The sequence below is a fragment of the Anguilla rostrata genome, chromosome 5, assembly GCF_018555375.3.
Source record: "Anguilla rostrata isolate EN2019 chromosome 5, ASM1855537v3, whole genome shotgun sequence".
Taxonomy (NCBI): Eukaryota; Metazoa; Chordata; class Actinopteri; order Anguilliformes; family Anguillidae; genus Anguilla; species Anguilla rostrata.
Window position 1 is genome coordinate 23053678 of NC_057937.1, and position 283296 is coordinate 23336973.

Below are 283296 nucleotides of genomic sequence, written 5' to 3' on the forward strand. Positions count from 1 at the left end.
CAGGATTACACCCTGGTCAGGTCGCCAATTCATCACAGGGCACGCACACCATTAACTCATACCTATGGGCAATTTAGACTCTCCAATTAGTCTAATCTGTATGACTTTTGACTGTGGGAGAAAACAGGAGTACCTGAATGAAACCTTTGCAGACACAGGGAGAACATGCAAACTCCATGCAGAAAAGCTCTGGCCAGGGCACAGGGCCGCCCAAAACAGTACTTCATACTACAAAAGTAAACATACAAGCTCAGAAAACGAAGCCAGGGTGGTAAATTAATGCCAGAGTATCTGATTACATGAAGTTAACTTAAATTTATAAAAAGGTTTTTATATTCCCCTCAGGCAGAACTTACATGGTTATTATGACCAGTGGTGGACAAAGTACACAATTCCATTACTTGAGAATGTATAGTATAGATACCCCTGGTCAAATATTACTCCACTACAAGTGAAAGTTGTTCAGTCAAATTTTACTTGAGTTAAAGTACTGGAGTACTTGCTTTTAAAAATACTTATTTATTAATACTTTATTTTTAATGTCAGCGCACTGTTGTATTGTTTCTATGATGCATTAACACGTGCTTCTTCGCATTGTGTTAGGGAGATTAAATGATGCATGCGATTTAGAAAAATCAGTTTTAAATGCTAAGCAGTGGCGGAATCTTCCCCTGATTTTCCTTGAGTATCAATACAATTAATCCACAAAATAGGCTACTCAGTACTATCATATATAGCCAGCTCTCCCCAAATAGACAGTTTTAGCGAGTAGCCTAGCCCGTATAGCCTACATTTATTTTCATTTGCAGTACAAATTTTTAATCAACATTATTTGCGGATACACTTCTTTTTCCGCACTTGTATTCATGGCAAATATCTGCAATGCGTAGGCTAGACTATAAACACAACTGAAGTGCAGGTTTTGTTTTTGCTGGTTATTCTGAGAGCTAACATAGTAGATAACAGACTGGTGTATCTTATTTGTTAAGTGTAGACTACTTGGTGATTAAAACGGATTTTTAACGGATAAATTGAATTTATGATTTAATCCCCCTAACAGGGAATGAAGACGCTGTGTGTTAGGCTACCTGTCATTTGATTAATCCGATCGTTGGCACGCTTGATTATAAAGGAAAATTACTAATGAAAATAGGCTGAGATCAACGATTAAAGTAAAGTTTTGCGCCCCACCAATTTTCAGCTCACCAGTCGCCGCTGAATAAAACGTTATGTATGTGGGAAATATTCAATCCTAGCTTAGCTGCTGACCAGCAACCTGCTGATTTTGCTCAAGCAATCAAAGTTAATAATAGCCGTGGGGGCTGTTTATTCACCTCTCTTTAAATGTTGCATAGATGAAATTACATGTTAATGAAACTACCTACCGCGTCCGCCTCCAATCAATCAAGGCAATCAACGACATTTTTCTTTCTGTGCCTGTCTATATAAAAGACTGTTCCTCCTGAGTTTTTTTTTTTTTTTTTTCTTCGGATTTTTGATTGGTTGAGTGAGTAACTGGCTAGAGGAAACACATGGACTGTCATAGTTATTTGTAAAACTGCCGGTCAAAATTATTTATTTATTTACCAAAGGTGGGTGGACGCCGTCCACCCCCAATTTAATCCCGATGATAGATAGCATTGCTAAAATGTAAAAACAGTTGGATGACCCTTAAAATAAAATCCATAAAATTTCATCTGACCAATCCTAGCATAAAAACTGCAACCACTACAAGCTCAGACAACTTCATAATTAGCAAACCGGCTACCGTTAGCTAACGTTTACATACCTCGACATGCTTTTTCAGGTTGGACGGCGAGTTTTTGAATGCAGCGATGTAGTTCGTGCGCGGTAAGCAGAGCAAACATTTAAAACAATATGAATCTTTTTGAATTTCACAAATCTCAAACCTGGACTTGAGATATGGCCATGGGTGCTCTGGTGGCGAAGAATAATCCTTATCTTCTGCCGTCGCCATAATTACTGCCACGGCGCCGCCAAGTTCAAAATTGAACTGTTCAACCACTGCTGCAACAAGCAAGCACTTTGAACTTGACCGACAGCGTATTAGGAGTAGGCTACTGTGATTGGTTTTTCTCCTGTGAGGAACACAGCGTGTGGCCAATCGCATTTTAGAAAACAAAAAAATATTCAGCTGTTGACTTCAAAGCTATGCTTCAAAGTAACGAGTAACGACAACCTTCATAGAAATGTAGTGGAGTCAAAATTAAAATATTTATCTTTCAAATGTAGTGGAGTAAAAGTCATAAGTTTCCAAAAAAAGAAATACTCAAGTAAAGTACAGATACTCGAAAAATGTACTTAAGTACTGTACTCAAGTAAATGTACTTCGTTACTGTCCACCCCTGATTATGACCTCTTTAAAGATAATAATTAAGTAAAAAAAATGGTATGTGGTTGCAGTCCTTTTGACGTCCCTCACTACCCGAGAGCTTTGTCCAGGTTAGTCTTGATTCTATCCAGGATGTCTGTGTTGATGTAATGCTCATTCAGCCTGCAACTGTTAAGCAGAATTTCAGATTAAGAATGGGCCACTGAAAACATGGAATGTCAAAGAGAAGGGGGAGGTTTAGACTCTGGTATTAGACTTCAAATGAAGATTACTGTACTGGTTGCTGATACAAGAATGATGCTAGGTTGAGTTAATTTTTTTAACTTAGTTTTTAACAAAGGTATTTCTGGATTTTGTATTATCGTTTTGAATGTCTAAATGTCCAGCAACATCATCATTCGGGGTTTGTTTTTCCAGTATAACCAAGTTCTTTGTTTGGCTACAGTGTTGACACTAATTTTTACCGTTAACATTCTGCAGGTCTTAGTGTACATTTTGGTAAAAGTGTATGTGTAGGTGTAATAGTGCAGTGGAGGTACAGGTATAAGTACTTGGTGTACATATAGGTGTACGTGTATTAGCATGATGCAGTTGCAAATGTAGGTGCCTGATTTTTCTGGAATAGGCAGAGGTGTGCAAGTATAGCTCCAGATCGATTTGTATTGTGTGGTTTTACAGCTGAGGCCAAAAGTTTGCATACACCTAGGCTAAAGATATTCAAACTCAGTTTTTCACAACTCCACACATTTCATGTTACTATACATTTTTTGGCAAGTCAATTAGGGCATCTACTTTATTCACATCAGAGGTCATTTTAAAACTAGCGATTATTTCAGATTTATTTCAGCTTTAATTCACTATATCAGAATTCCAGCGGGTCAAAAATACATCAAATTGATTGTCTCTTTAAATGGCCTGAAAGATTCCAGAAATTGATGTAACAATTTTTTAGAGCCTTCTGATTTGCCAATTGTCATAATTAGGAGTTAATTTGGAGTTAATTGTCATCTGTGGCTGTATTTAAGGCCCTACCCTTGATACCATGGGAAAATCCAAGCAACTCTGCCAACACCTCAAAAAAAAAAATGATGGACCTCCACAAGTCCGGTTTCTCCTTAGGAGCAATTTACAAACAATTGAAGGTACCACAAGCATCTATACAAACAATTGTATGCAAATATAAAACACAGACCACACAGAGACTGCATCATTCAAGAACAAGGACGAAATTAACTCCCAGGGCTGAATGAACTTTGGTCCGAAAGGTTCAACTGAAGGTTCAACTGAACCCCAAGACAACAACGAAGGAACTGGTGAAGGAGTTGGAGGGATCAGGTACCAAAGTATCTACATCCACCATTAAGAGAATCCTACATCGTCATGGCCTGAAAGGTTGTCCTGCAAGGAAGAAGCCCCTACTCAAGGACCGGCATAAAAATGCCAGAAAGAAGTTTGCAGGTGGTCACCAGGACCAAGACCTACCATTTTGGAGGAGTGTTCTCTGGTCAGATGAAACAAAAATTGAGGCTTTTGGCCATAATGATCAGCGCTATGTATGGAGGAAAAAGGGTGAGGCTTTTAATCCAAAGAACGCCATCCCAAGTGTGAAGAATGGGGATGGCAGCATTATGTTGTGGGGGCTTTTTGCTGGAAAAGGGACTGGTGCACTTCAGAAAATAGATGGCATCATGAGGAAGGAGGACTATCTATAAATACTGAAGCAACACCTCAAGATATCAGTTAGAAAGTTAAAACTTGGTCACAACTGGGTTTTCCGGCAGGACAATGACTTTAGACTTCATACTTTATTGTCCCCAAGAGGAAATTCCTTTCCACAGCACTGTACCCATCAGACAACAGTATGTGACCGGGGCTAGTGTTTCTTCACTTGTTCCTGTTTGGGATGACATCATGGTAAACTGGTCTTTCCCACCCGTCTTCCCTGAGTAGTTCGCCAATTAGGTAGGTTCATATATCAGTGAAATCGCTTTACCTTGTTTCCTGCTCTTGTGCCCGCCTCTGTTTCTGAGCGTCTTCCTGTTTTGGTGAGAGGTACGTGTAACCGTGCAGTCTTGTTCCTCTGTTTTAAGGTTCAATATCCACAGCGGTGAATTCATAAGCCTTTGTATTTGTAATTTACTGGTCTCTAGAAAATCGCTGGATCCTACTGTGAACCAGTTGTTGTTGCATATAGGTAGGTTCGGAAGACGTGTATATTTAACTAAAAGTCCGTGTTTCCACTGGCTAACAAATCCATTCACATCATTCACATGTATCCGTAAGCCAGAGCGAGTGATTGATTGGCCTGGCTGGGGTAGCCTAATAGTAAAGGGAGGGTGTGACTTCACCAATCAAGGTGCGTGCATTTCTGAGGCTTAAGGTAGGCTAGAGGTATGGTAAATACGATTGCCTTATGGTGTCCGAGGCAATTATTTTTCATAGCGATTGTCCGGTTACCTTGTTTATTGGTTTGTTTTTTCCCCTTTTTAGGTTGCCTCAATGTGCTGCTGTTTTGCCTCTTTTTCTTAGCGCAATATTACTTGTCTACAACTTATGAACTACTCGTAGGTTTCCCCTGTGCTTTTGTCAGAAGCCTGACGCTCATGAAGTGTATTCGCGCTGGTCGTGTTTTACTGCCATTGTTCAGCTGTTAAATGTCCGTTCTTTTACCTTAAACGGGCCAAGCTGTGTTTGTTTGGCGGAGATACGGGCAAGCCATGAGGGGGCAAGAGGGGGGGCCCTCAGTTGTATTTTCTGCCCAACCCCCCCCCCCCCCCCCGGTTAAAACCAGCTTTCAAAACAGAAAACAAAATGTGGGATCACGCTATCAGTGAATTAAAAAAGTGACATCGCCATCCCCCACCCCTCTGTTCTATCGGCCGTCATTGACATACTGATGTATTTTGCTATACCTTGTGGAAAGTATCTCTGTTGATGGCGAAGCTATGAACAGCCTCAAGGGGTCAGAGGCGTATCAGTACCTACACAGCAACAAAATTTGACCCGTTTATGTTAAGGCACTGGGTGACTTAATTTACTTAAAAGCTGAAGTAGAGCCCAGCCAAAGACTGAAGATTGGCAACCGCTGCGTTTCCCCGAGCCTCCGTAGCGCTATGTGCGTCGTAAGGTACACCTTAAGGTCTTCCTTTAGTTGCCGAGCTGTTTCCCAGCGCCTCCTTAGCTAAGGTATACCTTCTGAAAGGTAAACCTCACAAGGGTGGTCTGAGGCAAGCTGTCCCTTAGCAATGCGCTCTGCTCATCCTGTCACAGTTTTAGCCTTATTAGGCCAACATTTTGCTTTTCAAATCGACAGTTGTACTACAGTGCGCATCTAGTAGCCTACATCTGCATGCACAAATGACATAGTTTAATATTAACTTTATGAAAATTAATTATCCAAACAATGTATCTGTGCATAGCACATCATGAGTGTTGTCGTTTCACCTGTCTATTCCCATCATGATGGTAATAAAGGATAGGGCCTATCCATAATACTAATCCAATTTGTGGGGGAAAAAAAGCTTATATTAATTTTACGTAGTGGAGCTTACTGAGGATATGGCTTTGTTTGTGTGTGAGTCAATGATCACACTGACTTGGAACAAACCGTCAGTTTATTAAGAATATAAAACCGTGTGAGCAAAGCCGAGATTACGTGAGTATAATTCCGAGACTGTAAAAAATATAATTGCATGACCGAACTGGACGGAACTAAAGCACGTTGATTGGCCTAGCCATAAACACACATAGGCTACAGGTACGGTGGCTCATAATGAACAAACGATCTATATCCCTTTCCTTTAGCTCACACCTCCTATATAAAACAAAATAGCAGTGGATAAATATCAACATTACAGAACATTTCTTTCTTACCATGTTGTTTTACGATTTTCAGTAAACAACCCAATAATGATATTCTTGGTTAAACTTAAGACTATCCAACAGCAAACCAAGGTGGATGAACATATCACTTTAACAGGTAGGCCTATTCATAAGGCATACCTGGTATAGAATTAATCATGATCAATTTCCACAGACGTACTTTTGCCTTTCAACTATGATCATTTTGCACTGCACAGAAAAGTCAGCGGTACTCAGTGGATAAGCTGCTACAGTTGCCTATATATTGTGTGACAAAAACAAATTAACATTAGACCTTAGTTTCCATGAGAACAAAACAATTCACCCATATGTAGCGATATCCTTTTTCCTGGGCTTCCAAGAAGTCCCAGACTATGGCTTATATGTCCCGATTGATGCTCTTTATTTTATCTTTAGTAGCCTACAGTTTATGTATTTATTGAAACTATCACAAGGTCTCGTCTTGACTCTTAAAGAGATTAGCAGATGATTTTTAGTAGGTATAGCTTCCTCATCTCCAATATTAGATTAATATAAAATGGGGACGATCTGCTCTTACAGCTCGTTTCCAGCCCAAACCACTGCAAAGAGAGCGAACTTTTGAAAATTTTTGTTAGTGACATTTCCTTCTGACGTCTACGACGGCGATCGCGACCACGACTATTATTTTGTCCTTTTGTATAGCCATTTCTGTGGATAAAATCGCATTTATTATTTTCTGTTATAACCTACAGTTTTACTATATAAAAAGATTTGCCCCCTCGCCATTTTTAATTGCCCCCTCAGTCACTTCATCCTGGCGCCGGGCCTGGATACGGGAAATACTGGCCTACCCGAATTGACATTTTAATTTTGAAATGATCGAAACTAACCAACTGGTTCTTTGTATTTGATTCATTGTTTTTAGCTAGAGCTATTAAATTGTTTAAATTAAGGTTGGCGGTGAGCCCAGCGCTGCTTTGGTGGGGAGGTTAGCTCAGTGGTTGGGTCCCTCACTGTTTGCGTTCTTGTTAATGGTAATTGCACTGAATCACTTATTTAACACGAATGTTTGTGTTTCAGATGAGGTGGCACGCGTGGTGGTAAGTAGAATTCACTTGGACAGCCTTTATTGTTAGTATACCTCCCACCGAGTGGGTTCTCGGCTCACTCGTTGGCACCCTCTAGTGGTCATTTTAGTTATTTTTAACAAAGGTAGTCTGGAAGTCCATGTATGTTTTCTGATGTTAAATTAATAAAAGTTTGGTATCGTTGCTTAAATTGTTCTGCTATTTTCTTGTAGCTTCTAATCGTATTGGCTATTTTCTTCCATACAGGCACTTCCAGCCCTCTTAAATCTCAATAAAAGTTAAAATAATTTCTTTTGAACCACGCCTCTGTCTTCTTTCAATGAAATAACCTGCAAACTGTTGTAAAGTGTCCGAATTGGTTATCTCCTTGGGTGAAATTCCCAAGGTGCCGTAGTCAGGCTACTTACCTTTACCCATTGCCACAAGTACATACAACAGCACACAGTAACAGAATACAATGACAGACAACAGTACACACTCAGGCCTGATCAGCGAGGCCTATTGTTCAAGGCGGCTATGATCCTAAGCATACATCCAAATTTGGCTTAAAGACAACAAAGTGAAAGTTATAGAGTGGCCATCTCAAAGCCCTGACCTGAATCCCATAGGAAATTTGTGGACTGAACTGAAAAAGCATGTCTGAGCAAGGAGCACCAGTTCTGTCCGGAGGAATAGGCAAAAATTCCGGCAAAGTATTGTGAGAAGCTTGTGGAAGCCTACCCCTAGAGTTTGATTCAAATTAAGCAATTAAAAGGAAATGCCACCAAATACTAACAAAGTGTATGTAAACTTTTGACCCACTGAAAATCTGGTCTAGTACATAAAAGCTACATAAAGTCTTTTAGCTAATATTTTGAAATGACTCTCTCTCTCTTATGGAAATAAAGTAGATACCCTAACTGACTTCTCACAGGAAATGTATGGTAAAATGAAATGTGTGGAGTTGTGAAAAATTGAGTTTGAATGTCTTTAACCTTTAGTCTTTAACTTTTGGCCTCAACTGTATAACCTCAGTAGAGAACCTGGGGGTCTCTACAGCCACTACTATTCACTCCTATCCCCATGGAGAGCTACAGGCTCTGATGGTTTGTGATTTCAGCTTATAATCAACAACCAATTCAGACCCAAGAAACTAGGTGAGGGAAGTTAACTGTTATTAACAGCTTTGATTGTTCAGTTAAGCACAGAATAACAATGACACCCACATATCCTGTGGCTCGTCATGGGAAGAGTGAATACCACGTATGCATGGTTCCCATCCCCGGAGAAGCATATAGCACCTAGAAGAATTTCAGACATTATTCCTATTGACCACCTTGTCCTCCCCCCAAACCTCACCACCAGCCCCCGATATCACTCACCTGCGCCAGGATATCTGACTGTACATTTCCGTTGTAGTTCTTGCACCCCCACACAAAGGCGCCAGATGACATAAATCATCAGCGCCACCTTCTCATCAATTAGCCGGTGCTCATACCACATCTTCAGCTTCTCAAATTCTGGCTTGTAATTCCTTTAGATGTACAGAAAGACAGACGGGGACACATATGCTGACAACAAGGATACCATGAGCCTTTCAGTGAACAAAACAGATAAAGAGCACTGTTCACCGTAAATAGGTGCTGCCTTGACAAAGGACCTTAACTGACGTGGAACCTAGCATACACTCAGTAACATGTTAGCCAACCACAAGAAACTGCAGTGAAACTAACTTTTCCAACCAGCTAAAGGGACTTCTTCAGTTGACTGTCTGGACGAGAAGTCGCCCTGCACATGGCAAAAGACTCCAGCTTGTGCTGACCACATCTGAAACCTCCGCAAGAGTCTGACTCCACCAGCGTGTTCTCCCGTTGACTGAACAACAACCACCGGGTCAACATGAGAACAGTAAGACTGACCAAACTTTCCAGGCTATAGCAGTTTGGTTTAGTCCTGACTGAATTTAATCTAATTCTGTGTATTCTATTACTCCTTGTTTTCTGATAACTGTAGTTACATGAATCGATTCCCTGTCTACAGCTACATGTGGTTTTCTTTTCTACCAGCTAACTCTTCAACTCAAACTCCTACTTACTCTTTAACTAACAATATCAGTTTAGTCGGTAGTGAGCGAATAACCAGCTCAGTTGCCGGTATTGCTTATTATAAGCTGTGCGTCCCTTTCCACCACTACCGGGAGTGATACTCCTTTGTATTTAAAGTTATTTAGCCTCGTTGATACCTACGTACACACTACACAAACACAACAAAATATTTTCCACCATTCCCCCTTTTGTCCAGGGACAAAGGACATGTGTGCACACACATGCACTCATACTCACACCTTTTCTCTAACTTTGCTTTCCCAGTTAAGATTTGTTCATTATGTTCTGTAGTTTTTATGTCCATTGAATAAATTATTGTATAACCTGCATCTGTTTTGATGTTGCACAAACACGAGAGCAGAGTCAAATCAGTTTTTCGAAGAACTCCTTCCATCCTTCAGGTTATCAATTTTTTTAATAGAATTTTATTTTCATTTTCAATTTTCCAACTTTACATACTAGACAAGACGAGACAAAACAAGCACTCATTCATACCCACACTCCTCTACCTCTCCTTCAGCCCTTCCCACATCCCATTCGTTCCTCACCACACCAACACACACAAAACAAGGGAGTCCAAATTGGCAGGTTCCTTCCAGGATCATGTCCAGTCCATCTTTCCCTTCCGTGGAGTAGTGACATCTCATTCTCTCACCATAAAACTCCCACAGGCAAGTAGTCCTGTGGAGGTTGTCTGGGTGGAAAGAGAGAGTTCAGTTAGTAAGGTTTAAATAATGGCTTCTCCTGTTATTTTTATTTTATTTTTTCTTGAAAAATTATTTTCTTAATTTTTTTTGTTGGTTTAATTCATGTTGTACATAATCACAGGGCAGTACCAATAGAAAACAGACTAGAAAAGGAAAAGAAAAAGAAAAAAAAGGCTAACATTGATTAAGTTTACAAACAAAAGACAAAGAAAAAGCTCAACAGATCTTGTTCAGGGGAAAATGCCATTATAAAAAGTAAACAGAATACATATTAAGTTATATGTGCCAATTATTTTCCAATTGTTATTGTTGATCTTCCCCCATATACTATCAAATTGTTGTACTTTTGTTATTATCTGTTGCCAACCCTTTTTCTATTTTCAAATAATAAAGCATATACTACATTTTCCATTCTTGTAGACTGGGGCACATGGATGATTTCCAATTCTTTAACAAAAGTTTTTTACTTATAAATGAAGAGAACAGGAGAATCCATTCTAATTGTATTTTCATTTGTGCTGATCTAATATCCTTCAGTAAACTTACCGATGGTGTGAGATCCATATTTACCTTGAGAGTACTTCGTAGCCATTTCTCTACTTGAAGCCATAGTTGCTTTACTTCCATGCATTCCCAGAAGGCATGGAACAATGAATCATTTTCAACTTTACATTTAACACAAAGTATATGTTTTACTGTCAAAGTTATTTATTTTATCTCTAGTATAATATATGCGAGTCATGAGTTAATGGATTAATCGTAGATTCTCGTGTTTTGTTATGCCCTTAGTCGAGCATTGTTGCCATTTTTCTATTCTAATAGGTCTCTTCAGGTCAATTTGCCATTTATCTCTGATCTTACCCAGTAATTTTCCATCATCACAAGCACTGCAGAATTCCATAAATTTTTCCAATTAATTTTGAGGTAGAGCCAAACAGGAGGGTGTCTAAACGACTGTCTGGCTCTGAATAATTAGGGGTCCTACGAAGTAGGAACCCTATTGTTTTCGTTGGTATTATTATTAGGGGTCCTACGAAGTAGGAACCCTATGGTTTTGTTAGTATTATCTCATAAAAAACACGTTTTCAACATACAAAAATGCCAAGTTACTCGCACATACAAGACATACACCGTCTATAACTCATTCATTCAGACTGCCAAAATCCAGGCCAGCCATTAGAAGTATTGATATCAAAATGACGCCAAGTTACGGTACTACAAACAATATAGGCTATCTTGCCTCACCGAAATTAAATAAGATGTATTCCAAAGCAATGCTACCCAATATTTCCTCAACACTTGACCTGATTCTGTCACCATCACACATGTGTACTCTTGGGTATTCTCTCCATCAAGGGTGATAAGGACAAGTCATTTCGTTAAATATTGCGTGATTTATGGCGTGACAAAATTAGCACTTTATGCTAATGCACATTCATATTTCAAAGTAATGTTTCTCATGTACCGGAAGTTGGATCGTCTCACGCACGGGTATGTAAATTGTTCAAAATCCTGAATCTATGCCGCTTGGACTCTTTTCTCCTTCGCCTTGTATTTACCCGGATTGGACATGTTCGTAGGGCCCGGCATTGCTGCTTGCAGCTGTATTTAATATTGAAGTTTTTGCTTATGAAATTGGATATTTGGAGGTATCGAAAAGTTTCTACTTCAGAAAGATTAAACCGGTTTGTGATTTCATTGAAGGTTAAGACCTTCTTATCATCAATTATATCTTTTATATGCTGTATTCTCTTCTCTTCCCATGTTGTCCATTTAATCGTTTTGTCCTGTAAGGTTATCCAGTTGTTATTCCCTAATTTTATGCTTTTTGGCAATGTAATCACTTCTTCCAATATACTCCAAATTTTTTTCCACATTTTAATTGTGTTATTTATTATAAAGTTATTGGAGCTCCTGATGTGTTTTTTTGAAAATAGTTGCATAAATAAATTATTCGGTTTTACTGACTCATTTTCAATCTGTGTCCATGAACCCTCTGGTGAATTATTTACTATGTGTTGTATATAGAATCCTTGTGTTGCTAAGTGATAGTACTCCAAATTAGGTCAATTAAAGCCACCTTTTTTATTTGGGAGATGGAGAATCGATTTGTTTAACCTAGGCGCTTTATTTGACCATACGAAATCTGTAATGATTGAGTATGCCTTTTAAAGAATGCTTTTGGTGGTGTAATTGGAATGAGGGAGAAGGTATACAAGAACTTAGGTAGCCACACCATCCTGAAGATATTTACTCTCCCAATCATGTTTATTGGCAAATTCTTCCATTTCTGTAATTCCTTATTCATGTCAGTCAATAGTGCTACTAAGTTATCTTTGTACAGTTGAGATTTATTACTTCTAATATTACATCCTACTTCTACATCATACTTTTAAGGTTTCCGGAATATCATCTGTATTATCATTTATTGGCACGATTTCAGTTTTCTCCAAATAAATTTTTTATCCTGATACTACTGAATATTTTGCCAAGGTATTGAGAACTCTTGGTAATGTATTTTTGTAGTCTGTTAGATACAGGATCAAATCGTCAGCAAATAGGCCTAATTTATATTCTCTTTTCCCAATGCTAATTCCTTTTATTGTTTGGTCTTGCCTAATACTTTCAGCTAATGGTTCAATCACAATTGCGAACAACGAGGGTGATAACGGGCATCCTTGTTTAGTTCCTCTTTCTAGACGAAAGGGGTCTGAAATTATGCCATTAGTATACACTCTATGCTCTGGTTCTTCATACATGGCTTGAATCATTTTAATAATTTCTTGAGGAAAGTTAAATTTACTTAATGTTTTAAATAGGAATTCTCTTTCCACCCTATCAAAGGCTTTTTCTGCATCAGCCGCGATGTTATTGTTTTTTGCGTACTGTATTAAACTCAAGCATATACGTGTATTAGTTTGTATGTGTCTACTTTTTATAAAGCCTGTTTGGTTAAAATGAATGATACTAGGTAGCATTTGATATTCGATTGCTTATGATCTTTGCTATTATTTTACTGTCACAGTTCATTAGATTTATTGGCCTATAATCGAAGGGCGTGTCCCGTCCTACATAGTTTGAGTATGACTGATATTATAGATTGGTCCATTGTTTTCCGTAATATTCTGTCGCTCTCAAAGTATTTCACCATTTGATAGAAGAGAGAAGATATTAAATTCCAATAATGGATATAAAATTCAATTGGTAATCCATCTAATCCGGGTGCTTTTCTGTTTCTCTTTTATTTCATTTTGAGTAATAGAAGTTTTAAGGTATTCCTGTTGTATAGATGATAACTGTTTTAAGTTAATATTTTCCAAGTAGCTCTCCAATGTTTCATCATTCACTTCCAATTCTGTTTTATAAAGTTTGTAAATTTCTCATTTATTGTTTTATTATTTGTTATCAAGGCTTGTGTTTCATTATCTTTAAGTATTATAACTGGTTTACTATTTATCCTTTTACTTAGGGCTGACAACTGCTTTCCTGATTTATTGGCTGTTAGATAGTAAGTTTTGTTTGAATAGAATTTGCAGCTTCAGGTATATCAATTAAAAATTTGATTGCCACACATTCAAGGATAGCACCTGCAAGAGACTCCTTCCTGGCCAACAGCGCCACTCATTCCCTTATCAGTGCTCAGGGCAATACATGGGATTAAAATACAATGAACCTCCCCCAATCACTTATTACACAGTAACTCACTTTTTTTTGTACTTTCTATGGTCTTATTTATTTTTGCACAAAAAAAATCGTATATCCTTTCAGCTGTCAGAAAAGTAGCTCAGATCACTAAATTAATCATTCAGGAAAAATGTCCATATGTAATGTACTTACATTAGATTCACTTTTGCTATATACAATACTGGCTCCTTTGTCCATGTACATGTGTCTGTAATGCAAAATACCTCTGCTTGTTTTCAAGCTAACGCTGTTAGCTAGGTCAGACGCTATTTTGAACTCAATCCAACAAGAATCCATTTAGAACATGGCTGGTTTATCTGACCACCTTTTTTGTACAGCAGTATTTTGTATAGCAGGCATTTGCTTATGTGAACAGCGATAGGTTTTGTTTTAAGTCAATCAAGTTACAGATTTTGAACTAATTGAACAAGACTGTAACCATTAGAATGAACCCTCATTGGTGTCAATGGGTTCAGCCATTCCCAAAATAGCGCAGATATTTTTTAGATGTTTAGCAGATAATTTCTCATTGATTAACATGTTTGGAATGTAAACACACTTGCAGATGCAAGCTACAATCGGTCGCTGTCATAGGTACAGACCATCTTTCTCTCTTTTGCAAAGCTTATAACAGGCAAATTCTTTGGCAATAGGTAGGTGACATTCACAGCAGTAACATTAGCAGCAGCACAGCGTGTTCAACCCAAACTAATATTAGGTTTCAGTTAAATTTCTGCCAGCTAAAGCACGTATTTCAGCATTGAATATAATGTTAATTCTTGTAAACTATTGACACTCGAAACATGTTAGAATTGATTCTCCTCTCTTATCTGTTGAAAATATGTCATTTTGAGTGAAGAAAATGTGTTATTGTGGTGCAGATTATGTGTTTTGGGACATCTTGGAAAAACCCCTGCAAAATTGAACTGCTTTTGGTTTTTATCTATACAGTTGTTTTTACAGTGGTCGGAATTCTATATAATAATTTTCACTCTAGCTCATGTGAATTATGTGAAATAAACAGTACAATTGCATTTTTATGTACATGTTGTGTACACCATGAATTATTCTTCATATTTTTTCTAAATCTTGATACATAGTCTTGATGGCACACATGTCCCCTTCAAATAATGTCATATGCTCTCTGCTGTGTGTTGCCACAAAGTTGTATGGATTTAGTTAACAGTAGTACACCCAAGTGAAAATTGCCATTATAAATGCTTCGGGAGAAAGGGTTAATTGATTGAAATTTTAAAATGTATCAATTTAGATATTTAAGATAATAGGAATTTTATTAGACTAATTACTTATTTCATTTATACTGCTAAACCTAAATAACTGGTGCCACCTGTGAGGACTGTTAAAAGAGTCACGTTTTAATTATCTATCCTTACCATTTTAAAATAACATAATATAATGACGAGAACAGGCCATTCAACCCAACAATGCTCGCCATTTTCATAACTAAATTAGTGCTCTGATCTCAGACAGACTAGACAGAATCAAACACTGTATCAAGCCTAGTCTTCAAAACCCCCAGTTTCTGCCTCTACTACGTGACCTGGCAGGCTATTCCACACATTGACTACTCTCTGTGTGAAAAAATTCTTCCTAATGTTGCAATCTGTCTTCTTTTGTATGGAATCTACCTTTTGTTAATTTCCATTTATGTCCCATTGTTCTACTAACAGAACTCAACCTGAAGAATCTCTTGTAGTTCACTTTGTTGATCCCCTTTATGAATTTAAAAGCCTCCATCAAATCACCCCTGAGTCTCATTTTACTAAGCTTGAAGTGGTTAAGTATCTCATGTCTTTCCTCACAGCTTTTATCTTTCATACCAGGAATCAATTCTGTTTCTCTTCTTAGAACTCCTTCCAAAGCCTTCATATCTTTCTGGTAGTACGGTCCCCAGAACTGCACACAATACTCCAAGTGTAGTCTACAGGGATTAAAGCAAAAAAACTGACTGAAACTTTTTTTCAGGCCAAGCAGGGCTGGTCAACTGGGGTCTTTGTGGGGGGGGGGGGGGTCTGTTGGATGGAACCTTTGATTGGTTCGCCCATGTTTGCCCATAGCCCCGCCCCTCCCACCACCCTGATAACCCCGCCCACCAGCTGTGAGGCCAAGTCATATTACCCCTCTACAGTTTGTAAAACAAGTTACAGAGGAGGCCCCCACATTAGGGCATGTACACACACACTGCCCGGCATTTTTTTTTTTTAGGGAAGGTGGGTGATGCGCCGCCTTTTTAGAGTTAATTTTTTTCCGCCGTGCGGACGCTTCACATAAGTTTACATGTAAAAAAAAAACACGGAGGTAGCTCAGTAAAAGGCGGATAGTGTGTACCCGCCCTTAGCCCTTGACCCCTGCTAAACAAGTGAGATTTCAGCACCATCCCACACATAACCAATGCTGCTGTTCTCTAATGCAGCCATCAAGTTGTAAAGAGGCTTTAACCTACACTCCAGGGCAATGGATCTCTATGGGAATTGGGGGTGGGACTAGATTCAGTTGTAAATTATGCTGATACAGTATGGAACTCATTTGTTGGCTAAATGGTTTTAAGTCATCAAGGGTCCAAGTTATCAAATGAGCCTCAAACCACAGTGCTGCTGCCAGATATGCAGTAGATACTACAAGCATTGTTTCTCCTGAATATTTTTTCCATCGGTTTCAACAGGAAAATTAATCAGGAGAAACAATGCTTGTAGTATCTACTGCACATCTGGTAGCAGCATGGTGGTTAGAGGCTCACTGTACATTTTGTTCAAATACTCGAGACCAATAGTGTTTTAAGGGAAGATGATGCTTTTGAACAGTTTTTCTATTGCCAGTTTTCTTTTACGTAATTTCAATGCTGTTTTCAATCTATGAAAGCCTACGTGAATATTTGCGTTTGGGACATTAACTGTCTGTTCACCTTTCAAATAGCCTACGTTCTACATCTCACGGGTTCATACAGCCGCCGGGCTCACGGTGTCACCAATAGCCTATTTAACACTAGAACTATGGCAAAGTTAGTCGGCGGATTACCGCGAAAGTGCGTCAAAGTGACACTTTTATTTTAAAAGGAAAAAAAAGTACATATATATCATGTATGTGTATTTCATTTTGAAAGTCGGTACAGGGTTAATTAAGGCAGGTCTTTAGAATCCTAGGAATACTTGAACTTTGTGTTTTCGTTAGTATAATAATGTGTTTTCATCTTATTCTAATAAAGTGGCCAGTGAGTGTATATAATTACCGACATCCAAGTAGATTGTACGCCTATACAAATCAGCTACCTATCACCTGGTAGCGCGATTCCTAAGTCCCGTAACACCCCCCTCCCGTCGCTTTTTTCCCCTTCGGATCTACACTGATTTCATACATGGCCTCTCTGGAATCCAATTGACGGAAATCCATCGTAGCGACGGAGAACTTTAATCCCTGGGTCTAACAAATGTATTGTATAAGTATAACTTTCCTTGAATTTATACTCAATACTTTTGGCTATATATCCCAGCATTCTGTTGGCCTTTTTTTTTTTTTTTTTTTTACTGCTCTAGCACAGTGCAGTGCTTTGATCAACTATTACTCCCAAGTCTTTTTCAAACTGATCACATTCCAATTTTGTTCCTCCCATAAAGTAATCCTGCCTAATGTTTTTATTTCCCGCATGTAGAACTTTACATTTGGCTATATTAAATTTTATTGGTTTCTGCCCACTTCTGGATTTTATTGAAATCTTATTACTTTAGTAGCTTCCAAACTATTAGCTGGTCCTCCCAGTTTTGTATCATCTGCAAATTTGACTAATGTACTTTCTATGTCCCTGTCGAGGTCATTGATATAAATGAGGAAGAGCAGTGGTCCTAGCACTGATCCTAGTGTCTAACAGCTCCCTGCTCAGATAATATCCCTCCTACTACTACTCTTTGTGTTCTACCCTGTAGCTAGTTCTGAATCCACTGTGAAATACATCCTCTAATTCCTACTGTCTTCATTTTACTAACAAGTCTCTCATGTGGTACCTTATCAAATTCCGTTTGGAAATCTAAGTAGATAGTATCATACTCCTTGTTATAATCAAAACACTCGGTAGCTTCTTCAAAGAATACCAGGTTTGTCAGACATGACCTTCCCTAACCATGCTGGCTATCCCTTAGGATGTTGCTATTTTCAAGAAATACTTCCAATCTGTCTCTAATGATAGATTCCAGTATTTTACATGTTATGCAAGTTAAACTTACAGACCTGTAGTTTCCTGGATCAGTACCATCCCCTTTCTTATATATTGGTATTATATTACCACGCTTCCAGTCCTCATGTATTTCTCCAGTTTCTAGGGACTGTCAAAAATACCTGCTAGTGGTTTAAAAATTCTCTCACCTAACTCTCTGAATACTCTTGGGTATATGTCATCAGGACCTGCTGCCTTGTTTGTCTTTAGTTTAAGTAATTCAAGAAGTACTTCTTTATCGTCTTTCAGTATCTCATAAGACTTTCTGAGTACTGAATATGCCTTTCAGTCTATTATTAACTTCTTCTCTAGAAAACTCTCAACGAAATAACTATCAGCAATACCTTTACTCTTAGAAAGCAATGCTCCTTCTTCATTTCTGATGCATCTGACATATAAGTAGACATATATTCCCTAAAAGTCTAAGAAAAAATTATTTTAAAATTGAAAAATGGTAATCAACTTAGTTTGGTCTTTTATTTTAGATAAAACACCATTTAACCTGGTTTTCCACATGGGGGTAGGGGCAGTGTATGAGGCGTCTTACTTCTGTAAAATGACCTTGAAGATGCCTTTGAACCAGCCATCGTAGCTTTCAGAATGGTGTTCCTAGCGCTCATGTAGAGGGGCCGCTTCTTTATATGGCACATTGGAAACTGCTGAGTGCAAAGCCAGGAAGTGACTGGAGGGAGAACAGGGAAAGGGAATTAGCACACAGTTATGACCTTATTACATTCTTCCAGAGAGATAGCACTAAGCACACAGTAATGCGTCACAGTTTATGATTTTATATAAAGTATACATTGGCTATCTAATCAGATATTTTACCTCAAATATACTCTTTTACTCTTCTCTATTGTTCATTCCAAAAGGTTATTTTTCTTTCCAACATATCTGTTGTGTGCAAGCAGGGCAGTGAAAATCAATATTCTGAAACTCAAGTAATCCTCCCCCAGTCTAGCAAGAGTACTTTTTTCAATTCAATAAATTCTGATGTTTACAATAATATATGTTCACAATACTATTATGAATACATTCATAGCACAAATTTGGTTCTTCTTTCAAATGTTGAGTGGGGGTGGGCTGTCCTCAGTCTGCAACTGCTGACAGCTAAAAATACTCAGGCCCTTATATTGCCCTGTAGGCATATCCAGTTTTACGTTTATGAATTCATAATATCCTGCTATCTCTTGTGGGAAAACAGAGGTGCTCCTGGAGGCCGATGCCCCACAGGTCTGTTTCGAGGCACCGCCCGGAGGTTGCAGCCTCGCCACTCTGTCCCAAGGCACCATCGAAAGCCATGGAGCCTCTGTGGACTGGTGGCAGTTGGCAGCGAGGGCTCCTCTGCAGGGCTGGTGGCTGATGTCCAGGGATCCTCTGAAGGTTCACTGTGATGACAGGCAACACGTGGACAGGGAGGTGGGCTTGCAGCCTCTGCTGGGGTACAGTCAACAGGGTACTGATGGTTCCCGCACCACACACACCGCACCTCTGCACAGATCTCTTCCTCCTCAGATTCAATATCAGTGCACCACACATTACCCAGGTCCCCAGAGACCCAGTTCCTCCGTGGAATACCCGTTTAGGTCCGGCTAGGGCTTGGGAAGGCCCCAGCGATTAGACAGAGAAGATTCCCCAGGTAGTCCAGAGGAAAGGCTCATTTATAAGTAATGTGTTAACCTCCAACTATAGGTTAATCCCAAGTAACAAGGATTTCACAACAGTAGACAACTCATTTTGAGATTTGTTGTGTAATAATGGTATATTTGGCCATGCTAACTGTGATAGCATCCTGTGAGGACATTATGAATGGAATCACAGAACATCAACCCGTTATACGTTTTCCTCAAAAACATGGCGTTGCACAGCATACAACATACAATAATGCCCTCTGGTAAAGTAAAGCACTCATAAGCTACCAGAAAAGGCAACACACACATCTTTGCAAGACATTTTCAAAAAGGAGAAATCATTGGAGGAATTAAAATTAAATTAACACAAAAGGAATGAAATGCGTCACTCTAAATGCTACAAAAATAAAACAAAAGAAGGGCATCTGCATAAAATTGCTGCAGTTAACTTCACTTTTGATGAACTCTTAGATGCAGAATGTAACATTTCCATAAACACAAGGTTTCCTAATTTAACATTGCCTTTTGTGAGGCCAGTGAGTAGCATTATCTTTGCACTGCAATCACAGAGACATTATGTTTGCACTGCAATCACAGAGACGCCTTATTAGGAAAACCACTACATTCTCAAACACTGGCACCTCTGCAGTTTTATTTGGAAAAAGGTCAAATATTCAATATGTTGCTTTGGTTGAGTAACAAGAATAATTATGACTCATAAAATTATTGAAAATTCTTAAATATTTTATTACGCAAAATATAATGTATGACAAAATGAGGATGTAGTACATTAAATCCTGAAGGACAACAAAATAAATAGTAATGAGGCCAAAGAAGAATTCTTTAATTGATTCCAATACATTGCTCAAACTGCTTTCAACAGAAACTAATCAGAAGTCCACAAATTATAAAATGATTTACTAAGAATTGTAGAGGAACATGTACATTCCCACTGACAGCAACATAGAAAAACACTGAGCAATACAGAAAGGTACAAAATCACAGTGAAGCATCATTTGAGATTTAAATGAAATGTCCTTCCAGATTCTGTCACAAGAAAATGAGGGACATAGCCCAGGGAGCACTTACACTGGCTTTGTTTGTGTATTTGACACAAAACAATGTCAAGCAGTGAGGGGACAAAGGGGATTCCAAGTGTTCTGTCTCTAAGTGCTGGCAGCCACATTGGTTTTTTTCTCACTGAAAAAGCTCTTGAGCATGAGCACCTGGCCAATGCTCACCACGAACAGGATGACCGTCTCCCCAATGGACCAGTAAGACACACGCTCATGCAGGTCCTCAGCCCGAATCCTGTCCTGTGCCTCCCGGAGCCGGTACCACGTCTGTGAGTCTGTCACTACCTTCAAGATCTCATGGATGGAGAGGCAGGCTGACTCCATCTGAAAAATAGGCCTTTATTCAGAATATCCATCTGAAAGCATTACAGTGCAATCTCACTCTTATAAAGTATCTACACCGAAAAGAGGCCCACCATAACCTTGCAGTTAGTCAGGATCTCATGGGCAGAGACCATCTGAAAGGGGGAGGAGGTGGATCATATTCCACTGTAATCATCAAAAATAAATACACTTGCATCACACACTGCACCCGACTGTGCTTGCAGTACATTTTAAAACTAGCCCAATTTCATGCGAATGCACACATTTACAAAGAAGTCAATCATAAACTACCTAGTCAAGTGTGCCCAAACAACATCTAACCAAAGCCCAAAAAAAGCACCCGTCTTAACTAAACAACAGTCTATACTATAATTTCAGCAAAACTATATACAAAAAGGAGCAATGAAATGGAGTATTGAGCATTAGCAAGGTTTAAATTTGATGGCACAACTGCCCAAACAATCAACTTACAGTTGAGGCCAAAAATTTACCTACATCTAGGCTAGAGACATTCAAACTATTTTTCACAACTCTCACAACTAACATTTCATGTTACCATACATTTCCTGTGTTAAGTCAATTAGGGTGTCAACTTTATTTCCATAAGTGGTCATTTGAAAATAATAGCTAAGAGAGAGATCTATTTCAGCTTTTATGTACTATATCAGATTTTCAGTGGGTCAAAAGTTTATATACACTTTATTAGTATTTGGTGGAATTGCCTTTTAATTGCTTAACTTGAATCAAACACTTGGGGTAGCCTTCCACAAGCTTCTCACAATGCTTTGCTGAAATTTTTGCCCATTCCTCCTAACAGAACTGGTGCAACTCAGTCAGGTTTGTGGGCCTCCTTGCTTGGACACGCTTTTTCAGTTCAGTCCACAAATTTGCTATGGGATTCAGGCTTTGTGGTTTTGTGATGGCCACTCCAACACTTTCACTTTGTTGTCTTTAAGCCATTTTGTTACAACTTTGGAGGCATGCTTAGGATCACTGTCCTGCTGGAAGACCCAGTTGCGACCAAGTTTTAACTTTCTAGCTGATGTCTTGAGGTGTTGCGTCAGTATTTCTACATAATCCTCCTTCCTAATGATGCCATCTATTTTCTGAAGTGCATCAGTCCCTTTTCCAGCAAAACACCCCCACAACACGATGCTGCCACCCCCATGCTTCACAGTTGGGATGGTGTTCTTCGGATTAAAACCCTCACCCTTTTTTCTCCATACATAGCGCTGATCATTATGGCCAAACAGTTCAATTTTTGTTTCATCTGACCAGAGAACACTCCTCCAAAAGGCTAGGTCTTCATCCTGGTGATCACCTGCAAACTTCATTCTGGATTTTTTATGCCAGTCTTGAAGTAGGGGCTTCTTCTTTGCGCGACAGCCTTTCAGGCTATAGCGATGTAGGATTCTCTTAACGGTGGCTGTAGATACTTTGGTACCTGCTCCCTCCAAGTCCTTCACCAGTTTCTTTGTTGTTGTCTTGGGGCTCAGTTGAACCTTTCAGACCAAAGTTTGTGAAACTCTGGGAGTTCATTTGTGCCTCGATGCAGTGTCTGTGTGGTCCCAAGATTTTTATATTTTCATACAATTGTTTGTACAGATGATCGTGGTACCTTCAGTTGTTTGGAAATTACTCCTAAGGAGGAACCAGACTTTTTTTTCTGAGGTCTTGGCTGAGTTTCTTGGATTTTCCCATGGTATCATGGGCAAAAAGGCAGTGGCTCTAAAGGTAGGCCCTTACAGCCATAGGTGCCAATTAACTCCTAACTATGACAGTTGGCAAATCAGAAGCTACTAAGTCATTACATCAATTTCTGGAATCTTCCAGACTGTTTAAAGAGACAATCAACATAGTGTATGTAAACTTTTGACCCACTGTAATTCTGATATAGTGAATTAAAGCTGAAATAAATCTGTCTCTAATTGATTGTTTTAAAATGACCTCTGAGATGAACAAAGTAGATGACTTGCCAAAAGAAATGTATGGTAACATGAAATGTGCAGAGTTGCGGAAAAACTGAGTTTGAATATCCAGGTGTATTTAAAATTTTGGCCTTAACTGTATATACTCCTCCTTCCACAACTTTCCTGAACATTTGGGCTTAAAATAAGTGCATTTTAAAAATAAAAAAAAAACATGAACTCAGTAAAACAGTATCAGCAGTTTGTGTCATTTTTTTTACGAATTTCCCAATAAACCGCTATCAAAACTAATTTCGCACATATAATCACATACTAGTTGATAAAACCTTTTTACTCAGAGAAACCTGAATAGAATATGCATTGTTTACTTAGAAATTCTCAGGGGTATTATCATTGTTGTCTTTTTCACCTTTGCGTACACACCAAATATACTGCAGGGTTTCCGCCAGTGTATTGCAAGCCTGGTGGCCCACCGGGCCTAAATTGACCCCCCGCCGGGCCTAAGCATCGGGGATTTTTTTTTTCCAGCGACATCTGTTGGTTAAAACGTAAACGCACTATAGGAAAACAGCAGGTCTGAGATGAGTGTTCTTTACCCTCATTGTGCATAGAGTGATGTTCAACACTTGATGCTTCCAACTATCACAAGCTAACGGTACCTAGCAAGGCACCATTTCTTTAGTAGGCTAACTAACCTTGTTACAAACTGTGTTATCACTTAATCTCGTCGGTAAGTACATTTTATATTAACTTAAGAAGTGTGTAGGTAAGGTTAAATAAGTAGCATGAATGTAACGTTCGATACATTGTAACATTACATGATTTATTAATCGCCATCGAAATAACAACTTCACTTGTTTATTAATAGAGTTAGCTTGAGGACATTGATGTGCACAACAAAGTGGTCATTTAGCTAACTTAGCTAGCTAGCCAAACAGTCAGTAACATAGATACATAGATATTTTGTTGTTGTTGAAATGTGCCCAGCATTCCAAGGCTGTAACATTGTTGTAAGATTCAGTAGCCAATCAGAAGGCAATGTTGTGCATATCCCGCTCTTACAGCTCGTTTCCAGCCCAAACCACAACATTTATTTTGCCTTTTTGTATAGCTATGTCCATGGATAAAATCGTATTTATTATTATTATTTATTGGTAAAAACATTTACTTCATATCCAGGGAAATAGCCAACTACTTGCACGTTACATGACAAGTGTAGCCATTTAGTAATACGATCACATTTCAGGCTAGAAAATAACCCGTTAATCCAGAGAAATTGCTGAGTTGTCTTAAAATCTTTATCGCAACAGAATGTATCAAGGCTGGCAGCCCGGATCAAATTTGTTGTGACAGCTGCCGTTCAAAACAAACACCTGAGAGAGGCTGCCTGCGTGCGTGCTTCCCCCAAGACGTTACGTCATTGTTTTGCAATGCGCAGCTGTCGTAAAAACATGCTGGCTTCGATAAACGGAATCGATAAGCTCGGAGGCGTACAATTCCAATGAACAGGACAACTTTGAACCGGTTCTCGATTCCCATCCCTATTTAAATGTGCCCAGCATTCCAAGGCTTGTTGTAAGATTCAGTAGCCAATCAGGACTTGAATACAAGTTTTTTTGTAGAGTGCAAAAACATTGATATTATTTATTTTAATTAGGGGTCCAAGCAGCGAAGCTGGTGGAACCCTATTGTATTTGTTAGGATTATTATTATTAGGGGTCCAAGCAGTGAAGCTGGTGGAACCCTATTGTATCTGTTCGGATTATTATTATTATTAGTGTGGTTGCCTTAGGCAAACACACTATTATTATTGCACATATTATTTATTAGTGTGGTTGCCTTAGGCAAACACACTATTATTATTGCACATATTATTAGTGTGGTTGCCTTAGGCAAACACACTATTATTATTGCACATATTATTATTAGTGTGGTTGCCTAAGGCAATCACACTACTATTATTGCACATATTATTATTCTTTCTTTCCACCCATTTTTTGGACCGCTACTCCTCCCAGAGTTTTCGCACCACGTGCAATATGTCAAAATGAGCGGCTTCATCGGGAATGGTGTGCTATTTGTGGAAAGTTGCGTTGCACGGATTTTGAAAAATTTGAATTTTTGTGGGCAGTTTTTCCCCATAGAGAATGAATGGCGGAATGTTCAGCCTTGTGATGTCACAATGCTCTGTCTTCTCACCCTTGTGATGTCACAATGCTCTGTCTTCTAGCAGCAGTACTCTGGTCTCTCTCTAGATTTGAACATTCTGCCATTCATCTCTATGGGGAAAAATTGCCCAAAAATTGTGCAACACCTCATTGGACATGGTAGAGAGTCCTTTGTCCATTGGTGTAAATTAACCTCGCCCCCTGTCCTGATTGGCCGACATTTGATATTCCATAACTTTTCAACCATTTGTCATAGAGCATTATGGATCGCGTCATTGGACTCAGTAAAGACGGAGCAACCACCTAGCAACACCCTAGCAACCACCTAGCAACACCCTAGCAACAACCTGGAACAACATAACAACTGCCTAGCAACACCCGAGCAACCGCCTATAACTCCATAGCAAACACCTAGCAACATCCTAGCAACCACCTAGAATACCCTAGCAAAACCGTAGCAACCGCCTATAACTCCATAGCAAATGCCTAGCAGCACCCTAGCAACCGGCTATAACTCCATAGCAACCACCTAGCAACACCATAGCAACCACCTAGCAACACCCTAGCAACCACCTGGAACACCATAACAACTGCTTAGCAACACCCTAGCAACCACCTATAACTCCATAGCAGCCACCTAGCAACATCCTAGCAACCACCTAGAATACCCTAGCAACACCCTAGCAACCGCCTATAACTCCATAGCAAATGCCTAGCAACACCCTAGCAACCGGCTATAACTCCATAGCAACCACCTAGCAACACCATAGTAACCACCAAGAACTCCATAGCATCCACGTAGCAACACCCTAGCAACCACCTAGAATACCCTAGCAACCACCTAGCAACACCCTAGCAACCACCTGGAACACCATAACAACTGCCTAGCAACACCCTAGAAACCGCCTATAACACCATTGCAACCACCTAGCAACATCCTAGCAACCACCTAGAACTCCATAGAAACCACCTAACACACTAGCAACCACCTGGAACACCATAGCAAATGCCTAGCAACACCCTAGCAACCGGATGTAACTCCATAGCAACCACCTAGCAACACCCTAGCAACCACCTGGAACACCATAGCAACCACCTAGCAACACCCTAGCAACCACCTGGAACACCATAACTGCCTAGCAACACCCTAGCAACCGCCAATAACTCCAGAGCAACCACCTAGCAACATCCTAGCAACCACCTAAAATACCCTAGCAACACCCTAGCAACCGCCTATAACTCAATAGCAAATGCCTAGCAACACCCTAGCAACCGGCTATAACTCCATAGCAACCACCTAGCAACACCATAGTAACCACATAAAACTCCATAGCATCCACCTAGCAACACCCAAGCAACCACCTAGAATACCCTAGCAACCACCTGGAACACCATAACAACTGCCTAGCAACACCCTCGCAACTGCCTATAACTCCATAGCAACCACCTAGCAACACCATAGTAACCACATAGAACTCCATAGCATCCACCTAGCAACACCCAAGCAACCACCTAGAATACCCTAGCAACCACCTAGCAACACCCTAGCAACCACCTGGAACACCATAACAACTGCCTAGCAACACCCTCGCAACCGCCTATAACTCCATAGCAACCACCTAGCAACATCCTAGCAACTGCCTCAAACATCATAGCGACTGCCTAGCAACCCCCTAGCAACACCCTAGAACTCCATAGCAACCACCTAACAACACACTAGCAACCACCTGGAACACCATAGCAACCACCTAGCAATATCCTAGCAACCACTTAGAATACCCTAGGATCCACCTAACAATGCCCAGGCAACCAGCTGGAGCTCCATAGCAACCACCTGAAACTCCATAGCAACCACCTATCACCACACTAGCAACTTCCTAGAATTCCATGAAACCACCTAGAACTCCATAGAACCACCTAGCAACACCCTAGCAACTGCCTCAAACATCATAGCAACTACCTACCACTGTACACGCTGTTCAGCAGAAAGTCGACTTTGCATTGGCGGCAACCACACTTCACAATTTCTGCAGGAATTGTCTAGTTAGTTTGGTTGCTTTAGGCAAACACACAATTATTATTGCACATATTATTATTATTATTTCTTTCCACCCATTTTTTGGACCGCTACTCCTCCCAGAGTTTTCGCACCACATACATGTGAAATATGTCAAATCGACCGGCTTGATCGGGAATGGTGTACTATTACTTTGTGGAAAGTTTCGGTAGACGGTTTTTGAGAAATTCCACTTTTTTTGGGAAATTTTTCCCATAGAGAATGAATGGCGGAATGTTCACCCTTGTGATGTCACAATGCTCTGTCTTCTCACCCTTGTGATGTCACAATGGTCTGTCTTCTAGCAGCAGTACTCTGGTCTTTTTCTAGATTTGAACATTCTGTCATTCATCTCTATGGGGAAAAATTGCCAACTAATTGTGCAGTGCCTCATTGGACAATGGTCTTTTGTCCATTGGTGGAGATCAGCCTTGCCCCCCTTCCTGACAGGCCGATGTTTGATATTTCATAACTTTTGAACCGTTTGTCATAGAGAACTATGGGTCGCGTCATTGGACTCAGTAAAGACCTAGCAACTGCCTAGAACTCCATAGCAACCCCCTAGCAACATTCTAGCAACCGCCTGTAACTCCATAGCAACGACCTAGCAACCACCTAGAACACCCTAGCAACTGCCTAGAACTCCATAGCAACCACCTAGCAACACCCTAGAAACCACCAGGAACACCATAGCAACCACATAGCAACACCCTAGCAACAATCTGGAACACCATAACAACTGCCTAGCAACACCCTAGCAACCGCCTATAACTCCATAGCAACCACCTAGCAACATCCTAGCAACCACCTAGAATATCCTAGCAACACCCTAGCAACCGACTATAACTCCATAGCAAATGCCTAGCAACACCCTAGCAACCGGCTATAACTCCATAGCAACCACCTAGCAACACCATAGTAACCACCTAGAACTCCATAGCATCCACCTAGCAACACCCTAGCAACCACCTAGAATACCCTAGCACCCACCTAGCAACACCCTAGCAACCGCTTCAAACTCCATAGCAACCACCTAGCAACTCCCTAGACACCACCTAAAAACCATAGTCACCACCAGAACATCATAGCAACTACCAACCACTGATCACTCTGTCAGCAGAAAGTCAACTTTGCATTGGCGGCAACCACACTTCACAATTTCTGCAGGAATTGTCTAGTTAGTGTGGTTGCCTTAGGGCAACTACACTATTATTATTGCACATATTATATTATTTATAATATTTATTATTATTCCACCCATTTTTTGACCGCTACTCCTCCCAGAGTTTTCACACCACATACACTGCCATATGTCAAAATGACCGGCTTCTTGGGAATCGTGTGTATTACTTTGTGGAAAGTTTCGCTGCACGGTTTTTGAGAAATATTAATTTTATGCCCAATTTTTCCCCATAGAGATGAATGGAGAAGGTGACGTCATTCATATGCGAACGGTGAAGTTACAGCATTGGTCGGCTTTGCACACGTGATGCGTTCAGCTCTACGGTCTCAGCAGACAGGATAGGAAATAGCTGATTGCGGAAGTGAAAGAACGATATTCAAAATGAAAAATTACAAATGAAAACGCTGTCAGCTAGGTATATCAACAAACATATGGCTTAGGCATACCCAGAAGTCCTCAATAATAATAGTATTTCACGAGACATTACGCTAATTCGTTGACGACGTTTCGTCACATGCAGCGTCTTAGAATGCTAGTGCTAACAAACAGTGAAGGCTTTAATGCGATAATGAGAGCACTTTCGGTTGACCTAAAAAACGATATAAAAAAACCAACAATATACGTGCTGTTATACCTGGTTAGAAAGCTTATGCTCTCAGCTACTGAAAACGAATTTTCAAACAAGCCAGACTTTCGTTTTGCATGCTAGTGCTAACAAAGAGCGATTACGTTCTATGACATGATTGACATAGCTTTCGGTTGACCTAAAAAAACGATATTAAAAAAACAAAAATAGACGTGCTGTTATACCTGGTTAGAAAGCTTATGCTCTCAGCTACTGAATAAACGAATTTCAAGACAAGTCCAGACTTTGCGCTATTTCATGTAGTGCTAACAAAGAGCTGAATACGTTCTAGACATGAATTAGACTAGCTTTCGGTTTGACTAAAAAGACGATTTACAAAAACAAAATAGACCGGTGTATACCTGTTAGAAAGCTTATGCTCTCCAGCTACTGAATAAACGATTCTCAAACAAGCCAGACTGTACTGAAAACTGGAACAACGCCGTCAACAGCACGTGTGCAGCAGCTTCAGGTCCGTCTAACTCAGAAATTTGGCGTCAGCTAACACGTAGTAGGCTATCCTGTGTCTATGAGTTCGATATCTAAGGTAACAGATTAAACTCTGAATTGCAGCACAGTTAAATGTTTTTATTTGAATGGTAAAAATGAGCTGAACTTAACGTAAAACCATAAATCAATCATTAATCTCCCTAGCCTGTCTTGCTTTTAAAATGGAGCGGTTGTGCAGTGCAGATATAACGTTTTTCCAAGACCCTCTGAAGTGGCCAGCTAGCTTATGATTCGCCGTCACTCGTCACAGCATACCGTGAGTAAATCGCTGATCTCAATATTGATGAAGGGTTAATTTAGCTCTGAATACGTGTGTTGCCAAATGAACTCGTTGCCGTGATGTATATCATGTATACCATACTATGTCTCTGCTCATGCTACAGAAACTGTTGCGCTCGTTCAGCACAAAGTTGGACTTTGCGGGGTTGCCGGCAACACACTCAAATTGCAACATATTTATTATTTCTTCTTTCCACCCATTTTTTGGACCGCTACTCCTCCCAGAGTTTCGCACCACTACGTGCATATGCAAATGAGCGGCTGATCGGGAATGGTGTGAAACGGTTTTGAAAATTTGAATTTTTGTGGGCAATTTTCCCATAAGAATGAATGGCGGAATGTTCACCTTTGTGATGTCACAATGCTCTGTCTTCTCACCTTGTGATGTCACAATGTCTGTCTTCTAGCAGCAGTACTCTGGTTCTCTCTAGATTTGAACATTCTGCCATTCATCTCTATGGGGAAAAATTGCCCACAAATTGTGCAATGACTCATTGGACATGGTAGGGAGTCCTTTGTCCATTGGTCGAGATCAGCCTTGCCCCCCTTCCTGATTGGCCGATATTTGATATTTGATAACTTTTGAACCGTTTGTCATAAAGAACTATGGGTCGCGTCATTGGACTCAGTAAAGACCTAGCAACCGCCTAGAACTCCATAGCAACCCCCTAGCAACATCCTAGCAACCACCAAGAACACCCTAGCAACGGCCTAGAACTCCATAGCAACCACCTAACAACACACTAGCAACCACCTGGAACACCATAGCAAATGCCTAGCAACACCCTAGCAACCGGCCATAACTCCATAGCAACCACCTAGCAACACCATAGCAACCACCTAGAACTCCATAGCAACCACCTAGCAACACCCTAGCAACCACCTGGAACACCATAGCAACCACCTAGCAACACCGTAGCAACAATCTGGAACACCATAACAACTGCCTAGCAACACCCTAGCAACCACCTGGAACACCATAGCAACGACCTAGCAACCACCTGGAACACCATGACAACTGCCTAGCAACACCCTAGCAACCGCCTATAACTCCATAGCAACCACCTAGCACCACCCTAGCGACCGCCTAGAATTTCATGAAACCACCTAGAACTCCATAGAACCACCTAGCAACACCCTAGCAACTGCCTCAGACATCATAGCAACTACCTACCACTGTTCACTCCGTTCAGCACAAAGTCGACGTTGCGTTGGCGGCAACCACACTTCACAATTTCTGCAGGAATTGTCTAGTTTTTATTATTTCTTTCTTTCCACCCATTTTTTGGACCGCTACTCCTCCCAGAGTTTTCGCACCACATACACGTGCAATATGTCAATTTTTTAATTTAATTTCTTTTGTTGTTGTTGAAAATACAGCATTCCAAGTCTGTACATTGTTGCCAGATTCTTTGTAAGACTATGCTATGCTGTAAATAGTTGTTGATTTTTTTAAATGTGTGTTGAATAAATGACTTATTTATAACAACATTCACAAAACGTAGTTATATTATTAAAACTTCAGTCAGCTTTTAGCACTGTAGGGCAGTTGTAAGTTGTTTCCTTGCATGATGCTAAAAGTAATCCTAAACGTTTCTTTCAATACTGCAATAGGAAAAGGAAAGTTAAAGAGGAAGTTAAGGGCATTAAAAATAATGACGGAGCACTTCTTTATGAAAATAAGGATATTGCTGATGCCCTAAATGGCTACATTGTTGAGAGTTTTACCAGAGAAGAAATTACAAAAAGGCTGTAAGGTGTATTCAATACTCCTGTCTTGGCAGATATTGATATAGGGGATATAGAAGTATTAGATAAATTACATAAACTGAAGACAAATAAAGCAGCAGGCCCTGATGGTATATACCCAAGGGTACTAGTTAAGGGAGATCATTTTTAAACCACTGGCAAGTATTTTTAGACAGTCTTTAGAAACTGGAGAAATACCGAATGACTGGAAACAGGGTATTGTAATACCAATATATAGGAAAGGGGACTAAGGGGACTTTTTAGTACAGTCTGGCTTGATTGACAATTCATTTATTCGGTAGGTGATAGTATAAGCTTTCTAACAATGTATAACATGTCTATTGTGCTTTTGGAATAGCGTTTTTTAGGTCAGTGTAACCAAACATTTTCTTTTCATCGCATTCACTTACGCATTCACTCTGTGGTAGCAGTAAAAGACGCTGCACCTAACAAAACGTTGTCAACGATTTCTCATAATTTCTTGGAAAATACTATTATTATTGAGGACTTCTGGGCATAGCTAAGCCATATATTTGCTGATATATTCTGTAAATGCATTTAACCTACCATGCATAAAAACATAAAAACGCTCGTCAATCGCCCACTTCTATTTATAATGCCATGATAGCGTGGAATGTTTAAAACCATAAAGCCACCTCTCCGTTTTTTTTTTTTTTTTGTCTTTTACATTCATTCTAAATGCCTTTTTACGTTAATTTGGCTTAAGGCGCTCCACAAAATCACTTAGGCGCTGTGCCTAAGCCTTTCTATGGTAGGGAAAACCCTGGAACTTAAATTAAATGGTCAATTTGATTTTTTTGGAGGAAAATTAATAATAATTTAGATTAATCGACTAATCGGTAAAATAGTCGATAGATTAATCGATAGAAAAATAGTCGTTAGTGGCAGCCCTAATTGAAAGTACACTGGTTAAATTTGCAGATGATACAAAACTGGGAGGTTTAGCCAACAGTTTGGAATCTACTAAAGTAATCCAAGTAGATTTAAACAGAATCCAGAAGTGGGCAGAAACCTGGCAAATGCAATTCAATATATCTAAATGTAAAGTTCTACATGTGGGGAATAAAAACATAGGGCAGGATTACTTCGTGGGTGGTACAAAATTAGAATGTGCACATGTAGAAAAAGACTAGGGAGTAATAGTTGATCAAAGCCTATCAGGGTCTGGTCAATGTGCTGTAGCAGTAAAAAAAAAAAAAGGTAACAGGATGCTGGGATACATAGCCAAGAGTATTGAGTATAAATCTAAGGAGATCATACTCACCCTATACAATACCCTTGTCAGACCACACTTAGAGTATTGTGTGCAGTTATGGGGACCGTACTACAAGAAAGATATAGAGGCACTGGAAAAGGTCCAAAGACGGGCAACAAGATTGATTCCGGGTATAAAAGATAAGTGTTATGAGGAAAGGCTTTGAGATGATTGGACTTTTCAAGCTTAGTAAAAGGAGACTTAAGGGTGATTTGATTGTTAATCCCTTTAATAAATTTAAAAGTTTCAAAGTGAACTACAGGAAATTATTCAAGTTGAGTTCAGTTAGCAGAACGAGAGGGCATAAATGGAAACTGGCAAAGGCTAAATTTCACACAGACGTTAGGAAATATTTTTTCACACAGAGTGTGGTCAATGTGTGGAATAGCTTGCCTGGGCATGTAGTGGAGGCAGAAACACTGGGGGTATTCAAGGCCCGGCTTGATACAGTGTTAGATACTATTTAGCTTTTTGGTAAACTAAGCATTAAGTACAGTTTAGTGGTAGGAATAGACGAGCAGTGTTGGGCTGAATGGCCTGTTCTCGTCTTGGAAAATACTATTATTATTGAGGACTTCTGAGCATAGCTAAGCCATATTTTTGCTGATAGACCTAGCTGACATAGTTTTCTGGTGTAAGACAGGAGCGGATAGAACTATATTATTGATTTCCTGTCTCTGTCTCCATCTACTGAAAACAGATAAAATTTCATCATTGCTATGTAAGTATTACTGCTCAAAATACTTTGGTTATATACGTTATTTTTGAAATTGAGTGTCTTTCAATAGGTTAGTGGTATTATATAATGTGGATATTTCACACTGTAATGTAAGCGTTAGTTAGTAGGTAATAGTTTTTGTGAAGCATGCAACAGTGATGACGTGAGAGTTGGAGCATTGCCAAAACGTGGTGGACGGTTGAAAATTGTTTTCATGTCGTCGTCCCATCCCCATACAAGAAAACATACGAGAGTACAAAGTATAGAAATACATACAAGAGTTAATTACACATTTAGGTACTGTACCGCATTGTGTGACAATATTTTTTCATTATTTTTTAACCTGATAGCAATGTTCCATCTTAAAACTTCATAAGGGGCTCATTTATATGCTTTATAATGGACAAAAAGCATTTTATTTAATTTTGGAGAGATTTTGGATATGTACCTGACCAAGTCACTGACACACAAATTCATTGGACTTCGCCCATCAGTTGCTTGGATCTGACATGAACCGAACATGTACAAATAATTTGAAAACCGGACATTCTGGTTAAAAAAACCGACATCTGGAAACCCTAGCTGCATAGCAAGAGGTAACTTTACTTTCAGGTCCAACAGAAAACAAGCTAACTTCATGTCACTTTTCATTCCCATGGCAAACTTCAGCTGACGCCACTGAGGAAAAGCAATTCCGCTGTTATCTAGTTCTTGAATGCGCTCTGTCTTTTTGCTTTGCTGTATCTGGGCCATTGCAGCAGCTAGCTATCTAGCAACAAACACTCCGCTTAACCCAAACCAAAGGCACTGTAGTCACACCCACCCCTCCTTACACAGAAAAGAGCACCATGGCCAGTGACGTCCCAAACACATTTAAAACAAGACCAGGTCAAAACCTAGTAGGCTATATGGCTGGACCTAACACACTTCATCCGGCCGACCAATGGTGTAACTTCATAACTCGGCCGACCAATGGTGTAACTTCATCACTCACTCATTCACTCACTCAGTCACAGACATTTGCGTTTGTAGGGCTGGCCCCGCTGTTGCGGTCCAGCCAAAAAGAAAATACAGGTAAAGGTGCACAAATTAGGTGAAAGTGAGATCGTTCATCATAACAGATATGCCTTAGTAGTTATTTTGTACCAGCACCAGCAAATTCCTATTGTTATCACTCAATCCTAAGATTCTGTATTTGATCTGTGTTTTTTTTTTTGCAGACATGAAACTGACAAGTAAAAATTGAGGACTGGCCGTACCAACACCAGAAACCTCTAATGAAAATTATGTCCCCGGTGGTAAGCCTTTTGTCTTGAAATTGCAGGATTTTCGGACCAAAGAGCGCACTTCAAGCATCCCAAGTAGTTTTAATGTCAAAGTGTGAAACGTTAAAAAATAATAATAGCTCGTATTCAATTTTAGAAAGAAGAACAGTACAAAACAGTATGAAACTTTGTAAGAAACAAAGGGAAAACCATTCAGAGGGACAAGAATAGACAACAAGAGAACCTAATCTAAAATAACATATCAGAACAAGAAAAGCACAAGAACAGAGCCTAACTTAAAAGAACAAGAACAGAATAACAATTGAATAGTCTGGTCCTACTAAAATACCACAAATTACTATAAAATGCCACAAAGTACCACAAAATACCAGAAAGTAAGATTAGATAAATACTGCAAAGTAACAAAAAACACCACAAGATACCGCAAATTACTAATAAATACCACAGCATAATTCCTCTGCATTGAACCTCGTGCATGCACGAATACTGACGTACACACAGAGGAACACACAAGCAACCCACACACAAAGGGATGCATGTGCACCCCCAAAACACATGCACAGATGCGAGCATCACATGCCCAAAATATAAGAAAGTACCACATTTAATTTCAATTTTTTTGTAGTACTTCGTAGTATTTTGTGAAACTTTGTGGTACTTCTCAGAACTTTGCGAAACTTGCTGTATTTTGTGGTATGTTGTGGTACTTGGTGCCATTTTGTGTGCATATGTGCATGTGTGCTGAGGGGATGAGCGTGCGTCCCTTTGTGTCTGTGTGTGCAAATGTTCATGCATGCATGTGTGCCACTGTGTGGAGGCTGAATGCAGAGCTACTTTGTGGTACTTTGCAGTTTTTGCGGCGCTTTGTGGTATTCATCTAATCTTACTTTGTGAGCATTAGTAGGAATGAACAGACCTAACTGAATGTAACCTATACAAACTAAAAACACAATCTGCAATATAACTGCAAGCAGCGATACAGGAGGTACAAGCACAAAGTTATTTGGAAATAATTATGTTACATTGCAAAATTGTACAGCCATTAGAAATAAAAAATGGCAGAAATTCAGTATGGCGGGAAATATAGCATGGCAGGCAATAGTGTTGCACAGTATAGCGAAACTTTGGTACTTAAAAAAAAAAAAACAGTTTGGTATTAGAATTTTCTGACATTCGGTAATTTTAGGTCAAATGTAACAGCCAGGAAAATGTGTCTCCCGCATTACTGTTTGAGAAAGTAGCATCTTCCTGCAGTAGCGGAGGCTGCAGTTTCAGAACCGCAGTCCTAGGTCCGCATTTGCAGGACCCTACTAGTTTTTTGTGGCCTCAATAATAATAATATTTTCCAAGAAATTATGAAAAATCGTTGACAACATTTCGTTATGTGCAGCACCTCCTGTATCGCTGCTTGCAGTTATATTGCAGATACTGCTACACAGTATGCATAAGTGAATGCGATGATGAGAAAAATTTTGGTTATGCTGACCTATAAAATGCTATCCAAAAGCAAAAATAGACATGTTATACATCGTTAGAAAGCTTATACTCTCACCTACTGAATAAATGAATTGTCAATCAAGCCAGACCATACTAAAAATGGGCGACAACACCGTAATCCACACGTGGGGTATTACGCACAGCTATTTTGTAAGGTACCCAGGTGTCACAAATGCGTGTATATTTCACAAACGGATTGTCCAAGACAATATATTACCACAAAGGCGCCATTTCTACGAATAAAACCAATGGTAAGGTTGTATATTTATTCAATATTTACTCATAATTTACTCATTTACTCACAATATTTACAGATATTAACTGTATAATGACATGGTATCATTTTGTAAAATGTTTTAAAATTGTTTATTTCGTTATTCAGTGAGCAGCGAGCATATCTTAGGGCTATTGTCAGGTTTATCTTGTTGCTATGACGGAATACGATTTTTGTGTGGTGAAAGAATATTTTTTATGAATGCCCAGATAGGATATTGTCCATTATGTCATGGGTGGAGGTCTAAAATGAGCGCCACACACGACCACGTTTTTTGTAACAGATGCAGCAGTGAAGTCCCGTCTCTTCACCTACACAAAATGCACACAGGCATGAAAGCTAGTACCGTTCCTTTTCCTGTTAGGAAAAGTGTGTACTCACTATATCACAACCGCTCAGACTCACTACCACCTACTACTGCACATTGGGCTAAGGCAGAGCCAGTGAGCCACTTCCCTCTGTTACGCGATGTTGAAAAAAAAAAAGGTTTTTGCTTTGCTTAAAACGGCCACTAATTCCTCTGATTTTGTGCCTTTATGTCTTGTAAAAATTATTTTAAATCCTGCATTAACTTTTCAAATGGTCATTTTCAGACAAGGTTAAGTATACATTTCGTAAAAAATTTAACCTGCAAGATGTTCTTTAAGGTAATTTCAGTATCGTTAGGTACCGAGTATCGAATCAGTATCGTTTAAGTTTCAAGTATCGTTTCAGTATCGAGTATCGTGATACTAAACCTGGTATCGAAGTCAAAATTTTGGTATTGTGACAACACTGGCAGGCAATATAGCTTATTGGGGCAAATTTCTTCTGCATTCACAGATATACTTGTTGATTATGTTAAGTTCTCTGAGGGAAATTCTTTCTTTGTGAGGAGAGAGATCTAGTCACATTAATTTAAATCCCTAAGTCAAGTGTGCAAGTCGTTGTTTAACCCCTTTGTGCAATTGCTCTAGTGGTCTGCACGTCGGCATGCCCAGATTGCTCAACTCAGACATTCATTGCTCCTGCAACCAAACCGTGAGTTTAAAACACAAACAGAGTTTCTAAGAACCACCATTGTCATGCTGGTCTTCCATATAGCAAGCAGTAAGCACTCCCTCCCTGTAGTCTCATCTGCAACTACAACACCAAACCACAACACACAGGAAAATAGTGCCTATTTGGGCATTCATAACAATATTCTTTCACCACTAGAAACTCGTATTCCGTCATAGCAAGATAAACCCAACAATAAGAAGTGGAATGTTCTGCAATGGCCAAGTCAATCACCTGACCTGAATCCAATTGAGCATTCATTTCACTTGCTGAAGGAAAAATGCCCCAAGAACAAGCAGGAACTAAAGGCAGCTGCAGTAGAAGCCTGGCAGAGCATCACCAGGGAAGAAACCCAGCATCTGGTGATGAGTATGGGTTCAAGACTTCAGGCAGTCATTGAGTGCAAAGGATTTGCAACCAAGTATTAAAAATGACAATTTAATTTATGATTATGTTAGATTGTCCAATCCATACATTTGAGCCCCTAAAATTGGGGGGGGGGGCTATGTATAAAAATGGTTGGAATTCCTACATTGTTCATACAATATTTTTGACAAAACCCTTAAATTAAAGCTGAAAGTCTACACTTAAATCACATCTTGATTGTTTCATTTCAAATGCATTGTGGTGGCGTACAGATCCAAAATGATGAAAATTGTGTCACTGTCCAAATACTTATGGACCTGACTGTATACCATGTCATTCTACTGTTAACTGGGACTAAATATGGAATAAATATACAACCTTGCCATTGGTTTTATGCTTAGATATCTCCCTTTCGAGGCTGAGTGGTTATATATTGTCTTGGACATTCCATTCGTGAAATATACTCTCATTTGTGATGCCTGGTTACTTTCAAAAACAGCTGTGCGTAAAACCACACATGCTGTTTAAGGTGTTGTCACCCTTTTTATTACAATTTGGCTAACAATTATTTTATCCAATAGGTGACAGAGTAAGCTTTCTAACAATGTATGGAATGTATAATTTTACTTTTTGGAATAGGAAAATTTTGTCTCATTATCGCCACCTTACACATTCACTCTGTGGTACCAGTAAAAGACACTGCACCCGGTTATTGATGAGTTCCATCATTTTTTGGAAAAAATTATTCTTGAGCACTTTTGAAAATGGCTAAGGCATATGTTTGCTAATAGACCCAGCTGATATTGTTTTATGGACTAAGTCAGAAGAGGAGAACGACAGCATTGATCCTCTGTCTCTGTCTATTGAACACAGATAAGATTCCATCCTTGATATGTAAGTATTACTGCTCAAAACATTTCGGTTATATGCATAATTTTTTTAATTGAGTGTGATTAAATAGGTTAGTGCTTTTTTATAATCAGTATATTCCACACTGTAGTGTGCGTCTGTAGCTCAGTCGTGTTTGTGTTTCATTCACTGGATCTGACGTGAAGCTGGAACATTGCCAAAACATTTTGGTGGATGGATGAATATTGTTTTCCCAACCCCATACAAGAAAACACTACATACTGTAGAATACAGAAAAACATACAAGAGTTCATCCTTACACAGTTAGGTACATTTACCACAGTGTGTCACAAATTTTTGCATTTTTTTAAAACTGATATCAATGTTTCATCTTAAACATCATAAGGGGCAAATTCACATGCTTTATAATAAACAAAAAGCATTTAATTCATTTTTCAAGAGATTTGTGATATGTTTCCAGAGCCCTAGATATTTTAGGCCCCTGTACTGATGGAAAGCCTTTAATTCCCACTTGAAAATGGTGCAAAAGAGAGTTTCTTGAGTCAAGACTGTTGATTTGTAGTGAAATACATGATTATGTTGTGATTTACAGCAACGCATAATTTAGACATTTTGGATTGATTTGACAATGGGTACACTTACTTTTTGCTTCACAGATCTTTAGTATTTCTGCATATCCACCCTTAGATATTACGCATGCACTAGTAGTCAAGAGGTTTATGATCCAGGACATGTATAGTTTTACCTGACATCTATATGCAATCTCTCAACATTTCATTGCAAACTAAAAAGAACACATTAATTTCTTCTTTTTTTCTCTTAATTCTCAGTCTCATAATAGCATCCTTGATTTTCATTAGCGCAACTCTGGTCTTGATGACAAACACCAATAACAGACTCCAAATACAATCAAAAGCCAAGAATCAAGGCGAGATACTGAAAGCTCTGTTATGCCTGCCCTAAGGAAGCAATTGAACAGACCTGACTAATCAAAAACACGTGAAGCCATTTGTCCCAAACATCATGGTGCACTGAAATGGGGGGACTAAATGCTGTAATTTCTACATGGTGAATCCAAAATGTATAAATCACCCTTCAATAAAAGCTGGGAATCTGCTATTTAACCACATGTGAATTGTTTGATTACAACTTTAAAATTATGGAGTACTGAGTCAAATCCTATGTTCCAAACATTGTTCCAAACATACCACAAAGCAGGATTACTAAATTATAGCCAGATTCTGTTAAGAATAGGCCATACACACAGGTTTGAGAGACAGGGAAATTTGTCACCTCCAGAATTTTCATATTGCTAGACCAGCTAGTCTGCTGGGAGACTAGGTGGTCTAGCACTGTGTCTCTCCCAAAATTGAAATGATATCAAAATCTATGGATGGGGCTGTATCTTGATATCTTTTTTAATGCATACTTAATGTTTAGGAATGTAATTATTTCATTATTATTATTATTTGGAAACTATCTGGCTGGAACAGTGTGATCCTGCTTTGTGGCCTAGACTGAACATAAGAACTATGTAGTACAACTTGTTTTATTTATGAAAATGGCCCAACTTATGAACACTTTCTTCACCTCGACAAAGTTTGAGAACAGCTTGTACTCTCTACAGCTAGCTAATGACTACCTTTGATGGACAAATTGGCAACAATGCTTACTCGTACACATAGCCAGAACCTCATCCTGAAGCTTTGTTCAACTCAGACATTCAGTGCTCCTGCAACCAAACTAGGAGTTGAAAACACAACCTCTGTATTCTAGCTATATTAGTAGACGATTCAGGACAACTATGCCGAAGTCGGAGTTCCTACCGTTGTTGTGCCTGTCATTCATTTACCAAGCACCCCATCCCTCATCTGCAACTACACCTCTCACTCATGACACACTTGACAATAGTGTCTATCTGGGCATTCATAAAAACATTCTTTCACCACTAAAAGTTCATATTCCGTCATAGCAACAAGATAAAGCCAACAATAGCAGAAGGTATGCCAGTACAGCTGTGAAAAATGCTGCTCACTGAACACTGAAATGAACATAGTGCTATGACCAGACCTGAAACCAGACTGCACAAAGTATGTTGTTGCCATGTATTAACCAGGAACTCTACATTTTTTTGCCAGAATACTACGACAATTACTATGTATGAACTGTCTGCAACACCCCATTAAAACATGACATTTTAAAACATGATTCATTCGTAATTATAACTACTAGTGCTGAATGCCGGAAAAGTTTCGCTGCACAATTTCACGCATTGCTTCAACAACTAATTCAATGAGTAACTAGTAATACCGTCTGTTTTATATAGGCTACCGTTCAATAAGGAAACCCATCTCACTCATGGTCACTTTATTTTCTTTGCACTGTAGTCTGTGACCATGTCAGACTTCACCTACATGCCCATTCTGCTAACAACATATTGTTTCAACTACTCTATTTCATAATTTCTCCTCATTTCTCTCGTACTACTGTTATTTTCTATATATGCAAAGATTGCAGGGACATATGTGTGTGCTGCTATTCTCCCCTGTCTAGCTAAGCAAAACAGTGAACAGCCATGCCTATCAAAATGCCTTATAAACCATAGAAACACTGAAAGTGCATCTCGACGATATAACAGAAAACGGAGCAGGACAGAAGTGTACACAAGTTGTGACCTGCGGAGGTCAAATTCTACGAGCTTGCTGATAATTTTGCCAATGAAGGCTCATTGCATGGCCGTCAGATGAGTGAGTACATACACTGGGGATATTTCTGTTCATTTTCTAATGGTGCAAGCTTCTTTTGATACCTACGCCCCCGCACAGCCATTGTTTTACATATATAGCAAAGCCAAAGCGAAAATGCTAAACGGTACACGTTCATCAGAAATCATGTCCTCAACTTGGCCCCCCCAAAATCTCACTCTGCGTCCCAATCAAACCACTGTACATCCGGCACTGCCTACGCTGTATGTATCTATGTGTACGCATACTTCTCATCGTCTACATTTATATGCGTTACTGTTCTCACTTTCTTATAACAAACTGTTATGTCCCCTGCCTCTGCTGGTCTGGGTAGTGCAGGTGGAGGTAATTACCTAATTACCTAATTGCCTGATTGCCTCCACCTGCCTGTGGCCCAATATAAGCCATCTAGTATGAGGCTGAAGGGGGATCTTCTTTGGGGCTGTGTGTGGTTTGTGTTTTTTGTGGAGATCTTTTTATTTTGTGTACTTTGTAGGGTTTTCGTTTGTTGTAGTTTACGTGTTAGTTTGTAATTTACATTAATAAATGTTGGCGTTTTGTTTTTAAATCACTTTCTGGATTGTTTTTTGGTTAATTTGGACTTGTTTGTTGCGGCCCTTTGAGCCGGCCGTAACACAAACACTTTGCAAAAAGAAATTATATCTCATAAAAAACAAGTTTTCAGCATGCAAAAATGCCAAGTTACTCACACATACAAAGCACTGTCTATAACTCATTCATTCAAACTGGCTAAATCTACACCTGCCATTAAAAGTATTGATATCAAAATGACGCCAAGTTACTGTACTACAAACTATATAGGCAATCTTGCCTCACCGAAATTAAAGAAGCAGTATTCCAAAGCAATGTTACTCAATTTGTTTCAAGTCACTTTTGTTATTATTAGGTCTATAACTAGCCTACTTAAAATGACTTTGCATAAATAATAAAGCATTCTAAATACAAACATCTTCTGTGTATGCCTTTATGTGCATTTTCAAACACATGAAGATTTTGATTTTACCAAAGAACAAATTAAAATAAGAAAAGAAAATGCTGAACAGTTTGTGGAAATGTTCACAAGCAGTCAATGATCAAATCTGAACATAAACAAGTTTCATGAATGAGGCAATGTGTCCTTGCTGCCCTGTTAGTTGGAAGAAGCTTGGTTAGGAAGTACTTCCTCCCAACACCAAGGACCTGCCCACACTTTTCTCTGGCAGCACAAGTCACAAATTTTATTCTGAATTGTATTTAATATGAGCCAAACAAAAAAAAAATAAAAACCCAAAACCAAACGTGCAAAAAACCAGAGAGGGAAAAGGGGGAGTCCTTAGCCTCTTTTCCACTGTAGGGCCGAACGGTTACCAGGGGCGCTCCGTGCCGTTCCGTGCTGCTCAGGACTCGTGGGAACGGTTACCGTTTCTGTTTACATCTGTCGGGCTGCTAAAACCAGGACTAGGAAGTATAAAAAAAAAACTAGTGACAACAGCAAGTGACCCAGTGGATCAGCGACGGCATCCTGTTGTGTATGCGGAGTCACAAAACTGACGTAATGTGAAACCAATCAGTGAATACCTACGTCAATAAGCCCACCTACCCGAACGGTTCTGCTGCACTGAGCATAGTTGTCTAACCATGCCAAGAAAATCGTGCTGGGCACGGATTGTAAGTGTTCCGCGCCAAACCGTTTCCAGGTGGAAACATCATTGGAACCGTTCCTCTCCGTGCTCAGAACCATTCGGCCCTACAGTGGAAAACATGCACTTGTGTCCACATGAAAGTTAAGGCGGACAATTTTAACAGACCCTTCAGTCAACCGTCCTTTGTCATTTCCTTCTCAATACTTAGACGCCATCTTCCAAGCAAGTGTGTATCATGGAAAGTGGACTGCATAAACTAAAGGCACCTAGCTAACCAGTATAATCCTAACAATCAGTTGCTGACCACCAATTTTCGGCTTCCTCCCAGCTGAAAAGTTTGAGCATATGGCACTGTGCAGATGCAGAGATTACAAGTATTAGCAGATGGCTGCCACATCCCAGAAATGATGACTGACCTCCATTGTGTGCGTTTGTGTGTGTGTCTCTGAGTGAGTGCGTGTGTGGATCAGCATAACATAAATGGTGAATCTGTGTAAGAATTCTACATCCATGGGCATCACCTCCCATTTGCAGTGCTTCTAAATATTATACGCAGTTCCAGAGTGCACTGTTATTTTGAGTTTGTCTTCTATTTTATGATGGGTTCTGAGTGTTTCTCCTCTCTGCAAGCAGTGACGCCATATGGTATCAGGCAACATTAAGGGCATAGGTTGTTTATGTACAGAACAGATGTCATGAGGGAACAAAGAGATAGACCCTTGCAGATAGTATGGACATGCATACCCAGTCAAAGCCTCAGAGGGTATTTAAACCAGGCTAGAAGACCAGTGTGGGGTGGGTTGCTGTACCGCAAACCTGTGTTGTGTTTCAGTGACCCTCCTGCTGGCCAGTGTGATTTACAATAAATTTTACTTTCTTCAGTAAAGTGTTGTCTTAGTGAGTTCCTGCATCGTCCTGACTTTGATTCCACGGGAAGAAGCTGGGTCCTCACATGTATAACTTGCAACTTACACACAAATAAGCACACATTAATATGCAGGTCAGAAGAGAAAGGAGATACGTCTATGCAATTATACTGTTTCCCAATATCAGTACACACTTCTGTGTGGGGCTAATTAACTATTGACAGATGGTAGCTGCAAGTTACACCTGTAAAACCCTTTTTGGTTGAACCCCTGAACTGGTTTCATGCAGCCTGTCATTTCACTCTTATTCCTTTTCCTCAGAAACAGAGCATACCTGAGTGAGGGCGGTGGCTCTGTTCATGTCAGGTAGGAGAGGGGCCTCTTCCCCAGCTCGAAAATCCAGGTAGACAGTTTTGTGGGTGAAAGTGGAGAACTCGTTGCTGAAGCAGACCTTGTAAACACCCTTGGATGTTGTTGTGTGCGAGAAGCTGTCATACTGTCTCTTTTTCTCCTGATACAGAACATTGTTCTGTGGGTCTGTAACAAAACAGTCAATGTCGTAGTTCCCCCCAGCAATGACCTGGAGTGAAAAAGACAGAAGTCCAAATACTCATACAAACCTTATCAAAGTTTGTCATGTTAAACGTAATTTTATGCATCCTATTTTTGCACAACCTAATATGAGTTGTACCTGCATGTGTAAAATGAAATAGTATGGAGCATTATTACAATTTAAGTACAATCAAAAGGTTTATATAATTATACTTAAATAATGTTGAAGTACACTGTTTTTTTACATCAGTGCGGAGCTTTGTCTCCGACATATTTAATTACTTGCAATTACAGAAATCAGTGATTCATAATATTTCGGCAAAAGAACTTCAGACTTGAGTAACATATCTCGTATATAAAGTAATCGGGGCAAATTGCACAAAATATGGTGCTGACATCAATCGACAGATATACACAATTATTAGTGTACAAGAACACTAATGAACTTAAAGATATGCGGGAATACATTTATAACCACGTAATAGTGTTTCCGATCTGAATAATGGACTGCCGTGAAGCGTCCTTGCAGATACTGTAGTATAGTAAACAATTCACTTAGATTTATTACTTTAATGAACACTTACTTGATAGTCAATGTCGATCTTGACTCCTTCCTGTAGATCGTCGAAGAAACATTGTTTATCGTTATCTGGCAATACAAACGTTAACTCTGTGCAATAAACTAAAGCAATATGCAACATCAAGCTGTAAATTCCAAGAAGCCGCATGGTGCACAGCAGTTAAGCTACAAAATAAAAAAATAGCCGATTTGTGATAATATTATAAATAGTACTGGACGTGTTTCGTTAGCATGTATCAAGGTCGACGTGGGGAAAACTTGCACTGGCAAAATATGTTAATTTCCTAGAGTTGTTAAGAATGGACGAATCCAGTTTCTCAGAAGCTTACGTGGCACGGGCGGAAGACGGTAGATCATAACTTAGGAAGCGTCCGAATAGTCAAAAAAAATTACGTCCTATGGCTGCGTCCGAATAGTCTTTTTTGCTTAGGAAGGTTCCTAACTGAGTGAAATGACCCGGAAGTATCTAAGTGGCAACCATGATAAGAGATGTTCGAATTCTCTTAAATGCTAAGGAAAGGTGCTTCAATGCTTCCTATCTTATCTCCTTTAGCATAGGATACACTGGACCGTCCTTTACGAAAGGAAATAATGCCGTCCCACAATCGCTTACGGCATCAACATTTAAAGCGAAGCACCATTCGGCCGTTCACGAAAACAAACGATCAACATGACTGAGTTGTGTGGTGGTTCTTAAGCTATTATATGCATAGGCTTATAATCAGATCATAATCAGCATATTAACCATTACACAGAAGTCTGTTTTTCAAGAAAGGGATATGAGACCTTTTTAGCCAGATTATGTTTTTAATTCAACATGTTTGAAACTTGAATGATGATATGTACAGTAGTAAATTTGTAGGCCTAACATGTTATGCCTATCTTGCATTAAATTTAATGAATTATTTTCATACAATCATAATAATTGGGATTCATGCCGTCGATAAATATGAGTGGACAGGAGGGTGAGCGTGAGCAACCATTCTCAATGTGACAACCATTTTGTTTCACTTTTGTGACTGGTAGCCTATATTCCTTTTTTATTTCAATTCCAACCTTGGTAATGAAGTAATATTTTTCGCTGGGTTGTCCACGTTTATATAGCCTGCATGAAACAACACAATAAGAACGCACGGAGCGAAGTATCTAAAGCCACGTTTCCACCGCAGGAACTTTACCCCGGAACTAGGAACCTTTTGAGGAACTCAGTGCGTTTCCACCGCAGGAACTAGGGTCTAAATTTAGTTCCGGGGGCTTTATTTTACCCCCCAAAAAGTTCCTGCTCGGGGGGTAGAACTTTCCGAAAGTACAGGAACCTTTTGGGTGGAGCTTGCAGCGCTGAACATTTCTGATTGGTCGAGTACTCGCAGCATTTTTTTGTGTTTATTTTCAGCCGCCATGTTTAAAAATATGCAGCCGCAAACTTTATTTTTATTTATTTTCATGATAACTTCAAATCAAACATGTATGTTATGCGGCGCAGTAGCCTAGTTTTGGTTATAGCCTGCCAACGTCTTGGAATTATAACGTGTGCTCTTCTGTTCTTTTCTTGCTTTAGTATTCGTTTTATTATTTTTTTTAATAAAAAGCATTCGTGCTGGGACAGCATATTACACACCAAAACATTCAAACGGATTAATTCGGTTGCTGAATATTTTCTTCCGGATTTTCTTTGTTAGCCCGTTGTAATTGACTGCCGTTTGATACAGTTATGTGAGGTATGCGGTAGTTCTGCGTAATTTACATTGGTGATACAGTAAAAGCAAACTGGAAATCACCTTCCACACTTTTTTGTCAGGGTAAAATAACAGGTTAATTCTAGTAATCGTCCCTTTAGCTTTTTCAGACTGCCGTAATTTTACTCTGCCATTCTTCAATTCCACAAAAAGACCAGGAAGACTATGGACTAATTTATGGTGCATGGTTCGCATCTGGAGGGCACACTTCTCTGCTCGGCTAGCAGTAACTTCGAAGGAAAGCAAACGGTGGCTGTACCACTACTAATTTAAATTTTCACGCAAGTCCGAGTTTTCGTTCTATTCTTGTCATTTTGCGATTAGCCTATATGGAATTGACGATGAGAAAGTAATCAAACAGCAAATTGTTTACAACGTGTGCATGTTTTCTGCTGTTGTTGCCAGTTATACATATAAATGTGAATGCATTCTGTCGCTTCGGATGTCAAGACATGAAAGCGAATGTTCGCATAAAAACATAATGAATGTGTTTGAGAGGATATATAAAAGAGTTACAATCTGACTATTGGCCTGTTATATCCTATATTTGTTGCATAACAACGGTCCAAGTTCAACTACCAACGACAGTTTTGCTTGACAACGGTAAAATATGCCCAAACGGCTGCAGAAGAATATTTAAATTCCAGGTGATTAAATCGATAAAAAAATAAATACAAAAGTAACCATATATAATCATTGTTGGTAACCCGTTGTATATAAGTGGAATAAATCCCTCTGACCTGTCCCGGTTATTAGAAAATAATGTAGGCTACTTCGGTGGTAGTATGGGGTTACAGAAGAAATCATAGGACAGATGGACCGACGACAACGTCGCTTTTTCATACGTCAGTGGGCTAATTTGCCTAATCTTCGCGGGACTTTAGAGCGCGGTGGAAACGTGGACAACCATGGGCTGAAGGAACCTTTTAGTTCCGGGTACTTTTGGTGGAAACGCGGCTTAAGATGCGCCTTTAGGAGTCCATCTTCGGAAACATTGGGATGGCAGGTATGCCATCCCGCCAAGTTACGCCTTGGCGGGGGCATGCCCCATACATATACAGCACCGAGAGTTTGGCACTTTTCAGGGTTCCCCCCAGAAATAACCACAACAGCCACAGACACTCAGCCCTTAAAAACATTTAATTCTGCACATTCTGACCCCATTTCAACAGACAGATTTCATAAACAACTTCACATGTCCACACAATGAAGCCCCAAACTAAGGGGATTTTGCGTTTTCTCCTTCTTCTTCTTCTTCTTCTCTTTCTTCTTCTTCTTCTTCTTCTCATTCTTATTTTTCCTGCCGCCTATCCCACTAACAACATGTCTCCCCATTGGACATTTTACCGACACCAGCCAAATCTTCACCTACACGACCCAATCAAAAACTCGCATACACACGCAAAATACCCATACCTTTTTACTCTGAAACATTTCCAGTTTAAACAGCTAGTCTGCCTGACGGGCAAGGTTACAGTCTTGGGAACATGGGGTCCTAGGTTCAAGCCCAGCTAGGAACACGTTTCTTTAACCTGCTTTAACCCTCACTACTAATTGTCTACTACTTCTCAATTATTGCTACCCGCCGTTCACCAAACGTATACACTGCATTATGACGTACCGTCTGCACGTTCAGTTATTAACCGGCTACAATATTGCAAAGCCATATGGATTCAATGGGAGCTCTTCTGTGCTTACTGGCCTCTGTTCTTCTTTAAAACCACGGACAAGTTTGCTAATGATATTTCACGCATTGCATAGCTATGTCATGGTGCTACACTAACAAAGTCACAGACTGGTAAACCTCCGGTTGAATGATTGAATCCCGCCTCGCCCTCAGGCAGATAATTCCCTCTTTTACACTGACATTTTCTTACGCTTATATTTGCTTTACCAAAACTCACTCACGGCCACCCATATGCATTTCATGACAGCAAATGTATTCCTTTTATTAAAAAGTTACACCAGTTCACCACTGTGCCATTTCTACGAACTATATTTCTTCACTTGGCTACCGTCCAAAACCTTCTTATCAGCAAACGCCACGTTTCTCACATACAAACAATTACTCCGTATGTACGTTCTGCAACTCCCCATTAAAACATTTAAAATCATGACTCACTCATAATTGTAACTACTGCTACTGAACATAAGAAAAGCACATCAGTGCAATAGATTTCCCATGTTACTTAACCCTCCACTTTAACAACTACTGCTTTATACAGACTGTTATATATACCGTTCGATAAGGAAACTAAGCTCGCTCATGGTCACTTAATTTACTTCGCACTATAGTCTGTGATCATGTCAACCTTCACCTACATGCCGATTCTGCTAAACATATTGTTTCAACTACGCAATTTCATCATTTCTCCTAATTTATCTCACACTGTTGTTATTTTCTCATATGCAAAGCCTGTTGGGACATATGCGTCTGCTCCTATTCTCCATTATCAAGTTTTCCGGTTCCAGCTTAGCAAAACAGCGAAGAGGATTCCTACCTGCAGATAAGCCTATAAAATGCCTTATAAACCTTACAAACACTAAAAGTGCATCTCCACGAAATAACAGACAACGGAGCAGGACAGCAGGGTACACAAGTTGCGACCTAGGGAGCTCTAATTCTACGGGCTTGCTGATTCTTCTGTCAATCAAGGCTCGTTGGATGGCCGTCAAATCCGTGAGTACATACACTGGCCATATTTCACCTGCGTTTCTGATGCGTTTACACTTACGCCACCGCACCCTCTGTCACAGCCACTGTTTTAGATATACAGCAAACCGAAACGGCTAAATGGTACACGCTCATCAGACTGTACAAATTCACACAAGGATAGCCATAATCCACAACCGTTTCTTACAGGGTCACTTCGCATTTCTCACTCTCATAATAACACGCTTTGCAAAAAGAAATGATATCTCATAAAAAACACATTTTCAACGTACAAAAACGCCAAGTTACTCACACATACAAGACATACACCGTCTATAACTTATTCATTTACACTGCCAAAATCCAGGCCTGCCATTAAAAGTATTGATATCAAAATGACGCCAAGTTACGGTACTACAAACAATATAGGCTATCTTGCCTCACCAAAATTAAATAAGATGTATTCCAAAGCAATACTACCCAATATTTCCTCAATTCTTTCAAGTCACTTGGCCCTGTGTTTTGTAATCTTACCATTTTACAATGTCATGCAAACTTTGTGTCAGATCAAAGCGTCAAATATTTCGAATTGCCTCATGGAACACATTGAAATTCATGTAGAAAACTGCTGGTGAGTAACTACAGGAAGCATGTTTCTCCAGAAAACATGTTTATACTTGCTTCTGAACTGAATTTGAGTAAATGTACAAGTGATTGTATATTTGCTGCGTACAATAAATACTGCATGTAAAATACATATTGTACACACATACATAGAGAACTTCTTTATCCCCATGGGGACATTTCCCTCGCAGCATGTTACATTCACATTTACGAACAGACATTTATACCAAGAAACATACAATCATTCACGCAACAGAAAGGCTGGGCAGCGACATACATACCAATACAAATTGGACATACAGACGCCTATTTAATCAATCTTGACTGTGAGAAAGCCATCCACACATATGTTTGGCCTGTCCATGTACTGCATGCTTATACACACAGGGCCAAGTGACTTGAAAGAATTAAGGAAATATTGGGTAGAATTGCTTTGGAATACATCTTATTTAATTTCGGTGAGGCAAGATAGCCTATATTCTTTGTAGTACCGTAACTTGACGTCATTTTGATATCAATAGCCTACTTTTAATGGCAGGCCTGGATTTTAGCAGTCTGAATGAATGAGTGTATGTGTAGACGGTGTATGTCTTCTATGTGTGAGTAACTTGGCATTTTCGTATGTTGAAAACGTGTTTTTTTATGAGATTGTAGTTTTACCACAGCAGACTCACGTCAATAACATCCGCCGTCGCATAATTACATAGCCTAGTGTAAGTGCAGTCGGATTCTCTTAGCACTGCGGTTGTCTTTTCCTAAGTCCTTTTGAATTCTGCTTCACATCTTTCCTTAACCTCAAGGCGTTTTCCATCGAGGTCAAGGAAAAGTGGTTAGGAAAAGACATAGGACGTATTTTTTTGACTATTCGGACGCAGCCTCTGTCTTTTCCTGACCACTTTTCCTTGACCTCGATGGAAAACGTCACAAGATGGCGACCAAAACCGGATGTAGGGATACTTTGTTTCTGGTTACCGTTGCTACGGACGCAAATCCATTTCTGACAGCGAAAAAAATGAGGCTAAACAGCGACGTGTGTTCTCACAATCCCTAATAGCTCTGCCAAAGTTCACTATGTCGGATGTTATCCGCATTGTCGAAGCATTGCCAATGAACGTTAAGCGGTCTAAACTAGACAAGGGCTATAAATTCTTTTTTGAGTTTATATTCGGTTATGAAGGTAAGTATAACGTTAGCTCTGGTTCGCCAGAAAGCTTAATAGCTAGCTTGCTAACCACAGCAAGTTAGCCGATTCAAGAGATATTTCACTTCGATATAACATATTAACAAATTATTTTCTGGAGGCGACTCCATTGTGTTTTCGTAGCATGAAGCAACATCTGCTGTCCGTTAACAGCTCCTCTCGGTTGTCCCGAAAATGAATGAATAGGGAGCCTGACAACTGTGAGGAAAAGCGATTAACGTTGACGGCCAGCAGGGGAGGCAAAGCTATGTAAGTACAATGTGTTAGGCTCCACAAAATTACTTGTGTTATAGACGCTTTCAATGGTAACAACATAAACAAACACAGACCGGAAGTTAATTTAGGGCCAAGCGCATAACCTTGGCAACGCGCGCTCGTCCGAAGAAAGCGTCTATACCAAAGTGAAATATCTCTGAACTAAATTTTGTACTACGGTGACATGTTGTTTGTGCTGTACTTGTTCTAATAAAGATTTATATTGCTTGTCAAATCGCCTGTGTAATGGTGTTCAGTTCACTACCGAGCTGTTTGTTTTCATCGTTGATAAAAACTACCCACACATTTCTAAGTAGGCTTGTTGCGATGTCCGTCAATACATTTTGTAATTACAATTAACAACTAAAATAAACGTGCATCTGCAGTTTCAATATTGAATATCCAAATATGCAAGCTAGCTGGCTAAAACGTAATTTGCTAATCATAACATAAAATATAGAGCAGTGTGAAGCTAGCGACAGTAAGGACTTTCGCGCAGGTCTGAAAATTTCAAAATAAAAGTCCGACGATAAAACCACTGTTACATTCAACAAAATTAAATTACTTGAGGACAAATCGGACTGCAGTTGTCCTAAAATATGAACTATTCGTTTTCTATTTGTACAATATTAAAACAACTTCGATTTTAAAAACAGACATTGTAAAACTATTCACAACACTAATAAAAATATTAATTACAAACAAATCTGTCTTCATTTTTTCTATTTTTTTCCCTACATTTTTAACAATGACAATGCAAAAAATTTAAAAGGAGAATTGAAGATAAAATACACCCATTACTTTTAATTATTATTGCAATATCTAGTACAACATTACATCAGTACATGAATTTAACTGAATGGTAAGGGAAGAATTAGAGTAATTTAAAATGCATTACTTCAACATTCTGTGCTACCTTGTAACATCAACTATGCGCTGCTGCCTCCCCTGGACATGTTGTCTCAAAGATATAGGGGTGTTTTGAATACCTTGGACCCTCCACTCTTCAGATATGGTGTCACTTATATCAAATAAGCGTCATAGAAAATGTGGCTGGGGTTTGAACATGCAGTACATAGGCAAATTTCATTCAATTAAATCCCAATTGCTTTCTGATAGCATAACATATATAATGCGTTGCTGCCTCCCCTGGACACGTTGTCTCAATGATATGAGGGTGTTTTGAATACCTTGGACCCTCCACTCTTCAGATATGGTGTCACTTATATCAAATAAGCGTCATAAAAAATTTGGCTGGGGTTTGAACATGCAGTACATAGGCGAATTTCATTCAATTAAATCCAAATTGCTTTCTGATAAAACAAGCAATGCACAGGATGTCAAAAACAGCTGTTCAGAGAAAATATATGGGTAACTCCTCCTGACATTATGGTGCTTCATGTTTCTCGTGCCTGTGAAGATGGGGTATCACTGCTGCGAACACCCGTTTTTCCATTTGAGGTGATTGACATTCCTCTTGTAGGAGAACGTAAGCAGAGATACAGCCTAAAGTCTATAATATGCCGTGCAGAAAGATCCTCTTTAATTGGCCATTACTGGTCTGTTCTTATCACAGACAGAGCAACAATATGTGCCAATGATAAATACATATGAGGACACCACTGCAGTCATAATTTTTATGGAAAAAGAAGGAAGTGTAATGGAAAATATAAAGGCAGACATCAAAATATCACCTCGATCGCAAAACGACCTTATCATACATTCCCCTTTGAGTCCTGATATGATTGAGTCCAGCCATATGAAAAATGAAACTATGCATATCCTACAGTTTCTTACAGACACCAGTGCTGTAACAGAATGTCTTGGAAGATTAATTTTGGCTCATCAGGGAACAAATTGCCAACAGTTTAAGCGTACCATATCCAAACTGAATAAATCAATTTGTGTCAGTCTTCATCAAGTGCCTTTGAGAACCCAATGCAATACAGGAATGTACTTACCATCATAAATTATTTTGTAAGCCAAAATGTAACATCACCTTTTCTTGCAAATGATTTACTGCATTTACATATCCTGTATTCTTTTGAATGCAGCAAATGTAATAATAGTTTAATGCATAGCCAAAATGAAAAAATTACTGTACTTACACCAAGTGGAAGTTCTAAAAAAGCTATTGAAAAATCAATACTGTGTCATGATTCAGTTCCTAAAAAATGTGCCTGTACAATTTGTCAGGGTCTGGGGGAGGACTCAAAAGCAGACCAGATGTCCAGTGAAAAAACGTGGATATTTATTTCCAGACACAGGGTACAGGATAAGCAACAGTCTCGTAGTCAGAATACAGGCGCAGGTCAAAAATCCAGAAATCCAAACACAAACAGGCAAAGGCACAGAATCAGGAGCAGAGACCAGGTCGATGGAAACAGGCGGAAGTCAATAATCAGAAGCTAGAATAACAAAGTCGGCAGGCTAGAAACGTAGTCGAAAAACAAGCAAAGTTCAAAAACCGGGAATACACAAAGATACAGATAAGGCTTGAACGGCACTGACAAAAACAGAGGCACGATCTGGCAAAGAAAAAAGGTGCACACAGAAACTAAATAGCAACGCCAATGAGTGAAGATGGGATGCAGGTGAGGAAGGTAAGTGGAGGCTTGATTGCAGATGCGGAAACCGGTGGAACAGGGGCGGGGCGTGGGCGTGGACAGGAACCAGGAACCTAAGGGGGAAAAATAATAACAAACGCACACCCAAGCACACGAACACAGAAAACACAACCGCAAGCGAAAACAAGTAAACTGAAAATAAAAATAAATACACACTAGACAAATAAAAAAAATAAAAAATAAACAAAACTAAAACGGAACACAAGGAGAATCAGGCAGGATTCCTGACAGTACCCCCCCCCCCGACGGACACCTCCTGGTGTCTCCACAAGGGGATGCCGGCGTTGGAAGTCCTGGATGAGGGACGGGTCCAGAATGTCTCGAGTGGGAACCCAGCTCCTCTCCTCCGGACCGTACCCCTCCCAGTCAACAAGGTACTGGAAACCACGCCCTCGGCGACGCACCTCGAGCAGACGTCTGACAGTGTAGGTGGGCGTGCCATCGATGAGCCGTGGGGGGGTGGGGCTGGGGGGGGGGCACGCGGGGATCCTGGTGAACAGGCTTGATCCGGGAGACGTGGAAGGAGGGATGAACCCGGCGCAGAGAACCTGGTAGCTTGAGGCGGACCACCGACGGGTTGATGACCCGGGAGATCAGGTAAGGCCCGATAAACCGAGGTGCTAGCTTCCGGGAGCTCTCCTTCAGTGGAATGTCCCTGGTAGACAGCCATACCCTCTGTCCGCGACGGTAACGGGGAGCCGTGGTCCTGCGCCGGTCTGCTGCTCTCCTCATCCGATCCCCAGACCGGAGCAAGGCAGCCCGAGCCTGCCTCCAGGTACGCCGACACCGTTGTATAAAAGCCTGGACAGATGGGACGCTGGCCTCCTCCTCCTGAGAGGGGAACAGAGGGGGTTGGTAACCCAAACAACATTGAAATGGGGATAAACCCGAGGCGGCCACTGGAAGGGAGTTGTGGGCATATTCTGCCCAAGCCAGCCTCTCACTCCAGGAGGACGGGTTGTGGGAGGCGATGCAGCGCAACATGCGCTCCAGGTCTTGATTGGCCCGCTCTGTTTGGCCATTGGTTTGGGGATGGTAACCCGAAGAAAGGCTGGCGGATGCCCCGATGAGGCGGCAAAACTCCCTCCAGAAGCAGGAAATGAACTGGGGGCCTCTGTCCGAGACGATATCAGTGGGTAGGCCGTGAATCTTAAAAACATAATTAGTCATTAGTTCAGCAGTCTCTTTAGCAGACGGGAGCTTGACCAAAGGGATAAAATGAACGGCCTTAGAAAAACGGTCTACCACTGTGAGGATAGTGGTGTTACCCTGGGAAGGGGGAAGCCCCGTCACGAAATCCAGGGCTAGGTGAGACCATGGGCGTCTCGGCACTGGCAGGGGGCGAAGCAGTCCAGCGGGGGGGGTGTTGGCGGACTTATTGCGAGCACAGACCTGACAGGCTGCGACGAAGCGCTTAATCTCCTCCTCCATGGCTGGCCACCAGAAACGCTGCAGGATGAAGGCCCGGGTTCTCCTGACCCCGGGGTGACAGGTCAGCTGGGAGGAGTGGCCCCACTGGAGAACCTGGGAACGAACAGACTTGGGGACAAACAGCAAGTTAGGAGGTACGTTACTCGGGGGGGACTCCCTCTGCAGAGCGCGGCGCACCGCGCTCTCCACCTCCCACCCCACTGCCGCCACTAGGCAGTTAGCAGGCAAGATGGTCTCCTGCTCGGGGCCCTCCTCAGTGAGGCTGAACTGGCGGGAGAGAGCGTCAGGCTTGGTGTTCTTGGAGCCCGGCCTGTACGAGAGGGTGAAGTTAAAACGGCCAAAGAATAAGGCCCAGCGAGCCTGGCGAGAGTTGAGACGCTTGGCCCCCCTGATATACTCCAGGTTCTTGTGATCGGTCCACACTAGAAAGGGAATCTGGGTGCCCTCCAGCCAGTGGCGCCACTCCTCCAAGGCCAACTTCACAGCCAACAGTTCACGGTCTCCAATACTGTACTTTTGTTCTGTAGGGTTGAGACGGTGGGAAAAAAAAGCACAGGGGTGAAGCTTGTTATCACGGCTAGCACGTTGAGACAAAACCGCCCCCACTCCCACGTCGGAGGCGTCCACTTCAACAATGAACTGGCGGGTAGGGTCAGCAGAAATCAGGATGGGAGCCTTCGTAAATCGTCTCTTGAGCTCGTTGAAGGCCTGATCTGCGGTGTCTGACCAAAGGAACTTAACTGCCGGAGATGTAAGGGCAGTGAGGGGGGCCGCAACCCTGCTGTAGTCACGCACGAATCTGCGATAAAAATTAGCGAATCCCAGAAACCTCTGAAGATCCTTACGCGTCTTAGGATTGGGCCACTCTGCCACGGCCCGGACCTTGACCTCGTCCATCTGGACGCCTCGGGAGGACACGATGAACCCCAGGAAGGACACTGACTCCTGGTGGAAGACACACTTCTCTGCCTTAACGTATAATTGGTTCTCCAGTAGCCGTTGTAGCACCCGCCGGACATGCTGCACGTGCTCCTGGCTGGACTTGGAAAAAATCAAAATGTCATCAATGTACACAAACACAAAACGATTGACCATGTCCCGCAGTAGGTCATTGACCAGGGCCTGAAAAACGGCAGGAGCGTTGGTGAGGCCAAATGGCATGACAAGATATTCGTAGTGCCCGGTGGGTGTATTAAAAGCTGTCTTCCACTCGTCCCCCTCCCGAATGCGGACCAGATGGTAGGCGCTGCGGAGATCCAATTTGGTAAAAACGGTGGCCCCCTGCAGGAGCTCAAAGGCGGAGGACATCAGAGGAAGCGGATAACGATTTTTAACTGATCTCGTTAAGACCCCGGTAGTCAATGCAGGGTCGGAGAGAGCCGTCCTTTTTGCCCACAAAAAAGAACCCCGCGCCCGCCGGGGAGGAGGAGGGACGAATAATGCCAGCGGCCAGTGACTCACCAATGTATTTGTTCATCGCCTCGACCTCAGGGGGAGACAACGAGTAGAGGCGGCCCCGGGGAGGAGAAGTGCCAGGTAGCAGCTCGATGGGGCAGTCATACAGGCGATGCGGGGGCAGCGCAGTAGCTCGGGCCTTACTGAATACGGCCCGCAGGTCCTGATATTCAGGGGGAACGGAAGACAGGTCAGGGCTATCCTCCTGAGGCACAGGAGCAGAGGGCAGCAGACACAGAGCAGACCGGAGACAATGGGTGTGACAGTAGGTGCTCCAGCCCATAACAGAGTTCTCTGACCAGTTAATGTGTGGGTTGTGTTTAACTAGCCAGGGGTGACCCAGCACCACCGGAACCAGGGGTGAGTCGAACAGGTATAGGACGATTTCCTCACCATGGTTGCCAGAAATGAGAAGACTCACCGGGGCTGTGACGTGGGTAACGGTGGCTAACCTCTCCCCGTTGAGGGCATTGGCCCTCAATGGGGTACGCAGGGCGACGACGGGCAGCCGCCACTGGGCGGCCAGGGAGGCGTCAATGAAACTCTCGTCCGCGCCAGAGTCAATCAGAATGGTAATGGGCCGCCGCTGCCCCTCCCAGGAGAGGGTAGCAGGTAATAGGGTGCGTTGGGATGGGGAGCTAGGAACGGAGGTGACGCTCACCAGTACTCCCCGTTCTACTGGTGAGCGTTGCCTTTTAATCCGCAGGTGGAGAGGAAGTGCCCAGCCTGGCCACAGTAGAGACACAGCTTGTTGTTCAACCTCCTCTGCCTCTCTGCCGGGGTTAGATGGGCGCGATCCACCTGCATAGGCTCCGACTCCCGCCGAGGAGGAGACCTGGAAACTGAGGCAACGCGTGGGTGAATTTCTGAAGATGACCACAAGGGGGCACTCACGGTTCTCTCCCGGCGGCGTTGGGTTAGTCGGTTGTCCACTCGGATCGCCAAATCAACTAAATCATCAAAACCGGAGGGGAGCTCGCGAGTAACAATCTCGTCCTTTATGTGCTCGGCAAGCCCGTGTAGGAAGGCATCAAACCGAGCGACCCGTCCCACGCGCTCGTGGTGGCGAGGGTGCGGAACTCAATGGCATAGTCCGAGACCGACCGTCCTCCCTGGCGTATCCGGAGCATCAGACCGCCAGCCTCTCTTCCATGCACGGAGCGGTCGAACACCTTGCGCATCTCCTCCGCGAAGGTACTGAAATTGTTACAGAAGTTAGCCCCACTCTCCCAAACAGCAGTTCCCCACTCCCTAGCTCGTCCGGATAGCAGGGTGATAACGTAAGCCACCTTAGCGCGTTCAGTCGGGAAGGTGGACGGTTGCTGATCGAATATTAGCGTGCACTGTATTAAAAACGACCGACAGGTACCTGGATCCCCAGCATAGCGCTCCGGTGGTGACAGGCGAGGTTCCCTGGCTGGGGGAGCAGGGGGAACCCGGTCAAACGGATTCACTGGGGGGGACGAGACGCTGGTTGGCGTCTGCTGGAGTCGCTGTAGCTGAGCAGTAACCTCCGTCATGGTATGAGCGAAGGAGTCCAGTGCCTGCTTAACCGCCTCCAGCTGGTGCTGATGTTCGCCTAACATGGCTCCCTGTCTTCCCAGCGCCGTCTGGAGTTGACCCAGGTCCGCTGAGTCCATGGTGGCCAGATCGTACTGTCAGGGTCTGGTGGAGGACTCAAAAGCAGACCAGATGTCCAGTGAAAAAACGTGGAGATTTATTTCCAGACACAGGGTACAGGATAAGCAACAGTCTCATAGTCAGAATACAGGCGCAGGTCAAAAATCCAGAAATCCAAACACAAACAGGCAAAGGCACAGAATCAGGAGCAGAGACCAGGTCGATGGAAACAGGCGGAAGTCAATAATCAGAAGCTAGAATAACAAAGTCGGCAGGCTAGAAACGTAGTCGAAAAACAAGCAAAGTTCAAAAACCGGGAATACACAAAGATACAGAGATAAGGCTTGAACGGCACTGAAAAAAACAGAGGCACGATCTGGCAAAGAAAAAAGGTGCACACAGAAACTAAATAGCAACGCCAATGAGTGAAGATGGGATGCAGGTGAGGAAGGTAAGTGGAGGCTTGATTGCAGATGCGGAAACCGGTGGAACAGGGGCGGGGCGTGGGCGTGGACAGGAACCAGGAACCTAAGGGGGAAAGGGGGAAAAATAATAACAAACGCACACCCAAGCACACGAACACAGAAAACACAACCGCAAGCGAAAACAAGTAAACTGAAAATAAAAATAAATACACACTAGACAATAAATAAAAAAAATAAAAAATAAACAAAACTAAAACGGAACACAAGGAGAATCAGGCAGGATTCCTGACACAATTTGTAGACATGAAGACAACCTTGAATTGAAAAAGGTGCATAAAACGCATTTACCAAAAACTATGCTTGTGCTTGCAAAATGGTCTGAAAATGAAATTGATGAACGATTGACCATGTCCTCAATTTATAACCAAAAATTATATGAACTTATATGAAATATTATCTATTTTGCAAGCCAAAAGCCCTTTGTAACTTGGTGCAAATTGAAAAATGGAAAGTGGTATAATAAAACTCTAAACAATGATTTAAGTATATTAAAAAAAAGATAAATTCAGAATTATCCAAATCTGATTTTTTTCTTGCAGCATATGAGGTAGAATCATGTGAAAAGCTACATGATATCAAAATTTTCCAGACAAGTCACACATGCACTGACCAATGTCACAATGAATTTCCTTTTTAAATTAATGAATTGCCACAAAATCCAGGTAGGGATATAGCTAATAATACATCACCAGCGGATATAGATTTAATTAAAAGTGGAAGATGGTTAAGTGACCAAATAATTGATTCATACTTGGACATCCTGAATAAAAACTTAAAAGAAAATTATGTACTCAACCTTTGGTCGCTTCAACCTTTGTCAGCCAGAATTTTAATTGTTTATTTTGGGAAAATATAGAGGTTCTCCCAAACATTTCCAAAAGTGAAAGAAACGGGTGGTGCTTTGAAAACATTATAATTCCTTTAAATATCAAATCAACTCACTGGGCTGTAATAATCATTGAAATGCAAAACATAAAAGACAAAGAAAATAATATTACCCTAAAAGTGAAAATTCTTGATTCATTAAAAACATATGAAAATGATATAATTACTGTGCTTTTCTCTCTTCAAAAGTATTTGGTTTTAGAATATTTGACATTATAATACATTTTTCAACACAGATATGAGGACATATCTGCACTACAAATTAAGTCAACAAGTTTTGCTTTTGTAAGTCACACAAAAAATGTCACTACAAAAATTCTGTTCACTGTTTATAGTTACTGCTTAATGTGAAGGCCAGTTGTACTTCACATCCTGTTACAAGCCCAGGTGTCCAATACTGGCTGTTTCCTGCTATGAAATGTATCATGACTAATGACTATGTGTGTCATATTCTGAGTTCTTAAAGAGATTTTAATTCATTCAAGACTGTTTGACTTGTATGTGCACTTGTTAAAAACAGTATGCATTCAACAGTACTAGCAGAGGATAGGAATACACTATTTGCCGAGAAATTGCATGTTTAAACCCTAGCCACATTTTCTATGACGCTTATTTGATATAAGTGACACCATATCGAGACAACATGTCCAGGGGAGGCAGCAGCGCATGTTATCTGTTATAGTATCAGAAAGCAATTGGAACTTAATTGAATGAAATTCGCCTATGTACTGCATGTTCAAGCCCCAGCCACATTTTGTATGACGCTTATTTGATATAAGTGACATCATATCTGAAGAGTGGAGGGTCCAAGGTATTCAAAACACCCCCATATCATTGAGACAACATGTCCAGGGGAGGCAGCAGAGCATGTTATCTGTTATAGTATCAGAAAGCAATTGTAACTTAATTGAATGATATTCGCCTATGTACTGCATGTTCAAACCCCAGCCACATTTTCTATGATGCTTATTTGATATAAGTGACACCATATCTGAAGAGTGGAGGGTCCAAGGTTTTCAAAATACCCCCATATCATTGAGACAACATGTCCAGGGGAGGTAGCAGAGCCTGATGTACACGATCCATTGACCTATACTATCAGTAGAGAGGAATACACTGTTTAGTTTTCCACAACATTTTCTATCAAATTTTCTATCATGTTTATTTGATATCTTTGTCATCATATCAATTTAGTGAAGGGCTGTATGCAGTAAATGTGCATTGTTAATTCAAGTCTTGACAGATAACTTTTGGTCTGACTCTGGAATGTGGGTCCAAATGTTATCTCTTTAGAGTTGAATTAGCACTGGACATTTAATTGTGTACTAACAAACCCATGCCACATAGTTTATCCTATAACAGTTAGCAAGGAAGCTATCATCTAGAGTTGTTAGAACACCTCAGTGGTAACACGACCTATTAATTATGACAAATATGCTGGAATCAGTTTTATATTCTCCTAAAAAAAGCATATTATTGGTATTTCATATTTAGACTTACTGCACTTCCAAGAATCAACATGGCAGAAATATAAAAAAAGCTTTATAAAAATACACTGCCTTTTTAATTGGCATTATAATTATAACGGAGTATTTTTACATGTCAAAACGTTGCTAGTTTCGAAAATAAATTTTGAGATACGCGTTTCTCACTTTCGCGCAGGCAGACTTTTATTTTGAACGATTTCCGACGAATCTGCCGTCTTACTGTCGCTCACTGTCGCTCATTTCACGGTACTAAAATATAGCTAGCTAACTGATTTTATGACACTCTTGAGTAACTAATACCACATGACTGAAACTGCGTTAGTTCTCAATGAATTATTTAAAAAACAAAGAAGTTGGTAGTGGACTCAGACTTTTGGACCCAAATGTATGTGAGGAGAAAAGTTTAATATCGAGTGTAATCGTATCTTATTCACAAAGCAGTAGCTGACTAGCTAGCTATCGTAATGAGTTCGTTTATGTTCGTTTGCAACATTGTGACAGTCATGCTACCTAGCAAGTTTTTTTCTTATTTTGGAATACATCTGTGGGAAAGCTGTGAAAGGACAAATAAATTCTTCTTCGAATTGAATGCACAGGGGAACGCTACAAAACTGGTTGCTCTTCGTCGCTGCCATTGTTTATGGTGGCTGTTATGATAAAACGGGAAATGAGAAACCCTACATCCCGTTTACATACCCGGAATGTGAAATATGTCTGTTGTGTCCCCTAAATCACGTGTGCAATGAGGGTAGCGCAAACATTGGCTAAAATAAATAATAATTTAAAAAATTATTATTATTTTACCCTTTCTAATATAATGCGGAGTTAACATCAATATTTCAGTGGAAGTATTTTATTTTTGCTGTCAAACATAGATATCAGCAGGGGGCGACATTACATCCGGTGATGAGGTTGAGAACCGAAAGCTGGCCCTGATCATAACTGGGCAGTATTCCAATGCATCCCTTCACTTCTTTCCTCAAATGGAGGGAGCCCTCCAGAGGGCAGAAGAAAAAGAAGAGGGGAAAGGAGGGAAGATGGCGTCGGAGCAAGAGTTGGAGAGCGAAATTGAACATGAAAATGAGGACACAAGGGGGATTGAAAATAAAAAGAAAAGGAAGAAGAACAGATTTAGTTATTCAAGCGATTCCAGTCAGAAAACGAGAAAAAAGGAGACATATCTCGTTGGAATGACAGCCGTGACACAAACAGACAGGATTTTCAAGGACCGTCATGCAGTTGGAAAGTTTGTAGGGGAAAAATCTGGAGTAGCGTGATCAGTCAGGATAATTAGAAGTGGGATGGTTATCATAGATTGTGTCTCAAAGCGTCAGAGAGATAGAGCATTTAAGATTGATGTGATTAGAGATTATATGTGTGACTTGCTTCCCACTTGGATCAGAAGCAAGGAAGAAGGGAGTGATAAGTGGCGTGCCACTGTCAGTAAAGGCTAAATTGTTTCGGGATGTTGCAGGTGTGTGTGAGGCAAGAAGAATGACTAGATTCCGAGAAGGGGTGAAGGAGGACAGTAATTCTGTGTGTTTGAGTTTTGAAGGGGAATTGTCAGAAGGAGTATACCTTGATTATGTGTGTCACAGGGTGAGGTCATACGAGAGAGCTCCTCTCAGATGTTTCTGCTGCCAAGAATATGGACATGTTGCTGCAGTATGTAGAGGAGTCAGAAGGTGTGGGAGGTGTGGGAAGGACAACTGCAATGTGAAGGCGTGTAAAATTGAGAAAGAGCAAGCAAAGTGCCTGCACTGCGAGGGAAATCACGATACGGGGTCAGCACAGTGTCCAAAAAGAATTAAGGAAAGGAAAGTGAATAAGATGAGGGAAGAAGAGGGATTGTCGTACGCCGAAGCTGCTAAGAGAATGGAGAGAAACGAGGAGATGGTGGCAATGCAAAAAGAATCGGAGCAGGAAAGGAATGGAGCTGATCAGAATATCTGCATGGAAATTAAAAGATCTTTGGCATTCATTGCAATGGTCATAAATTGCGCTGCTGAAATACTGGGGAAGTCGTAAAGAATTAAGATGCCTCTGGATGCTGCCAGGATATACTTGAACATTGTAGACATATCTGGAGAAGATATAGATGTTACATTGCAGGAAGGATTTACATTAACTCAGGCAATTGGGTCTGGGTTATAAAATGAAACATGTCGGGACTGGGATCACTTTTGGTGGACATTGTAAATAGTTAGTAATGTTATGTTACACACTCTTGTACAGTAGGTTGCGGTATGCACCTTTAAGTTATTTTTAATCCGCCAGTAAAACCGAGAGAAGAAGAAGGGAACCCTCCAGTGACGTATTTTATGACGTTATGCGAGGGTGCCCATCCGAACGACGGAGTGATGACGGGGATGGGTCGCCTCGGAATTGTTTCAGTTTCGAACACCGCCGCGCTTATTCTTCCTCACTTCAACATTCGTCCGCAGAAAAAAGGGCGGTTCAATGATAGGCCTTTGATTACGTTTTACAAGTTAGATATTGGAATGGCAGGTATGCTTCATGCCGCACACCTATGCAGTACTTAGAGTTTGGTTATTTACATGCGATACAATTTACATAAACGCGTATACAACGATATCAAACATGTATCTGACTGATTACAAACGGGTATGCTATAAATAATTACGCATACAGCGACTTGGAAAAGACAACGAAGCGTATATTGTTACTAAACGTTACCAAACTTCATCAACGAGTTAGATATTAGTGGGATGATCTTGAGGATATTTTTCTATACCATGGTTTTTCTCATCCATTTCACCTCAGCCATATCGATTCATCTTACAGTTTCTTAATGGCAAGGCTTTTGTGGGGTATAGTCTGCTTTCTGGACGACATAATGTTTATATTTCATAAAAGCAGCTGATTGGTGTATCCAGTCAAAAGGGTTTCCTCTAAACTGGATGATCCCACTAATAATAAACTCGTTCATGAAGCGCGTTTATTAACAGTAAATGCACGTTTACCATTGTTATTTCCCGCTATGCGCGCAGTTATTTATAACATAACCGCTGTGATTGATATCGTGGTATAGCTACGCGTTCACATAAATTGTATTTTCCTGAAATAATGGTAAACGCGTAGCCTAAACTATGTCCAAGCCAGTCAGCTTTTTTCCCCTCACATTTATCTCGAGAAAGAACTACCGGTAACGCTGGGGTAACAAGTGCGAAGTTACGGGACCAGAGTGGAGGCGCTACATAATGTTAGCAAACTTAGCTAACATTACATTATTTAACTTTCCCAGAAAACTTTAAATGCAATATTACTGAGCACGCAAGCAGGCTTAATGTTCATTCATATTAAGCTTTATTAGTAATTATGACAGGCAGGTGTGTAAATAAAACTGTCAAAAAAATAAATTAAATAAAAATGGCCGTTTCTGACCATTTTGGTACCCTAGACCAGACAATTACTGCCCACCACGCTACAAAAAAAAACAAAAAAAACATGCGAATTGCCACCATGCTTCAGTTAGAATGATAACTACCAAACATACGGTGCCCACCGCTGCCACTAAAGACAGAACAACTTTTTATTAATGAATTCACTTAAATTATTCCAATTTTATTCCAATTATGTGTAACAAGAGCAAGACAAATAACACAATAAAACAAACCAAACTGAACATTAAACAAATTTTAAAAGAATAGTACATCTATTATTATTATTATTATTATTATTATTATTATTATTATTAATAATAATAATAATAATAATAATTTTTTTTTTTTTTAAATAAACAGTTTGAAAAGAAAGGAGAATACCTCAATAAAAGTAGAAAATGAATAAAGTTAAAGCTAGTTTGTTAAAATAATTAAGGTCAATGCAAATTATGTTGTTTGGGCTGAACTGTAGGCTATGTAGCCAAATGTTCTTTTTCTTCAATTTGCTGCAAGTGACTCCACTCAAAGCCATAATGTAAGCATGCAGTCAACTCCAAGGTTTTTGTAACTTCCAAAAGATAGGTAAATGATCCCATCTATTCACCAATTTTATTTTGTAAGTAACACACCTTCACCTGTGCCTTGTCAAAACACTTGAAGCTGACTACACTTGTAGTAGGCTACATTACGAAATATGTACAACAACACTTAGCCCATTGTTTCTTCTCACCTAACTTAATAAAATGAGTTGAACAAACAATGGGCTGAGTCTTGTCATACATATTTTATAATGTATTAAAAAAGACATTGATCAGGATAATTTACGGCCTGCTGGAACTTCTCTTTACTTGAAATGCCGGTTGAATCATGTTGTAGAAGCAGTTGCATTCCGATCACTTTTACTGCAAGGAAAATATTTTATATTTTAAAAATGACTGTACATAATGGACATATGTTGCGTTAATATAAAATGTCCTTTTATTGATAAATGTAGCCTAGCCCTTTAAGGACTAGAAGCTAAACCTTCGTATATTAAGATGGAAAGTATGAAGGAATATCGGGATAATTTAGCTAATCGTTACGATTAAGGAATAGCAAGGGTTTTAAGCTGAAAGTTTAGTAAGTGTAAATGGAGGTTGTATTAATACAATGGAATGTAGGCTACGGTTGAGGCCAAAAGTTTACATACACCTAGCCTAAAGACATTCAAACTCTATTTTTCACAACTCCACACATTTCATGTTATCATATATTTCCTATGTTAAGTCAATTAGGTGTGGCACCGCACGGGGCGTGACGGTGCAGGCGGGGCGGCACAGAAATGCACAGACCGGAGGTTTGGGGAAAAATAGCCCAACAGGGCCTTTTATTAACCAAAAGTATATATACAACTCCAAACCAAACTCAACAACAAAATCTCCTGTCGGAAATTAACTTAAAGTAAAGCGAACAAAATTATAAATAACGGTGTCCGGGAGACCGCTGGGGGGGATCCCTCTTCAACGCAGGAAGAGGGATGTTGGCCTGTGTCTCCGCCGGATTCTGCAAAAATAGGAACAAAGTTATTTTACAGTTTTCACCGCTCTCCGGCCGCCCAAAACCCCTCTCCTCAAGGGAGACAAACGGCCTCCTTTTGAGCCCCCAGCCATCTCCCTGGAGTGGCGGCAGCTGTGTGGCCTCATTGATTGCAGGTGTGCTGCCTGCCAATGAGGGAGTTGAGGAATGTTCACTCTGCCGCTCTCCAGGGTCCTGTGGCTGGGCTTCCTAGTTGGGCGCTGTCCTAGGTCCTGAAGAGGCGGCCTGGTGGCAGGTTTCGGCTGATGCCTATAAGGCTGGGAGGGGCACTGTGGAGCCATGCCCCGATCCACGCCACATAGGTTATCTACTTTATTTCCATAAGAGGTAATTTCAAAAGAATAGCTAAGAGACTTTTCCCAGATTTTCAGTGGGTCAAAAGTTTACATATACTTTATTAGTATTTAGTGACGTTGCCTTTTAATTGCTTAACATGCAATTAATTTTTGCCCATTTCTCCTGACAGAACTGGTGCTCCTTGCTCAGACATGCTTTTTCAGTTCAGTCCACAAATTTCCTATGGGATTCAGGTCAGGGCTTTGTGATGGCCACTTCAATACTTTGACTTTGTTTTCTTAAAGCCGTTTTGTTACAACTTTGGAGTTATGCTTAGGATCATTGAAGGCCCACTTGCGACCAAGTTTTAACTTGATGTCTTGAAGTGTTGCTTCAGTATTTCTAGATAATCCTCCTTCCTCATGATGCCATCTATTTTCTGAAGTGCACCAGTCCCTTTTCCAGCAAACCCCCCCCCCCCCCCAACAAACTTCACAGTTGGGATGGTGTTCTTCGAATTAAAAGCCTTACCCTTTTCCTTATGGACAAACAGTTAAATTTTTGTTTCTGACCAGAGAACACTCCTCCAAAAGGCTACGTCCTCGTGATCACGTGCCAACTTCATTCTGGCTTTTTTATGCCGGTCTTGAAGTAGGGGCTTCTTCCTTAAGCGACAGCCTTTCAGGCCATGGCGATTTCGGATTCTCTTAATGGTGGATGTAGATACTCTGGTACCTAATGACTCCAACTCCTTCACCAGTTCCTTTGTTGTTGTCTTGGGGTTCAGTTGAACCTTTCAGAAGAAAGTTTGTTCAGCCCTGGGAGTTCACTTGTGCCTCCTTCCTGAACGATGCAATGTCTGTGCGATCCCAAGATTTTTATATTTGCATACAATTGTTTGTACAGATGCTTGTGGTACTTTCAGTTGTTTGGAAATTTCTCCTAAGGAGGAACCAGACTTGTGGAGGTCCACATTTTTTTTTCCGAGGTTTTGGCTGAGTTGCTTGGATTTTCCCATTGTATCAAGGGCAAAAAAAGGCAGTGGCTCTGAAGGTAGGCCCTTAAATACAGCCACAGGTGACAATTAACTCCTGATTATGAAAATTGGCCAAACAGAAGTTTATAAAAAGTAATTACATCAATTTCTGGAATCTTCGAGACTGTTTAAAGAGACAGTCAACTTGGTGTATGTAAACTTTTGACCCCCTGGAATTCTGATATAGTGAATTAAAGCTGAAATAAATCTGTCACTAATCAATTGTTTTCAAATTACCTCTGATGCGAAAAAAGTAGATGCCCTAATTGACTTGCCAAAAGAAATGTATGGTAACATGAAAAGTGCGGGGAGTTGTGAAAACCTGAGTATTGTTAGCCAAGGTGTATGGAAACTTTTGGCCTCAACTAAGGGGGGGGGGGGGGGCGTTTACGGCCTGCTTGCAGCTACTGTCAGAGTGTGAATGTGCAGGAGGGGGGAGGGCAGCATTCATCGCTGCACCTGTACTGATAACTACTTCTTAACTGGGCTACTGTACCTACCCTGCAACACCACCTTTCTAAAATAATGTTAGCTAGCCCTATAGATCCTCTACCGACATACAAACGATTAGTATGTCTGTTGTTTACAATAGCCCATTAAAAACACTTCCATTTAAAAATATGACACACACTTTCATTTCATACTCCTTGTTCCCCATGTTTTCTGTTTAGCCTCGTGTATCTTGTCTTTGTTCGTACGATCTTTGTTCTCTCCCTGCAGAGTAGACGTGCCCGCGTTGACAGCTCCAGCGATCTCCCGATCACAGCTGATTTCCAGCCAGTTCCAGCCCGCCATTCGCCGGCCTCCCAGTCCAGTCCAGTAGTCCTGCGCCAGCTCCGTGCTGTTACCCGACCTGCGCCTACCCCTTTAAGACCGGCGCTGGCACCCGGTCCTGTTCCTGCGACCCAGCTCCTCCCAGTCCGAACCTGCGTTGTCTTCCCCAGTGCTCCAGCTCGGCTCCTTGTCATTAAAAAAAAAATAAACGTCTCATTTTGAGTTCCCAGAAAAAACCTGTGTCTGAGTCCTGCGTTTGGGTCCACCTGAACTGTACATCATTACATTTCATTTATTCATGGTAAAGGAAAAATTATTGAATCTATGCCTGTGTGTAGGCTAGCGATACTTACCGGACCAAATGCGTTTCCCACATAGATTTTACAGATGCAAAAGCAATAGTTTAAATGTTTTATTTTTAGTTAGCCAGCAAGGCAGTGTAATGAGTTACAGGTTCGCTTGAGTCCAAGGGGAATTTGTCTGTCACTCATCCAAAAAGTTCCAAAGGGAAACGCGCTACTCTGTGAGCTATGAGGTATGTTGACATCAAGGAAGCAATGTTGTTCTTTTGAACGTGTTTTTCTGATAAATCATTGAGAAGACGAACAAGAGAATAACTTTACAGAGATTTATTCAGTCACACATGCTACTGTTAAGGCCAAACAAACAAACCTGAAACACAGTAACGCTACTCCGGATCTGTATGAATTAAAAAGCAACAGCTTTATTTAAACAGCACAGATAGGTATCAAGCCCACACAAAGACCTACATAAAGACTCTTGCGCCAGTGCCTCCACATATTTGATGAAAATCTAGTACAGCGGTTCTCAACCTTTTGTAGATCAACGCCCACCTATGGAATGTTCAAGTCCCATACCGACCCCCCACCCCCCCCCAAAAAAAATAAATAAATTGAATTATCAGCCCCAAATGTAGGTTGTTATTTGTTGATGTTTGTGATATTATGTAATTTTTCTTTTAATCAAACAAGCCTACTTATGCTGTTTAATTTTCAGACAAGAACTTCATTTTAGCTATGTGTCATAACCCTTGGCTGCAAATGACAAATGACTTATGTCTTGTCTAATCTTTCGTATTCAGTGCCTTACATTTGCTGGCTGTGGTCATTGTAATCGTGCTTATTTTATTATAGTTTATTAAATAACTCTTCCTTGTTTATCCTGGTTCCCACCTTTTGTTTGTGTGTTCACCTCAATAGCCTACATCTCGTAACAATTTGGCATGCTCTTTTTATTTTGGAGCATATGCTGTTTTTCATGGATCAAACAAACCTAGGCGATTGTACAGGAAAAATGTTTTGGCCACAATAGCGGAAGCCTATAGACCAGCAATTATTTCCGCATAAATATGCCTACGGTTATGAATTAGCCTACGGTTACAGACAATGACACAGAGAAATGATACAGACCAGTCAAACGTGTTTCACAACGCGCAACAGTAAGAGGGCGGCTGAAATATTAAAGAGCATCTTGCAGGTTAAATTTTTCCAAAATGTATACTTAACCTGTCCCGGATTGGCGAGGGAATGGACCCAAATGCAGAGTAAAAAAAACCCCAAGAACTCCAAAAGGGAAATGCAGACTTTAATTACAAAAACTCAAAAACAGAAAACAGAAAAGCCAAAAATCACAAGAAGCTAAACGGGCAGGGCAGAAACAGGTGGACAAAAACAGGCACGGGGAAACACGGGCAAACTCTCAGGCAAAACACACGTGGAAACACAAGCGAAAACACAAGGAACCAGCACCCGAGTCAGGGAAGAAGAAGACTTAAATAGACAAGACCCTAAGGAGACACTGGAGGGTACAATGCACAATCAGACCACAGAGGGAAGGGATAACTAGACACAACTGAAAAACAATAATAGAATAATTGGAACCAATAAAACAATTAAACAGGGAAAAGGAACAAAACTACTGCCATCTGGCGGGCCAAAAAAGGAAAAAGAGAAACAAAGACAGAACCATGACATAACCTTTGTCATGGTTCTGTGTTTTCCTGTCTGTGTTTCCTTGTTGGGCCGCCAGATGGCGGCACTTCTGTTTTGTGTCCTGCTTAATTGTATTATTGTTTTCAATTATCCCATTACTGTGTCTCGTCTGTGTCTGCCTATTTAAGTTTCCCGTCTCCTGAACTCAGTGCTGGATCCTTGCTCATTGTTGGTTTGTTGGTTGTTTGCTTGTGTTTGTTTCTGACCATATGTACCTATCCGTGTACTCTGCCTGCCCGTGTTCTGCCCTGCCCGTGTTTTGAGTCCCTCTTGTTTTCTTGGATATTTTGGAGTTTGTGTTTTTGCCCATCGTGGCCTTTTCTGTTCCCTGCTTGTTTGCCTTTTGTTAGTAAAGTCTGTTAACTTTCCCTTTTTGAGTTTGTCTTTCTTTCCTCTGCGTTTGGGTCCTCCCTACCTGTTACGTGACAACCTTGTCTGAAAATGACCATTTGAAAAGTCAATGCAGGATTTAATCATTTTTACAAGACATAAGGGCACAAATTCAGAGGAAATAGTGGCCGTTTTGAGCAAAGCTCCTAAAAACGCCTTTTTTTTTCAACATCGCCCAATGTGCAGTAGTAGTGAGTCTGAGCGGTTGTGATATAGTGCGTTGGTCTTTTTTCAGTAGTTTTATATTGCATTTCACCGTGTATCATCATGGTAAATTATTGTGATTGTGCAGGTTGCACAAACTCAAGCCTGTCAGGACATCGAGTACACAATTTTCCTTACAGGAAAAGGAACAGTGCTAGCTTTCGTGCTTGGGTGCGTTTTGTGCAGGTGAAGAGAAGGGACTTCACTGCTGCATCTGTTACCAAAAACACGGTTGTGTGTGGCACTCATTTTAGACCCCCAACCATGACATAATGGACAATATTGTCTATCTGGGCATTCATAAAAATATTCTTTCACCACTCAAATCATATTCCGTCACAGCAACAAGAAACTCGACAATAGCGCTAAGATTTGTCAATACAGCAGTGAAAACGCTGCTCACTGAATAACGAAATAAACTATTTAAAAACCTTTTACAGAATTATACCATGTCATGTCTACAGTCAATATCTGGGACTAAATATTGAATAAATATACAACCTTACCGTTGGTTTTACGTGTAGAGATGTCCCTTTTGAGACTGAGTGGTCATATTTTGTCTGGGACAATCCGTTTGTGAAATATACACGCATTTGTGACGCCTGGGTACCTTCCAAAATAACTGTGCCTAATACCACACGTGTTGATTACGGCGTTGTCGCCCTTTTTACTACGGTCTGGCTTGATTGACAATTCATTTATTCAGTAGGTGAGAGTATAAGCTTTCTAACATTTTTCTTTTGGAATAGCGTTTTATAGGTCAGCATAATCAAAATTTGGAGCAAAACAGAAGCGGATAGGACTATCATTGATTTACTGTCTCTGTCTCTATCTACTGAACACAAAATTTCATCATTGCTATGTAAGTATTACTGCTCAAAATATTTCGGTTCGTTCCGTTGCTACCATAATATAACAAACTTTCTTGTGTCTACAGCTGCAGTTTCTTGCTGCAATTACTAATATTGAATATAAACAAAAGACGCAATTTATGCTGTAGTCTGCCATTGTCAAAATAAATAATATGGTAGCCTACTCTGCGGGCAGCGCGCAGGTAGCAGGGACGGCGAGTTGATATTTCGTTTTTTGTTTAGTTTTTTTCAATGTCGTATTTATTATTTGAAATGTATTATTATTCTATCTGTCTCTGAGGCGCTCTGAAATGTGCATTCTCTGCTAAGCTGAGCAATGGATTGGAATATGTGTCTGACGCAGTGTTGCACAGTATACCGAAACTTCAGCACCTTTTTGGTACTTAAAAAGACAGTTCGGTATTAGAATTTTCCAATGTTCGGTACTTTTAGGTCAAATGTAAAAGCCAGGGAAATGTGTCTCCCACATTACTGATTGAGAGGATGTAAGGTGTAATTTGTCAAAATCTTCGCTAGATGGCAGTAGCAACTAAGTTAGCCAAGTCAGGTAACGCGTGCGCTTGTGCATTACTCTCGTTGATACAGGGCAAGCTTTGATTCAGTACACTTCAGTAGCAATAGGAGTTCTAATTTGGAAATATTTTATTATCGGAAGATGCTGTATTGTTATTAAATTATGCTGTTTTTAGATCTATTTAAAAGTGAAAGACCTGTTTAAAGATTATTTAGTTTACAATTGTTTAATTTTTGAAATATATTTAATATATTTTTCTATTGGTGTTGTAACACTATAGGCCTATGCTTATTAATATGTTGAACAGGCTTCAACTTAAAGGTTGTTAATAACCCAGGTTGTTAATAAACCATGAATTCAAAAATGAGGTCGACCCTTGTGGACATTACGTTTCTGATCTATTAAGGTAATTTCAGTATCGCTAGGTACCGAGTATCGAGTCGGTATCGTTTACGTTTCAAGTATTCAGTATCGAGTATCGTGATACTAGACCTGGTATCGGTATCAATGTCAAAATTTTGGTATCGTGACATCACTAGCCTTTTTTAGTTGCGGCGCGTAAGCACTGCAGCTCTACATACACGGCAGGTCATCTAAGTGTTACAATATGCCAACTAAGTGTTACGACATAGTAAAGGCCTTTACGGCAAGCGGCTAGGACACATCCATGACAACGCAACTAAGTAATCCGACAGCGTCTCTTAGCACAAAATTAGCCGTAAGTCATGAATATTTTATACAATCATCATGATATTCAGTAGATATGTTGGGTGAAGGTGTATGATCCTGAGGACAAAGCCATTTTAAAATCGCTCCATAGGGGCCGCAATAATGCCAATGCTTGTACCCCTCCCAACGCCGCTTGCAGCTTTAATTTAGCATCATTTTTGATGTCAAATTCTTCACCATACTGGGAACATATCTTTAATAACTGTTGTAGACCAGCACTATATGGACTGAAAACAACCAAATCATCTGCATACATGATGATTAATGATAGTGTTTCCAACAATACAGCCGGTTTTGCACCTATTCAGCTGCTTCGATAAGTCATCCATGTGAATATTGAAAAGAAAAGGGGATAAAATCCCACTCTGCCGGACTCCATTTGTCATGGTTCTGTGTTTCTGTCTCTGTCTTTCCTTGTTGGGCCGCCAGATGGCGGAACTTCAGTTTTGTGTTTCAGTTCGTTCTCCCTCCCTGTGTTAATTGTATTATTGGTTTTAATTATTCTATCATTGTTCTCACCTGTCTCGTTATTTAATCATCGTCCCCACCTGCCTTTCGTTATCCCTTCCCTCTCGTTTGATTATGTATTGAGTTCACCTGTGTCTTGTACATTTACAGTGTGTACATTTACAGTGGGCTCCAGTGGCACCCTTAATACAGTGGCACCCTTATAAAAATGAAGAAAAAAGGCTGCATATAATAAATGACACAGATAATAATCTTTTTTATTATGTAATCTAATTTTTTCTGAAAATCATAGGTGCCATAATTATTGGCACCCCTAACAATTATTGTAAGTAAAATAAAAAAAAATTAAATTGGCAATACAATTTTACTTAATTTAGTTAATCTCAGTCTAAAGCAGGGGTGCTCAATACGTCGATCGCGATCTACCAGTCGATCGCAAAGGTAGTATTGGTAGATCGCATGAGTACCATGGTGGTTGAACGTGACACTTCCCAGTTGTCTTTAGGCAACAACAAAACAAATGTGCATAATTTTTTTATTATTCAGTCATTTCAATGTACTTTAAAACGTATTTTTCTAAGCCTAAATTTCCCACTATAAAAATTCACCCGAACCGTCTGGACGTGGTAATGAGAACTGTCAGTTAGCTATGATTGACAGACCGTGCCCCGTTACCATAGCTACCCCCATGCTACGCGCTCTCTTTGGGAGACTGAATTTCCCCAAGCTAGCTAGCTTAGTAGTATATCAAGTATCGATAGATAGCTAAGGTAAGGACGTTGACTTATATCCAATTATAATTTTTGCTATCTAGCTAGCCAAGTTAAGATAAAAGCACAACTATAACGTCCTCATAAAAGCAAACTAGCAAGCTAACGTTATCGATAACATTGCCTTATGAAAGCAAACCTCCTAGCTAGCTAACGTTAGCTAGCTAGCTAAATGAATATCTGATATTCTTTTAACCAGAAATAATCTAAAGGCACTCTAATTTAAGTGAACCTAACGTTAGTCAAATATTTGCATTGTCTGAACAGCAGGACGGTGTGTCCTGTCAGATTTCTTTACGGAGCGTGGAAATGGGAGTGGTTACTGTATACGTGACGCAGAAAAATGACAACTTTCTCAACCGGTTGAAAATAGGACGATGAATTTAAAACGCATATTTCTCCAAAAATACAGAACGGACATATTTAATACTTTGCTCATTGTGTTTCTTCAATGCCTGTTGTGCAAATAGCACATAAAACCGAGAAAGTGTGAAAATCACCATATTTTTTCCTTTAAAAAAAATAGACGTCAGCCTATCATCCATCCCGTCACTTGATTGATATAGGGCAGCCAGTTAGATGACATCTGAATTTTTCTGACACTTCGGTCACTGCGCATGCGCAAACAACGGCGCCAAGTGCAGCAAAAAAAAAAAAAAAGTCAGTCCAAGTACCGTTCCACCATGACTGATGAACATTTGGAAGTGTGCTTGAGGCTGGCAGTCAGCAGCTACTGTCCGGACTATGTATCCCTGGCTGATTCAATTCAGTGCAAGTCATCAGAGTAAACTCAGGTAATGACAAAAAAATGTACATAGTTAATTATGTTGTGTTGTGCAATATTGGCTCATGCGGTTATGCAAGGAACATCAACATACATTGTACATATAAAGAATCCTCAATATATTTGTAAATAAATATATGTTTTGCATTTTTGTAGTGGGTAGATCATTTTGACTTGGTCATTTTATAAGTAGCTCGCATGCTGAAAAAGTGTGAGCACCCCTGGTCTAAAGGAACTATATTGTGTCATTCCATCACTTCTAGTTTCATTAGAGAATAAAAATGAGGTAACAAGCATACAAAATCCCTTTGTCTTTTTGTTTCTATTTTTTCCTTTTTGGGCCACCAGTTGGCGGCACTTCTTAGTTTTTGTATTTCTGTTCATTCCCTCATTGTTTTCCCGTGTTAATTGTATTATTGTTTTCCATTATTTGTCTCGTTATTTAATCATTGTCCCCACCTGCCTCTCGTTATCCCTTCCCTTTCGTTTGATTATGTATTGAGTTCACCTGTGTCTATTTAAGTTCTTTGTCCCCTTGAATCGGGTGCTGGTTCCTTGTTTCTGACTAAATGTACCTGCCCGCTTTTGTCCTGCTTCCGTTTTGTGTGTGTGTTTTGAATTTTGAGTTTTCTGTTTTGTGTTTTTTTGCATGGCCTTTTGGTTTCCTGGTTTTTTTGTGCCCTGTCGTGTTGTAAGTAAAGTCTTTGTTAATTTTCCCTTTTTGAGTTTGTGTTTCTTTACTCTGTGTTTGGGTCCTCCTTACCTGTTATGTGACAGAAGGAACCAGCCAGTACTGGACCCAGCGGAGTTTTTTCCTTTTTCTCCCCCTTTCCCTGTGTTTTTTTTTTTTTTTTTGTTTAAATATGCCACCGATGTGGGGTGACCCCGAGGACTCACCGCCTAGCGACTGGTGGTCTGCCTGCTCCGCCCCGCACCCAGGAGAAGCCTTCTGTTCCGCAGGAGCTGCCTGCTCGGTCTGCCGTCCCGCTGGAGCTGCCTGCTTGGTCTAGCTGTGAGCCTCCCCGCCTGCTTGTCACTCTGTCTGTCCCATTGTTAAGTCTCCTCGTCTTGTTCATAGGTCCGTGTCTGTCCGTTCAGTGTTTTTTGTCAGGTGTCTATGCTGAGTCTGGTTTCTGTTTTTGTTCAGTTTAGTGTTCTGTCCGTGTTCAGTTCTGTTCCCTGCCTCTGTCAGTCTGTTCCTGGCCTGTGTCAGTCTGGTCCTTGTCTGTGTCAGCCCGTTCCAGTGTAGTGTCTTAATCCGTTTCAGTGTAGTGTGTTAGTCCGTTCAGTGTCTGTGAGTCCAGTCCAGTGTCGTGTCAGTCTTGAGTCCGCTCCTGTCTTGTCTAGTCCAGTCCTGTTCTGTTGCGCCCGGCTCCCCTCCGGCTTCGGTTCCTGCGCCCGGCTCCCCTCCGGCTTCGGTTCCTGCGCCCGGCTCCCCTCCGGCTTCGGTTCCTGCGCCCGGCTCCCTCCGGTTTCGGTTCCTGCGCCCGGCTCCCCTCCGGCTTCGGTTCCTGCGCCCGGCTCCCCTCCGGCTTCGGTTCCTGCGCCCGGCTCCCCTCCGGCTTCGGTTCCTGCGCCCGGCTCCCCTCCGGCTTCGGTTCCTGCGCCCGGCTCCCCTCCGGCTTCGGTTCCTGCGCCCGGCTCCCCTCCGGCTTCCGTTCCTGCGCCCGGCTCCCCTCCGGCTTCCGTTCCTGCGCCCGGCTCCCCTCCGGCTTCCGTTCCTGCGCCCGGCTCCCCTCCGGCTTCCGTTCCTGCGCCCGGCTCCCCTCCGGCTTCCGTTCCTGCGCCCGGACCTCGTCCGGCTTCCGTTCCGTCCGGCGTTTGGGTCCTTCCTACCCGTTATATGACACCATTACTAACATGAAAGGGAGTAGATGCAGCATTGCCCCATTTAACCTGCATAGTCTTCCGGGCATACCAGAGAACTAAGATTATATAAGAGTATATACGTAGGTACACCTCTATGGCACATTTTATAAAATAATTTCTCATGATTTATTTGATCGAATGCTTTTGAGGCATCTTTAAAACACATAAACATGATAGAATTTTGGCTTCTGTATTTGTCTACTATTTCCTTTAAAGCAAAAATACACATCTGTGCCATGTTTACTTTTAAAGCCAAATTTCGTTATCAGTGGTGAGAATGTACAATTGTAGTCTGTTCAGCAATATTCTCTCCAACACTTTAGAAAAAATACTGGCTAGGGCAATTAGGTCTATAATTGTCCATGGTGTTTATTTTACCAGCTTTGTCCTTAATGACAGGCACAAGTACTACTGATATAATAAAGTCAGGTAGGATACAATGAACTAAAAATCCAGTAAAACAAATAGCAAGAAGAGGAAAGTTTTTGGCTGGCATGCCTTAAGTGTTCAGCAGTCATATGATCCATACCATATGCCTTGTTGTCATCTAACTTCATGATAGCATGGTGGACTTCCTCTGATTTAACCACCAGGCTCTCAATGAAGTCAACATTTTCAACCACATGTTACTTTTAACACAGTTTACTTTTAACTCAGCAATTTTACTGAGCCACATACTCCATCAATATTAGTCGGTAAGGAAGTTTTACAGTTGTTTATAACTCTGACCTCTTTCCAGAAGTCATAGTAGTTATTATTTTGCCACTTCCTAGCAAGTGAGTCGGCCCTCATTGTGTCCTCATTTCTTTTAATGCAACAAAAAAGCATACTTAAATGTGGCATTAGTATGTTTTTTGTGCTCAAGCAAGGGTCCCTGTCTAGTCCTTCCTGACTCTGCCCATGTTTTAAAGGCTTCTCTAGCTGCAGCAGGGAGCTCAGCTACATACTCATTCCAGCCAGGTTTAATGTTATGCACCTTGTTCTTATGTTTATAAAACAACTTACTAGAGACATTTAGAGCTTACGCTATAGTACAGAACATAGATCATTACCATGTTGCAAGTATTTACAGTTATGTCACAACACACCAAAGCATCTCTTGGCAGTTCAATACTATCTAGCAATTTGTCAGTTTGAGAAGTGTATATATTAAAATCATCCTTTGTTAAACTAGACCAATCCAACTTCCCTGTGTTTGCATTATTGCCAACAATAGATAGCACGTGTAAATTCTCAACATTTAAGGACAAACCAATTGGTATGTGATCAGTAGTGGCCAACCCATAGTATATCTCCATGCTATCCAAGGAAGCATGTGCATCTGCTGTGCATCTACAATGATCAAGCCATGACGTTGTATGCCATGCTTCACTAATATATGTATAACTTTTCTCAGGCAAAAGCATTTTGCTAGATAAGATTGCTGTCACTGCATTAAGTGTTTCGCAAATAGAGAGTTATTATCAGAAATGTCGGCATTCATATCCTCAACAACATAAACACAACTTGTAGCATTATCCTCAATGAATGAGTTGACAAATGCTAATCTATTGAGATATTCATCCACATTTTGATAAGACTCATAGGGTGTATAAATATTCATAATAGTAAATATCTTATTATAATTGATCTCTATTCCGATAGCCCAGTCAACATCCAGTCTTACCACCTTCACCAGTGGATCGTATTTGCTATTCCAAAGTATGGCCACTCCACCAGGTATCTTGCCTTGAACTATTTTTGCACTAAGATCAGTAGTGGAATCCCCAACTCCATGAAAGTTCTTATGTAGCATATTCAGTCTTTCCAGATCTTTTTTAGCTAACCACGTCTCTTGAAGGCATAGGAAGTCACATTCCTCCAATAGCTTTTCAACCACCAAACGACTTGTTTTATCTCCAGCACTGTGCCCTACACGCAGGCCACACACGTTATAAGACACAATTCGGATCATGCTATTTAGTATGATTCACATGTAGGACATCACCAATAGTCACTGCATTCTGAATGCTGGGGTTTTGTTCTGATCCATGCGACTCACTAACTAGAGCGTCTCTGGGCCAACATGCCTCATAGTAACGTTGGCTTTCTTATTTCATTTCTGCTACTTCGTTACATTCAGCAGTGATATGGAATGAACTGAATCTATTTCATTCCGATTCAATCTTCCGACATGTGACTACCCGACCCAGCTTCTCTGTCAAATACTCACTTAGAGTTTCAGCATTAAGGTTTAGGGAAAATTTCGTAGCAAATACACTCACCAACTTAGTCTTATCTACTTGGATGTTACTAACTGTGCTAGTTCCTATTATTCCCATTTTCTTCCTCTCTAGTTTCAAAGGAGCTTGCATAACACAAGGTTTTGATTGTGCAGCGGTGTGTGGCACCAACTTTAATCGCCACCCTTCCCTCACAGCTATGCTTCACTCTGGAGGCTGTGATTGGGGTGGTGTACTCATTGACGCTGTATCCATTAACCTCCCATGGCTGCCGGTGTTTTCACCAGTCGTCGCTGTTTCCTGACCGGTAATCTTAGCCTCTGGGTCATGGCTAGAGAGACCATGGGGTTTCTCTATTGCGGACACACGGTGATCAATAGCTACGGTCACCTGCCCGCAAATCTTCACAAGCGTTTGTTGAGTTTCGAGAGTTCGCTTCATACGGCAAATGTCCTTATTTAATTGTTCCATTCTACCCAGCAATGCTGAGACATGAATATGATTGAACGAAACTGGTGGAAGGTCATCTAAGTAGTGCGATAAAAATCTTGGTATATTTTCTCTGCACTCATATCTTCAGACATGTTTTTACGTTGTTAATGTCCTTGTGTGCCCCCGTGTGAGTAATACAACGTTGCAAGGTTTTAGGACAGATCTCAAAAAGAAGCTTCTTAGAAGTCTCTATCCACTCTGAGCTGAAGTTATTTGTGGCCAGCAAAACAATTTCATCTTGACTCAATGTTCTCATCTTGACGACAAGAAAATTCAAAAGTTCATCTTCTACAATCGCCTTGCCATCACTAGTTCTATATATCTCCGGTTTGGTTCGGGAACAAACACCGCCACCGCCAGCTCCACGCCATGTTTCTTCCGCCATCTATGTATAATAATGCTCAAAGCTGAATCCCAGTTAAGTGGCATTACAGCGAACGAAAAAAAATATATAGGCTACATAGGTGAAGTTGTTTAACAATTAACATTAGGCTATATCTGCTCAATCAAACCAGAATGACACCATTCTAGCTAGCTGGTCAAGTGTTTTTCGTGGTCATGTTGGTTATCCAGCAATATCATCTTGTGATTTTCTTGTGGTTTAAATGAAATGTTGCACTCGTGGCAGCTGCTGGCTCCAGCGGTTACCAGGTTGTCCTGTTCCGGTCAGACCCTTTAGTGGCAGCTGGTGGGCTTCAGTGGTGGCTCCAGTGGTTGCCAGGTTTTCCAGCCAGATCTTTTAGTGGCAGCTGGTGGGCTCCTGTGGCTGCCAGGCTTTCTGCTGTCTGGCTGCTGCTTTCTCATTTCCAGTGATGGACGAAGTACACAAATCCTGTACTTGAGTGGAACTACAGATACCCTTGCTAAATATTACTCCACTAAAAGTAGAAATCTTCAATTTAAATTTCTACTTGAGTCAAAGTACAAAAGTACCTGCTTTTAAAAATGCTTAAAGTTACAATCTCGAAGATTTCAGTTTCGTTCTCTTTAGCGGTACCAATGGCGAAAAGCAGTAATTGCAGGTGTATTTTTGGACCTCACTTCCCAGAGATCCAACCGGATCCAACCAGTGTCGCCTGTGTGACGTCAGTCAGTTGGCACCTGGGCCACGCCAACTATAACACTTACTATTTACTGAATAAAAAATGATTGTTATAAAAGTAACGTTATGTACACATTCATTCATTGTCTAACATAAGGCTAACTTAAGCTGCCTTTACACTGCCGAGCTGGGTTAAAATGCTGTAGCAGACCTGGGGTAGAATTAATGATGATCAATTTCCATAGACGTTCTTTATTCACCTTTTGCCCGGTATGAACATCTTTACACTGCAGAGAAGAATTTGCGGGATTCGCTGCGGCTCGTACAATTATGTATCTCGTGCACACTAAACAGTCTTTCTCGTGAATGATTGTTGTGTGATATTTTTGAAACAACTGCCTTGCAAAATGTTACCGCTGGTGTTTCTGGTTTTGCTAGCAAACTGTTCAAGAATAAAGCGGAGCTGGGTGTTAAATTAGCAATCAGAACAAGAATAATAAAACAAAAACAAAGGAGATTTAATCAAAAAAGGGCAAGGCTGAAGTACCATATGAGGAAGCGTAATAAAATAATAACGCTAATCCATACTGCTGTATTCTTTTATTTATTTTTCTCCGGTTTGACATCTTTACACTGAAATCAGACCTGGCTGTGCTCCACCTATACCCCTGGTTAATGCTCTCTGTAAGGACGGCTTTATTCCGATCATTGTAATATATTGATGAACTTGATGGCAATGTAAATAACGGTAACGTTAAGGCCAATTCAGATCAATGATTCGCAACGAGACAAAACAGTTTTAGAATGTTGCAGAGAAAATTGCAGCGGTGTGAACTGGTTAGTTGCAGAGCGTCTGAAGCCGTTGCCTGGGGTCTTAAAAGACCCACCTTGTCAAATCGCCAAGTGCAGTTAGAACGTTTGCAATCAGACATCTTGGAATTTTGCAAGTTGCATCCAGACTCGTTGCGAATCATTGATCTGAACTGACTTTTAGTTAGCTACATTGCAACGTTGCAACAAGGTAGCGTTGCATTCGAGAGACGTTTTGCGAGGTCGGTACCAGTCGGTAGCATTAGCTAGCTTTTTTTCTAATTGTTAGCTGACATTAAATTGTGTTAATTACATTAGCTAGCTAGCTAACGCAACGTTACCTGATATGAGAGATGGATACTGTGCGCAACGTTGTCTAAACTAATGTTGCCTTTCTTGACATGGTCCGGTAGCTAGCGTTAGCTGTGCAAATAGCTAGGCTATGTAATTTAGTAACGTTACATTGTCATCAAATGTAATACGAAATCTACATAAACAAATAATATGACCTCTCATGTTACACAAAAACTTTTCAGGGTTCCATAACCCCCCACCCCCCCCCTTTCTCTGTTATTGTAACACTAGCAGACACCGGAAAAAACAGTACACCGCTCACACAAAAGTGAGTTGAAGAGCGAGCCTGTTGCGTTAGCTCCGTCTACCCTCTCTGGCGGACCAAACACTGATGGGTGATGGAAAACGCGTCACTAACTATGCACCGCTTGTGATTTTTTCCCGGAAATGTCGCCACAGACATCCAGTTCTTTAATCATAAATTATTATATTAATAATAATACAAATTAATATAATAATAGGCTCGATCACCATTGTGTTACCTAATTTGGCGATAGATAGTGACTCAACAGACATTTATTTTAATGAAAATCTTCGAGATTATTACTTTAAGTATCAAAAGTAAAAAGTACTATTATTTAGTATGGTTATGTTCGTCAGGGGTTGCTGACATGACAAACAATTTTAAAATACAGTAGGCAAACTAAATTGTTCACCTCCTAACAAACTGTACGTAAGAATGAAAATTATGGTATACATACAAATTCACAGTTTAATTTAAAAACATGGAACAAATGCACCATCAATTCCAATATTTCACTATCAAATATCAAAATACATTGAGGTAAGTTTAACACTCTTAAACTAGGGTACATTTTCTCTTCTGCTGCTGAGGTGACACATGAGTGTGTGTGTGTGTGTCTATATGTTCCACTATGTGAGTGTGTGTGGATGTGTATGGGCATGTACTGTATATGTGTGTCTCTGCAGGAGTGTTAACAATATTTGACATTTGCGTAATTCTTTGAGCAAATCAGGCTACTACTTATTTATTCATTCATTTATTTAGGATCCCCATTAAGCAGCACACCGTGTGCAGCTAATCTTCCTGGGGTCCGAACATAAAAATACATATAACAGACAATCACACATTCAAGATTGTGTAGTGAGACATAAAGTCAGACAAAACAGACAAAATAATAAGAAAACAGTAATATTAGAAAGAATAAAAATATTCTACTACTTATGGACCTTGAGATTTAGGCAAAGCTGCAGAATGTTTTGTTCAACTTGAGAATGAGCTGGTTCTCCAGTCTTGCTCTCTTGGGAGAGAAAATAAGTCCTGCTGTGCTAAACAGCCTCTCACAAGCAGCAGAAGCTGGCAAAGCAGTATTCAGCCTAAGAGACAGCTTGCACACTGCTGGGAAGTTTTTAAGAATGTCCTTGTGATCAACTTTGCTGGCATGGTAGCCATCTAACTGTCTTATGTTATCCTGACCGTGAGTAGGCACGGATATTCGTCTTAAACGGATATTCATCCGTTTAAGATGTATGCTGTATGTATCAGTCATAGGTCTTAGCTAACTGATTATTCATTGACCCATGTTATGGAGGTATAGCCTTAGAAAAAGAGCTCAGTGAGAAAATGTTTAAAAGACTGTTCTGATTTATAAAGCTTCATTTTCCTAGTTAAAACTGATTGGTCAGTGTCTCCCAGCTAGTTTAGGGGGGGTGGTGGTGGGGTTCAAATGGTTTGCAGTCTATCCAAACTTAGTTCAGTAGGGGGAAAAAAATAAAACGGGCAAAAAAAAGTTAATGTATTACTGCTATGTAATTACTGTTGTAAAGTCGTAATTCACATTTCCCTAGCGAATTGCAGTAACATTAAGAAACGTGAACGCAGCATCATTGGAATTTAAGATTATTCCCTTCAACTGAAGGATATTTTTCTATATATCTTTACTGTAAATAGTTTCTATTTCCAATGCAAAACAGAATCTTTCGATTTATAAAACATTTTTTTAAGTTTCTGATGTCCCCCAGGGGTGGTGTTGGTGTGGTTCAGACAATTCATAAAACTTAGTTTAGTTAGAAATAAAAATAAAGAAGAGAGAGATGAAAAGTATAGCATGAGGATGTGGAAATATATTTCATAATTAATTATATGCCAACATTAAATCAATTTGATGCTTTGAAGGCACAACAATTGCATTGCCAATAAATATTAGGTTAGAAAATACAACATTTGCCCAATTTAATGTGACTTCTGGTATAAACCACTCCCACTTCCAGTGTTCTATCTGAATACAGATACGATACAGATAATTTTGTTGGTTGAACAGATACAGATACGGATAATGACGTCTCTGCACACCCTTACCGTCCTCAGGGAAGGAGCTGAGCAGGGTGTTTAGCTCATCTAGGAAACTTCCCAGGGACCCTGGAAGATGATAAACAACAACAGTATAAAAGTTAGTAGGGTAGGTGATAGAGACAGGGTGGTATTCAAAAGTGGATATAGACAGGTCAGAGAAGGGGAGAACAGAGAATTTCCAGATGAGGGAGATCAACAAACCAGTACCACCAACGCGGCCAGATGGCCGGGGGTGTGGGAGAAGGAGTAGGAGGACGAGAGGGTAGCAGGAGTAGCGGAGTTGTCTGGTGTGATACAGGTCTTGGTGAGGGCAAGAAACTGAAGGGATAGGAGGGAGGCATATGCGGAAATGAAGTCAGCTTTGTGTGTAGCAGACTGGCAGTTCCATAGCTGTGGAAGTTCTCACAGGGGGTCAGCGGGGGGTAGCAGAGGTTGGAGAGGTTCCATTGTCAAGGGGGGCCACGTCGCTGGAAGCGCCTTCCGAGGGGGAGGGAGCAGACTGGAATGGGAAGCTGGCACATAGAACTGAGAGGGAGCAACGCTAGCATCGCTCCGAGTGCACCTAATTAACAATTGAAAACCTGATTCAAATAACGCACTGATTAAACTAATTCACAGTCAGAGTGCCTACTAATAATCACAATCAATAAGACCAAGTAACCAATCTACCAATTCTAAGCATCAGATAGTAACAGATAGTTACCTAACAATTCTAAGCAACAGACAGTTGCCTGACACAAGGAAAACACAAGGAATAGTTAAATCTAACGCAGTATGCAATTAGCAGTGGAAACCAAATACTAAACCAACTCTAGCGGGACGGATTTCAGCAGCTCTACGCACCTGGACGAATTATACACTTACATTTACAGTGGGCTCCAAAATTATTGGCACCCTTAATAAAGATGAAGAAAAAAGGCTGCATATAATAAATGACACAGATAATAATCTATATGTTATGTTCAAACATATGGGAAAACTATATACTTTTATTTCAATACATTTACTCTCATGCTTCGATGTTTTTTTATTATGTAATCTCATTTTTTCTGAAAATCATAGGTGCCATAATTATTGGCACCCCTAACAATTATTGTAAGTAAAATCAAACAAAATTAAATTGGCAATACAATTTTACTTAATTTAGTTGATCTCAGTCTAAAGGAACTATATTGTGTCATTCCATCACTTCCAGTTTCACTAGAGAATAAAAATGAGGTAACAAGCATACAAAAACCCTTTGTCATCCATCTGTCATGGTTCTGTCTTTTTGTTTCTATTTTTTCCTTTTTGGGCCACCAGTTGGCGACACTTCTCAGTTTTTGTATTTCTGTTCATTCCCTCATTGTTTTCCCGTGTTAATTGTATTATTGTTTTCCATTATTTGTCTCATTATTTAATCATCGTCCTCACCTGCCTCTCGTTATCCCTTCCCTCTCGTTTGATTATGTATTGAGTTCACCTGTGTCTTGTCTATTTAAGTTCTTTGTCCCCTTGACTCGGGTGCTGGTTCCTTGTGTTTGTTTCCGACTGTATGTATCTGCCTGCTTTTGTCCTGCTTGCGTTTCATGTGTGTTTCTGCCTGCATTCCCGCTTGTGTTCCGCTTGTATGTATCTGCTTGCTTGTGTTTGTGTTTCTGACTGTTTCTGCTTGTGAGTTTCTGCCTGTTTGTGTGTGTTCTGCCTGCCCGTATTTCTGACCTGCCTGTGTTCCGCCCTGCCTGTGTTCTGTTCTGTGTTTCTTTTGGTTTTTGAGTTTGTGGTTTTGCCCCTCGTGGCCCCTTTGTTTGTTCCCGAGTTTTGTATTAAATTATTTGTGTATATTTACCCTTTTAGTTTTGCGAGTTTTTTTCCCCACTCTGCGTTTGGGTCCATTTCCCAGAAAGCCCTGACACCTTCAGCATGGGAAAAGCTAAATAACTGTCAATTCAGAAGAGACCGATGGTAATTTACCGTCACAAGTCTGGTAATGGGTACAAAAAAATGCATAAATGGTTAAACATACCACTTAGCACTGTAAGGGCAATAATAAAAAGGTGTAAAACATAGAGAATGGTTGCAAATTTGTCAGGAAGAGGAAGCAAGTGCATGGTGTCCCCAAGGACGGTGAGGAAGATGGTGAGGGAGGCCATTAATAACCCAAGGATCACTGTTTAAGAATTGCAGGGATTAGTTTGTTTCTTGCGGTCAACAAAACATAAAATGGCAGCTCCATACCAACTAACTCTTTGGAAGAGTTGCACGAAGACAGCCCTTACTGAGCACAATAAACAAAACCAAGAATCTGGAGCTTGCCAACCCTCATTGGAATTATGACTGGAAGAGAGTGCTATTGTCAGATGAGACAAAAATTGAATGTTTTGGCCATACACACCAACATGTTTGATGGCAAAAGAGGAATGCATACAGGAGAAGCACCTCATACCTACTGTCAAATATGGAGGTGGGTCATTGATATTTTGGAGATGTTTTGCTGGCAGTGGTCCTGGGGCACTATTTTAGATCAGTGGCACAATGAATTCAACAAAGTACTAGGAAATTCTGGCAGAAAATTTGGTTGTCCTGCTAAGAAGCTAGGACTTGGTCATAGGTAGATTTTCCAGCAGGACAATGAGTCCAATCATACATCAAAATCTAAACAGAAATGCTTAAGTGAAACCATCATCCATGTTTTCCAATGGCCATCTCAGTCTCCAGACTTAAATTCCATCAAAAACCTGTGGTCTGAACTGAAGGGGGGGGGGGGGGGTCCATAAGCGCAAACCCAAAGATATTAATGATTCTGAAAAGTTCTACATGGTGTAATAGTCAAAAATCCCTCCAAATGTGTTCTGTAACCTTTTCACAAATTATAGGAAAAGACTCATGGCTGTCGTCTTTGCCAGGGGTGTTTTCACAAAGTATTAAACCAGGGGAGCCAATAATTGTGGAACTTGTTTTTTGGGAAAATATTTTTTTTATTTAAAAAATTAAAGATTTTGGTTGATTCCAATGAATCATTAATCAACCACACTAGTTTACACATGTTGGAAAATAAAGCTTGTGTCAATAACTGTATTATTTTTTAGTTTAGCATTTTTTTTTTTTTTTACCATTTTTTGTGCATATTTATCAAGGGTGCCAATAATTCTGGAGCCCACTGTATTTGTGAATCAGTTACATTTATTTATTTATTGTGGCCTAATCAAGAGCAGAGATGGGACCCAGAACTATTTATGTTTCATTGTTTTACTGCTGCATTTTTGTTAACTCCCAGTAGTCGTTTTCTTTTTTTTCCTTCAGGTTTTTAAAAAATTTATTTCACATTGCATACTCCCTACATTACTGTACTTTGGAAAAATAAAAAATGACAAAAACCATCTCAATGTTAATTTTAATAGTTAATCATATTTATATGGCAGTATACTCAAACAACAGCGTACTGTGCGTACATTAAATTCGGAGTAGTGTCACACCAGTTTATAATTTATATCCATAAGGCCTATTCAATTGTTGAATTGTTTTTTTTTATGATTTGGAGGCACAATTACATTTCGGGAAGGGATTACATGCTTTTGAACCCAATGTTTCATTTTGTCAGATTTTTGAAATTCTGCAGAAAAGCTGACTGCTTTGGTTTTGTGTTCATACATTGTAGAAATGTGGCATTGTTTCAGGAAAAGTCTCGAAACAATCGAGAAAAACGAACCCAATATCCAGGTGCTTTTATTTTGAAATTACACATCCATTACGTGCAGAAAACGTAATGTCGCGATGCGTGTTGTATACGCGCATTTCCAATCGCTTGGCGGCTAGCTTTACTTTGTCTACCTAGATGGCGGCGGGTTTCACACCGGTACTTTATTTGCTTTTTTGGAGCATAAACCGTGACTACTTATTTTCTAGCAACTTTAGCTTTTTTTTCGCTTTATTTTTTGACTTATCTAGCTTGCCGTCGTACCAAATGCAACCAGCTAGTTTGTGCACACGACGAATGTTGTTCAAATAGGTAGCTTGCTATCTAGCTGAATTTTTGCTTGAACGAAATAGTATATGTAGGCTATATAAATATAGTTAACCAGCTAATGAATAATTTCACGATGCCGGTTCTTCCTCAGAACAATCTGAACGAACAACTCGAGCGATACAATATTAATGCTGCCCGCCAAAACAAGCTGTCGCTTACCAAACCCAAGTCCAGGTAAGTTTCTTTTTTTGTATAATTTTAAGTTATTTGAAGCCATTTAACTTGCTAGAACACTGATAAACACTTGCTCGGTTTAAATCTAAAATTATTTACAACTTGGATCTGCAGGATTTTAGTAACAGGTTCACCGTGCATTTGAGTTTCATTATTCATGGTATCAGCACATAGACTGGTTTAGATTAAAACGGAAACTGCTACGTTTTAGACATTTTTCATGGTTTTGAAAGATAATAGTTCTTGTAAGTCAATGTGTGGGTTACAAATGGAAGAAAACGAGTTAAAAGCAAACTGGACTGGAGCTTCAATGAGACATTTTGGTTGTTTAGGGGGCATGCTCCCCCGAAGAAAATTTTTTGCCACAAGGAGTCAATTTGGTGTCCTCCCCGGCACATTCTGATGGCTTTATTCTCTTCACAAATCAGAAAGTTTGTAAACTAAGGATTTGCTGACACTTTCGGCTGGATAACATTCTGACCACAACCGTTTTATGTTACGTTACGTTTTATGTTACGTTAGGGTTACGATATGTCAATACTATTTCGACACAGATCTGCATACATGGTAAGATAAATGTAACAGAAGTTTGCCTAGCTTCTGTTGCCAGCAGGCTCTGGTGTCAGCAGTACCGTCAGTACCAAACCAGAAGTGTTCATGATGTTGCTGTACGCCTGCTTAGTTTACCCGATGATGGTACAGACACAGCAGTGGGGAGAGAAAATGTATAGTTAGTGAGCTAACTGGCTAGATTGCCTGATGACCAGTTATCTAAATATTGATTGTAGTTGCGTAGTACTAGGTGGAAATATAGGTAACATAGCTAGCTAAGTCGTCGAACGTGAAAGGATAACGTTAGCTATCATGACGTTATCAATAGAGCAGCGGTGCACAAACTGAGTTGTCCCCGAGTTTGAGTCGCGGGATATATCTATTGTGAGGCGTGAAGTCATTATGAGTAACCACAGATTTACACCAAACACTAGGGTATGGAGGTCGAACCTGTTTTGGCGATCTTCCAGAAAACATATTTTGACAATTTATTCTTCATGCATAATGTCACAAATGCTACAGTATAGTCAAATAACAACAGATAAATCGCTGATTTGCCAGAACATAACTGTTTCCTATAATACGATTTTAAAAATTAGCCGCTTTGGCGTGGCGCCACGGCATAGTAAAAAAATAATTAAAATAAAATAAATTATAAAATAAAAAATTATACTGTATATAGCCTATATTAAATTCATAAATTAAAAATGTTAAACTTTCTAAATGTTTCTGCTTAAATACGCTTTCAAAACCATACTGTCGCGTCCACATTTATTTTCAAAAAGAGCCTAAGCAGCGCGCTCAGTGCTTTCTCCTTTGTGAGCAGTCTGAAGCTAGCGACAGTAAGGACTTTCGCGCGGGTCTGAAAATTTTAAAATAAAAGTCCGACGATAAAACCACTGTTACGATCAGCAAAATGAAATTAATTAAGAAGATTTTAAACACAGACATTGTGAAACTATTCACAACACTAATATTAATTACAAACAAATCTGTCTTCCTTTTTTCTATTTTTTCCCCTACCTTTTTAACAATGACAATGCAAAATTTTAGATGGAGAATTAAAGATAAAATACACCCATTACTGTTAATTATTATTGCAATATCCAATACAACATTACATCAGTACACGAGTTTAACTGAATGGTAAGGGAAGAATTAGAGTAATTAAAAATGCATTACTTCAACATTCTGTGCTACCTTGTAACATCAACTATGCAACTTAAAACAAAAAAATATGAAAATGTGGCTGGATATTGCACTAGAATGGCAAGGAGAATAGGACAGTATTAACACTTGTTTGTAAAAGTTAAAACACACAGAATATCATGGCTGGGGTATAAGCATGCAGTACATAGACAAATTTCATTCAATTAAATCCCAATTGCTTTCTGATAGCATAACATATATAATGCGCTGCTGCCTCCCCTGGACATGTTGTCTCAATGATATGGGGGTGTTTTGAATACCTTGGACCCTACACTCTTCAGATATGGTGTCACTTATATCAAATAAGCGTCATACAAAATGTGGCTGGGGCTTGAACATGCAGTACATAGGCGAATTTCATTCAATTAAGTTCCAATTGCTTTCTGATAGCATAACATGTATAATGCGCTGCTGCCTCCCCTGGACATGTTGTCTCAATGATATGGGGGTGTTTTGAATACCTTGGACCCTCCACTCTTCAGATATGGTGTCACTTATATCAAATAAGCGTCATACAAAATGTGGCTGGGGCTTGAACATGCAGTACATTGGCGAATTTCATTCAATTAAATCCCAATTGCTTTCCGATAGCATGACATATATAATGCGCTGCTGCCTTCCCTGGACATGTTGTCTCAATGATATGGGGGTGTTTTGAAAACCTCATTTTATACTTCATCGTAACCGAAAATTTTCTTATCGTTGCATTCACTTACACATTCACTCTGTGGTACCAGTATAAGTCGCTGCACCTAACGAAACGTGGTCAACAATTTTTCGTTATTTCTTGGAAAATACTACTATTATTGAGGACTTCTGGACATAACTAAGCCATATGTTTGCTGATAGGCCTAGCTTACATCGTTTTCTGGAGCAAAACCGAAGCGAATAGAACAATATAATTGATTTACTGTCTCTGTCTCCATCTTCTGGACATAGATACGATTTCATCATTGCTATGCAAGTATTACTGCTCAAAATATTTCGGCTATATACATTATTTTAGAAATTGAGTGTCTTTAAATTGGTTAGCGGTATTATATAAGCAGCTGTCAAACATGAGGTGATTAACGACTTGACCTGTCACCAGCCCACAACAAAACCGGTATGTTTTACTAAAATTATAAGAATTACAATATAAATACACCTGAATGGTTTCACCTTAGCATTACTTGCAAAGCACGTATAGCCTATTATATGGCCTATAGGCGAAGATGCTCGCTAATAACACAAAACTTAAGCATTAATGGATATAAGTTACCTTCAGTTAGCTAGAAAAAGTGAAATAAATGGATTTGTCACTTTACAGTATTTACAGAAATATATTTATTTTAAAATGCAGTTTAATAACAAGAATATGAGCTGTCAATGAAATAGCTTGTATTGTTTTTTTTTTCAGTTACTAGAGTCAATCTTGATGGCTATGACCCAAACTGGGCTTGTAGGCCCAGCCTAAAGAAAAAGACATTAAACAGGTAGGCAGTAATTCAGTAAAACTGTACTTAAAGTATGAAAACAAACATAAAAGTAACCATTAATAAAAATAATGAGAGCAGTTAATAATAATTATAAAAGTTTTAATTTCATTTCAGCAATGGCTAAAACAGCTGCTGAACGCCAAAAGGCGTTTAGGGAGAGGAAAATAAATGATGACGTTTTCAAAGCAAAAGAAAGGGAAAGGAAGAGAGCAGAGAGATTACTTAAGAAGCAAACAAACAAAGGAGGAGGCAGAGGGTTCGGGCTTTGGCAAGGGACAGGCAAAGAAAAAGGCGTCTACACCAAATAAAGAGTCCTCAAAGTCCATCTGTGTCTGTTTAAATCAAGGCAGTCATTTGGGAAGGCAATGAGAGGTACACTAAATGCATATTTATATTGCATTGTATATTTATATATTTATATTGTATATTTATTCAATATTTAGTCCCAGATATTGACTGTAGAATGACATGGTATCATTTTAAAAACTTTTTCTTGTTTATTTCGTTATTAAGTGAGCAGCGTTTTCACTGCTGTATTGGCATTTCTTAGGGCTATTGTCAAGTTTATTTTGTTGCTATGATGGAATACGATTTTTTAGTGGTGGAAGAATATTTTTATGAATGTCAAGATAGGCAATATTGTCCATTATGTCATGGGTGGGGGGTGTAGTTGTAGATGAGACTACAGGGAGGGGGTGTATGTTAAATGAATGACCAGAGTGACAATGATGGCACTGCGAAACTCCATATTCGGCATAGTTGTCGTGTATCGTCTACTAATGAAACTAAAACAACGCGTTTCTGTTTTTAACTCATACTTTGGTCGCAATAGCACCGAATGTCTGAGTTCAGTAATCTCTGTACGCCGGTGTGCCGACCACTAGGGGCTTTGCGCTAAGAGGTTAAATTATGTATTTTCAATTTTCAAAATCTAATCCATGCCTCGTCAATGTGAAGCTTAGTTTCCAATTTTCTGTGTGAATGTCACATCCATAATGCTGGAATTTCTCTACACATGGAGACGCTGCTCGAGTTGTACTTTGAACTTGGCCTTAAATATAAAGATATAGGCTAAGATCAGTGCTGAGCTCTAAGCATGGTTTCCACATGAGTGAAAGACATTTCACGAGGATTATTTGCGCATGAGGATAGTCTCCCCGAAAATTGTTATCTGGTTTGGCGGACACAGTTGATTTATTTCGCGACCAGCTGCAGTACTCCGGACAATTTCACGGGTACCGGTGGATGTACTCAAAATGTAGAGAACATGGCCGGCGAGTAAGAAAAGAGGATGTGTGTTTCATTCTAAATGTGTTGGATCCTAGGGGCGTGATGATAGGAGACATTTGCGAAGACGCGACTGCTTCTCCATGGGTCCCAATTTCATCTGGCATATCAGTTCATATGATAAATAAAAAAAAACCCTATGGCATTTGTGTACATGGATGCATATATGTTTTTTTTTGGAAAATGATATGGCTTAATGCCTATACTACCAGTAGTGATCCAAAGTTAATCGGAGGCTATTACATTGAAACTGTGCAGCGTTTGGGGGGCTGTCCGAGAGTTATGAGAGATCTTGGCACAGAAAATGGCCATGTGAGAGACTTTCAGCGCTTCCTCTGCAGTAACGAAGAGGACAACACCTTTGACAACTTCCTGGGAGGTCCCAGCACCGCTAATCAAAGGATAGAGTACTGGTGGGGGTTTCTGAGCAAGCAGTGCATGGAATTTTGTATTTCCTTGTTTTGCTGTTTGGGACTCCAAGTGAGTTGATGTGTGAGTGAGAAAAAGTATGACAGTGTGCTGTTGGAAAGCATTGCTAATAGGACTGGGTGATATAATGTAATGTATCTAATTATGTACACCGAACAAAAATATAAACGCAACACTTATTTTTTCAGCCATTTTTAATGCGTTTAAATAATACCTCAAAGATTTGTTCTGATGTGCACAAAGATCTTATTTCTCTCATTCTGCCCACAAATTTGTTTATATCACTGTTAGCTAACATTTCTCCTTTGTCAAGGTAATCCATCATCTGCACAGGTGTGGCATATCAAGATGCTGATTAAAAGCCATGATCACTGCACAGGTTTTCCTTATGATGGGGTCAATAAAAGGCCACCCTAAAATGTTTTTTGTTGTTCAACACCATGTCACAGATGCCTCAAGAGTTTCGAGATCATGCAATTGGCATGCTGACTGCAGGAATGTCCTGTAGCGCTGTTGCCAGAGTAATGGGTGTTCAGGGTTTCCCCCAGAAAAGTTGTTAGGCCCGGTGGCAAGTACCTTTCGGCGCGGGCCGGCGGCCAAGTGTCTTTTTTGATGGGGGCCCGGCGCGGACCAGCAACAGACTGATGGCAGCATTAAGGTAGGGCCCTATAGTTTCTGTGATAACAGAATCACAGACGGAATCGCGGAATTGAGAATTTAAAAAAGCTATAACACAGATTCCATAGGGCCCAGACATTAAAGTTACAATCTCGAAGATTTCAGTTTCGTTCTCTTTGGCGGTACCAATGGCGAAAAGCAGTAATTGCAGGTGTGTTTTTGGACCTCACTTCCCAGAGATCCAACCGGATCCAACCAGTGTTGCCTGTGTGACGTCAGTCAGTTGGCACCTGGGCCACGCCAACTATAACACTTTGCCTACTATTCACTGAATAAAAAATGGTTGTTATAAAAGTAACGTTATGTACACATTCATTCATTGTCTAACATAAGGCTGACTTAAGCTGCCTTTACACTGCCGAGCTGGGTTAAAATGCTGTAGCAGACCTGGGGTAGAATTAATGATGATCAATTTCCACAGACGTTCTTTATCCACCTTTTGCCCGGTATGAACATCTTTACACTGCAGAGAAGAATTTGCGGGATTCGCTGCAGCTCGTACAATTATGTATCTCGTGCACACTAAACTGTCTTTCTCGAATGATTGTTGTGTGATATTTTTGAAACAACTGCCTTGCAAAATGTTACCGCTGGTGTTTCTGGTTTTGCTAGCAAACTGTTCGAGAATAAAGTGGAGCTGGGTGTTAAATTAGCAATCAGAACAAGAATAATAAAACAAAAACAAAGGAGATTTCATCAAAAAAGGGCAAGGCTGAAGTACCATATGAGGAAGCGTAATAAAATAATAACGCTAATCCATACTGCTGTATTTTATTTAGTTTTCTCCGGTTTGACATCTTTACACTGAAATCAGACCTGGCTGTGCTCCACCTATACCCCTGGTTAATGCTTTCTGTAAAGACGGCTTTATTCCGATCATTATAATATATTGATGAACTTGATGGCAATGTAAATAACAGTAACGTTAAGGCCAATTCAGATCAATGATTCGCAACGAGACAAAACGGTTTTAGAATGTTGCAGAGAAAATTGCAGCGGTGTAAACTGGTTAGTTGCAGAGCGTCTGAAGCCGTTGCCTGGGGTCTCAAAAGACCCACCTTGTCAAATCGCCAAGTGCAGTTAGAACGTTTGCAATCAGACGTCTTGGAATTTTGCAAGTTGCATCCAGTCTCGTTGCGAATCATTGATCTGAACTGACCTTTAGTTAGCTATATTGCAACATTGCAACAAGGTAGCGTTGCATTCGAGAGACGTTTTGCGAGGTCGGTACCAGTCGGTAGCATTAGCTAGCTTTTTTTCTAATTGCTAGCTGACATTAAATTGTGTTAATTACATTAGCTAACTAGCTAACGCAACGTTACCTGATATGAGAGATGGATACTGTGCGCAACGTTGTCTAATAAACGTTGTTTATTAAAAACCTGGTTTATTAACAACCTTTAAGTTGAAGCCTGTTCAACATATTAATAAGCATAGGCCTATAGTGTTACAAGACTAAACAATAGAAAAATATATTAAATATATTTCAAAAATTTAAAAATTGTAAACTAAATAATCTTTAAACAGGTCTTTCACTTTTAAATAGATCTAAAAACAGCATATTTTAATAACAATACAGCTTCCTATAATAAAATATTTACAAATTAGAACACCCATTGCTACTGAAGTCAACTGAGTGGAAGCTTGCACTGTATCAGCAAAGTGAATGCAGAAGCGCAGGTCACCTCACTTGACAACCTTAATTGCTACTGCCATCTAGCGAATATTCTGACAAATTACACTTTTTATCCTGTCAATCAGTAACGCGGGAGACAAATTTCCCTGGCTTTTACATTTGACTCAAAACTAACGTCGGAATATTGTAATACCGAACCGTTTCTTTTTTTTTTTTTTTTTTTTAAGTACTGAGAAAGTGCTGAAGTTTTGGTATACCGTGCAACACTATGTCAGACACATATTCCAATCCATTGCTCAGCTTAGCAGAGAATGCACATTTCAGAGCGCCACAGAGACAAATAGAATAATAACACATAAATACACATTTCAAATAATAAATACGCCATTGAGAAAAAACGAAACAAAAGACGAAATATTAACTCGCTACCTGCGTGCTGCGCGCAGAGTAGCCTACCGTATTATTTATTTAGACATTGGCAGATAAGAAAAATGTTATACATCATTAGAAAGCTTATACTCTCACCTACTGAATAAATGAACTGTCAATCAAACCAAATTGTACTAAAAAGGGCGACAACGCCGTAAGCAACAGGTGTGGTATTACGCACAGCTATTTTTGAAGGTAGCCTACCCAGGTATCACAAATGCGTGTATATTTCACGAATGGATTGTCCAAGACAATATATGACCACTCAGCCTCAAAAGGGACATCCCTACGCGTAAAACCAGTGGTAAGATTGTATATTTATTCAATGTTTACTCCCAGATATTGACTGTGGAATGACATGGTATAATTTAAAAAAACTTTGTCTCGCTTATTTCGTTATTCAGCGAGCAGCGTTTTCACTGCTGTATTGGCATATTTTAGGTTCAGGTTTATCTTACGGAATATTACATTACATTACAGGCATTTGGCAGACGCTCTTATCCAGAGCGACGTACAACAAAGTGTATAACCATAACCAGGAACAAGTGTGTCGAAAACCCTAGAGGGCAGTAGCCTACCGTTCCAAGTGCAGGGAACAACCGCATAGTTCAACCTGGACCCTGTAGGTTAAACTGATTAACACTAACACAAACAAGAACAGCAACAACGCAGTCTATGCAAAAATACAAGCAATAGTTAAGACGAGTTAAGACTAAGTCACCTACGAAACAACTACCTAGTTACAACCCTAAGCTTACAGTCAATTTAGAGATTAAACTGAGAATACGATTTCTCTCAGCATAATGACGGATTCAAAAACTAAACGAACTCACCCGATATTGTCTTCAAATGGATCCATACCAAAGAAAAGTATTGATTCATCCTCTCAAAAAGCTTTTACTAACAAACTTTTAGTAACAAAAAACAAAATATCAACTCGCCACCCCTGCTACCTGTGCTCGGAGTACCGTATTATTTATTTAGACATTGGCAGACTACAGCATAAATTGCGTCTTTTGTTTATATTCAATATTAGAAATTGCAGCGAGAAACTGCAGCTGTAGACACAAGGTAGTTTGTTATGTTATAGTAGCAACGGAACGAAGCGGACTATACATGTATTGCCATCATTGTTTTATTATACCAGCGTGTTTTCGCGCGTTTGCACAGAAACTCAAAACCTACCAACAAAATGGTTTAGCCATTTCTCAGCATAACAGATTTAAAGACTGAACGAACTCACCCGATACTGTCTTCAAATGGATCCATGCCAAAGAAAAGTAATTATTCATCTTCTCAAAAAGCTTTTACTAACCTTTAATAGCCTAGCATGCACTCTGGTTGGCACTGTCTTCCATTGCTTCCCCGACGTTCAGACCCTCCCCTCACTGATAAAAACTAGACCCTACGGTGTCGGATTACTTTCGTCGCCATGGATGTCGCTTGCCGTAAAGTTTACTAGATGTCGTAACACCTAGATTTGGAGCTCCAGCTCTTCCGCACCCCAACTAATAAAAAAGTCCAAATGGCGGGCAAACAATATGGCGGACATAGGTGCTCCTAATGGCAAAGTTGTAGAGCACATTCAGATGCATCGGTCGATGAAGTTTTGTGTTGATCTGACTCACGGTGTGGGAGTTATGACCTTTTAAACATGACCCTTTGTTATAGCGCCACCATCTGACCGACATAGGTGATTTTTAGTGCCTGAGTAGTGGGGGGCCATAGGAACCCACCTACCAAATTTGGTTGGTCTACAACTTATGGTTGCTGAGCCTCAGACTTTTTAGTGGAGAAAACTTCCACGCCCCAACTAAAAAGTCAAAATGGCGGGCAAACAATATGGCGGACATAGGTGCTCCCAATGGCAAAGTTGTAGAGCACGTTCAGCTGCATAGGTCGATGAAGTTTTGTGTTGATCTAATTTATGGTGTGGGAGTTATGGCCTTTTATGCATGACCCTTTGTTATAGCGCCACCATCTGGCCTACATAGGTGATCTTTAGTGCCTGAGTAGTGGGGGGCCATAGGAACCAACCTGCCAAATTTGGTTGCTCTGGGACTTATGGTTGCTGAGCCTCAGACATCACACATATTTACAAAGGATAAAATAAGACAAGAATGAGATAAGAAGTATAAAATATCAGTGATAAAAAGTACAATATAGCAATATAAGTACGAATATAAGCAATATAAATACAAATATAAGCAATATAAGTACAGGATATAATCAATCAATCTATCAATTTTTATTTATATAGCACTTTTAACAAAGGAGTTTTGTCACAAAGCAGCTTTATAGTGTTCCAGCCCCCAAAGAGTAAGCCTAGGGCAACGGTGGCAAGGAAAAACTCCCTGACTGATGACAGGAAGATACCTTGAGCAGAACCGGACTCAGAGGGGGAACCCATCTGCCACGGGCAGGCACTGGTTTGTTATGGAAATGGCTTGCATGAAAACAGATAAATTATAATACATAAACAGCCAATCCAATATTAATTAATTAAGTCCAAGCAAAAGTGACTCCGGTCACGTAGAGAGATGGGCAGGAACCCCAATGGGTGGCAGGGTCAGACGGGGACAGGCTTAGTGCTACAGCTGAATCAACAGTGGCAGGAGGCGGGAGTGCCCAGCTGGTCTTGCTGGTCTAGGGCTGGAGCTCCGGGCCAGGGGGGGCTGCTCAGCAAACTTGGGCTAGAGCTCCGGGCAGGTGCCCAGAGCCAAGGAAGACGAAAAAAAACGCATTGTTAGGGGGTTCAAATGGTAGATTAGCAAGCAGAGCAGAAGAGACAGGGGTACCTGTGTGCGATGAGGAAAACCCCGGCAGAATAAGGCTATGGCAGCATAGCTAAGGGAAACAGAGGCAGGGGCCAACGCAGCCTTGAGGGCAGGCTTGAGACAGTCATCACCAGACCATGACTGGTTCAGCTTAACACAGCACTACCAATTATGATCCAGTGACAGCACTAACCGCTCAGTCCACCGGAGACTCTATAGCTATGCCCGCCTTCTACTCCTGCCCCACAAATATAGGAGACACTAAAAAGATACGTTCTGAGCCTAGCTTTAAATAAGGTGATAGTGTCTGCGCCTCGAACATGGGTAGGCAACTTGTTCCACAGGAGGGGAGAACAATAGGAGAAGGCTCTACCACCTATGGTACTTTTAGCTATTCTCGGAATAACAAGGAGGCCTGCACCCTGCAAATGGAGCATTCGTGAGGGAATATAAGGAAAAATTAAATCATTTAAGTACAAAAGGGCAAGCCCATGTAAGGCTTTAAAGGTAAGAAGTAGTATCTTATAGTCTTTTCGGAATTTAACTAGGCTGATGTGCTCCAATCTCCTTGTTCTAGTGAGAATACGAGCTGCTGCATTTTGAATTAGCTGGAGCCCTTTCAGAGAGGAATTTGCACATCCTGACAAAAGAGCATTGCAGCAATCTAATCTTGAAGTAACAAAAGCATGAACTAGCTTTTCTGCATCATGTAAGGACAGTATTTTCTGAATTTTAGAGATATTTCTCAAGTGAAAAAAGCAACCCTAGAGATGTTTTTAATATGTATATAAATGCAAGATCTGGATCAAAGGTAACACCAAGAGCTTTGATTACAGAAATAATGGAGATTCCATCAATGTTAAGCATATAGTCAGATAGTTTGCTTCTCAGGGACTTGGGCCCCACTACCATTATCTCGGTATTATCGGAGTTTAGCAAGAGAAAAATTTGGGTCATCCATTCCTTTATGTCTATAAGACAGGCTTTGATCTTTGACAGCTGGACAACTTCGTCAGGCTTAACTGATAGCCTAGATACAACTGGGTGTCATCTGCATAGCGGTGGAAATTAATGCCATGTTTTTAATGCCAGACTTGGTAATTCTACCAAGTCTGGCTGATTTGGTAGAATTAGCCAGATATATAAGCAATATAAAGTATAAAATACAATAATGATAAAATACAACTAACGAGGGTGCAAGGTTAAAGTGACATGAGTGAATATTGCACGTGTTCCAATGATGGCAGCAGTCTTGTCAGACTGAGGAGATGTCTCAGTTCAGTAGTGCCACAGCTTTTGGGAAGAAGCTGTTTTTCAGTGTATTTGTGCGTGTGCTGATTGATCTGAAGCGCCTGCCTGATGGGAGGAGCTTAAACAGATGGTGTCCAGGGTGTGTAATGTATTTTATAATGTTCTTTGCGCTCCTCACACTCTAAGCAGTTAAGTACAATATTTAGTGTGATTTCTCCTTCCAACTTGGCTGATATTTTCTGTCTATTTTTACTCTAGTTTATTACTTTTATTGTTGAAGATATTGATGAACCTGCATATCGGTTGAAGTATAGTGCTGATGTTGGGCCATAATTAGGCTGTGTATGTCCAAACTATGTTGATGTCTTGCAGGATTCATCTGCTATCTGGGAAAGTAGACAACTCTTTTAGGATAACTTGGACATAACCATATTTATTTTTCCAGATATTGATATTGTAATTTTTGCTTTAATTTACACAGGGCTTTTTCATTCAAGAAATCACCAGACACCACTAATGTTGCTGTCCTCTCAGAGGTAACATACTCAAATGTTTTATCAGAGTGGAAGGTCAGTGGTTCTCCTGGCAGAATAGTGTCTAAACCTTTGACATCTTTAAGAAAGCCTGAAAGACATTGTTCAAAAGTCGACAGTTTTGTCGTTCCGAACTCCAATACCAAGTTGCAGAATTTCACCTGGGAAAGAAGGCCTTCAGTTAAGTTCCCCCCAGCATTGCACACAGCTCAAATTCCTCCACAAGGTACAAAACAAGATACAGGAGGCACATCAAACCACTTTGATGCCTCTCTTGGCATCAGTGCTGATGATTTGGATGACTTTGAAACTCCTGTGAGAGGGATAAAAGGTTTTTTGGCCAGTCTGGGTGATTCAGACAGAAGTAATAAGGGGAGCATCATTGGTTCAGAAAAGGCAAAGGACACAAGGACTGATGGGGCAGATAAAGTCCTTCACAGAGCTCTGGAGATTGGTGCTGATGGAGTACAACAGAATGGAGCAGATTTGCAAAGAACAGAGGATGATGACTTGGACAGTGCTTTGGTGAATGTTGTCGCTTCTAGCTGTCACAGTAACAACAGTCAGGGAGCCAAAGGGCGGGAGGACTCTCCTGTTCAAATGAACAAAGAGGGTTTGTTCGGTCAGGCCCAGTGCTTCCTGAGTGACAGCGAGGGCAACCACAATAATGCTCCCAGGTCATCCGATACAGAGACAGGTGAGCTGGTGTCTTGTTTGTGTTTTTACGTATTTTACAGGACAGTTGATACCAATTGAGTTTTTTGCCGTGTGTTCTTGCTATCTGGGGGTTCTGGCCTGGTGTTTGCTTTGTTTGCTAATTTTGCTCTGTTTCTTGTCTTGCTACTCAGTAAACTGTATTTGTGACAGGTCTCTGTGAAAAGTGCTGTGCAAATAAAATTGAATTGAATAGGCCTAATTGATAGAGAGATCCACTGTGTCTGGTTTTACTGTTTGTGGATTAAATGCGTCAGTGGTCTGTGTAGGTTTTGGTCATGCATTTTATAATGTTGGGTTTAAACCTGGAAGTTGTTTGTGCAGGTGATCAGGGTAAACAGACTGAAGCTGTCATAGACATTGAAGATGAAAAGTCTTTGCTGGAAGATGAAGATATTAGGCAAGAATTAATTTCTACATCGTTGGAAGATGAAGTTTTCAGCACACCTTTCTGTGCAAAGGCACCCAGGTAATGTTTTTATCGTAGCTAACGCTGCAACTGTGTTAGAGAACTTGTTTCTGGTCGCTGAAGCCACAGTCTACTGAATTGTGAAATTAACTGAGCACTTTGTTTCCCTCCCAACAGTGCTGATGTTGAATCCAGTCTCATAGGACGCATTTTTACTGAAAGATCAGACTCTGCCATGCTGGGTAGTCCTACCTTTTCTGAAGTCCAGTCTACAAAGAGCACATGTAAGCAAGTTTATTTTCCTGCTGTAAAATTACGAAAAACACTATTGCAACCAGTCAGGGTTTTTAAAATCGTGTTAGTATTCTAATGAGAACATGGTTTTTATAAAACCTGGAATGGCTTGCATTATACCATACTGGTGTACTACATTAGTATTCACATTAGAGTTTTGTGGTATAGGCCTACCAATTTTTAAAATATTTTTTACAGTATCTATTTTCAACCTAATGTCTCCTCTTTCATTAAGTGCTTGCATTAAATATGTTTGTAAATTATAAGAATAATTTATTTTAGCCCCTTTCTGCAATACCACCAGTGGCCAGGACACCACCGTCCTGTGATTGCTGAACTTAGAATGTCTGTGTGAAAACAACATACTGTGTTCTCGCTAGAGCCCGACCGATGCCAGATTTTTGGGTCCGATGCCGATCCCGATTTTGGAGAGTCGTAGCCCACCGATTACCGATGTTTTGACCGATATTTTGTCAAAAAGTGCAAAATTTTCAAATCAATTTGAAAAACTTATAAGTTTCTATATTTAAGAACATTTAACTTATAAGCAAACAAATAAAAATAAAAATAAACACACACAGAACTTTTTAGATAAAAAAAAAGTAAAAGATGATATTAAATTAAATATATATATTAACACCATCTTTAAGTGTGTGAAATAAAAATAACTCCACACCTTGCTTTTACTCCTTTCTTTTCCAGCCATCTATAAAAAATTAATTTAAAAAATCAGTTTTCCAGTTTCAAACATGTATTTTTATGAATATTATTATTATTGTTGTTGTTGTTATTAATTTGTTATTATTATTTCTTAGTATCTATTCTCAGTACATTAATTATATTTTCTTATTTTATTCCTACTACATGATGTCAAAGATAGACTGTCTAGCGAGCTTCCCTGTCCATAAGAATTAGGCGGTGAAAAACTACAATGCGCTCTGATGTGTGACTAGATGAGACACTCGCTCGCAATAACGCATTAGCTATTGACACAGCCTCATTATTTCTTATTATATATTCTCAGTAAGTTAAATGAATTATATTTTCTTATTTTATTTCTACTACATGATCTCAGAGAGTAAGACATTATCTAGCGGAGCTAAAGAGTGAATCAAGTCTAACGTTAGATGAAATTAAATTGACTGGATGAAATACGTGAAAAAAACTACAATGCGCTTTCGTGCAGGTTACCTGCGCTAACTGTTGGTTGATTCACTTCTCCAACAGCAATCCTTCTCTCATGTTATCACGACGAAGCTAGATAACATGGCTTAAAATGATCCATGTTAGAAGTGTTTTCTGCGTTTTTACTGTCTGGTTAGCTTGCTATGATGACGCTTGACTAGATGACGCTTGACACTCGCTTGCAATCACGATTTGGCTATTTACACAGCATCATATAGTAGCTAATATCATTATCTCAGATAAAACAACAAATGTGTGATACATTGTCACCATTTTATTTTGGCTGGTTATTTATTTGAGAATACAGCGATGTCCTCTGTAAATGTAGATCCTACGCTGCTTATGTGCTCACTGCCACTTCATAAAGGCTTGCTAGCCAGCTAGCTTGCTAAAGTGAACCAAATATGTTAGCTAGCTCGCTCGCTTGATAATGAGGATTGATAAACATAGTGGTCATATAAACGCATTTAATTAAAAACTTTCACTAAATATACATACCTTTATTGCGGCAATCAGATCTGTGCAGACAAGTCTTCCAGTGGAGAATATTGGATGAGGCACGAGTGACAAACGTCTTATTAGAGAAGTAGCGCATCAGCTGCTGCAGTTCACACTTGTATTAGAGCTCCCTCTACTGGATAATTCTAGTAAATAGCAATTACAACATTCGAACAGACAAGTACAGATAAATAATCATTGTTTTTTTGTTTATTATACTTATTTAAAAATCGGGGCACCTCGGCGGCATAACTGCCGATCCCGATGTCGTCAAAAAAGTCAAATAATGGCCGATATATCGGCCAAACCGATATATCGGTCGGGCTCTAGTTCTCGCTTTATTAATACACAATGCAAATGCAACTATGCGACAATGCGAGTTTCTAAGTGCCACCACTGTCGTGTAGCACCCCCTGCTCAGTAGTGTCTTGGTCTCGAGACCGTTCTCGAGACCATATTTTGATGGTCTCGGTCTCGTCTCGGTCTCGACTGCATTTTTACTCGGTCTTGTCTTGGTCTCGGAGAGAGAGGACTCAGAATTTTAGGTCGAGACCGACCGAGACCACAACTACAGTGACACATCATTACCTGCCTGGGCTTTATTTTATTTTATTTTTTTCTGTGATTGGATGTTAAACTTCCCTCTTCAGTTGCAACCAATAACTTGGCTTATTTTAAGTACCGCAGGCACCTCCCTGCACGCAGGAGACAGCGAGAGCTGTGAGTGTTACCATCCAAGGACATTCACAAGGCTAAAGTTGCCTGAGCAACAGCCCATTTGCCCTCTTTGGCTGACCTGCCCCTCTGGAGGGGAAATTTTTTTTAAAAATTTTATTTTTGCTGTTGTGGCTGTGTCACGCCAATTTTTATCTGCGCTGCAAAAATGGTCCGGGTGATGCAATGACATTCTAAAACAGCTGTTATATCCATTGTGACGTAGTTAACGCTTCGTTACAGCATTCGTTTCTGTTGCGATAAAGATTCTAAGACAACTCGGCAATTTCTCTCGTTTAACGGGTTATTTTCCAGCCTGAAATGCAATCGTATTAGTAAACGCCTACACGTGTTCTAACTTTCAAGTAGTTGGCTACCTCCCTGGATATGAAGTAAATGTTTTTACTCGGGCTGTCAAAGTTAACGCGATAACGCGTTAACGCAAATCCGTTTTAACGCCACTAATTTTTTTAACGCACGTTCTGTTATGAACGTCTGCCCGACCCTTATGCTGCGTTCAAGACAACTCGGAACTAGTAAAAAACGAGGTACGACTTGTGAAAAAAGCAACTGAATGATCGTAGAACTCGAAATTATAGGTCGAAAATTTGAGCATCATTTCTGAGCTCCGACTTTACCGACTTCCGGATTGGTGACATCACATTAAGATAAATGGTGGCATTTGTAGTTCGTGGTAAGGAAGAAAAATGGTGTATTTAGGCTTGTCATGCATTTTCATTTGGGTGTGTGATTATGTGATATGTGTTAGTATCGTTTATGTTTCCCATTCATTATAGCGATATATGAAATTTAAAAGTTACGATATCCATCAGCAACTGTTTTCGCTAGCCAGCTTAGCTAGAAAACGTTATTTTGCTCAGAAATAAATGCTGCAAATGATATAACAAAACACCTGGCAGTGATACCATATTTACATTTCAGTACTACTGCAGCCTAACTAGTTTTGCGGTTTCACTCTATTTACTCATTTAATATACTCCTTAACAATAAAATAAAGCAGCGTTTTCTGTGGGAATCCATGTTTTCCCGAGTAAAACAGCTTGAATGCAGTTTTTCATTGTCTGGGCATATCGTTCAGAAGAAGGGAGCTGCCCTATCGTCCGACAATGTAAACAGGCTTGTCTGTTTAAGCAACTGGCTCGGTGCAAAGAAATAGAAGTAGCCTAACTGTTGTATCCAAAGAAATTGAAGTATAGCCTAACTGCAATATCCTAGTTCGAGTCCTAGTTCTGTATTATACTCCCTTTCCACTGTTCCCTGCTCACTTTATTTATTGTTTGTTTTATTTTGTATCATCCTGTTTTGATATAGTAGAAGGGGATATAGTAGAATTTAGCAGGTCAATATGCCCATCTGTTGTTGCCTGTTGGGCTTGAGTTTGCCATGTTATGATTTGAGCATATTTTGTTATGCTAAATGCAGTACCTTTGAGGGTTTCTGGACAATATTTGTCATTGTTTTGGGTTGTTAATTGATTTCCAATAATAAATAAACGTACATTTGCATAAAGCAAGCATATTTGTCCACTTCCATGTTGATAAGATTATTAAACACTTGAAAAATATCCCTTTACGCTACATTTTGAACAGATAAAAAATGTGCGATTAATCGTGATTAACTATGGAAAAATCATGAGATTAATCGCGATTAAATATTTTAATCGATTGACAGCCCTAGTTTTTACCAATAAATAATAATAATAAATGCAATTTTATCCACGGAAATAGCTATACAGAAAAGGCAAAATAAATGTGGTCGCGATCGCTGTCATAGATGTCAGAAGGAAATGTCACTGAATAAAAAATAAAAAAAGTTGGCTCTCTCTCTTGTCCTGCGGAATAAACACCCCAAAGTGAAGCACAACATTAGCTACCTACTGATTGTAGATAAGATCGCTGTGAGGTTGCTTCTCATAGAGGATTTCAGCTGCATACTCCCGTATTACTGAAAATGCTGTAGAGGTGGCTAGCTGCTGTAAGTGCATACCGGCGTATGAGTGCTGTGTGCTTTGTGTTGATGGTAGTGTAGCGCTTGCTAGTGCTAGTGCTAGAAGCTAGCTAATTGTTAAATAGTCTACTTAGCTACACCACTAGATCAATACATATATGTATTGATATAGTGGTGTAGATTTCTGGGGGGACGTAGGGGATACATCCCCCTCAATATTTAAAACACGTGCATTTGTCGCCCCCCCCCCCCCCCAATAAAAAATATGAAAGAAGCATTTTTTTTGTGGCCTACGAGGTCATTTATCAATATCACTTAACATTTCCAAAACCATATTTGATTTGAATCCTCTGAAGACGAGCGTATCGCCGTCTTCCGGATTGTCTAACGAGCTCAGTTTTAACGCTACAGCGAAGATATGAAACTAGAGACCTAGAGGAATCTGGACATACCATTTATATACTGAACTACAGAATCACCATAAAGTCACAATTTGGGTCTACAAATATGCAGCACAAAAACAAGCACGCATGCAGACCCCTGTCACTCTACTCTGGCCCCCAACATAAAATACATTTTTCAAAGTGGCCTTCCTGCCAATAAAGTTGAGTATTTTGTTATACATTATGATTAAGATTGCTCTTTTGATGTGATTGATGTTCATGTTACCCACAATCATATAGATTCTTCCTCGCTGTATTTCAGGTTCTTGGAGTGCAAGGCAGGGCAACGGACAGATAATGTCACACAGCCAACTGAAAAAAATGTAATCTAGTAAAATCTGTATTTTGGTTGACTAGAGACTCACCTTTCAAAAGTGTTGAGGAAACTACTCTAAAACTAGTTTACCAAACTACGAGCTACTTCACAATGGAAAAATAGTTAAACTAAATCTCAACTTTTCACTTAGGCAAGCACCATTACAGGCATTGTGCTAAAATATTTTTGTTAAATTGTTGTATTCTGTTCTATTGTTAAATTATTTTTTATTTTTTACTACAGGCTAACGGTAAACAAATTTAAATTTAAACTTGTTTCAAAATTTTGTTGAAAATTTTAATTTCAAATAAATATATATGTTTAATATTAATACTATAAACTAATGTTTCTGTTTGTTAACAGCATACTCTCACATACAGATCCAGGGTTCCTCGCCCCCCCTCGATCTTGGTCTTGGTCTTGCCCCCCCTCGGTCTTGGTCTTGGTCTTGGTGTGGGTCTCAGCCCCCTTCGGCCTTGGTCTTGACTCGGTCTCAGATTAGGTGGTCTCGACTACAACACTACTGCTCAGTCTCATGTTAACTATACTGACTAAGTGTGCCAAACTGGACAATGTCTATCTGGGAGTTCATAAAAATATTCTTTCACCCCCAATAATTTTAGATAAAGCAACAATGGCCTGAAAGTATGACAAAACGGCAGTGGGAAGAACTGCTGCTCACTAAATAGCAACTTAAACAAGTGAAATTCTTGTGTAATTAAATATTGTGTCATTCTAGTACATATGGAATAAATATACAGTCCTACCATTGGTTTTGTGTGCAGAGATTTCCCTTTCAAGATTACGTGGTAATTTATTGTCTTGGCCAATCTGTTTTTGAAATACACGCTCCTCTGCAACGCCTGTATTTCTTCGGAGATTTCTTCATGCTGTACACGCCATTGTGGCCCTTTTCATTTCATTTTGGTTTGAATGGCAATTTTCTTTTATCCAGTAGAGGAGTATAAGCTTTCCAACAGTGTATGATGTGGATGTTTGGAACAGCTATTTAAGGCCCAGCGTAACAGCGTTTGGTCACAGCACGTCTTTTGCTGTCTCTGATCAGGGGGAATACTCTTTCGCATATGTTGGTGTCCATTTGTGCACATACCCGATTAGATCCTGATATGACATCCACTCAGCACTCAAATGATCCTTCTATTTAGTCAGACACCATGTACAAATACATCACAAATACAAATCACAGAGAGGAGAGATGCTTTGACCCACATTTAGTCAACAGCTCATTTCCATCTGCCGTCCCAGGGCAGGTAGATGATCACATAAAAGAAAGAAAGCTAGTTGTTATTATGGTTAAAAAAAATTGTGGATATGTTTTTATACCCAGCAGTACTTGCAGGTATTTTATTTAAAAGTGCAGCCAACCAGAGGCAGAGAGGTTTCAGTTGGCTTTGACTCCAACAGTAGCAGCTCACTTGAGATTCAGACCTGGTTATGAGTGCGATTCCCTAACCTCTGTGCTACATTTCTGACAGGCAAGGTAGTACAATCACATACCTTAAGTGTGATGGAATCTATCTGTGGGCTGGTGGATTCTATCCCAGAACACCAGCTGATATCGCTGACCTGTGGAACAGAGCTACTGCTGCTCAGAGCTCAGAGGTGAGTAAGTTAATGAGTGATTGAGCGAGCAAGTGATGCATCCATCCATAGAGATACTATGCCTTTCAGGTGTACCCATGGCTTTTCTATATTATGCATTAAGGTCTTATTGCTCCCTGATGCATGTCTGTTTGTGGCATCATTGCTTGGTAAATTGTGGTATTATATTTTTAGTTTTAGAGTAACCACTGACCTGGACCAAATCAAACCTGGACCTGTCCAGACCATCTGAGGGGGATATTTCACTCTTTATTTGATGGCTGAATCCTGAGGCTTTGACCTGCTTTTCTTTGCAGAAAGAAGATGCTAGAAAGAAAGATGTGGCCCAAAATGCCACTGAGAACAAACCATTCAGAGGCCAGTTTGGGAGCAGGTGCGAAGTCCAAAATGAGCGAAACTCTGTTTACCACCTGTTGTGACCCCAGGTCTGTCAGCCCGCCTTCAGCCAATGGAACACATTCTGGGAAGTGCTCACCGCTCAGGAAGTCTTCCACAGTTGGCTATGAGAGCAGAATTTTCAGCAATTCTTCCTGCATCATCAGCGGGTTCCAGACCCCCGATCACATATCCAGGCAGAGTGGTGAATCTGGTCTCAGTGTGACTGAAGCGGCCAGGTGCTGGTCCTCCAGAAGCTCTTATGACGGGTCACTCATTAATGCCCATTTCTCCACATCCTCCCTGGGATGTTCTGACCAGGAGCAGACCTCTGGAAGTTGCTACTTGCCAAAGAGGTCTGGACGCGATGCCCAGATCAGTAATTTAAAAGAGTCCAGTGCTGGCAGCTCAGACACCCTGATGGATGACTTCTACATTGACGATTTTGACCTTGACCACTTTGATGAGTCGAACCTTCTGGATTATTCTGAAAATGGCACTGACATCACTATCAGTGCCTCTTCTGACACTAAGAAGCAGACAGAAACTGTTGTTCATCCAATCAGAAATGGGGTCAAGGAAATTTGGGAAAATAAGGCCACACCGCAAACTCCTTCTGCTCAGCTTCCAAAAGTGAACGCACCAGGCAAGTTCCTGCCATTTTCATTTTGATGATTACAAATTGGTGGGGGAGTAAAGAAAAGGATAATGTCATTCTTTAGGCTTTTTTCCATAAAATAATTACATTGCTACAATGTGATGCATATCAGACAGTTAATACAACAATGCTAATGGAAAACAAAATTTAAATATGATGCTCTAGACAAATTCACTTGTTAGGGGTGGAGTAGAGCAGAACCTAATTCAATTTAGGGTAATCAAAAACATTGTAGCCATATGTCCCTTTTGTTGTGGCGTGCAACGGCACTGGAACAAGCTGCTCGGCAGCTAAATTCCAATATTTTTCCGGGACATCTGCCTGGTAGCCTGACGATCATAGTACGGCTGCCATTAACGACTTTAGCTAATTAACTATTTTGAAACCTAAGATAAAAATGTCTCAAACTAGCAGTAATTGGACAGAACAGTAGGCATTGTTTCTGAGTTTGTTTGACAATGAAGAAACAAATAGTCTGCTAAACAGCTAGTTAGCTGGCTAGGTAATTTTAACCCCTTAGCGCACAAGCCAAATATTGCCAATCCTTGCCCTTTTAGGGGGTTCCCTATTTAAAGCTTTATGACTCCAGATGTGAACATCACAGAGACTTGAAAAATGGCTTAAATGAAGCAAGACATTTGTACAATTTACAATACTAACGCAGATTAGTTTATATTCATAATTTTGGAAGAAATAAAGTGCCACAAATGCAATTGTCTAGACAAAAAATCAAAAAATTATTTGCACTTTTTTAGTTTGCAGTGAAATACTGAGAGATTGCATATATACAGCAGGTTAAACTGTACATGTGCTGGATCAAAAACTTCTTGACCACAAGTTCATAAAATCTAAGCGTGGATATGTAGAACTACTATAGATGTATGAAGCAAAAACTAAGCAGTGTACCCAGCGTCTCCGAATCTATCCAAAATGTCTAAAATTATGCATTGCTGTGAATCACAACATATTCACGTATTTCACTACAAATCAACTGTTTTGACTCAAGAAAATCACTGTTGCGTCATTTTCAAGTCGGAATTAGGCCTACATGCTTACAGTGGTCTAAAATATCTAGGGTCAAGAAACATATCCAAATCTCTCCAAAATTAAATAAAATGCTTTTTTGTCCATTATGAAGCATATAAATGAGCCCCTTATGAAGTTTTAAGATGGAACATTGCTATCAGGTTAAAAAATAATGCAAAAATATTGTCACACAATGCGGTACAGTACCTAAATGTGTAATTAACTCTTGTATGTATTTCTATACTTTGTACTCTCGTATGTTTTCTTGTATGGGGATGGGACAACGACATGAAAACAATGTTCCACCGTCCACCACGTTTTGGCAATGCTCCAACACTCACGTCATCACTGTTGCATGCTTCACAAAAACTATTACACTACTAACTAACGCTTACATTGCAGTGTGAAATATCCACATTATATAATACCACTAACCTATTGAAAGACACTCAATTTTACAAATAACGTATATAACCGAAGTATTTTGAGCAGTAATACTTACATAGCAATGATGAAATCTTTTTTTCGTTTTCAGTAGATGGAGACAGAGACAGGAAATCAATGATATAGTCTGTCCGCTCCTGTCTTACACAAGAAAACTATGTCAGCTAGGTCTATCAGCAAACATATGGCTTAGCTATACTCAGAAGTCCTCAATAATAATAGTATTTTCCAAGAAATTTCGAAAAATCATTGACAAGGTTTCGTTAGCAGCGTCTTTGTTTTACTGCTACTACGTGAATGCGTAATTGAATGCGATGATAAGAAAATTTCCGGTTACGCTGACCTATAAAACGCTATTCCAAAAGCAAAATTAGACATGTTATACATCGTTAGAAAGCTTATACTCTCACCTACTGAGTAAATGAATTGTCAATCAAGCCAGACTGTACTAAAAGGGCGACAACGCCGTAAACAACAGGTGTGGTATTACGCACAGCTATTTTGGAAGGTACCCAGGCATCACACATGCGCGTATATTTCCAAAACGGATTGCCCAAGACAATAATATGACCACTCAGTCTCAAAAGGGACATCTCTATGCGTAAAACCAATGGTAAGGTTATATATTTATTCAATATTTAGTCCCAGATATTGGCTTTAGAATGACATGGTATCATTTTAAAAAACTTTTTCTGGTTTATTTCATTATTCAGTGAGCAGCGTTTTCACTGCTGTATAGGCATATCTTAGGGCTGTTGTTGGGTTTATCTTATTGCTATGACGGAATACGATTTTTTAGTGGTGAAAGAATATTTTTATCAATGCCAAGATAGACAATGGTGGCACTGCGAAACTCTGTATTCGGCATAGTTGTCGTGTATCGTCCACTAATTAAACTAAAACAGTGCGTTTCTGTTTTTAAATCATACTTTGGTTGCAATAGCACCGAATGTCTGAGTTTAGTAATCTCGGCACGCCGGCATGCCGACCACTAGGGGCTTTGCGCTAAGAGGTTAAGTATTTAGAGAATGCACACTTAAATATTCATTGTGGTCCAATACATTGTTGTTTAACTATAACTAAATCGATAGGTTAACTTTAGCTCTGGTAAGTTACATTTGTCTGAGTGAAAAGCACTGTCATATACCGAATGTAACTAGTTTGCGAGCTGTAATGATTTCAATACAGTATATTGATGTGCTTCAGTCCAGGTCATTATGTCAAGTGAATGTGCTACTACCATTCCATTAATGGAAAACCATTCGGAGGAACCTTAATCACTGCAAAATTATACTGATACAGGTTCTAATTCACTGCAACGTGTAATGGGATAAGGGCTTTAAGTCTCTTGTCCACCGCATGGTATCGGCTCGGCTCGACTCAACTCGACTACTTGACTTTTTTGGTTTTCCATTGGGCAAAAGTTGAGGATAGTACCTGGTACTTTTTTGGTGTCACCTCCGTCGAGGTTCCAAGCGAGCTGAGGCGATACCAAAAGATGACGTGAAAACACTGCAGACCACTGATTGGTCAGAACATCGTGTTTAATGCGGCGTCGCTAATTATGACCAGCTACATTGACGGGGCTACTATCTGCAGTGGAAAACGAACTACCTGGTACCAAAAGCGAGTAGAGTAGAGCCAGTACCATGCGGTGGAAAAGCGGCTTTAGACTGTTTTTCAGCAGCAAGATGTGCTAATAAAATCTAATTTTATTCCTTTTGTGCATTTCCAAAGAATTTCTCTCTGCACTTTTTATACCCTGGCCGTGCTAGAATCAACCGTACATTTGACTGTAGTCCATTGTCTGAAATGTAGCATTTCCCTTTACAAAATTATATCATTTGTAAAGCATTGTCGGACAGCCTGATTGTATGTGGTTTGATGTCATTTGATTTAACTATCCTAACAAACACATTCTTCCAGGCAACATACCTGGTATTAAAAGGCTGTTAAAATGCTTAGTACTAATTATAAATTTGACAAGATTTTGTGCAAAGTCCAAAGATCTGTTCTGCACTGTATCACTGTTTTAGGTGCTTAGGCATTTATGCCCCTTAGGTGTCAGTCGCAACGATTTCTGTCTTTAAACTGCAATCCCTTTTTAGAGCCTCCTTCCAAAAACCCCGCCCATGATCATTTCCGGGGCTTTGGCTTCCCCCACTCTTCGGAAATGATGAAGATCTTCCACAAGCGCTTTGGCCTGCACCAGTTCCGCTTCAACCAGTTGGAGGCCATAAATGCCACTCTGCTGGGGGAGGACACTTTCATCCTAATGCCCACGGGTGAGTGCACTGCATGAGCTGATTCGGTCTTGATCGCACAGAAGAGTCATTCAGGGAACAGTGGCGAATGTTCGTGGTGAACATGTTTTCTTTGAACAGTTCAATTTGAACGGCATTTTACGAACATTCCAAATTGTTTGCATTAAACATAAACAGACATGGCGATGAGAGTGTTTGTGCTCACTGCCGCTTCTGTGATCATCGATGATAAGAAAACAATAGCTAGCTAGCAAACAATAATAACATTGGCTAGCGTTAGCAATATGGTTGGGTATCGTTTGGATTTTTCTGATACTGGTGCCAAAACCGATACTTCAAAACGGTACCGATTCCTAAACGGTGCCTGAACCGATACCTTCTTTAAAATTAAGAGCAAACAACAACTATAACCACTTCGCGTACATGCCAAATCTGGCCAATGCTTGCCCATTTAGGGGGTACTCTATTTAAAGCTTTATAACTCCAGATGAACACCACAGAGACTTGAAAAATGGGTTAAATGAAGCAAGACATTTGTACCATTTACAATACTAGCTTAGATTACTTTATATTCATAATTTTGGAAGAAATAAAGTACGACAAATGCAATTGTCTTGGCAAAAAAATGAAAAATTTGCTATTTTTTAGTTTAAAATGAAATATTGAGAGATTGCATATCTACAGCAGGTTAAACTATACATGTCCTAGATCAAAACTCCTTAACCACAAATTCATAAAAAAGGGTGAATATGTAGAACTACTAAAGATCTATGAAGCAAAAACTAAGCACTCCAAAAACTAAGCACTTTAACTCCACTATCTTAATTGGTGCTGCTGGGCTTGGCACCCTCCACTCTGACCTATTTGTCACCACTCTTCCTGCCCAGGAACCTCCCAGTATCATCGCCTCCACCCACAGAAATCCTCCTCCTAGTATAAGCCCACCTCACCCTGGCCGCTCCACAAACTCCATGCCCCGGCCATCTGCCTGGCAGCAGATAGGCAGGCGCTTAGGAAGACCTAATCACTGCCTCCCCCAGCCACCACCACTTCACCTCTCAAACCGTTTCACTGCACTAGCTCAGGATGAAGTCCTGTCAACCTAGCCTCCTTCCCATCCTATCCCTCCCACCCCAAAGTACTCAACCACCTCCACCCTGGTTATCGGCAGTTCCATGGTCCGTGATGTCCACCTGCCCCCACTATCCGGCCTCTCCAAAGTTCACTGCTTTCCTGGTGCACGGGTGCAGGATATCCAACTCCGACTCCCCAACATCTTAATCAATTACAGGAACTTAAAGAACATTATCATCCATGTGGGCACTAATGACATCAGAGCAAGGCAGTCAGATGTTTTGAAGGCAGACTATCAAGCACTCATCACTCATCACTTCACAGACACTGGGAAAAAGGTCATCATCTCAGGCCCCCTCCCCACTCACCAGAGAGGGATCGAGCAGTGGTCCCGACTGTTTTATCGTCATCGACAATCAGGGTCCCCTATGTTAACAACTTCAACCTGTTTTGGGCAAGGCCTATTCTTCTAAAGAGAGATGGTTTTCACCCAAACAGAAGGGGGGCCCTGATGCTTTCTGAGAACATCAACTCCCATCTCCATGCATACGGTAGGAAATGCATTTCTCAGAACACGATATCCTGTACAAGAACTGAACATAGGCACCACCATTTCCTACCATAGGCCTGTGATGGCCCTCTCAAACCCACCATAGCTCACTTAAACAACCTGATTTTTATTTGACATTTGCCTCGAATTGCAAACCTGTCTGCCAGGCCTATGACATACCCACTGAAACTTGCCTTATTGGGGGTCAAGCAGCGAAGCTGCGTAGGTACCCATTGTGTTTCTACCTTTTTATGCCCCTGGCCTCCTCTTTTTCTTCTGGCTAGGGTGTCTATGGCAGCCCCTAGAACCGTATGGTAAAAAGTTTTGAAATTTGGCACACTGATTGGGAACAGTCCCATGATTCTTTTCACCGAGGTTCACGTCTCCATCTTGAGTGCTGTAGCGCCACCAACGGGTCAAAGTTTGAGGTACGTTTATGCATGTAAGTTTTGAGACGTACACCCAATTTTTAAAAATGAGGTACCGTTGGATTTCTTGGATCAAGTCGAGTTCAACGCACCAATTGACATCAATTTCCGCCATATTGGATTTTCCGCCATTTTGGATTTTCTGAAAAAAAATTTCACGGGCCACAAATTTTGTCCAATCGTCACCAAATTTGGCACAGATGATGTTCAGACCCAGCCTCACAAAAGTTACCAGATGGATTTTTGATTTTTCAAAGCGTTCATCCGTCACAGTCAATCGAAATCGGCGGCAAAGTCGCCAAACAGGAAGTGAGCTCATATTTCAGCAATGCTTTGATGTATCAACACCGAACATGGTACATACACTCAGTACCCCTTCCTGAGGATGTGCAAAAAAATGTGGGTCATTTGACCACTGGGGGGTGCAGCAATAAGTAAAAACAAAGACAAGAAACAAAAGTGTTTGTTGATTACAGTCAATCAAAAATGGCGGCGAAGCCACCAAACAGGAAGTGAGGTCATAACTCAGCAATGCTTTGATGTATCAAAACCAAACTTGGTACATGGACTCGAGAAGCACAAAAACATTTTCTGTCATTTGACCACTGGGGGCACTGCAATAAGCAAAAATGCATTTTGGCTAATAACTGGCTAATAACTGGTTTGCTTAAAAAATAAATTAAAAAAAATTCTTGTGTCTGGTGAATACCGTGAGAGGTCCCAAGGCCGAGACATGGCAACTTTTCATGTCAACCTAATTGATCCAGCCGCCATATTGGATTTAGTCGAGGTTTAAAAAATTTTCTCAGGCCACAAAGTTTGCCCAATCTTCACCAAACTTGGCACAAATCATCTTCGGACCAACCCTCAAAAAAGTTCTCTGATGCATTTTTGATTTTCAAAAACGTTCATCCATTACAGCCAAATCAAAGACAAATGACCCAAACAGGACGTGAGCTCATATCTCAGTTACACCCAATCTTTGGTCAATTGGCATAAAACTTGCTATCAGTGCTTACAGCCACGCTTTTGACATGATCCGATCAAGTTGCCATGGCGACTCGGCCCTGCTGGACTGCTTGGCCCCCTCATCACTGCTTGCAGCTATATTTAAATGTCAGATCCTTAGCTGAGAAGACATTTATTATTAATGATGACCTCAGGGTGCATAAGTGAACATATCAGTGAATATCAGTGAACATAAACCTGATTTTTTGTTTTTAACTGAAACTTGATTAGATAGTAATGGCTCCACTGTCCTATTAGAATTAGCACCCTCAAATTTCAATTTCTTTAGGCTGCCTTTTAAACATCTGGCCAGGGACAGCAGATGAAAACTAGCCTTTCAGGCTAACTGGCTCATTTACAGTTTGACTGTTGATTGGTGTGCATTGTCCCTGAAAAATAAACCAATAAAATAAAAAAAATAAAAAATGTTTTTAGAACTGGCAGGAGAGGAGGTGGTGTAGCAAGTTTATTCTCTGATGTGTTCCAATGCAAGAAAGTCTCATTTGGGGACTTCTCATGTTTTGAATACCTTGCAATCACAATGAAATGTGCTACCCTAGTGCTGTTTCTCACTATATATCGTCCTCCTAAAAAGTCCAGCGGTCCATAGATGATTTTGCTGAGTTACTGTCAAAAATTTCGATTTTGACTGTAGAGTAATATCAGGAGACTTCAATATTCACGTTGATAACCACACTGATGCTCATGCCAGAGAACTGATCAGTCTGTTAGTTTGGACTATCTCAGCATGTATCGACCCACCCATGAAGGAGGGCATACACTAGATTTACTCAACACAAAAGGCCTCAGTGTTACTGCAGTCTCAGCTCTTGATGTTGCCATTTCAGATCATTCATGTGTATTTTTTTTAATGTGTCTGTAAGCCCAGAATTTCAAATACAGGTAAAAACAGTTAAAAAACATTACGTTGATGAAAGCTCAAATAAAAGTTTTATGAACATGATGACTAGGTCTAATGTGCCCATCACACATTCAGTCATTGATCTTGTGGAACATTTTAATTGTAGAACTAACAAATGTATTGAAGAGATTGCCTCTCAAGGTCAGAGTTATCTCTGGAAAGCAAAAAGCTCCTTGGAGAAACAGTATAGCTGTACAGCAGAAAAAAAGAAAATACCGGCAGGTAGAACTAAAGTGGAGAGACAAAACTTGATGTTCACTTTGATATTTACAAGGATAGACTTCAAAAATAAGATTTAGATTTGAAAAATGCTCGACAGTCCTTTTTCTCCAAGATCATTAGTGAATATGCAAACAATACACACATACCTTTTTTTTATATACCCCCCCTTAACTAATAGCCCCTGAGTTGCTTTCCACCTCAAAATGTGAGAAATGTGCTGCTTTTCAGCAATAAAATTATCAGCATTAGACAAACTATTAGCACACTTATGTCAAGCAAGAAGGTAATGCCTCCATCTGCCACATGCAACGACAGTACAGGAGCTATGGCACATTTTATCGTTATTGACATTATATCATTTAAAGAAGCTGTACTGAAGCTCAAATCTTCTACCTGCTGCCTTGACCCTCTCCCAGCTGTATTTTTTAAGGCTACTATTAACTGCTTAGCAGAGGAGGTATCGGAAATTGTTAATATCTCTCTTCAGTCCGGTGTTTTCTCAAGTGCGCTAAAAACAGCTGTGGTTAAGCCTTTGTTAAATCTGATGCTTCCGATGTTAAATATTATAGACCTATTTCCAATTTCCCATTTCTTATCAAGGTTCTGGAAAAAATTGTGTATAATCAATTGTATGACTACTTAATCAAAGTAGCCATTTGGAACTATTTCCAGTCAAGATTTAGACCGCACAACAGCACTGCAAGAGACTGCTCTTGTCAAAGTCATAAATGATCTTTGGATGAACTCAAATAAGCTTTCTATTCTTGTACATTTCGATCTCAGTGAGGCATTTGACACTGTTGATCACTTTATATTGTTGAATAGATTGGAGAAGTGGGTAGGATTATCTGGCCTGATTCTCAACAGGTTTAAGACATATTTACAGGACAGGAATTACTTTATCTCAAGTATTAACTGTTTCTGAAAAGGTCAACATTTCATGTTGGGTTCCACAGGGTTCAATCCTCAGCCCTCTTTTATTCAATCTCTATATGCTTGCACTCGGGCATGTGATATAAAAAAATTATGTACAGTACCATAACTATGCGGACGACACCCAGCTCTATATATCTCTCTCCCCTGATGACCTTAGTCCAGTGGACTCACTTGTTCAATGCATTGAAGACGTAAATGATTTGGATGTCCCAAAATTTGCTTTGTGGGGCGGATATAGTTCAGTGTATAGTGTACTACAATTTTGTTTCTCAGATGGGACACACTACAAAACATGGCTGATACCAAAAGTAGTGCACTATATAGGGAATAGGGAGTGATTTGGGATGCAGCCAGTATATCACATTACACAAGATCACTGCACTGGCTTCCTGTCGCCTCAAGAATAGATTTTAAGATTTTACTTCTTGCTTATAAAGCACTGAATAGCCTGGCTCCACAGTATATTTCTGACCTACTTGTGGGTTATGAACCAACCAGGTCCCTGAGGTCATCTGGGACATGCCTCTTAGTAGTTCCTAGGGTAAAATCTAGATCTGGTGAAACTGCTTTCTGTTATTATGCGCCCAGATGCTGGAACAGCCTCCTGGAATATTTAAGATTGGCTTCAACCCTTCCCATGTTTAAGAGTGGGCTCAACCTTCCTCTTTTCTGTAGCCTTTGACTAATGCTTTTTCATATATATTTGATACATTTTAAACTTTTTTTATTTAAATTTATAAATTTGTATATGCAAGTGTATGTTTTCTTTCATATGTATATTTTATACATCTTTTGCCACTTAACTTTATACATGTATACATGCAAGTGTGAATTTTTCTATATAAAGAACATTTGATGAAATGAGCTATATAAATAAACTTGAACTTGAATTCTTGGTGTGCGCTTTCGGTCTCGGCCTCAAACTGTGGAGAGAAACACACCTTTAAGGGCTAAACCTTTAATGCAACCCATGTGCGTACTCTCTCCACCAGCTGGTGTGACCAAGACAAATCCGCTTCTCCGGCGGACCAAATGTTACATAGATTTTCAGATTTTTTACATTTATGGAAAGCATTTATTTGGCCTTACCTTTTCAAAGTGCCCTCCATGCCTGCATGGAGGTTCAGCACGACTTATTATTAAAGGCAATTTATTGACCAAAAGCCTAAGCTCATTTACTGACTGATTAGAGTATTGACAGGAACCAACAACAGTGGGGCTTTGGCTCAGGGGACATCCAGTGTTGCTGGACTTGACTACTTGTGTGTGTTGAATACTGTGCAGTTTATTTGCCATGTCCCAAGCAAGGTGAAGTCTCTACTAAAAAAAAAAAAGCACCTGCGGTCCCAGAAGAGGTTAAAATTCTCAATAAAATCCACATTGTTAGTGTTATAGACAGAGGAGAGCCAGGCTCATTTTAGATTCAAGAGCCTATTGGAGTCTTTTAGGACACTGAACTGATTGAGACAGTCTGATTTTAGCCAATGCTTAAGGTTGCAGTCAAAACTAAAAAAATAAATAAATAAAAATAAAAACTTGAAATCCAGTATCATTCACAACCAAATTTTACCAATAAATGCACACATTTCTAGTTTTACTTTATTTATTTATCTATTTATTATTATTTTGTGTGTGTGTGTGTAGGTGGCCTGGGTTCATGTGCGTCTAATAATCAAAATGATAAAATCATTAGACCGTGGAATCATTTATCTTCCACAGTCAAAAAAGGAACCTGTTTTGTAATGTCCTTTTCTTTTTGTCTGTTATGACCATAGTTCTGGGTTTTCTGAAATTTTGTCTGTATCAATGGTTGAGTAAGGAGTGAAACTTTTGCCTTTTTACTATAGTGCATTTCAGATATTAATTGTGTTCTTTGGGCTGATGCATCCTTAAGTGTTGCATCAAATGTCTTGGTCCAAACATGTTTGCCATAGTTCCTCCTCAAAGAACATTCTTTTTACATTGCAATCCTAATATGATCTTCAGACATTTTGTAATATTTCCAAACAGCAGAAGTTGCAGTTAGTAAAAATGTTTTTAGGAAGACAACAGGAACGATCCTGCTTAATTAGTAGCAATCTTAGATCTGCTTTGAGAGACTGTTTAAACCCTAAAATTCTATGTCCAGAAATTTGGCCCCGATTTTTATTTACAAAACAATGTGGTCTACAACATGAAACAGTTTACATCATGAAGCAATCAACAATGAGATTAACCTATTGCGTACAGTGCACATAGCTACTGTAGATACGCTGACAGAGTAACAACCTGCTCCTGCATTGTTGGCGCTGCAGTTCAGGCCACAATTTTACATACACCTGGACTAAAGACATTCAAACTCCTTTTTTCACAACTCTAGACATTTCATGTTACCATACATTTCCTGTGTTAAGTCAATTAGGGTATATACTTTATTTCCATAAGAGGTCATTTCAAAATAATAACTAAGACAGATTTGTTTCAGTTTTTATATACTATATCAGATTTTCAGTGGGTGAAAAGTTTACATACACTTTGTTAGTATTTGGTGGCATTGCCTTTTAATTGCTTAACTTGAATCAAATCCTGGGGTAGCCTTCCACAAGCTTCTCACAATACTTTGCTGGAATTTTTGCCCATTCCTCCTGACAGAACTGGTGTAACTCAGTCAGGCGGATACGCTTTTTCAGTTCAGTCCACAAATTTTCTATGGGATTCAGGTCAGGGCTTTGTGATGGCCACTCCAATACTTTCACTTTGTTGTCTCTAAGCCATTTTGCTAGAGACTTTGGAAATATGCTTAGGATCATTGTCTGGAAGACCCAATTGCGACCAAGTTTTAACTTTAGGCTGATGTCTTGGTGTTGCTTCAGTATTTCTAGATAATCCCCCTTCTTCATGATGCCATCTATTTTCTGAGGTGCACCAGTCCCTTTTCCTGCAAAACACCCCCACAACATGATGCTGCCATCGCCATGCTTCACAGTTGGGATGATGTTCTTCGGATTAAAAGCCCCTCACCCTTTTTCCTCCATACATAGCGCTGATCATTATGGTCAAACAGTTAAATTTTTGTTTCATCTGACCAGAGAAGACTCCTCCAAAAAGCTAGGTCTTCATCCTAGTGATCATCTGCAAACTTCATTCTGGCTTTTTTATGCCGGTCTTGGAGTAGGGGGTTCTACTGTGTGCTCCCAAGATTTTTATATTTGCATACAATTGTTTGTACAGATGCTTGTGGTACCTTCAGTTGTTTGGAAATTGCTCCTAAGGAGGATCCGGACTTGTGGAGGTCCACAATTTCTGAGGTCTTGGCTGAGTTGCTTGGATTTTCCCATGGTATCAAGGGCAAAAAGGCAGTGGCTCTAAAGGTAGCCCCTTAAATACATCCACAGGTGCCAATTAAGTACCAGTGAACTCCTAATTAAGACAATGAGCCAATCAGAAGCTTCTAAAAAGCCTTTACATACATTTTTTAAATCTTCCTGACTGTTTAATGAGGCAGTCAAATTGGTGTATGTAAACTTTTGAGCCACTAATTCTGATTTAGTGAATTAAAGCTGAAATTAATCTGTCTCTAATCTATTGTTTTAACCCTTTGATGCACAACATGGGTCAAAAGTGACCCAGCTGAGTTTTTATTTTCTATATCTTTGCAAAAAAAAAATTTCATCATTCAGTATTCCAGGTATTCCTCAATTAACTTGTTTTTGATCATCACAAATCCTTATTTTAATTTTTCCTTTCTTTTTGAATAAAAACCATTTTTGTATCACTAACCTTCTAATGCACAACATGGGTCAAAAATGACCCGTATTAATTTCCTATGTTATTTCATGCATGACTGAGTGTTTCTTTGCTATATCTTTGAAATAAATGTATTTCATCATTTAATATTCCAAGTATTCATTAAATATCTTGTTTTTGATTACCACAAATCATTATTTTTATTTTTCCTTTCTTACTTTATGAACAAACATTGTTTTTGTATTTCTACATCAAATGTACACACATGGGTCAAAAATGACCCACATGTATTCACTATGGAATTTGATATAAACTTTTGATATTTGTAAATGTTTGCAATTAGGAACATATTTACTGCGGATAACTATTTAAAGAAAATATTTGATATCTTATGAAAGATAACTGTGCATAATATTTAAACATTAGGTTAAGGTTACCTTGGCCTTGACATCCATTACTAGTGAGAAAGATAAATATGTCCAATACTATTAGCTAGCTAGCTGTTGACATATTCTATTCCAGCTAGCTAATGTTAGCTAGGTCAACAAAATAAAACTTGAAATATAACAGTATATTGATGTGCATTTGAAAACATTCTTGTGCTTTTGATTTTCTTTATCCAGAGTGTTAGTATGGCTGGTCCCAGTCATTCCAGATTTACTGCTAAAATGGTCATAGAGACGCTGCATGAAGAACAGGATGAGGAAGATGAGGAGGCAATTCTTGGTCCTGATTCTGAGTCTGATCTCTGATGATGACCTAGACTTTGTGCCACAGGGTCAAGCTGGAGTTATGGGTGTGTCTTGGAATCCAGCTCTCCTAAATGAAGAAGACTCCTTTGATGACATAGAAGACTCGTCTGATGAGTCCTCTGAAGAGGAAACTCAGACCCAGTCTAATAGATTGAGTAAAAAGGGGTCTTACTGGAATGAGCATCCCCCCACTCAGGGCAGAACAAGAAGCCATAACATCCTGAGGAGCTGCCCAGGACCTGCACCCGGTTCAACAGCTGTTTCACCGAAAGATGCCTGGGATATGTCCATCAGTGACATAGCTCAGAATTTGGATTCAGTGGCAACATGACCGTGGTGAGCTATGTGCCGAAGAAGGGAAAGGCTGTTGTCCTCCTGAGCACCATGCATGATGACAAAGCAGTGGATGACAACAGTGTGAAGAAACCAGAAGTGATCCAGTACTATAACAAAACAAAAGGAGGAGTGGACACAATGGATCAGATGGTTCGCACCTACTCATGTAAGTGGAGAATACAGAGGTGGCCCATGGTGCTCTGGCACAATGTGCTGGATGTTGCCACCTTCAATGCCTACACAAACTTCATTGCACCCTGATTACATTGGGTGGTGTGGCCAATGCACAGCGGCTGTTCATCAAGGAGCTGGGCAAAGAGCTTGTCATGCCACATATGTAGAGGCACATGGAGGGCACACCCCACCTCCAAAAGCATATTACAGAGGCAATGGGAAGATGTGGGATAAAAAAACAAAACGCAGCCACAGGAGGACATCAGACAGGAGGACCAAGTGAAGAGGAAGAGGTGCAAGATCTGCCCAGCTGCCAAAGACAGAAAAGTCAGCAGCTGGTGTTTCCAGTGCACCACGCCTGTGTGCAAGGAGCACAAACATGTAGTTGTCATTTGTGAGGCATGTAAGCACTGAGATGGCAATTTGCGCTGTACTCATGTGATTTTATTTAATCAGTTTTATTTTCTTTTATTCGGTCACATTCACCACAGTTCACTACAGTACCACAACAGATACACTACAGTTCAATATCAGTGTTACCGGTTATCAGTGATATATGTATGTTATGTGTGACAAACATATTTGAAATATTAAATGTATTATTGTTTGGTCTAAATCACTGCTAAAATAATTATTTTAACAAAATTATTATTATAGTATGTCTTTATATTTTTAAAATCACACTTGGGTCATTTTTGGTCCATGTGTGTAAACTTGATGTAGTAATACAAAAACTATTTTTGTTCATAAAGTAAGAAAGGAAAAATGAAAATAATGATTTGTAGTAATCAAAAACAAGATATTTAATGAATACTCGGAATATTAAATGATGAAATAAATTGATTTCAAAAGATATAGCAAAGAAACCCTCAGTCATGCATGAAATAACATAGGAAATGAATACGGGTCATTTTTGAGCCATGTTGTGCATTAGAAGGGGTTTGCATAGCTTGTGCATCAAAGGGTTAAAATGACTTCTGATGAGAACATAGTAGATGCCCTAATTGACTTGCCAAAAGAAATGTATGGTAACATGAAATGTACGGAGTTGTGAAAAACTGAGTTCAAATATCTTTAGCCTAGGTGTATGTATGTACACTTTTGCCCTCAACTATCTAATGCGAAAATGAATAGAGCTTTCTCTTAAACTAGAATAAACATCGGAGCACAATTCAGAACGTGGCTAGAGCTTCATGAGCGGGTGGAGTTTAAGACTGATGTGGAGCGCACATTATTTCTGCTGGACAGACTCTAAATTTACCTGGACTTCCTGCTTACCAGCCAATTAAGTGAGTTACCTTCAATGAGAATAGCCACCAGACTACCTGGGTAGGTATTATTGATAACGTTCACCGCCTAATTCTTGGAAGAATTAAATGTTTGCTATGTTATCTGTGTCATAGTTTAGGTTAGCTACTTTACCTAGGCTGGCTAGGTATACTAATGTTACCTGTACGATAGATCTCATTAGTGAGAACCGACTAGAAACCTGCTTGTAGTCTTCTACTGTCTAAAAGGCCCTATTGTAAAACATCCAGCAGAGCACCGAATTGGAGGGAACTGTAACAGTCTAGGATAGAGGGCCGGTCCTCTGACCTTTTTAATGATATACCATACAAGTTACAAAGGTATCACCACATGTAAGAGATTAAATACTGGGAAAATGTTACTAGATGTTAAGTCTTTTCTATTACTTACAGCTGGTCATGGCAAGTGAGCTGTTGAACCAGTATTTACACAGTGTGCTAGACCTATGATCTTGTCTTTCAGCCACCACTTTTGGTAAGTTACCTGCATCCTTCTGTCACTTTTCATCAAATTTTTTCAACATTATTCAGTAATTCAATTACAAATACCATCACTAATTAAATAAGGTGATCCGATATTCTGTTAAGTTCCAAACCACATCTAGATGCATAGTTTGAATAGAACCTCAGCAATATTCTTTTTTTGTAAAATCGAGGGAGTATTGGTCAAACTGAATATAAATTGACCGATCATGCATTAAGATTGAAAATTAATCAGTTTCGTCCATTGCTGATCTTTGGTGCATCCCTAATAACCACATGAGAGAATGTCTGCCTGCACTCTGATCTTTCAAGGCCATTATAGAGCCCTTCACATAGGAACTGCTGAATGAAAAAAGGAACCATGACAAAGCAAATTGGAGGGCTGCTGGGTAGCTCACTTGATATAAGTGAGTGAGCACCATGGTTTTATGTTGAATCTGTGCCAGTACCAACTGTGGCTGGCAGCCCCCGTGGAGTGCCGCATAATTGATTCTGTGTCACACATTCGTGTGGGGATATGTGAGGGATACAGTTGGTAGGGATATACACTACATGGCCAAACATATGTAATTGTATGTAAACATAGAGGTAATTGAGCCACTCAAGACTAGCGATCATTCTGCAGTTATGTTTGATGTATTATGGCAAATTAACAAGGTCTCCTCTATGGCCAACATTTTTAATTTTAGACAAGCCAATTTCAACAAGTTGCAGGTAATATTGACTGGATGAAACTTCTTAATTGCAAAACTGTGAATGAAAAGTGGGGTAGGTTCAAAAGGGTTATTCTTGAGGCACAAAGTAAATTTATTCCAAAGGTAAGGAAAAGTACGTTGAAGAAGCACTCCCCCCAATGAATGAACAAAGCCATATGGGAGAGTTTAAGAAAAAAAAAACTGTATAAGCTATATAAAAATGGCAGCACATAGTAATGCTGAGTAAAGGCTGAATATTGTAATATGCGTGCTAAGGTTAAAAAGAGCTACGGGAAGCCTGGAGGCTCTTTGGAAGTCAAATTTCCCAAGATGCAAAAAGTACTCCTAAATGTTTCTTTCAATACTGTAGTTGGAAAACAAAAGTCAAAGAGGGTATCAGGTGCAGGTGAATGAAGAAGGAGGATTGCTTTCTAAGAATAAAGATATTGCTCATGCCTGAAATAGTTATTTTGTTGAGAGTTTTACCAGAGAAAAGGTTGATAATAGACTGGAAGGCATATTCAGTACTCAGAAAGTCTTATCAGATATTGAAATACAAGATACAGAAGTTTGCCTTTCATTTAAGTAATTCATAAAGAAGCATGAATTACTTAGACAAACATGGCAGCAGGTCCTGATGGCATATACCCAGAGTACTCAAAGAGTTGTCTGAGATCATTTTTTAACCACTGGCAAGTTTTCTTAGACAGTCCTTAGAAACTGGAAAAATACCTGAGGACTGGAAGCGTGGTAATGTAATACCAATATATAAGAAAGGGGACCGTACTGATCCAGGGAACTACAGGCATGTAAGTTTAACTTGCATAATATGTAAAATGCTGGAATCTATCATTAGAGAGAAGTTGGAAGTATTTCTTGTAAATAGCAACATCCTAAGGGATAGCCAGCATGTTTTTCGTAAGGGAATGTCACGTCTGACAAACCTTCTGGCATTCTCTGAAGAAGCTACCAAGTGTTTAGATTATAACAATGCGTATGGTATTATCCACTTAGATTTCCAAAAGGCATTCAATAAGGTACTACATGAGAGACCTGTTAGTAAAATGAAGACAGTAGAAATTAGAGGATGAGTTTGAGTTTGTAAGCTACTAAATTAATCCAAGATTTAAATAAAATCCAGAAGTGGGCGGAAACTTGGCAAATGAAATTTAATATAGCCAAATGCAAAGTTCTGCATGTGGAAAATAAAAACATTGGGCATGATTACTTTATGGGAGGAACAAAATTGGAATGTGCTCAGTTTGAAAAAGACTTGGGAGCAATGGTTGATCAAAGCCTTTCTGGTTCTAGGCACTGTGCTGTAGCAGTAAAAAAACAGGCCCACAGGATGCTGGGATGTGTAGATAAAAGTATTGAGTATAAATCCAAGGAAGTTATACTTATCTTATACAATACATTTGTTAGACCATGCTTGGAGTAGTTCTGGGGACTACTACAAGAAAGATATAGAGGCTTTGGAAGAAGTTCTAAGAAGTGCAACAAAATTGATTCCCGGTATGAAAGATAAAAGCTGTGAGGAAAGACTTAAGATACTTAACCTCTTAAAAGGAAACGCGGGTGATTTGATTGAGGCTTTTAAATTCATAAAGGGGATCAACAAAGTGAACTACAAGAGATTCTTCAGGTTGAGTTCTGTTATGTAGAACAAGGGTACATAAATGGAAATTAACAAAAGGTAGATTCCATACAGTCATTAGGAAGAATTTTTTCACACAGAGTAGTCAATATGTGTAATAGCCTGCCAGGACACGTAGTAGAGGGAGACACTCTGGGGATTTTCAAGACTAGGCTTGATACTGTGTTAGATACTATCTAGTCTGTAGTTAATCAGAGCACTAATTTAGTTAGGAAAATGGCAAGCACTGTTGGGCTGAATGAACTGTTCTCGTCATTGTATTATGTTGTTATGTGGACACCTGACATCCAGCATCTCCAAAATTATGGGCATTAATATTAATATGGAGCTGGTCCACCCTTTTCTGCAATAACAACCTCCACTCTTTTGGGAAGGCTTTATACTAGATGTTAGGGCATTGCTGCAGGGATTTGCTTCCATTCAGCCGGGAGAGCATTGATGAGGTCGGGCACTGAGTGGGTGATTAGGTCTGGCTCGCATTTGGCTCTTCAGTTGATCCCAAAGGTGTTTGGTGGGGTTGAGGTCAGGGGTCTGTGCAGGCCAGTCAAGTTCTTCCACACCGATCTTTACAAAACCATTTCTATATGGACCTCACTGTGCGCCTGGGGGTATCCTCATGCTGAAACAGGAAAGTGCCTTTCCTAAACTATTGCCACAAAGTTGGAAGCACAGAATTCTCTAGAATGTAATTTCATTAAGATTTACCTTCACAGGAGCTAAGGGTCCTGACCCAAACCATGAAAAAGAGACCAAGGGTGTCCACATACTTTTGGTGATCTAATGTCTTCTGCCCCTGCTCTGCACTGCTTTTGGCTGTGGTGTGAAATGCACCATGGCTGACTGGCGTGTGTTTCAAAGGAAAACCGCACATTGCCCTCACTCTCCCGAGCCGGGAAGCAGGGGCTGTTTATGAGCATGCTTGTTTGCAAATTGGACATCCCAATTTTGGGTGGGATTAGAGATATGAAATTTATTTTTTTTAAATTAGGTAATGAGAGAGGTTCTACAACATGAGAAGGTTCACACATACTGTGTATGACATTAATGTGTTATCTCTTGTCTTTTAGGTGGGGGAAAGAGTCTGTGCTATCAATTACCTGCCTGTGTATCAGCTGGGGTTACTGTGGTGATCTCACCACTGAAATCTCTGATTGTAGACCAGGTGCAGAAACTCACAACACTGGATGTAAGTAAATCTATCCGAAGAAGATTTGTCCATTTTATCTATCCATCTCCTAATGGATCTATCGATTGATGTTACTGAACACAAAATTTACTAAAGAGGTTTATGGTTACCTGCAAGCTCCTGGGTAAGACTTTTGATTGTGCACTGTGTATATTTTGTGATTGTGTGTGTGCATATGCGTACGTGCGTGTGTGTGAGACAGAATTAATCCCTGTTCTTTACCGTTTCAGATTCCAGCCACCAGTTTATCAGGTGATAAGACTGACAGTGAAGCTGGCCGCATTTACATGCAGCTGTCAAAGAAGGACCCCATTATTAAACTGCTGTATGCTACCCCAGAGAAGGTGAGCCACCAAACAACAAACACATCTTGCAATGTGTGCCTCTGTTTATCAGCCTGTCAACCAATTTAAAAACGTTGGTAAATTCTTCTTATACGCTGACGATGCATGGCCCGGACATTGAAACTAACAGCTGAACCAGGGAGCCCTAACTTAGTCTCACACACATGGTGAAGTAACCTATCTATAAATATCCGAAAACCATGACCCAATTATTATTTATATGAAATTATACTAGGATCTGCCTGGACACTAAAATTAACATCTATCCAGCACCAGCTGCACATTCAGTTAGTGAAACTATCAGTTGAGTAACCTGTCTACGGTGTTAACCCCTAAACTGCATAGGAGACCAATACGCTGATTGGTTCTCGCTAGAGCCCGACCGATATATCGATGTGGCCGATATATCGGCCATTATTTGACTTTTTTGACGACATCGGGATCGGCAGTTATGCCGCCGATGTGTCCCGATTTTTAAATAAGTATAATTAACAAAAAAACAATGATTATTTATCTGTACTTGTCTGTTCGAACATTGTAATTGCTATTTACTAGAATTATCCAGTAGAGGGAGCTCTAATACAAGTGTGAACTGCAGCAGCTGACGCGCTACTTCTCTAATAAGACGTTTGTCACTGGTGCCTCATCCAATATTCTCTACTGCAAGACTTGTCTGCACAGATTCGATTGCTGCAATAAAGGTATGTATATTTAGTGAAAGTTTTTCATTAAATGCGTTTATACGACCACTATGTTTATCAATCCTCATTATCAAGCGAGCGAGCTAGCTAACATATTTGGTTCACTTTAGCAAGCTAGCTGGCTAGCAAGCCTTTACGAAGTGGTAGTGAGCACATAAGCAGCGTAGGATCTAAATTTCCTGAGGTATTCTCAAATAAATAACCAGCCAAAATAAAATGGTGATTGAATGCATCACACATTTGTTTTTTTATCTGAGATAATGATATTAGCTACTATATGATGCTGTGTCAATAGCCAACGCGTTATTGCAAGTGAGTGTCATCTAGTCACGCGTCATCGTAGCAAGCTAACCAGACAGTAAAAACGCCGATAAAACACTTCTAACATGGATCATTTTAAGCCATGTTATCTCGCTTTGTCGTGATAACATGAGAGAAGCATTGCTGTTGAAGTGAATCAACCAACAGTTAGCGCGGGTAACCTGCACGAAAGCGCATTGTAGTTTTTTTTCACGTATTTCATCCAGTCAATTAATTTCATCTAACGTTACACTTGATTCACTCTATAGCTCCGCTAGATAATGTCTTACTCTTTGAGATCATGTAGTAGAAATAAAATAAGAAAATATAATTAATTTAACTTACTGAGAATATAATAAGAAATGAGGCTGTGTCAATAGCTAATGCGTTATTGCGAGTGAGTGTGTCATGTAGTCACACGTCAGAGCGCGTTGTAGTTATTTTCACCGCCTAATTCTTATGGACAGGGAAGCTCGCTAGATAGTCTTACTCTTTGAGATCATGTAGTAGGAATAAAATAAGAAAATATAATTAATGTATTGAGAATAGATACTAAGAAATAATAATAACAAATTAATAAGAACAACAACAACAACAATAATATTCATAAAAATACATGTTTGAAACTGGAAAACTGATTTTTTTAAATTAATTTTTTATAGATGGCTGGAAAAGAAAGGAGTAAAAGCAAGGTGTGGAGTTATTTTGATTTCACACACTTAAAGATGGTGTTAATATATATATTTAATTTAATATCATCTTTTACTTTTTTTATTTAAAAAGTTCTTTGTGTGTTTATTTTTATTTTTATTTGTTTGCTTATAAGTTAAATGTTCTTAAATATAGAAACTTTAATAAAATATAAGTTTTTCAAATTGACTGGAAAATGTTGCACTTTTTGACAAAATATCGGTCAAAACATCGATAATCAGTGGGCTAGGACTCTGCAAAATCTGGATCGGCATCGGACCCAAAAATCTGGCATCGGTCGGGCTCTAGTTCTCACGGTGATACGCACTTCTTTCAATGGATATGCGAATGTTACGACCTGGTCTAGGGTCAGACCATAATAAGGAAATGGGTAGGGAACGTTCTGCGAACCAATCAGGAACTCCGGTCTCTATCTGAATGCTGGCCAGTCTTCGAAGGTTACTGGGCACACGGCAGCTTTGAACGCTGAACTTTGGACAGTTAGCTGATAGTCGGAAACTAAAAGCCAGAATAGCGTACCCCCTATGGAGCATTAGATCCTCCACCCAGAGTAGCTTCAAAAACAATAAAGGAAAAATAACAAACTTATGTCCCAATGGAAGGATTTTCAGTCTGGGGATACACTAAGTAACCAGAGCACTATATGGCGAGCGGAGGGCAAAATGTGAGTCAAAGTCAAAAACAAGCGTACAGTCAAACACAAAAGCCGATCAGCAAACAAAGCAGAGGGGCTAGGTGAGAATTGGAATCGAATATGAGAGTGAATGGTCAGAAACACAAAATCACGGGGCAAACAAACTAGAAGGGCTAAGGCAAGAATCGGAGTCGAAGGAAACAAGTCAGTGGTCATACACAAGATCAAATCAGCAAACAAACCAGAAGGGCTAGATGGAAATCAAGTCTCCACTGGTAGGCGGCAAACGGTGAATTTTTCAAGCCAAGCAGCCGGATATGGAAACCGCCGATAAGATGACAACCAGAACGAAGAAACACATGCAAAAGTTACAAATGCTTCCTACTGGGGTCGTAACAGCGAACCACATAATTAGATGCACTGAAAAAGGAAAAAAAAAAGTTTATAATGACATGGCAGTTGGCAAAAACCATGTATAGGGAGTTCCAATGAAGCTGGAAAGTAAACATTTTATTTACAAAGCAAGACAAATACTGCTGTCCTATATGAAGAGAAAATACATAAAAACTAACAAATTTCGACAAAGAAAAGGAATAAAAAGAGAGTACTGATGTATGCCCAAATTGCGTGTACAACAGGACAGGAGACCTCTTAAGCAAATGTTTCTTTGGACTTCCCTTAAATGCAATTGTAAACAAGCCTTGCACATTGCACACTTCCCTTTGTATGCCGAAATACGGTCTGGAGAGGAACAGGCCTGCAACAGCCTGCCCCACCATAATAATAATCATGAGGTGCTTTTCATATACCGAAAGCACTGGATGCAGACAATTGTTCAAGCATATAGTGTAGTCATTTAGAAATTTTTTTGGCGTAACACAGCTGAATTTCTGGTTGTTTCCACTATAAAGGATTGCCATTTGACACTCATGTGACACATAAACTTTGAGTGACCATATTCCCTTCAGATGGAAAGATGAAACACAGGGCAACGTTACTTGAAATAATTTAGGAAACATTAGGTAGCATTGCTTTGGAATACACATTGTTTCATTTGTTCAATTCAATTCAAATTTATTTGAATAGCTCTTTTTACAGAACTTTTGTTGCTGAATCTTCATATTTGACGTGCAACACCTAGTTTGAATGTTTGATAACGAGTTTCATGAACCAGAGCAAGCTATGTTGGATGCCTTCATTTGCATAGAAAAAAGAAAAGAATACATTCTATGCAAATGCAGAACCGGCGACGGCTCCACACCACTTCCATCATGCACCGCGCAGCCTGTTCGCAGCAATTAAGGGCGCAGCAATTAATTAATTAGCAATTAAGGGTGGCCGCGCCTAGTTCCGCAACTCCCCCTGTTGGCTCACTGAAACAATACAGACACAGAGAAAGCAGCAGGGGAAGGCAGACGCCAGGCGTGACAAAGAGGACAACAAAAAATGTATGTTTTTAACCACTTTGCGCAATGCCCCTAGTGGTCGGCATGCCGGCATTTACCAAGCACCCCTTCCCCGCAGTCTCATCTGTAACTACAGCCCCCACGCATGACACACAGGACAATAGTGTCTATCTGGGCATACATGAAAACATTTTTTTACCGCTTAAAAAATCCAAACTAAGGGGATTTTGCGTTTTCTCCATTTTCCTGCCACAAATTCTCCTAGCCCACAAAGAATATTTCTCCTCATTGGTCATTTTAGGTACATCAACCAATAAAAACATTGGATGCAAACACAAAATGAACATATATACAAGTGTGCGCGTTTAAAACTTAACTATAACTAGAACTTTGCAGCTCTGATGTCTACTCATAGCCTAGAGGGTAGTGCTTCTGCTTTTGGTTGTAACTGTTTACAGGACTGATAGACCCAGGTTCAATCCCCGCCTCCGACTGCAGAAAACTTCTAACTCAGTACACTGGCTTGCTGGCTAACTAAAAATACAACATTTAAACTATTGCTTTTGCATCTGTAAAATCTTTCCAGGACAGTTCAGCTTTCAACATTTTCAGTGTGTTTAACATTAGCTACCTTGTGTGTGAGTTACTTGGCATTCTTGTACGTTGAAAACGTGTTTTTCATGTCATGTTACTGCGAGAATATTTTTGTTTCTCTCTTAACTACTGCGATACCAGCTGACAGCAGTTGATGGGCGTGGACGCCAGCCAGTGTGAGATTTGCAGGCACAGAATGTCTTGTTTGGTAGCAAGCATTGCTCGAATACTAGCAACAAGCTAAGCAAGTTAAGAGCCAATATCTGCGTATGTGGTCAGCTAAAAGCTTTTATGTTTTATTTGCAGGTAAGACTGAATGAAGCACAAATTTTCTATAGTTTTACAATGCGTAAGAATTCCTGTTGACTTTTACATTCTTATATATGAGAATGTAAGATAATGTTGGCTAAACTAGTTAGTAATATAACTACCTTGTGTGCTAGCCGCAGGCTATATTGTTGTTCACATGGTTCCTTACCTATGTCACAGTGGGTTCTTCACGAACCATGTTATAATGCTTATTTTTGCGTTTTAAAAATGGGGCTCAATTACTTTTAATGACATTAATCATTTATGTTACAGAAAAACAGTGCAATACAGAACAGTATTGTAACATGCTTGATAGCAAGCTTCACTAGAATACTAGCAAGCTAAGCGAGCTGAAAGTGACTGTCTGCATATGTGGTCAGCTAAAAGCTTTTATGTTTGGTTTGCAGACATCTGATCATGGAAGGTAAAGGATTTTTTCTGTTGATTCTGGTTACCTTTTTTGGCCATATGTGCCAAATTCGCTGTCGGTCTTACCACAAACACAAACAGCAGCCCTGAACCCCCGCTCACCTACACTCGGGACGTTTTGATCAATTTTTGATCTTCTGCAACGCGTCTTCGCTACAATGACACATTTCTGTTACCACCAGAGTGTGTCAAAGGCAATACCATCGAAGCAAGGAAACGGGGCAGGAAAGGTGGGATCCGGGAGCGGATTAAGAGGCAGCCTTATAGACAGCCATTTCCATCTATTATACTCGGCAATGTCCAGAGCATAAGGAATAAGGCAGATGAGTTGTGGGCCTGTACTCAGTACCTCTCCGACGACCGGCAATCCTGTCTTATCTGCCTGACCAAAACCTGGCTCACGGAGACGGACCCTGATTCAGCTGTCGACCTAGAGGGCTACACTCTTGTGAGGATGGACCGCAACCTGAACTCCGGGAAAAGTAAGGGCGGAGGAATGTGTGTGTTCATCAACGAGAAATATTATTACCCAGCTCATATTACAACAAAGCATCAGGTTTGTACAAAGGACATTGAACTATTAGCGCTCAGTCTAAGGCCATACTATCTGCATCGGGAAATACACCAAATCAGACTTTTTGTTGTTTATATCGCCCCCTCCGCTGACACGCAGGCTGCTGCCACTATCATTCATGAACTAGTATCCCAGGCTGAGGCAGAGGCTCCCGACGCAGCCAAATTTATTACGGGGGACTTCAACGTCTGCAGTTTGTGTGAACATTTACCAACGTACCAGCAGTGTGTCACCTGCACCACCCGCAACTAAGCTTGTCTTGACCATTGCTACGGAAACATCCAGGACGCCTTTTATTCCAAGGCACTATGTGGTCTGGGGAGCTCGGACTATAACATGGTAAAGCTGATGCCTGCCTACGAGCCCAGATTACGGCACGAGCAGGCCAAAAGGGTGGAAGTTAAAAGCTGGACCACTGCTGCGACTGAAGCCCTCCAAGACTGCCTGGAGTGCACCGACTGGGACATAGTGACAGACGGGACTGATAACATCGATGATGCAGCATTCGCTATTTCAGGATACATACAATTTTGCGAGGATGCGATTATCCATTATTATATTACTTATAGTTCTTATAATTACACTTATACTGCACTATTTATATTTATATTTATCACTGTTTTTATTCTGCTTTTATTCTGTTTTTATGTTTCATGACTACGTTGTGTCTTTGTGTTAGCACCTTGGACAGCGAGGAACAACATTTTGTTCCCGTATACCATGTATGTGGAAATGACAAATAAACGAACTTGAACTTGAACTTGAAGTATCCCCAAAAAATGTTCAAGGTCTTTCCCAACAATAAGCCCTGTGTAACCCCAGAGTTAAAGCAACTTCTTAACCAGAAAAAGTGTTTGTTCAAGTCGGGGAAGCGGAGAGGAAAAGGAGAGTGTGCAGGAAAGATTAAAAGCAAGATTGTTGATTGTAAGAGCATATAAAGATAAATTAGAAAGTTTTTTTTAAGATGATGCTAGGAGAGCATGGCAGGGATTACAAACAATGCACTGCATGACAAGTTGCTAATGAATTTGATATGGCAAATGACTTAAATAATTTTTACTGTAGGTTTGATACACGTGATTTTAAATTAGAACAGGCTAAGGCCCCTATGAAAGTAAGGGATATGGTGGATGTGGAAGTTGTAATTTCTTTAGATGATGTTAGATCATACTTTAGACGCGTTAACCCTCGCAAAGCCCTTGGGCCAGATGGCATTAGCTGTAGGACACTACGGGCATGTGCGGATCAGCTGGCGCGGCCTTTCCAGAGGCTGTTCCAGCTGTCACTGGACACCGGGGCAGTGACAACCTGTGGAAAAGGTCTATGATTGTGCCGGTGCCCAAAAATAACAGACCCAGGGAATTTAATGACCTGCGCCCAGTTGCCCTAACATCTGTAGCGATGAAATGTTTTGAAAAAATTGTGTTAAAACCACTTCTCTTTGAGGTTTCACCTCATTTGGATCCAAACCAATGATTAATAACATCTATGAGCACCTTGAACAGGCTCAGAGCCTGGTCAAAATTGTGTTCATGGATTTTAGCAGTGGGTTCAATAACATCCAACCCCACCTGATGGTGGGCAGATTGGTGCATCTCGGAGTAAATCCCAAACTCATTTTGTGGATTAACAACTTCTTGGCTGATCGCAGTCAGCAAGTCAGATTCAACTCTGCCATCTCATCCCCTAAAACCATTAACACAGGTTTTTTTGTTTTGTCCCCGATTTTATACACTCTGTACACCAATGAATGCCAGGCATCTGCTTCAGCTCACACTTAATTTAAATATGCAGATGATACCACACTGGTAGGGTTCCTTAAATCTGACAGTTCATCGGTCGAGGGTTTTGAGAGGGAAACACAGGGTTTTATTAAGTGGTGTTCAGATAATTTTCTTGAGGTCAACCTAAAGAAAACAAAAGAGATAGTGATAGATTTTAGAAGGAAAAAAATAATAGTCCCCCCCTCCAAGATTAATGGTGGATTAGTTGAGTGGGTCTCAACTTACAAATACCTTGGAGTTGAAATTGATGATCACTTAAGATTCAATGAAATGAATGCACAGGGATTATAAATCTAAGAAACTACAACAGAGGCTGTTCTTTCTTAGGAAATTGAATCACTTTAGAATAGACTGTCGTATCCTCCATATGTTCTACAAATCTGTTTTGTAGAACGTTCTGTCCTTCGGCCTGATCTGCACCTTCGGAAACATGCGTGTTCAAGATCATGCCAAACTGCAGCGCATGATCAAGACAGCAAGTGGGATCATTGGGGTTGATCAGGTGTCTGCAGCACAGCTGTACAATGACCTTATTTTATAAAAGGCTGATCAGATCCTCAATGATCCTACTCATCCTCTCCACCTGAAATTCCGAAGGAGTAGAAGGTCAAATGGCAGAATCCTGCAGCAGAAAATTAGAACAATAAGGTACAGCAAATCTTTTGTGCCTACAGCAATTTGATTACTAAATGATAGATAGATGTGCACCTATATTACTAGGTTTGGGTATTTTGATTGTGTATACTGTATATTTAGATTGTATATTGTATGTGATGTATATTTTATATTGCTAGCATTGCACAGGATATTCTGTTGACGTATGCGGATGTGTGTGTGTGTGTGCGCGCGCGTGCGCGCATGTTTATTAGTGTATGTACAATGTACCTCTGTGTTTTAAATGGGACGTGTGTGACCACATGAATTTCCCCTTGTAGGATAACAAAGTTCACCTTGACCTAGACTTGACAAACGCAGTGCAAAAAGAAATGATATCTTATTAAAAAAAAGTACAAAAATGCCAAGTTCCTCACACATGCAAAGCCCAGTCTGTTCATTCAAACTGGAAAAATCTAGGCCTGCCATTAAAAGTATTGATGTTAGAATGATGCCAAGTTACTCTACTACAAACAATATAGGCTATCTTGCCTCACCAAAATTAAAGAAGCTGTATTCCAAAGCAATGCTACCCAATGTTTCCTAAATTGTTTCAAGTCACTTGGTCCTGTGTTTTTTAATAATAATAATAACAATAATAATAATAATAATAATAATAATAATTAATAATAATAATAATAATAATAATGATAATAACTAGACAATTCCTGCAGAAATTGTGAAGTGTGGTTGCCGCCAATGCAAAGTCGACTTTGTGCTGGAATTCTAGGCGGTTGCTAGGGTGTTCTAGGTGGTTGCTATGGAGTTCTAGGCAGAATAATAAATAAATAAATAATATGTGCAATAAGAATAGTGTGTTTGCCTAAGGCAACCACACTAATATGTGCAATAATAATAGTGTGTTTGCCTAAGGCAACCACACTAATAACTAGACAATTCCTGCAGAAATTGTGAAGTGTGGTTGCCGCCAATGCAACGTCGACTTTGTGTTGAACATGGAGTTCTAGGCCGTTGCTAGATGGTTGCTATGGAGTTCTAGGTAGTTGCTAGGGTGTTGCTAGGTGGTTGCTATGGAGTTCTAGGATGTTGCTAGGTGGTTGCTATGGTGTTCTAGGTGGTTGCTAGGGTGTTGCTAAGTGGTTGCTATGGAGTTGTAGGCGGTTGCTCGGGTGTTGCTAGGTGGTTGCTAAGGATTGGTAGACTGTTGCTAGGGTGTTGCTAGGGGGTTGCTACGGAGTTCTAGACGGTTGCTAGGTCTTTACTGAGTCCAATGAGGTGACCCCTAATTCTCTATGACAAACGGTTAAATAGTTATGAAATATCAAACATCAGCCAATCAGGACAGGGGGCGAGGTTATTCTGCACCAATGGACAAAGGACTCTCTGCCAAATTCAATGAGGCATCCCACAATGTGTGGGCAATTTTGCCCCATAGAGATGAATGCCGAATGTCCAAAGCCAGAAAGAGACCAGAGTACAGCTGCCAGAAGATAGAGCATTGTGACATCACAAGGGTGAGAAGACAGCATTGTGACATCACAAGGGTGAACATTCCACCATTCATTCTCTATGGGAAAAATTTCTCAAAAAAAGTGGAATTTCTCAAGAACCGTGCAGCGAAACTTTCCACAAAGTAATAGCAAACCATTCCCGATCAAGCCGCTCGATTTTACATATTGCACATGTATGTGGTGCGAAAACTCTGGGAGGAGTAGCGGTCCAAAAAATGGGTGGAATAATAATAAACTAGACAATTCCTGCAGAAATTGTGAAGTGTGGTTGCCGCCAATGCAAAGTCGACTTTCTGCTGAACAGAGTGAACAGTGGTAGATAGTTGCTATGATGTTTGAGGCAGTTGCTAGGGTGTTGCTAGGTGGTTCTATGGAGTTCTAGGTGGTTTCATGGAATTCTAGGTGGTTGCTAGGGTGGTGCTAGGTGGTTGCTATGGAGCTCCAGGTGTTTACTCGGGCATTGCTAGGTGGTTGCTATGGAGTTATAGCCATTGCTAGGGTGTTGCTAGGCAGTGGTTATGGTGTTCCAGGTGGTACCTAGGGTGTTGCTAGGTGGTTGCTAGGGTATTCTAGGTGGTTGCTAGGTGGATGCTATGGAGTTCTAGGTGGTTACTATGGTGTTGCTAGGTGGTTGCTATGGAGTTATAGCCGGTTGCTATGGCGTTGCTAGGCAGTTGTTATGGTGTTCCAGATTGTTGCTATGGTGTTCCAGGTGGTTGCTAGGGTGTTGCTAGGTGGTTGCTAGGATGTTGCTAGGTGGTTGCTATGGAGTTATAGGCGGTTGCTAGGGTGTTGCTAGGCAGTTGTTATGGTGTTCCAGGTGGTTGCTAGGGTGTTGCTAGGGTATTCTAGGTGGTTGCTAGGATGTTGCTAGGTGGTTGATATGGAGTTATAGACGGTAGCTAGGGTGTTGCTAGGCAGTTGTTATGGTGTTCCAGATTGTTGCTATGGTGTTCCAGGTGGTTGCTAGGGTGTTGCTAGGTGGTTGCTAGGATGTTGCTAGGTGGTTGCTATGGAGTTATAGGCGGTTGCTAGGGTGTTGCTAGGCAGTTGTTATGGTGTTCCAGGTGGTTGCTAGGTGGTTGCTAGGGTGTTGCTAGGTGGATACTATGGAGTTCTAGGTGGTTGCTATGGTGTTGCTAGGTGGTTGCTGTGGAGTTATAGCCGGTTGCTAGGGTTTTGCTAGGCATTTGCTATGGTGTTCCAGGTGGTTGCTAGTGTGTTGTTAGGTGGTTGCTATGGAGTTCTAGGTGGTTGCTCGGGTGTTGCTAGGGGGTTGCTAAGGTATTCTAAGTGGTTGCTAGGATGTTGCTAGGTGGTTGCTATGGAGTTTTAGGCGGTTGCTAAGGTGTTGCTAGGCAGTTGCTATGGTGTTCCAGGTGGTTGCTAGAGTGCTGCTAGGTGGTTGCTATGGTGTTGCAAGGTTGTTGCAAGGTTGTTGCTATGGTGTTGCTAGGTGGTTGCTAAGGTGTTGCTAGGCATTTGCTATGGTGTTCCAGGTGGTTGCTAGGGTGTTGCAAGGTGGTTGTTATGCAGTTCTAGGTGGTTACTAGGGTGTTGCTGGGTGGTTGCTATGGAGTTCCAGGCAGTTGCTATGGTGTTGCAGGTGGTTGCTAGTGTGTTGTTAGGTGGTTACTAGGGTGTTCTAGGTGGTTGCTAGGGTGTTGCAAGGTCGTTGCTATGAAGTTATAGGCGGTTGCTAGGATGTTGCTAGGGGGTTGCTATGGCGTTCTAGGCGGTTGCTAGGTCTTTACTGAGTCAAATGACGTGACCCATAGTTCTCTATGACAAACGGTTCAAAAGTTATGAAATATCAAACATCGGCCAATCAGGAAGGGGGGCAAGGCTGAGCTCCACCAATGGACAAAGGACTCTCTACCATGTCCAATGAGGAATTGCACAATTTGTGGGCAATTTTTCCCCATAGAGATGAATGGCAGAATGTTCAAATCTAGAGAGAGACCAGAGTACTGCTGCTAGAAGACAGAGCATTGTGACATCACATGGGTGAACATTCCGCCATTCATTCTCTATGGGAAAAATTCGCCAAAAAAAGTCAAATTTCTCAAGAACCGTCCACCTAAACTTTCCACAAAGTAATAGCACACCATTCCCGATCAAGCCGCTTGATTTGACATATTGCACGTGTATGTGGTGTGGAAACTCTGGGAGGAGTAGCGGTCCAAAAAATGGGTGGAATAATAATAATAACTAGACAATTCCTGCAGAAATTGTGAAGTGTGGTTGCCGCCAACGCAAAGTCGACTTTGTGCTGAACGGAGTGAACAGTTTCTGTAGCATGAGCAGAGACATAGTATGGTATACATGGTATAACATCACGGCAACGAGTTCATTTGCAACACACTAGCTAGGCTAAATTAACCCTTCATCAATACTTGAGATCAGTGTTTTACTCACGGTATGCTGTGACGAGTGACGGCGAATCACAAAGCTAGCTGGCCAGTTCAGAGGGTCTTGGAAAAACCCTATATCTACACTGCGCGACCGCACCATTGTAAAAAGCAAGACAGGTCTAGGGAGATTAATTTGATTGATTTATGGTTTTACGTTAAGTTCAGCTCATTTTTACCATTCAACTAAAAACATTTAACTGGGCTGCAATTCAGAATTTAATCTGTTACCTTAGATACCAACTCATAGACAGAGGATAGTCTATTACCTGTTAGCCTCAATGCAGTTATAAAGAGACCAAAGTGTCCAACTCGCTGGAATATAAAACGGTACTACAAAAGTAAAATGTGACATATTATACATAGTTAGAAAGCTTATTGTATCACCTGTTGGATCGATGAAGTGTAGATAAAGCCAGTTTGTTCTACAAAGTTACAGAACACTCAATGCAGTATGTGTGGTATTACAAGCTGACGTCTTTTTCTGGAGTAAGACCGGACCTGAAGCTGCTGCACATGTTTTGTTGACGGCATTGTTGCACATTTTAGTAAAGTCTGGCTTGTTTGAAAATTCGTTTATTCAGTAGCTGAGAGCATAAGCTTTCTAACCAGGTATAACAGCACGTCTATTTTTGGTTTTTTAATATCGTTTTTTTAGGTCAACCGAAAGTGCTCTCATTATCGCATTAAAGCCATTCACTGTTTGTTAGCACTAGCATTCTCAGACGCTGCATGTGACGAAACGTCGTCAACGAATTTGCGTAATATCTCGTGAAATACTATTATTGTTGAGGACTTCTGGGTATGCCTAAGCCATATGTTTGTTGATATACCTAGCTGACAGTGTTTTCATTTGTAATTTTTCAGTTGGAATACCGTTTTACCCTTCACTTCCGCATTCAGCTATTCCTATCCTGGCAGCTGAGACCGTAGAGCTGACCGCATCACGTGTGCAAAGCCGACCAATGCTGTAACTTCACCGTTCGCATATGAACGACGTCACCTTCTCCATTCATCTCTATGGGGAAAAATTGGGCATAAAAATTAATATTTCTCAAAAACCGTGCAGCGAAACTTTCCACAAAGTAATAGCACACGATTCCCAAAGAAGCCGGTCATTTTGACATATGGCACGTGTATGTGGTGTGAAAACTCTGGGAGGAGTAGCGGTCCAAGAAATGGGTGGAATAATAATAAATAAAGAATATGTGCGATAATAGTAGTGTGGTTGCCTTAAAGCAACCACACTAATAAATATGTGCGATAATAATAGTGTGATTTTCCGAGTGCTTTGCAGTCAGGGGGAACTCACCTCACCCACCACCAATGTGTAGCACCCACCTGGGTGTTGCACGGCATCCATTTTGCGCCAGAAAGCTCACCGCACATTAGCGAAGGTGGAGAGGGAGCGAACATATTTCAGCCAATTAAATCTGGGGATGATTTTGGTGGCAGTTTGCCAGAGCCAGATCTGGGATTTAGCCAGGACACTGGGGAACCCCCTACTCTTAGCGATAAGTGTCATGGGATCTTTTAATGACCACAGTGAGTCAGGACCTCGGTTTAACGTTTCATCCGAAAGACGGCGTCTCCTACAGCACAGTGTCCCTGTCACTGCACTGGGGCATGGGGGTTTATTTCACCAGAGGGAAGATTGCCCCCTGCTGGCCCACCAACACCACTTCCAGCAGCAACTCAGTATTCCCATCCAAGCACTAACCAAGCCCTCACCTGCTTAGCTTCAGCCATTTGGCAGGAGCAGAGCGCATGGAGGTATGGCTGCTGGCTAATCTTACCATCTTACAATGTCATTCAAACTTTATGTCACATCAAAGTGTCAAATACGTCAAATTGCCTCATGCAAGACGTTTAAATGAACTAGAACAAAGTGCCCTTTGGGCGTTGCAACCTTTTTCCTTGACCCTCCCCTGACCCCTGAGACTTCTGGCCCTGTACCCCAGCCCTCTCCATTGCTTTCACCCACAGCCTCCCCTGATCCCCTTTGACCCTGTGGCCCCACCCCTTAAAAATATCCTGTGCAAAGGACAGACCTCCAAGCAGTATTAATGTTGAATTTGGAAGGGATGTGACGAAGATTGTGCAAACAGATAAGGTGAAATATATATAGAAATATATATTGTACTACATATAAGTTAAAGAGTAAAAAAGAAACGGAAAGGAAAACTGTCAAAACTTTAGGGCTTGTTGACAGTACATATGTACATATATATATATATATATATATATATGCATATATATATATGGCTGTCTTTCCCCTGGAGAAGGCTGTGTAGAGGTGGCCGTGAGCGAACACAAGCTGAGGCAAGTAGATGGCAACTCGTTCATTTTCTTGTCCTGTTGATGGTAACTGAGAAAGCCAGCCCGACAGGGAACTGTCTCCTGACAAAGGTGAAGGGAAGCTCATGATTTCTGTCATGGTGAGGAATCAGATGGTGGCCGAACAGACCGCGTTGCAATGACTGGCATCGCTATGGTGAGAAAACGTGCACTTCGTTCTTCGAGCTGCTCCGACCCCAATAACTATGGAACGACCTGACGTTCACGGAGACCATGTGCGCCGTCTGCACGGTGTAGACTGCGCCGACCGCAAGAAGCATGAAACACGAATGTTGAGCTTGCTAGCTAGGTACTTTATTATCATGCTGACGCCAAATGGCGAATGAGCAATATACTTCAGAATTCTTACCTGACTTCTCTGGAGATTCGCTACCTCACGCCAATCTCTTGCGTTTGGCAGCACGACTTGGCGACAGTGATTTGCGCTTCTTAGGCATGATGCAAACGTTCTTCAAAAAAACTCTTTCTTTAATGAATCCTCTCCAGCGTTTCCAGTTCCGTCTCTGGTGTGTGGTGTTACTGTTACTGTTGGTATGGTGGGAAGTAGTTCCGGGTGACAGTAGTTCCGGATTCCAAAATAAAACCAACTCAATGTTTCCTAAATTATTGGAAGTCACTTGGCCCTGTTAATGTACTGTATGCTTGTACACACAGGGCCAAGTGACTTGCAATAATTTAGGAAACATTGAGTAGCATTGCTTTGGAGTAGAGTTTGTTTAATCTGCGTGAGGCAAGATAGCAAATATTGTTTCTTGTACAGTAACTTGGCGTCATTTTGATATCAATACTTTTAACGGCAGTACTAGATTTTGCCAGTTTGAATTAATGAGTTATAGGCAGTGATTTGTATGTGTGAGTAACTTGGCATTTTTGTACGTTGAAAACGTGTTTTATATGAGAGAAAAATATCAGCTGGCAGATATATGTTCTGAGAACTGAAATGGTTTAATAAAACTGTTTTATTGTGATGACATTGGAACCAATTCAAACAATAAATATGTTTAACAATAATAAAATTAAAATTTATTTACATTATGCATAACTATGTATAACTATATAATTATTAAAAAAACTATGCATACAACTGTATGTATTTTTTGCCATGAACTGAATGATTAGGCTACAAGGTATTGAAGCAGGCGGCAAACAGCCTATAGAATTCCAATGTATCAAATGCCATTTGAGAATAACTGTTGGCTTTCTAATGCTTGTAAAACAATTGGTATATTCCTGTAGTTATAATTGTCAATATAGTAGTATAAGGTATACATAGTAACGTTTGTATTTCATTACAAGAACCGTAAAAGCAACATGAAATTAGAATAGCATGAATTTGTCAGTTTCATTTTCACTTCGCCCTCAACTGGACATCATCCTTTATGGAAACCTAGAAAGTGCACTTTTACTTTCTCTTGAATTATTATCTTTGTCATTGAGAATGAAATATGGCATGAATTGGCAGTTCTACTGATGATGTTTATTTCTATTTAAGACAGTCTCAGGGGTGGATATCTGCTGTTGCCATCTGAGGAATCTGAAACTTGCATTGGTGCCTGGTGTTGTGGGATGCAATATCTGACGTTTTTGTGTTACAGCTCACCTGGCATTTTTACATTTTCATCTATGGCTATTTGGAATATTCAGCTGTCTTTTGGACTGTGGTCTTGGTTTCCTGGGGACTATTTGATAGTACCTTCCTGAAATATCAGTATTTTTCCCCATGAATTTTCTTCAGGCCTTGTGATAAGCACTGAAAAACCCTGAAACAGACACAGCATGCAGGGTGGCATATTAGCATGGTCTGATCAGGCGATCTGCAATTATATTTGTCAGATTTGTGTTTGCTCTGCATATTCAAGACTTGCATCAAAATGATCACAAGATCAGAACAATTAGATCAGGTATAACATACTCTGGAGTGTCACCAACTGAATGTACTACTCGCTGCACAAGGAATACCATGGATAACTTAAAAATGCTAAATGAAGCAAAGCTAAAAAAAATTATTGCCCAACTGAAATCCTCTACGTGCTCCTTAGATCTGTCGGGGAAATGACAATATAGCCTTACACAGGACACCACTTATGTCGCGATTATACTTCTATATTCTCACATTGGGCACCACTTATGTAGGCGAAGCGGCATAACCGCACAATTAAAAATCAGTCTCATAAAATTAGTTATCTAGACTATTCGACCATAAATTTGGAACTTCAATTAATAATCAATATTACAAATATTAAGGATCAAATAATTAAATCAAATATTTAAGAGATAACCGGAAGGATGTAGTTCTTGGATAGGCTATTTTGACTCTGATTCTCACGTTCCAGCAACATCAAAACAGACACGGGTTTAATACAATGATTTATTAAACAATCGTACAAACAGGACACACAAACTAATCTAAGTGGGGAAACTTCTAAATACGGGAAGGTATGCGTGTGTGGTTGTGTGTGCGTACGTGTCCCTTTGTGGACGAAAGGGGGAAGGGTAAACGGCGGGTGGTCGCGTATGTGTGGGGTACAGTGTAACTGGCGTGGCTGAATAACTGAGCTCAGCTAGGAAGGAGTATTGCTTCCGGTAGTGCCGGAGAGTGAAGCGTAACTTCAGCTGTTAAGCAATACATGCAACCAAGCTAGTTATTCGCCCACTACCGACTATACAATGAGTGTGATGTCGTTAGGGTTGTAAAGTTAGTCGGGGAGTAAGAGAGAAAAACCATGCATAGGATTGTTTCCTAAGATTACATCGCCAGCGCAAATTACTATAAACAACAAAATGGAAACACACAATGTCACATTAAACTCAATGCACACTAAGCTAAACTATTGCTCAGTCTTACTGTCCATCCATTCACGCAGGTAGCGGCCTCCGGTGGTCGCTGTGGGGTCCTGGAGAGAACAGCCTTGGCGTTGTGAAATTGTGGAGGTTTCCAGGTGTGAGGCGCGCGGCGCAAACCGGATCCTTGTTCCATAGCAACAGCGATGTGGTTGTCCCCCCCAGTCAGTCGTCAGCAAGGCTCTTCTTCCTGGAGCTCGCCGTGGTTAGTTGGCGCAGCGTTGGGCGTGCGCTGGTTTCCACGCGGGATGGATCAGGCTTTAGTCGCCGCAGGCGAGCTAAATCGGCAGAGCCTCGTTGCTGCGTACAGTGACTTTATCTTTGCGTTTAGATAAATCGGTGACTGCCGCGACCTTAGGCGTTCTGCACGCCCTTTGAATTGGAGTTCTACAGAGTTGTGAGAATTTGAGTTAGGCCCATAGGAGTTCCACAGTATGTGGGCACTCAAGGGACTATGAGAGAGGGCGAAGAGAGAGGCGAAAAAGAGAGCGAGCGATTACTGTCCCTAACTTTTATACCTGGTGTGGGGAGGGGGGGGAGGGGGGGGACCCGTGGAGTGTGATAAGGATCTTGAATGCAGTGTGCACTGATGATGTCATCAGATGCACGCCGGATGCGCTGCGTGTTCTTAAAGAAGGTAATTTCCATTTGGACGGCACAGACTGACCGAGTGTACCTACAGATCCTATCACCACAGTCTTTTTCAAAGAACTTACAAGTTGCCTCTCTGCCAGTGTACTGGAAATACTGAACCTGTCCTTGAAGACAGGCATTTTTCCTGATCCTCTTAAAACAGCTGTTGTCAGACCATTGCTGAAGAAAAATAACCAGGACCCCTCTGACTTAAGTAATTTTAGACCAATTTCAAATCTGCCTTTTTTAAGTAAAATCCTTGAGAAAATAGTATCTACACAGATCAATCAGTTCCTCTGGTTTTAGACAGAATCATAGCACTGAAAGAGAGCGCAGACTCAGATTATGTGGTTATTTCACATAGTTTATTCAGGTTGGATAGCTATAATACTGAAATAAAATGTTATGTCCAAACAAGTGCATAGTTACATTCTCCAATATTGTCATTACTTTTTTGGGGGGGTGGGGGTTTAGCCAGTGAAAATGCTGAGTTGGCTAGTGACTTTGTCAAACCACTAGCCACAATGACTGCTTAGCCAAAAAGTTAATGTCAAGCCCTGTTAGTATGTTAGGTCGCGGGGAAACTCATTCAAAATGATCAATCACAACATTGACACTAACTCTTCCTAACTATGATAGGTAGTCTCCGTGCAGATAGGGGGAATTATCTTTGGTATCTGTGTAACCGTAGCCAGATAGTTAATCATTTAAATAGAGTTGATGCAATAATATTATGTTGGATTATGAGGTAACATTTAACCGTATTGATACCGTGGGAACATTAGGTTGTACTAGAGTGCAAACAAGGGGATATACAGTGACACTACAGTTCCGCTATGTCAGAATCAGAAACTTTCTTTCACTTCAACGTGCCTTGGAGAAGAAAGGTGAAGCCAGCATGTCTTCGGTTTCATTGAGCTCTCCACCACCATCATCAAAACACCAAATGAGGGAATATCTTTTAGAATATATCCATCCCGCCAGCAAAGTTCCAGAGACTTGTAGAATCTATGCCAAGGCACATTGAACCTGTTCTGGCAGCTTGTGTTGGCCCAACTCCTTACTAAGACACTTTGTTGTTTATCCATTACTTTGTCACCTGTGTATTAGAACTTAAGTGTTTTTCTGAAGAAATATTTGTCATTTTTGCCAATGTTGACAGCCCTAATTCTATTATGGAACTTATGTTGAGGGTTTCTAAACTTACTAATGGATGTTAAACCTGCTAATTTCCCTCAGATTACCTGTATCAGTGCATTTCTTCAGATGTCTGTATTTCTGTTTTCCACAGGTATGCGCCAGTGGCAGGATGATCAGTGCCCTGCAGAACCTGTATGGGAGAGGTCTCCTTGCACGCTTTGTCATAGATGAGGCTCACTGTGTCAGCCAGGTTCGTGTATGTGCAGTAGTAGTGGCCGAAACTAGCCACAAGTAGGGTTGTTATGTTGTCAGGGTTTCACGGCTGGTCACAATGTACGATCTGGTATGACACCTTTGACATTTCCAAATAAAAATAATAGCCTCTGTCTTTTAAACGGCCATATATAGCCTATGCTTTTCTTTTTACCTGCTTCCATAACAGGTGGCCTCTGAGTTAGTTTATTTCATGAGATGCATTAAGAAATTATTCATTAATCTATCCGTTTATTTGCCATATGGTAATTTTGTGGACTGTAAAACATGCCAATTTTCACTGGTTTATTGTTTGTTAGCATTAAGCTAATCACTAGTTAAACAGCAACTAGCACAAAGCCCCTAGTGTTTGGCAGGCAGGTGTGCCTAGATAGCTAAATTCAGACATTCTGTGCTCCTGCAACCAAATTATGAGTTGAAAACACAACCTCGGTGTTCTAAATTTATTAGTAGATGATTCAGGACAACTATGCCGAATACGGAGTTTCACAGCACCACCATTGGCGCGCTGGTCGTGCATTTACCTAGCACCCCCTCCCTGCAGTCTCATCTGTAACTACACCCACGCATGACAAACTTGACAATAGTGTCGATCTGGGCAAACATGAAAACATTCTTTTACCACTAAAAATTTGTATTCCATCGTAGCAACAAGATAAAGCCAACAATAGCCGAAGTTATGCCAGTACTGCTGTGAAAAACGCTGCTGACTGAACACTGAAATAAACAAAATGAATTTTTCTAAAATGATACCATGTCATTCTACTGTGAATATCTGCGACTAAATATGGAAGAAATATACAACCTTATCATTGGTTTTACATGTAGAGATGTCCCTTTCCAGATAGTGGTCATATATTGTCTTGGACAATCCGTTTGTGAAATATACATACATTTGTGACACCTGGGTACCTGCCAAAATAGCTGTGCGTAGTACCACACGTTTTTTCCGGTGTTGTCGTCCTTTGTAGTACAATCTGGCTTGATGGACAGTTAATCGATCCAATAGGTGACAGAACAAGCTTTCTAACGATGTATAATATGCTTAATTTTACTTTTGGAATAGCGTTTTATAGCTCATTGTAACCGGACGTTTTGTCTCATTATAGCTGCTTTACGCATTCAGTCTGTGGTAGCAGTAAAAGACACTGCACCTGGAAAAAATTTATCGATGACTTTCGTTATTTCTTGGAAAATACTATTATTCTTGAGAAATTCTGAGCATGGCTGAGGCATATGTTTGCTAATAGACCTAGCTGATATAGTGTTTTCTGGGCTAAGAACTGGGGAGCGACAATATTCATTCTGTCTCTGTCTCTATCTACTGAACATATATAAGATTTCATTGTCCAAATATAAGTGTTACTGCTGAAAATATTTCGGTTATATACGTTATTTTTTAAATTGAGTGTTTTTAAATAGGTTAGTGGTATATTAGAATGAGGATATTTCACACTGTAACGTAAGTGTTCGTTGGTTTGCTTGTAGTTTGGGTTTAATATATGTACCGGATATGACCTCAACTGGAACATTTCCAAAACGTTGAATATTGCATTTGTGGCACTTTAGTTTATATTCATAATTTAGGAAGAAATAATCTAAGTTAGTATTGTAAATGGTACAAATGGCTTCATTTAAGTCATGTTTCAAGTCTCTGTGATGCTCACATCTGGAGTTATAAAGCTTTAAATAGGGTACCCCCTAAATGGGCAAGGATTGGCCAGTTCTGTCATGTGCACTAAAGGGTTAAGCTAACTATGCACTGCTTGTTGCCCTATTCTTTAGTACACCTGTTTGAAAACAGCTGTTGACTTTTAAATTGTAGCTGCAGTTCATATATCACTTAAGTGTAAATTTTCAGATTTCATTTGTTTTCCCACAAAATCTTTACTACTCCATGTTCACAAAACTTATTGAGCAAAACAAGTGAAAATAATTGTTAGGGGATATAACAGATATTGCAATAGTAATCATTACAGCCCTGTTGTGTGTTACTCGACAGAGTAGTTATTATAATGTAGTTGAGGCCAAATTTTTACAAACACTTAGGCTAAAGACTGTCAAACTCCACACATTTCATGTTATCATACATTTCCTGTGTTAAGTCAATTAGGGCATCTACTTTATTTCCATAAGAGGTCATTTCAAAATAATAGCTAAGAGACAGATTTATTTCAGCTTTTATGTACTATATCAGATTTTCGTTGGGTCAAAAGTTTACATACACTTTTTTTGTATTTGGTGGCATTGTCTTTTAATTGCTTAACTTGAATCAATCGCTTGGGGTAGCCTTCCACAAGCTTCTCACAATACTAGCCAGAATTTTTGTCCATTCCTCCTGACAGAGCTGCTCGGACACGCTTTTTCAGTTCAGTCCACAAATTTTCTATGGGATTCAGGTGAGGGCTTTGTGATGGCCACTCCAATACTTTCACTTTGTTGTCTTTAAGCCATTTTGTTACAACTTTGGAGGTATGCTTAGGATCATTGTCCTGCTGGAAGACCCAATTGCAAGTTTTAACTTTCTAGCTGATGTCTTGAGGTATTGCTTCAGTATTTCTAGATAATCCCCCTTTTTCATGATGCCATCTGTTTTCTGAAGAGCACCAGTCCCTTTTCCAGCAAAACACTCCCACAACATGATGCTCCCACCCCCATGCTTCACAGTTGGGATGGTGTTCTTCGGATTAAAAGCCTCACCCTTTTTCCTCCGTACATTGCGCTGATCTTTATGGCCAAACAGTTACATTTTTGTTTCATCTGACCAGAGAACACTCCTCTAAAAGTCTAGGTCTTCGTCCTGGTGATCACCTGCAAACTTAATTCTGGCTTTTTTATGCCGGTCTTGGTGTCGGGACTTCTTCCTTGTGCAACAACCGTTCAGGCCATGGCAATGTAGGATTCTCTTAATGGTGGATGTAAGCCGCGTTTCCACCGCAGGAACTTTACCCCGGAACTAGGAACCTTTTGAGGAACTCAGTGTGTTTCCACCGCAGGAACTAAATTTAGTTCCGGGGGCTTTATTTTACCCCCAAAAAAGTTCCTGCTCGGGGGGTAGTACTTTCCAAAATACCGGAACCTTTGGGGTGGGGCGCAAGCGCTGAAAATTTCTGATTGGTCGACTACTTGCAGTGTTTAATTTCAACCGCCATGTTTAAAAATCTACAGCCGCAAACCGATTTATTTTCATAATAACTTCAAATCAAACTTGTATGTTATGCGGCGCAGTAGCCTAGTTTTGGTTATAGCCTGCCAACATCTTGGAATTATAACGTGTGCTCTTCTGTTCTTTTCTTGCTTTAGTATTCGTTTTATAAAATGCTAAGCATTCGTGCTGGGACAGCATATTACGTACTAAAACATTCAAACGGATTAATTCGGTTGCTGAATATTTTCTTCCGGATTTTCTTTGTTAGCCCGTTGTAATTGACTCAAAACGTTTGATACAGTTATGTGAGGTATGCGGTAGTTCTGCGTAATTCACATTGGTGATACAGTAAAAGCAAATTGGAAATCACCTTCCGCACTTTTTGTCAGGGTAAAATAACAGGTTAATTCTAGTAATCGTCCCTTGAGCTTTTTCAGACTGCCGTAATTTTACTCTGCCATTCTTCAATTCCACAAAAAGACCAGGAAGACTATGGACTAATTTATGGTGCATGGTTCGCATCTGGAGGGCACACTTCGCTGCTCGGCTAGCAGTAACTTCGAAGGAAAGCAAACGGTGGCTGTACCACTGCTAATTAAAATTTTCACGCAAGTCCGAGTTTTCGTTCTATTCTTGTCATTTTGCGATTAGCCTATATGGAATTGACGATGAGAAAGTAATCAAACAGCAGATTGTTTACAACGTGTGCATGTTTTCTGCTGTTGTTGCCAGTTATATTGGAAATGTGAATGCATTCTGTCGCCTCGGATGTCAAGACATGAAAGTGAATGTTCGCATAAAAACATAATGAATGTGTTTGAGAGGATATATAAAACAGTTACAATCTGACTATTGGCCTGTTATATCCTATTTGTTGCATAACAACGGTCCAAGTTCAACTACCAACGACAGTTTTGCTTGACAACGGTAAAATATTCCCAAATGGCTGCAGAAGAATATTTCAATTCCAGGTGATTAAATCGATAAAAATCAATAAATACAAAAGTAACCATATACAGTCATTGTTGGTAGCCCATTGTATATAAGTGGAATAAACCCCTCCGGGCTGTCCTGGTTATTAGAAAATAATGTAGGCTACTTCGGTGGTAGTATGGGGTTACAGAAGAAATCATAGGACAGATGGACCGACGACAACGTCGCTTTTTCATACGTCAGTGGGCTAATTTGCCTAATCTTCGCGGGACTTTAGACCGTGGTGGAAACGCAGACAACCATGGGCTGAAGGAACCTTTTAGTTCCTTGAAAAGTAGTTCCCGGGTACTTTTGGTGGAAACGCGGCTGTAGATACTTTGTTGTTGTCTTGGGGTTCAGTTGAACCTTTCGGACCAAAGTTCATTCAGCCCTGGGAGTTAATTTGTGCCTCCTTCCAGAACAATGCAGTGTCTGTGTGGTCCCACGATTTTTATATTTGCATACAATTGTACAGATGCTCCTAAGGAAGAATTGGATTTGTGGAGGTCCACAATTTTATTTCTGTGGTCTTGGCTGTGTTGCTTGGATTTTCCCATGGTATCAAGGGCAAAAAGGCAAGGGCTCTAAAGGTAGGCACTTAAATACAGCCATGTGTGCCACTTAAGTCTCAATGAACTCATAATTAAGACAATTAGCAAATCAGAAGCTTTTAAGAAGTCATTGCATCAGTTTCTGGAATCTTCCAGACTGTTTAAAGAGGCAGTCTACTTGGTGTATGTAAACTTTTGACCCACTGGAATTCTGATATAGTGAATTCAAGGTGAAATAAATCTGTCTGTAATCGATATTTTTGAAATTACCTCTGATGTGAACAAAGTAGATGCCCTAATTCACTTGCCAAAGGAAATGTATGGTAACCTGAAATGTCGTGAAAAACTGAGTTTGAATATCTTTAGCCTAGGTATGTGTTTCACCACCTATTTATGTGTTTTGCAAATAGCTGCATAATACCGTGATACTGTAAAACTGTGATATTTTTGGACCATGTTATCACACTATGAAAATCTCATACCACGACACCCCTTGCCAGAAGATAGCTGCAGCTTGTTAATGTTTTTACAGGGCTCTACTGTGCTCCCATTTTAAGAGCATTTAAGGTAATAAGTTAGGAGCTCATCTACTAATTTGGATGCTTTAATTGGGATTCTCCTAAAATCGTCCACTTAGGATCACATGTGCACCTTTGGGGGAAAAAAGTTTGTGTTGAGCCCTGTAAATTTTAGTTTTGGGTTTTTACAGTGTAATTCTCATCAAGGACTGAGGATTTCCCACTGAAACATCATAACTACAGGGAAAAGTAGTTGTATATTCAGGTCATGTTTTATGTGTACTTTTCATTTGTGTTTTGGTGTCATGGTATCAGTATTTAACATTTCTCTTAACATATCATGCCTGCTGCTCTCTCCAGTGGGGTCATGATTTCCGGCCAGATTTCAAGCGACTGCAGGAGCTGCGGCAGAAATTTCCAAGGGTTCCCATCATGGCACTGACGGCAACGGCCACACCCCGTGTGCAGAAGGACATCCTGCAGCAGCTGCAGATGAGCCAGCCCCAGATGTACGTACGCCTTTACATTAGATATTTTGGTTTTGAAAAGCTCTGGTTTTATATGTGCTTTTAATGTATTGTATGGGACATGCCACTACTGCTCATAGTGGGGCACCAAAATGTAGAAGATATACATCAATATCATCACAGGTAGTGCCAGCATATAATAATCAGTCTCATAAATTAAGTATACAAACTATAAATTGGCTATGTAAATTCATAATTAAATTAATTATTATTAAAATTACACATTAATAGCCAATCTTAACCAAATCATAATCTCATACATTCAGCTAATACTAAATTAACCTCTTAATTTAAAGGGGCGCAAAGCCCCTAGTGGTCGGCACGCCGGCGTGCAGAGATTACTGAACTCAGACATTCGGTGCTACTGCAACCGAAGTACAAGTTAAAAACAGAAACGCGTCGTAGTGTATCATCTTCTAATGAAACTAAAACAACTATGCCGTATACGGAGTTTCGCAGCGCCAACATTGTCGCTCTGGTCGTTCATTTAACACGCACCCCCTCCCTGCAGTCTTATCTACAACTACAGCCCCCACCCATGACATAACAGACAATATTGTCTATCTTGGCATTCATAAAAATATTATTTCACCACTAAAAATCGTATTCCTTCATAGCAACAAGATAAACCGGACAATAGCCCTAATATATGCCAATACAGCAGTAAAAACGCTGCTCGCTGAATAACGAAATAAGCGAGAAAAAGTTTTTTTAAATGATACCATGTCATTCTACAGTCAATATCTGGGACTAATATTGAATAAATATACAATCTTACCGTTGGTTTTACGAGTAGAGATGTCCCTTTTGAGGCTGAGTGGTCATATATTGTCTTGGGACAATCCGTTTAGCATGTGTGATGCCTGGGTACCTTCCAAAATATCTGTGCGTAATACCACACATGTTGTTTACGATGTTGTCGCCCTTTATAGTACAGCCTGGCTTGATTGACAATTCAGTTATTCAGTAGGCGAGAGTATAAGCTTTCTAACGATGTATAATATGTGTAATTTTGCTTTTGGAATAGCGTTTTATAGGTCAGCTTAACCAAAAACTTCCTTAGCATCACATTCACTTACGCATTCACTCTGTGGCAGACGCTGCACCTAACGAAATGTGGTCAACAATTTTTCGTAATTTATTGGAAAATACTATTATTATTGAGGACTTATGGGCATAGCTGATAGACCTAGCTGACATCGTTTTCTGGTGTAAGACAGAAGCGGATAGAACTATATAATTGATTTACTGTCTCTGTCTCTGTCTACTGAAAACAGATACGGTTTCATCATTGCTATGTAAGTATTACTGCTCAAAATATTTTGGTTATATACGTTATTTTTTAAATTGAGTGTCTTTAAATAGGTTAGTGGTATTTTATAATGAGGATATTTCACAATGTAATGTAAGAGTTTGTTGGAAGTCTAGAAATTCTTGTGATGCACACAACAGTGATGACGAGAGTGTTTGAACATTGCCAAAATGTGGACGGTTGAAAATTGTTTTCATGTTGTCCCATCCCCACGAAAGTACAGAGTATAGAAGTACACACAAGTTAATTATTACACATTTAGGTACTGTACTGCATTGTGTGACAATATTTTTGCATTATTTTTTTAATCTGATAGCAATGTTTCATCTTAAACCCTCATAAGGGGCTCATTTATATGCTTTATAATGGACAAAAAGCATTTTATTCAATTTTGGAGAGATTTTGGATATGTTTCTGGACACCTAGCTATTTTAGACCACTGTACTGACTGAAAGCTTGTAATTCCCATTTGAAAATTATGCAACAGTGATTTTCTTGAGTCAAAATAGTGAAATATGTGAATATGTTGTGATTTCCAGCAATGCATAATTTAGACATTTTGGATAGATTTGGAGACGCTGGGTACACTGCTTAGTTTTTGCTTCATACATCTATAGTAGTTCTACATGTCCACCCTTAGATTTTATGAACTTGTGGTCAAGAAGTTTTTGATCTAGCACATGTATAGTTTAACCTGCAGTATATATGCAATCTCTCAGCATTTCATTGCAAACTTAAAAAGTGCAAATTCATTTTAGATTTTTTGTCAAAATAATTGCATTTGTGGCATTTTATTTCTTCCAAAATTATGAATATAACCTAAGCTGCGTTAGTATTTTAAATTGTACAAATGACTTGCTTAATTTAAGCCATTTTTCAAGTCTCTGTGGTGTTCACATCTGGATAAAGCTTTAAATAGGGTTACCCCCTAAATGGGTAGCCAAGATTTGGCTTGTGCGCTAAGGGGTTAATATAAATGATTTAGCTAAGAGGTGAAGGTATTTTATTAAGTTGTTTTGATTAGCAGCGGCTGACTCAATTCAAGACAAGAGTAATATCAATACCGACAACCGTGTAAATATAATAAAGTTTATTAAACACAAAGTATTGAAAATATTTCATGTGTCCAACCCCACGTTCACCCAGTGAGGAATTCACTTGATTAGTTGTGAAGTGTACTAGACTGATGAGGGGCAAGAGCTTCCCGTTGTGTCCTCTTAGTGGTCCCATGCAGCTTCAAATATTTGAACAGAAATAACTGCCTTACAGTGTATGAAAGATGTGTATTTGCCATATAGCCTGACCTTTCGTTTCTATAGTTCATGTCATGACACTGATAATTAGGGGTCCAAGAAGCGAAGCTGGTGGAACCCTATTGTATCTGTTAGGATTATTAGGGGTCCAAGCAGCGAAGCTGGTGGAACCCTATTGTATCTGTTAGGATTATTATTATTATTCTTCTTATTATTATTTTTCTCCGCTAAAAGTGTCTGAGGCTCAGCAACCATAAGTCCTGGACCAACCAAATTTGGCAGGTGGGTTCCTATGGCCCCCCACTACTCAGGCACGTACGTCGGCCAGATGGTGGCGCTATAACAAAGGGTAATGCGTAAAAGGCCATAACTCCCACACCATAAGTTAGATCAACACAAAACTTCATCGACCTATGCATCTGAACGTGGTCTACAACTTTGCCATTGGCACCACCTATGTCCGCCATATTGTTTGCCCGCCATTTTGACCTTTTCTTTGGGGCGTGGAAGTTTTTTCCGCTAAAATGTCTGAGGCTCAGCAACCATAAGTTGTACACCAACCAAATTTGGTGGGTGGGTTCCTATGGCCCCCCAATACTCAGGCACAAAAAATCACCTATGTCAGCCAGATGGTGGCGCTATAACAAAGGGTCATGCGTAAAAGACCATAACTCCCACACCGTATGTCAGATCAACACAAAACTTCATCGACCGATGCGTCTGAATGTGCTCTACAACTTTGCTTTTGGGACCACCTATGTCCGCCATATTGTTTGCACGCCATTTGGACTTCTTTATTAGTTGGGGTGCGGAAAAGCTGGAGCTCCAAATCTAAGTGTTACGACGTCTAGTAAACTTCTTTACGGCAAGCGACATCCATGGCGACGCAAGTAATCCGACACCGTAGGGTCCAGTTTTTAGCAGTGAGGGGAGGGTCTGAATGTCGGGGAAGCAATAGAAGACAGTGCCACCCAGAGTGCCAAAAGTTTGTTAGTAAAAGCTTTTTGAGAGGACGAATAATTACTTTTCTTGAGCCTGCATCCATTTGAAGACAGTATCGGGTGAGTTCGTTTAGTCTTTGAATCTGTCATTATGCTGAGAAATATCGAAACCATTTTATTGATAGGTTCTCAGTTTCTGTGCAAACGCGAGAAAACACGCTGGTATAATGAAACAATGACGGTAGCCTAATACATATATAGTCCGCTTCGTTCTGTTGCTACCATCACATAACGACCTACAGCTGCAGTTTCTCGCTGCAATTACTAATATTGAATATAAACAAAAGACGCAATTTATGCTGTAGTCTGCCAATGTCTAAATAAATAATACGGTCTATTTGAAGACAATATCGGGTGAGTTCGTTTAGTCTTTAAATCCGTCATTATGCCGAGAGAAATCGTATTCTCAATTTAATCTCTAAATTGACTGTAAGCTTTGGGTTGTAACTAGGTAGTTGTTTAGTAGGTGACTTGGTCTTAACTCGTCTTAACTATTGCTTGTATTTTTGCATAGACTGCGTTGTTGCTGTTCTTGTTTGTGTTAGTGTTAATCAGTTTAACCTACAGGGTCCAAGTTGAACTATGCGGTTGTTCCCTGCACTCGGAACGGTAGGCTACTGCCCTCTAGGGTTTTCGACACACTTGTTCCTGGTTATGGTTAAACACTTTGTTGTACGTCGCTCTGGATAAGAGCGTCTGCCAAATGCCTGTAATGTAATGTAATGTGATATTCCGTAGCAACAAGATAAACCAGACATTAGCCCTAAAATATGCCAATACAGAAGTGAAAACGCTGCTCACTGAATAACGAAATAAACGAGACAACGTTTTTTTTTTTATTATACCATGTCATTATACAGTCAATATCTGGGACTACGCATTTAATAAATATACAATCTTACCATCGCCTTACCTACGGTTTACGCGTAGAGATGTCCTTTTTGCGAATGAGTGGTCATATATTGTCTTGGACAATCCGTTTGTGAAATATAGGCGCATATGTGACGCCTGCGTCGGCTACCTTTAAAAATAGCTGTGCGTAATACCACACCTGTTGCTTACGGCGTTGTCGCCCTTTTTAGTACAATTTGGCTTGATTGCCAATTCATTTATTCAGTAGGTGAGAGTATAAGCTTTCTAACGATGTATAACATGTCTGATTTTGCTTTTGGAATAGCGTTTTATCGGTCAGCGTAACCGAAAATTTTCTTATATGCCAATGTCTAAATAAATAATACGGTAGGCTATTCTGCGAGCAGCACGCAGGTCGCGACTTGATATTTCGTCTTTTGTTTCGTTTTTTCTCAATGTCGTATTTATTCTTTGAAATGTGTATTTATGTGTTATTATTCTATCTGTCTCTGAGGCACTCTGAAATGTGCATTCTCTGCTAAGCTGAACCTTGGATTTGTATAGGTTTGTGTCTGATGTAGTGTTGCAGAGTACGCCGACACTTCAGCACTTTTTCGGTACTTAAAAAAAAAAAAAAAAAAAAAAAACGGTTCGGTATTAAAATTTTCCAACGTTCGGCAGTTTTGCGTCAAATGTAAAAGCCAGGGACATGTGTCTCCCGCATTACCGATTGAGAGGATGAAAAGTGTAATTTGTCAGAATCTTCGCTAGATGGCAGTAGCAACTAAGGTTGGCAAGTGAGGTGACCTGCGCTTGTTTATTTTTTCGTGGTTGATACAGCGCATGCTTAGACTTAGTTCACTTCAGTAGCAATAGCTGTTCTAATTTGTAAATATTTTATTATAGGAAGATGCTGTATTGTTATTGAAATATGCTGTTTTTAGATATATTTTAAAGTGAAAGACCTGTTTACAGATAATTTACTTTACAATTGTTTAATTTTTGAAATATATTTAATATAGTTTTCTATGGTTTAGTGTTGTAACACTATAGTCCTATGCGTATTGATATGTTTTACAGGCTTCAACTTAAAGGTTGTTAATAAACCAGGTTTATAATAAATCGTGAATTCGAAAATGAAGTCATCCCTTGTGGACATTATGTTTCTGATCTATTAAGGTAATTTCAGTATCGTTAGGTACCGAATATTGAATCAGTATCGTTTCAGTATCAATTAGCGTGATACCAAACCTGGTATCGGTATCAAAGTCAAAATTTTGGTATCGTGACATCACTAGTGTGACACCTTTTTTAGTTGCGGCATGGAACCGCTGCAGCTGTACATACACACCAGGCCATTTAACTGTTACGACATGCCATCTAAGTGTTACGACATGCCATCTAAGTGCTACGACGTAGTAAAGGCCTTTACGGCAAGCGGCCAGGACACATCCATGGTGAAGCAACTAAGTATTCCGACAGCGTCTCTTAGCACAAAATTGGCCATAAGTCATCAATATTTTATACAATCATCATGATATTCAGTAGATATTTTGGGTGAAGGTATATGATCATGAGGACAAAACCATTTTAAAATCGCTCCATAGGGGGCGCAATAGTGCCAATGCTTGGACCCCTCCCAACGCCACTTGCGGCTTTAATTTAGTTTACAATTGTTTAATTTTTGAAATATATTTAATATATTTTTCTATTGTTTAGTGTTGTAACACAATAGGCCTATGCTTATTGATATGTTGAACAGGCTTCAACTTAAAGGTTGTTAATAATCCTCAAAATTCAAAAATAAGGTCAACCCTTGTGGACATAATGTTTCTGTTCTCTTAAGGTAATTTCAGTTTCGTTAGGTACCGAGTATCGAATCAGTATCATTTCAGTTTCAAGTATCATTTCAGTATCGAGCATCGTGATACTAAACCTGGTATCGGTATCAAAGTCAAAATTTGGTATTGTGACAACAATAGTCTAACGCCTTTTTTAGTTGCGGTGCGGAAGCGCTGCAGCTCTACATACACGCCAGGCCATCTAAGTGTTACGACATGCCATCTAAGTGCTACGACATAGTAAAGGTCTTTACGGCAAGCGGCCAGGACACATCCATGGCGAAGCAACTAAGTATTCCGACAGCGTCTCTTAGCACAAAATTAGCCATAAGTCATCAATACTTTATACAATCATCATGATATTCAGTAGATATGTTGGGTGAAGGTATATGATCATGAGGACAAAACCATTTTAAAATCGCTCCATAGGGGGCGCAATAGTGCCAATGCTTGGACCCCTCCCAACGCTGCTTGCGGCTTTAATTACTGTTTGTTACTGCTAGCTAGCTAGTGATATCTCTCTCTCTCTCTCTCTCTCTCTCCGTAGCTAACTAGCTATCTAGCAATCTCCACCTCTCACTGGCTAGCTCGTAATCTATTTTTAGCACTCGCTAGCTTGCAATCTCTCTATATATCTCTCTCACTAGTTGGCTAGCTAGCTAGCAATCTCTCTCTCAGGTTAGCTAACAAATATTAGGGATGTGCCAGTTGATTTGCCTACGATCAGTATCAGCCAACGATCGATAATACCTCCATCGGCTGATAGTTTAAAAACAGCCAATCGTCAGCTCCATTTATGTCCTGTCAATCGAAAGGAAAAAATAATCTATTGTTTATTTGTAAGCCAAGAGTTTGTTTTCATTTGCCTGTCAGATACAAAATAATAGCTTTGTTTTCCATAATGAGTGTTTACCCTATAATTGTACAGACCTGGTGGGCAGCCAGGACAACAAAATGCTTTTTGTAAAAGCCAAAAATAACTCCAAATATCTGTTTATTTGGAAATCAATAATCATTTGGCTTGGGAGCCTCAGCGGCACGCTGTGCAAACAAATGAGTCAACCAAGTTTTTTCCGATCATTATAGCTACACTGCAACGTTGCAACAAGGTAGCATTGCATTCAAGAGACAAACCGTGGTCGGTACCGGTCGGTAGCGTTAGCTAGCGTTTTTTTCTAATTGTTAGCCGACATTAGATTGTGTTAATTACATTAGCTAGCTAGCTAACGCAACGCAACCTGATATGAGAGATGGATACTGTGCGCAACGTTGTCTAAACTAATGTTGTCTTTCTTGACATGGTCCGGTAGCTAGCGTTAGCTGTGCAAATAGCTATGTAATATGTGACGGGTGCTGGAGAAAAGGTCCGCAAGTCGCAAATCTTGAAATCGCACTAGGAGGCAAAAAAGGTTTTTTAAATTTTTTTTTACTGTTTTCCTTTTTTTCATATTACGAAAGTTAAAGTGTTGAAGAAGTCACTCAATAGAATAAACAACATTTTTAGGATCACTAAATACTTATAATTTGTCAGCAAAGTCGGCTTGTTTTAGTGATTCTTACAGCCGGGTTTTGGAGGCGTGATGGGGGTGCAGTTTAATTAGCATGTTTGATTTCGTTGGCTATTGTCACTTTGTTTCGGTCAAGCCACCGCCCATAAATAAAGCCGTGTGGTAGTAGCCTATGTTTGTTTACTGTGTGAGGTTGCTACAATGGTGGACGCTCAATCAGTAGGTGAGAGTATAAGCTTTCTAACGATGTATAACATGTCTAATTTTGCTTTTGGAATAGCGTTTTATAGGTTAGCGTAACCGAACATTTTCTTACCATGGCATTCGCTCTATATATGGTAGCATTAAAAGACGTTGCACCTAACGAAACGTTGTCAACGATTTTTCGTAATTCATTGGAAAATACCATTATTATTGAGGACTTCTGGGCATAGTTAAGCCATATGTTTGCTGATAGACCTATCTGACATCGTTTTCTGGAGCAAAACAGAAGCGGATAGAACTGTCATTGATTTACTGTCTCTGTCTCCATCTACTGAACATAGATAAGATTTCATCATTGCTATGTAAGTATTACTGTTCAAAATATTTTGTTACGTTGTTTTTGAAATTGAGTGTCTTTAAATAGGTTAGTGGTATTATATAATGTGGATATTTCACACTGTAATGTAAGCGTTAGTAGTGTAATAGTTTTTGTGACGCATACAACAGTGATGAGGAGAGTGTTGAAACATTGCCAAAACGTGGTGGACGGCTGAAAATTGTTTTCATATCGTTTCATTCCCATACAAGAAAACATAGGAGTGTACAGAGTATAGAAATACATACAAGAGTTAATTATTACACATTTAGGTACTGTGCAGCATTGTGTTTCTATATTTTTGCATTATGTTTAAATTATATCTATGTTTCATCTTAAACCTTCATAAGGGGCTCATATGCTTTACAATGGACACAAATCATTATATTCCTTTTTGGAGAGATTTTGGATTTGTTTCTGGACCCTTAGCTATTTTAGACCAGTGTTAATAATTTAGACATTTTGGGTAGATTTGGCGATGCTGGGTACACTGCTTAGTTTTTGCTTCATAGATCTTTAGTAGTTCTACATATCCACCCTTAGATTTTATGAACTTGTGGTCAAGAAGTTTTTGATCCAGGACATGTATACTTTAACCCGCAATCTCCCAGTATTTCATTGCGAACTAAAAAAGGAGCAGATTCATTTTAGATTTTTTGCCTTGACCATTGCATTTGTGGCACTTTATTTCTTACAAAATTATGAATATAAAGTAATCTAAGCTAGTATTATAAATGGTACAAATGTATTGCTTCATTTAAGACATTTTTCTAGTCTCTGTGGTGTTCACATCTGGAGTTATAAAGCTTTAAATAGGGTAACCCCTAAATAGGCAAGGATTGACAGGTACTCTAGTGGGGGAGTGGTTGGGGTGGAGTTAACTAGCTATTGTTCCCACCCATTAACTCCCTGTGAGAAGTGTGAAAAGTTCAAGATCTTTCAAGGGGATTTTCTCTGCTACTTGATTTTAGGAGTACCGACATTCACATAAGCATATCTTCTTCAACTATTTTCAGATTTCAATGTATGACACATCATTTGAAAGCTTATAATCTGCACTTTCATAATCTGAATCTGAAAAATGACCTTGCCCTACTTGAGGACCAAAACACCAGCACCTGTCACATATAGTAAAGTTACATTGTCATTAAATGTAATACGAAATCTACATCAACAAATAATATGATCTCTCATGTTACACAAAAACTTTTTAGGGTTCCATAACTCCCCCAACCCCCCTTTCTCTGTTATTGTAACGCATGCAGACACCGGAAAAAACAGTACGCCGCTCACACACAAGTGAGTTGAAGAGCGAGCCTGTTGCGTTAGTTCCGCCTACCCTCTCTGGCGGACCAACCACTGATGGGTGATGAAAAACGCGTCACTAACTGTGCGCCGCTTGTGATTTTTTCCCAGGAATGTCGCCACAGACACCAAGTTTTTTAAATCATGAATTATGATAATAATATTAGTATAAATTAATATAAAAATAGGCTCAATCGCCATTGTGTTACCCAATGCAGCGATAGATAGTGACTTAAAAGACATTTATTTTAATGAAAACCTCTGAGATTATTACTTTAAGTATACTATTTTTTCACTTGGGCTGCACCCTGCGAACAGAGCGTTTGTGAGGGAATTTAAGGAAGAAGTAAATCATTTAAGTACAAAGGGGCAAGCCCATGTAAGGCTTTGAAGGTAAAAAGTAGTATCTTATAGTCTATTCAGAATTTAACTGGCAACCAGTGAAGCGATGCTAACACTGGGCTGATGTGCTCCAATCTCCTTGTTCTAGTGAGAATACGAGCTGCTGCATTTTGAATTAGCTGGAGCCCTTTCAGAGAGGAATTTGCACATCCAGACAAAAGAGCATTGCAGCAATCTTAATCTTGAAGTAACAAAAGCATGAACTAGCTTTTCTGCATCATGTAAGGACAGTATTTTCCGAATTTTAGAGATATTTCTCAAGTGATAAAAAGCAACCCTAGAGATGTTTTTTAATATGTATATCAAATGCAAGATCTGAATCAAAGATAACACCAAGATCTTTGATTACAGCACTTGAAGTAATGGAGATTCCATCAATGTTAAGCATATAGTCAGTAGTTTGCATCTCAGGGACTTGGGCCCCACTACCATTATCTCGGTCTTATCAGAGTTTAGCAAGAGAATTTTGGGTCATTCATTCCTTTATGTCTATAAGATGGGCTTTGATCTTTGACAGCTGGACAACTTCGTCAGGCTTAACTGATAGATACAACTGGGTGTCATCTGCATAGCAGTGGAAATTAATGCCATGTTTGTGAATAACTTGTCCCAGGGACAGATCAAAAATGAATTTGATCTAATACATTTTTACTGAATGTTCTAAAACTCTTTGACACAAGTTTGTAACATTGTTAAACATGCTGTTGTGGAGTCTTAATTGAAATGTGGCAGAGGTTACAAAGCTTATTATTATGCAATACATGCAGTGTAATAAGTTTTAGGTCTTGATAGAGAGAGCAAACCGAAATTTGAAAGCAAATATAAATTGAACACTGCCTTTTGCACCTGACCATGCCAATGCCACCCTTTGTGCCGTGTCTGGTTGGGGGTTTTTCAGTGCGTACCATCAGGCCTGAGAGATATTCTAGGGGAAATACTGACATTTCAGGAATTTACTCTCAGTTGGAGGAATGTGAAGATATGTCATAAAAAATAAATGTTTAACTTTGTTGTATTACTTTAAAGTTGTGTAATTAAAATTGTGTTTATTAGAATGGCAAAATTTTGAATAATTGATCAGAAAACTTAAGGAAGCAGAATCACCAAGCAATCTGTATCTGCCAATGTTTTCCTGAAGTGATCGGTATCGGTCAGAAATGTTCATATCGGTGCATCGCTATCGAATATCTTTGTTACATCAACACTGAGGTAGCCAGGTGTAGTTGGTAGGTAGTGTTAATACGTGCAGTGGAATATTTATCCAGTTTATCCATAGACCTGGTCTTATTATTCCCTCTTGGTATGAGTTTCTGCCAAAGACAAGACAAGCCCTGTGCTCATTCAAAACCTCACTATCACCTAGTGTTTTTTCATTCTTTTTTCCTTTTCTCTTTCCTCTCATTGCAGCTTTACCATGAGCTTCAACAGACATAACCTGAAGTATGCTGTGCTGCCCAAGCAACCCAAAAAGGTTGATGAGAACTGCATTGACTGGATAAAGAAGCACTACCCACGTATGTCTTTTTCCCACCATGCTGTACCCACATTCAGTTTCCCAGCATTCCCTCTCTGTATTAGCTAATTACACATTTATTTATTCAGAGGCCTAATCTAGAGTATTGTGCATCATGTACAGTTCACAAAAAGTCAGTTTATACAAATGCATATTTTACTGAAGCAATTTGACCTGTGCTCCTAGACCAAGAGGAAAATAGCTCAGCTGATTTAACTGGTTTTTATTAGTCATTTGCTTCCAGGAGTTAGACAGCTTTCATTTTAAGACAATCACATTTTCTTATTTTGACTGCGGTGATCCCTATAAGTGCAGATTTCCCATCTACCATCCCATTAACCATTGTAATTAATAATTGTAATCAAAAGTAATTGTGTGAGTTAACACATTAACGTTGACAGCCCTAATACACAATATTATTTTATACATCTGGACATTTACTGAAGTTACACTGCTGCCCTACTGCACCACACCATTATACTACACTGCTACCGTACTACACTGCTGCCCTGCTGCACCACATCATTATACTTTGCTACTGCCCCTACTGCACAACCCCATTATACTACACTGCTGCCCTACTGCACCACACCATTATACTACACTGCTGCCCTTCTGCACCACATCATTATACTTCACTACTGCCCCTACTGCACAACACCATTATACACTGCTGCTCCTACTGTACCACACATTATACTACACTACTGCCCTACTGCACCACACCATTATACTACACTGCTGCCCTACTGCACCACATCATTATACTTTGCTACTGCCCCTACTGCACAACACCATTATACTACACTGCAGCCCCTACTGTACCACACCATTATACTACACTGCTGCCCCTTTTTCACCACATTATTGTACTACACTGCTGCCCTACTGCACCACACCATTGTACTACACTGCTGCCCTACTGCACCACACCATTGTACTACACTGCTGCCCTACTCCACCACACCATTATACTACACTGCTGCCCTACTGCACCACACCATTATACTACACTGCTGCCCTACTGCACCACACCATTATACTACACTGCTGCCCTACTGCACCACACCATTGTACTACACTGCTGCCCTACTGCACCGCATCATTATACTTTGCTACTGCCCCTACTGCACAACACCATTATACTACACTGCAGCCCCTACTGTACCACACCATTATACTACACTGCTGCCCCTTTTTCACCACATTATTGTACTACACTGCTGCCCTACTGCACCACACCATTATACTACACTGCTGCCCTACTACACCACACCATTGTACTACACTGCCACGCCTACTGCACCACACCATTGTACTACACTGCCACGCCTACTGCACCACACCATTATACTACACTGCTGCCCTTCTGCACCACATCATTATACTTCACTACTGCCCCTACTGCACAACACCATTATACACTGCTGCTCCTACTGTATCACACATTATACTACACTGTTGCCCTACTGCACCACACCATTATACTACACTGCTGCCCTACTGCACCACATCATTATACTTTGCTACTGCCCCTACTGCACAACACCATTATACTACACTGCTGCCCTACTGCACCACATCATTATACTACACTGCTGCCCCTTTTTCACCACATTATTGTACTACAATGCTGCCCTACTGCACCACACATTATAGTACACTGCTGCCCTACTGCACCACACCATTGTACTACACTGCTGCCCTACTGCACCACACCATTATACTACACTGCTGCCCTACTACACCACACCATTGTACTACACTGCCACGCCTACTGCACCACACCATTAGACTACACTGCTGCCCTACTGCACCACATCATTATACTTCGCTACTGCCCCTATTACACAACACCATTATACTACACTGCATCCACTACTGCACCACACATTATACTACACTTCTGCCCCTTTTGCACCACACCATTATTTTACACTGCTGCCCTACTGCACCACATCATTATACTTCGCTACTGCCCCTACTGCAGTACACCATTATACTACACTGCTGCCCTACTGCACCACACCATTATACTACACTGCTGCCCTACTGCACCACACCATTGTACTACACTGCTGCCCTTACTGCACTACACCATTGTACTACACTGCTGCCCTGCTAAACCACGCCATTGTACTACACTGCTGCCCTTCCTGTACTACACCATTATACTTCACTGCTGCCCTACTGAACCACACCATTGTACTACACTGCTGCCCCTTCTGCACCACACCATTATTTTACACTGCTGCCCTACTGCACCACATCATTATACTTCGCTACTGCCCCTACTGCAGTACACCATTATACTACACTGCTGCCCTACTGCACCACACCATTATACTACACTGCTGCCCTACTGCACCACACCATTGTACTACACTGCTGCCCTGCTAAACCACGCCATTGTACTACACTGCTGCCCTTCCTGTACTACACCATTATACTTCACTGCTGCCCTACTGAACCACACCATTGTACTACACTGCTGCCCCTAGTGTACCACACCATTGTACTACACTGCTGCCGTTACTGCACCATATTGTTTCTGTACAGGCAGTTGTACTGTTCTGCAAAAAAGACGCAAAATGTTGTCATGCTCTTGTTGCAACCCATGTGCACACAGGGGATTCTGGAATTGTCTACTGCTTGTCCCGCAATGATTGTGATACACTGGCAGACAGTCTTCAGAGGGCCGGCATCGCGGCATTGGCTTATCATGCTGGGTTGAATGACAGTGACCGGGAGTACATCCAAAGCAAGTGGATCAATCAGGACGGCTGCCAGGTGGGATGGGCCCAACACTCACAGTCACTCACTCAGTCAAAGAGCCACTGCCAGAAGAATTACAGCAAGCAATACCAAATGCACTTAACCAGGGGAATTACTAGTACTAGAACACCTGATGATTAGTGCAAAGCTGATTGGGCTAGAGCCAATACACAAGTGAATAAAATGAGTTGTCCTGCACGTGAATACCTGATAAAGTGCTTTTAGCACTAATAATTATTATAGTGAATAGATCAGAACAACAGAAGAAGCTTAAAATCAACTGACAGAGAGAAAGTGCAGTGTGGCATTCAGTCCAGCTGTGAAGTGGATTTGTCTCTGACACGCCTGACAGTGGAGATAACACACACCTGGATTATGTTAACTAATCAGCCCAGGTTTTTAAAGGTGTGTTCCTCTCCTCAGTACAGGGTGAGACTGGGATCACACGCTGAGTGGGTGTGTAAGTTTTGGGGTTTTTGACTGTCAGTGCACAGAAGACAAAGAAATATGACACTGCTGAAAACTGGAAAAAAGGTGAAAAGTTGGTGAAAAGTTGACAGATATGTGGGGAGGTGAAAAGCTGTTACTGGTTTTTTCTCTATGCCTTTGTTGTTTCAGTTTGTTATTTTTGCTTGGAACCCACAAGGGGGGAGGGGCCAAGACTTATTTTGTTTTTATGTTGCTATGGGTGGGTGTGCTCTCTCTCTCCATGTGGCAAATTACGATGCAAACCTGGAACTTCCGCATTTCCCTCCCAAAGCTGTCGCATGTGTGACCTGCAGTAATCGTTAACTTGAGTTCAAAGGCTTCTAGGAATAGGAGTGGTCAGACGTAGTTGGTTAATGGGAGAAGTGTACTCATGAGGTATATATCTATATAGTATATAAAGTATCTGGACACCCCTTAGTCTGGAGCTGTTTTTCATGGTTTGGGCTAGCCCCCTTACTTCCTGTGAAGGCAAATCTTAATGCTACAGCATGCAGTCACATTCCAGACAATTCAGTGCTTCCACAGATATGTCATACATCGTCACAGTCATACATCGTGGACACCTACTGGACAGATGAATAGTCAACCAAACTAGAATAAACTAAATAGGACGGCATTGGTGTAAGCACCATGTATGGTGTTACGCACCGCAATCTGAGAAGGTATACGGGGGTTACAAATTAGTTTATATTTCACAAAATGATTATCCAAGACAATAAAAGACCACTGAATCTTGAAAGGGATATCTCTATACATAAAATCAATAGTAAGTTTGTACATTGAAAATAGGGAAAAGCCAGCATGGTTTTCGTAAGGGAAGGTCATGTCTGACAAACCTGGTATTCTTTAAAGAAGCTACCAAGTGTTTTGATTATAACAAGGGGTATGATATTATCTACTTAGATTGCCAAAAGGCATTTTATGAGGTACCACATGAGAGACTTGTTAGTTAAATGAAGACCGTCGAAATTAGTGGTTGTATTCCAGAGTGGATTCGGAACTGGCTACATGGTAGAACACAAAGAGTAGTAGTAGGAGGGATATTATCTGCAGGGAGCTGTTAGAAGTGGAATCCCAACAAGGATCGGTGCTGGGACCACTGCTGTCCTCATTTATATCAATGACCTCGACAGGGACATAGAAAGTACATTAGTCAAATTTGCAAATGACACAAAACTTGGGAGGCCCAGCTAATAGTTTGGAAGCTACTAAAGTAATCCAAGAATATTTAAATAAAATCCAGAAGTGGGCAGAAACCAATAAAATTGAATATAGCCAAATGTAAATTTCTGCATGTGGGAAATAAAAACATTAGGCAGGTTTACTTTATGGGAGGAACAAAATTGGAATGTGCTCAGTTTGAAAAAGACTTGGGAATAATGGTTGATCGAAGCCTTTCTGATTCTAGGCACTGTGCTGTAGCAGGAAAAATGGCCAACAGGATGCTGGGATATTTGGCCAAAAGTATTGAGTATAAATCCAAGGAAGTTATACTTATCTTATACAATACATTTGTTAGACCACACTTGGAGTATTGTGTGCAGTTCTGGGGACCGTACTACAAGAAAGATATAGAGACTTTGGAAAAAATTCAAAGAACAGCAACACAATTGATTCCTGGTATGAAAAATAAAAGCTGTGAGGAAAGACTTCAGATACTTACCCTCTTTAAGCTTAGTAAAATGAGACTCATGGGTGATTTGATTGAGGCTTTTAAATTCATAAAGGGGATCAAAAAATTGAACTGCAAGAGATTCTTTACGTTGAGTCCCTGTAGTAGAACAAGGGGACATAAATGGAAATTAGTGAAAGGTAGATTCCAGACAGACATCAAGAATAATTTTTTTTACACAGAGAGTAGTCAATGTGTGGAATAGCCTTCCAGGCCACGTAGTAGAGGCAGAAACTCTGGGGATTTTGAAGACTAGGCTTGGTACAGTGTTAGATACTGTCTAGTCGGTAGGTAATCAGAGCACTAATTTAGTTAGGAAAATGACGAGCATTGTTGGGCTGAAGGCCTGTTCTCGTCATTATTTATATTTATTCCACATTTTGTTGCAGAAATTGATAGTAGAATGACATGGTATAATTAAACAAGAATTCATCTTTTTTATTTCTCTATTCAGTGTATTGGCATACCTTCGGATTATTGTTGGCTTTATCTTGTTGCTGTGACGGAATACACATTTTTGACGGAATAAGAAATTTTGGTGTTGTAAGAATATTTTTATGAACTCCCAGATAAATGGTCTTGTTCAGTGTGTCATGCTTGGGGGTATAGTTGCCAATGAGACTGCAGGGAGGGGTTGTTGTTAAATGCACGACCTATGCTACAATTGTGGCACTTAGAAACTCAGTATTTAGTGCTGTTGTAGTGCATCGTGTACTAATGAAGCTAGAACTACTCAAATGCTTTGCTTTTTGTAAGCGCCTCCAAAGTTCAGTGTGAGAAGTTGGTTGCATTTTCAGTCCAAGTAATCCCAAACACATTCAGTGATGTTGAGGTCTGGACTCTGGGGTGGCCAGTCCATTGTTCTGGGAACACCAGCAGCTGATCTTCTTAGCAGTGTGCTTAGGGTAATTTTCTTTCAGGAGAATCCATTTTCTCCCAGTCAAACGTTGTCCAGCAGGTATTGTCTGATCTTTTAAAATTTATTTGTATTTATCAGCATTCATGATGTCTTCAATCAAAACCCAATCACTAACTTCAGATGTTATACAACCCCAAACTTGCACTGATCCTCCACCATACTTGTTTGATGGTTGTAGACATGGTTCTGAGATTATTCCGTTGCTTTGGTGGCATATGTACTGCCTTTTTTTACTTTTTACATTTAGACTCATTAGTCTATAAAACCTTACTCAACATCAGTTCAGTTCAGTTTTATTAGTCATATGTAGGTTAACACAGGGTCAACAGTACAATGAAATGTGCTGGACAAGAAAACAGGTCAGCTCAGCAATAAGAGCACTAGTCATAAAATATAGAATATAAAATAAAATTTAAAAAGATGGGGTGAGGTATAAATAATATATAACACGATATACATGATATAACACTATAAACTTAAATGAAAATGAGGATTTATGTATAAAAGTAAACTGATGAGTGTATACAATATTACAATATTATTGCACATTGGATATGTAGCAGTCCTGGTTTAATAGCAGCAGTCATGATTGATATTCCTGGCTCAACAGCAGAGCAGGTAAGCAAATATGCAATGTGGAATACTTAGATATGTGAGTTGCAAAGCATGATGGCCTGGTGGCAAAAACTGTCCTTATGTCTGGTGGTACGTGCGGCCATGCTCTTGTGTCGTCTGCCAGACGGTAACAAGGAGAACAGTCTGCATGCTGGGTGACTGTGATCCTTGATGATGCTGTGTGCCTTCCGCAGGCACCGCTGGTGGAAGATATCCTGAATGGTCGGGAGTCTGTTGCCAATGATGTGCTGTGCCGCCTCCACCACTCTCTGTAGTGATTTGCGACTGTGAGCAGAGCAGTTCCCGTACCAGACCGTGATGCAGCCCATCAGCAAGCTCTAGATAGTGCACCTGTAGAAGTTTGTGAGGATGCTGGCATTCATACCAAACTTCCTCAGTCTCCTCAGGAAATAGAGCCGCTGACGAGCTTTCTTGACCATGGTGCCTGTGTGTAGTGACCAGGATGTGCACACCGAGGAACTTAAAGCTGCTGACAACATCTTGGGTGTACTGTTTCAGTGTACTGGTGCAAATGTTCTCTTGTTTCCTTTTTTCAGTATTGGGTTTTTGACAGCTATACATCCTTTCAGACCAATAGCATTGAGTTGTCTTTTCAGAGTGGAAGGATTGACAGAAACACCTGTGGATTTCTTCGGATCTGAAGCAAGTGTGGAGCTTGATTATTATTATTTTTTTGGCTGGACCGCAACAGCGGGGCCAGCCCTACAAACGCGAATGTCCGTGACTGAGTGACTATGTGATGAAGTTACACCATTGGTCTGCCGGATCACGTGTGTCATGACAACTAAATAAACAACAGGGCGAGTACAGCATTTTCTCCTCAGGCAATGACAAACAGGGTAGAGGATAGGATTACGTTACCGGAGTACAAGAAAAAAGGTAGATTTAACTAGCTAACGTTAAGTTAGATAGATTTTACAGTTTAAGTAAACATTCGCAATGTATTCTCTTTTGATGTTCATGGCCAACTAATTATTAATATTAATAATATATCGTGGAATAATGTTCCAGCTAATGTTAGCTAGGTCACGTAAACAGATTTGCAACTAAATGACATAGGCAAAATATCGGTAACAACCTATAGCCTACCTAGTTATGTAGGAAAAAATGTCCTTGTTATCTTCCAGTGGTTATTTTTTCAGTACTTTAGCGATTTCTTTCAGTGCTGGCAAATAAGTCATCGGTGGCCCAAATTTGCTAGAATACTGTATAATTCTCCTGTCGTGCATATTTGAGGTTAATATTAGAAAGGGTGGTCGCTATCGGCACGTCCAGGAATCCGTACATATTCACAGTTGTAACCCAAATCGCAGGACACAAAATAGCCGTTCGGAAAGCAGTTTGAAATTAAAGCCGCAAGCGGCGTTGGGAGGGGTCCAAGCATTGGCACAAGTGCGCCCCGTATGGAGTGATTTTTAAATGGTTTTGTCCTCATGATCATATACCTTCACCCAACATATCTACTGCATCGCCATGGATGTCTCCTAGCCGCTAGGCGTAAAGGCCTTTACTATGTCGTAACACTAAAGGCTGTTTTATACTTCTGCATAGTACACGTAAAAATGGGTCTGTGTAGGGGGTGTGCGCAATGTGCGGCATTTGCGACGGTTGCAGACCACGGGCGCGTTGAAGACACAGACCTCCTCAAGAAATTAAAAGCGGGTAGTTAGTAACCAGTGCCTGCAAGAAGATGATTGGTTGACTGCTGACATGAAGTCACTGGCATACGGCACTGACTAACAGGTCATAACAGTTGATTCACAAAACCGATAGGCAACGTTAAATATGCGACTAAAAGCGCTTTTGTCAGGTGAATGTCTTCGTTGCAACAAGTTACATCTAGCTGAGCATTTTTGTGGTTACTGATGCAGTGTATTGTAAGTTTGGAAATATGAATGAAGGTGTTGTCTTTTGAACTATAATGGTCAGTAACAAAATCTATTTACGTGGCCTGCGCAACCTGTGCAATATGCCGCACAAATGATTTGGCCCTTGGCGAGTGCCGCACACAACGGAAACCATGCAGACTACGCAAAAGTATAAAACAGCATTTAGATGGTCCGGCGTGCATGTAGTGCTGCACTGCTTCCGCGCTGCAACTAAAATAGGCGTCAGACACATATTCCAATCCATTGCTCATCTTATCAGAGAATGCACACTTCAGAGCGCCTCGGAGACAGATGGTATAATAACACATAAATACACATTTAAAATAATAAATACGACATGGAGAAAAAAACGAAACAAAAGACGAAATATCAACTCGCGCGCAGAGTAGCCTACCGTATTATTTATTTAGACATTGGCAGATAAGCAAATTTTCAGTTGATGATTAAAAAATTTTGGTTACACTGACCTATAAAACGCTATTCCAAAAGCAAAATCAGACATGTTATACATCATTAGAAAGCTTATACTCTCACCTACTGATTAAATGAATTGTCAGTCAACCCAAATTGTACTAAAAAGGGCGACAACGCCATAAGCAACAAGTGTGGTATTACGCACAGCTATTTATGAAGATAGCCGACCCAGGCGTGACAGATGCGCGTATTTTTCACAAACGGATTGTCCAAGACAATATATGACCACTCATTCGCAAAAGGGACATCTCTACGCGTAAAACCAATGGTAAGATTGTTTATTTATTCAATGTTTTAGTCCCAGATATTGACTGTAGAATGACATGGTATCATTTTTAAAAACTTTGTCTCGTTTATTTCGTTATTCAGTGAGCAGCGTTTTCACTGCTGTATTGGCATATTTTAGTGGCTACGACAATATTTTAATGTTCTTACTGGTTGCGTGATCAAATATTTGTGATGTGAGAGAATTATCTAACCTTACTCATTCTCAAATGTAACCTTATTAGACAAGCATACAGGCAGGACTAGTGGAGGCGAGTGGAGCAGAAGAGCCGAGTGAAGCAGGAGAGAGGGCAGAAAGAGATGAGTGGAGAGGAGAGTGGAGGATGACAGGAGAGAGGAAAGAAAATGAAGACTAAGCACATACTATCAGGCTGGGACCCTAAATGGGTAGACTAGACAAGGTTCCACCCATGGCTCTCAGCCAGGCTGTAAACTTTGTCACTGAGGCTAATTTACAGTGCCCTCTTTAAGTAGTGGGTCAAAGAGCCATTATGTATGAATAAATAGATGTCAGTAAATATGTTCTAAAGTATGTTTTGCAGTCAAGTTTCATTTTATTTCATATTTTTAAATGACCTATTGATATTCACTCCGATGCCAGCGGCACGCACACACCACCCAGATACAACAAAACCCTTTCCTCCCGCTGCTGAAAAAAATCCTAGAGGAAACACTGTTAGGTCCAGCCATATACTAGGTTTTAACCTGGTCTTGTTTTCCCTTCCCTTTCCCTTCAAAGCTAAAATCTTTAAGTACTGTCAATGTAATGGTGACAGTTTTGGTGGTCTACTAGTTTTTGCACGGTTGTTAGGAGTCCCATTTTCTCCATCTTTTGAGCTCCAGTTTTGGAAACTCTTGCTTTTCACTTATTTTTCTTTGACTTTTACCTTCCTTATTAAGTTGAATGATCTTATATCTAATCAGAAGTCTTTCCTTTAGCCATTTAGATGCATGTGACAAAGATCTGCAAGGCAGCTAAGGTGTGTTTGGGTAGTTTTTTGTTTGAATATTATTCACTTTTGAAGGCAAATGGTTCTAACACTTTTAGTGGTAGTAGGGTGCATGGGGCGCACAAAAGAAAGAGTACACAAATACTGCCGGACACTGGAAAAAAATAGCAATGGCTGATTTGACTGGAATTTGAATAAACAAATGGGTGGTTTCTGACTTGCACAGTACAGTAGTCAGGTACAAAGCCGATTAAGAATTTATAAATCATTAAAAAAAAAAAAAAAAATCTTAAAGTCAGTTCTAAAACAGATTGGCAACCAGTCCAGGGACTTTACAATAAGTGTAATATGTACTCTCCTTCTGGACTTAAAGCACATGCGGCCGTTTTGTTTTAGTTGGAGTAAACTTTTCTAGGTATGCCAGAGAGGATGGTGTTACAATAATCAAGCCTGCTAGTGATAAAAGCATGGATTAATCTCAAAGTGTTGACCTGAGAGAGAAATGGCTGTATTCTTGAAATGTTTTTTAAGTGTTGTTTAAGTGTTAACTCCTAATGCATCTAAATTCAGATTAGAGTCCAGAATGACAACTAGATTTTTTTGCCTGGTGCCTTGGACTGAGTACTAGTAACTACAGTTTACTCACCAGCTTCTCTCTCTGAGCCTCTTGTCGGCGAAGTGAGGATTAAATAAAATGTTTTTCAGAACTCAGCGGTTTTAACAGATCAGTTCTTTCGTATAATTTTCAGCACTCTGAATGCTGGATGCAAGAGATTTTATTTTATTTGATTTGAGAGTACTTACCGATCTGTCACACTAGCAGCAACAGTTGGGAGGGAGTTGAAGGGAGGGAGGACAATGCATCATGCACCTGCGCTAGCTTTTTAGGAAAGCCTCGTTTTTGTCGATAGTTGTTGAAGTCCTCCTTACAAAAATGGGTTCTACAAATATTAACTAATGGGGTTATTGCAATATTACTGTGCCTTTGGGTCAGAAATGAGGCCCATTTCTTGTGGATCTCTCCATTTTTTGGAAAAAAAGCTAATTGGTTTTTCTGCATCCAGAGAAGGCATAATGCATAGGCAATTCCAAATTAGCTTGCCCGTAAAAACTGGAGGTCAGGTCAAAAATGCCAAAATTATAAATAAATAAATGAATTAATTAATAAATAAATATAAATACAAGAAAAATTTAAAAAATGAATGTACTCAGAAATAAATTAAATAAAATCTGACGTAAATGGGAATTTATTTAACTTGATTAATTTCTGTATATATTTCCGCATTTATTAATTTCTTGATTAATTTAATTCTTTATATATTTTTTCCTTATTTATTTCTGTATTTCTTCATCCATATGATAATGTGGGTGCTGTCAGTCAAAGGATGTCATGGTGTCACCCTGTTCCCAGTGGTTGATTCATATCAGAGTATGTAGATCAACTGTATGTGCCTTGCTTCAACACCGGTTGCTTTAAACTTAGTTGGGGAAAGCAGGGTGAAAAGTAAAACAGGTTTTTCTTAGGTGGTTGCAAGAAAGCTTGAGTGACATATTTCAGGTTAACACTCAAAATTACCCTCTCTTCGTTTCAAATGTATGTAGACTAATCGTAAAGTCTTTTAATGACTAACAGATTGCATAGTTTTGATATAGCATGCTAGCTTGCTGGGATTGCTAGCCAGTCTAAAGTTCAGACATACCCCAGGCAGCTTAAACCTAATGCAGTTTGTCACCAGTCACACATAGTGACTACTTCTATTTTCTTGGGTTTCATGATTTATATGTCTCAATGTCAATTTCATTGTAAAATATAGTTTTGAAACTTTTAAATGTAAGATGACAAGGTAGCACTGGAGTACTGCATCGTTTGAAGGCTGGCCAGCTTGTCACCTACTAGTCACACAATTGCATCAGCTGCTTTTGTGGCTACGAGCTAATGTATTTTGTTTCATCTTATTTTACTCAAAACGTCTTTGCTTTCATGATCTGTGTTAATGTCAAATTCTGAGTAAAAATGTAGTCCTAAAGGTTTTAAATGTAAGATGATAAGGTAGAAGCGGAGTTTTGGTTACCCAGACAGCCCAGTGTATATGTTAGTTGTTTCCTGGATTTCCCCAGCACTACTGCCTATAGCCTACTGGCTTGAGGTAGCCAGAGATTTGAGACTGGCTAACATACAGACAGGTGACAAATTGAAGGCAAATCCTGAGTAAATGAGTAGAGAAACATAGTGAATGCAAATGCTTCCATGCAGGTGTACTGTATGATACAATTAAGCAGTTAAAATCCTATCATGCTCTGTGGCATGTATAAAAATACTGAGCAGACCCAGTTGACCTCGATTTTGGATCAAGATGGCAAGAGGGAATCTTGGTGATTTTGAAAGACGGTTCATTAATGGGGCACAGATGGCAGGAACTTTAGTCACAAAGACTACTCAACTGGCTCGTGTTTTAATAGCAACAGTGACTAAAGTGACATCTAAATTCAGATCTATCGGAAAGACATCAGTTAATAGGGTCAGAAATTGGGGTGGAAAGCACATGTTCAATGATCCTGATTCTTGTAGATTACTGCGATATGTAAGGAAAAACAGAAGAGCAGCTCTTCCTCAGGTGACTGAGAATGTCAATGTAGGATGTGATCAGACTGTGTCAGCAAGAACAGTTCATATGCAACTACATAGGGAGGGATATTATAGTAGGATTGCTGAGCATGAACCCCTCATTACAAAGACGAATGCACATTTGAGAGTTCAGTGGTGCAAAGACCATTGGCACTGGTCTACATAGATGTGGAAGGGAGTGATATGGTCAGACAATTAAGGTTGCGTATCGTTTAGATTTTATCAATTCCGATTACCAATCTGATCCTGCTTATCGATTCCGATTCTTATCGAATCCCATTTCCAATTCTTGTCATATTGTTTGAGTACAAAAAGAAACCAAAATGCTTTGTACGCAAAAACCACCTTTACGCAGATTTAGAATGTCATAAAAAGTAGTGTCATTTTAGTGAAAAAGTAGAACAAAGTGAAATTAAATAAATAAAAATAAATGTGTCCTCTTGCTTTGAAGAATGCTCAACAAAAATATTTACGACTTCTGAAAAGCAAAGTAATCCCTTCACAATAAACTTGGTCCCCGCTCAGTGACATACATTTAGTAGAAACAGAGTATAGCTATTCTCTATCTTACCATGCATAACTTGGATGTTCACTGTTTTACATTTGTTTTTGTTTTTACCTGAGTTTGATGCCGTAAAACTAGCATTAACTGATTCTGGGTCATTATGACTTTGACTGGGGACATCGAAAACTGTGCATTCTTTATGCTTTATTGCGCATTATGCCATGCTTCGCCGTGTTCAATGAAATTCCTCCCTTGGATGAAATTATTGTTGTGCAGTGATTACACTTTGTCATGTTAATCCCTAGTACTTTTTGTGAAACTCAGCAACACTGTTGAGTGTGTGCTTCGGCCCGTACTGTATATTAGGTTCTACAGCAGTGTTGCCAGATTTGAAAACGGTGAACCTGCCCAAACAGAGCCTGGAACCCACCCAATCTAGAAAAAAGTTATATATACAGTTGAGGTCAAAAGTTTACATACACCTAGGCTGAAGACATTCAAACTCAATTTTTCACAACTCCACACATTTCATGTTACCATGCATTTCCTGTATCAAGCCAATTAGGGTATCTACTTTATTTCCATAAGAGGTCATTTCAAAATAATAGCTAAGAGACAGATTTATTTCAGCTTTTATGTACCATATCAGATTTTTAGTGGGTCAGATGTTTACTAGTCTGGATGAACTGTCTATCTCAGTGTGCCGGTACTCCCTCTGTTCCGTGTGTGCTGCAATCTAAGTCCCGACTGAAACGTATCAGCGAAACAGACAAAGCTATCGAGCTAACCAAAATTATCTGCTAAAAACAGAATTATGGACATATTCGAAGATTTTAATTCTGTTATATCACAGACTTGCAAAATATATGGCGTGACTTCGTTGAAGGACCTTCACCGCGTATGTTTGGATTCGCTGTCGTTGAACAGAGATCTACTTGCTTGCTTGCCTACAGGATTTGGCAAAATTTTAATTTTTCAAGCGTGGCCTACGGTATGCAGTTTGCCAACAAATAAATACTCAGAAAGATGGCCAGAAGAAGCAATGATTTTGATTGTTTGCCTGTTACAATCAATACAATCATTTTCCCCAAATAGTGGTGAACTGATGCGGGTCTGTGGAAAAGTTTGCCTCCGGTAATGTTTTCTGGTGCACGTTTCAGACCATGCCTGGCCAAAACACTCTGATTGCTTGGGAAAATACAATTATCCCGGAAAGGTTGCCTCCTTCGTTTGTGCCTAGAACGTCAAGGCATCAGCCAGGCTCTGTTGAACGAAGTGAAAAAAGAGACTGGCTCGCGAGGCTAAATGTTTACATACACTTTGTTATTATTTGGTGGCATTGCCTTTTAATTGCTTAACTTGAATCAAACGCTTGGGGTAGCCTTCCACAAGCTTCTCACAATACTTTGCCGGATTTTTTGCCCATTCCTCCTGACAGAACTGGTATAACTCAGTCAGGTTTGTGGGCCTCCTTCCTGAATGATGCTGTGTCTGTGTGGTCCCAATATTTTTGTGTTTGCATACAGTACAAATGCTCATGGTACCTTCAGTTGTTTGGAAATTGCTCCTAAGGAGGAACTGGATTTTTTTTCTAGGCTGAGTTGCTTGGATTTTCCCATGGTATCAAGGGCAAAAAGGCAGTGGCCTTTAAAGGTAGCCCCTTAAATTCAGCCACATGTGCCAATTAACTCCCAATTAATTCCTAATTATGACAGGTGGCCAATCAGAAGCTTCTAAAAAGCCGTTACACAGGGATTGAAGTTCTCTGTCGCTACAACGGATTTCCGTCAATTGGATTCCAGTGAGGCCATGTATGAGATCAGTGTAGATCCGAAGGGAAAAAAGAGCGAGGGAGGGGGGTGTTACGCTGCTGGAAGACTGGGCCTTCTCTTAGGCTACTAATTAAAGCCACAAACTGAAAATCATACACTTCCTTTCTTGACAATATAACAATAATATGTATAATAACGAAACAATCGGAGACGATAATATAGCCCCACGGTGTATTGAAGTAGGCTAATCAATTAATCACATCTCGGCGGATGCGCGCACATTCAACTTTAGTCTACACAGAAGCCGACGTTAGATTAACACCAAAATATACATTTATAAACATGACAAAATACCCCAAAACCCGCAAATTACGAGAGTCTTAATGTTCGGCAGGCAATAGAAATAGTTAAAATTCAAATAAAGTTAATCAAGATTGCAATCAAAGTTTGTGACGAAGAAGGAGCGAGAAGCTGCGGTTCAAAAAGGAGCAACCTGCAATCTCACCACTCCGACGAACGAGAAGAAAGCAATCCTTTAGCAACCACCCACATCTTCTGACCGAAAAGATTCCACAAGGAAAGTTTCCTCCGGCAGCTAAGAATTGTGACAGTTTTACAATTAAATGAGCCCAAACGCAGTGTTCACCTGCATGCGCACACTAGTTTCCCCTCGCACTTGGCCTGTAAGGACGTCTATACAGTCCTATACGTATTATACAATATAATCAACTGATAGCGCACACAATGCATAGCATAATTCAAGAGTAATGGAACAAGTATAACACGTTATTATTAAAAGAAAATAACATGCAGATAGACTTTTAATGGGTGGCCATTATAGTGGGACATAAGGGTTTTGAAGGGTTTTGTCATGTCGTTGTATGTAGGCTACATTGTGTGAGGTTAGGCTACTGCTTTGTGTGTGTGTGTGTGTGAGCGAGAGAGAATGGGTGCGTGTCTGACAGTAGCGCAAACTCACGGTGTCCCGTAGGCTATACAGCCGCCGGGCTCACAATGGCCCGGACAACAGTATTTTAATGCTTCAGAAAATATAAATCACTGTCAGGTCAGCAAAGATTTGTATATGTAGATAAAGCTTAGTATCGTGTCTTTTCGATGAAGTTACACTTTGGATTTACTGACAGATTAATCTTTTAAGCAAGGCTCTATTCGTGGCACTGTCAATCAAAATAAGAAAACGCATTATTATACTAACGAAAACACAGTTCAAATATACCTATGATTATAAAGACCTGCCTTAAATTAACCCCGTACTGATTTTCAAAATTAAATACACATACATGACTTTTTGTTTTCATTTAAAAATAAAAGCGTCACTTTGACGCACTCCCGCGGTAATCCGCCGATCAACTTTGCCGCGGTTCTAGTTTTAAATAGGCTATTTGGTGTCCAGGACACCGTGATCCCGGCGGCTGTATGAAATCGTGAGATGTAGAACGTAGGCTATTTGAAAGGTAAACAGACAGTTAATGACCCAAACGCAAATATTCATGCAGGCTAAGGGTGTGTACACACTGTCCGCTTTTCTTTTTTTTTTTTTAATATAGAAAAAGCGGTGGCTAGACCAGATGACAATGGTCAGACATCGGTTCAGCGCAGAGACTGATATTATCATCGTTATTATTTTGTCAACCTTTTTGTTGACAAAAAAAATAGCCATGGCGAAAATTTAGAAATGATTAAATCATAAATCCTCTTTAAAAATATGATTTTAACTTTAGAGGACAAAATCGTCTGTAACTTGTTTTACAAATTGTAGATGGGGAAGTATGACTTGGCCTGGAAAACAATTTTCAGTCAGAAATTATTTTTTTTTGCTTTAATCCCTGCGTTACATTAATTTCTGGCATCTTCCAGACTGTTTAAAGAGACAGTCAACTTTAGCCACGTTTCCACCCAAAGTACCCAGAACTTTTAGTCCCAAGAACTACTTTTCAAGGAACTAAATGGTTCCTTCAGCCCATTGTTGTCTGCGTTTCCACCGCGGTCTAAAGACCCGCGAAGATTAGGCAAATTAGCCCGCTGATGTATGAAAAAACAACGTCATCGTCGGTCCATCTGTCGTATGATTTCTTCTGTACCTCCATACTACCACCGAAGTACATTATTTTCCAATAACGGGACAGCCCGGAGGGGTTTATTCCACTTATACAACGGGTTACCAACAATGACTATATGGTTACTTTAGTATTTATTGATTTTTATCGACTTAATCACCTGAAATTGAAATATTCTTCCGCGGCCGTTTGGGCATATTATTTTACCGTTGTCAAGCAAAACTCTCGTTGGTAGTTCCAAACTACCGACGTTCAACTTGGACCGTTGTTATGCAACAAACAGGATATAACAGGCCAATATACAGATTGTAACTGTTTTATATATCCTCTCAAACACATTTATGTTATGTTATTTATGCGAACATTCACTTTCATGTCTTGACATCCGAGGCCATGCACCATAAATTAGAGTCCATATGTCTAGTCTTCCTGGTCTTTTTGTGGAATTGAAGAATCGCAGAGTAAAATAATGGCAGTTTGAAAAAGCAAAAGGGACGATTACTATAATTGCCTTTTTTACCTTTTTACCCTGACAAAAAGTGCGGAAGGTGATTTTTTCCAGTTTGCTTTTCAATGTAAATTACACAGAACTACCGCATAGCCTACCTCACATAACTGTGTCAAGCGTTTTGAGTTAATTATAACGGGCTAATAAAGAAAATCCGGATGAAAATATTCAGCAACCGAATTAAACCGTTTGAATGTTTTGGTACGTAATATGCTGTCCCAGCATGAATGCTTAATATTTTATAAAACAGACTTCATGCTAAAGCAAGAAAAGAACTGAAGAGCACACGTTATATAACTCAATCTTAATTTCTCATCTGTAGACGTTGGCAGGCTATAACCAAAAGTAGGCTACTGCGCCGCATAACAATAAAAGTTTGAAATCAAGTTATTATTTTGAAAATAATTATTCGGTTTGCGGCTGCCGATTTTAAATAATGGCAGTTGAAATAAAATGCTGCGAGTACTCGACCAATCAGAAATGTTCAGCGCTTGCGCCCCACCCCAAAAGTTCCTATACTTTTGGAAAGTACTACCCCCCGAGCAGGGACTTTTTTGGGGGTAAAATAAAGTTAAACTTAATTTAAATGTTCCCTGCGGTGGAAATGCACTGAGTTCCTCAAAAGGTTCCTAGCTCCTGGGGAAAGTTCCTGCTGTGGAAACGCGGCTTTTGTGTATGTAAATGTTTGACCCACTGGAATTCTGATATAGTGAATTAAAGCTGAAATACATATGTCTCTGTAGCAGGCTGAGTGCCACTGCTCGGTTAAGAGACGAGAGAGACGAGAGTTATTTCTGGACGCGAATCCGTCTTTTTATTTTTACGGCCGCCATGCGGCTTTCTGTTTGGACAAAACACAATTCGCTGCTGACTCTCTGTCAGCACTTCCTCCGTCTCCAGTCCGTCCTCTTCTGTCTCCATAGACGGCTTTTAAGCGTCCAGGCTCACTGTCGAGGTAATCAGCACATTGTCCATCAATCAAACAATTAACCATCGGTGCTAATTAATAATCCCCAACAGCTGTGGCGCAGAGTTCCGAGAGCCGCTCCGCCCACTCTCTCTCTCTGCAGCCAACGCAAAACCACGCCCACCCTACCACAGTCTCTAATCGATTGTTTTAAAATGTCCTCTGATGTGAACAAAGTAATGCCCTAATTGACTTGCCAAAAGAAATGTATGGTAACATGAAATGTGCAGAGATGTGAATAACTGAGTTTGAATATCTTTAGCCTAAAATACATACACAGCACTGTTACTAAGTCACAAAGTTTTTAAGCCATAAACCATGGTCATACTGTATGCATAAACTCCAGTGGTTGTGAATGCTCATCAGCCCACTCAGCCAATGAAATTACAACCAACAATCCCCTGACAATTAAAAGTAGTTTTAAAAAGGGTGGTACGAATGGGATCAAGGGGGCAGGTAGAGGGTTTGAGCTGTGACACAAGCTCACAGAGAATTTCAGCATCAACCAGGTCAAAAGACCCAAGGGTTTTCTCAAATGGCGAACCTGAGGATTCTAAATTCTATCAGTCCTTACAGGAAGAAAGGAGATGATTCACATGCACAGGGGGTAGCCCATGTGATGCCTTTAACGGTAAGAAGTATCTTATGATCTATCCAGAATTTAACTGGTAGCCAGTGGACCAAAGCTAACACTGAAGTTATGTGATCAAATCTTGTTCTGTTAAGAATACCAGCAGCAGTAGTTTGAATCAGTTAGAGACCTTTCCGAGAGAAATTTTCTCATCCAGACAAAAGAGCCTTACAAACAAGACTAATATTGAAATAACAAAAGAGTAGACTGGTTTTTCTGCATCATGCTGTGGAAGGATTTTTCTCATTTTAGTAGTATTCCTCAAATGATAAAACAGAACAGTCATAGAGATGTTCTTTGTATGCGAGATCTGGATCAAATATAACTCCCAGATCTTTGATGACAGCAATAGTACCAACAGAGCTTCCCAGATTTCATCAATAGTCTGGTAGTTTCCATCTCAGGGACTTGGGCCCAACTACCGCAATCTCCGTTTTCTCAAAATTCAGCAAAAGAAAGTTGTGGATCTCCCAATGTCTTCAGGCTGCAGATACACAGATACACCTCAGGGTAGCATATATATACAAAAGAGCAGTCCAAGCACCGATCCTTTTGATACTCCATATGTAAGCCGAGATTGAGTGGAAGATTCATTTTTAATGTTCATAAATTGCCCTTGGTCTGAAAAAATTTTTCTAAACCAGGAGTGACCATGTCCATGCAGGCGTGCAAGGTCTTCACGTTTTTCCAGCAGGAGGAGGTGATCAATAGTACCAAAGTCTGCACTTTAATCCAAGAGCGCAACTATGGAAATATAGACCTAAAAAACACTTCTCCTGTTCAGAGAATTGGATGACTGAACTTATAAAAAGGGGCAGTAGAAGAACATTGTACCCTGATTTTTGTCATTTTTCCGTCAAAAAAATTAAAAAATTGCCAATAAATTAGTAATTGCTGCTCAGTGTTACTGGAACACATGGATAAACTAATGTCTGACTCTTTGTCAGTTTGGAAAGAGTGTTGAACAGATAACTGGGATTGTTCCTATTTTCCTTTGTTAAGAAATGTGAACATTGTGCTAAGGAGGGAGCACATTGAGTGCGCAACATAATGTTTGGGACAAAGACACTGTTTTTTTCTTGATTTGGCTCTGTCCTCCACAATTGTAGATTGTAATCAAACAATTCACATGTGGTTAAAGCACAGATTCTCAGCTTTCATTAAAGGGTATTTTCATACATTTTGGTTTCACAATGTGGAAATTAAGCACTGTATATACATGGCCCCCCATTTCAGGGCACTATAATGTTTTGGACAAATGGCTTCACATGTGTTTCTGATTAGTCAGGCATGTTCAGATGCTTCCTTAGTGCAGGTATACGAAAGCTTTCAGTATCTGGTCTTGATTTTTTTGGCTTTTGATTGCTTATGGAGTCTCTTATTGGCATTTGTCAACATGAAGACAAGGAAAGTCAAGGAAGCTATTATGAGGCTGAGAAATAAGAGAAAAAAACAGTCAGGGACATAGGCCAAACCTTAGACTTGTCGAATCAGTTGTTTGGAATTGTTTGTCATTAAAAAGAAAGAGAGCACTGGTGAAATCCGTAATCCCATGGTAGGCCACAGAAGAACTCTCACCATAGTGGAGAAAAATCCCCAAACACCTGTCCGACAGATTAGAAACTTCAAGAGGCAGGCATGGATGTGTCAGTGACTACTGTCCAAAGAAGACTTCACGAACAACTACAGAGTAGGGTTGAGCCGAATACTCGGAGGAAACGAGTATCCGGTACGGATAATGTACTTTTCACGAGCACAAGTACCATCCGAGTAAAATGTGTCAATATCCGTACTCGTAATGAAGGAAAATCCTCATTGGGTAGCTGTGTCCAGTGTTCACATCGTTCCGTGATAGGCCAGCCACACACAGAGCTCCTACTCTACACAGAGCCTATACAAAGTTCACTGCTTTTGCGCCACACAACACAATCTTGCCATCGTCACAGCCACTCTGTCCACAGGCATATATTATCTATTGTCATATATTCTCAATAAAATAAAGTTTGCAATTCTCAGATTCGGCTAAACACATTATTCTCACCATAGCTAAACACACATTTACTGGACATTCACACGTAAGCACATATTACTGATTACAAACGGACATTAGCTAGCGACTACATGATATAAGCCATGTACTTGTATTTCCTAACATTTAGCGATCTCATACACACACTCTACTAGCATCATTGACATTTTAGCATTCTTATGAATCCACTGTACTAATGCAATATCACTTTTGTGCACATTTAGACGTCGTTGCTCACCTGAAATCACAAGACATACAGTACATTGTGGTTAGCGAACTGTAACCTGGCGCGCTCTGTCTACTACTGTCTTCACACCGTCAGTCCATTTTAAAAAATAAAATAAAATCAGAGAAACAATAACAGCGTCTTTTACTGCTACCACAGAGTGAATATGATGATTAAAAAATTTTGGTTACGCTGACCTATAAAACGCTATTCCAAAAGCAAAATTAGACATGTTATATATCGTTAGAAATCTTATACTCTCACCTACTGAATAAATGAATTGTCAATCAAGCCAGACTGTACTAAAAAGGGCGACAACGCCATAAATGACACGTGTGGTATTATGTATAGCTATTTTGGAAGGTACCCAGGTATCACAAATGCGCGTATATTTCACAAATGGATTGTCCAAGATAATATATGACCACTCAATCTCAAAAGGGACATCTCTACGTGTAAAACCAATGGTAAGGTTGTGTATTTATTCAATATTTAGTCCCAGGTATTGACTGTAGACTGACATGGTATTATTTTTTAAAACCTAGTCTCGTTTATTTCGTTATTCAGTGAGCAGCGTTTTCACTGCTGTATTGGCATATCTTAGGGCTATTGTCAGGTTTATCTTGTTGCTATGACGGAATACGATTTTTGAGTGGTGAAAGAATATTTTTATGAAATATTTTTATGAAATACAACAAAGCGCTTCTCGTCACATTAATACCGCTAATTAAATCAACCGCCAGTAAACTGCATCGGAGAAATGAGGTGTTCCAACCGGGTCGCTACACAAAACATCCGCTTCAACTTTTCAGCTTTCGATAACGCTAATAAATTGAACATAAACTTTTGTCTTCAGGTAACATTAGTTAACGCGTTAGCTCTCTGTGTCGCGTGACAGTGGAGTGCAGCGAAAGGGAGTGATTGAAGGCTAATATTAACCAATTTAAAATCAGCATTAAAGGTAAGAATGTCAAGCTCGCGATTGGTTAGAAGGGTCACCGTCAGCTCACAAGGGACATGCTGAGTGTACTAACTAGCGAATGTACAGAGAAAGAGACGTTCAACTGGGAGAAAAAAAAAAAAAAAAGGTCGCACCTGAACAATTATTTGCACTCGCACAAATGCTCCCAATTATATTTCGAGGTCGCACAGATTAATTTCAGGAGCATATAAGACCAAAATGGTCGCAATTTCGAGCCCTGTTTGAGACATTGACAAAAATGTTAAATATATTCGAATAAAAATATGAGAGAATGTATCTAAGTGTGTCTGTCTGGTGTTTATTTGTTTTAGAGAGGCACCATATGTTTCAGATGCAGACCTAATTTTACTTAGTGTTATTTATTTATTTATTGACCTTTCAGCATTATTACAGGTTCATAAAGACAGTTGTCATTAAAAACACTGAATTATTTTGCTGTTACAATAAAACATCAATACTAAGTAGACAAAAAATTTAAATATTGCAATTATCTAAGCTGAGATCTAATCTCGTATCCCAAATTTATATTTAAAATCCGCTGTCATTTAGGAGTCTGCACATATAGGGGATTGGTGATCTCCTGTATCTCTCAGTTCGACATCTTGGGATGGCCAGTTTGTTTGAGTTCCTCGTCTGATGACCTGTGAGCTCCTCCCTGAGGGGGTAGCCAGTCACTGAAGTTGGACTTTAGCATCTTTCTGGCAAAGCCAAGACACAGTTGAGTGCGTCTCTCTGATAGAGTGCACAATCCGACAGTGCAGAGAGCCTCTGGGTACCCTGAGTACCTCTGGGCAAGTATGATTTTACAAGCCCGTTTCTGCGTGCTTTCCAGCCTTTTAGCCTGGTCTGTAGTCAGAGAACTGTGCCAGACGAGGACTGCATACTCCAGCACCGGGCGTACGTAGCCTGTGTAGATGGAAACCAGTTCTGGGTCTCGGACACCAAATTTCTTCAGGCGACGCAGAGCAAAAAGCTTCCTGTTCGCTGAGGTCAGCATGTGGTCCACCTGACTTTCCCAATGCAAATTACTCTGGATGGTGACCCCCAGGACCTTGACAGTGTCACAGACTTCCAGGATGTTCTGGTCAATGGAGAGAGTCGGCAGGGCGGGTGGATGCCTCATGTGGATGACATGTAAAACTTAACATTTCTTTGGGTTGAGTTTCATTTTGTGCTCCTCTACCCAGATATCAAGACCATTCAGGGTCTGTTGGAGGGTACAGGGTAGTTGGAGCTGTTACAATAAATAATTTTAAATCGTCCCGCTGAGATAAAGTCATTTGTTTTGGTCATGGAAATTCAGTTAAAAGTTGTGGAGAAGTCATGGAAAAGTCATTGAAAATCATTGGTGAAAAAGTGTATGAACCCTGTTACTAATGCTCTTCTGGCTGAATAGAAACAAATCCCTGCAGCAATGCTTCAACATCTAGTATAAAGCCTTCCCAGAAGAATAGAGATTGTTATAGCAGCAAAAGGTGGACCAACTCCATATTAATGCCCAGAATTTGGATGTCATGTGTCCACATACTTTTGGCCATGTAGTGTATATACTAACAGGGATATTTTTTCAACCACCACTGCTATGCAAGTCTAATAATGGGGTGACGGGAATTGCAACTGAAGTAGCAAAATGTACATAGACGTAGCACATCATTGAGTGCTGTATTGCTTCTCTGACAGATAGCAGTTTAGTTCCCAAGTGTGAGACAAATCCATGCCACCAGTGAGTCACAAATTATGACTTAAGTCAGACTTGAAGCTAAGTCCTGGACTTGAGTACTACAACACTGGTTTCAGCTTACATTTAGTTTTTTATTTCTTGCTTAGGTCTCCTTGTCCTTGATTTTTGTCTGCCTCTCAACCTTCTTCCCAGGTGATCTGTGCCACCATTGCATTTGGCATGGGCATCGATAAGCCAGATGTGCGGTATGTGATCCACGCCAGCCTCCCTAAGTCTGTGGAGGGTTACTACCAAGAATCTGGGCGCGCAGGCCGGGATGGGGAGATCTCCCAGTGTGTGCTCTTCTATTCTTACACCGACGTCATTCGCATCAAGAGACTAATCAGCAGTATGTACTGCACAAGGCCTGTCTTCATCATCATCCCCTAATTTAAGTGGAGCCTTGTTCCATCAAACTAATACTGCACTCACCTACAGGGAAGCAAACCAAGGAAAAATGTTTGCATAGATATCCTGCTGGAAGAATGTGCATCACACCTCAGCAATTTTAATTTTTTACACTTGAATAATTTGGGGTTTTCTGTTCATCCAAACACATTTTGTTAACTGTTCAAATGTTAACTTGGTTTTTATGTGAGTTTCAGTATGAACTACTCATCATTAATCATATGGGAACATTTAGCCCTTTTCCTAAGAAGGGTTCCCAGCAGTGCGTAAAGGGTTAAAAACAGCTATAGCATTTTCAAGGCCACTCGATCAAAGGGTGAAATCAATCAAGGGTCTTAATTCATGGGCTTGTGAGTAAGAAGTGTTTTTTCTGAGGAAAAACTCCCTTTTCTCTCTACCTCCCATTTCTTTCTGCCACTTTCTGGCTCTCTCCTCTGCAGTGGACAGAGAAGGCAACCATCTGTCGAAACTGACCCATTACAACAACCTCCACAGCATGGTACACTTCTGTGAGAACCTGATGGACTGTAGGAGGATGCAGCTGCTGGGATATTTTGGGGAGCACACATTTAATTCCAACTTCTGCAAGGAGCACCCTGAAGTCATCTGTGATAACTGCGCCCGTCCAAATGTGAGTTTATTCCCCTGTCCTCAGAACCTCAATTCATTTCAAGAATATAAGAACAGAAGAATCACTCGCCTACCACCACAGAGACCCCGGGTTCAATCCCCGGCAGCGGTACTTCCGGCTTGGTCAGACGTTCCTACGAACATAATTGGCAGTGTTCGCGGGTGGGAAGCCGGTGAGGGTATGAGTCCTGATCGTTGCATTAGCGACTCCTACTAGTTGGTCGGGACGCCTGTTCAGCAGGGAGGGGATCTGGGGGAAATAGTGTGAACCTCCGCATGCGTTACGCTCTCCCAGTGAAACTCCTTGCTGTCAGGTGAAAAGAAGCGGCTGGCGACTCCACATGTGTCGGAGGAGGCATGTGGTAGTCTACACCCTCCCCAGGACCGTTATTCACACGGGGAATTGGTATAATGACTAAATTGGGCAGAAAAAATGGGAGAAAAATGGCAACAACAAAAAAAAAAAAAGAGCAGAAGAATGCATTGTGAGGAGAACAGGTCATTGAGCCCATCTAGGATCATAATTGACCTACTTGTTCTCTGTGTATAGAAGTATTGTCATCTTGAAAGGCAACCCTCTGTACTGGAAAGAAATTCCTTCTTTCGGTTATGTAGTTTTTTTTAATTATTACTTTTGAGAAACAGACAATATAATTTGTGTGAGCAAAGAAATATATGTTTTCTGTCCCCCTACGCTGCTCCACAAACATCAAAGTAAACATCCTTGGTCTTCTGACTGGAGAACTGGAGAATCCTGGAGAATTTTCTCTTTTGAAAGATATATTGCTTTATTACTTGAAGACAGCACAGCACATTGGGGGTCAGTGGCCCTGCATGGCTACAGACACACAAAGAGAATGTTCTTTTTGGTTGAACTTTGAATACAATCTGTGATATTGAAATAATTGAGAGAAAATCTTAATGTCTATATAGATAATAGTTGTTGAGGCATGATAGTTGAGATCTAAATTTGTATGGAAGTGGTTCCAGTTTCTAGTGGAAACCAACGTGGTACGATTTGGTTTTGTGACTTGGAAAATATTTCACCTGAAGGTCAACATTGCAGCTGGCGGGATTTGACAATTATTTGTATATAAAATACCACAGCTTGTGATAAGCAGCAAACTACCATTTTTTTAAAACAGATTTAAAAGCTGAGGTGGTTTAGCCCCTAACATATTAATGTTTTGTCTCCTTGGAAAGATTGTAAGACAATAAATATGTTGATAATAATATCATAGTGCTTAGCCCTGCTTCCAACAACATAAGGAAACTTTAATATGTAAATTTGTCCATTTTCAGATAAAACCCTGTCTGCACATCCCCACACTTCACACCTCACCAAATCAGTGCAGCCAGGTTGCCCCCCTCTCTCTCAGCCATGCCCCCCTTTCTTGTAGAACCACTATAAATGTAGACTTTATCTAGTCAGTCAATGTCAGGGGGACGAAAGTGTTTCTTGGGGGAGGATGAGGGGGGTTAACATCAACATCTGTGGTGGTGATTCTGGGGTCGAGATCTGCTTCTGGGCCTGTTTGGTGTGCGCAGGATCTTAAGTATTTATTTTACAGTTCTTTTTGTAGTTTCATCCCTGGTTTTTAAAAACATTCGGCTGCCTTGTTTTTGGACTTTGATCTATGTTTTCTGGGACTATTTTGGGGTAAATACACTGTGGTTTGGTATTTTCTTTCATTCATATCGTGTGTGACTAACCTGTCCTTGTCTGTAACGCTTTTTTTTTGTTTGTTTGTTTTTTAAGGTAGTTGAGCCTCATCTTTAAATCAGACAGGCATATTTCTTGTAACTTTAAAAAAATTTTTAATCTAGTTCTACATTTGATAAAGGTTGATCCAACAGGTTGCTCTGCCTATCATTGAATTTGGTTATTTAATTAATAATTGCTATTTTTGATAATAATTAACAAATTTAATAGGGGTCCACTGATATGAAAATTTATGGCCGATACCAATTTCCGATTATTTGGGGGTAACATCATCTGATGCTGATACCGGTAGTTTTGTGGTTCTCCATAAGTTACTTTTGTTCAACTGTTTAAAATCTTACCTTTCTAAAAAGCACTATTTTAATTACACAACTGTAGAGTAATGGAGTAATGCAACAAATTTATACATTTGTTTTGACATTTCTTCACATTCATCCAATATAAAACGTTAAGTCTTTTAACGTTTGCAAAATATTAGCACATCATGAACACAGGAGAAAAATGTTAATACTTGGTTGTCTGTCCCCTGTGCTAGTGTTAGGGTTAGGAGTTTTAGCTCAAATTCTAGTATGCAGGGCTTGACATTAACACCTGCCAAATGTGGGTAGAATTCGGTAGTGTGTAACTCACTCTTTCTTTTTAGTCGCATTTTCTATGAAAAAAAATCATTGTAGTTTACAAAAGACATCTGAAATAATTCAATCAATTTGGGGTGATACTGCATACTACTGCAACTCCCATGAGCACTGGGTGCACACTGTGTGCTCATCCCATTGGCATCCAGTTTGCTCTTTCCTTGAGCTGGGTGTATAGTTCATGAGAACCTTAGAGTATACACCGATCAGCCACAACATTAAAACCAACTGCATTTTTCTGTTTTTTTCTGATTTAATATTTTATTTTCTCTGTTTGTAATCAAACAATCCACATGTGGTCAAAGTGCAGACTCAGAGCTATTATTAAGGGTAATCTTATACATTTTGGTTTCACCAAGTAGTAATTACAGCACTTTTTATACGTAGTCCCCCATTTCAAAGTTTTAGACAAATTAACATAATGTAAAATAAAAGAGTCATGTTTTGTATTTGGTTGCATATCCTTTGCATGCCATGACTTCCTGATGTCTGTGACCTATCAACATCATCAGAGTCTGGATATCTTATTGTCAGGTTGTCCTACAAGCGATACAAAAACTCTTTGCATTTGAATGGATCTCTATGGGAATTGGGGGGAGGGGCTAGATTCAGCTGTAAATTATGCTGATACAGTATGGAAAACATTTGTTGGCTAAATGGCTTTAAGTCATCAAGGGTCCAAGGTATCAAATGAGCCTCAAACCACCATGCTGCTGCCAGATATGCAGTAGATACTTTTTAATTTTTAATTTTAGATGTGCCAATTTAAAAAAGGTGCAAGAAAATATTAGTAATATTGACTGGGTTAAACTTCTTAACCCCTTAGCGCACATGCCAAATATGGCCAATCCTTGCCCATTTAGGGGGTACCCTATTTAAAGCTTTAACTCCATATGTGAACACCACAGATGCTTGAAAAATGGCTTGGATGAAGCAAGGAATTTGTACCAATTACAATACTAACTTAGATTAGTTTATATTCATAATTTTGGAAGAAATAAAGTGTCACAAATTCAATTGTCTAGGCAAAAAATCTAAAATTAATTTGATCTTTTTTAGTTGTTGCAATGAAATACTGAGAGATTGCATATATACAGCAGGTTAAACTATACATATCATGGATCAAAAACTTCATTAAAAAAACTTCATAAAGAAAGTTCATAAAATCTAAGGGTGGATATGTAGAACTACTAAAGATCTATGAAGCAAAAACTAAGCAGTGTACCCAGCGTCTCCAAATCTATCCAAAATGACTAAATTATGCATTGCTGTAAATCACAACATATTCACGTATTTCACTACAAATCAACTGTTTTGAATCGAGAAACTCACTGATGCATCATTTTCAAGTGAGAATTACAAGCTTTCCATCAGTACAGTGGTCTAAAATATCTAGGGGTCCAGAAACATATCCAAAATCACTCCAAAAATGAATGAAATGCTTTTTGTCCATTATAAAGCATATAAATGAGCCCCTTGTGAAGGTTTAAGATGAAACATTGATATCAGATTACAAAATAATGCAAAAACATATTGTCAGACAATGCAGTACAGTATCTAAATGTGTAATAATTAACTCTTGGATGTATTTCTATACTCTGTACACTCGTATGTTTTCTTGTATGGAGATGGGACGACATGAAAACAATTTTCAACCGTCCACCACGTTTTGGCAATGTTCCAGCTCTCACGTGATCACAGTTGCATGTATCACAAAAACTACTAAACAAACGCTGACATTACAGTGTGAAATATCCTCATTATAACCAATTTAAAGACACTCAATTTCAAAAATAATGTACACTACTGGTCAAAAGTTTTAGAACACCTCAATTTTTCCAGTTTTTTTTTAAATTTACGCAGTTGTCTCAATGTATTCTGAAATTAAAGCATAGAACAAATGAATGATAATTTGGAGATTAAAAAAAATAAATAATGGAATTGTTTTGTTTAACACAATTTATTCAAATTTTTTGACTTCTCAAAGTAGCCACCTTTTGCAGATATACCAGCTGAACACAATCGTGGCATTCGTTCTGCAATGGAAATCAAATATTGTTCGGAAAGATCTTCCCAACACTGTTCCAGAAGTTCCCACAAATGTGTTGCACTTGTAGGTTGCTTTGCTTTCACCATTCTGTCCAGTTCAACTCAAACCAGCTTGATAGGGTTTAAGTCCGGAGACTGTGAGACCATTATTTGAACCCTACCGTCTTGTTCTTTTCTTCTAAGGTAGTTCTGAAATAGCCTAGAGGTATGTTCTACGTCATTATCTTGCTGTTGTATGAACCCCCAACTAGGCGTTGACTAGAGGGTATTGCATGGCACTGCAAAATGCTGTGGTAGCGCTTTTGGTTCAGGGTGCCAGTCACTCTGTGCAAGTCACTAACTCTGGATCCAGCAAAAGAGCCCCAGACCATCACGCTTCCTCCTCCATGTTTGACAGTTGGTGTCACACAGAGCAACCATCCATTAACCTACTCGACGGCATACAAAAACCCTGCGTGATGAAACAAAGATTTCAAATTTTGATTCATCGGCCCATAAGACCTTTTTCCAGTCTTCAGTAGTCCACTGCCGGTGCTTCGTGGCCCAGGCAAGCCTCTTTTTCTTATTTAGCTATTTTAACATTGGCTTTCATACTGCCACTCGACCTGTCAAACCTGCAGCTTGAAGTCTTGTCTTCACAGTTGAAACTGAGTCTTGCTTACTTCAACGACTGTTCAGCTGTGCTTGAAGCTGTTGTCCTGTGAGCCACCTATCACACAAGCTGTTGACTCTCAGAAACTTGTCTTCTGATTCTGTTGTGGCTTTGGGTCTGCCGGACCTCTTCCTGTCAGAGTTTCCTCCAGTTTCCAAGTGCCTTTCGATGGTGTGGAAAACTGTACTCACTGACACCGTGGCTTCCTTTGCAATTTCTCAAAAGGAAAGACCTACACTTTTAAGGGTTATAATGGTCTGTCTGTCTTTCTTTGTTAATTGCCTTTTTCCCGCCATTATTACAGCAATATACTACTTCCTGCAGTGCAATATTGTCCAAATAGTGCTTCAGGGGGTGTGGTAATACAGTCTGTTCCAACACTGATTTTATACAGCCAGAGGGTTTGTTAGTAATTAACAAAAATTGGGACACCTGTAGGAATTGTTTGCATCAACTTTCAAGGCTTAATTTCCTTCCATTGCTGCAGAAAAGCTGTACGTTGTTTACTTTACTTGTTCTCTGACAAAGGCCTTTTTTTTTATAACTCTACGTATTTACATTATTTTTCAGTTTTTGGTAACCTAAATCTTTTTTTAAAACCTCTGGCAGTTACAACTTGCCTTTGTGCCATTTCAGTTCATTCACTGGACTTGAACTGCTTAAATTTCAATTAAACTGGAAAAATGGAGGCGTTCTAAAACTTTTGACCGGTAGTGTATATAACCGAAATATTTTGAGCAGTAATACTTACATAGCAATGATGAAATCTTACCTGTGTTCAGTAGATAGAGACTGAGACAGTAAATCAATGATACAGTTCTATCCGCTTCTACTCCAGAAAACGATGTCAGCTAGGTCTATCAGCAGACATATGGCTTAGATATGCTCAGAAGTCCTCAATAATACTCGTATTTTCCAAGAAATTACTCAAAATCGTTGACAACATTTTGTCAGGTGCAGTGTCTTTTACTGCTACCACAGAGTGAATGAAATGATGAGAAAAAAATCGGTTACGCTGAGCTGTAAAACGCTATTCCAAAAGCAAAATTAGACGTTATACATAGTTAGAAAGCTTATACTCTCACCTACTAATAAATGAATTATCAATCAGGCGAGACTGTACTATAAAGGGCTACAATGCCGTAAACAACACGTGTGGTATTACACGCAGCTATTTTGGAAGGTACCTAGGTGTCACAAATGTGCGTATATTTCACATACAAATTCTTATTTACAATGGCGGCCTGGCAAGCGACAAAAGCCACTTAGGGAAAGGGATATTGTCCATTATATCATGGGTCGGGGTGTAGTTGCTGATGAGACTGCAGGGAGGGGGTCGACCACTAGGGGCTTTGCACTAAGAAGTTAACTGCAAGACTGTGAATGAAAAGTGGGGTAGGTTCAAAAGAGTTGAAGAAGCACTCTCCCCAGTTAACCTCTTAGCGCAAAGCCCCTAGTGGTAGGCACGCCGGCGTGCCGAGATTACTAAACTCAAACATTTGGTGCTACTGCATGCATAGTGTGAGTTAAAAACAGAAACGCGTTGGTTTAGTTTCATTAGTAGACGATGCACGACAACTATGCCGAAAACTGAGTTTTGCAGCCCCACCATTGTCGCTCTGGCCGTTCATTTAACACGCACCCCCTCCCTGCAGTCTCATCTAAAAAACACCCCCCACCCTTGACATAATGGACAATACTGTCTATCTTGGCATTCATAAAAATATTCTTTCATCACTAAAAAATCATATTCCGTCATAGCAACAAGATAAACCCGACAATAGCCCGAAGATATGCCTATACAGCAGTGAAAACGCTGCTCACTGAATAACGAAATAAACGAGACTAGGTTTTAAAAAATGATACCATGTCAGTCTACAGCCAATATCTGGGACTAAATATTGAATAAATATACAACCTTACTGTTGGTTTTATGTGTAGGGATGTCCCTTTTGAGACTGCGTGGTCATATATTGTCTTGGACAATCCATTTGGGAAATATACGTGTATCTGTGACGCCTGGGTATCTTCCAAAATAGCTGTGCGTAATACCACACCTGTTGTTTACGGCGTCGTCGGCCTTTTTAGTACAGTCTGGCTTGATTGACAATTCATTTATTCGGTAGGTAAGAGTATAAGCTTTCTAACAATGTATAACATGTCTAATTCTGCTTTTGTAATAGCGTTTTATAGGCCAGTGTAACAGAAAATATTCTTAGCATCGCATTCACTTACGCATTCACTCTATGTTAGCATAAACATACGCTGCACCTAACGAAACATGGTCAACGTAATTTCTTGGAAAATACTATTATTATTGAGGACTTCTGGACATAGCTAAGCCATATGTTTGCTGATCGACCTAGCTGACATCGTTTTCTGGAGCAAAACAGAAGCGAATAGAACAGTATCATTGATACTGTCTCTGTCTCCATCTACTGAACATAGATGAGATTTCATCATTGCTATGTACTTATTACTGCTCAAAATATTTCGGTTATATACGTTATTTTTGTATCTTTAAATAGGTTAGTGATGTTATATAATGTGGATATTTCACACTGTAATGTAAGCATTAGATGGCAGTGTAATAGTTTTTGTGAAGCATGCAACAGTGATGACGTGAGAGTTGGAACATTGCCAAAACATGGTGGATGGTTGAAAATTGTTTTCGTGTTGTCTCATCCCCATACAATAAAACATACGAGAGTACAGAGTATAGAAATACACACGAGTTAATTATTACACATTTAGGTAATGTACCGCATTGTGTGACAATATTTTTTGCATTATTTTTTAAATCTGATAGCAATGTTTTATCTTAAACCTTCATAAGGGGCTCATTTATATGCTTTATAATGGACAAAAAGCATTTTATTCAATTTTGGAGAGATTTTGGATATGTTTCAGGACCCCTAGATATTTTAAGCCACTGTACTGACAGAAAGCTTGTAATTCCCACGTGAAAATTAGGCAAAAGTGAGTTTCTTGAGTCAAAACAGTTGATTTGTGGTGAAATACATGATTATGTTGTGATTTACTGCATATCCACCCTTAGATTTTAGATTTTATTTTGCACTTGTGGACAAGGAGTTTTTTTATCCAGAACATGTATAGTTTAACCTGTTTAATATATGGAACTTCTCAGTATTTCATAGCAAACTAAATTAGTATTGTAAATGGCACAAATGTCTTGCTTCATTTAAGCCATTTTCCATGTCTTTGTGATGCTCACATCTGGTGTTATAAAGCTTTAAATAAGGTACCCCCTAAATGGGCAAGGCTTGGGCAGATTTGGCATGTGTGCGAAGGGGTTAAACGAGGGTGATAGCGATTAACTGCTGGGTTTGGAATATTCACTTTGCCGACAATTCACACAAGGTGAAGATGATCACCCAGCACCATTTAGAAAGAATGGACATCAACCTGGCCTTCTAAGGGTATGAGTTCACCTAAACCATCCCAGAAATATGTGCCCAACATTATTGTGGAGCCATCAGAACCCTTTGCTATTGGAATACTGTTGTCCATTTGAATTGTCAAACTGCAGTACACCCTCCTTAGGATTCTTCGATCTTCAGATCCTCTTTGTCTATTTTTAGAAATACAAGATTCGAACTGTCACAGAAGACGTAAAGAAGATTGTAAGATTCGTGCAGGACTACTGTGAAAAGGTTGGAGTTCGACAAAGAAAATCTGCACAGCAGAGCAGACTGACGCTTAACATGCTGGTCGACATTTTCCTGGGTAAGAGAAAACAACTGTGTTACAGCAACTGGAGTCTGTCTTCTCTTGCTTACATTTCAACAGATACATTGTACTGAGTGAAACAGCAGACAGTTAGATATATAGGCTCTTAAAAGTAAGCATTCAGCACTTTGTGAAATACATTTATTCAGTTACCATAAGATCTACATGACATTTTATATAATTGTTATATAATGCTTTCTGCAAGTCAGCTTTTTCAATGATAACCCAGCATTGTGCTGTTGCAAGGTGAAGCGCCATCTGATGAGTTTTGAGGCAGTTGTTTGCATATGGGCAGATGTTTCTGTACACTTAAGAATTCTTCCTGTCACATCCTCAATAAAGACAAGTGAGCCAGTTCGAGGGGCAGCCATACAAGCTCAAGCCATTATACTACCTCCACCATTAGTTTTGGCTTGGGCATGTTGCTTTGGATCATGAGCAATTACTCTTTTATTTCCATTCCTTTGGTACAGGTTAATAGTTACCTCGTCTGTCTAAAAGAGTTTGTTCCAGAACTCTACATTTTTAAAAATATAATCTTTAGCAAACTCTAACCTGGCTGTTCTGCTTTTGACCCTTACCGGTGGTTACATCATGAATGGAACCCTCTGAGCTACTGTAGTCTTCTCTTTAGGGTAGTTGTCGATGACACATCAATGAATGCATCCTGGAGCTTGTGTTTGATCTATGTTCAACAGTCGGAAAGGGGTTTTTCTTTACAATTGACTGTATTTTTTGGTAATCCACTACAGTGGTCTTCTGTGGTCTATCAGGTTGTTTGCTATTTCTGAACTCACCAGTGCAGTGACTTTTTTTTAATCAATGTACCAGTTGATTTTGACACACCCAGTGTTGAGAGACAACAGCAAGGGATTCCAAATGCAAATGCCTAGCATCAACTTTAGACCTTTTAACTTTCTTGTGCATTCTTGTGTCATTACTTTGTTTGACTTTTTTTTTTTTTTGATTCTGATTCCCATCCAGCCTTTCTGCTTAGTTTGCTGACTGCATTTCATGTTTGATCACTGACTTGTTCCTTTCAACTCTAATTTTTGCCTTAGACCATCTAGTTTGTTAATTTGATTTCGTGTTTGATCATTCACTCGTTCTTGACCTCGACTCTCATTTTGCTCTCTGCTCACCGTATAGGTTCGCCGTCACTTGTCACCTAGCCAATATTAAAATTCTTGGTTTATGGTCAGAATGGTCTCACGGCATGCTTGTTATCCCGGCTATCTAGCTAGCTAACTACTGAATTGTATTCTAAACAGCAGTTACTATAAACACAATCGTTCACAAACATACGGATGAAAATGCGCCCCGTAGCCATGAGTTAAATGTGGAATGCCTATTCTACTGTCCAAATAAGGACGATTCCGATTTGCGGGATGATTGGCAACAATAAATAAAGCTAGCAACAGTAATTAGAAATGTGATTCACCGTTGCCATCAATTGTGAAATTAGACATTGAAAAGGGGAGGGGATGTAACAACAATTCAAAAGCGAAAGAATAATGTTGCTGTTTAAACTGCTTTAGAATGCTGGATTTTGTAGCGCATTGATTTTAGAACTGTTTAAAAGGCCGAGGTGTCCCTTTACTGAGAAAAATGCCCACCCTTGGACCAATCAGAATCGAGTATTCAGTCAAGCCTTTGTATTAATGATGATATGATATTTGGAAGATGGGGATGAACATCGGGTGCATTACCTTACCTTCGTTGTATAGTAAGTTTGCATTAGGTTGCTAGTTGGAACCAGCCAACTAGTGTAAAATAAGTAAAATAACATGACGCCATGGGTTGATTTTCTTCCTGTCCTCCCCAATGTTTTGAGTAACCAGCCGCCACTGATATATATATATATATATAGATATATTAGGGACGGTGCCAAATTCAAATACCATATTTGGCAACACTTAAATAATGCGTTCTCTGCAAATTTTTTCTCCTCCAAATTTGGCCATTATTTTTCGGATTTGGTTCTATTTTTCCCATCTCTTTGATGCAATTCACTCAGAAGTCAGCACCAAGTTTCTCAATTAGACATACACACACATCTGCAGAGACAGCAAGTGAGAGTTTAACAATAGATAGGCCAGAGCAACGCCATCGGGCTTTGGGAACTTTATAATAAAAATTTCGCCGTAAATGCTATATCCTCCTTTTTGCATGACTTTCCTAAATATTTGGGCTTAAAATAACTGCTTTTTTAAAACTAAAAAAAATCAACTCAGTAAAGACATACAGGCAGTTTGTGCCTTTTTCTTCACAACCCCCTGACAATAGACAACTGGTGCTTTTACCCAGGTGTTAATGTGTTGCTGTCTACTCTGGTACACTGTTCAGCAACTGAATGACCAATTCAGTTCAGCTTTGATACAAGCTTTCCAATCAAGCCCTATCAAACTAACTTTGCATATATAATCACACAATTGTTTCACTGCAATCAGTTGAAGTGAATATAGCCTTTTGGGTGGGAATGAATAATTGTGGAAGCAGTAGTTATAGAAATTATAGGCTTAGAACTCAGCAGAGATAACATTACCAACATATTTTCTGGTTTTCTCTGAAACTGAGCCAGAGCAGCTACATGACAACTGTGTGAAATGTAACCGATTTGTGTGTGTGTGTGTGATCTCTGCAAACCACCAAAGCTGCGCATTTTAACCACATGTGAGTTGTTTGATTACAAATTTAAAATTGTGGAGTACAGCGCTAAATCAAGAAAATGTCTTTGTCCCAAACATTATGGTGTTCATGTGTCTATTGAACTAAAATATGTTTGAATGGCATATTGTCCTTATTAATCATTGTATCACAAGATGGTGGTGTATGGGCCAGTGGATGGCACAGAGCATGTCTATGACACACAGTGTATTTGGTTGAGATACCACTTTTTTTATTTTTCAACCAGCAAAACCCTTGATGTACAGTTGTTTTAGGACAGGCATGGTGATCACAATGGTAACTGCTTTGCTTGCAGGAGCTAGAAGCGCTCGTATCCAGACTGGGCTATTTGGGGTCGGTGCAGCTTACTCCAGGCACAATGCTGATAGACTGTTTAAGAAGCTGGTGCTTGATCACATTCTGGAGGAGGATCTGTATATCACCGCAAATGGCCAAGCTGTGGCCTACATCTCCATAGGACAGAAGGCCAATAGCATCCTGAGCGGCGTCACACAGGTCATATCTGATTTGTTTTCTTTATATTTATCAGTTTTGTTTTAACCCTTTTTGTTCTTCACTGGTTTGGTGTTTAAATAGTTACCTTTTTGGTCTTGGAGATGCTCTTTTATTCTGTTGTTTCTATGTGATTTGTTTCTTTATGTTCCTTCGCCCTTGCATTCTCAATTTATAAAACTGTTTTGTCCCAAATTGTCTCTCTTAGGTGGAATTTTATGAATCGGAGAGTGTGTCCAGTATGAGGAAGCACAAGGCTGCTGTGACTAAGAGTGTGTCTCAGAGGGAGGAAATGGTGCACAAATGTCTGCAGGAGCTGAATGATCTGTGCAAGAAGTTGGGGAAGGTGTTTGGCATTCACTACTACAACATCTTCTCCACTGCCACGCTCAAAAAAATTGCAGGTGAACCACACTTCTGCTTTTACACGGCTAATAATACTAAATAAAAGATTCATGATCAGACCTGTAATAGGCTCATTGATAAAAGCAGACTGTGTAGTCACAGGCTTAAGTTATGTTTCATAGTGGTAACTTGAGAGGAACAATGTACTATTTTAAAGTGTTGATATGCATATATTAGGGGCGAAAAGGTATATGTCCAATAACAAATGTGTATGTGAGTAACCTTGGACACCATTCAGTCACATATAAGTAACTGTGAAAATTGTTGACAGAGACCCTCTCTGCTGACCATGAGGTGCTGCTGCAGATTGATGGTGTGACTGAGGACAAGCTTGATAAATATGGGGCAGAGCTGATTGAGATCCTAAAGAAATATTCCCAATGGCAGGTCCCTGGTGAGTGATATCACATTTATTTTTAATTTGGTAATCTCAAACTCCAGGATATTCTGCAGGTTCAGTACCAGTCCTGAGAGATTGCAGTGCCTGCTGCAAGTTATAGTTAAGGCTCATTCTTTTCGTCTAAAATATTTAGGGGTCCAGAAACATATCCAAAAATGAATAAAATGCTTTTTGTCCATTATAAAGCACATAAATTAGCCCCTTATGAAGGTTTAAGATGAAACATTGATATCAGATTAAAGAATAATGCAAATAATATTGTAACACAATGGGGTACAGTACCTAAATATGTAATAATTAACTCTTGTATGTATATATTTCAATTCTCTGTACTCTCGTATGAATGAATGAATTCATGAATTAATGAATTTTATTATTATTGTGTCATGCATCACACCGATGCCCAGCCTACATGGGCTTATATGGCACCAACATTTTGCATATAACAGATCCAGAGTAAATCCTAAACCTATTAAAATACTACAAACACATATCTGATACATATGCCCTGTACAAAACATTATAGACTCCATAACCAAACCTTCTTATCTTCTTTTTGTATAGGTTTTTGCAACATATACAAAATCTTTACATAAATAATAACACCTCATTAGAGACTAAACAAACAATCCATCTTGCCTTCTTTTCCAGGCTTTTGAGACAAAGTTAGCCATTTTAAAAACATCAAACTTAAATAGCCATTCCAATTTTTCATCATCCCCACCCCCCTCAAAACACTTCAGGATTTCATCTAGACATTTCATGGAAAATTGGTTCTCTTAGATCATCATAATATGTACAGTACAGCATAAAGTGGGATTCATTTTCGATTTCACCCAGATCACATAACAGACATAGTCTTTTTTTTCAATTACATCATTAAATCTGCCTGCCTACTTCAATAGCCAGAGGAAGGATACCGGTTCGTAACTGGGCAACCAGGGACTTTTGGCTTCTGGTTAGGTATGCCATAACATATGGTTCAGGGCCATAGTTTTGCTTAACATGAATATATGCCCTTAATTTTGGTTTCAGCAATATATCATTAGACCACTTTTCTTCAAAGTTGGATAAAAGCTTATATTTAATCATGTTAATATTACACCGAAAGTTATTTCTGTAAATATATTGTAAATCAACTTCCTCAAAAATTGCATCAAGTTCTTTTGTCCATGGGGTGCTGTGTAATTTATCCCAAATAAAGACCTTTTTGGTTATCCTATCCTCTGGCATACTGATCAGGCGGTTCCACAGTCGGACCATCTCACATTTTTGTGGTATAGGACCAGGCACCCACCCCATATCACCCTGAATAGCTAGAACTGGAGCAAATTTATGTACACTGTTAGGATATTTTGCCCTTATTCGTGGAGTCAAATGCAGGATGATGAAGAACACGCTGACAAAGTTTCCTCAGAGGATTTGTTGTTTAATTCAATGCGCAAGGGAGAGACAGACCCAGCACATTCGGGCGCTGCGCTGAGAGAATCTCTGCCGATCATGCTGTGTGGTGTCTGGATATACAGTTTGGGGTCATACATATCAAAAGGTTGAGTTAAGTGGCGGGCCGGAGACAAATGGTCTTGTCCCTTCCTGGGGACCCTCGCAGACATTTAGCATAGGAACGTGACATCCTTGCCGCAGACACTAGAGGTGTTATACTGAGACGCACTACAGAGGGGCTAGACACAGAGGCATGCAAACTACAGACACAGTAATGGCAGAAACAGAAACACAATACACTACATATAATATATATATGTATACTACATAAAACTGGGAACCTATCAACACCAAGAAAACAACGTATGGCTCTGTTCTGAATAGAATTGGCATTTTTGGATTCTTTAAATACCCATATGCCAACAGCATAATTCAGTACAGGAGAAACACAGGCATCATAAAGTTGTGAATATGTTGAATACCAAACCAAGATCTTTGCACACTTTTAATTTATTAATCACTGAGCCTAACACTCTCCCAGCCAAAGTCGCTAGGGATTTTATCCCCCCCTCGTAGGTCATAAATTCATCCAGGGCAAACCCCAGGTATTTATACACACTAGCATATTCTAGTGGTGATGGTCCAAAAGTGATATTTTGTGTACTTCTTGCTGTACCCTTTTTCTTGAAATGCATTATCTGGGTTTTACTCTGATTTATTGTTAATCTCCATCTAGAGCACCATAAGTTTAAGGTTTAACATATTTAGTAAGTCAACTTCAGATTCAGCAATAAGGACTCTAACATCTGCATAAAGTAAAATACCAAGTGGTGTATCCTCCAGACTTACACCTAGGTTTGCATCCTTAATTTGTTGAGGCAGATCATTCACATATAAAGCAAACAGAGTTGGAGAAAGAATGTCTCCTTGTTTGACTCCAAAGGGAGAGGGAAACCATCGAGTAAACATGTTTATCTCTACACAGGCGACTGGAGAACTGTATAAAGTTTTAATTGCTTCGTAGAATTTACCATCAATCCCAGCTTTAATAAGCTTGAAGGCAAGCAGATCTCTATTGACCCAATCAAAGGCCGTTTGGAAGTCGACAAAGCAAACAAATGTAGATTTGCCTTCCTCTATTCTGGCTCTAATTACAGATGATACTGAATAGATATGATCAATGCAAGCTCTATTTTTCCTAAATCCATTCTGCTCATCAACAAGATATTCTGTCATTTCCAAGTACTGAATTAACCGGTTATTCAAAATGTTCGAGTATAATTTATAAACTGTACTTAAAAGGCTGGTGCCCCTATAGTTAAGGGGAACCCTTGGATTATTCTTAGCGGACTTTGGGATCTGTTTAATAATAGATTTATACCACACAGAAGGAATGATGCTATATTCAAAGCAAGTTTGAAACAGACAGCATAACACCACTAATAATGATGGAGACTTTAGGACTTCATTTGGGATTCCCTCTAACCCAGATGCTTTCTTTAACTTTGCCCTATCAACAACACACTTTATTTCCTCCCGTGTGATATTATTATTCAAGAATTGATTTGGGATGTACCCAGATTGATTCATGGTTTTCTCCACCTCATAATTTGCATTACATGTATCTTTTAGAAAAGTATCATCAAAAACCGGTGGAATATGATTTCCAGTCTGCAAAATCATTTTCCCATTTTCCAAGAACAAGCTCTTTTTTATTCTCAGGATCACCATTACTTAATACAATTTCCATTGGAATTTTAGTTGATCTCTTAGGGCCCAATTTATTTATTTTGTTCCAAAACTGTTGTGGATTGCTGCATTGTAATTGGTCTAGATGTAAAGCTTGTCCTCTCCTGAATTTCCTTTTATAGAATCGCAATCTCTTGTCAAAAGAAAATTGAGTTTGCCTAAATTTTTCCTTTAAGAGTCTTTTAGTCTTTTAGTTAGTATGTTTTCTTGAATGGCGATGGGACGACATGAAAACAATTTTCAACCGTCCACCACGTTTTGGCAATGTTCCAACTCTCACGTCATCACTGTTGCATGCATCAAAAAAACTACTAAACTACCAACAAACGCTTACATTAGTGTGTAATATCCTCATTATAAAATACCACTAACCTATTGAAAGACACTGAATTTCAAAAATAACATATAACCGAAATATTTTGAGCAATAATACTTTCATAGCAATGATGAAATCTTATCTGTGTTCAGTAGATAGAGGCAGAGACAGTAAATCAATGATACAGTTCTATCCGCTTCTCTCTTACTCCAGAATACAATGTCAGCTAGGTCTATCAGCAAACATATGATTTAGCTAAGCTCAGAATTCCTCAATAATAATAGTATTTTCCAAGAAATTACGAAAAATCATTCACAATGTTTCGTCAGGTGCAGTGTCTTTTACTGCTACCACAGAGTGTAAGCGATGATGAGAAAACTTTTGGTTATGCTGAGATATAAAACGGTATTCCAAAACTAAAATTAGAAATGTTATACATCGTTAGAAAGCTTATACTCTCACCCACTTGAATAAATGAATTGTCAGTCAAGCCAGACTGTACTAAAAAGGGCAACAACACTAAACAACATGTGCGGTATTACGCACAGCTATTTTGGAGGGTACCCAGGCATCATGAATGCGTGTATATTTCACAAACTGATTGTCCAAGACAATATGTGACCACTCAGTCTCAAAAGGGACATCTCTACGCGTAAAACCAATGGTAAGGTTGTATATCTATTCAATATATTGTCTGAGATATGTACTGTGGAATGACAAGGTATAATTTTTGGAAACTTTGTCTTGTTTATTTCATTATTCAGTGAGCAGCGTTTTCACTGCTGTATTGGCATATCTTAGGGCTATTGTCAGGTGTATCTTGTTGCTATGACGGAATACGATTTTTGAGTGGTGAAAGAATATTTTTATGAATGCCCAGATAGACCCATTATGTCATGGGTGGGGGGTGTAGTTGCAGATGAGACTGCAGGGAGGGGGTGTGTTTTAAATGAACGACCAGAGCGACAATGGTGGCACTGTGAAACTCCGTATTCGACATAGTTGTCATGTATCTTCTACTAATGAAACTAAAACAAAGCGTTTCTGTTTTTAACTCATACTTTCGTTGCAGTAGCACTGAACGTCTGAGTTCAGCAATCTCTGCACGCTGGCGTGCCGACCAGTAGGGGCTTTGCGCTAAGATGTTAATTACTTTTAAATACTTTTTTAATTATTATTTTAAATACAGCATTTACAATTACTGAGTATTTAAATTATAAAATGTATTAGAAAATACATTTAAGGAGCATTTGCATGTATTTGCAATTACGTTCAAATATGTCTTTTAAAAAAATATTGAATTTTCAAATACAAAGTGATTGATTTAATGGAATTATTTGAAAATACTGTTAACAGCATAAGGACAGTGGTGCAATGTGCAATTGCACCAAGCTGTTTTAAAGACTTGAAAAGCACTGGATATGCAAGAACCCATCAGCTCTGAAAGTTGAGCAATTTGTCTAATTGGACAGTATTTTGACGAGAACACGTCAGGTGACTGCTGACGGCCCCAGTCCAATCATTACGGATTTTTTTGCACGGATTATCTTTGTTAATTGGTAGTGAATATGCACGGCTTAATTCTATTTTATCAGTGTCTAACCTTACAAAATGTAAAAGATGGAACTGTACATATGGCTGTCGACCGCTCTGACAACAGAAAAAAAGAGGAAATACAGTAAAAGGCCACTAACTTCAAAAAGATTGTACTGGTACAAAAAAACTGGCAAATAGCTTTCCCAGAAGTCTCAGTTTACCATCTTGCCGTGCAAAGACATGTACGGGCAGGCTACTGTCTTTTAAAATTGCCAATGTAGGCTACCCTTGCCCATAATCCGAATTTAAGCCCTAGCCCCTAGTTGTTCCCTTGGAATGCCCTCAGTATTATAGCTCGCTGACATCACACCGTGGATCACTCACAAAGATTGTAGAAAGAAGTCTGGGATATTTTAAATATTACAAATTTTTTAGTTGTATTTTAATGTGTTAAAATACAACTAAAAAAGGCTCAATACTATTTGAAAAAGTTTTTGGTTTCCCAGGAAAGTATTTATTTAAAGGAATGTATTTTTAAATACTATTTGTGAAAGTTGGTTTTCCATTAAAAGACTTTAAATAAATCAAATACAAAGTATTTTATGTGTAAATGTATTTGAAAATACTTCAAATATGTATTTACATACAAATATGTATTTGTATTTGAAAATGTATTTGGCCCAGGTCTGGCTGGAACCCTATTGTTTTTGTTGTGATGGTTTTTTTCTGATGTTCAAGGACGCTAGGAGACACTAGGTTGTTTATTATTTTCACTGTTAATATAGGTATTCAATCCCCAGCCCTAGTCTGCAATTGCAAAAACCAACCATCAAATCATGAACCCTGTGGTCTATTGTGTATCATACCGAATTGTGGGCTGATTGTATCCTTACATCCTTGTTGAACAGTGATGCTCAGACAGCTATTTCTTTGGCGAAGAATCTGATGGGGAAGATTCACCAGCATTAGCCTACTAACAAAAATTTGACACTAGCTCAAATATTTTCTGCAAATTAGCATAGCCTGTTACAGTAACACAAGCCCTAAAACAGCATAATTGCTATGAATATTAGTTGCCCTTTGTCATGGTACTTTTCGCTACATATTTTATTCAGTTACAGCTGTCATACTGTACCTTTCATAATGTTTGGGACAAAGATATATTTTTCTTGATTTGGCTCTGTACTTAACCATTTTAAATTTGTAATCAAACAATTCACCTGTGGTTATAGTCTTAGCTTTTATTAAACGGTATTTTTAATGCATTTTGGTTTTACCCAATGTAGAAATTACAGCACGTTTCATACATTGCCCTCCCCCCATTGTAACTTTTCAAATTTGGGATGGTCCACATTCATTTTATGATGATTAAAATTGTTCCTTTGGATGATTCTTGGACGATGGCAAAAAAAGTTGGTCTGGAGCCTTGGTTGCTGTGTTAGATTGCATTTTGTTCTGATGCAGAAATTGTGCTATTTACATTAATTCAAGGTTTATTGGCTTGTAAACTGTACGAATTAGTCGCGCATATGGGTCTCAGCAAAACAATATTTGTATGGCGTTGATCAGGGGTGGGTAGGGAGGGTCATATCTGTTAGTGGATTTAATGCCAACTTCTGCTCTGAATTGTTTCATTAGCTCAGTGATTTATTTAGAAAATCATATTTTAGCTGCATTTTGTGATAAGTTCAATGGAACAGTTGAAAACTCCCAGATGAAAAATCTTATTGTGGTCTAAGCTACAGTTAAACCAGGATTTAATGTATTCATATAATTAGTGTTCAGTACAATTGGTGACAACAAAAACCTGCATAAACATCAGTCTGGCAGGAATGGATTTGACCACCCCTGGTGTTGATTGCTACTCAGGTTATTGAAATTGCTGTTTCAACCACTTTTACGTTTTGGCATGTAACTCTTGAGCCTTTTGGCCTAGAATGAAAATGTTTTTTTTTCAGCAATTTGTTGGGTCTAGCCGCAACAGATGGTGCCAAGCATTTTCATTTCCGTGTTGCTAGTTTTTCCATTTAGAAGTTTCTTCATAACCTTTAAACAACAAGGGAGTGGCCAATTTTCACATGACTTATAACTCCTGAAGGAAATATCCGATCATCATGAAACCTGATATATGTAACATCTAAATCATTTGAGGTTACATATATTTATATGCCAAGCATGCCACTCATTTGCATGCTTGGCATATAGATGCTGCTATTATAGAGAATTTTGGAGAAATGCTGTTAACTCCTAACCAAAATAGCTGTTCAAGTTCAACTTGTACATGCTGGATCTTTGTGACAGGTCCTATCAAATCTTAAATATAGGAGTTGTCATTGTGAAAAATATAGCCGCCATCAGTCAATGAAATTTCAGCGGCCTTTAGACACACTTGCCAGCTATCAGGCAGCATAAAATTTGGTATACATTGTGGTGCCAGGAAGGGAATTAGGGTGCTGCTCACCTGGGGGCAGCACCGGCCCTACAGACAGGAATGGTTAATTGCGATCACATTAGCTGTGGCCTATTGCTTAATTATGAGCTCTATAAGAGGCCTGGCTCCCAGGACTAGAGGACAGAGGCGTTTGGGAGTTGGGGAATGCACAGTATGGTGGGTGTGTGACAGTTTTTGTGGTTCTGGTTTTGGTCTTGGTTTCTTTTCCCTTTGAAGTTTTGGTTGCCAGACTGACCATTCTTTAGTTCTTGAATGTTTCTGTTGTGATTTTTTGGACAAATAAAAGGCGGTAAGCCAAACACTTTTTTTTGTTTCCCTGTCTGTCCACCACATGAGCAGTGGCCACCCCCAGCCCTGACTCACAACATCCTACCTGGCATTCAGTGCCAGAACACCAAATCTGAGCTTTAATTTCACGAAAGCGATTTGCAATGATTTTTATTCACAGATTGTTATATCTTGTCAAAACTTGTTTCATGAAAATGCATTGCTTGCAAATCGCAAATACAACTGTGAGGACTATAGACCTCTCACACGGTTAATGCCATACCACATGCTAAATACATACATTATAATTTTTCAGAGTTTCTCTGTTTGCACGGGGTGATGACGATGCAGCCTGAAAGCATCTGCACTGTTGTCAGTGCCACAGCTGCTCTGCAAAACATATGGGCTAAGAACAGAGTACCGCTTCCAATGGAAGCGCTAGGCTGAAGTGAGACATCAGAGGTAGCCTGCTGCCAACAACGATATGACTGGCTGACTGATCCGAAATCACATAATGCAGTTGATCCAAAAGCACTAAGCTGATATATAGTCTGACTATAACCTAACTATAGTCAGATAGAGGCATGACGAGCAGGTCAATGAACCTGTAAGTTATGTAGTCAAATACTAAATGCTTTATTGTCACTGAAAATGCAAAAATTCTGTAAATGCAGTATTTATTGTAAGTAGCAAATATATGAATACACTTGAGAGGCCGATCTCTCAAAAAGGATTAATTTATGTACTCGACATAAATTTATATTGATTACCGATACGCAGGTGGACATTTAATTATGTACTAACATTTAAGTCTGTTTGTATGATAGATGCATACAGACCTGTTATAAGACTGCCTTTGTGTTTAGATTGCCATCTGATGCCAGTATTGCATCATACATTAAGATAAAGTATTTACCACTTTCTACTCCAAGTCTTTTTGGATCCCATTCCCCTGCTGTTTTATAAGTGGTCATTTAATTATTGTGCATTACTTAGAGGATCCCCTCTTTCCCAAAGTGTTTACATTTATTTAAGTGTAAGCTGCACAGTTATTATTATAAGCAGGTCAAAATGCTGCATGTTCTTAAAATTGCTTGGAGTGTATTTACTTGTGAATTCTATTATTTATCAAAACTAGTTACTGGCATGTCAAAATGGTAACATTTTTACATATGTAACAATAAAACATATAACAATAAAACATGTTTTAGAAAACTTAGAAACTGATGTTTTTTGGGTAAAACTAGTACAAGTATAATAGTATATAGTATATTGTGCAAGCGACAATATAATACAAAATTTTAATATTTGCACGTGTGATTATGTAAAGATGCGTAGTTAAGCTATTTTGGCATTGTTTAGTTAACACTCATGGCACACTTTCTAGATTTGTGTCCGTCAGACTGGACTCGGATTCTCCTTTTAAGTTTCAGTTTCGGCAGCTTCTTGTCGTTCCCCTGTACTGTCTACACCGTTCAGCCCACTAAAAGCTGGCGATTGTTCTCCATAGAGGTCGTTTATAATGGCGCTGTGCAGTGAGATTTTTGGTGCCGGTCCTCCAGCTTTTGGGGGAGACCCATCTTGTTGCTTGTAAGAGGTCTTTCTACTTTTTCTTGACCTCTTCCTGTGTTCTGCATCCAACTCCTGTTTCTCTATAGTTGTTAACGGTTTCCTAACTGCCTGCTTTTTCTGATTTGTTACTGAGTTGCTATGTTTGGACGTGACTATTGGAATATAATTTGAGTACAATCATATTATTGAAATTTTTGTGTATGAGTAGTTCATTTATCGCTTTTTGTTTCTGTGATTGTGTGTTATGTTATGAATATGTTAGTAAAATAAATAGATCAATATTAAATAAATGAATTATTAAATAAACAAATAAATACTAGCTGACACTATTAAGGAGTAGCTGTATTTGGTGCCAAGCAACACGCACTGCCTAGAAACATTCACATGATAGAATGCATCAACATGAATGCATTGTCTACCCTGGACTTACCCTGCGCCTAGTCATATTTTTGCAAATTGGTGCAACTGGTGTAAATATCGAACACAGCTTCAGACATAGCTATGACAGACAGTTAAGTTGACCTTTTTTATGTCCACCTGGAGCACCCAGCCCTTGAAACATATAGTGGTTTAGAGTTTCATTTGAGGCTGCCGCCGCGAGAGGTCTTCCCGGCAGAGGCAAATTTGCATCTCTTTTCTTTGTATTTCCACAGGAACTATTGTTGTTCACAAAACCACCACCAGGTGGCAAATGTGAGCACTCAAAACCATTTTTCCCATGGTGCCAGTTTCTGTGTGCCGTGGGAAAAATGGTTTTGAGTGCTCACATTTGGCTATGCGTGGCGAATTGTGGTCACTCACTCACGGACCTTTAAGGGAGGTTTGGTGGGACGCATGCACAGGTGGTGCTTGGTTAAGTAGGACGCATTTGCAGCTGGTACGGCACAACATTTTTAAGCACAGCTTTATTGCCTAACGTTACTTTAGCTAACCCTACCATGTTCACGTTTCGCCTACTTTAGCTAACCTATTTAGGTAACCACCGATACAGATATATGGACACACGGAGGACAACAAATAACGTTACAGAGGTGAGGACGTGCCATAGCTAGCTAGCTAGCTATATAGTATGGAGGGCAAAACAGAGCTTTAGAATGTCGTCGGCAGTGTATGCACGTGAGCTTGAAAACACATTTCTCATAGAAAAGGTAGTTTGTAGCCTTTTTTTAGTTCATTACAGTGGTGGTAGAAGTGACAAGAAGTAAATGGTACTGTGCTGTTAGCCTTTTAATGTAAAGGTTAATGTAAAGTAGCTAGCACAATCTGAGAGTACTAACCGATAAAAATGTACAGTGAAAGGTACTTGCTCAATTGAACGGTAAATATGAAAAACATTTGATTACAGTCTGGCACCGAAATTTACACCCTCAATAAATGGCAAAACTCCCAGTAGAAGATTGAATTAAATGTTTTAAAGTTATGTATTTTCTGAAACGTTATCGATTTTGCTTGGCCACAGTGAGTGAAACTAGGCAATCTGAGCGTATAGTTTCTACGTAAATTACGTCAAAAAGATTCAGCCTTGTTGTTTGCTACCTAAACTTCACAGCACAGTCATTGCCGTTATCATGATTGTAGTATGATGAAGTGTCTATTTTCAAAATCCATTTAAACCTTTCACAAATGACCTGGGACTTTGAAGTTATAAGGCGGGATGTATCAAGTCTCCAGTGAAAATATTGACCTGGCTATATCAGTCCAAATTCTGAGAGAACCAACTGCCATATACGAGCATGTAAAATCAACCAAAGATTATAGTTTGCCAAGTTGCGCCGTGGGTCTGGACGGTTTCATGCTTGTTGACAGCTAACACTTCGACTGCGGGACTCATGAGCAAACTAGAACAGTTCTTTGCGTCAAATTACCTCTGCTCTTAATTTAACAGGGAAGGAGGAAAATACATTTTAGTGACAAGCTGTAAAAAGGGACATGCTTGTTACCCATAACATTTTTGTGTGTATTTGAGTGAAATGTCCGTCTATAAACAGTTACTTAATGAGCTTTGTGGTCAGACTGTAAAACTTAACAATACGCTAGTCAGATCATTTCGAGCACAGTTTAGCGTCATCCATGTTAGTTTCACTTTGGATGTAGGGGAGAGTCGGTATAAGTGTAACGCATCATAAATGTAACACTGTCAATAACTTTTTGTCCACTGCTGCTAAAGTCACCATTTGAAGATTGTATACGTGCAGTTCAGTCCTATATGAAATTAATGGAAAAGAAACTGGCCACCTGCATTAATTTATAAGCACGCACCAGATTGGTCTGTATAGTAGACTATTTGCTTTTGCTATTTAGTTTTGTGTTTGTTTTTAATTCATAAATGGGTCATGGACAAATTAATCTAACTTCATTTATTTCATGTAAAATAACCTAATCTTGGTTGAAATGGAATGGTCTGTTGTCAATGAGATAAATGCATCCCTTTGCAATGATGCAAAACAATGAACATAACTTAATTCACGGGTCAGTACATTGTCGTACAACAGTAGGCTATGGAAGTTTTGATGTAGGCTACAATAATTTACGGTAATGGTAATAAAAATCTAGCATAAATTATCAGACATGATTAAACTGTGAACAACTAAAACGGGAGATTACTGACATGCCAGAGCTGTTTGAAGTAAAATTTCACAGTAAATATTTTGAAAATTTTTAACTGGCAGTAGAACTAGCAATACTGCAAGCTGAGACCCACATACTTCTGTATTTACTTGATTAACCTCTTAGCACAAAGCCCCTAGTGGTCGGCACGCCAGCGTGCCGAGATTACTGAACTCAGACATTCAGTGCTACTCCAACCAAAGTATGAGTTAAAAACAGAAACGCATTGTTTTACTTTAATTAGTAGACGATACACGACAACTATGCCGAATACGGAGTTTCATAGCGCCACCATTGTCGCTCTGGTCGTTCATTTAACACGCATCCCCTCCCTGCAGTCTCATCTGCAACTACACCCCGCACCCATGACATAATGGACAATATTGTCTATCTGGGCATTCATAAAAATATTCGTTCACCACTAAAAAATCGTATTCTGTCATAGCAAGAAGATAAACTCGACAATAGCCCTAAGATATGCCAATACAGCAGTGAAAACGCTGCTCACTGAATAACTAAATAAACGAGACTAGGTTTTAAAAAATGATACCATGTCATTGTACAGTCAATATCTGGGACTAAATATTGAATAAATATACAAGCTTACCATTGGTTTTACCCGTAGAGATGTCCCATTTGAGACTGAGTGGTCATATTGTCTTGGACAATCCGTTTGTAAAATATACGGGCATTTGTGATGCCTGGGTACCTTCCAAAATAGCAGTGCATAATACCACACGTGTTGTTTATGCTGTTGTTGCCCTTTTTAGTACAGTCTGGCTTGATTGACAATTCATTTATTCAGTAGGTGAGAGTATGTGCTTTCTAACGATGTATAACATGTTTAATTTTGCTTTTGGAATAGCGTTTTATAGGTCAGCGTAACCAAAATTTGTCTTATCATCGCATTCACTTACGCAGTAAAAGACGCTGCACCTAACAAAACGTGGTCAACGATTTTTCGTAATTTCTTGGAAAATACTATTATTATTGAGGACTTCTGGGCATAGCTAAGCCATATGTTTGCTGATAGACCTAGCTGACATCGTTTTCTGGAGGAAGACAGAAGCGAATAGAACAGTATCATTGATTTACTGTCTCTGTCTCCATCTACTGAACATAGATAAGATTTCATCATTGCTATGTAAGTATTACTGCTCAAAATATTTCGGTTATATACATTATTTTTTAAATTGAGTGTCTTTACATGGGTTAGTGGTATTATATAATGTGGATATTTCACACTGTAACGTAACCGTTAATTGGTAGTGTAATAATTTTTGTGAAGCATGCAACAGTGATGACGTGAGAGTTGGAACATTGCCAAAATGTGGTGGACAGTTGAAAATTGTTGTCATGTTGTCCCATCCCCAGACAAGAAAACATACGAGAGTACAGAGTATAGAAATACATACAAGAGTTAATTATTACACATTTAGGTACCGTACCGCATTGTGTGACAATATTTTTGCATTTTTAATCTGATAGCAATGTTTCATCTTAAACCTTCATAAGGGGCTCATTTATATGCTTTATAATGGACAAAAACCATTTTCTGGACCCCTAGATATTTTAGGCCACTCTACTGACGGAAAGCTTGTATTTCCCACTTGAAAGTGATGCAACAGTGAGTTTCTTGAGTCAAAACTGTTGATTTGTAGTGAAATACGTGAATATGTTTTGATTTACAGCAATGCATAATTTAGACATTTTGGATAGATTTGGAGACGCTGGGTACACTGCTTAGTTTTTGCTTCATAAATCTAGTAGTTCTACATATCCACCCTTGGATTTTATTAACTTGTGGTCAAGAAGTTTTTGATCCAGCACATGTATAGTTTAACCTGCTGTATATAAGCAATCTCTCAGTATTTTATTGCAAACTAAAAAAAGTGCAAATTCATTTTTGAATTTTGTGGCACTTTATTTCTTCCAAAATTATGAATATAAACTAATCTGCATTAGTATTGTAAATTGTACAAATGTCTTGCTTCATTTAAGCCATTTTTCAAGTCTCTGTGGTGTTCACATCTGGAGTTATAAAGCTTTAAATAAAATGGGCAAGGATTGGCAAGATTTGAGGTTAAGGTGACAAGTAGAGCAGGTCATGTTTCGCTGGTGATGTGTCCTTTAGAAGAGCTATGAAAAATGGCAATGAATTAACCTGGGACAAACTTAAATATTTTGTCAGTTTTTGACAAATTATCTTCTAAGAGGGAATAGTTATTCGTTCACTGAGCAAGGCCGACTTATGAAGGAATACCACCGCATAGCTACTGACTAAAGTTGATGCAATGCAACTAAGTTCTGAACGTTTCGTAATACAGAGAAAAATAATTAGAAATAGCCTCAGATGCTCAGAATGGTTCTCAGAACTGATTAAGTGACTCCACTGACATAGTTGCCTCAGTGAGGCGTGTTTCTTGTGGTAGGCCAGTTGAACGGATAGCATTAACATCAAACTCAATATGAATTGTTTGAAACAGGTAGCCTAACTATAACAACTTTGCTGGCATATTAGCTAGCTGATCAGCTAAGAACATATAGTATTCATAAGCAAATTGCTTCATTGTTAGATTTAAAAATTAACTGGTTGTAGAACCGTGCTTCATGCAATGCATCGACATTGACGGTAACCCTGAGCTACCAATCCATCGCAAATGGACAGTTTTTGGCTGCATCTTTCTCCTAACTGGTTGCCGGCCGGGTCAGAACAGTGTTACCAGTTCCAGTTTAGTTTTATTAGGCCTTTAGAGTTCAATGGAGAAAACCGGCAGGTCAGTTAGAGCATTTTCGCGCTCGTTCATATTGGGCATGTGACGCTTTACAATTGTGCGTCTATTGTTCCCTAACCTGAATGTAGGCATAGCATCTAAAAATGCAGCTAAAAGCGCTGAAGGCACACTTACGTCAGCAGTTAATTACCTTGTTTGTTTTGAATATTAACACGGTAGATAGAGTGATTAAATAAAAACGACTTCATACTTTTCTCACAAAAGAGTTGATTGGACTATTGTCACCAGCCGTGTTTTAGTCTGTGGCCGTCTTCACAGGGTTCTGCATCTTCAACCATTAAAGGGCTGGGTGATACCTATAATTTGTTATGTGATATAGCCTAGCTGTGCAATTGCTGTGGTCACAGCCTATGAGCTAGATTTCTGTAACAAAGTGTGATATACTGATACAGACACGCATTTTTCAATCACAGCAATATTTCTAAAATAATCATGAGGCCCCCTAAACTGGCTCCACACCCCTTGTCCTAATACTCAAGCTCCGCCACTGGGGAGTGGTCAAAGATAACGTGTTTTATGTGCAATGATTTTAAAATGGTAATAAGTCCCTTATTGCCTATATAACAAAAACACTATAATAAGAAAATAGTTTTGCAACATAGCCTATTGTTTCATGCTATTTTGACTCAGATTCTCACGTTCCAGCTACATCAAAATAGACACAGGTTTAATACAATTATTTATTAACGTACAAACAGAACATACACAAACTAATCTAAATGGGGAAACTGCTAAATACGGGAAGGTAGGGGTGCGGTTACGTGTGCACACGTGTCCCTTTGTGGACGAAAGGGGAAAGGGTAAACGGTGGGTTGGTCACGTATGTGTGGGGTACAGTGTAACCGGGGTGGCTGAATAGGGTTGCAAAATTCTGGGAATATTCAAGGATGGAAACTTTCCATGGGAATTAACGGGAATTTATGGGAATTAACCCCTTAGTGCACATGCCAAATCTTGCCAATCCTTGCCCATTTAGGGGGTACCCTATTTAAAGCTTTATAACTCCAGGTGTGAACATCACAGAGACTTGAAAAATGGCATAAGTGAAGCAAGACATTTGTACAATTTACAATACTAATGCAGATTAGTTTATATTCATAATTTAGGAAGAAATAAAATCCCACAAATGCAATTGTCTATTCGAAAAAGCAAAAATAATTGCTCTTTTTTAGTTTGCAATGAAATACTGAGAGATCCCATTTATAAAACAGGTTTAACTATACATGTCCTGGATCAGAAACTCCTTGGCCACCTATGCGTTAAATCTAAGAGTGGATATGCAGAACAACTAAAGGTCTACAGTATGAAGCAAAAACCTAGCAGTGTACCCAGTGTCTTCAAATCTATCCAAAATGTCTAAATTATGCATTGCAGTAAATCACAACATATTCACGTATTTCACTACTAATCAACTAGTTTTACTCAAGAAACTCCCTGATGCATCATTTTCAAGTCCATCAGTACAGTGGTCTAAAATATCTAGGGGTCCAGAAACATATATAAAATCTCTCCAAAAATCAATAAAATGATTATAAAGCATATAAATGTGCCCCTTATGTAGGCTTAAGATGAACCATTGATATCAGATTTAAAAATAATACAAAAATATTGTCACACAATGTGGTACAGTACCTAAATGTGTAATCATGAACTCTCATATGTATTTCTGTACTCATAAGTATGTAATGTTTTCTTGTATGGGGATGGGGCAACATTAAAACAATATTTAACCGTCCACCGCGTTTTGGTGATGTTCCAGCTTCTACGTCATATCTGGTGCATGAAACACAAACACTACTGAGCTACCAACAAACACTTGCGTTACAGTGTGAAATATCCTCATTGTAAAATACCACTAACCTATTTGAAGACACTCAATTTCAAAAATAACGCCTTCAACCAAAATATTTTGAATATTAATACTTACATAGTGATTATGAAATGTTATCTGTGTTCAGTAGATAGAGACAGACAGAGAATCAATGCTGTCGTTCTGCTCTTCTGACTTACTCCAGAAAACTATGTTGGCTAGGTCTATCAGCAAACATATGGCTTAGCTATTCTCAGAAGTCCTCAATAATAATTATTTTTTCCAAGAAATTACGAAAATCATCGATAACATTTCACCAGGTGCAGTGTCTTTTACTGCTACCACAGAGTGAATATTCTAGGTGGTGATGATGAGAGAGAACCTTCAGTTGCGCTGGGCTATGAACACTATTCCAAAAGTAAAATTAGACATGTTATGCAATGTTAGAAAGGTTATATTGTCACCTACTGAATAAATTAATTGTCAATCTGGTATTATGCACAGCTATTTTGGAAGGTAACTAGGTGTCACAAATGAGCGTATATTTTGCAAACGGATTGTCCAAGACAATATATTACCACTCAGTCTCAAGAGGGACATCTCTACATGTAAAACCAATGGTAAGGTAGTATATATATTTCAGATATTGACTGTAGAATGACATGGTATAATTTTAGAAAAAATTTGTCTTGTTTATTTCGTTATTCAGTGGGCAGCGTTTTCCCTGCTGTATTGGCATATCTTAAGGCTATTGTTGCGTTTATCTTGTTGCTATGACGGAATACAAATCTTTAGAGGTGAAAGAATATTTTATGAATGCCCAGATAGACACTATTGTCCTGTGTGTCATGCGTGGGGTATGTAGTTGCAGATAAGACTGCTGGGAGGGAGTGCTTGTGAAATAAACATCCGGCATGACAGTGGTGGTGCTGTGAAACTCCGTATTTGCCATAGTTGTCCTGAATCCTCTACTAATAAAACTAGAAGACAGAGTTTGTGTTTTCAACTCATAGTCTGGTTGCAGGAGCAATTAAAGTCTGAGTTGAACAATCTAGCTACGCTGGCATGCTGGCCACTAGAGGGCTTGCGTGAAGGACGTGGCGGCTGTAAGTTACCCAAGCTTCGCAGCTGTAAAGGAGGGTGGTGATGCAGATGGCTTGGTAGACGCAGACCTTCGTGCGGAGATGTAGGTTCTTGTTTTGAAAGACCCAGCGCCGGAGTCTCCCAAAGGCAGCTGATGCTTGTTTAATTCGGTTCTGGATCTCATTGTCAATGCTGCTGTCTTCAGAGAGAATACTCCCCAGATCTGAATGAATGATGGACCTACTGACAGTTGTTCATCAGCAACAGTGAAGGCTGGTGGTGTGGGTGGGATGGTGGCACTCCATTGGCAGACAACTTCCGTTTTGGTAGTGTTGACGGTCAGTCCCATCCTGCTGTACGCTCTCACTGCCGCCGCAAGGACAGACTGGAGGTCTTGTGGAGTGTGAGACACAAGAGCGCAGTCATCTGCATACTGCAGCTCAAGGACCCTTTCTCTATGCAGTTTGGTGTTTGCTTGGAGCCTCCTAATATTGAAGAGGTTGCCGTCTTGCCTGAATTCCACTGCCACACTGCTGCTGTCCTCAGTCTCCTTGTGGAGAAGCTGGGTGACACATAGGAAGAAGATGTTAAAGAGCCCCGGTGCTAGCACACACCCCTGCCTGACCCCTGTATGTACAGCAGTCATTCCATCGTGAAACTGGCGGAGGATGTTGACAAATTTGTTGGGGCAGCCAAACCTGAGGAGGACGTCCCACAAAAGTTCTCTCTGGACAGTGTCAAAGGCTTTGGAGAGGTTGACAAAGGCCATAAACAGGTCCTCGTGTTGTTCCCGGCACTTTTCCTGAAGCTGTCGGGCTGTGAAAATCATGTCGACCGTGCTCCTGTTCTTCCTAAACCCGCACTGTGATTTAGGCAGCATTGACTCTGTGATGTTGTTGATCAGCCTCTGAAGCATCACCTTAGCCAGGACCTTACCAGAAACAGCAGGGAGTGATATACCCCTACTGTTGCCACAGATGGCCTTGTCACCCTTGTTCTTGTAAATGGTAACAATATTGGCGTCTCTCCATTGTTGTGGGATGTTCTGATCAGCCCAGGCCTTGGTGATGTATTGGTGTGGAGTTCTTGTACAGAGGTACCCTCCCTGCTTTAGCAGCTCAGCAGGGATCTTGTCATTACCAGGGGACTTGTTGTTTCAGGTTGGGGGCTGGCTGAGGTTGTGAATGGAAGGAAGTTTAGGCAGTTCGTCCAGAATGGCGGGGTCTGCATCAGAGTCCTGATTAAGAAGGGTATCAAAATGTTCAGCCCACCTCAACAGGATACTATTCTGGTCCTTCAAGACTGTTAGACCATCTGCTGTTTTCAGGGGAGTGATGCAGCGATTTATTGGGCCGTAGATGGTTTTGACAGCATTGTAAAAATTGTGCATGTCATTTTTATCGGCAAATGACTGGATTTCCTGTGCCTTTTTTGCCCACCACTTGTTCTGTATGGTCCGAATAGACCTTTGCACTTCCCATCAAGCTCTCTGCCATTGCTGCCTGGTGATGTTGGATGAGGGGTTGTTTACGGTTGCCCGGTGTGCTTTGTGCAAGTTATGGATGGTATCCGAGTTATCGTTAAACCAGTCTTGGTGGTTCTTGCTCTTTATAGCCGATGGTTTGGGTTGCTGGCTCATAGAGAGCCGAGCTGATAGAGGTCCAATTCTGATCCATGGAGTTCTCTGAACTCAAGGAGAACTCCATCTCCCTTAGTTTCTCAGCCAGGGAGCGACGGAACTCATTTCTTGCATCAATGTTTCCCAGACGGGTGCAATCTAGCCGCCTCCCGTTAGGCCCTCGCAGCCGCAAGGGGGGGCGCACTTTCATGTGGACCTTGGTCATAATCATACGGTGATCTGTCCAGCATTCTGCACCTCTCATGGCACGAGTGATGAGAACATCTCTGATGTCACTGCGTCTCACTATGACATAGTCAATCAGGTGCCAGTGTTTGGAGTGAGGGTGCATCCATGATGTCTTATATTTAGTCTTCTGCTGGAAGATGGTGTTGGTTATGGTCAGGTTGTGCTCAGAGCAGAGAGTAATTAATCTCACGCCATTTGCATTGGCCCGGCCAATACCATGTCTGCCAAGCACTCCGCTCCATATCCTGTTGTTCTGTCCCACTCGGGCGTTAATCTTTGGCCTCACTCTCGGATGGCAGGGTTGGTGCATAAGCACTAAGAAGTGTGGCAAAGCGATTCTTGACCAGGGGGATACGAAGGGTCATTAGTCTTTCACTAATGCCAACAGGTGTTTCAGTGAGTCTTGGTAGTAGTGTATTCTTGATGGCCAGTCCCACACCGTGCAGATGTTGTCCTCCTGGGGGGTAACCCTTCCAGAAGAATGTGTAGCCCATCCCTTCCTCTGTTAGAGAGCCGTCATCCAGGAGCCTGGTCTCACTCAGAGCAGCAATGTCGATGTTATAGCGACTCAGCTCGGCAGCCACCAAGGCTGTTCTCCTATGGGGTCTATCAGAGCTGCCATACAAGTCCAGGAGAGTCCTTACGTTCCATGTTGCCAGTTTCAGGTTGTATGATTTCTTATTTTTATTTTTATTTTTATTTCGACCGCGGAAGTGGAATGACCCGATAGGTGCGGTATCCTATCCAGGCGTGGGTTGAGTGGGTTTTTAGGCCACCTTTTCTAGGCCCTTCCCCAGTTGGGGTGAGCAGTGCAGTAATCAGATATCCGCATGTTCTTAGAGAAAAGTATCTGCCCTCTGAAGATGATATGGAACAGTTGAACTCTCCATTCACTTTGGATGAGGTGCTGCAAGCAGTTATGTCTCTGCCTTCCTGAAAAACTCCAGGTTTGGACGGATATTCTGTAGAATTTTATAAAGCCTTTTGGCCTCAAATTGAGCCCGTTTATGCCCATGCTTACAGATTTTTTCGAGAATGGAATCCTGCCTGAATCAATGAAGACAGCTGTAATATCACTGATACATAAGAAGGATAAAGACGTTGCAGAATGTACTACATTCCGTCCAATTTCATTACTCCCAGTCTATTTCAAGATAATATCAAAATTAATTGCACATAGATTAGAGTATTTACTGCCCCAGTTTATTAATCCCGATCGGTCCAGCTTTGTAAAGGCACGATATGCTTCTGATAACATTCGGAGGCTATTAAATGTAATTGACCACTCGACCCTATACAATCGACCAGCGTTGGTATTATCACTTGACGCAGAAAAAGCGTTTGATAGGGTTGAGTGATCATATTTATTTTCTGTCTTGGAGAAATTAAATTTTGGTGATAGATGTATCGGGTGGATCAAGTCTATGTACAGCAATCCACAAGCTCAAATATGTGTAAACGGTACTCTCTCTGAAAAGTTTGGCTTATACAGAGGCTGCCGGCAGGGGTGCCCACTATCCCCGTTCTTATTTAATTTGGCTATTGAACCCTTTGCAGAGGCCATATGGGTCAGTAAAGAGATTTCCGGAATTCATATTGGGAAAACAGAGAATAGAATCTCATTGTATGCTGATGATATTATCTTGTACCTAACCGACCCAGAGAGATCAATCCCAGCAGTGCTAGAGCTATCAACAAATTTGGAAGGATATCAGGCTACAAAATTAACTAAGCCAAATCCAATGCCTGCCTATTGAGCTTGTGAATATCTAGTAAACTCAAGAGCATTTCACCCTTCACCGGGGCACAGAGCGGATTTAATTATCGGGGGGTGAATGTGTTTCCTAAACTTAAAGATTTGTATCATATAAACAACGCCCGACTACTCAAAAAGATTAAGGAAGAATTGGAACATTGGAATCTGCTTCCCATCTAATTTCTCGGATGAATTAACGCAATTAAAATTAATGTATTGCCACGATTTAGCTATCTATTTCAGTCACTGCCCTGTTATTTAGATAAAGCATTCTTTAAATCCACAAACAAATTGATAAGCTCCTTTATTTGGAAGAACTCCTCACCCAGAATAGCTCTTAAAACTTTAACTAAATCTAAACAGAAAGGTGGACTGGGACTCCCAGACTTCCAGTTGTACTACTGGGCCACCCAGACAAAGGGCCTGATTAGTTGGGTACAAAAACGCAGAACTGCTCATTGGACAGATATTGAAGAAGAACTTCGCTTTCCTACCTCTCCGACCTCTCTACCATTTATTAATGGTTAGCTCCTCTAATCCAGACGTGCCACCCTCAATTGGAAAGTCCCTGTTCACAAAGTGGAAAAAATATAATGGTACACATGAGTTTCAAAAACTGTTTACTGAAGGTTCCGTTAAATGTTTCTCAGATTTAAGATCAGAGTTTGAAATTCCAAAACAGGACTTTTATAAATACCTACAAATTCGTCACTTAATTACTACTCTGAGAGGGACAGGACGACTATCTCTGGGGTTGTCAAATATAGAGGAGATATTGGAAAGCACCACATCATTGAAAGAGAAAATCTCTTTGATTTATAGTGCTCTGTTAGACCATCATAGTTCTTCCCTGACCCCACTTAAGAATGTATGGCAAAAAGATCTGAAATGTGATTTTAGTGATGACCAGTGGGACATTATATGTCAGAATGTCTTTACTTCATTTTCTTGTAATAAAATAATTGAACAGAATTACAAATTTATGCACAGTATGTACCTTAGCCCCGTTCGTTTAAGTAAGATGTATCCTAACTCATCCCCTAGATGTCATCATTGTAAAACATGTACAGGGTCAATTATCCATGTTTTCTGGGAATGTAGAAAACTAAAACACTTTTGGGAAGCGGTACACGACCTGACTGCCATGGTTTTGGAAATTCCATTGGACATTACACCAGTACGGTACCTCTTTGGTACAGAACTGGACAGGACACTAGACCCCATATCTGTTAAGAGGATTGGAACTAACAAAGACCTCCAACATTTGATTTGTTCAAAAAAAAATTCTATGAAACATTACAACTGTAACAGTGAACTTATACTTTAAAAATGGTTTGTAATGTAATGTAAAAAATAAGGGGGATATCTTTCTGAGAACATGGGAACCCCTTATGGACCTCTGACCATCCGCCCAGCCCAGTTAGATGTGCCTTGATTTTATATAGAAAAGAGATAGATGTATTATGACTATAGTTTAAATTTATATTTATATAAATGTTTTTTTTTTAGTTCAGTCACTATTACTATTATTATTTTACTGTACCTTTTTTCTATATATATATATATATTTATTTTTTCTCTCCCTGAGTTTTATTTTCTCTGTACTATAACAATGATTGTTAAATGATGAAAACAAATAAAAATAATAATTGAAAAAAAAAGTAGGTATTTGCTTTAGAGAAATTGCAAAGAAAGCCAAGGTGTCAGTGAGTACAGTTTCTTACACCATCGAAAGGCACTTGGAAACTGGAGGAAACTCTGACAGGAAGAGGTCCGGCAGACCCAAAGCCACAACAGAATCAGAAGACAAGTTTCTGAGAGTCAACAGCTTGCGTGATAGCTGGCTCACAGGACAACAGCTTCAAGCACAGTTTAACAGTGGTCGAAGTAAGCAAGTCTCTGTTTCAACTAGAGAGGACTTCGAGCTGCAGGTTTGACAGGTCCAGTGGCAGTATGAAAACCATTGCTAAAATGGCTAAATAAGAAAAAGAGGCTTGCCTGGGCTATGACGCACTGGCAGAGGACTACTGAAGACTGCAAGAAGGTCTTATGGGACCGAGGAATCAAAATTTGAACTCTTCGGTTCATCACGCAGGGTTTTTGTACGCCGTCAAGTAGGTGAAAGGATGTTTCCTCAGTGTGTGACACCAACTGTCAAACATGGAGGAGGAAGCATGATGGTCTGGGGTTCTTTTGCTGGATCCAGAGTTGGCAACTTGCACAGAGTGGCACCCTGAACCAAAAGGGCTACCACAGCATTTTGCAGCGCCATGCAATACCCTCTGGTCAATGCCTAGTTGGCCAGGGGTTCATCCTACAGCAAGACAATGACCCAGAACATACCTCCAGGCTATGTCAGAACTATCTTAGAAGAAAACAAGACAGTAGGCTTCAAATCATGGAATGGCCAGCACAGTCTCCAGACTTAAACCCCATCGAGCTGGTTTGGGTTGAACTGGACAGAAGGGTGAAAGAAAAGCAACCTACAAGTGCAGCACATTTGTGGGAACTTCTGCAACAGTGTTGGGAAGATCTTTCCGAACAATATTTGATTTCCATTGTAAAACGAATGCCACGAGTGTGCTCAGCTGTTATATCTGCAAAAGGTGGCTACTCTGATGAGTCAAAAAATTACAATGGTCTACAACCTCCCCAGACATTCCCATGTCACCCCCCTGCTCACTGACCTCCACTGGCTGCCTGTTATGGCTCGCATCAAATTTAAGACCTTGGTGCTTGCATACCAGGCAGCTAAGGGGTCAGCACCAGGGTACATTCAGAGGATCATCAGACCCTACACACCAGCCAGACCTCTCCGTTCTGCCACCTCTGGACGCTTGGCACCTCCCCCTCTTCGCGTCTGTACTTCCCGCTCCCGTCTGCTGTCTGTCCTGGCCCCTCGCTGGTGGAATGACCTCCCCGTGACGGTCAGAACAGCAGAGAATCTCACCACCTTCAAACGCAGACTGAAGACTCATCTCTTCAGGCTGCACCTCTCCCCACCCCTCCCTAGCCTATAGTTTAGCTCACTGTACCTAGTTAGGATAATATGATTATGTTAGTGTATCTGGCAGGATTGTTTTTGTCTGATTAGGTGTGATTAGATGTGATTCCAGTGCTAGTTTGTACTTGGTAGGATTCTTGCTTGCTGAACAAGCTTACTCTACAGGGTTGGAGTCCTGATCGATGTGGTCACTTCTGGCACTACGATCCTTACTTCACGCTAGTGTTTCTTTTGCACCTCTACATCATGAACCAATGCACTTGTTGTACGTCGCTCTGGATAAGAGCGTCTGCTAAATGCCTATAATGTAATGTAATGTAATGAATGAATTGTGTTAAACAGAACGATTCCATGATTTCTTTTTTTATCTCCAATTGTTTATTTGTTCTATGCTTTAATTTCAAAGTACATTAGGACAACTTTGTAAATTTCAATAAAAACTGGAAAAATGGAGGTGTTCTAAAACTTTTGACCGGTAGTGTATGTAAAAGACGATTACAGACTGAAAAAATGTTTGGATCATTTTAAGAGTAGAAATAAAACATTAAGTCCATTCCCTCATGATCATCAGATGCATTCTGTAATAAATTGAACGTGTGTAATCCTTTTAAACTGAAACTAGTTGTGTTAATATACACAAATATAATCAAAAATAATTGCATTACACATTTGTGCACAATTTATTTTATTTTCAATGTATAATTATATGAGCAATTAAATTAGAAAATCCATGTATAACACCTTACCTCAACTACACTCACATGTTATGATCTTCTCTTTATCTGGCATGAAATATTCTAAAATATTTGTCTTAATGCTAAATATTGTCAGATTGATATTACTAGATAAGGTTAATTATCAAATTGCAATTGGTGTATTGAGTTATTATACACTCAATCGTGATTTAATGTTGTGAGAATTACCATTTAGGGAACATGATTACCAAACATGATTACTTTAGGTATCGGTTACCGGGAGATGATGAATCATTTCTTAGTGGTGCCGGCTAGGGAACTCGGAACTGCGGTACTATCCGATTCTAATAGCCCACGCTCACTTCAAGTTTTCAGGTTCACACCCCTTGCATGGTTAACAAGACACCAACATTTGTTCCTATGCCTCCACTATATGCAGATAGATTGTTAAACACCCCACTGTCATCTTATAGCCTTTGATCTCCGAATTACAGGTGTCTGGCATAAGGGATTTGGAGATCCAGAAGGGAAGTGTTAGATAAGGTTGGAATGTTGAGATGAACAGACACAGGCTCATTTGGGAGCTTACAAAGGGATATTGTGTTTTATATCCTCAGTGAGAGGAAAAAAGAGGACAACAGAGAACGGAAAATAATTTTCAGTTCTGCAATATTTTAATACAAAGCAAATAGCCTATTAATATTAGTCATACGACACCAGACGGATTTAAATTCAATTAATCTAACTATTTGCCATTCTTCCATGCTTTCCCTCCTTCCTTTCATCCTTCAATGCAAAATGTTAGCACAAACAGGAAAACGGACCAGGTTACATTTATGCAACAAATGAGCACTTGAGGAGTACAGTTGCCTAGTTAAAGAAATGCTCAAGGTTCAAGGAGGTGGAGCATGTCACTTATTACACCAGAATGCCACTGAACTTATTTGATCTGAGACGCTGTCACTAGTTACGCCAAATGTCTGCAACACAGGATAATACTTAAAGTGTTTTAGGGTTTCATTTGACGCATATGCCTTTGCATTATCAATAAACAACACAAATGTCAGACTAATGTCTGCATTTATAGAACGCAGTGTATTTTTTCCTTGTGTTTTGGCTCTTCCTATCTGTGTAAAAAAAAATGCAGAATACTGTGTTAACGCGATTTCTGAGTGTGATATAAACTTGTTGACCACAAGCACATACTGTAATTGAGCATAATTAAACAGAAAAGATTGAGTCAATGATTTTGAGTTAAAAAAATCACTAAGCAATGCAGGCCTGTAAATTGTATGGCACAAACACTATCTTGAATAAAAAGTTGCCCCCCCTCCCCCAGATCTCGAGGGAAGTCGTGTCTAAGATGAATTAAGTAAAAGTGTTATTGTAGGTAGAAATTGAGAGAAAAAATGTTTGTACTTGTTTGTTATTCAATAAATGTGCATTTTTTTAACTACAGTTGGCCTAATACTTTTGGCTTCTACTGTACATGCGATGTCAGTGTTCTAAGAGTGCCTGTGATGTCATTGTTCTGTCAGCACGTGTTGTCCCAGCGCATCCTACAGCCAGACCCTTCTGGACTTAAGTGCTCTTAACGCACCAGGACTGCTGTTTGAGATCCCTGCTTTAGATAGTGAATCTCTTCTGTAGTCTCCTGATTTTCGTCTATACGACATGGGATTCGGATTAGGATGAGGTTGGAAAGATGGTTCTTGTGGCTTTGAAACAGGCAGCTGATAGCACATTCTAAATCTTATCCAGATTCTTCTCTCCCCCTCTTTACCAACATTTGTCCTGTTTTCCTCTGACTTACAACTGCTGTCTTTGCCTTTTCGTTCTGCTCCTTCATTCTCTGTTTGCAGTTGAGCAGCCGGAGAACACAGACAGAGGTGAAAGATGGATTGACTTGGGGGAGAACAGAGGAAGAGCAGAGGAAGAGGAGGGTGAAGGAATGTTCAGCAACTTTAAACGGCGGAACCGCAGAGGGGAGAAGCGCAAGAAAACCTCTTACTTCAAGAAGCCTAAGAGACGCAGAGGAGGGCACAGTAACCAGAGCTCTTCCATAAGGTGAACCTGCTCCCCTGGTAATGTACGTGATCAGAAACGGGCTCCACTGTGTTTACACATCCTCATGCTCTTTTAAATTGGTAAATTGATCATTGAGGAAGTACTTGCTTGTGTAGCACAGCTGGAGGAGACCATGGTAAAATTACTGATTCTTGTGTTTTAAAAAAAGTTACTTTTGTGACTCACCTGACCATCTGTTGTGCTGTTTCTTCAATATTACCATAAATCTTTAGCCCTCCCCGATGGAATTCATTGGTAATTACACCTCCACCATCTCTCCTTGACAGCTACAGCAGCAGTAGCAGCAGCAGATCGTGGATGCCGTCTCTGAAAGGGAAAGTCCAGGGTGCTCAGAACAGCACTGCACCATATGCTGCCGGAAGAAGGCCAGGCATCATGGCACTACCCACCCCACAGACCCACCAACGACCCTTCCTCAAACCTGTCTTCTCTCAGCTGGGTTAGGTGTACAGTGGGTGTTTTGTTCCTTTAGAGACTTTTACCCAACACTAAAATTACTGAACTCTGCCATTGTAATTTATGTCAAAACGTTTATTTATCAATTTTAATAATTCCTATGTGCTCTTCAGGTTACATTCTGATGTTCTTCGGGTTTTTACCCTCGGTTTATGGTACAATTACCTGCTACAGCAAAGTAATCACGTATGGCCTTGCTTTTTTGTATTATCATCATTGTAAGTACAGATTACATTTATTTTAACAGTTCTGTTGGCACCTAGAATTTCTGAAGTGTTGTATGTCAGAAAAGCAGTCGCATTGCAGTCACTGGGAAATATTTGGCCCTTGTTCAAGGTGTATAGATAAGCCTGCCATGTTGCCCCAACGTGAGTGAGTGAGTGAGTGAGTGAGTGAGTGAGTGAGTGAGTGAGTGAGTGAGTGAGTGAGTGAGTGAGTGAGTGAGTGAGTGAGTGAGTGAGTGAGTGAGTGAGTGAGTGAGTGAGTGAGTGAGTGAGTGAGTTTTTCACTTTGCCATTTCCTTTGTATTATTGACATTCTTTGACAGATGCTCAGTTCTGGCACCAAATCTGACTTCAGTTTGTTATCCAGAATCCCATTCCAACTACTTCATTAATATCAGAAATTAACTTAGAACTAGCTTTAATTATCATGAGCATTTGTTACTACTTATAAAGATATGCTGTTTACATTGGTACACATTTGAACAGTGTACTTCATGGCTTTGAAATACAGTCTTTACAGGCAACGCTTTTGTGACTTGGTGATTCCAGTTTATAAAGTCTCCCCAGTTGTGTTGGCTACTACAGCAGTTATATAATTTCATTCTTTAAAAGTCAAATGCAATCTCTAAAAAAGATTATAGGAAGCCAATGTGACATTTGACTCAATTTGATGTTCAGAATTTAGTCTGTGGTTCTGCATCTGTAAGCCTGCTTACAAATAAAAAGAAGAAAAATGTAATATAGCGACAAAATAAAGGGGGTTGTCTGGACTGTTTAGCAAATCAATAGCCTAATGAAATGTTAGGAACTTTGGGCATGAGGTGTGCTTCAGCTATTACTTTTTAAATGTCATTACAAATTTCAGCAGCCAAATCAAGGGGTTTGTCTGTGACATGGTAGCCTAAAAAACGAGACTGTAACAAACGTTTTTATGACCACTCTACCTCTTTCATTGCATTATTACATTTATCAGCTTAGGATGTTTGAGTGGAACTGGGTGTTATTTGTGCGCTGTGGTTAGTTTGGCATCAATAACAATTAAAAATGTATTACAACAACATTGAACACATCACACAATCATCCAACATTACCGAACATGAGGTGTGAAATGTAAGGCAAATTGAGTGTGAATGACTGCTTGTACATGTGCCATGAGATCAGTAAACAAGTGTTGCATAGGCAAAAAGAAAGCCAACGACAAAAAATAAGCAGACTGCACAACCACAGTCGCCATGTTGCATGGAGGAGAGTAAAGTGTCAGCTGCCATAGAGTGCCAAACAGTCTTCTAAATAGAGGCAAGACAGGTGTTGCCAATCAAATCAGGTTGAGCATTGCCACTACCCGACACCTGTGAATTACGTCCCCATCAGCAGGGAAACAGAGGGGCACAAAAGACACTATTGTCACACCCCCCACCAGAAGATCGAGGTCCTGATTCAGGGCCCTCAAAAAAATCAGTCACCACAAGTGAGAACAGATAAAAATGACACACCGCATAGGGAAAATGTTACCTGGGAACGCATTGCCCAATACAGCAACCTTTCATAACACACTCCACGGGTGGGACACCCCAGCGTCCCAGAGCGCCATCACTCTTAGGAGAAAGCATATACTTTAGACCAATTCAAAGGAATAACGCTTAGAACACCAATAATTTCTGAAGTACAAATACTTTTCCTTTTTTTCCTACTGTACCTTACCTTTAGAGGAATTAGCATAAAGAAAGTTACCATCCCCCAGAACAGGACTCGAAAGTATGTAGAGAGTAGAGAGAGTGGAGCCCGAAACGCAAACAAACCTTTAGGCAAGGCCCGGAACAAAGCATCTGCCAACACATTTTCTTGCCCCTTAAAGTGTTGTACCTGCCGGGGGTAACTCTGACAAAACGCTGCTTAATAGAGGTGGCGGAACCAACATCAGTGTTCTATAACAGCAGTTTGAGGCTGCATATCTGGAAACAAAGCTAAATGTGACTTACTCAACCCAACCATGTCAGAACCATGTCTCAGCATTTCATCCAAATAATCAAACCAAGTTTCCAAATTACACAAATACTCAGAATTATTAAGCCGACCTTGAAACACTGGCTCTGCAGGCAACTCAAAATCTTCCTGGCTCTCAGGCAAACTGGCCCCACCAACAGTCAGTAGTGTCAGGTTCACCAAAGACCTCTGCAAGCAAGACTGAGTTGGAGGCAACAGGAGTTCCAGAGACTTCTTTTGCAGGAGAGACCAAAGGCTGTGGAAAATAGCATTCTTTCAAGAGATTTATGTGGCACTGCAATCGGTTTTTCTGTCAGGTGTTTGTATTAATTAATTGCAATCGGACACATGCCGTACAAACACTATTAACTTGGCCTGAAACAGGGAAAACCAACAACTGGCAACAAAGCGAGCACCTGGTCCCGAGGATGAAAATAACGACTCGGATTTTCCGACCTGAAAATGTGACCCACATGAATCATGCAGATCCGTAAAAAATGTTTTTATTTTAGGGGGGGGGGGGTGTTTAAGCTGCCCAAGTGAAATGGAGAGGATTTTTTCTCCTTTCCAAGTATCCATGAGGATGTTTGTTTGCGTTCAGCTCGAGCTCAACATGCCCAATTGCACACCTGCGTACAGTAGCTGTGTCGTTCTGCGCTCGCGCTTCCCGCCTCTGCTCTAGTTTTCTGCCTTGCGCATATCGGATAGTCACACAAATAGTCAACCAAATTGAAGATGGGCTCAATACTCAGCCGGAGAATTGCTGGTGTTGAGGATATTGATATCCAAGCCAATTCAGCGCACAGATACCCTCCCAAATCCGGTAAGTAGGTGTTTATCCATTTACCTGTTCGTAATCTGCATATAGTTTGTGTGCAATTTAGCTATTATTTCCAAGTGCGCGCTGTAGCTAGTCAGATGGCTAGATAAATGTAGCTACCACTAGCTTACCAGTGTTTGTTAATGCCCATGTTGTTGGATGTCAGGTGTCCACATACTTTTGGCAATGTAGTGTAGCTGCAAGCAGCGATATACAGGATCAAACCAGACATTCAACACCAAGGGTGGTCAAATCCATTCCTGCAAGGCTAGTGTCTAGTGCATACGGGCGTTTCTACTTTGCCCCATGTGAACAGGTTGGATGGGCTGGGGAGGACATTGTAGACCCCCTGAATCAAGAACTTGATCCTCTGGGGGTTCCACCTCCAGATGTCCTGCCAGGTGACATTCCGCTCCATCGCCTGTTCCCACTTCATCCAGGCACCCCCTTGTCGCATTGCCACTGTTGTCCACATTATCTTTTCTCATTGAATCTGCAGGGCACTGCAGGCTCTCTGATGTTATTTGGTGACATAGGATACATTTTGTCCAATCAGTAGGATGAATGTCCTTAACTTGACCAGTGTCATTTTGGAGATTTTGACAGTTCTTGTCTGCCATGTTTTTGCCCTAAATGATAAAAACATTAGTGAATAGAAATTCTGGAAAGCATTTCATGGTTTGATTGTGTCACCTATAAATGTGCATTGTGCAGTACTGTGTGCGCTAACTTTTGTCCTGTTAAATTTATTATTAGCTAGCTAGCTAGCATCTACAATAGTCCATATTATGGCTATTAATTTTCTCAGTTTCTTTGATAATTGACTAATATTTTATTCAGTAATACAATAAAAGGTTGTTTTCAACAGTGCAATCATATATTTCAGAGATATATTTTAAAAATCCTCTCAGGAAAGTGTATTTTTACTTACCTCTCAGGCAGAGTGCAGCGCTGTTACCAAGGTGACAGTAGAGTGACAGTTCATCAAGAGGGAAGGCTGCACTGAGAAAATCAACTAAAATAAGTGCTTCCCCCTTGTGGACACTAACATAATAGACAATTCTGGCCCCAGAGAGTGATTGTAAATTAAAGATTACATGAAATATGCTTGAAATTTCATTCTGCATCTTCTCAGATATTGCGATTTCATTGTAATCCTTCTCACAACGTCACTGAATTCACCATTAACAATTCGCCTGAACAGTTTATTATGTTGTATAGGGTATCATTGTAATCCTTGACCATCAAAACATAGGGGTAGACATCACCTGTTATGTGTTATCATGTTTGGTTCAGGAGATATGATGCAAAATACATAATTTGGTTATGGCGGAAAGTAAAATGGCTGCACGAGGCGTTTTTGCGATGGCTTCATTTCTGAAAATGTTCAGGGCACCAAACTGTACAAGTGTACCAAGTTTCATGCTTTTATGAAAAAGTGAACATCACATATCTCCTGGACAATATTGGGTTTTTTTACTGTCTGGTTGCTACGATGACGCATGACTAGATGACACACTCGCTTGCAATACCGCGTTGGCTATTGACACAGCATCATATAGTAGCTAATATCATTATCTCAGATAAAAAACAAATGTGTGATGCATTCAATCACCATTTTATTTCGGCTGGTTATTTATTTGAGAATACAGCGAGGTCCTCTGGAAATGTAGATCCTACACTGCTTATGTGCTCACTGCCACTTCATAAAGGCTTGCTAGCCAGCTAGCTTGCTAAAGTTAACCAAATATGTTAGCTAGCTAGCTCGCTTGATAATGAGGATTGATAAACATAGTGGTTGTATTAACGCATTTAATTAAAAACTTGTTCATTGTTGAGTACTGTTGAGAAAAATGTGCAATCTGTGTGGAAGTGCACATAAATAAATAAATATACATACCTTTATTGCAGCAATCGAATCTGTGCAGACAAGTCTTGCTGTGCTGTGGAGACTATTGGATGAGTAACGAGTGACAAACGTCTTATTACAGAAGTAGCGCGTCAGCTGCTGCAGTTCACACTTTATTAGACCTCCCTCCACTGGATAATTCTAGTAAATAGCAAATACAACGTTCAAACAGACAAGTACAGGATAAATAGTCAATGTTTTTTTGTTTATTATACTTATTTAAAAATCGGGACACATCGGCTGCATAACTGCCGATCCCGATGTCGTCAAAAAAAGTCAAATAATGGCGATATATCGGCCAAACCGACATATTAGTTGGGCTGTAATGGAGACACTATTAACATAACTTTTCAGAACAACGTAAATGGTACTACTTTAACTTAAACATATAGAGGATCACAATAACTAACTTAATACTTCCTCCAGTCAATTACAGCATGAGCATCGTGACAATATTGGAAATATCTCTCATCACGCTAGGCACATACAAATGCGTGGTAAAACTTACAAGATATAAACATAACAATGAAGCAACAGGCACTTACTTTCCGTCATTGACTCAATACTCGGAATATCACAAACTGGATCACACGGGAAGAAATAAGGATGCTAATCATCACAGGTAAGTGAATCTAAACTATAATGTGATGCACGCTGAAATTGAGCACTCACGCTTTCCACACACAGTGCCAAAGATAACACTAGCGAGGTACATACGTCATTTCCTATACCTAGAGAACATGAGTATTAAAGTGATAAGCACCCAGAAATGTCCGAGCCTTTTATACATGCTATGTGTATCGGTGAAGTTCGTAACATGGCAACAATGAGTATGTGTCGTCCATGTCGAGCAGAAAAGCTACTTATTCTTTACATATCGGCTAGTGAATCAGCTTGTCATCAGTAGACTAATGGGGAGTAATATTAAGAACAATAGATTTATGTAATAGCCTTTATAATTCTACGACATATTCTGCCCCTTAGTATAGCCTCATTTTCATACAGTAAGAGTGCAGGGTGTCATGCAGTAAGAGTGTATCAGATTAAGAGTACACAGTTCATTTATATAAGAGGTTATCTGTTCTATTCTAAAAGAAAAGTACTGTGAATGTCTAATTGCAGGTTATTGTATGAGTTAATGAGTCATTATTTGATTGTTTTGTTGAAGTGAAGCGTTGCATTGGTAGCTTTGTGATTCTAGATTCAGTATATGATGTGAGTGACCAGATCACTGCAGGTGAAATACAGTGCTCTGATCCTATTTTGTATTCTTTTTGTATATCTTTCACACAGAAAATAAGTGTGTTATGCCAGACTGAGGCCTGTGCATCATTTTGTGCTTTTTGTGCCTGTAGCACACACAATACTCTAAGTTTGGTCTATCAAATGTATTGTATAAGATTAGTATAACTTCCTTGGATTTATACGCAATAGTTTTGGTTATATATCCCAGCATCCTGTTGGCCTTTTTTACTGTTACAGCACAGTGCCGAGAACCTTTGATCAACCATTACTCCCAAGTCTTTTTCAAATTGAGCACATTCCAATTTTAGTCCCATAAAGTAATCCTGCCTAATGTTTTTATTTCCCACATGCAGAACTTTACATTTGGCTATATTAAATTTAATTTGCCAGGTTTCTGCCTACTTCTCGATTTTATTTAAATCTTCTTGGATTACTTTAGTAGATTCCAAACTATTAGCTGGGCCTCCCAGTTTTGTATCATCTGCAAATTTGACTAATGTACTTTATATGTCCCTGTCAAGATCATTGATATATATATGAGGAAGAGTAATGGTCCCAGCACCGATCCTTGTGGGACTCCACTTCCAACAGTTCCATGCTCAGACAATATCCCTCCTAATACTACTCTTTGTATTCTACCCTGTAGTCAGTTCCGAATCCACTCTGAAGTACATCCTCTAATTCCTACCTTTTCAGTTATAGAAAGTTATTTTAGATAAACATACTGATTTTAAGGATAGTCAGCGTTTACTCCAGTTTCTACCTCGAAACATCTGTAAGAAACTGGTGGACGGACTTTCAAAAAAAGGGACCATCTTCAGTTATGGTGTGTTACATCTAGCTGCTCGGTGAAATCCTGCAACCTGTACTGAACCTGTATGTATGCTTAGAACACCTTTAGGATATATAGATCTAAATCCCTGCTTTGCTGTATAATAAACGCCTTCTTGCCTTTTATAATAATAATAATAATAATAATAATAAACTTTATTTGTATAGCACTTTTCAAAAACAAAGTTACAAAGTGCTTTACACACATAAAAATAAATTAATTATACAAGATGTAGATGACAGCTTAAGGGACACATTAAAACAAAGTATATGAATAAATTAACATGAAAATAGGAGCAGCATGAAAGAGGGCCAAACAGAGGAACAGATACAAGGTTAAAAGAATATAGTAAATAACAGGATGTTAAAAAATACAACAATAAGAGTGCTAGGATAGGAGAGATATGGTCAAATTTTTTGGAGCCAGTTAAAAGCCGAGCTGCAGCGTTCTGTACTAGTTGAAGACGATGGAGGGACTTTTGGGTGAGACAGGTGTACAGAGAGTTACAATAGTCAAGGCGTGTAGGAATAAAAGCATGAACGACTTTCTTCAGATCAAAGATGGACAGAAACCTTCTTTACATGTTCTAGGTTGAGGTCAGGATCGAAAATGATGCCCAGGTTTCTAGCAGTGGGCTTTAGATTTGATGAGAGTGGACCGAGGTCAATTTCAATCTGGGCTCTGGCATGGAGTAGGCCAAACAGTATAACATATTTTTTATCATTAAGCTGGAGGAAATTATCAGACATCCAACTTTTGATGTCCGCTAGACACTTATGAAGGGTGGCTATGCTGGCTTGATCATTTGGGCTGATTGGTAGATATAACTGCGTATCATCGGCATAACAATGAAAATGTATGTTATATTTGCGTATAATGTCACCTAAAGGGAGCATATACAGGGAGAAGAGGATAGGGCCCAAAATCGAGCCCTGGGGGACACCACAGTGTATTGGGGCTGGGGATGATATTGAATTGCCTTTGCTGACGGAAAAGTGTCTACTGCTTAAATATGTTTCAAACCACTTGAGGGCAACACCGGAGATGCCCACACAGTTCTCCAGGCAGTTGATGAGGACTGCATTATCGATCATGTCAAAAGCGGCACTCAGATCCAGAAGGACAAGGATAGAGCAATTACCTGAATCGGCTGACAACAGAAGGTCATTGGACACTTTCAGGAGGGCAGTTTCCGTGCTGTGGAGGGTATGGAAGCCTGACTGAAATTTTTTGAATAGGTCATTATTATTCAGATGAGTTACCAGCTGAGTAAAAACAACTTTTTCTATAACCTTAGACAGAAAAGGGAGTTTAGAGATAGGTGTGTAGTTGTTCAGAGAGGAGGGATCTAGGTTTGGTTTTTTGAGAAGAGGAAGGACCAAGGCAGTTTTAAAGTAGGCAGGAAAAAATCAGGAGGAAAGGGAGCTGTTAACGATAGAATATGAGGACCAACAGTGGATAAAATCTCCTTCAGTAGTCTAGTAGGAACAACATCTAATTTGCAAGTGGAGGCTTTCATGTGAGCTAGGGTTTTAAGAAGGGTTTCCAGGGATATTTGCTCAAAGGAGCAGAAGGAGCCAGTGGGCAAGTTACTTCTACTCCTTTAGAGCTAGCCGCGTTTAATAGGGGTTGGGTGCTGTCCATCTGAGATCTGATAGAACCGATTTTTCCTGTGAAGAAAGTAAAAAATTGCTCACAAAGGTCAGGGAGAGCATGCATGTCAAAGTTATGGGGAGCACCAACAATACGCTCAATAGTATTAAACAGGTTTCTTGAGTTTTGATAATTTTTGGAGATCAAGGTGGAGAAATATTTCGCTCTTGTATCTTTAACCGCAGCATTATAGTTTCTCATTAGGTCTTTCATAATTTCATAGAATACCAGTAATTTGTAGGTTTTCCATTTACGTTCAGCTTTCCCAAGTTCTCTTTTAAGGGCATGAGTGTGATCATTCAGCCAGGGGGAAACCCTGGTGGACAGGTTAGTCCTGCTTTTAAATGGTGCCACTAGGTCCAGAGTATCCTGACAAATACTGTTAAAATAATTGAGCTGATCATCAGTGGAAAGACAAATAGCTGGGGCAGTTGCAGTGGAATTAAAAGCATTACAGAATTTGCTGGCAGTTTGAAGGGTTAATGATGCATGAGCGGGTGGGGGCAGACAATTTTCTAGAGGGAGAGGCAGAGAACATATTAAAAACAATGCTGAGATGATCAGAAACACACACATCAGTAGTTTCCAAATTTACAATGCTCACACCAGAGGACAGCACAAGATCGAATGTGTGGCCTTGGTTGTGCGTTGGCCCAGAAGCATGAAACACCAAGTCGAAGGATTCTGTTAAGTTAAAGAACTCCCCAGCCAACACATTGTTAGGGAAACACACATGAATGTTAAAATAACCAAGAACGATAACTCTGTCATTTTTCGGCATAACTAAAGATATCAGGTCAAAGAATTCAGTAATAAAAGAGCCATTTGGTTTAGGAGGACGGTATACTAAAATAAACAAAGTGGGCTGTCGCTTATCTAGACAAAAGGCAAGGTACTCAAATGAGGAGAATTCACCAAATGAAACAGGTACATATATAATTATCATTATAAATGACAGCTACTCTACCACCACGGCCAGAGAGTCTAGGTTTCTGTAAGTAAGAGAAAGTGAAAATAATCAATATTATTTGATGTAAAAAAAGTCATTGTAGATGAACGACTTGTTATTAAACGACCTAACATTTAACAGAGCAATTTTAACTTGGATGGGAGCTGTGTGTGCGGAGGTAGGCTTATTCAGGGGAGAACGATGTACATAGATTAGGTTGCTAATACTAACCCCAGAGCAATTAGGATTTCCACAAACTTTGTTTCCAATTTTAAAAGGGATTAAGCGATTGGGGGAGCTACTCAAAGAGGTAGTGGTTCGACAATGTGGGGAAGAAAGCGAGCGCCGATTATTGACCAGTGTTGAGTCCAGGTGTGCGTGGTGAGTAATTAGTCACTTGCGTCCGGAGGATTGGACCGAGTAAAAAATGTTTGCGGAAAGACTTCTGGCACCCAGGGCATTGCAGTGGATTCCATCGTCCTTGTAAAAGGCTCTGTGCTCTCAAAAAAGTTTGCAATTGTCAATAAAAACCATATTGGACGACAAGCATACAGACTGTAGCCGTGTATGGAGACTGAGGATTCTACTGAAACGACCCGGAAGCCGACTGAAAGTGGGGATTGGACCAGAGATAAAAACATGTTTGCCACAGGACTTGAGTAAGTTAAAAAGATGAGAAAAGTCACGTTTCAGTATTTCCGATTGTTGTTTTGAGGTATCATTTGTGCCAACATGGACTATAACGTTACGAACGTCAGGGTATTTTTCAAGAAGGCTCGGGGTATGCTCCAAAATATCTAGGACCGTAGCACCAGGAAAACAATGGGTCACTGCAGTTTTAGCCCTGATAATCCTGATAATGGAGTCACTGATTATCAGTGAAACCTGAGAGTGAGGCGGTGGGCTTCTGACCTGCGAGTTGTCTGTGTCCCGAGGGGCAGGCGGGGGACATCGGTCCGGTGGGGGTTCTGTAGCCCGGGAGGTAACGTTGGCTGCAGGACGACGATGCTCCCGGCAGCGAGAAAGACGCATACGCAGTTCAGCAGCGCCACTTGGGAAGGAAGATGGCTGAGTGGAGGGCTCCCGCTGTCTGGATGGGGGAGGGCTGTCCAACTCCGCGAGGGCCTGATACCGGTTTGTGTTATCCAGCTGAGGGGGCATCAGGCTGTAGGTTGTAGGGGTGACCGCTTCCCCGCTGATTGTTTCCCCGGACGCCGACCCAAGGCCCCAACCCAGAGGGTGTGGAGCAGGTCAGGGTCTTCGGTTTTGTTCTGAGCCAGGGCCAGGGATCCGCCACAGGAGCAGACGAGATGATGGATGGTACCAGCTCACCCGTGGTGTTGGGACCGAGCCAAGGGAGAGTGGCGTCGTCATCTGCCACGAGAGGCCAGTGCCACCAGAGAGTCCAGAAGCTGCTCATCCTCCTTTATTTGACATAGTGTGGAGATACTGCCTTCAAGTTCAGCGATCTTTTGCATTAACTGGAGACAGCCAGAGCAATGAGGAGCGAAGGTAAGGGGAGGCATTATGGCTGGTAAAGGCAAGCTTAGCCACCAGGCTTAAAACAAACCTGTAGGCGTTCTTCGGGTTGTCCCAGTGGATGTCTCCAGAGGAAATAACACTCGCCGGTCACTGTTGCTAATAGAGTCTGAGGATTTATTATTCCGTATTTATGGTGGAAATAGTCGTAGACAAAGCTGGCTGTGTACAATTAAAATGCTAAAAAAGCCAGTGAAATAAAATGGAATAATATGATAGAATGATAAAAATAATAATAAAAATAATAAAAAAACAAAATAACAAATTAAAGCCGCAAGCGGCGTTGGGAGGGGTCCAAGCATTGGCACTATCGCACCCCCTATGGAGCAATTTTAAAATGGCTTTGTCCTCATGATCATATACCTTCACCCAACATATCTACTGAATATCATGATGATTGTATAAAATATTCATGACTTATGGCCAATTTTGTGTGAAGAGACGCTGTCGGATGACTTGGTTGCGTCGCCATGGATGTGTCCTGGCCGCTTCCCGTAAAGGCCTTTACTATGTCGTAACACTTAGATGGCATGTCGTAACACTTAGATGGCCCGGCGTGTATGCACAGCTGCAGTGTTTCTGCGCCGCAACTAAAAAAGGCGTCACACTAGTGTTGTCAGGATACCTAAATTTTGACCTTGATACTGATACCAGGTTAAGTATCACGATACTCAATACTGAAATGATACCTGAAACTTAAACGATGCTAATTCGATACTCAGTACCTAACGATACTGAAATTACCTTAATAGATCAGAAACGTAATGTCCACAAGCTTTGACCTCATTTTTGAATTCATGGTTTATTAACAACCTGGTTCATTAACAACCTTTAAGTTGAAGCCTCTTCAACATATGAATATGCATAGGCCTATAATGTAACAACACTGAACAATAGAAAAATGTTAAATATATTTCAAAAATTGAACAGTTGTAAACTAAATAATCTTTAAAACAGGTCTTTCACCTTTAAATAGATTTTAAAACAGCATATTTTAATAACAATACAGCATCTATCTATAATAAAATATTTCCAAATTGGAACACCTATTGCTACTGAAGTGAACTGAGTCAAAGCTTGCGCTGTATCAAGGAGCTGAGTGCACAAGCGCAAGTCAGCTCACTTGGCAACCTTAGTTGCTACTGCCTTCTAGCGAAGATTGACAAATTACACTTTTCATCCTCTCAATCAGTAATGCGGGAGACAATTTTTCCCTGGCTTTTACATTTGACTCAAAACTACCGAACGTCGGAATATTCTAATACCGAACCGTTTCTTTTTTTTTTCTTTTTCTTTTTTTTTTTTTTTTTTTTTTTTAAGTACCGAGAAAGTGCTGAAGTTTTGGAATACCGTGCAACACTACGTCAGACATTTATTCCAATCCATTGCTCAGCTTAGCAGAGAATGCACATTTCAGAGCGCCTCAGAGACAGATAGAAGAATAATACACATTTCAAATAATAGATAGGGCATTGAGAAAAAACGAAACAAAAGAAAAAATATCAACTCGCGACCTGCGTAGTGCTCGCAGAATAGCCTACCGTATTATTTATTTAGACACTGGCATATAAGAAAATTTTCGGTTACGCTGACCGATAAAACGCTATTCCAAAAGCAAAATCAGACATGTTATACATCGTTAGAAAGCTTATACTCTCACCTACTGAATACATGAATTGTCAATCAAGCCAAATTGTACTAAAAAGGGCGACAACGCCGTAAGCAACAGGTGTGGTATTACGCAGAGCTATTTTTGAAGGTAACCACAAATGCGCGTCTATTTCACAGACGGATTGTCCAAGACAATATATGCTCACTCAGTCGCAAAAGGGACAGCTCTACGGGTAGAAACAATGGTAAGATTGTATATTTATTCAATGTTTAGTCCCAGATATTGACTGTAGAATGACATGGTATAATTTTTTTTTTAATTGTCTCGTTTATTTCGTTATTCAGTGAGCAGCGTTTTCACTTCTGTATTGGCATATTTTAGAGCTAATGTCTGGTTTATCTTGTGCTACGGAATATCACATTACAGTACATTACAGGCATTTGGCAGATGCTCTTATCCAGAGCGACGTACAACAAAGTGTATAACCATAACCAGGAACAAGTGTGTCGAAAACCCTAGAGGGCAGTAGCCTACCGTTCCAAGTGCCGGGAACAACCGCATAGTTCAACATGGACCCTGTAGGTTAAACTGATTAACACTAACACAAACGAGAACAGCAACAACGCAGTCTATGCAAAAATACAAGCAATAGTTAAGACGAGTGCATTAACTAAGTCACCTACGAAACAGCTAACTAGTTACAACCCTAACTTTACAATCAATTTAGAGATTAAATTGAGAATATGATTTCTCTCAGCATAATGACGGATTTAAAGAGTAAACCAACTCACCCGTTATTGTCTTCAAATGGATCCATGTCAAAGAAAAGTAATGATTCATCCTCTCAAAGCTTTACCATAGCGTATTATTTATTTAGACATTGGCAGAGTACAGCATAAATTGCGTCTTTTGTGAATATTCAATGTTAGAAATTGCAGCGAGAAACTGCAGCTGTAGACACAAGATAGTCTGTTATGTTATGGTAGCAACGGAACGAAGCGGACTATATATGTATTACCGTCATTGTTTTATTATACCAAAGTGTTTTTGCGCGTGTGCACAGAAACTCAGAACCTATCTTATTGTTGCTGAGCCTCAGACATTTTAGCAGAGAAAGCTTCCACACCCCAACTAAAAAGTCAAAATGGCGGGCAAACAATATGGCAGACACAGGTAGTCCCAATAGCAAAGGTATAGAGCACGTTCAGGTGCATATGTCGACGAAGTTTTGTGTTGATCGGACTTATGGTGTGGGAGTTATGACCTTTTACGCATAACCCTTTGTTATAGCGCCACCATCTGGCCGACATAGGTGATTTATAGTGCCTGAGTAGTGGGGGCCCATAGGAACCCATCTACCAAATTTGGTTGCTGCAGGACATATGGTTGCTGAGCCTCAGACACTTTTAGCGGAGAAAAATAAGAATAATAATAATCCTAACAGACACAGGGTGTTGCTAGGGTATTCTAGGTGGTTGCTAGGATGTTGCTAGGTGGTTGCTAGGGTGTTGCTTGGCAGTTATGGTGTTCTAGGTGGTTGCTAGGGTGTTGCTAGGGGGTTGTTATGGTGTTCCAGGTTGTTGCTAGGGTGTTGCTAGGTGGTTGCTATGGTGTTCCAGATGGTTGCTAGGGTGTTGCTAGGTGGTTGCTATGGAATTATAGCCGGTTGCTAGGGTGTTGCTAGGCATTTGCTATGGTGTTCCAGGTGGTTGCTAGTGTGTTGTTAGGTGGTTGCTATGGAGTTCTAGGCGGTTGCTAGGGTGTTCTAGGTGGTTGCTAGGGTGTTGCTAGGGGGTTGCTATGGAGTTCTAGGCGGTTGCTAGGTCTTCACTGAGTCCAATGACGCGACCCATAGTTCTCTATGACAAACGGTTCATAAGTTATGAAATATCAAACATCGGCCAATCAGGAAGGGGGGCGAGGCTGATCTACACCAATGGACATAGGACTCTCGACCATGTCCAATGAGGCATTGCACAATTTGTGGGCAATTTTTCCCCATAGAGATGAATGGCAGAATGTTCAAATCTAGAGAGAGACCAGAGCACTGCTGCTAGAAGACAGAGCATTGTGACATCACAAGGTTGAGAAGACAGAGCATTGTGACATCACAAGGGTGAACATTCCACCATTCATTCTCTATGGGAAAAATTTCCCAAAAAAAGTGGAATTTCTCAAAAACCGTGCACCCAAACTTTCCACAAAGTAATAGCACACCATTCCCGCTTGATTTGACATATTGCACGTGTATGTAGTGCGAAAACTCTGGGAGGAGTAGCGGTCCAAAAAATGGGTGGAATAATAATAATAAATAAAGAATATGTTTGCCTAAGGCAACCACACTAACTAGGCAATTCCTGCAGAAATTGTGAAGTGTGGTTGCCGCCAATGCAAAGTCGACTTTCTGCTGAACTGCGTGAACAGTGGAAGGTAGTTGCTATGATGTTCTGGTGGTTACTTTGATGTTTTAGGTGGGGTCAAGGGTGTTGCTATGGAGTTTGAGGCAGTTGCTATGGTGTTGCTAGGTGGTTCTATGGAGTTCTAGGTGGTTGCTAGGGTGTTCTAGGTGGTTGCTATGGAGTTCTAGGCTGTTGCTAGGATGTTGCTAGGTGGTTGATATGGTGTTCCAGGAGGTTTCTAGGGTGTTGCTAGGTGGTTGCTATGGTGTTCCAGGTGGTTGCTAGGGTGTTCTAGGTGGTTGCTATGGAGTTCTAGGCTGTTGCTAGGATGTTGCTAGGTGGTTGATATGGTGTTCCAGGAGGTTGCTAGGGCATTGATATGTGGTTGCTATGGAGTTAAAGGCGGTTGCTAGGGTGTTGCTAGGCAGTTGTTATGGTGTTCCAGGTTGTTGCTAGGGTGTTGCTAGGTGGTTGCTATGGAGTTCTAGGTGGTTGCTATGGTGTTCCAGGTGGTTGCTATGGAGTGCTAGGTGGTCGTTAGGGTGTTGCTAGGTTGTTGCTATGGGGTTCTTGGTTGTTGCTATGGTGTTGCTAGGTGGTTGTTATGGAGTTATAGCCGGTTGCTAGGGTGTTGCTAGGCATTTGCTATGGAGTTATAGGCGGTTGCTAGGGTGTTGCTAGGGTATTCTAGGTGTTTGCTAGGATGTTGCTAGGTGGTTGCTATTGAGCTCCAGGTGGTTGCTAGGGTGGTGCTAGGTGGTTGCTATGGAGTTTCAGGTGGTTGCTATTGAGCTCCCGGTGGTTGCTAGGGCATTGCTAGGTGGTTGCTAGGGTATGCTAAGTGGTTGCTAGGATGTTGCTAGGTGGTTGCTATGGAGTTCTAGGCGGTTGCTAGGGTGTAGCTAGGCAGTTGTTATGGTGTTCAGGTGGTTGCTAGGGTGTTGCTAGGTGGTTGCTATGGAGTTTAAGCGGTTGCTAGGGTGTTGCTAGGCATTTGCTATGGAGTTATAGGCAGTTGCTAGGGTTGGTTGTAGGGTAGTTCTAGGGTGCGTGCTAGGATGTTTGCTAGGTGTTGCTATGGAGTTATAGGCAGTTGCTAGGGTGTTGCTAGGCATTTGCTATGGAGTTATAGGCAGTTGCTAGGGTGTTGCTAGGGTATTCTAGGTAGTTGCTAGCACGTTGCTAGGTGGTTGCTATAGTGTTGCTAGATGGTTGCTATGGTGTTCCAGGTGTTTGCTAGGGTGTTGCTAGGTGGTTGCTTTGGAGTTAAAGTTGGTTGCTAGGGTGTTGCTAGGCATTTGTTATGGTGTTCCAGGTGGTTGCTAGTGTGTTGTTAGGTGGTTGCTATGGAGTTCCAGGTGGTTGCTAGGGGGTTGCTAGGGTATTCTAAGTGGTTGCTAGGATGTTGCTAGGTGGTTGCTATGGAGTTCTAGGCGGTTGCTAGGGTGTAGCTAGGCAGTTGTTATGGTGTTCCAGGTGGTTGCTAGGGTGTTGCAAGGGTATTCTAGGTGGCTGCTAGGATGTTGCTAGGTGGTTGCTATGGAGATATAGGCAGTTGCTAGGGTGTTGCTAGGCATTTGCTATGGAGTTATAGCTGGTTGCTAGGGTGTTGCTAGGCATTTGCTATGGTGTTCCAGGTGGTTGCTAGTGTGTTGTTAGGTGGTTGCTATGGAGTTCCAGGTGGTTGCTAGGGGGTTGCTAGGGTATTCTAAGTGGTTGCTAGGATGTTGCTAGGTGGTTGCTATGGAGTTATAGGTGGTTGCTAGGGTGTTGCTAGGCAGTTGTTATGGTGTTCCAAGTGGTTGCTATGGTGTTGCTAGGTCGTTGCTATGGAGTTCTAGGCCGTTGCTAGGGTGTTGATAGGTGGTTGCTATGGAGTTCTAGGTGGTTGCTAGGGTGTTGCTAGGGTGTTGCTAGGTGGTTGCTATGGAGTTATAGGTGGTTGCTAGTGTGTTGTTAGGTGGTTGCTATGGAGTTCTAGGCCGTTGCTAGGGTGTTTTAGGTGGTTGCTATGGTGTTGCTAGGTGGTTGCTATGGAGTTCTAGGCCGTTGCTAGTGTGTTGCTAGGTGGTTGCTATGGAGTTCTAGGTGGTTGCTAGGGTGTTGCTAGGGTGTTGCTAGGTGGTTGCTATGGAGTTCTAGGCGGTTGCTAGGGTGTTGCTAGGTGGTTGCTATGGAGTTCTAGGTGATTGCTAGGGTGTTGCTAGGCGGTTGCTATGGAGTTCTAGGCGGTTGCTAGGGTGTTGCTAGGTGGTTGCTATGGAGTTCTAGGTGGTTGCTAGGCTGTTGCTAGGGGGTTGCTAGGGTATTCGAAGTGGTTGCTAGGATGTTGCTAGGTGGTTGCTATGGAGTTCTAGGTGGTTGCTATGGTGTTGCTAGGTGGTTGCTATGGAGTTCTAGGCCGTTGCTAGGGTGTTGCTAGGTGGTTGCTATGGAGTTCTAGGTGGTTGCTAGGGTGTTGCTAGGGTGTTGCTAGGTGGTTGCTATGGAGTTCTAGGTGGTTGCTATGGAGTTCTAGGTGGTTGCTATGGTGTTGCTAGGTGGTTGCTATGGAGTTATAGGCGGTTGCTAGGGTGTTGCTAGGGTATTCTAGGTGGTTGCTAGGATGTTGCTAGGTGGTTGCTATGGAGTTATAGGTGGTTGCTAGGGTGTTTCTAGGGGGTTGTTAGGGTATTCTAAGTGGTTGTTATGGTGTTGCTAGGTGGTTGCTATGGAGTCCTAGGTGGTTGCTAGGGTGTTGCTAGGTGGTTGCTATGGAGTTCTAGGCCGTTGCTAGGGTGTTGCTAGGTGGTTGCTATGGAGTTCTAGGTGGTTGCTGGGGTGTTGCTAGGGTGTTGCTAGGTGGTTGCTATGGAGTTCTAGGCGGTTGCTAGGGTGTTGCTAGGTGGTTGCAATGGAGTTCTAGGTGGTTGCTAGGGTGTTGCTAGGTGGTTGCTATGGAGTTATAGGTGGTTGCTAGGGTGTTGCTAGGCGGTTGCTATGGTGTTCTAGGTGGTTGCTATGGTGTTGCTATGTGGTTGCTATGGCGTTATAGACGGTTGCTAGGGTGTTGCCAGGCATTTGCTATGGTGTTCCAGGTGGTTGCTAGTGTGTTTGTAGGTGGTTGCTATGGAGTTCTAGGCCGTTGCTATGCAGTTCTAGGTAGTTGCTATGGGGTTGGTAGGGGGTTTCTATGGAGTTCTAGGCCGTTGCTAGGTCTTTACTGAGTCCAATGATGCGACCCAGAGTTCTCTATGACAAACGGTTCAAAAGTTATGAAATATCAAACATCGGCCAATCAGGAAGAGGGACGAGGCTGATCTACACCAATGGACATAGGACTCTCGACCATGTCCAATGAGGCATTGCACAATTTGTGGGCAATTTTTCCCCATAGAGATGAATGGCAGAATGTTCAAATCTAGAGAGAGACCAGAGCACTGCTGCTAGAAGACAGACCATTGTGAAATCAAAAGGGTGAGAAGACAGAGCATTGTGACATCACAAAGGTGAACATTCCGCCATTCATTCTCTATGGGAAAAATTGCCCACAAAAATTCAAATATTTCAAAAACCGTCCACCCAAACTTTCCACAAAGTAATAGCACACCATTCCCGATCAGGCCGCTCGATTTGACATATTGCACATGTATGTGGTGCGAAAACTCTGGGAGGAGTAGCGGTCCAAAAAATGGGTGGAATAATAATAATAATAATAACTAGACAATTCCTGCAGAAATTGTGAAGTGTGGTTGCCGCTAACGCAGTCGACTTTGTGCTGAACAGAGTGAACAGTGGTAGGTAGTTGCTATGATGTCTGAGGCAGTTGCTAGGGTGTTGCTAGGTGGTTCTAAGGAGTTCTAGGTGGTTTCATGGAATTCTAGGCTGTCGCTAGGGTGGTGCTAGGTGGTTGCTATGGAGTTTCAGGTGGTTGCTATTGAGCTCCAGGTGGTTGCTAGGGCATTGCTGGGTGGTTGCTAGGGTATTCTAAGTGGTTGCTAGGATGTTGCTAGGTGGTTGCTATGGAGTTCTAGGCGGTTGCTAGGGTGTTGCTAGGCAGTTGTTATGGTGTTCCAGGTGGTTGCTAGGGTGTTGCTAGGTGGTTGCTATGGAGTTCTAGGTGGTTGCTAGGGTGTTGCTAGGTGGTTGCTAGGGTATTCTAAGTGGTTGCTAGGATGGTGCTAGGTGGTTGCTATGGAGTTATAGGCGGTTGCTAGGGTGTTGCTAGGCTGTTGTTATGGTGTTCCAAGTGGTTGCTAGGGTGTTGCTAGGTGGTTGCTATGGAGTTCTAGGTGGTTGCTAGGGTGTTGCTAGGTCGTTGCTATGGTGTTCCATGTGGTTGCTAGCGTGTTGCTAGGCAGTTGTTATGGTGTTCCAGATTGTTGCTAAGGTGTTGCTAGGTGGTTGCTATGGAGTTCCAGGCGGTTGCTATGGTGTTGCTAGGTGGTTGCTATGGAGTTCTAGGCCGTTGCTAGGGTGTTGCTAGGTGGTTGCTATGGAGCTCTAGGTGGTTGCCAGGGTGTTGCTAGGTGGTTGCTTTGGAGTTCTAGGTGGTTGCTAGTGTGTAGCCAGGCATTTGCTATGGTGTTCCAGGTGGTTGCTAGTGTGTTGTTAGGTTGTTGCTATGGAGTTCTAGGTGGTTGCTAAGGTGTTGCTAGGTGGTTGCTATGGTGTTCCAGGTCGTTGCTAGGGTGTTGCTAGGTGGTTGCTATGGAGTTCTAGGTGGTTGCTATGGTGTTGCTAGGTGGTTGCTATGGAGTTCTAGGTGGTTGCTAGGGTGTTGCTAGGTGGTTGCTATGGAGTTAGAGCCGGTTGCTAGGATGTTGCTAGGTGGTTGCTATGGAGTTCTAGGCCGTTGCTAGGTGGTTGCTATGGAGTTCTAGGTGGTTGCTAGGGTGTTGCTAGGTGGTTGCTATGGAGTTCTAGGTGGTTGCTATGGTGTTGCTAGGTGGTTGCTATGGAGTTCTAGGCCGTTGCTAGGGTGTTGATAGGTGGTTGCTATGGAGTTCTAGGTGGTTGCTAGGGTGTTGCTAGGTGGTTGCTATGGAGTTCTAGGCGGTTGCTATGGTGTTGCTAGGTGGTTGCTATGGAGTTCTAGGCGGTTGCTAGGGTGTTGCTAGGTGGTTGCTATGGAGTTCTAGGTGGTTGCTAGGGTGTTGCTAGGGGTTGCTAGGGTATTCGAGTGGTTGCTAGGATGTTGCTAGGTGGTTGCTATGGAGTTCTAGGTGGTTGCTATGGTGTTGCTAGGTGGTTGCTATGGAGTTCTAGGCTGTTGCTAGTGTGTTGCTAGGTGGTTGCTATGGAGTTCTAGGTGGTTGCTAGGGTGTTGCTAGGGTGTTGCTAGGTGGTTGCTATGGAGTTCTAGGCGGTTGCTAGGGTGTTGCTAGGTGGTTGCTATGGAGTTCTAGGTGGTTGCTAGGCGGTTGCTATGGAGTTCTAGGCGGTTGCTAGGGTGTTGCTAGGTGGTTGCTATGGAGTTCTAGGTGGTTGCTAGGGTGTTGCTAGGGTATTCGAAGTGGTTGCTAGGATGTTGCTAGGTGGTTGCTATGGAGTTCTAGGTGGTTGCTATGGTGTTGCTAGGTGGTTGCTATGGAGTTCTAGGCCGTTGCTAGGGTGTTGCTAGATGGTTGCTATGGAGTTCTAGGTGGTTGCTAGGGTGTTGCTAGGTGGTTGCTATGGAGTTCTAGGCGGTTGCTAGGGTGTTGCTAGGTGGTTGCTATGGAGTTATAGGCGGTTGCTAGGGTGTTGCTAGGGTATTCTAGGTGGTTGCTAGGATGTTGCTAGGTGGTTGCTATGGAGTTATAGGTGGTTGCTAGGGTGTTTCTAGGGGGTTGCTAGGGTATTCTAAGTGGTTGCTATGGTGTTGCTAGGTGGTTGCTATGGAGTTCTAGGTGGTTGCTAGGGTGTTGCTAGGTGGTTGCTATGGAGTTCTAGGCCGTTGCTAGGGTGTTGCTAGGTGGTTCCTATGGAGTTCTAGGTTGTTGCTAGGGTGTTGCTAGGGTGTTGCTAGGTGGTTGCTATGGAGTTCTAGGCGGTTGCTAGGGTGTTGCTAGGTGGTTGCTATGGAGTTATAGGCGGTTGCTAGGGATTTGCTAGGCGGTTGCTATGGAGTTATAGGTGGTTGCTAGTGTGTTGTTAGGTGGTTGCTATGGAGTTCTAGGCCGTTGCTAGGGTGTTTTAGGTGGTTGCTAGGGTGTTGCTAGGGGGTTGCTATGGAGTTCTAGGCGGTTGCTAGGTCTTTACTGAGTCCAATGACGCGACCCATAGTTCTCTATGACAAACGGTTCAAAAGTTATGAAATATCAAACATCGGCCAATCAGGAAGGGGGGCGAGGCTGATCTCCACCAATGGACAAAGGACTCTCTACCATGTCCAATGAGGCATTGCACAATTTGTGGGCAATTTTTCCCCATAGAGATGAATGGCCGAATGTTCAAATCTAGAGAGAGACCAGAGTACTGCTGCTAGAACACAGGGCATTGTGACATCACAAGGGTGAGAAGACAGAGCATTGTGACATCACAAAGGTGAACATTCCGCCATTCATTCTCTATGGGAAAAATTGCCCACAAAAATTCAAATTTTTCAAAAACCGTGCAACCAATCTTTCCACAAAGTAATAGCACACCATTCCCGATCAAGCCGCTCGATTTGACATATTGCACGTGTATGTGGTGCGAAAACTCTGGGAGGAGTAGCGGTCCAAAAAATGGGCGGAATAAATAATAAAGAATAATAATAATAACTAGACAATTCCTGCAGAAATTGTGATGTGTGGTTGCCGCCAACGCAAAGTCAACTTTGTGCTGAACGGAGCGAACAGTTTCTGTAGCATGAGCAGAGACATAGTATGGTATACATGATATAACATCACGGCAACGAGTTCATTTGCAACACACGTATTCAGAGCTAAATTAACCCTTCATCAATACTTGAGATCAGCGATTTACTCACGGTATGCTGTGACGAGTGACGGCGAATCATAAAGCTAGCTGGCCACTTCAGAGGGTCTTGGAAAAACGTTATATCTGCACTGCACAACCGCTCCATTTTAAAAAGCAAGACAGGGCTAGGGAGATTAATGTGATTGATTTATGGTTTTACGTTAAGTTCAGCTCATTTTTACCATTCAAATAAAAACATTTAACTGTGCTGCAATTCAGAGTTTAATCTGTTACCTTAGATACGAACTCATAGACACAGGATAGCCTACTACGTGTTAGCTGACCCAAATTTCTGGAGTTAGACGGGACCTGAAGCTGCTGCACACGTGCTGTTGACGGCGTTGTTCCAGTTTTCAGTACAGTCTGGCTTGTTTGAGAATTCGTTTATTCAGTAGCTGAGAGCATAAGCTTTCTAACCAGGTATAACCAGCACGTCTATTTTTGTTTTTTTTAAATAATCGTTTTTTTTAAATCGTAAACCGAAAGCTATGTCATCATGTCATAGAACGTATTCGCTCTTTGTTAGCACTAGCATGCAAATACGCAAAGTCTGGCTTGTTTGAAAATTCGTTTATTCAGTAGCTGAGAGCATAAGCTTTCTAACCAGGTATAACAGCACGTCATATTTTGGTTTTTTTAATATCGTTTTTTTAGGTCAACCGAAAGTGCTCTCATTATCGCATTAAAGCCGTTCACTGTTTGTTAGCACTAGCATTCTAAGACGCTGAATGTGACGAAACGTCGTCAACGAATTAGCGTAATGTCTCGTGAAATACTATTATTATTGAGGACTTCTGGGTATGCCTAAGCCATATGTTTGTTGATATACCTAGCTGACAGCGTTTTCATTTGTAATTTTTCATTTTGAATATCGTTCTTTCACTTCCGCAATCAGCTATTTCCTATCCTGCCTGCTGAGACCGTAGAGCTGACCGCATCACGTGTGCAAAGCCGACCAATGCTGTAACTTCACCGTTCGCATATGAATGACGTCACCTTCTCCATTCATCTCTATGGGGAAAAATTGGGCATAAAAATTAATATTTCTCAAAAACCGTGCAGCGAAACTTTCCACAAAGTAATAGCACACGATTCCCAAAGAAGCCGGTCATTTTGACATATGGCACGTGTATGTGGTGTGAAAACTCTGGGAGGAGTAGCGGTCCAAAAAATGGGTGGAAAGAAATAATAATAATAATATGTGCAATAATAATAGTGTAGTTGCCCTAAGGCAACCACACTAATAATATGTGCAATAATAATAGTGTAGTTGCCCTAAGGCAACCACACTAACTAGACAATTCCTGCAGAAATTGTGAAGTGTGGTTGCCGCCAACGCAAAGTGGACTTTGTGCTGAACGGAGCGAACAGTTTCTGTAGTATAAGCAGAGACAGAGTGTGGTATACATGCTATAACATCACGGCAACGAGTTGATATGCAACACGCATATTCAGAGCTAAATGAACCCTTCATCAATACTTGAGATCAGTGTTTTACGCACAGTATGCTGTGACGAGTGACGGCGAATCACAAAGCTAGCTGGCCAGTTAAGAGGGTCTAGAAAAACCCTATATGTACACTGCGCCACCGCACCATTTTAAAAATCAAGACAGGGCTAGGGAGATTAATTTGATTGATTGATGGTGTTAAGTTAAGTTCAGCTCATTTGTACCATTCAAATAAAAACATTTAACTGGGCTGCAATTCAGAGTTTAATCTGTTACCTTAGATACCAACTCATAGACAGAGGTAAGCCTATTACGTGTTAGCCGACCCAAATTTCTAAGAAAGAAAATGAGGCGAGAAATGTGTTAAAATAGTTGCATACGGCTTCTGTGAATAAGCATCGGCTGGTAGCCAGTACTAGTAACTTCTGTTATAACGAGGGGTGCATGAACAAGCGAGCGGAGTTGTGTACTGTAGCAAATGCGTTGGGGTGAGAAAGCGTTGCTTTCACTAGCTGAATGCGTAATGCAGTTATAAAGAGACCAAAGTTTCCAACTCGCTGGAACATAAAACGGTATTACAAAAGTCAAAATTGACATATTATACATTGTTAGAAAGCTTATTCTCTCACCTATTAGATCGACGATGTGTAGATAAAGGCAGTTTGTACTACAAACTTACAGAGCACTCAATGCAGTATGTGTGGTATTACAAGCTGACGTCTTTTTCTGGAGTAAGACCGGACCTGAAGCTGCTGCACACGTTTTGTTGACGGTTGTTGCACTTTCAGTAAAGTCTGGCTTGTTCGAGAATCGTTGTATTCAGTAGCTGAGATGCTAAGCTTCTAACCAGTAACCAATTTTGTTGTATTAAACGTTTTAGTCAAATCGAAAGCTATGTCATCATGTCATAGAACGTATTCGCTCTTTACACTAGCATGCAAATCGAAACGGCTGTTTGAAAAGTTCGTTTTCAGTAGCTGAGAGCATAAGCTTCTAACCAGGTATAACAGCACGTTATTTGTGTTTTTAATATCGTTTTTTTAGGTCAACCGAAAGCTGCATATGCATAAACGTATTCGCGCGTTGTTGCACTAGCATTCAGTAAAGTCTGGCTTGTTCGAAATTCGTTTATTCAGTAGCTGAGAGCATAAGCTTTCTAACCAGGTATAACAGCACGTCTATTTTGTTTTTTTAATATCGTTTTTTTAGGTCACCGAAAGCTATGTCATCATGTCATAAAACTATTCGCTCTTTGTTAGCACTAGCATCAAGACGAGTCTGGCTTGTTGAAAATTGTTTATTCGTAGCTGAACTAGCTTCTAACAGGTATACAGCACTATATTGTTGTTTTTTATATCGTTTTTTAGGTCACCGAAAGGGTCTCATTATCGCATAAAGCCATCACTGTGTGTTAGCACTAGATCTAGACGCTGCATGTGACGAAGTCGTCAACGATTGCGTATGTCTCGTAATACTATTATTATTGAGGACTTCTGTATCCTAAGCCATATGTTGTTGATAACCTAGCTGACAGCGTTCATTTGTAATTTTTCATTTGAATATCGTTCTTTCACTCCGCATCAGCTATTCCTATCCTGCCTCTGAGACCGTAGAGCTGACCGCATCACGTGTGCAAAGCCGACCAATGCTGTACTTCACCGTTCGCATATGAATGACGTCACCTTCTCCATTCATCTCTATGGGGAAAAATTGGGCATAAAAATTAATATTTCTCAAAAACCGTGCAGCGAAACTTTCCACAAAGTAATAGCACACGATTCCCAAAGAAGCCGGTCATTTTGACATATGGCACGTGTATGTGGTGTGAAAACTCTGGAGGAGTAGCGGTCCAAAAATGGGTGGAAAGAATAAAATATATGAATAATAATACTAAAATGTGCGATAATAATGTGGTTGCCCTAAGGCAACACACTAACTAGACAATTCCTGCAGAAATTGTGAAGTGTGGTTGCCGCCAACGCAAAGTCGACTTTGTGCTGAACGGAGTGAACAGTGGTAGGTAGTTGCTATGATGTCTGAGGCAGTTGCTAGGGTGTTGCAAGGTGGTTCTATGGAGTTCTAAGTGGTTTCATGGAATTCTAGGCGGTCGCTAGGGTGGTGCTAGGTGGTTGCTATGGAGTTTCAGGTGGTTGCTATTGAGCTCCAGGTGGTTGCTAGGGCATTGCTAGGTGGTTGCTAGGGTATGCTAAGTGGTTGCTAGGATGTTGCTAGGTGGTTGCTATGGAGTTCTAGGCGGTTGCTAGGGAGTAGCTAGGCAGTTGTTATGGTGTTCCAGGTAATTGCTAGGGTGTTGCTAGGTGGTTGCTATGGAGTTATAGCCGGTTGCTAGGGTGTTGCTAGGCATTTGCTATGGAGTTATAGGCAGTTGCTAGGGTGTTGCAAGGGTATTCTAGGTGGCTGCTAGGATGTTGCTAGGTGGTTGCTATGGAGTAATAGGCAGTTGCTAGGGTGTTGCTAGGCATTTGCTATGGAGTTATAGCTGGTTGCTAGGGTGTTGCTAGGCATTTGCTATGGTGTTCCAGGTGGTTGCTAGTGTGTTGTTAGGTGGTTGCTATGGAGTTCCAGGTGGTTGCTGGGGTGTTGCTAGGGTATTCTAAGTGGTTGCTAGGATGTTGCTAGGTGGTTGCTATGGAGTTCTAGGTGGTTGCTATGGTGTTGCTAGGTGGTTGCTATGAAGTTCTAGGCCGTTGCGAGGGTGTTGCTAGGTGGTTGCTATGGAGTTCTAGGTGGTTGCTGCGGTGTTGCTATGGTGTTGCTAGGTGGTTGCTATGGAGTTATAGGCGGTTGCTAGGGTGTTGCTAAGGTATTCTAGGTGGTTGCTAGGATGTTGCTAGGTGGTTGCTATGGAGTTATAGGTGGTTGCTAGGGTGTTTCTAGGGGGTTGTTAGGGTATTCTAAGTGGTTGCTATGGTGTTGCTAGGTGGTTGCTATGGAGTTCTAGGTGGTTGCTAGGGTGTTGCTAGGTGGTTGCTATGGAGTTCAAGGCCGTTGCTAGGGTGTTGCTAGGTGGTTGCTATGGAGTTCTAGGTGGTTGCTAGGGTGTTGCTAGGTGGTTGCTATGGAGTTCTAGGCGGTTGCTAGGGTGTTGCTAGGTGGTTGATATGGAGTTCTAGGTGGTTGCTAGGGTGTTGCTAGGCGGTTGCTATGGAGTTATAGGTGGTTGCTAGTGTGTTGTTAGGTGGTTGCTATGGAGTTCTAGGCTGTTGCTAGGGTGTTTTAGGTGGTTGCTAGGGTGTTGCTAGGGGTTGCTATGGAGTTTTAGGCGGTTGCTAGGTCTTTACTGAGTCCAATGACGCGACCCATAGTTCTCTATGACAAACGGTTCAAAAGTTATGAAATATCAAACATCGGCCAATCAGGAAGGGGGGCGAGGCTGATCTCCACCAATGGACAATGGACTCTCTACCATGTCCAATGAGGCATTGCACAATTTGTGGGCAATTTTTCCCCATAGAGATGAATGGCCGAATGTTCAAATCTAGAGAGAGACCAGAGTACTGCTGCCAGAAGACAGGGCATTGTGACATCACAAGGGTGAGAAGACAGAGCATTGTGACATCACAAAGGTGAACATTCCGCCATTCATTCTCTATGGGAAAAATTGCCCACAAAAATTCAAATTTTTCAAAAACCGTGCAACCAATCTTTCCACAAAATAATAGCACACCATTCCCGGTCAAGCCGCTCGATTTGACATATTCCACGCGTATGTGGTGTGAAAACTCTGGGAGGAGTAGCGGTCCAAAAAATGGGTGGAATAATAATAATAATAACTAGACAATTCCTGCAGAAATTGTGAAGTGTGGTTGCCGCCAATGCAAAGTCGACTTTCTGTTGAACAGAGTGAACAGTGGTAGGTAGTTGCTATGATGTTTGAGGCAGTTGCTAGGGTGTTGCTAGGTGGTTCTATGGAGTTCTAGGTGGTTTCATGGAATTCTAGACGGTCGCTAGGGTGGTGCTAGGTCGTTGCTATGGAGATTCAGGTGGTTGCTATTGAGCTCCAGGTGGTTGCTATGGTTTTGCTAGGTGGTTGCTAGGGTGTTGCTAGGTGCTTGCTATGGAGTTCTAGGCGGTTGCTATGGAGTTCTAGGCGGTTGCTAGGGTGTAGCTAGGCAGTAGTTATGGTGTTCCAGGTGGTTGCTATGGTGTTGCTAGGTGGTTGCTATGGAGTTATAGCCGGTTGCTAGGGTGTTGCTAGGCATTTGCTATGGAGTTATAGGCAGTTGCTAGGGTGTTGCAAGGGTATTCTAGGTGGCTGCTAGGATGTTGCTAGGTGGTTGCTATGGAGTTATAGGCAGTTGCTAGGGTGTTGCTAGGCATTTGCTATGGAGTTATAGCTGGTTGCTAGGGTGTTGCTAGGCATTTGCTATGGTGTTCCCGGTGGTTGCTAGTGTGTTGTTAGGTGGTTACTATGGAGTTCCAGGTGGTTGCTAGGGGGTTGCTAGGGTATTCTAAGTGGTTGCTAGGATGTTGCTAGGTGGTTGCTATGGAGTTATAGGTGGTTGCTAGGGTGTTGCTAGGCAGTTGTTATGGTGTTCCAAGTGGTTGCTAGGGTGTTGCTAGGTGGTTGCTATGGTGTTCCAGGTGGTTGCTAGGGTGTTGCTAGGTGGTTGCTATTGAGTTCTAGGCAGTTGCTATGGTGTTGCTAGGTGGTTGCTATGGAATTCTAGGCGGTTGCTATGGTGTTGCTAGGTGGTTGCTATGGAGTTCTAGGCCGTTGCTAGGGTGTTGCTAGGTGGTTGCTATGGAGTTCTAGGTGGTTGCTAGGGTGTTGCTAAGTGGTTGCTATGGAGTTCTAGGCGGTTGCTATGGTGTTGCTAGGTGGTTGCTATGGAGTTCTAGGTGGTTGCTAGGGTGTTGCTAGGTGGTTGCTATGGAGTTCTAGGTGGTTGCTAGGGTGTTGCTAGGGTATTCGAAGTGGTTGCTAGGATGTTGCTAGGTGGTTGCTATGGAGTTCTAGGTGGTTGCTATGGTGTTTCTAGGTGGTTGCTATTGAGTTCTAGGCCGTTGCTAGGATGTTGCTAGATGGTTGCTATGGAGTTCTAGGTGGTGGGTAGGGTGTTGCTAGGGTGTTGCTAGGTGGTTGCTATGGAGTTCTAGCGGGTTGCTAGGGTGTTGCGAGGTGGTTGCTATGGAGTTCTAGGTGGTTGCTAGGGTGTTGCTAGGCGGTTGCTATGGAGTTATAGGCGGTTGCTAGGGTGTTGCTAGGGTATTCTAGGTGGTTGCTAGGATGTTGCTAGGTGGTTGCTATGGAGTTATAGGTGGTTGCTAGGGTGTTTCTAGGGGGTTGCTAGGGTATTCTAAGTGGTTGCTATGGTGTTGCTAGGTGGTTGCTATGGAGTTCTAGGTGGTTGCTAAGGTGTTGCTAGGTGGTTGCTATGGAGATCTAGGTGGTTGCTATGGTGTTGCTAGGTGGTTCCTATGGAGTTCTAGGTTGTTGCTAGGGTGTTGCTAGGGTGTTGCTAGGTGGTTGCTATGGAGTTCTAGGCGGTTGCTAGGGTGTTGCTAGGTGGTTGCTATGGAGTTCTAGGTGGTTGCTATGGTGTTGCTAGGTGGTTGCTATGGAGTTCTAGGCGGTTGCTAGGGTGTTTCTAAGTGGTTGCTATGGAGTTCTAGATGGTTGCTAGGGTGTTGCTAGGGTATTCGAAGTGGTTGCTAGGATGTTGCACAAAATAATAGCACACCATTCCCGGTCAAGCCGCTCGATTTGACATATTCCACGCGTATGTGGTGTGAAAACTCTGGGAGGAGTAGCGGTCCAAAAAATGGGTGGAATAATAATAATAATAACTAGACAATTCCTGCAGAAATTGTGAAGTGTGGTTGCCGCCAATGCAAAGTCGACTTTCTGTTGAACAGAGTGAACAGTGGTAGGTAGTTGCTATGATGTTTGAGGCAGTTGCTAGGGTGTTGCTAGGTGGTTCTATGGAGTTCTAGGTGGTTTCATGGAATTCTAGACGGTCGCTAGGGTGGTGCTAGGTCGTTGCTATGGAGTTTCAGGTGGTTGCTATTGAGCTCCAGGTGGTTGCTATGGTGTTGCTAGGTGGTTGCTAGGGTGTTGCTAGGTGCTTGCTATGGAGTTCTAGGCGGTTGCTATGGAGTTCTAGGCGGTTGCTAGGGTGTAGCTAGGCAGTAGTTATGGTGTTCCAGGTGGTTGCTATGGTGTTGCTAGGTGGTTGCTATGGAGTTATAGCCGGTTGCTAGGGTGTTGCTAGGCATTTGCTATGGAGTTATAGGCAGTTGCTAGGGTGTTGCAAGGGTATTCTAGGTGGCTGCTAGGATGTTGCTAGGTGGTTGCTATGGAGTTATAGGCAGTTGCTAGGGTGTTGCTAGGCATTTGCTATGGAGTTATAGCTGGTTGCTAGGGTGTTGCTAGGCAGTTGCTATGGTGTTCCAGGTGGTTGCTAGTGTGTTGTTAGGTGGTTACTATGGAGTTCCAGGTGGTTGCTAGGGGGTTGCTAGGGTATTCTAAGTGGTTGCTAGGATGTTGCTAGGTGGTTGCTATGGAGTTATAGGTGGTTGCTAGGGTGTTGCTAGGCAGTTGTTATGGTGTTCCAAGTGGTTGCTAGGGTGTTGCTAGGTGGTTGCTATGGTGTTCCAGGTGGTTGCTAGGGTGTTGCTAGGTGGTTGCTATTGAGTTCTAGGCAGTTGCTATGGTGTTGCTAGGTGGTTGCTATGGAATTCTAGGCGGTTGCTAGGGTGTTTCTAGGGGGTTGCTAGGGTGTTGCTAAGTGGTTGCTATGGAGTTCTAGGCGGTTGCTATGGTGTTGCTAGGTGGTTGCTATGGAGTTCTAGGTGGTTGCTACGGTGTTGCTAGGTGGTTGCTATGGAGTTCTAGGTGGTTGCTAGGGTGTTGCTAGGGTATTCGAAGTGGTTGCTAGGATGTTGCTAGGTGGTTGCTATGGAGTTCTAGGTGGTTGCTATGGTGTTTCTAGGTGGTTGCCTAGAGTTATAGGCGGTTGCTAGGGTGTTGCTAGGCGGTTGCTATGGGGTTATAGGTGGTTGCTAGTGTGTTGTTAGGTGGTTGCTATGGAGTTCTAGGCCGTTGCTAGGGTGTTTTAGGTGGTTGCTAGGGTGTTGCTAGGGGGTTGCTATGGAGTTCTAGGCGGTTGCTAGGTCTTTACTGAGTCCAATGACGCGACCCATAGTTCTCTATGACAAACGGTTCAAAAGTTATGAAATATCAAACATCGGCCAATCAGGAAGGGGGGCGAGGCTGATCTCCACCAATGGACAATGGACTCTCTACCATGTCCAATGAGGCATTGCACAATTTGTGGGCAATTTTTCCCCATAGAGATGAATGGCCGAATGTTCAAATCTAGAGAGAGACCAGAGCACTGCTGCTAGAAGACAGACCATTGTGACATCACAAAGGTGAACATTCCGCCATTCATTCTCTATGGGAAAAATTGCCCACAAAAATTCAAATATTTCAAAAACCGTCCACCCAAACTTTCCACAAAGTAATAGCACACCATTCCCGATCAGGCCGCTCGATTTGACATATTGCACATGTATGTGGTGCGAAAACTCTGGGAGGAGTAGCGGTCCAAAAAATGGGTGGAATAATAATAATAATAATAATAATAACTAGACAATTCCTGCAGAAATTGTGAAGTGTGGTTGCCGCCAACGCAAAGTCGACTTTGTGCTGAACGGAGTGAACAGTGGTAGGTAGTTGCTATGATGTCTGAGGCAGTTGCTAGGGTGTTGCTAGGTGGTTCTATGGAGTTCTAAGTGGTTTCATGGAATTCTAGGCGGTCGCTAGGGTGTTGCTAGGTGGTTGCTATGGAGTTCTAGGTGGTTGCTAGGGTGTTGCTAGGTGGTTGCTATGGAGTTCTAGGTGGTTGCTAGGGTGTTGCTAGGTCGTTGCTATGGTGTTCCATGTGGTTGCTAGGGTGTTGCTAGGCAGTTGTTATGGTGTTCCAGATTGTTGCTAGGGTGTTGCTAGGTGGTTGCTATGGTGTTCCAGGTGGTTGCTAGGGTGTTGCTAGGTGGTTGCTAGGGTATTCTAAGTGGTTGCTAGGATGTTGCTAGGTGGTTGCTATGGAGTTATAGGCGGTTGCTAGGGTGTTGCTAGGCATTTGCTATGGTGTTCCAGGTGGTTGCTATGGAATTCTAGATGGTTGCTAGGGTTTTCTAGCTGGTTGTTATGGGTTGCTAGATCGTTGCTATGGAGTTAGAGCCGGTTGCTAGGATGTTGCTAGGGCGTTGCCATGGAGTTCTAGCGGTTGCTAGGTCTTTACTGAGTCCAATGACGCGACCCATAGTTCTCTATGACAAACGGTTCAAAAGTTATGAAATATCAAACATCGGCCAATCAGGAAGGGGGGCGAGGCTGATCTCCACCAATGGACAAAGGACTCTCTACCATGTCCAATGAGGCATTGCACAATTTGTGGGCAATTTTTCCCCATAGAGATGAATGGCAGAATGTTCAAATCTAGAGAGAGACCAGAGTACTGCTGCCAGAAGACAGACCATTGTGACATCACAAGGGTGAGAAGACAGAGCATTGTGACATCACAAAGGTGAACATTCCGCCATTCATTCTCTATGGGAAAAATTGCCCAGAAAAATTCAAATTTTTCAAAAACCGTGCAACCAATCTTTCCACAAAGTAATAGCACACCATTCCCGATCAAGCCGCTCGATTTGACATATTGCACGTGTTTGTGGTGCGAAACCTCTGGGAGGAGTAGCGGTCCAAAAAATGGGTGGAAAGAAATAATAATAATATGTGCAATAATAATAGTGTAGTTGCCCTAAGGCAACCACACTAATAAATAAATAATATGTGCAATAATAATAGTGTAGTTGCCCTAAGGCAACCACACTAACTAGACAATTCCTGCAGAAATTGTGAAGTGTGGTTGCCGCCAACGCAAAGTGGACTTTGTGCTGAACGGAGCGAACAGTTTCTGTAGTATAAGCAGAGACAGAGTGTGGTATACATGCTATAACATCACGGCAACGAGTTGATATGCAACACGCATATTCAGAGCTAAATGAACCCTTCATCAATACTTGAGATCAGTGTTTTACGCACAGTATGCTGTGACGAGTGACGGCGAATCACAAAGCTAGCTGGCCAGTTAAGAGGGTCTAGAAAAACCCTATATGTACACTGCGCCACCGCACCATTTTAAAAATCAAGACAGGGCTAGGGAGATTAATTTGATTGATTGATGGTGTTAAGTTAAGTTCAGCTCATTTGTACCATTCAAATAAAAACATTTAACTGGGCTGCAATTCAGAGTTTAATCTGTTACCTTAGATACCAACTCATAGACAGAGGTAAGCCTATTACGTGTTAGCCGACCCAAATTTCTAAGAAAGAAAATGAGGCGAGAAATGTGTTAAAATAGTTGCATACGGCTTCTGTGAATAAGCATCGGCTGGTAGCCAGTACTAGTAACTTCTGTTATAACGAGGGGTCTATGAACAAGCGAGCGGAGTTGTGTACTGTAGCAAATGCGTTGGGGTGAGAAAGCGTTGCTTTCACTAGCTGAATGCGTAATGCAGTTATAAAGAGACCAAAGTTTCCAACTCGATGGAACATAAAACGGTATTACAAAAGTCAAAATTGACATATTATACATTGTTAGAAAGCTTATTCTCTCACCTATTAGATCGACGATGTGTAGATAAAGGCAGTTTGTACTACAAACTTACAGAGCACTCAATGCAGTATGTGTGGTATTACAAGCTGACGTCTTTTTCTGGAGTAAGACCGGACCTGAAGCTGCTGCACACGTTTTGTTGACGGCGTTGTTGCACTTTTCAGTAAAGTCTGGCTTGTTCGAAAATTCGTTTATTCAGTAGCTGAGAGCATAAGCTTTCTAACCAGGTATAACAGCACGTCTATTTTTGTTTTTTTAATATCGTTTTTTTAGGTCAACCGAAAGCTATGTCATCATGTCATAGAACGTATTCGCTCTTTGTTAGCACTAGCATGCAAATACGCAAAGTCTGGCTTGTTTGAAAATTCGTTTATTCAGTAGCTGAGAGCATAAGCTTTCTAACCAGGTATAACAGCACGTCTATTTTTGTTTTTTTAATATCGTTTTTTAGGTCAACCGAAAGCTATGTCATCATGTCATAGAACGTATTCGCTCTTTGTTAGCACTAGCATGCAAAGACGGAAAGTCTGGCTTGTTTGAAAATTCGTTTATTCAGTAGCTGAGAGCATAAGCTTTCTAACCAGGTATAACAGCACGTATATTGTTGGTTTTTTAATATCGTTTTTTTAGGTCAACCGAAAGTGCTCTCATTATCGCATAAAAGCCATTCACTGTGTGTTAGCACTAGCATTCTAAGACGCTGCATGTGACGAACGTCGTCACGAATTAGCGTAATGTCTCGTGAAATACTATTATTATTGAGGACTTCTGGTTATGCCTAAGCCATATGTTTGTTGATATACCTAGCTGACAGCGTTTTCATTTGTAATTTTTCATTTTGAATATCGTTCTTTCACTTCCGCAATCAGCTATTTCCTATCCTGCCTGCTGTGACCGTAGAGCTGACCGCATCACGTGTGCAAAGCCGACCAATGCTGTAACTTCACCGTTCGCATATGAATGACGTCACCTTCTCCATTCATCTCTATGGGGAAAAATTGGGCATAAAAATTAATATTTCTCAAAAACCGTGCAGCGAAACTTTCCACAAAGTAATAGCACACGATTCCCAAAGAAGCCGGTCATTTTGACATATGGCACGTGTATGTGGTGTGAAAACTCTGGGAGGAGTAGCGGTCCAAAAAATGGGTGGAAAGAATAAAATATATGAATAATAATAATAATATGTGCGATAATAATAGTGTAGTTGCCCTAAGGCAACCACACTAATAATAATATGTGCAATAATAATAGTGTAGTTGCCCTAAGGCAACCACACTAATAAATAACTAGACAATTCCTGCAGAAATTGTGATGTGTGGTTGCCGCCAACGCAAAGTCAACTTTGTGCTGAACGGAGCGAACAGTTTCTGTAGCATGAGCAGAGACATAGTATGGTATACATGATATAACATCACGGCAACGAGTTCATTTGCAACACACGTATTCAGAGCTAAATTAACCCTTCATCAATACTTGAGATCAGCGATTTACTCACGGTATGCTGTGACGAGTGACGGCGAATCATAAAGCTAGCTGGCCACTTCAGAGGGTCTTGGAAAAACGTTATATCTGCACTGCACAACCGCTCCATTTTAAAAAGCAAGACAGGGCTAGGGAGATTAATTCGATTGATTTATGGTTTTACGTTAAGTTTTGCTCATTTGTACCATTCAAATAAAACATTTAACTGTGCTGCAATTCAGAGTTTAATCTGTTACCTTAGATACGAAGTCATAGACACAGGATAGCCTATTACATGTTAGCCGACCCAAATTTGTGGAGTTAGACCGGACCAGAAGCTGCTGCACACGTGTTGTTGACGGCGTTGTAGCACATTTTAGTACAGTCTGGCTTGGTTGAGAACTCGTTTATTCAGTAGGTAAGAGCATAAGCTTTCTAACCAGGTATAACAGCACGTCTATTTTTGTTTTTTAATATCGTTTTTTTAGGTCAACCGAAAGCTATGTCATCATGTCATAGAACGTATTCGCTCTTTGTTAGCACTAGCATGCAAATACGCAAAGTCTGGCTTGTTTGAAAATTCGTTTATTCAGTAGCTGAGAGCATAAGCTTTCTAACCAGGTATAACAGCACGTCTATTTTAGGTTTTGGAATATCGTTTTTTTAGGTCAACCGAAAGCTATGTCATAGAACGCATTCGCTCTTTGTTAGCACTAGCATGCAAATACGCAAAGTCTGGCTTGTTTGAAAATTCGTTTATTCAGTAGCTGAGAGCATACGCTTTCTAACCAGGTATAACAGCACGTCTATTTTTGTTTTTTTAATATCATTTTTTTAGGTCAACCGAAAGCTATGTCATCATGTCATAGAACGTATTCGCTCTTTGTTAGCACTAGCATGCAAACACGCAAAGTCTGGCTTGTTTGAAAATTCGTTTATTCAGTAGCTGAGAGCATAAGCTTTCTAACCAGGTATAACAGCACGTCTATTTTTGTTTTTTTAATATCGTTTTTTTAGGTCAACCGAAAGCTATGTCATCATGTCATAGAACGTATTCGCTCTTTGTTAGCACTAGCATGCAAAGACGGAAAGTCTGGCTTGTTTGAGAATTCGTTTATTCAGTAGCTGAGAGCATAAGCTTTCTAACCAGGTATAACAGCACGTATATTGTTGGTTTTTTTATATCGTTTTTTTAGGTCAACCGAAAGTGCTCTCATTATCGCATTAAAGCCGTTCACTGTTTGTTAGCACTAGCATTCTAAGACGCTGCATGTGACGAAACGTCGTCAACGAATTAGCGTAATGTCTCGTGAAATACTATTATTATTGAGGACTTCTGGGTATGCCTAAGCCATATGTTTGTTGATATACCTAGCTGACAGCGTTTTCAATTGTAATTTTTCATTTTGAATATCGTTCTTTCACTTCCGCAATCAGCTATTTCCTATCCTGCCTGCTGAGACCGTAGAGCTGACCGCATCACGTGTGCAAAGCCGACCAATGCTGTAACTTCACCGTTCGCATATGAATGACGTCACCTTCTCCATTCATCTCTATGGGGAAAAATTGGGCATAAAATTAATATTTCTCAAAAACCGTGCAGCGAAACTTTCCACAAAGTAATAGCACACGATTCCCAAAGAAGCCGGTCATTTTGACATATGGCACGTGTATGTGGTGTGAAAACTCTGGGAGGAGTAGCGGTCCAAAAAATGGGTGGAATAATAATAATAATAATTATGTGCGATAATAATAGTGTAGTTGCCCTAAGGCAACCACACTAACTAGACAATTCCTGCAGAAATTGTGAAGTGTGGTTGCCGCCAACGCAAAGTCGACTTTGTGCTGAACGGAGTGAACAGTGGTAGGTAGTTGCTATGATGTCTGAGGCAGTTGCAAGGGTGTTGCTAGGTGGTTCTGTGGAGTTTTAAGTGGTTTCATGGAATTCTAGGCGGTCGCTAGGGTGGTGCTAGGTGGTTGCTATGGAGTTTCAGGTGGTTGCTATTGAGCTCCAGGTGGTTGCTAGGGCATTGCTAGGTGGTTGCTAGGGTATGCTAAGTGGTTGGTAGGTGGTTGCTATGGAGTTCTAGGCGGTTGCTAGGGTGTTGCTAGGCAGTTGTTATGGTGTTCCAGGTGGTTGCTAGGGTGTTGCTAGGTGGTTGCTATGGAGTTATAGCCGGTTGCTAGGGTGTTGCTAGGCATTTGCTATGGAGTTATAGGCAGTTGCTAGGGTGTTGCTAGGGTATTCTAGGTGGCTGCTAGGATGTTGCTAGGTGGTTGCTATGGAGTTATAGGCGGTTGCTAGGGTGTTGCTAGGGTGTTGCTAGGTGGTTGCTAGCATGTTGCTAGGTTGTTGCTATAGTGTTGCTAGGCAGTTGTTATGGTGTTACAGGTGGTTGCTAGGGTGTTGCTAGGTGGTTGCTATGGTGTTCCAGGTGGTTGCTAGGGTGTTGCTAGGTGGTTGCTATGGAGTTCTAGGTGGTTGCTATAGTGTTGCTAGGTGGTTGCTTTGGAGTTATAGCTGGTTGCTAGGGTGTTGCTAGGCATTTGCTATGGTGTTCCAGGTGGTTGCTAGTGTGTTGTTGGGTGGTTGCTATGGAGTTCCAGGTGGTTGCTTGGGGGTTGCTAGGGTATTCTAGGTGGTTGCTATGAAGTTATAGCTGGTTGCTAGGGTGTTGCTAGGCAGTTGTTATGGTGTTCCAGATTGTTGCTAGGGTGTTTCCAGGTGGTTGCTAGGGTGTTGCTAGGTGGTTGCTAGGGTATTCTAAGTGGTTGCTAGGATGTTGCTAGGTGGTTGCTATGGAGTTAGAGCCGGTTGCTAGGATGTTGCTAGGGGGTTGCTATGGAGTTCTAGGCGGTTGCTAGGTCTTTACCGAGTCCAATGACGCGACCCATAGTTCTCTATGACAAACGGTTCAAAAGTTATGAAATATCAAACATCGGCCAATCAGGAAGGGGGGCGAGGCTGATCTCCACCAATGGACAAAGGAATCTCTACCATGTCCAATGAGGCATTGCACAATTTGTGGGCAATTTTTCCCCATAGAGATGAATGGCAGAATGTTCAAATCTAGAGAGAGACCAGAGTACTGCTGCTAGAAGACAGACCATTGTGACATCACAATGGTGAGAAGACAGAGCATTGTGACATCACAAAGGTGAACATTCCGCCATTCATTCTCTATGGGAAAAATTGCCCACAAAAATTCAAATTTTTCAAAAACCGTCCACCCAAACTTTCCACAAAGTAATAGCACACCATTCCCGATCAAGCCGCTCGATTTGACATATTGCACGTGTATGTGGTGCGAAAACTCTTGGAGGAGTAGCGGTCCAAAAAATGGGGGAAAAATAATAATATATAAACTAGACAATTCCTGCAGAAATTGTGAAGTGTGGTTGCCGCCAATGCAAAGTCGACTTTCTGCTGAACAGAGTGAACAGTGGTAGGTAGTTGCTATGATGTTTGAGGCAGTTGCTAGGGTGTTGCCAGATGGTTCTATGGAGTTCTAGGTGGTTTCATGGAATTCTAGGTGGTTGCTAGGGTGGTGCTAGGTGGTTGCTATGGAGATTCAGGTGGTTGCTATGGAGCTCCAGGCGGTTGCTATGGTGTTGCTAGGTGGTTGCTATGGAGTTCTAGGCCGTTGCTAGGGTGTTGCTAGGTGGTTGCTATGGAGTTCTAGGTGGTTGCTAGGGTGTTGCTAGGTGGTTGCTATGGAGTTCTAGGTGGTTGCTAGGGTATTGCTATGGTGTTCCAAGTGGTTACTAGGGTGTTGCTAGGCAGTTGTTATGGTGTTCCAAGTGGTTGCTAGGGTGTTGCTAGGTGGTTGCTATGGTGTTCAGGTGGTTGCTAGAGTGAGGCTAGGTGGTTGCTATGGAGTTATAGGCGGTTGCTATGGTGTTGCTAGGTGGTTGCTAGGTAGTTGCTAGGTGGTTGCTATGGAGTTCTAGGCGGTTGCTATGGTGTTACTAGGTGGTTGCTATGGAGTTCTAGGTGGTTGCTAGGGTGTTGCTATGGTGTTCCAAGTGGTTGCTAGGGTGTTGCTAGGTGGTTGCTATGGTGTTCCAGGTGGTTGCTAGGTGTTGCTAGGTGGTTGCTATGGAGTAATAGGTGGTTGCTATGGTGTTGCTAGGTGGTTGCTAGGTGTTGCTAGGTGGTTGCTATGGAGTTCTAGGCCGTTGCTAAGGTGTTGCTAGGTGGTTGCTATGGAGTTTTAGGTGGTTGCTAGGTGTGTTGCTAGGTCGTTGCTATGGTGTTCCAGTTTTGGTTGCTAGGGTGTTGCTAGGTCAGTTGTTAGTGGTGTTCCAGATTGTTGCTAGGGTGTTTGCTAGGTGGTTGCTATGGTTTCCAGGTGGTTGCTAGGTGTTGCTAGTGGTTGCTATGGTGTTCTAGGTGGTTACTATGGTGTTGCTAGTGTGGTTGCTATGGGTTATAGGCGGTTGCTAGGGTGTTGCAGGCATTTTGCTATGGGTGTTCCAGTTGTGGTGGTTTGTGCTAGTGGTGCTGGTGTGCTAGGTGGTTGCTATGGTTCTAGGCAGTTGCTAGGTGTTGCTAGGTGGTTGCTAGGGTGTTGCTAGGTGGTTGCTATGGTGTTCAGGTGGTTGCTAGGGTTGCTAGGTGGTTGCTATGGAGTTATAGGCGGTTGCTAGGTGTTGCTAGGTGGTTGCTATGGAGTTCTAGGTGGTTGCTAGGGTGTTGCTATGGTGTTCCAGTGGTTGCTAGGGTGTTGCTAGGTGTTGCTATGGTGTATAGATGGTTGCTATGGTGTTGTAGTGGTTGCTAGGGTGTCAGGTGTTGCTATGGAGTTATAGCCGGTTGCTAGGGTGTTGCTAGGCATTTGTTATGGTGTTTCCAGGTGGTTGCTAGTGAATTCTAGATGGTTGCTAGGGTGTTCTAGCTGGCTGTTATGGTGTTGCTAGGTCGTTGCTATGGAGTTCGAGCCGGTTGCTAGGATATTGCTAGGGGGTTGCTATGGAGTTCGAGGCGGTTGCTAGGTCTTTACTGAGTCCAAAGTCGTGACCCATAGTTCTCTATGACAAACGGATCAAAAACGGATCAAACGGATTCCATATATGGAATATCAAACATCGACCAATCAGGAAGGGGGGCGAGGCTGATCTCCACCAATGGACAAAGGACTCTCTACCATGTCCAATGAGGCATTGCACAATTTGTGGACATTTTTTCCCTATAGATATAAATGGCAGAATGTTCAAATCTAGAGAGAGATCAGAGTACTGCTGCTAGAAGACAGACCATTGTGACATCACAAGGGTGAGAAGATAGAGCATTGTGACATCACAAAGGTGAACATTCCGCCATTCATTCTCTATGGGAAAAATTGCCCACAAAAATTCAAATATTTCAAAAACCGTTCACCCAAACTTTCCCAAAAGTAATAGCACACCATTTCCGATCAAGCCGCTCGATTTGACATATTGCCCATGTATGTGGTGCAAAAACTCTGGGAGGAGTAGCGGTCCAAAAAATGGGCGGAATAAATAATAATAATAACTAGACAATTCCTGCAGAAATTGTGAAGTGTGGTTGCCGCCAACGCAAAGTCGACTTTGTGCTGAACGGAGTGAAAAGTGGTAGGTAGTTGCTATGATGTCTGAGGCAGTTGCTAGGGTGTTGCTAGGTGGTTCTATGGAGTTTCAGGTGGTTGCTATTCAGCTCCAGGTGGTTGCTAGGGCATTGCTAGGTGGTTGCTAGGGTATGCTAAGTGGTTGCTAGGATGTTGCTAGGTGGTTGCTATGGAGTTCTAGGCGGTTGCTAGGGTGTAGCTAGGCAGTTGTTATGGTGTTCCAGGTGGTTGCTAGGGTGTTGCTAGGTGGTTGCTATGGAGTTCTAGGTGGTTGCTATGGTGTTGCTAGGTGGTTGCTATGGAGTTCTATGCTGTTGCTAGGGTGTTGCTAGGTGGTTGCTATGGAGTTCTAGGTGGTTGCTGGGGTGTTGCTAGGGTGTTGCTAGGTGGTTGCTATGGAGTTCTAGGCGGTTGCTATGGTGTTACTAGGTGGTTGCTAGGGTGTTGCTAGGTGGTTGCTATGGAGTTCTAGGCAGTTGCTATGGTGTTGCTTGGTGGTTGCTATGGAGTTCTAGGCCGTTGCTAGGGTGTTGCTAGGTGGTTGCTATGGTGTTCCAGGTGGTTGCTAGGGTGTTGCTAGGTGGTTGCTATGGAGTTCTAGGCGGTTGCTATGGTGTTGCTAGGTGGTTGCTATGGAGTTCTAGGCGGTTGCTAGGGTGTTGCTAGGTGGTTGCTATGGAGTTCTAGGTGGTTGCTATGGAGTTTGGCTAGGGTTGCTAGGTTTGCTAAGTAGGCGTTGCTAGGGTGTTGCTAGGTGGTTGCTATGGAGTTCTAGGGTTGCTAGGTGTTGCTGGTGGTTGCTATGGAGTTCTAGGCGTTGCTAGGGTGTTGCTAGGGTTGTTATGGAGTTCTAGGTGGTTGCTAGGGTGTTGCTAGGTGGTTGCTATGGAGTTCTAGGGGTTGCTAGGGTGTTGCTAGGTGGTTGCTATGGAGTTCTAGGTGGTTGCTAGGGTGTTGCTAGGTGGTTGCTATGGTATTCTAGTGGTTGCTAGGATGTTGCTAGGTGGTTGCTATGGAGTTCTAGGGGTTGCTAGGGTGTTGCTAGGTGGTTGCTTGGAGTTCTAGGCGGTTGCTAGGGTGTTGCTAGGTGTGTTGTCTATGGAGTTCTAGGCGGTTGCTAGGGTGTTGCTAGGTGGTTGCTATGGAGTTCTAGGTGTTGCTAGGGTGTTGCTAGGGGTTGCTAGGGTATTCTAGTGGTTGCTAGGATGTTGCTAGGTGGTTGCTATGGGAGTTCTAGGTGTGCTGGGTTTAGGCGTTCTATGGTGTTGCTAGGTGGTTGCTATGGAGTTCTAGGCTTGCTAGGGTGTTGCTAGGTGGTTGCTATGGAGTTCTAGGTGGTTGCTAGGGGTGTTGCTAGGGTGTTGCTAGGTGGTTGCTATGGAGTTCTAGGCGGTTGCTATGGTGTTCTAGTGGTTGCTATGGGTGTTGCTAGGTGGTTGCTATGGAGTTCTAGGCGTTGCTAGGTGTTGCTAGGTGGTTGCTATGGAGTTCTAGGTGTTGCTGTGGGTGTTGCTAGGTGGTTGCTATGGTGTTCAGGTGGTTGCTAGGGTGTTGCTTGGTGGTTGCTAGGTGTTCTAGGTGCTGGTTGCTAGGTGGTTGCTATGGGTTCTAGGTGGTTGCTAGGGTTAGTTGCTAGGTGTTGCTAGGTGGTTGCTAGGTGGTGTGCTAGGGTGTTGCTATGGGTATTAGTGGTTGCTAGGTGTTGCTAGGTGGTTGCTATGGAGTTCTAGTGGTTGCTAGGGTGTTGCTAGGTGGTTGCTATGGAGTTCTAGGTGGTTGCTAGGGTGTTGCTAGTAGTGGTTGCTATGGAGTTCTAGGTGGTTGCTAGGGTGTTGCTAGGTGGTTGTGCTATGGAGTTCTAGGCGTGTTGCTAGGGTGTTGCTAGGTGGTTGCTATGGAGTTCTAGGTGGTTGCTAGGTGTTGCTAGGGGTTGCTAGGAGTTCTAGTGGTTGCTAGGTGTTGCTAGGTGGTTGCTATGGAGTTTAGGGGTTGCTAGGTGTTGCTAGGGGTTGCTAGGGTGTTAGGGTGCTAGGTGTTGCTAGTGCATGGAGTTCTAGGAGGTGCTAGGCTTTACTGGTCCATGAGCACCCATGTTCTCTATGACAAACGGTTCAAAAGTTATGAAATATCAAACATCGGCCAATCAGGAAGGGGGCAAGGCTAATCTACACCAATGGACAAAGGACTCTCTACCATGTCCAATGAGGCATTGTACAATTTGAGGGCAATTTTTCCGCATAGAGATGAATGGCAGAATGTTCAAATCTAGAGAGAGACCAGAGTACTGCTGCTAGAAGACAGGGCATTGTGACATCACAAGGGTGAGAAGACAGAGCATTGTGACATCACAAGGGTGAACATTCCGCCATTCATTCCCTATGGGGAAAAATTGCCCACAAAAATTCAAATTTTTCAAAAACAACCAATCTTTCCACAAAGTAATAGCACACCATTCCCGATCAAGCCGCTCGATTTGACATATTGCACGTGTATGTGCTGCGAAAACTCTGGGAGGAGTAGCGGTCCAAAAAACAGGCGGAAAGAATAAAATAAAATAAATAATAATAATAAATGGCAATAATATGTGTAGTTGCCCTAAGGCAACACACAATAATAATTGTGCAATTATAGTGTAGTTGCCCTAAGGCAACCACACTAACTAGACAATTCCTGCAGAAATTGTGAAGTGTGGTTGCCGCCAATGCAAAGTCGACTTTCTACTGAAAAGAGTGAACAGTGGAAGGTAGTTGCTATGATGTTCTGGTGGTGACTTTGGGTTTTAGGTTGTGTCAGGTGTGCTAGGATGTTGCTAGAGTTGAGGCTGTTGCTAGGTGTTGCTAGGTGGTTCTATGGAGTTCTAGGCGTTGCTAGGTGTTGCTAGGTGTTGCTAGGTGTTCCAGGTCTGTTGCTAGGATGTTGCTAGGTGGTTGCTAGAGTTATAGGTGTTGCTAGGGTTGCTAGAGTTGTTTATGGTGTTCCAGCTAGGTTGATAGGTGTTGCTAGGTGGTTGCTATGGTGTTCCAGTGGTTGCAGGTGTTGCTAGGTGGTTGCTATGGAGTTCTAGGCGTTGCTAGGTGTTGCTAGTGGTTGCTATGGATTCTAGGTGTTCTAGTGTTGCTAGGTGGTTGCTATGGGTGTTGCTAGTTTGCTAGGTGTTTCTAGGTGGTTGCTATGGAGTTCTAGGCGTTGCTAGGGTTTGCTAGGTGGTTGCTATGGAGTTCTAGGTGGTTGCTAGGGTGTTGCTAGGTGGTTGCTATGGAGTTCTAGGCCGTTGCTAGGGTGTTGCTAGGTGGTTGCTATGGAGTTCTAGGTGGTTGCTAGGTGGTTGCTATGGAGTTCTAGGCGGTTGCTATGGTGTTGCTAGTGGTTGCTATGGAGTTCTAGGCGTTGCTATGGTGTTGCTAGGTGGTTGCTATGTAGTTCTAGGTGGTTGCTAGGGTGTTGCTAGGTGGTTGCTATGGAGTTCTAGGTGGTTGCTAGGGGGTTGCTAGGGTCTATTTAGTGGTTGCTAGGTGTTGCTAGGTGGTTGCTATGGAGTTCTAGGTGGTTGCTATGGTGTTGCTAGGTGGTTGCTATGGAGTTCTAGGTGGTTGCTAGGTGTTGCTAGGTGGTTGCTATGGAGTTCTAGGGGTTGCTATGGTGTTGCTAGGTGGTTGCTATGGAGTTCTAGGCGGTTGCTAGGGTGTTGCTAGGTGGTTGCTATGGAGTTCTAGGTGTTCCTATGGTGTTGCTAGGGGGTTTCTAGGTATTCGAAGTGGTTGCTAGGTGTTGCTAGGTGGTTGCTATGGAGTTCTAGGTGGTTGCTATGGTGTTGCTAGGTGGTTGCTATGGAGTTCTAGGCCGTTGCTAGGGTGTTGCTAGGTGGTTGCTATGGAGTTCTAGGTGGTTGCTAGGGTGTTGCTAGGTGGTTGCTATGGAGTTCTAGGCGGTTGCTAGGGTGTTGCTAGGTGGTTGCTATGGAGTTCTAGGTGGTTGCTAGGGTGTTGCTAGGTGGTTGCTATGGAGTTCTAGGTGGTTGCTAGGGTGTTGCTAGGGGGTTGCTAGGTATTCGAAGTGGTTGCTAGGATGTTGCTAGGTGGTTGCTATGGAGTTCTAGGTGATTGCTATGGTGTTGCTTGGTGGTTGCGATGGAGTTCTAGGCCGTTGCTAGGGTGTTGCTAGGTGGTTGCTATGGAGTTCTAGGTGGTTGCTAGGGTGTTGCTAGGGTGTTGCTAGGTGGTTGCTATGGAGTTCTAGGCGGTTGCTAGGGTGTTGCTAGGTGGTTGCTATGGAGTTCTAGGTGGTTGCTAGGGTGTTGCTAGGCGGTTGCTATGGAGTTATAGGCGGTTGCTAGGGTGTTGCTAGGGTATTCTAGGTGGTTGCTAGGATGTTGCTAGGTGGTTGCTATGGAGTTATAGGTGGTTGCTAGGGTGTTTCTAGGGGGTTGCTAGGGTATTCTAAGTGGTTGCTATGGTGTTGCTAGGTGGTTGCTATGGAGTTCTAGGTGGTTGCTAGGGTGTTGCTAGGTGGTTGCTATGGAGTTCTAGGCCGTTGCTAGGGTGTTGCTAGGTGGTTGCTATGGAGTTCTAGGGTGTTGCTAGGGTGTTGCTAGGTGGTTGCTATGGAGTTCTAGGCGGTTGCTAGGGTGTTGCTAGGTGGTTGCTATGGAGTTATAGGCGGTTGCTAGGGTGTTGCTAGGCGGTTGCTATGTAGTTATAGGTGGTTGCTTGTGTGTTGTTAGGTGGTTGCTATGGAGTTCTAGGCCGTTGCTAGGGTGTTTTAGGTGGTTGCTAGGGTGTTGCTAGGGGGTTGCTATGGAGTTCTAGGCGGTTGCTAGGTCTTTACTGAGTCCAATGACGCGACCCATAGTTCTCTATGACAAACGGTTCAAAAGTTATGAAATATCAAACATCGGCCAATCAGGAAGGGGGGCGAGGCTGATCTCCACCAATGGACAAAGGACTCTCTACCATGTCCAATGAGGCATTGCACAATTTGTGGGCAATTTTTCCCCATAGAGATGAATGGCCGAATGTTCAAATCTAGAGAGAGACCAGAGTACTGCTGCCAGAAGACAGGGCATTGTGACATCACAAGGGTGAGAAGACAGAGCATTGTGACATCACAAAGGTGAACATTCCGCCATTCATTCTCTATGGGAAAAATTGCCCACAAAAATTCAAATTTTTCAAAAACCGTCCACCCAAACTTTCCAAAAAGTAATAGCACACCATTCCCGATCAGGCCGCTCGATTTGACATATTGCACGTGTATGTGGTGTGAAAACTCTGGGAGGAGTAGCGGTCCAAAAAATGGGTGGAATAATAATAATAATAATAATAAAGAATATGTGCAATAATAATAGTGTAGTTGCCCTAAGGCAACCACACTAATAAATGTGCTTAAGGTAGTGCCCTAAGGCAACCACACTAACTAGACAATTCCTGCAGAAATTGTGAAGTGTGGTTGCCGCCAACGCAAAGTCGACTTTGTGCTGAACGGAGTGAACAGTGGTAGGTAGTTGCTATGATGTCTGAGGCAGTTGCTAGGGTGTTGCTAGGTGGTTCTATGGAGTTCTAAGTGGTTTCATGGAATTCTAGGCGGTCGCTAGGGTGGTGCTAGGTGGTTGCTATGGAGTTTCAGGTGGTTGCTGTTGAGCTCCAGGTGGTTGCTAGGGCATTGCTAGGTGGTTGCTAGGGTATGCTAAGTGGTTGGTAGGTGGTTGCTATGGAGTTCTAGGCGGTTGCTAGGGTGTTGCTAGGCAGTTGTTATGGTGTTCCAGGTGGTTGCTAGGGTGTTGCTAGGTGGTTGCTATGGAGTTATAGCCGGTTGCTAGGGTGTTGCTAGGCATTTGCTATGGAGTTATAGGCAGTTGCTAGGGTGTTGCTAGGGTATTCTAGGTGGCTGCTAGGATGTTGCTAGGTGGTTGCTATGGAGTTATAGGCGGTTGCTAGGGTGTTGCTAGGTGGTTGCTAGCATGTTGCTAGGTTGTTGCTATAGTGTTGCTAGGCAGTTGTTATGGTGTTACAGGTGGTTGCTAGGGTGTTGCTAGGTGGTTGCTATGGTGTTCCAGGTGGTTGCTAGGGTGTTGCTAGGTGGTTGTTATGGAGTTCTAGGTGGTTGCTATGGTGTTGCTAGGTGGTTGCTTTGGAGTTATAGCTGGTTGCTAGGGTGTTGCTAGGCATTTGCTATGGTGTTCCAGGTGGTTGCTAGTGTGTTGTTGGGTGGTTGCTATGGAGTTCCAGGTGGTTGCTTGGGGGTTGCTAGGGTATTCTAGGTGGTTGCTATGAAGTTATAGGCGGTTGCTAGGGTGTTGCTAGGCAGTTGTTATGGTGTTCCAAGTGGTTGCTAGGGTGTTGCTAGGCAGTTGTTATGGTGTTCCAAGTGGTTGCTAAGGTGTTGCTAGGTGGTTGCTATGGTGTTCCAGGTGGTTGCTAGGGTGTTGCTAGGTGGTTGCTATGGAGTTCTAGGCGGTTGCTATGGTGTTGCTAGGTGGTTGCTAGGGTGTTGCTAGGTGGTTGCTATGGAGTTCTAGGCGGTTGCTATGGTGTTGCTAGGTGGTTGCTATGGAGTTCTAGGTGGTTTCTAGGGTGTTGCTAGGTGGTTGCTATTGTGTTCCAAGTGGTTGCTAGGGTGTTGCTAGGCAGTTGTTATGGTGTTCCAAGTGGTTGCTAGGGTGTTGCTAGTTGGTTGCTATGGTGTTCCAGGTGGTTGCTATGGAGTTCTAGGCTGTTGCTATGGTGTTGCTAGGTGGTTGCTAGGGTGTTGCTAGGTGGTTGCTATGGAGTTCTAGGCGGTTGCTATGGTGTTGCTAGGTGGTTGCTATGGAGTTCTAGGCCGTTGCTAGGGTGGTGCTAGGTGGTTGCTATGGAGTTCTAGGTGGTTGCTAGGGTGTTGCTAGGTGGTTGCTATGGAGTTCTAGGCGGTTGCTAGGGTGTTGCTAGGTGGTTGCTAGGGTGTTGCTAGGTGGTTGCTATGGAGTTCTAGGCAGTTGCTATGGTGTTGCTAGGTGGTTGCTATGGAGTTCTAGGCCGTTGCTAGGGTGTTGCTAGGTGGTTGCTAAGGAGTTCTAGATGGTTGCTAGGGTATTGCTAGGTGGTTGCTATGGAGTTCTAGGCGGTTGCTAGGGTGTTGCTTGGTGGTTGCTATGGAGTTCTAGGTGGTTGCTAGGGTGTTGCTAGGTCGTTGCTTTGGTGTTCCATGTGGTTGCTAGGGTGTTGCTAGGCAGTTGTTATGGTGTTCCAGATTGTTGCTAGGGTGTTGCTAGGTGGTTGCTATGGTGTTCCAGGTGGTTGCTAGGGTGTTGCTAGGCGGTTGCTAGAGTATTCTAAGTGGTTGCTAGGATGTTGCTAGGTGGTTGCTATGGAGTTTTAGGCGGTTGCTCGGGTGTTGCTAGGCAGTTGTTATGGTGTTCCAGGTGGTTGCTAGGGAGTTGCTAGGTCGTTGCTATGGTGTTCCATGTGGTTGCTAGGGTGTTGCTAGGCAGTTGTTATGGTGTTCCAGATTGTTGCTAGGGTGTTGCTAGGTGGTTGCTATGGTATTCCAGGTGGTTGCTAGGGTGTTGCTAAGTGGTTGCTATGGTGTTCTAGGTGGTTACTATGGTGTTGCTAGGTGGTTGCTATGGCGTTATAGCCAGTTGCTAGGGTGTTGCCAGGCATTTGCTATGGTGTTCCAGGTGTTTGCTAGTGTGTTGTTAGGTGGTTGCTATGGAGTTCTAGGTGGTTGCTAGGGTGTTGCTAGGGGGTTGCTATTGAGTTCTAGGCGGTTGCTAGGTCTTTACTGAGTCCAATGACGCGACCCATAGTTCTCTATGACAAACGGTTCAAAAGTTATGAAATATCAAACATCGGCCAATCAGGAAGGGGGGCAAGGCTGATCTACACCAATGGACAAAGGACTCTCTACTATGTCCAATGAGGCATTGTACAATTTGTGGGCAATTTTTCCCCATAGAGATGAATGGCAGAATGTTCAAATCTAGAGAGAGACCAGAGTACTGCTGCTAGAAGACAGGGCATTGTGACATCACAAGGGTGAACATTCCGCCATTCATTCCCTATGGGGAAAAATTGCCTACAAAAATTCAAATTTTTCAAAAACCGTGCAACCAATCTTTCCACAAAGTAATAGCACACCATTCCCGATCAAGCCGCTCGATTTGACATATTGCACGTGTATGTGGTGCGAAAACTCTGGGAGGAGTAGCAGTCCAAAAAACAGGCGGAAAGAATAATAATAATAACTAGACAATTCCTGCAGAAATTGTGATGTGTGGTTGCCGCCAACGCAAAGTCAACTTTGTGCTGAACGGAGCGAACAGTTTCTGTAGCATGAGCAGAGACATAGTATGGTATACATGATATAACATCACGGCAACGAGTTAATTTGCAACACACGTATTCAGAGCTAAATTAACCCTTCATCAATACTTGAGATCAGCGATTTACTCACGGTATGCTGTGACGAGTGACGGCGAATCATAAAGCTAGCTGGCCACTTCAGAGGGTCTTGGAAAAACGTTATATCTGCACTGCACAACCGCTCCATTTTAAAAAGCAAGACAGGGCTAGGGAGATTAATGTGATTGATTTATGGTTTTACGTTAAGTTCAGCTCATTTTTACCATTCAAATAAAAACATTTAACTGTGCTGCAATTCAGAGTTTAATCTGTCACCTTAGATACGAACTCATAGACACAGGATAGCCTACTACGTGTTAGCTAACCCAAATTTCTGGAGTTAGACCGGACCTGAAGCTGCTGCACATGTGCTGTTGACGGCGTTGTTCCAGTTTTCAGTACAGTCTGGCTTGTTTGAGAATTCGTTTATTCAGTAGCTGAGAGCATAAGCTTTCTAACCAGGTATAACAGCACGTCTATTTTTGTTTTTTAATATCGTTTTTTAGGTCAACCGAAAGCTATGTCATCATGTCATAGAACGTATTCGCTCTTTGTTAGCACTAGCATGCAAATACGCAAAGTCTGGCTTGTTTGAAAATTCGTTTATTCAGTAGCTGAGAGCATAAGCTTTCTAACCAGGTATAACAGCACGTCTATTTTTGTTTTTTTAATATCGTTTTTTTAGGTCAACCGAAAGCTATGTCATCATGTCATAGAACGTATTCGCTCTTTGTTAGCACTAGCATGCAAAGACGGAAAGTCTGGCTTGTTTGAAAATTCGTTCATTCAGTAGCTGAGAGCATAAGCTTTCTAACCAGGTATAACAGCACGTCTATTTTGTTTTTTAATATCGTTTTTTAGGTCAACCGAAAGCTATGTCATCATGTCATAGAACGTATTCGCTCTTTGTTAGCACTAGCATGCAAAGACGGAAAGTCTGGCTTGTTTGAAAATTCGTTTATTCAGTAGCTGAGAGCATAAGCTTTCTAACCAGGTATAACAGCACGTATATTGTTGGTTTTTTTATATCGTTTTTTTAGGTCAACCGAAAGTGCTCTCATTTTCGCATTAAAGCCGTTCACTGTTTGTTAGCACTAGCATTCTAAGACGCTGCATGTGACGAAACGTCGTCAACGAATTAGCGTAATGTCTCGTGAAATACTATTATTATTGAGGACTTCTGGGTATGCCTAAGCCATATGTTTGTTGATATACCTAGCTGGCAGCGTTTTCATTTGTAATTTTTCATTTTGAATATCGTTCTTTCACTTCCGCAATCAGCTATTTCCTATCCTGCCTGCTGAGACCGTAGAGCTGACCGCATCACGTGTGCAAAGCCGACCAATGCTGTAACTTCACCGTTCGCATATGAATGACGTCACCTTCTCCATTCATCTCTATGGGGAAAAATTGGGCATAAAAATTAATATTTCTCAAAAACCGTGCAGCGAAACTTTCCACAAAGTAATAGCACACGATTCCCAAAGAAGCCGGTCATTTTGACATATGGCACGTGTATGTGGTGTGAAAACTCTGGGAGGAGTAGCGGTCCAAAAAATGGGTGGAAAGATAGAATAATAAAAATAATAATATGTGCAATAATAATAGTGTAGTTGCCCTAAGGCAACCACACTAACTAGACAATTCCTGCAGAAATTGTGAAGTGTGGTTGCCGCCAAGGCAAAGTCGACTTTGTGCTGAACGGAGTGAACAGTGGTAGGTAGTTGCTATGATGTCTGAGGCAGTTATGGTGTTGCTAGGTGGTTCTATGGAGTTCTAAGTGGTTTCATAGAATTCTAGGCGGTCGCTAGGGTGGTGCTAGGTGGTTGCTAGGGAGTTTCAGGTGGTTGCTTATGAGCTCCAGGTGGTTGCTAGGGCATTGCTAGGTGGTTGCTAGGGTATGCTAAGTGGTTGGTAGGAGGTTGCTATGGAGTTCTAGGCAGTTGCTAGGGTGTTTCTAGGCAGTTGTTATGGTGTTCCAGGTGGTTGCTAGGATGTTGCTAGGTGGTTGCTATGGAGTTATAGCCGGTTGCTAGGGTGTTGCTAGGCATTTGCTATGGAGTTATAGGCAGTTGCTAGGGTGTTGCTAGGGTATTCTAGGTGGCTGCTAGGATGTTGCTAGGTGGTTGCTATGGAGTTATTGGCGGTTGCTAGGGTGTTGCTAGGTGTTGCTAGTGTTGCTAGGTTTGTTGCTAGTGTTGCTAGGCAGTTGTTATGGTGTTCAGGTGGTTGCTAGGGTGTTGCAGGTGGTTGCTATGGAGTTCTAGGTGGTTGCTAGGGTGTTGCTAGGGGTTGCTAGGGTTTCGGGGGTTGCTAGGGGTTGCTAGGGGTTGCTATGGGGTTCTAGGCTTTAGGGGGTTCAGGGGTTGCTATGGATTCTGGGGGGGCTAGGTTTTGAAAAGGGGGGTTCTTGGATTTAGGGGTTCTAGGGGGTTTGTAGGGGGCTATGGGTTCGGGGGTTTTCTAGGGGGTTTTAGGTGGTTGTAGGAGTTTTAGGGGTTCTAGGGGTTTTTTTCAGGGGTTCATGGAGTTCTGGTGGTCTAGGTTTGTAGGGGGTTTTTATGGATTCTAGGTGGTTGTAGGGGTTTTTTAGGGGTTGCTAGGGTATTCAAGGTTGCTAGGATGTTCTGGTGGGTTTTTGGATTTAGGTTTGCTATGGTGTTGCTAGGGTGGTTGCTATGGAGTTCTGGCCGTTGCTAGGTGTTGCTAGGGGGTTGCATGGAGTTTTTAGGTGGTTTTTTAGGGTGTTGCAGGGGGGCTAGGTTGGGTTTCTAGGAGTCAGGGTTTTTGGGGGGTTGCTAGGGGGGTTTTTATGGAGTTCGGTGGGTTCTAGGTGGCTAGGGGTTGCTTTGGGTTTTAGGTGGTTGCTAGGGTTTTAGGTGGTTTTATGGAGTTTTAGGGGTTGAGGGGTTTTTGGGGTTGCTAGGTGTTGCTAGGGTTCTAGGATTTA

The 283296-nt window shown here is 40.8% G+C and overlaps 2 protein-coding genes and 1 long non-coding RNA gene across 12 annotated transcripts; 2 read left to right on the forward strand and 1 right to left on the reverse strand.

Moving 5' to 3' along the window:
• Positions 1–7438: 7438 nt before the first annotated feature.
• tmed3 (transmembrane p24 trafficking protein 3) lies at positions 7439–45546 on the reverse strand. Of its 8 annotated transcripts, XR_010330023.1 has the most exons (6): positions 45228–45546; positions 44426–44671; positions 20857–21015; positions 18532–18666; positions 8830–10062; positions 7439–8797 (listed from the first exon to the last, which is right to left on the reverse strand). XR_010330023.1 is itself a non-coding variant. In XM_064335659.1 (4 exons), exons 1-4 carry the CDS (start codon positions 45369–45371, stop codon positions 19155–19157), a joined length of 813 nt encoding a protein of 270 aa, XP_064191729.1. In that variant the 5' UTR covers positions 45372–45546; the 3' UTR covers positions 18673–19154. The 8 variants fall into 8 exon arrangements, 6 of the variants coding, with proteins under 6 accessions (XP_064191729.1, XP_064191727.1, XP_064191730.1 ...); XR_010330022.1 differs by lacking the exons at positions 7439–8797; positions 8830–10062 and adding an exon at positions 18813–19421; XM_064335659.1 differs by lacking the exons at positions 7439–8797; positions 8830–10062; positions 18532–18666 and adding an exon at positions 18673–19418.
• Positions 45547–53891: 8345 nt separating this feature from the next.
• LOC135254983 (uncharacterized) lies at positions 53892–59153 on the forward strand. The gene is made up of 2 exons (XR_010330018.1): positions 53892–54085; positions 58983–59153. It is a non-coding gene; the product is annotated as an uncharacterized LOC135254983 (long non-coding RNA).
• A 29203-nt stretch (positions 59154–88356) lies between these two features.
• Positions 88357–232711, forward strand: blm (BLM RecQ like helicase). Of its 3 annotated transcripts, XM_064335637.1 has the most exons (21): positions 88357–88773; positions 100981–101729; positions 102071–102215; positions 102333–102439; positions 109070–109196; positions 109493–110217; positions 113808–113984; positions 129301–129419; positions 129650–129763; positions 148866–148964; positions 154537–154685; positions 166165–166271; positions 168900–169060; positions 190557–190752; positions 191252–191442; positions 200103–200247; positions 203234–203433; positions 203639–203834; positions 204107–204229; positions 231050–231254; positions 231542–232711. In XM_064335637.1, exons 1-21 carry the CDS (start codon positions 88658–88660, stop codon positions 231717–231719), a joined length of 4329 nt encoding a protein of 1442 aa, XP_064191707.1. In that variant the 5' UTR covers positions 88357–88657; the 3' UTR covers positions 231720–232711. The 3 variants fall into 3 exon arrangements, with proteins under 3 accessions (XP_064191707.1, XP_064191708.1, XP_064191709.1); XM_064335638.1 differs by lacking the exon at positions 148866–148964; XM_064335639.1 differs by lacking the exons at positions 100981–101729; positions 102071–102215; positions 102333–102439 and having other exon boundaries at positions 88357–88581; positions 88691–88773.
• Positions 232712–283296: the final 50585 nt, after the last annotated feature.

Bases quoted from the DNA above. Each gene is read 5' to 3' on its own strand.
- tmed3 (XM_064335657.1), bottom strand. From the start codon at position 45,371: ATGCGGCTTCTTGGAATTTACAGCTTGATGTTGCATATTGCTTTAGTT. The intron at 44,672-45,227 runs GTAAGTGTTCAT...TTTTCACTCCAG, and splicing joins AGATCGACATTGACTATCAA to GTCATTGCTGGGGGGAACTA. The intron at 19,422-20,856 runs GTGAGCATTGGC...ACTGTACCCCAG, and splicing joins AGACGGTCATCCTGTTCGTG to CAGAGGCTGCAAGCCCACCT.
- blm (XM_064335637.1), top strand. From the start codon at position 88,658: ATGAATAATTTCACGATGCCGGTTCTTCCTCAGAACAATCTGAACGAA. The intron at 102,216-102,332 runs GTAATGTTTTTA...CCCTCCCAACAG, and splicing joins TTCTGTGCAAAGGCACCCAG to TGCTGATGTTGAATCCAGTC. The intron at 113,985-129,300 runs GTGAGTGCACTG...CTTGTCTTTTAG, and splicing joins TTTCATCCTAATGCCCACGG to GTGGGGGAAAGAGTCTGTGC.